The following is a 288,358-nucleotide window of genomic DNA, read 5'->3' on the forward strand; positions in this document are numbered from 1 at the left end:
GTAGCACCCTGCCATCACAAACAAAAAAATAAGAATTGGAATGACCATTACATTTGCACATACAGTTTTACTGACAAAACATTACAGCACACAAAGGATAATGTGTGGAAATGGCATCACCTAGTTCCTCCTTGAACTTATGTCATCCCTGGGTTTTGAGCAACTTGTTCAATACCCCACCCACATCGCCGGCCACATCTTAGACTGCATTTTCACCAATCACTGCCATTTAGTGATTAAAGATGTACAGCCACTTAGTTGGGTTGACCACTCGTTGATTATGTTTAAGGTCTGTCAGAATCCCCCCACTATTGTAGAGGAAAGTATCACCCCAAGGCACATCCGCTACAGGGGACTGAATAAGCATTCTGCCCCCAAATGAGAGGCTGCTCTGGCCGCAGCTGGGGCTGGGAGGCATTGCCCCTTCCCCCCTATGGCAGAGGGCTTTCACAACAGGATTACTCAAGCCTTAGATATTGCTGCTCCTTTTCAAGATCACATTTTAGAGAGAGTGAAACCAACTTCACCCTGGTTTTCTGACAAACTCAGATCACTTAGAAGGGAGTGTCACAGGCCCTTGTATTTGTATAAGGGAGAAAACCAAGGAGAAAGCTTTGCTCCAGAAGTATAAGCTAGCCATCTTCCAAGCTAAATCTTATTTCCTCACTAATAAGATCCTCGCTGCAGACAATTCCTCTAGCATGCTCTTCAAGGTGATCAAGGAGATCTCAGAACCTTCCGGGACACAAGTGTTGCCCCCTTCTCAAGATCTCTCTGACAGAATAGCTGCCTACTTGTAGGACAAGGTCCTTAAAATCTTTCAGGAGCTCAACCATATGGAAATGGAAGATTTAGAGGTCGAGGAGGTCGCGCAGGACCATGTGATGGGGAGTCCCCCTGCTGCTCTTGCACATTTTCCCCAGATCACTGTTCAACAAACTCTGGCCCTTCTCATGGTCCTTAAGTCTGGCTCCCCCTCTGACACCTGCACACCCATCACTCTCAAGATGGTCCCTAACCTGATCGCAGACTTTCTATGCAAGATGTTTAACAACATCCTCCGTTCCGGGTGCTATCCGAACACTTGGAAAGAGGCTTTTGTTACGCCTATACTTACAAAACCCAATGCTGACCCCTCTGAACTAAAAAATCTTCGTCCCATCTCACTTCTCCCTGTCCCCGCAGAAATCCTAGAGAAGTTAATCAACATTGAGCTGATGAACTATTTGGATTCCCATGAGATTTTAGATCAATCTCAAAATGGCTTCCGTGCCGACTACAGCACCGAATCTGCCCTTATTGCTGCCACTGATCACATCCGCATGCAGGTCGACCAGTGTGGCTCGGTAGTGCTGATTTTGCTCGATCTGTCGGCCGCTTTTGACACTGTCTCCTCCACTCGGATGGTTCAACGTCTGCAAGAGGTGGGAATCTCGGGTAAGGACCCGCGGGTCCCACAATCCTTCCTGACAGGAAGAACTAATACTGTTAGCTGTGGGGATTTTAGATCTAAGGCATTCAGCCTACCCTGTGGCTTTCCCCAGGGCTCATCCCTGAGTCCCACTCTCTTTACTGTGTATGTGAACCTGTTGGCTAAGCTGGTCAGATCTTTTGGCTTCCAGGTGATTTCCTATGCTGACGACACGCAGATCATTGTTCCTATCTCCCATGATCTGCAGTCGATAGCAGGGAAATTTAACCAGAGTGTGGCCAGCATTATCAGATGGATACAGAATAACTCCCTTAAGATCAATGTAGAGAAAACTGAGGTCCTAGTTGTTGGTGCTCAGACCTCAATCTGGTCGAATGCCAGGTGGCCGGAAGATTGCAGTCCCCTCCCTGCTCCCGCCAAGACAGTCAAAAACCTGGGGGTAATTTTTGATGTGGGCCTGACCTTCGAGTCTCAGGTCAGCCGCATTGTCAGCACTTGCTCCTACAATCTGAAGACGCTCAGAAAGGTGCTCCCGTATGTTCCAGCAGCCCTGCATCGGTCCACGGTCATTGTATTAGTCACCTCCCCGCTTGACTACAATGCCTTATATCTGAATATCAGCCGGGCCTCCCTGAACAGGCTTCAGGTTGTACAAAACGCGTCTGCCAGGCGGATCCTTAATATCCCCAAACGGCACTCAGCAAAGGAGGGGCTTCATACTCTGCACTGGCTCCCTATCACGAAGCAAATCTTTTTCTAAGCCCTGTGTACGGTTCACAAGGCCTTGCATAACAAAGGCTCGCAGCAGCTTAAAACCATGTTTAAATGGTATATGCCTGGGAGGGTCTTGAGATCTTCCAACCAGAGAAATCTGATCACCCCTAGAGTCCGAAAAGCCAGATGGGACGGCCGTTCCTTCTCTGTTGTGGCCGCAAAACTCTGGAATACCCTACCTTCTTCAATATCCCATGTAGAATCGCTCCCAGTGTTCAAAAAGCTGCTGAAGACTTGGCTCTTTTCAGTTTAGTCAGCAGCTCGGCACTCTCCTCTCTTCTTCTCTACCGCCCAGCGCCTTGGCACCTACGGGTATAAGTGCGCTTTATAAATCTTCTTCCTATCCCATTGGTTTGTTTTGATCATATTAAAATATGTGTTTTCACCACACTTCAGAATTACAAAAAATGTGCTTCATTTGTTTTTTCCTAGTTCTGATATGTTCTGAAATATTTGCATAGTTGTTTTACAGACATTTAAATTTTGTTGTGTGTTGTAAAAAAAAATTCTTTTCAACCCTCAGTATTCAGCAAGATTGTCACATAAATCTTCTCTCTTTGAAGTCAGCAAAAAGAAAGTAAACACCACGCTCCCCTGGAAGACAGAGTCTGACATTTGACCTCTGTCTGAATGCACAGCAAATGTGAGAAGATGAGAACATAATTTAAAGGCCTGTTTACAGAAAGTGAGCATTTGTGGAAGAATACAAGGAGCGATGGTAGACAGGCCATACTCTACGGGAGGGACAAAGACAAGCTGGGCAGCTTAAAGCAAATAAACCCAGCAAATAGAAAGCAAGGCAATGCGAGTTACAAACCACAAGGCCAATGGTAAGCAATGGGCAGAATGCATTTACAGGAACGCTTACAGACATCCCTAGGAAGTCTTTTTGGAACCAGAGAGTTGCGCAGAGTGGTAGGCTTGGACCTAAAATGATTAAACTGCTATTTTTAATAGTCATTTGGACCCCAACTAAATGGTGAAGTTGGATTTTAATGAATGTTAAGGAAAAGTATATTTTAGAAAGCTACCTTTTTCCTGCCCAAAGCTTCAGAGGACTTAATTGTATTAGCTCTTCGGCAGTGGCCTAGCCAGGAAGTAGCCATAATGAATGGTATGAAAACTGATCCCAGAGCAGGGACAATTGCTTGGGTGTGGGAAGGTGCTTTTTTTCCCCTTCCTGTCTAGGCCCGGTAAGTTAGATTACTTCAAAGGGGCAACCTAGTAACAGGCAAATGTTTGGCGTTGGAAATGGCTCTCTCTGCAGGGTCACCCCCAAACCATTTGCCTTCCTCCTCCTACTTTTTGCTGAATTTGTTTTTGTTGGCCTTAGAACTCTGTGCACTTTACCACTACTAACCAATGCTAAAGTGCTTGTGCTCTCTGCTTGAAAGATGGTAGAATTGGCTTATACCCAGTTGGCATATTTTATTTATTTATAAGTTCCTAGTGAAGGGGCACTACATGTGCCCAGGTCCTGTAAATTAAAATGCTACTAGTGAGCCTGTAGCACTGATTGTGCTACCCACTTAAGTAGCTGTTTAAACATGTCTCCGGCCTCTCATTGCAGAGCATGTGTGTGCAGTTTTAAACTGCTATGTTAACCTCGCAAGTTAAACCCCTCGCCAGGCCCAAATCTTCCTTTTTAATGCATATAGGTCACCTCTAAGATAGGCCCTGGACAACCCAGAGGGCAGGGTGTAATGTATTTAAAAAGCAGGACATTTACTTTTAAGCTTCACATGTCCTGGTAGTGAAAAACTATCAAATTCGGTTTTCACTACTGCAAGGCCTTTATCTCCCATAGGATAACATTGGGATTACTTTATTACATTTTATAGTTGTAATTTGCAAATGGGAAGATATGACTGGTTCACGTTTGGTATCTCTGGAATCCTAATTTGAAATCCAAATGTATGTTGAAGTGAGATTTAAAATAACTTTCTGAAAATAACACTTTTCGAAAGTTGGCATTTTCTTGCCTTCGCCATTTGGTGCCTGCAGCCTTTCTCTGGCTGCATGACTGGGTGTAGTTAGCAGTTGGGCTTTGTGTATTCCATCTAGACAGCAACACACAATGATAGCATAGTGGTGACTGAGTGGTCTATCCTGACAGATGGGAGGAAAGATCTGGACCCAGCCTCACTTACACCTGAATAGACTGTGTTGTCCCCACACAAAGAAATGCCTGCCCCCTGTAGTTAATCCGGAGCCAAGGCTGCCTGGGCAGGACATCTGTGCACTTCAAAGGCTTGTCTTTGAAGGCTCCCCCACTTCAAAGGCACTACTGGGTATAAGTACTGGGCGTTAGACACCACCACTGTATCTGGACCTGTGGATACTCTGCCAGGAAGGGGGACTGTTGTGCTGCTGAAGGACTGTCACTCTACTGCAGTGCTGCTCTGGAAGAACTGCTTAACTGCTGTGCTGACCTCCCGCCCTCCTTGCCTGGGTGAGAAGGACTTGATCTGCATCACTTGGGTGATTCTAAGGGCTAGTTGGCTGGCCTCCTGATCTGAAGCCTCAGGGATATAACAGACTTCCAACATCTTTGCATCTGCACCTAGACTCTGCCAGCTGTGAGTCCACCCTTCCAAGTGGTGCCACCCCAGTCCTGGATGTGTTGAAGTGGGCCTAAGATGCTTGTCGGCAGAACCAATGCAACTTCCCTGCTGATTGGCGTGTCGTTGAGCTGAACCAACGCATCTCTTCGGTTGAGCGGCGCATCCTCAAGCTGAACCAACGCATCTCCTCAGCTTAGCGGCACATCCTCAGGCAGAATAGATGCAGTGCTGCTGCTGCATGGATTGGGTCCAGTGTAGAAGGTACACATTACCCTCGCAATCTTCGGAGCCAATGCATCACCGCTGGTGCGGCACATCTCCAGTCCAGGTCCTTGCATCTCTCATGGACAGCAGTTCGATGACGACGCTGGCCTCTGTATCCCAGCCTTGCAGCTCTTCGGAACCGATGCATCGCCAGCTGCACACAACATCCTCAATACCCTGACTTTGCATCACAAGCCCCGTCTATAGGATCCTCGACGACAACGCAACAGGACCTCTCCCCGCAGCCTCGTCGCATCTCTGAACTGACACATTGTCTCGACTGCACAACACTTCTTTTCCTTGAATCTACACAACGCTCCAGAACCAGGATTAAAGGTACTTTGTTCAGAGGGTCTGATCTGGTCCCTGTAGTCACGCTTCATTGCAGTCGGCCTGAACTTGTGACTTTGTTCCACTCCAGTGCAACCAGATTTCCCTTGTTGGAGCTTTGAGCATTTTTGGTGCCATTTTACCATAAAGCTTTAAAATTCAATATCTCTTGTTTACCTGATTTGATTTTATTGTTTTGGTCTTTTTCTTTTTACTAAAATCTACTCTTTTTCTAAACCTGGTGTGAGATCTTTTTGGGTGGTGTTTTGACTGTTTTACTGTTTAAGGTGTTGCACAAATACTTTAGTCGAAATCTGAAACAGTGGATAAACTAACGCACTCTGAAGTATGTAATATAGCTCTGTTCAAAAGGTCGGTGGTGCTAGTAGGTGAATCCTCCTGAGTGCGAGGCTAGTCATAGGAGCAAAAGAACTGCGCTGACCTCAAGATATGAGGGGCGTCTCCAACTAGCACTCAAATATAAGATCAATCAATGTATCCTTTTTTTATGAATTCTTCAATGGTTTATTCAATTCATAAATTGTATCATTTGGAATATCGTAGCTTATTCATTAATAACATAAATTCCATTTTTCGGAAAATAGCGATGTGTAGATATGCCGTTTACATGTGCCCACTGCATTTCGGGCAATGGCCCTTCATCAGGGGATCAATATGTAATGCTACCAATTTGTAGTATATACGCGTGGTGAAGCTCTACAATGGTGAAGCTGTGTGAATGGATCGTAACCGAGTAACTGCCAAGTAAATAGCCGGTCTCCGTGTCACCCAGTAAACAGCCGGTCACAGAGACCGGCTGTTTACTTGGTGACACGTATATACTACAAGTTGGTAGCGTTACACATTGAGCCCCTGATGAAAGGACGCCCCTCATATCTTGAGGTCAGCGCAGTTCTTTTACACAAATACTTTACACATTGAGCGTTTGCAGTTACAGATATTCCGCTGCCTGATACTCCACGCTGCCGGCACAACAGCCACTAGATATTTTTATGTCATCGGATCTGAATAAACACCTGGTAATTCTATGCGAGAGGCACAGAAGCCATGATATTTCAATTGCACTTATAAAAGGAAAGATGACGTCGTATGGGAAGTTCTTAGTTGAGCCATCCTATTGATCCTTTCTCCGGTTCAAAATTGACAATGACAATATATTCGCCCTGACGAAGTTCTTGTTTAAAAGAACAAAACGCGTTGGCTGCTTGGTGCACAGTTTCAAATAAAATGAAGAATAAAGAATTTTGAACATTATCAACACTGGATGGACATTCATAAAATCATTTTTTCAGTGGACATTTCGGTTGGGTGGTGCAACCCACAGTTGGCAAGAGTTTATGTTGGCCGCTTTGACCGCCCCTTGGAAACGGCAGGGGCAGCGGTGTTGCACATCATTGGAGCATATTGCTCGATTGTTAGTTTAACTATAGGGGAGATCAAAATTGAGGATTTCTGTCCTCTTCATTGAGGGAGGTGTGTCACATGCACTATAGAGTGTTTGTATGGTTTTGCTGTTTCCTTTTTATTTCAAAATACTTTACACATTGTCTTCAAGTTAAGCCTGGCTGTACTGTGCCAAGCTACCAGAGGTAGAGCATATGTTAATTTGGGGTTTGCTTGCGCCTTACCCTGGCTAGCATTGTGATAGCTGTTTAACCGAGGTTCACACCCAAGTCTACCACTAACCCAATTTCTAATATTTGGTGACACCTGGAAAGGCCACAGCTTTTGCCCTCCCAATCAAGCTGGCACCAAACCTAGTGGTGGGAAAGCTACTCCAGAACTGGGTTGGAGTGGCCACAGAGAAGAAGACTGCTTGCTACCCTTGCCATACCTCTGGGGGGGACACAGACTATGCACAAAGAGAGAAGGGTTTCCCCCATCTTAAATTTTGAGGGTGAATGGGCACTGTGGGATTGTTTACAGGTGGACAAACAGATACAGCTGAAAAAGTGGGTAGGGTTACCCCTGGGAAATTTTACCCAATTGCTTAGGGAGGATTCAGGAGTCAACCAGTAGCTGGTGCCAGATATAAATGTGACACCTCTAAGTACCTTTTTTAGAACACCCTATGGATTTGTGGAAGAACAGAAGAAGGGTGAAACTGCTGTCTGTAAGTTGAGAGGAGCACTGAAGGATAGGACCTGCTTTCCCTTGTACCCAAGTCAACAAGCATTGGCATAGCCAATAGGTCTCGCCTTTGGGACCTTATAAGTGTTTAGTTATCCAGCACAATATCCTTGGTGCAACAACATCAACTGTTGCATGCCTAAACACTTATAAGGTCCCAAAGGCGAGACCTATTGGCTATGCCAATGCTTGTTTCCAGTTGCGTTTATTTCCGAATATCTGCCTTTTAGAACCTTACACAATATTTCCAAATAGTTTCAGCCTTAAAGGACTTGAGCCCATTGTTTATGCCAAAATTATGCTACTCTATTACCACTGGGTGAGTTCTGGGCACTTACTGCAAATTAGCCTAATTTTTTTGCACTATCCCCGTGTGTGTTTTTAAATATGATTTCTACTTCATTCACATTTGCCCTGCAGTACTCCTAATTAACTGTTAACAAAATGAACAGTTTAGAGGTGACACGCACTGCGCGCTATTGTCCTGAATATCAAACATGGATGCGCCTGCCTGTCCCCATCTTTCTTCCCTGCAGTCACTTGATGTGGCTCTGTCTTGTAACTCACCATCCTTTTTGCAGGACAAGGCAGTGACATCACTTAAAGCGCCCAGCCAGCTGGAGAACAAGATGGCCACCCGTAAAAGGTCCTCCCCCTACAGTGCTTGGTAACACAGATCCTCATAGTTGTAGTGTGTTATCTTTGCTCAGAAAAACATTCCAGTAGATTTAGTTGTATAGAACAAGGTTTAATTTGTCATGGGAGTGTGTTCTCTTGAAGCAATTGCTCCCACTCTGATCTTGACAAGTGTTTATATGTACTTTCTTAATCACTCCCAAATGTGTCATGCTGGCCTCTAAAAACTATTTGGAAATGTTTATTAGTACACAAAGACGACTTCTTATTTGGACTGGGTTTTGTACTGATTACGCTCCCCTTCGCTGGTTCTTGGCGTATCTCATTCCATGCTGAAGCTGCCACACTTACTGGCATGATTCATTGGAGGTTAATTAAATCCATCTTCAAAACAACGAGGGGCCAATGAGCCATATCCTTGTTGCAATAGTAAATTAAATGATGCAATTGTTTCTAACTCCATCATCCAAAGGGGGCGGAGAGGGCAAAGTAAATGAACAGCTCCCGGGCCGTGCGTCCCCAGAGAGCCAAGTAGCATGTGGCCTTAAACCTGCTTTTAATTTGCGGCTGCAACACAAGATTATGCCGTTATCAGCTGCCGGGCCGTCACGACGTGAAAAATGACACACTTTGAAAATAAAGACGACTCAATTCCAAACACGAATTAGCAGCGCATCCTGTTTCAAATGTAAATGAATACAAACAGGGTGACAAAGCAGGTCTGGAAAAAATGCTTCTTTGATCGAAAGCTGGCGCTGCCCAGAGAGCAATGAAAGCATGCAGAACTCAAATGCTCGTGTTTTTCATAGCTGCCCTCGGCGTCATTAGAATTATTAATAATGCCGTCAATAAACTCCGTGCTGCCACTGTCATTGTTCACAGTGTATGTTTTATGCCCTGCGTGGCCGTCGCTGATGGCAGCTGTGGGACTCAGCTGGCATGACAAGCGAAAGCCTTTGTAGCCCAATATATGCACTGAAACGCCAATACATTTGAATAAAAACAGATAGCCTGCCTCAACCTCAACACTAAAATAATTAAACAAAACCAAGCGAGGCGATTGTGGAGCGGGCGAGCGGTAAAGATGAAACAAAACACGAACACTGCTGGGAAGTGCTCAACCTCAGCAAAATAAACAAAAGTAGATAAAGCACAGCAATCGTGTAGCGGTAGCTGCGTTAACAATGAAAACAAGTGGGAGGTGGGGGGGAGTGCACTCGCGCACACTCAAGAGACAACTCTTGCAGCTGGGCGGGCTTGAGCCTTGATGTTTGACGAAGTAAACAAGTGGGAGGGGTGGGGGGAGTGTACGCACGAGCACGCTAATCAGCAGCTATTTGCTTTTTATGTTGAGAGAGGAAAGCCAGATGGCGCCTCTGCTCGTAACTGTACGCGTACCGCACACTCTAGGCCACACAAAAAGCTGTGGTCGGCTTTTTAAAGCCCACTCACTAAATGTCTCGCCAGGGCAGCGCACGCGCTGGCTCAGGCGAGACCTAAAAACGTGGACTCCAAAGGTCAGTTCAGTTGGCTGACATCCTGTGTAGGTACAGGGCCACAACAAACTGCAAGATGCCTTTTCCCTGAAGTGCCCAGCTGGCCAGTAACAACTGGACCTGACTTAGACTCTGCTAGTGACCTCTGCTTGAGTGAGTCTTGATTCTTAATTGCTGGTCCTCATGTTCTGGAAGCCAGGTCAGTGTCAAACTGGACATGTCCTACCACCTCTGAAAAGGTGGCACTTAGAAATATTTTGGATTTCCGGGGGGGGGGGGGCTGGGATGAACCACCAAACCCTATTTGTGCAAGGCATAGCCTCGCTGGGCTGAAGAAGGGTTTCTCCCACCCAGAGCTTCTCTGCTGTGGCAAATCTAGTTCAGCAGGCCCGCTATGAGAAGGTATCCGGTCTCATGGAACTCATCGTCGGATACAGCCTACCACCTTGTAACGCTGAAGGGTTTTGACTTCAATTTCACAGATTAGGTCACAAGATAAAATTCTCCTTTGACCATTGACTATCATTGGCCCTTTGTGCTTTTTGGTGCAATTTTCACCTAAATCTTTAAAAATTAATATCTCTGGTACCCCTTAGTGAATTTGTGTTGTTTTGGTGTTATTTTATTTAATAAATGATACTATATTTTTATTTTTATTTGGTTTGGTATTTTTATTGCTTGGTGTTTTATGATACTGCATAGCATAAATATTTCACTTACTGCCTGTCTGCTCTGTGCCATTGCTATCAGGGGGTGGAGCGCAAGAAAATTTGGTGACTTTGAGGGTAGACCCTGACTTTGAGTTGTGATTATTCCTGGAGGTGGGCAGTCGTTCACCCCAAATAATAATCCAATTTCTTACAATCATTGGGCATTTTAAAGGTTTTCTTCTTGTGCTTCGTAATCTAGGTTTATATATCAAAAGACAAAAATACAGGATTGCATTACTTTTTTTAATTGGCATGGACACAAAAATATAGGGCATGTTGGTAAAATGACAGTAAATTCCATAACTGGCAAGTTTCCCAGGTCGATGCGTGGTTCGCTAGTCCAGTACAGGGTGTTTTCCTTTGCATTCTGGGACTTCCATCCTGTTTTATAATGAAATAAACAACAGTACAAGTCTCAGAATTCAAAGATGAAAAAAAAAGACAGGACTGAAACAGCATATCAAGCATGGACCTCAACAACTTGATAAGGTTGACGGTTGTATGCATTTAATTAAACATGCACTGGTATTGAATTTATTGTGCAAGTTATGTGTTTGTCAACAACACCATGTAACATGTACATTATATAAAAAACAGAACGTTTTATTTCCCTGTTTTCCTCTCTTGCTTTTTTTCCATTGCCCTTTCCTCTCCTCCAACCTTTTATCTTTCTCACGTGTATCTTTCTATTTCAACCCCTGACATTGTTCCATTGTTTTTCCCTCCTGTTTATTTCATTATTTGATGGATTTTATTTCCTACGTCAAATATTTTCCTTGTTTTTACTTTATCTCTGCATTAATTTAATTTTCCTCTACTTCACGTTTTAATATTTGCATTAATCGCGCTTTTCTGCCTGTTTCTAATCGTCCAGGAATCACCCGCTGCAGTATTAGGCAACTGTCGGGTAATTTTTAGCCTAAGGTGAGTTTGTTATGCCATTTGAATCGTGTATCCTCGAACTCAGCCCGAGCTGATATCTGCTGCCACCGCCTGTGGGTTCTGCCTGATACTGCCCGACCAGAGTTTATTCTCCGAAGCTAGCCAAAGAGCAGGGTCCGGGAATAAAGAGTTATCAAATATTACACAACACCGTGACCGGTCCGGCATAGAGACGGCTCAAGGCGCCGAGGGTCATTCTCAGAAGAGGTGCGGCTGAGGGGAGGTGGGTGGACCAGGAAGTAGTAAACGACTATATATCTACCTGTTCTGGCAGGGAGCCCAGCTGCTCCACTCCACCTGTAGAGCAGGCTTTGTTTACAGCTTCCCTAAAGATCAGCTGGAGAGAGGGTGACCGAGCTGCACGTCATGTCTGAACCAAGGAAGCATCGCTCACAAGGTAAGGGCGACGAGAATCCTCATAGGCTCTCACGATGTTATCATTGTCCCGCCCCTCATCTCCTTTTTTCCATCATCCTGAGTATAGTAAATTTTGGACCTGCACTCTCGCTTTAATTCTGTAGGGAAGTCAGGCCCGGTTCTAGAGGGTGGGCCGGGTGGGCCAGGATCACCCAAACATGAGCCTGGGCCCTCGCAGTGAATCTGCCACCAATGTACAACAATAACATTTTTTTTTCTTCAAATCAGATAACTGGTGATTTTTGATCATGCTGGAGAGCAATAATTTGTCTGTTGGTAGTTTTTAAAGGCAGCGCTGAATTTTATGTGGATAGCTCAGTGGGTTACTCCCTTTGTCACAGAGATTATTTTGTTACTTGCAGTTCAGAAGTTACAATCCTAACATAGGACAGTGACCTATGAACTGTCATCAAAGAGCTGCATACAAACTTCGCTTTTTTGTGTTGTGATCTAGTTAGAACTTCTCCAGTCTTTCATTATTGTAATGTTGCTAAAAAGAGTTTTTGGGGAAGCTATGCATTTTTATCATTAAAGTCAACCTCTTATCACTGGAGTAATTAAATCCTGAGTTTGTGCTTCTCCAGACCAAACTCTCTTAAAATATATTGCCCGGGAGTATGGATGACATGTAATTTCTACACCTTGTAATCCTCATTGGCTTATGTGGCATTCCCCGTAGACTGATTTATTGTCTCTGTATAATGTGTGCGTGATGTAAAGTACTGTGACACCCTACACTCATATGAGCAGCACTATACAACAAATGAAATGCATATGAGAGAGGGGCAACGGAGAGATGAGGGGCACTGGTGGAGGGTGGCAGTGAGAATATCCGAGGAGAGGGTCCATAGGGAGAGGAGCTATAGAACGATGAGCGGCACTGTGAGATTGTGGCAGTGAGGGAATCCGAGGAGGAGGTAATGGGGGGAGGGGCTATGGAGCGATGAGGGGCGATGGTGAATGGTGGCAGTGAGGGGAGTCTGCGGAGGAGGTCATGGGGTGGGGGGAACTACGGAGAGATGAGGAGCACTAGTGGAGGATGGCAGTGAGGGAATCCAAAGAGAAGGTCATGGGGGGAGGGGTTATGGAGTGATAAGGGGCACTGGTGGAGGGTTGTAGTGAGGTAATCCGAGGAGGGGCTCATGGGCTGGGGAGGGAACTATGGAGAGATGAGGGGCACTAGTGGAGGGTGGCAGTGAGGGAATCCGAAGAGGAGGTCATGTGTAGGGGGTCTACGGAGAAATGAGGGGCACTAGTGGAGGGTGGCAGTGAGGGAATCCGAGGAGGAGGTCGTGGGGTGGGGTGGAGCTACGGAGAGATGAGGGACACTGGTGGAGGGTGGTAGTGAGGGAGTCTGAGGAGGAGGTCATGAGGGGGAGGTACTACAGAGAGATGAAGGGCACAGTTGGAGGGTGGTAGTAAAGGTATCTACGGGGACTTTCGCACTAGCACTAAAGCCGGCCTTGTCATGGCCTTTCTGTTTTCGTTTATTTAATCAACAGTCAGGTGATTAGGACACCTGTGGAGCATACTTTAAAGTGCCTGCTAATTACATTTACTGCTATATTCAGTGTTTCAAGTTTGAAGGTGATTTTACTAATGTTGTTTACCGGGAATAATGAAAGTGGAACTGGGTGGTGGCTGATATGGGACTGGGGCCCAAGGTCAGCTGTGAGATAAGGTGCACTGGAGAGGAGTGGTAGAAAAGTGGATAATCAAGCCGGTAAGAGAGCACGCTGCAGAGTCAGGGGTCAGGTGGAGGTAGTAATTTAGAGGGATTCTCCCTGATGGCTCGCACAGACGGAGTCCGAGTAGTTTCATTTGCCTGATACTCCCACCTTAGAAACCTCCTCTTCCCATCAACGGGACATTACATAGAAAAAAAACACTTTTGGAGAGTGATAACATATAGAAAGAGATTTGGAAAAAGAGTGTGTTTTACTGGGCCTTGTAAGACTAAGAAGAGGTAGAGGAGGGCCAAGAAGCAGGCCTGGCTAGACAAATAAGTGACAACTCAGGCCCGCAGTGGCTCACCCAAATGCACCTTTTGCCCACCCAAATAAAATGTCCTGGAGCCGGGCCTGAGGGAAGTGCGTTCATTCTTGCTTTACTTGGCGACTATTCAAGTACGCGCTTTCTGTGTACTTCACTGCATTCACGAGCATATCATGTGAAATCAAAAGTACGACATTCCATCTTCCAGATATCAAAGCAGCTAAGAGTATCTGGAAAGGGAGGTGAAGCTTTATACTCACTGGCCATGATCACACAATATTGTCGAAAAGTGAAGCTGGGATTGCCTTTGTCCCGGGAGGCAAAGACAGAGCTAACAGCCAGGCTAGGATGCCTTTGGGTGAAGCGTAGATTCAACATGTTTTTGAAGTTTGTTTTTTCCTCCAGTCATACTTCGAGCAAACTTCCTTACTCAAATTATACTCACTGTACATCAGTCAGATGAGCTAGATAGTGCAAGCACACCTTACGGCCAGAGCTGCCGACTTTGGAGCTGAGGAACCAGCCAGGTTCGAACCTCGGCGTCTGCTCAGCATCTTGTGATTCTGGGCAAATTGCTTAATCTCTCCTTGCCTACCAAAAATGAATGTCTTCTTGTGTCACGTAAACTGGTACTCATGTAAAGCGCTCCAATACCTTCGGGTCGAGTTCGCGCTATATAAATCTGCAAAAATAAATAAATACATTGAAATGCACACACACACGTGCACACCACTGTCTGACATCGATTTACGATTTGTAGCCCACTTATTCTGTTTTCATTACCTGCACTTGATATATAATAAAATGTAGCAGCATATTTATTTCATTAATATTTTATATTGTGCTGGCGGCTTTGAGGCGCTATAGCAACTATTTCCCAGCGCAATAATTATCATTGTATCAACGTTGGAAGAAAGCATTAGACCACCTGGAATTGTGTATGCTCTTTTGACCCTTGCATGTGTATAGCACACGGTCTGCCATTATTAACCCACAGAGGTAGTCGAGCCAACATATTAAAATGGAGCGGAGCCAAGGTTCTGGCTTTGTTTGAAAGAGACCGCGCACGAGCTGAGTTAAGGAAATATTTGCCGTGTAAAATGGTGCAACAAACATCATGTAATATTCTAAGGTAGCCACTTCAAAATTCTAAAAAGGGCATTTCATTAACACGCCGAAGCGTTTCACTTTAGTACATCTGATTGTATCACTCCATTGCAGGCGCTCATTACAATTAAGAGTTTTTAAACACGAACGTAGAAACATTCATGGCCACCACCCTGTAGTGTCGCGGTCTAGTTGACGCGCACTACGTCTTCACGCAAAGGCGTGTGGTGGCCATATTGGACGCTACTGCGCATGCGCAACAAACAGCGCGAAAGCATTAGAGCGTACGGAGCTGTTTTCCCGGCGCTCTCTCGTTATAGGAATCGTATTTGAATAAATACATGAAGACAACTCCTGCACGCCTCCTGAGTATCATTGAGGGAGTGTTACAAGCATTACAGTGGCGACGAGGATGGGATGCCCCAAACCCGGGAGGACACACCCATCGAAGAAGAGAACAAACCAGTAGACAGACCAGGAGGACTGGAGAAGGCGACAAGGCAAGCCAACCCACACCAGTAAGTGCACCCAGAAAGCCGTAAGGGGGGACACTAAGAACACCAACAAGAGAGCGCCGCAGCGACAGACCGAAGCAAGAGGGAAGCACTGGGAAAAAAAAAAAGACAGGTGCAGGACACTCTTACAAACGCGCAACATAGTAAGCCGGGGAGGTGGAACCAGCACACTAGGAATTCCCAGTGTCGAGGCATGACACAGTTGAGGCCCTGGCGGAACCCAGAAGGAACAGCGCAGAGGGCACGGAAGCAGCCCGGGCGACCCGAGGAGGAGACGAAGGGGCGGAAGCACCAGGCAGTCCGAGGAACCAGGCGGAAGAACACAGGGGACGTGCCGAAATGTGCGCACAGGCGTCGTCACTCACGACACCAATCCCGTTCCTGCCGAGGCCTGGAGAGCCTCAAATGAAATGGGAGGACTGGAGGGAATACTTCAAAAATTACCTAGAGGCACTGGAAGACGAGAACGGAGAGGCGTTTTCCAGTAGTAGGAGGAAAAGGATACTCTTACACAATCTAGGACCAGAAGGCATAAGAGTATTTCAGAACTTAGTACCTGCCACCCGACCACCAGCAGATGATGATGTGTTCAAACACGCCATTGCAGACTTGGATACCCACTATCGCCCCGCAGTGTGCACGTCCATTGATCGCTACAACTTCCAACAAAGAAAACAGGAAACGGGGGAAACGATAGACGACTATGTCGCAGCGTTACGGAAACTAGCGATAACGTGTAAATTCGGAGTACTGCACAATGAATTTATAAAGACCAAATAGTAATGCATACCACGAACAAGACTGTGCAAGACAAACTGTGGGCGAACGGAGATGCCACACTGAAAGACGTGATAGCCATGGTAAAGAGGGCCGAACTGTCAAAGCGATGCACAGAAGCGGCAAAGAGAGAACAAATCCAAAGACCTACGATCAATAAAGTAGAAGACGCCGACCAATACGGAAGAGGTAAAATGGCGCTGGGAGAGCACAAAGGAATGAACAAATGGAAAGGGAAACAAGGACAAACAGGGAAACTGGACAAGGAAGGCACGTCAAAGTGTTACAGGTGTAGCAGTCTGAACCATGCGGCCCAGGATAAACAATGTCCCGCTTTCAGAGCAAAGTGCACGTTTTGCGGCCTGATAGGCCACTACGAGAAGGTTTGCCGAAGGAAGTGGAAGCAGCACACAGTGAAGTATGTGGCGCAGGACCAAGACGAGGAAGAAGAAGAACCGGAGGAAGAAGACAACATACTCTGCGTGGATGGCCAAGCGTTAGGTATTGACTGTAGACGTTCACGCAAACCCCAGTGTAACATATTAATTGGAGGAGTAGGAATCACCATAGTGGCGGACTCTGGTTCCCCATACACTATTGTCCAAAGGTCCGTGTGGGAAGAGAAATTTGAGCCCGTCCTAGGCCCGCAACTGGAACCTCCCGACATACGACCTGTTACATACACGGGCGAACCCATTCCGATGGTGGGGTTCCGAAGCCTACCCTTCAAATTCAAAGAACGCAGCGCTCAATGCAAATTGTACGTCACTGAGAAAGGACCCTCGGTTCTAGGATGGATGGACCAAGGAGAATTAGGAATGCAACTGAATCCGGGAGGAGACACACAAGTATTAATGACATCAGAGGGAAGATGGCCTAAAGCAGAAGGAATGAGAAGCGAATACCCTAAAATATTTGGAGAGAAGATAGGGAAGCTGGAAAAATTCACTCACAAAATTGAGCTCAAAGAGAATGCCCAGGCCGTAGCACACAAGGTGAGAAACCTACCGCTTGCGGTGAGGGAAGCAGTGCAACGAGAACTACACAGACTCGAGGAAGAAGGAATCATCGAACCCATCGACAGTGCAGAATGGCTGGCACCATTGGTGGTGGCAATGAAACCAACGGGCAAGGTGTGCCTGTGTGTGGACCTCCGAGAACTAAATAAGTGCATCATAGTGGAGAAGTTCCCACTACCACGTATAGAGGAGATGCTGGCACGGACTAAAGGAGTGAAGTGGTTCTCCACCATCGATCTCAAGTCAGCGTATCACCAAGTGGTCCTACACCACACGAGTAGGAAACTGACGTCATTCATAACGCCATTCGTATGCTATCAGTTCTGCCGCATGCCCTTTGGCCTGGCTTCAGCAGCAGCGGTCTTTCAGAAATTAATGGCCCGTTTGTTCCGAGACATGGAAGGGGTACACTACTTCCAAGATGATATCCTAGTGATGGGGAAGGAACGGGAAGACCACGGCGAGAAGCTGGACAGAGTACTTAGGACCGTGGAGAAGAACGGACTAACAGCCGAATGGGAGGAGTGCCGTTTTGGTATGTCGTCAGTCACCTACCTGGGGCACGAGATCGGAGAACAGGGAATAACACCAAAAAGAGCAAATGTAAAAGCCATCTGCGAGGCTCCTCCACCAAGGAAGAAGTGAGATCCTTTCTCGGGATGGCAGAATATTGCAGTAAGTTTGTCCAACACTTTGCCACAAAAACGTACCACCTGAGGCAACTCACGAGGGAGAAAACAGCATTCAAATGGACGGAAGAGACACAGGAAGAGTTTGACACCGTAAAAAGAGAAATCGGCCAAGCTATCCCTCTACAAGGGTATGATCCCCTAGGAAAATCGATACTGATGACAGATGCCAGAGAAAAAGGACTAGGAGCGGTTCTCATGCAAGAGAGAACAGATGGCACGAAGGAGACACTCAGTTTTGCATCCCGGTCCCTAACGAATTCAGAACAAAAGTTCAGTGTGATCGAGAAGGAAATGTTGGCGGTAGTATGGGCTATGGGAAAGTATCGCCAGTTCCTGAAGGGCACAAGGTTTCTGCTCAAAATGGACCACAAACCATTAGTTAAGGTGTTGACGCAAGTGGGCATGCCAGCGCAACACCCCGCATAGCAAAAATGACACTAAAACTTTTGGAATATCGTTATGATGTGGAGTACATACCGGGATCACGGAACAAGATAGCAGATTACCTCAGCAGGGCTTCGGCCATGGAAAGCATCTCCAACAGCACGGGAGAAGATGACGAAATGGTGGCCTTGACAAAAGATCCAGAACGGGTAATAAGTAAACAAGAATGGAAAGAAGCATATGAAGCGGATAAAGACTTAGAAGACATCAAGAGATGCATTGTTCACGGGTGGCCCGACAAGAAACAACAGACGAAACAACTCCGACAATTTTATGAAGTCAGGGAACAGCTGTCGGTGGGAGATGATGGTATGTTTGTATACAGAGGGGACAGAGTGGTCCCACCAGCGAAATTGACACCTCACCTACTAACATTATTACACGAGGGTCACCTAGGGATTGTGAAGACTAAAGCGAGAACCAAGCAAACGTATTGGTGGCCAGGAATAGACCTGCAAGTGGAGAGACATGTAAGAGACTGTGAACAATGCCAAAGAGCCGACAAAATCTTGAAGCCAATGAGACCAGCTCTAGGGAAGTTCACGAACCCCAACAATCCATGGGAAGAAGTGGCCGTAGACATCATGGGACCAGTACTAGACAACCAAGGGATTACGAAGTACGTGTGTGTTATCGTGGACAAATATTCAAAGTGGCCGGAGATACACGTTCAAGAAGAGATGGACACGGACACCATTCTTCGATTCCTCACATCGGTTTTCCTCAGAGAAGGCATTCCCAGAGCCATCATTAGTGATAACGGACCCCAGTTTACCTCGGACAAATGGATTAAGTTTGCGGGGAGAAATGGCATCAAGCTCAAACACACGTCTGTATACCACCCTGCGAGCAATGGACAAGTAGAAAGGTTCAACAGGGTGATAATGGGCTCCATACAAGCAGCCATCTCTATAGGCAAAGACTGGGAAAAGGAACTACAAAGCATGATATGGGCCTATCGCATCACCCCCACTGGCACGGGATACAGCCCTTTTCTAATTCTGAGAGGAAGACAACTCTTCACCAAGGACAATGTAGCATGGAAAGAAAAGACAGTCACGAGCAAGTGGTCGCCAGCAGTGGTGCAACACAACCTGGAGAAAGCACAGAGGATCTACACAGAACATTACAAGTGCAGGAAAAATGTGAAAGAAACAGCCCTAGAAAGAGGAGAGTGGGTCAGAGTAAAGTTAGCGGTACTAAAAAGGAAGGGAGATAGCAAATACTCGCCACCCCTACAAGTGGAAGAAGTGTACGATAGAGCAGCGTTGCTCAGCGATGGAAATGTATAGTCCCAAGACCGTATGTCAAAATGCAACAAAATTCTACAGTGGCCCAGTGAAGACAATGAAGGATCAACACAACAGGAGGACATGAGAGATGTGGTAGACGCTCCACAAGGGGAGGACGGAGATACTGCCTCGGGTAATCTGAACAGCGAGAGGAAAGAGCCAACTATGGAGAAACGGCCACAGAAAGAGAGTGAGAAGGGAGGAAGAGAAAGAACTAGTACTCAAGAAGAGAGAAGGGGGAGCCCAGACGAAGACAGTGGGTGGGAAGAACGTACGACCCCGGTAAGATGCACCAGAGCAGGCAGAGCGGTGGTGAGACCATCAAAGTTTAAAGACTTTGAACTTGAGTGAACTGTAATAGGGTACGTGTATAAAGTTTTTTTGTGTTATAAAAAGAGGGAGATATGTAGTGTCGCGGTCTAGTTGATGCGCACTACGTCTTCACGCAAAGGCGTGTGGTGGCCATATTGGACGCTACTGCGCATGCGCAACAAACGGCGCGAAAGCATTAGAGCGTACGGAGCTGTTTGCCCGGCGCTCTCTCGTTATAGGAATCGTATTTGAATAAATACATGAAGACAACTCCTGCACGCCTCCTGAGTATCATTGGGGGAGTGTTACAAGCATTACACACCCCTCCCTCCCAACCCCCCTCCCCCCACCCAAGCCTGGATTGATCGATTCCAGATGATTTTACATTATGCAATTCAGCCAGTAGATAGCTTTCACTTTCACTTTCGCTTTCCATTTTACATCAAACATTAACGTTTGACTTGAATTCTTGGCACAGGAGGTTAGAGTGTGGGTGGCCGGCAGAAGCCACGTGGAAGCTCTCCTCGTTTTGGGCTCCAGGAGGGTCCAGGAGAACCCAGAGCTGAGTCAAAGCCAGGGACATGCCTTGAGCCTGCAATGTCTAACCCTCCTCTGTTAACTCGCAGACATTACAGCCTGGATAACTTATTTTGACTATTCCTCAGAACAGTCATTGTGAGGAAGCAGTGTCTGCATTGTATGACTTACCAGGCTTGCCAGTATCATCTTGCTTTTGTATTGGTTGTGTGATGATAATTTATATACGCGTACAGCAACCACAAATTAGTGATCCCATTTTCAAGAATCCTACAAAACAATAGGTCTACTTTTTAGATCTCGACTGTACAGCACACGCGCTGTCTCTTTAAGACTCTTGTGTACAACAAGGGGCTTGCAGTCCGCCCATTGTATATACCATTGGTTGAATGTATCTCCACTCTTCTTTGCTGCTTCCTAGTTGGCCAGCACGCGCCAGTCATCATTTCTTTTTCTTTGTGCCGCACATGGACCAAGCTCAGATTAATTCATTTTAATTAGAGTGTGTCCGCCTTCGCGCTGTCATTCAGGTACTAGTTCTTTTCTCACTCCCACCCACCACTTTTCGGTGTTGCTGCTCTCTGTTCTTCCACCCCACCCCTACCCTTCTTTACTTTAAACATTAGCCTTCATACTTTAACCTGGCCGTGTGACTAACTTCTCCTACTGTTACCCGATTGCAAAGCCACGTTGACTTGAAATGCAACATCTTACCCTATTTTAACAAGCATTTGCAATGCAATAGGTCTCGCATTTGTGAGCGTTAGACTTATTGGCGTTGTTAATGGCAATGTGTTTTTCTTATGCGGTTTGGTGTAGAGTGGATGTAGGTGGTGTGTAGTGGAATTATGTGGGTTGGATTTGAATGGTAGGTTTGGAATTGTGTGCAGTGCAACTATCCCAATGAAAACAAAAGAAGCAAGACTGGAGGGGTGGGGGTGAAGCTTACAGCAACATGGAAAGTAGTGGGTGGGAGAGGAAAGCAGCAACATGTGTAAAAAACTAGCAGCAGAATGACAGATATTCCAACAAACGGCTAAGCAATGGCCGGGTGGCCAGCCCTATATTATATACAATAGAGGTAAGCCCTCATGTTCTGATAAGTTAGTAAAAAATATAGAGCCCACTCCCAGAGTTGCCGACTTTGGAACTGAGAATCAGGTTGATTCCCAGCATCTGCTGAATATCCTGTTATTGTGGGCAAATCACTTAATATCCTAGGGCTCACTCAGATTATTATCCTGTTTACGGTGATAAACCCAGTACAGTTGAGAGTAGTAATAATAACGTGTACTTTTAAATGTGCAGAGTACCGAAATAGCTTTTAGTAAGCCGCTATTTACAAGGAGATGAAATATCTTCGATCATGAACAAGTATTTTGCTGTAAATTTGTGCTCTAAGCAAACACGTTTAAAGCCTAAGCATTACCTGCTTATCTACCTTTTTGAATATAAAAGTGAAGGATTAGGGCATTATTTCGTCCAGCATCATGGCGCCTAGTGCCGGTATATTAAATAGGGAAGTTAGTTCTCTGGTTTGGTATGTTGGCCTGTGTAATGTCAAAAAAATGAATAGAGGTGGGAACTGAAGCCGGGGAAAGGTTTGGAACGCAAAATAAAACCTGCACAAACGAAGCTGCCAGACACACGTGAGGCTAGCTGGTGCACTTTTTGAACTGTGCAGAGGTGTGCTGTCTTGGCCTAATTGTGGTGCGCGGAGTGTTTGGAAACATGGCAGACGAACTGGTCAAAGCTCGTTCCAAGAGACGTCTGACCCCGAATGTGCTCACCACGCGCTCAGCTTTACAGTGGATAATTAAACAAGAGGCTGTAATGAAACTGAACCTCTGCACGACCTTGAGCAGCGTGACGAGGCACTCAGAAAGAAGCATAAAACACCAGAGATGAGAGAGATAAATAAATGCATTTCTTGGCCCCGAATGCGCTCACCACGCCCTCAGCTTTACAGTGGATAATTAAACAAGAGGCTGTAATGAAACTGAACCTCTGCGTAACCTTGAGCAACATGAAGATGCACATAGAAAGACGCATAAAACACCAGAGATGTGACAGATAAATAAATGCATTTCTACCCTCGCCGTGTCATCCCTGCAAACCTTTCTTAAACAAGGAGAAGCAGCCTCTGGTTACTTTTGTGAAAGTGAAAGCAATGACACAACTTGAAGAGACGCTGAAACGCTAGGCGAGTGGGCGGGAACTAATGCCGACAGGACGGACACCAACCCCACTTCCAGAGAAGCCGGACGAAGAAGCAACGACAATAGTTCTCGCCAAGGCGAATGCAGCGCATGCGCAGCATTCGCAGGCGAGACCTAACAACGACAATAGTTCTTGCCGAGGCGAAGCGGCGCATGCGCTGCATTCGCAGGCGAGACCTAAAAACAATCTCCTCTTTCCCTTGATGCCCTATTTTTACAGACGACACCCTCCCTTGACACTGAGTGAGCTGCGGTCATGTTTATTCAGACACTAAAGTAGCGCCGCGGCGCACGTCTGAAATTCAAAGCACTCGACTGAGGTCAGATTCAGTGGCACCAGAATGGAGGCTTGTGGCACTTTTAATCGATTAACTTTTGTAACACGTAACTTCCTTGCCACACGGGCACTCAAAAATGATGCGGGGCCTCTGGGCAGGCTAGCCGTCTCTCAACCCCGAGGCAAGGGCGTCGACTGGCGAAAGTAGAGCTGGTGCATCTAGTGATACACGCCTCCCGTATATTTCAGGCGCTACTAGAAATGTTCTTGTTGCACTGCATCCACTCGCTGCCGTTTCAGTCGTCTGAATGTGGTTGTGTGCCACAGGGGTAGTATATGCGCGAAGGCAGAACTCCGCAGGCTTGGGGTGAAAGGACTTTTCTATTTGGGACAAATTCCAAGTGCCACATAATTGAATCTGGTGTTTATTACAACTAAGTAGTGTATTTAACAAAGTAAATGGAGAACATACAGCTCTTCCCACTCCCCCTTGCGTTAATGGTGAGAGGAAACCCCCTTTTTGACCATAGAGGATACATTTTAATTTACAGGTTCTCAGAGCAGTTTAACACGTGTTTCTCTCCACTTCCCCACAATGGAATTTCCCTTCCCTGCCCTTCTTGGAGGGCATTCGCAGCCACACAGAGAGGTAGGTGGTCTGCTCCATCAAAATGTCATAAGTGGGGCCAGAAGAGGCAGGCTTCTCCACACTGAGTGATCGTTGGCAGCGCGCTTAATTTTCCGTGGCCTCTGTTACAAAAACATGCAGCGCTCAGAAATGGCATGCATCCGATGTGAGGCGCTGTACTTTAACAAGTACAGGAGGCAGAAACTTTGTCTTATTTCATTTAGCTCATTATGGGTAGTTGTTTTGCACTTCAGCCCGGATGTCAGTGGAACGTGTCGTGCAGCAAGTGCACGCAGCTGGCGGAGGTTAGCCAGAGGCATGGCACTAGTGCGTACAAACTATGCAGGGACTTGAGGGACAGCGCCCAAGCCGCCGGAATTGCAGGCATTGCGCCCAAGAACAAACTCCGGCCGCTGCTGTAATAGGAGTCTACAAACGAGACGCCACTGTTGCGGACACCTGGAAATGACTTAGAGGCGGCAAGAACAGTGCCCAACTGCACATTTTTGGTGTGGTGCAGTGCTGAAGGTGTAACTTAAGAGCAAAACACCTTAACTCCGGGCCTAAACAAGCTTCCCACAGCTGCTGGTATACCTCAAAAACACGCTTTATGTTCTACAGGAAAAGCAGCACAAACCAGCTTCATGCACTGTAGGGGTAGCGCCCAAAACAAGTACCTAAGTCTGCAGGCACAGCGCCGAACAGCAAGTCTAAGGGGGGGCTTTGGACATAGCGCCGAAAGCACGCCACGTGGGCTATGGGTATAACGCCCAAAAGGCAAGCCTCGTGGGCTGCTTGCTTGCATATAAATATATCTCTGTTAACATAGCGTTAGGTAACAACGCAACCAAAACTAACCTTCATGATGCGCAGGTACAGCGCCTAAGGGCAAGGCTAAGGCGTTGTCGTCATTAGTGAACCTCGGGGAAAACATGCTTAGTACTTGAGAACAAGGTTCGAGGTGTGCAAGCATAGCGCCTAACAGCATGCCTACTAGGCTGCCTGGATTGCGCCAGGGTAAGCAGGCATAAGTTAGCCATTTGCTCTAGAGGCATAGCGCTTAAAAGCAAGCACGCCTGGTAGGATGCTGGGATAGCGCCGAGCCCACATCTCATGGTTACCTGTTGCAGGCCGCAGCGTGTTCACTTTATCTGCCAACCCGGGCCCCATATGGCGAACACCACACGGGCATGTGTTGGTGTGGTGTTTCTTTTTTTTTTATCTACGAAGGGATTGAACAACCTGCAAATTACTCTTCCAAAAAGGGGCCGACCCCTGTGTCGAGGAGGGGGCGGAAAGGGTGGGCGGACCTGTCATGAGAAGGGAAGAAACTTACTGTCACTGAAGATGTTGCTGACACGGAATATGAGAGGCGTTTCAGACGTAACAACAAATAATGCACGTATTTTCTGCTGGCTGGAACTATGACACACTCTAAACGCAGCGCTTGCGCGTGCGTAACCGGTCTAGTGAGCCCCGAGAGCCGTGTCTGGCTCCAGACCAGAAGGAGTGGCAGTCACTCGGGGTCTCCAGGTGTGATATCGTACTGTCAACAATCTTGTTTTCCCTAGCAATACGATACCTCACTTATTATACCAGCCCTACTCGCCTTTTCTTGCATGTCACTGATTTGGCATTCGGTGAGTTCTCGTCGCCGTCTGGGTCTCACTGATTTTTCCTTCCCACTCAACTGTCTGTATGTCACTGATTTTCCGTGCACCTCTCCATGTCACTGGTTGTTCCTGTCCCCCTCGCCTCTCACTGATTTTACCTTCCCCCTTGGACGTCTGTATGTCACTGATGACCCCTCTGTGTTGCACTGATTTTCCATTCCCCTCACCCCTGCATGGCACTGATTTCCCCTGTCCCTCTCGCCTTTCTGCGTGTCACTGGTTTTTCCTGTCACTCTCGCCTCTCTGCATGCCACTTACTTTGATCCCTGATTTTCCCTGACCCCCATCCTTCTGTGTGTCACTGATTTTCAATGCCCTCATCACCCCCGTGTGCGGTTTTTCATCCCCGGTCTCTATGTTGTTTTTCTCTCTACCTAATTATGGCAGGCACTGTCCTACGTATAACTTTATGGCACCGGGCGCTGCCTGTGCCTTGCCCCAAGTTCCCACGGCAGTGGAGACGCCGCTGGCCAATGGGATCCCAGCCCGGGCAGGGCCTTGTCTCTGAAGCGCCACTTTCGCCCGGGGAGGCGGTGGGGGTCGAGGCGCTGCACGGCTACAGGAGAGTTACAGGCATGCCGCGGTGGCAGAGCTCGGTGCAGGTGAGGCACAGGGCACAAGTGTCGATGTCTGTCCTGTTCACACGGTGACTGACCCTGGGAGGCACAGCTTCCAGCGCAGGCACCCATGGCAGACATGGGTGCTGTGCAGCGAGCAACCATACACATCGCCAGGGCTCTTAGAAGCGATCAGTAGTGGCAGAGACCGCTGTGTGACCTCAGCATTACTGGACACAACTTAGTCGCAAATTTCTGAAAGGGTGCTACATGCTATCCATAGTGTCCTGTGTGTGACCCCACCCGTGGCCGATCCTGTGCACAGTGTAACACTGGCTCTCAGTGAAACCTGTGTGTATAGAGGGTCTGTGTGTGGCCCCATCCTGCGAGCTCACCTGTGCACCGGGTCTGACCCACTACAGCAGATAGCAAATGAAAAGTAAAAAGCAAGGACACAACGTGAAGAGACGCTGAAATGCTAGGCGAGTGGGTGGGGCCTAATGCCGACAGGGCGGACACCAACCCCACTTCCAGAGAAGCCGGACAGAGAAGCAACGACAATAGTTCTCGCCGAGGCGTAGCAGCGCATGTGCTGCATTCTCAGGCGAGACCTAAAAACGAGGCACTTTCACAGCTATTTGCAATGCACAGATTGTACATTTTTATTAATCCTCTCTTCACATCTGTAATAGCTCGGATACCTTTATTTAAACAGTTGTCTACTTTAATTTACTTGACACACACAGGCATATTTCACACAATTCGCGCCAGTGCCTGTGTTTCCATGATCTAGAAGCAACTTTCCATCTCAGACACATTAATTTCATATCATTCCTCCAGTCACCGTCTGTTACGAACTCCAGACATCCTTTGTTCATGACGCAAATATGTGCAATTTCCACAAACACAATTTCTTTATGAACAAACACTCCAGCACGTGCTGTTTAATTTGGACACTTATATTTAATGCCTGCAACTTAGCTTTCCTCGTCTGTTTCCCCAGTGTTTCCAAAACCATCTGTGTTCTTTGTTTTCTGTCGTTCGATCTGAACACCATTCCACGCCGCATCATTGCAGGCCTCACAATTCACCGCCTCACAATTTCACTCCATACAATTCACACCACACAATGCCACACCACATCAGACAATTCCACTACACACCACACAATTCCACGCTACACAATTCCACGATACACAATTCCGCGTCTCACAATTCCATGTCTCACAATTGGACACAATGCATTTCTCTCCATTCCATGGCACATAACTCCACTCCATTCAACATACTTTCGCTCCATAACACAATGTTGTACTCTGTGCCAGATAATTCCATTACACTCCATGACGCATTGCGATGCAGCGCGTGCAACGGAATTCGTTTTATTTATTTATATGTTTACTTACCTCTAATCTGCCGTAATCCGTAGTTTACTACCCCCCACCCTGCTCCTCCCCCACCCCATGTCAGCGCCCGGCAGCACTCCCACCACGGGCCGCTACTGAGCGGATCACACTGCAAGTAAAGACCCTTTTCATCCCTTTTGTACTTACCAGTCCTGTTGGTATAACATTTACATATTAAGATATGTGTAATCTAGCAGATCTCATTTTAGGGTAATGGATATCCTCTTGACCTTCAAATCAGCATTAGTTGTGCATTCCTTTCTTTTATCTGCCTAACCTTTATAAGGGAAGGGGTTGACTTTAGTATTATCAGTTTCCCTTATGCCAAAGAGATTAATGTCTAGCACCTGAACGACCTCATGATGTATTGTAGTAATAGTAGTTTTGTAGGTGGTTTTGGGGACAATGTCAGTTGGTTGTACAAGAATTTAATAACCGGGATGCATCTCATGCACCCGAAGACAACTTCCCTCCCACTTGTGTGTAGTTTGGGATTGAACCATACTATCATATTAAGCCTGAAAGCAGGGCCGGACTGGGTACCAAAACCGGCCCAGGCAGAGTGCTAGGTCGGCCCCCCAGGGCGTTGGGGGTGCAGCCGAGCTGTTTGCCAGGGTCAGTTTCGGACGATTTTGTTACAGGGGCCAATATTGCAGCTATGCTGCAAAAACAGCCTGGTAACAAAAACGGCCCCCAGGGGCCAAAAACCGACCCCCACCCTGGTGGCCCACCGGGGAAAATGCCCGGTGCCCGCTACGGCCAGTTCAGCACTGCCTGAAAGGATTGAAGATAGAGTCAATCATAATTGCACTTTAAGTCTTTAGTGCAAAGATTAATGGGTTAAATTTACTGTAGTTTTTTAAGGAAGCGCCAATCTATATGGCTGCATATTGTAGGAAGGAGCGGTACTGTACACTGTCTTGATATATGGTTTAAGCCAGGTCCCCAACCTTTTAAGTAATAAGAGCTACTTATGTTTAATGGAAATCAACCCAAGCTACTATTGTTATGAGGGTTTTTATTGGTGACTACATAAAACAAGATTAAATTAGTGTTCATCATTTGCAAGATTAGCAGCAGTGACCACCTAAATGCACGGTTGCTAGCAGTAATGTAAAAAAGGCTTTGTCAATCTGAAGAGCCTCGTGTTATAAACTACGAGACTTCTCTGTGAACTCTTAAGTTATATAATCAAAATAACCCTCACACTTAACAAAGTGTTATAAACATTATATAATCACAATAACCCTCTCACTTAACGATAACCTCTCAGTGTATCGCCTAGACTGATTGTAAAAATATATGGTTATAGGCAACAAAAAATTGATTTATGTTTATGCTTACAAATATTTGTTATGTAAATGTTTATATATAAAAAAAATCTGGTATATGTTTATGTCCATAAATGTTTGTTAAGGCCCATAAATGTTTGTTACGCAAATGTTTACATATGTGTAACTCTAAAAAATTATTATAGATTTTTTCCAAAGGAAGTCATTTTGGTATGTGTATCTTTTGAAGTGTTTAAAAATTGGAATGGGGATATTGATCAAGTATAGGGTAATTTGATGTTCCCTATGAGTAAATAGGCAGAGAGATCTTTTCCTCCATACAAACCTTTGGCACAATGTGTAATCTGAAGAGCCTCTACATGGATAATGCATAACAACCATAGCTGCAATGTCACTGGCATCAATGTAATATTATTAATGAATAGTCTCCAATGTTGGATAATTCATCAACCAAATATTAGACTTAAGTATATTTTGGAAATTATGAGCACTTAAAATGGACACATTTTCGTCTTAAAAACACACTTTTCTATTTTGATATACATATATTAATTCAACCAAGCAAAAGCGTCTAATTTAGTAGGCTGGACTGCATATAGGAGAGCTACTGTCAAGTAGCTGGCGAGCTACCAGAAGCTCACGAGCTACTTGTTGGAGAAGCCTGGCTTAAGGCATCAGCTATCCAGTCATGAAAACGGATGCTGTATCTGAGTTACTAAGTATTACATAACCGGATGAATTATTTAAAATGATGTACCTAGTGCGCATACAGACTGCTGGGCATTCCCATCTTTGTCCTCTGCAAATGAAGAAATATTTGCCTGCTCCTACAACAGCAACTTGTGAAGCTCAAATCAAAGTGTTTTTAGACACAACATCGTGAGATATGAAAATATTTGATAGAATTTAAAACAAATGTTGAGTACTTACGAAACAGTAGCAATACATTGGAATAACCGCACAAACAAGCATTGGCAACGGCAGCTGGTCGGATTTTTCATGGTGTAAGGCATGCATACACAGGCATCAACAAATGCTCTGGCAGTCGAAATTTGTGGTGGTGATAGTAACAGTAGCAGGTGGTAATAGTGGTCATAATAATGTTGCCATTGCTTTTTGATGAGGCTGTTACGTATCAGCAAAAAATAAAATGAAACGCTTGCTTGCTGATGTGGAACTGCATCAACAAAAGGAGCCCCTGCTCTGTGGTGACATGTGCACATGCATCACCATGCAGTGGCATGTATGCATCATGATGAGGTTGTCTGTCTATTCTTTCAAATGACCTATTCCAATATGATAGGCATTGAAAATGAAAATAAAAAAAGCCTGACGGGGAATGGTTAGAGAAACAACAGCTGAGCTGGATGGGAGGTGGAGAGGAGCAAAATGCAGCTAGAAGTAGCACACGAGGGAAACAGCAAGAAAACACATGCACTCCCAAAGAAGGATGAAATAAGAAGAAAAAAGTAGTTCCTTGAATGTACACTTGCACTCTTCAGACAGTAGGTTTCTGTGCACGTGTTCCACTGGAGAAGTACCAGTGATGATTTTGGGGGAACTGTAGACCATGTACTATCATTTATGCAAGAAGACGAAGTACACATTGCAAGCACCTCTAGTTTGAAGACTAACCTGAAGAACAGAATGTTATCCAGCAAAGTCTTACGTGAAATAGCCCATACAGTGAGTGCCATAAAATGCAATGTTTGCCTCAATGGAAGGATCATCCAGTCAAAACGCCCGCAGTGCAGGGGAGGGATACAAACAAGAGGAGGAAGGAAAGCCATTGAATAAGAAGTATGCAAATGAGATTGGCAAGAAAGCCAACCATTGGTAAGCAACTGGCTGACCCAAAGCCCGCTGGTAAGTCTTCAACAACAGGCAGCTAAAAGCAGTATGTCTGTATGGATTGTTGCCTGTTTACACAGCATGTATGAAATAAAGTATGAAATGTGTGATGAGTAAGTGTATTTTTCAGGTGCAATGCAAACACTCCATTAAAGGTGTATATTTTAAATAAGTGGTATATATTTTAAAGAATTGGTAACAATATGGTTTGCAGGCAGCTGTGCTGTCAAGTTGGATCTAAAAATCATGCGGGTAAGGTTTCTGCAAAAACAGCAGCTTCAGAAAATGTTGAAGTTGATATATGTTGCAAAGTCATCCTGTGCCCTGGGCACCCCCCAACCTTTTGCTGACTGATGCTGGTGGTAACTGATTTTGACTGACCCTGGGCTCTGCCTAACCAGGCCCAGGGCCAGTGCTGAGCTGAAAGGAACACATTAGAATACAGTTAAATCACCCAACATACACTAGGGTACACAATGGTATGGTGGGGTACCCCTGTAATTGGCATGACCTACCCCATAGGCCCCTAGTATATAATAGGGCAGGGTATTGTAACTACCCAGAAGTCCCCAGTACCCTGGGGTATGGCAGTTTAGAGGCCAGCAGCTTTTTCTGCACTAGCATGTGTACACTGCTGAAGCCTGAGGTCAGTTTAAAAGCAGCACTGGGTGCCAGGAATGCTTTTAAACAGTAAATTGTGCCCAAACTCGACTTTGGTGGTAGGGGTACTTACAAATGGAAAACCTACAATGTTTTGGCATATTAGGGGCAGGGTCTCCCCTAGGTATCCCAGGGGTGGGGGGTCAGTTATCTAAAAGGTACCCCATTATAAAATGAGTTTTTATATGCCTGGGTAAAGTGAAATTTCACATTTCACTCCCCACATTGTGTTAAAGTGCTGCTCAAATTCGACTTTGATGCTAGGAGCACTGGGTAAGGAGGATCTGCAATATTTCTGCAGATTCAGAACCCCTAAAGTCTCCCCTAGTTGCACAGGGGGTGAGGGTCCTGTAGAAAGTAGGGAAATACTTAGAAAATATGTTTTTATAAGCCCTGGTGCTAGAAAACTGACCCAAGTCACTTTCCCCATTGCAAACCCCATGGGCCATAGGTTAACCTGGTAGGAAGTTATTGATTAATAAATATTGATAGGAGAGGACTAGCCGGACCATTCAAAGACTTCCCAGAATGGTAGTAGTAAATCCAACACTATTATATTGTTAATTTTCTCCTAAAGTGTACATACAAGAAGTTATAAGACTTTCTTGTTTGTAAGTCCAAATTCAGCCTTCCAGTGGTCTTCCCTGATTGGTCAGAGTTAAGTGGATTAGCCAGGCTGCTTTATAGAGGTGATAAGGAACCCCTAGGGTTAACCACTCTGCTGGGAGGGCAGTGTGCTGATCTATAGGAATCCCAGGCCAGGGGGTGGAGTCTATAAACCATGCTCTTCAAAGACAGAGGGGAGGCCTGGGTTTCAGTTTCACTCTTACACTCTGTTGATGGTGACCTCAGCTAGGCCTACCAGTGCAAGGGGTTCGCCCTTCTCTGCACAGAGTCCTCAGACCAATAGGAAGAAGTTGGTACAGAAACTGGAATAGAAAATACAAAGTTTAATAAACCTCATGAGGTGGAACTACATTCACACAGCACCCTTCGGTGTTGAGTGAAGTAGCACACTGAACAGAAGAAGCAGGGTCCTTTTATACCCACACAGGGGCTGAAAAAGGCGGTACAAGTACACATGAGAAGAGTTATGCACATAGATGGTCATACAGAAACTGCACAGTCAACAAGTAGGAGGAGTAATAAGTTGCTGACATCAGTTAGAACAGCCTGACAGTTCTATACTAGGAACAGGTGCATTCTACTAGCTAGGCCCATTTGAGCATGTGCAAGACTCTGGGAGAGGGAAACAGCAAATGGCCAGCACATAGCTAACTAAAATGGCTGCCAAGTACAAAATGGCTTTCAGCTCATGCAAAGAGATTAATGCAATCTTCAACAGACGGTCCTTTTAGCATGAGCTAAAGACATTTCCCATAATCCAGTAGGAAAACAAAAAATATGCACATTAATTTTTTCATAAATTTATCAATATCCTAATTCATTGCTAGGTGGGCATTTCTCATTCTAAATATTGTTAAGCTGGTATGTATAAGGTATAAGCAGGAGCACAAAGGGAACAGAGAATTGGGTCATACAGATAGCAGGAGAGAGTAATTACTATTATCAGAAACAGAACTATTAGCTTTCTAGTCCTAAACAAATCCTAGAGCCATCCAGTAAAAACATTTTCAAGGCTCCTATGCATTTCAGTGACCATCAATTTCAATATCAAAATAGCCAACAGTACATATCTAATAAAAACATTTTCACTAGACTTTTCCAGTGTTTCCTTTATGAGGGCTAGAGTATTAATCAAGGAAAGGGTAAAGTAACATTTATCAGCTGCTCAGATGAACTTTTCTCTCGCAGAATAAACATTATTCCCAATACAATTATGAAAGCAGTCAGACATATTATTACAAAAATGATCCTGGATCCAGGGGACCAGGAGGACCACACAAGACCATGAGAATTAGGACGAAAAGCTGCAAAGGGTTGCTCCTCCTCAACAATGGGACGACCAATGGGGTACATTTTCAACAAGAAAGAAAAGGAAGTCCTTGGGAAATTAAAGCCGCTGTACAACCAACCAGAGGGGAGTCTTCTCCCTGTGTCCGTTTGAGCCTCACAGGCAGGCTCTTGTTGTTCCCATGGTGGAGCTGCACGACTCGCAACTCAGGAATCATAGCCTAGTTTCAAGGGAAAAGTTTCTTTTTTCAGGATAGGGCAATCACCCACCCGGGCAAATGCTCTCAGCGATCCTGTCCAGTGTCTCAGGCAGTGCTCCAGTTTTCTTCATTTCAATCTAACAGGCACCAGAGACACAGCACCTGTACCCTGAACTCAAGTCCTCCCCTAACTCCTGTATTGCTCTGCTGGCACACTGCTCTTTCGTTGGGGCCATAGATTGCATTCAGTGTGCCCAGGTATCTCTTGACCAACAAAGGTGAAAACGTTACAGCCACTTTGGGACCAGGATTCAGAGGCCTGATGCTAGGATCTCTGAAGCAACCCTTGTTTCAAAGGGGGTTACCTCAAGCAAAAACTTTCTTGCTGATCTGGTCGGTTTGTGACTCTCATCTGGGCATCAAAAACTTGATCCACGATTTCTCCTTTCTGATGTGTGACCCCATCTTTCGCCCAAGACAGTGGCAGGGGTACACACTTCACATCCCAGTGCTTCCGGCCTTCTACCTTCACTGAGGTCCTGACTGCCAGCAATGCCTGTGCTGGTTACCTTCACTTTGACTTCAAGCTGGACTGGTGCTGACTCTCCAAGCTGGATCTGATGTCCGCGCCCCTCTGGCAATAGTTGTAAGGCAGCAAATATCTATTGGTGGACAGAACAAAAGGTCTTTTGACAAGGCACAGAAATAATCTATCAACAGAGAGGATAGTCTCAGAATACTTCCTAGTCTAGGGACGCCCCATATATTAGCAAGGCACCCAAGAACCACTTTCATCTATGTGAGAGTAAAAGAAACAACAGCCTGGACCTATTGGCAAGTATAAAAGGAACTCTTTGGTGAACTGACAAGAGTAATACTTCACCCAATCCCAAGCAGCCAAGGAAGTCTGTGTTCATTTACTAAATTCTGAGGAAAAGAGAAAAACAATACAGACATGCTCCAAATCCTTACATCCGTATATTCCTATCTCTAGCTAACTAAAACTAGCAATGCCCTTGCAAAACTGTATGTAGCATGAGAATAACAAACAATAGTGGTGTTAACACCTGAGAAGTTTAGAACAAAAACTACCCACAGCTAGTTCCCCTTAAAGATCAAATAAGGAAACCACAATCTAGACTACTCATCCTTTCATAATTTCATCAGACAGGATGGGCAGTAACATAGCAAATTTATTTATTCATTTTATTAATGCTAATAATGTTTAAAACAGTATTACTGAATAGCCGATTAAATGTATCATGGCTATTTCACAGACAGTTTAGACAGGCTCAAAAGAAATTAAGAAAAAGAGAGAGAACACATCAATTTGCCTACCCTTAATTTGTAGAGGAGCTAGCCTCCTCCCCCCATTTTTGACAGTAGGAAACCTGTAACAGGTTTCATTCTGTCAACACTATCAACCCCAATTTGTAGCAACTGGGCATAAACAAACTCTGAGGAGCTAAATAGCACATTCAACTAGCTAAAGAACATATTCCTTTAGCAAATGTACAAGTGTAACACGAGGGCACATGAATTCAAACTAAATCCCATTGCTTCCTTAATTCAGCCCTAAAAGCATTAGTGTTATACATATGACAGAGCCATTGTCTTAATAAAAGCTGACATATACCATTATTATTATGCAATCTATTCATGTGAGTGAACAAAAACTTGCTTTTGCCAAAAAAAAGTAAGCAAAACCTCTTTCTGTCCCTGCCCTGCCATTTCGTTTTTCAAATGTCGAAAATGTCAAAGCAAACGTTGCGCTGAGCCCTGCAGGCTTCTAAATGTAGGACTTCGGCCTTTAACCTATGCAGCTGTCCCATCTTGCGTGCAAGGTTTTCATGGGGGTGTCCCAATTCAAAGTGACCCTGGAAACGGAAAGAGCAACAGCAAAACCCACTTCATTCCTGTCTACCAGCAATTCAGAGGTAAGCTTAGTAACTTCTGCCAGTTTGTTTTTACATATTTATATTTGTAAGCAGTGTGCCGAGTGCTTGTCTAGCAGTATAGATGTCAACTATTCATTCTATGCTTACATATGTGCATTTACTGTAGCCTGAGGCAGTTTAAAAGCTGCTCTGATTGGAATAACCTCATTTAAACAGTGAATTTTACTCAATTTCGACTTTGATGTTTGGGGCACTTAAAAATGAATATCCTACAATGTTTTTGCATAATAGTCATCCCCAGAATGTCCCCTACATATCCCAGAGATGTGGCATCAGAAATGTATAATGTATACCCTTATAAAAATGAGTTTTGTACGCCTGGGTAAAGTGACATTTCACATGTAAGTGACCCCCTATTGCTGTATAGCATGGCTTAAATTCAATTTGGATGCTAGGAGGTCACCGCATCATTATTAGGCATTATAAATATTACAGAACGAATTTAATGCACCTATTTTAAATAAAAAAAATTATATAATCAAAATATATATATATATTTTTTTAATAAATCTAATCATTTTGATGAGTCCACATATGAAAAGCGAGCTGCATCCCTTGCCTATCATATTTAAACGCATTCATTCACAGCCCTAAGAACAGAAACTTAACTTGAAAGTCTGCGCCACTTTTAAAAGACAGTCATTATTATTTAACATCAAAAACCACTCTTATCCTTATTTAAAAAGGCATTAAGAAAATAAATCCCTACTGTCAATCTGTCCTCTGTTTATCAAAAATCATGAAACTATATTTCTAACTTTTAAAACAGCAGTCTGAAATGCAGGATTTTACACCGTGTTTGACTTCAGCTGTTTTCTGTGGCCGGAGTCAGAAATACCCACGTGCTGACACAGCTGCTTGACACGTAAAGACGTCGAATTCACACGCCTTTCAAGTCAGCCTTTCCACAAATCTGTCGTTCTGTAATGTATTCAGGTCTGCAACAACCAACTCACTCAGATAATGTGAATGCCTGTTAATACCTAATACAGAAGGATAAATGCTGTGACATTTTGTATCTTAATTTATCTATTTCAAAACACACAATTTCGTTTTTTGAAGCTTTTTTATTCCTATTAAATGTGGATTCTAATTTTATCTTTAACATTGTGGCAATTTGCACACATGTATAGTGTCTTACTCTGTCAATTTAATGATAGCGTGCAGCTATTTAGCATATATTATATAATTCATTGCTGGATTCTTTTAAGATGTATTCCATTTTAATGATATTTGGCATAACAGAATGATGACAAAAAAAACATTGAGCTCATTCCAGACATTTTCAAAACGGTGTCATATACTCAGAACACAAAATACAGGGCACTTAAGGCTAGCCATTCTTGCACCAAGAGCGCAATCGCTACTTACAAGTACCACTAATGACAAACCACAGACATTTAAACACACATTTAACCCACAGATCAACACTTAGGACAGCAACAAAAGACAGCCCACAGACTGTACTTAAACCAAACCATTTGTAAATACTAGTTGTAAGTCATATTCACTAGATTTGGCTGGCAGAACACCAAAAAACGCTCTGCATATCACCACTTATGAATGTTACTAAGTGCACAGACCAGGATCCTTTCTATGTACATATTTAGTTCCTTGGGGTACTAGTCACCAAAGAAGAAATACTTTTTTATACCTAAACCTAGTTAAGTATCCCCTCTAGGGGAGCCGGCTAATTATATACAAGTTTAAAAATGGTACATCCAAGAAAGCAACACATTCATAAATTCACCTGGGGGAAAACAAAAAGACCATCATGCATGTGCTTACAATTAACTGCTTTGTTCTCCAGCTTTAATGCTTTCACATAAATGTTCTTTCGCTGTTCTTTTTCAATCAAGGCTTGCTCACGCTTCATTCGTTCACCACTTCTTTCTCCCACATTCGTACACCATCAAACATCTCTTGCGTAGTCTTTCGCTTAAACATACATTGTTCTACATACTCAATCTTTCGTAAATCAAAGGATCCATACATAGGCCAACGCAACTCAGGATCCTTACGAGTGTATTTATTCCATAATGCGCTGTACATTATAGAAGAAAGACCATACTTAATATACATATCCCTATTAGGCGACCCCTCCGGGGGGCCGGTTGTGCTTTATCTAGTCTCAAATTGGTACCACTACAAAAGCAACACATCCTATGAAGTGTGCTAAAAACAGGCATGCCAAACATAGTGCAGAATATGCAGTATTATAATCAAAGTAGCACTTAAGGTACCTTTAGTACGATGTGCCGTTCAAATCAATTCAAATAGAGAAAATTCTCCTCATTACCTGCCTATATAGATTGCAATCCATATATAAATCTCATAACAAACCAAGTTGGCCAACACCAATTCCAAAATCCAAAAGCCACAGTAAGTGTTACTAAACTACCTTACCAATCCCAGGCATCAAAACCAACAGCAAGCGCCACAGAGGGACACTTACCAATCACTTGGTGTCCAGGTTCCAACTGCCAAGTTCTAAAATCTACCAAATGGTCACTGCACGGCGAATCAACAGAAGAGATCTCAGTCGAGGACCGGCACCACCTGGATGGTCAGATCAGAAAAAAAGGAAAAACGCCGTGGTTGCCAAGACTCGGGTCTCATCGGGCAGCGATCGCGTCCAGAGCGAGATTCCAATCCTTCGTCGCGAACAATCCTTTGGGCATCCGAGTCACCGATGAGCCCCAGTAGTTGGGCGCCAATTTGTTGATGGTGACCTCAGCTAGGCCTACCAGTGCAAGGGGTTCGCCCTTCTTTGCACAGAGTCCTCAGACCAATAGGAAGAAGTTGGCACAGAAACTGGAATAGAAAATACAAAGTTTAATAAACCTCATGAGCTGGAACTACATTCACACAGCACCCTTCGGTGTTGAGTGAAGTAGCACACTGAACAGAAGAAGCATGGTCCTTTTATACCCACACAGGGGCTGAAAAAGGCGGTACAAGTACACATGAGAAGAGTTATGCACATAGATGGTCATACAGAAACTGCACAGTCAACAAGTAGGAGGAGTAATAAGTTGCTGACATCAGTTAGAACAGCCTGACAGTTCTATACTAGGAACAGGTGCATTCTACTAGCTAGGCCCATTTGAGCATGTGCAAGACTCTGGGAGAGGGAAACAGCAAATGGCCAGCACATAGCTAACTAAAATGGCTGCCAAGTACAAAATGGCTTTCATCTCATGCAAAGAGAAAAATGCAATCTTCAACAACTCGACCCAGAGTTAGGGCTAGGCTTAAGGAAGGTATGTGCAGATGGTAGGGGGAGAGGCCATGGAAATAAGCCATCCCAGGGGGTGTGTTTAGCCATCTCTTACCTCCTTGCTAGAAAATCAGCCATTATTGATTTGGAAGAATTGATGCACTCTGGGACAAAATAATGCCACACTCTACTGGATGTGGTCATAACTTTGAGGAGTTACCCTGCTCTCATTGGTCAGAAGTGACCTGTGCTTGACCCAGAGAATTTTAAATAAGTATTTGAGAGGGGTAGAGCCCTCCAGATCTGCTGCTTGAAACTTTCTGAAGCAAGAAGTGCCCTGCTGTGAAGTTTTGCTGTGCAAAGATTTCTAAGGCCTGACCTCTGAAGACTGCACCAACTGAAACTGCAGCCCTGTGGATTACCTTGCTGCAAAAGGACTAAAGGGTGGACTCCCTGCAAGCTACAGGTTAACAGAGCTCACCTGGACATCCCCACAAAGAATACCCAGCCTGGAGTACCAGTGAATTTGTAAGGGTTTTGTTCAAGTGGATTGCGGAATTGAAGTTTCACACTTTCAAGGACCCTCTTGGAGATTCCAGAACCTTGGATTGTGTGTTGGATACTTTGGAACCCGCAAGCAGAACTTCAGGAAGGCGTTCTAACTGGACCCGCCTGCTGGGGAAGGCAACACATTTGGTGAGATTCTCCAGAACAATTTTAAAGGTGTCCCTGTCAGAGAAAACTAAATGACTAAAAGGGGCACTATTGGTTTCTAAGCACTAGAAAGTGACTGATCTTTAAAAATTCATATCTCTGGTTTCCTACAGTGAATCTTTTTTGTTTTGGTGTCATTTAAAAAATAAAAATATTACCTATTTTTAGAAATGAGTGTTGGATTTTTATTTTGTGTTGTGTCTTAATTATGAAATTGTGTTTTTAAATGCTTTACATACCTGTCTTTGAAGTTAAGCCTGTCTGCTCGCAGCCACGTTACCAAGGGTTGAGCACAGGAATAATTTTCTAAGACCTATGCTGGGTCCTACCATGGGTTAGTGGCCTTATTGCCAGTGGCAGACCTACATTTGCCCCTACCAATAAACCACTTTCCAACAATATTTATTAGTTAAGATAATGAATAACTCAACAGTTAGAGCAACATAAAATAAATTACAGCACAGTTCCACGTATTATATTCCAGAGAGGCTTATTTCATCCCCTTCCCTCCTGCAATTTTACATCTATGACTATGATCCAGAGCAAGAGAGAGAAAAACACAAAAAGGAGAAAGTGGAGGAAGACAAAGCCAGAAAAATAGTGACTAAGGTAGTAAGCAGGGATGAAGAACCCTTAGGAGCTAGATAAAGAGTCAAAGAGTGTATGGCGGTGAATGGAATTGGCTTGAGGTGGAATCCAGACTGTGCAGCCTTAGTATTTAGCATCCCGACCTTCGATAGCGCTGGCCATGGGCTTCTGAGCACAACTTTGAGTCCTGGCACTTATTATTTTACAAATTAAGCACTGGATAATCGGTATCTTGGACTTGGGATCAGAGAGCATGCCACCTGTTATTGATCTCATGGGATTTTCTATGCACATTTATTACATTTGTATTGTATGTTCTGGCTAGATAGTCTTATTATTTTACATCCTATGCCTAATGTAGTTGCCTCCATATTTCAAAATTCACTTGGTTAAGCATCGTTGTATTTTTCAGAATGAATGTACCCTCCTCTTCTGCAAAGAGACTTACTGTGATGCATCAAATGAGATGCCTTTTTTAATACTGCATTTTCCTTGTGTGCTTTTTGTCTTATGTAAATTCAATGCAAAGCATTGGAACTAAGTCTGTCAAAGAAAAAAATACATGAAACCGAACAAAAGACAACGAAAATAGACAGATCAGAATGTCAGCGACCGGGCTCCTCGGGCTTTCATGATCCTTGAAACCAATAAAGAATAACCTCTTACAAAAAACTTTTCTGGGATTGGCAGTTTTTTGTGGCAGAAATGTTTTCCAAGCTTTCCGATTTGCAGTTGGTGCTCTTTGGCCTCTATTTGCTGCAGTATATAAATATCAAGAGCACAATATACAGAGTAACCATAGTCATTGTATACACGAACTGGAAGTGCTACTTTTCTGTGGAGCAATAAAGCTGTGTGCCAATGTAAATCAAAGGATTAAAATCAGGGGGTGGAAAACTCTTTCCTGCACATAAGTCGTGTAACCATCATTGACTGTTCCACCTGTAAAATCGAGATCTTGATTTTACTGAGTCAAGATCTGTAGATTTTTAAACTCACGGATGTCACGACCACAAGCAGGATGTTGAGATTTTTCCACTTTTGTATAAGACAACAAGGGTGGTGATGAGGGAGTTCAAAGAAGTGTGGGCCGTTCAATGGGCGTCAACACCCAGATAGCCTTAACCAACGAAAGCAAGGCATCCCTTCTAGATCCGCCACATCACTTCATTTTCAGACTTATAACAAATGTGAGTGCGGGGGATGCCGTTGAGAAGTGAATGAAGTCACTTATAATTTGATGGATATCATCAAAATACAGTATGGTCTAAATTGATTATAGTTAACTCAGTGGTAAAAAGGTAATAAGTGCTCTCCATAGGAAAAGAGGGCAGCGTATGCATAAAAACAAATCAAAAATGCAAACAGTAGCTAGATGCTCACAGGTTGCTCTTCTGTAGGTAGGTGTCAAGTATCCCCTAGATTTTGTCATATCGAGTGCTTAAGGGACGTGATATCAGCACAACATATGTAACTCACCCAGCTTTACTAAATGGGTATTTAACAGCATTTTGCCAGTTGGGAAAGAATGTTTTTTAGGTACTATGAGTAGGAGTAAGTGTGGTAGGAAGAGGGTGGCTTCCCCATCCATTTTGTAGTAGACCTTGGATTGCATAAACTCCCAGATAGATGTGGAGTTCTGGTTAATGACAACTTGAAATAGCTCCCTAATTACCTGTGCTACTGCAGACGGTTACATTGGCTTGCCGTTCATTGTTAAATGTGAGAGACGCCTAATGATCCTTGACAGTGCATCAAGTGCCCGAGATTAAGAGGCCCTGTTTATGTGGCCTAGGAAGTGTTCAATAAGTTCTAAGAAATGTTAGGAACTTGTCTTGAACTTGCAAGAAAGGAGTTTCATGTCCCGAACTTCTGATCCTGAGCAGGCGTCTAGAGCAGCTCATTCTTAATCTTTTGAGTTCTGTGGACCCCTCTTATTCAATACTGGAACCCGGGAACCCCAATGAATCATTATTGGAATACGGGGACCACCACTAAGGTAATATTGGAAGGCGTGGGGTTTAGCTAAGCATTTTTGATCATGTGAATTGCAAAACAATTCCAAAAAACGAGAGAAACACGGATTTGTGAAATAAATACACAAATGATGACATTTCGGGTTTCAATTCTTTCTAGCTGATTACGATACAGCTGGTTGGAATTAAAACCAACCGGTCATTCCAGCTGGCTTCCTACAGGCTCAAGGAGCCCATCGGCCAGTCGGAACCGGCCCATAATCCATATAGACAGCGGTTTATGCTGTCTGGATTATGATGCATCGTTTCCAGCGGGGTTTCTATGCTGGCCTTTCCGACATGGAGACCCTTTCCCTTGCGGACTCCGGTTGGGGGCTGGGGGGGCACCTATGGTGCCCCCATGTTAATCCCTGCACTTTATAGCAGGCACCTTGTGGTGCCTGCCACGGGTTGCAGAGATTAACACAATCTCCAATTTCTCTATGGGAGATTGTAACACAAACTCCCTTAGAGAAATGGGAGGTCGGTCGGTCCTATTTCCGGAATTTAGTTGCGTGCATTTGGGGATGCACTGCCCGCAACGAAATTCGTTTTATTAATGTGTGTGTTAACTTACCTGTAAACCTCCGTAATCCATAGTTTACTACCCCCCACCCTGCCCCTCCCTCTCCCCACATCACCGCCCTGCAGGTACTCCTACTACCGACTGCGGCTGGGATACTAACTTAATTTTAAGCCTCCAATTGCAAATTTCTTCACCGTTACAGAATATTTTTAAAATGTCAATTTTGCTTCTGAATTTATATACACTTTATTAATCTGTTAATATTATTTAATTTTCAAAGCAGTTGTGGATCTCGGAGAAGAGTTTCCCTGGACCACAGGTGGAGAATCACTGGTCTAGAGATTATCCAAATGAATTTCATGTTCCATTCTCCCTGTCTTTCTCTAATTTTCTGTCGCTTTTGCCAGACGTCTATCTTTTAAAGTCAACAAAATGTGTGGCTTCCTTCAGCCTCATTTCTTTCAAGGGACTGATGTCTGGGAGACAAATTGATTCCACTAGAATTGAAATCTGAGCGTTCGAAAATACTTTTCTGTGTTTGAAGGTGGGTCTGTAAAAAATAGATCTATCCGTCTATTACTCAAAGAAACTTACTTACTACTTTCCCAAATCAACCAGAGCCTTGTAGCTCCTTCATCTTTGTTACCACAATCTTGCTTCCATGGGAAGGGTTGTCTGTTCCCCATCTCACCTCAAAAATCTCTCTGAAACATAGATTTTGCTCTTTTTCCCTCCCCAACACACAGGCCCAACTCTTCTGTTTTTTCACCCTGCCACACCTGCATATCTATTATTGATATACTTTCATGATTAAAACGCATGTTAAAATTATCCAACTAAATGGCAGTCATTTCGAAGCTTGGAATGGTGAAAGGCATGCAGTGGTTTGTCCTTGTGATCTTTGTTCTTACATATGTTGCACTAGCTGGAGAAGGTGCAGCTGGTTGACAGACAAATATGCTGTGTTTGTAATGCAGACTGTAGGTATTGTTTTGTAGACAGACACAGTGAATGAATCTGGGCGAGGCTTCCTCAGAAAATGACTTGCTGTGGTCTTTGCTGGGATGAGTCAGCCAAAGCTTAATCATACAACACAGACACTGCTATTAGTAATACCTGTATTTTTAGGTATGCCATTCCTTTTGGTTTTACTAAAACTGTGTGTGTGTTCAAAATCAGGGTTTGCAAAGCGTGGCTACTCCCCTGTGAGGGGCGCTGCTGATCCGTCTACTCTCTGGTGTTCAGTCAAAGAGGCAGGTCTTGAGATCCTTCCTGAATTGGATCGGCGATGAGGATTGTCTGAGGTGGGTCGGCTGGGTGTTTCAGGTCTTGACAGCGAGGTAGGAGAAGGATCTTCCTCCGGTTCTTGTCTTTTGGATCCGAGGGATGGTGGCCAGTTAGGTGGAGTGGAGGTGTCTGGTGGAGACGTGGAATGAGAGGCGGTGGTTCAGGTATGCTGGTCCCCCGTAATGGAGAGCTTTGTAGGCATGCGTGAAGCGCTTGAAGGAGATCCTTTTGTTGACTGAGCGCTAGTGGAGATATCAGAGGTGTTTCCAGATGTGGCTGTGGCGAGGGATTTCCAGGACCAGTCTGGCTGCGGAGTTTTGAACGTTCTGAGTTTTCTGAGGAGTTTCTGGGTGACGCCAGCGTAGAGTGATGCTGATGAGTGTGTGGGTGACTGTTTTTCTGAATTTGGTTGGGATCTATCTGAATGTCTTTCGAAGCAGGCTGAGTGTGTGGAAGCATGATGAGGTGACTGTGTTGATCTGATGTGTGTGTGTGCATGTTTATATATATGTGTGTGCATATCTAAAAATACTTTCATATAGGAAGCCTTAAGCCAGCCCATCTTCATTGTTTGGTCTACTGTTGAGTCACTCATGTTTTTCTTCAGGCCACTTTAGCATGAGACGCAGGATCAGCCCTCTTCAGCCATTGGCTATTTTAACTGTCTGTAAGGAATTCGACTTTTTCACAAAGAGCACATCCACACACCAAGCAGTTCTCTTCAGTGTCAGGGACTATTATGGCAAAGTGTGCTTTTTGAGACTAAATGTGTGTGTGTTATTTTTTTAATTGCTGAGAGCCCTGAAGACCCCCAAAGAATAACGTTTTGCAAAAAAGAAAGCAAATCAAAATAAGCATTGGCAAAACCAAAAGGTTGGTATCCAACTCCCGACCGAGTGACTTTGCCAAAGCTTGTTTATTTCTGTGATTTATTTACTGACTAGAGTTGGAGTGTTCTACTCATGTCTCTAGTAAAGAATCTGTCAACTGAGTTGTTTTTGTATTCTTGCTAATGGAATTGTACTGGCATAGGAGCATAATCAACTTTTCATTCAACTTGCAAGAGACCCACCAGTAAGTGCACATACTGGTATTTTCAGTGAATGATAGCCAAGTGTTCCTAAGCCATGCTGACATTTTCAGCCTGTCCTGACTTTTCAGTTTGGGGCTTAAAGGCCTAAATTGATAAAGGGAAACTTGAAACTGTTTATCGTCTCAGGTGAAGTGTGGCTGGATAAAATGCCTAATCCAGCAAAAGAAGTCATTCGTAGGTTTCACTAGGCAGCGCAGGCAAAAGTGCAGGAAGTAGTGGTACTTATCAGGAGACTGGTGTAGGAGGAGGTCCCTTGGGGCAATCATTCATTTTTGTCACAGGCGACCTTCCTTGAAAGTTGTGCGGAGCTCCGTCTCCCTCCAGCCTCACTCATGCGTTCAGGCAGTTGAGGGACTCTTGCATGAGAGTGCACGGGATAACAAAATACAACCTATGAAAACCAAACTAGGGGCTTTATCAACAAACCTGATATGACAATAGAGGTTCTGAACTAGTAGACAAGTTGCAGGCAGCAGTGTTATGATGGTGAGCGTTGCGGGATGCATTGGGGCGGGGTCTACATTCAGGGAATCCTTAGGAGAACAGAAAGAATCAATGTTTCTTTTTCAAGCAGGACAAAGTGTCCTGGAGTCATTGGTTACTTCAGCTTGCATATGTTTTCTTCTTTTGTTTCCATAGAGCCTGTGCAAATGCCATTTTGGCTCCTGGATGTGACCAGATCATAGCTGTCTGGCTGGGTTGTGAGCATTTGCCTGGTTTGGTAGATGGAAATCTGTAGTCTGCGTTTTGCTCTGAAAATTAGGACCAGGGCCTCCAATTTTATATTTACCTGCAAGGGGAGCCATTAGAAGTCTCCATGGATTGAAAGGAGTAGGGCGGAAGCATTGGAAACCTTTAATCATCCTTACTTCGTTATTTTTAAGATGAATTACAGCTACTCAATGTTTCCTTTTGGTCGGACAACCTCTGGCGGTTCTGTGGTCCAGGTGGCCAGAGTTTAGAAGTGGGCCACAGTGTGGACATCTGCAAAATAAAGAAAACGGTGACTTCTTTTTAGTGCTTTCAGAAGATGCTTGTGCTGATGGAAGGAAGCTCTGTCTGGTTAGGGATACAGTACAGGGGAGATGGAGCCCATGACTTCTCATCGTTTTTTTGTTGGAGTGGATTGCATACCTGATGTTAGAGGTGGCAGCACCTTGTGTTTTCTCGATAACTAACTGCAGTGAATAAAAGCATTAGTAGAGTGTTTCCGGCATTCCATTTGAGGCTGCGCTGCAACTTTAATTTTTTTGTCACAGGCATGTGTTTAGTGTCCATATCATATGATTGCCTTGTAAATGGGTCACCATGAGTAATTAAGAAATGATGGCTATAGTGTGTGTATTTTACTTATTTAAAGTATACATACCATAACTTGTGCCACCCCCGTGCTCAAAAAAACAATTTTGGCCCTATCTGAAATGATGTTGGGCCTATATCAAGCCGAGAAGAAGTACAACTTCAGTGCCTACTTCATTAACAATTTGTGATTACTAAATGGATATTATGACCAAATATGTTGTATCAAATAACAAAATCACATAATTAGTTTTACATATTTTTCAAATTATATTTCTAAATTTGTGCATTAAGGAGCAGACTATATGCAAATTGTTCAGTTTCAAACATATTGCATCTATTCACATGAACAAACAGCTAAAACCCATTCTGTGCTGACTGTGTGTGTGAGAAACAGTTCTCAGTGAGTGTAAATGACTTCTTCATGCACACACATTGTTTTTAGCGAGGTATGTTGTACTAAGTACATTCTTAGTGGCCAAGAAACAATTTTTAATTTAGAGCAACAGGGTTAAATGCATGTACAGTAAGTGAACATTCACCTGGGATTGTACCTATTAAAGTATGTCCAGAATAATGCAAAAGTCACTCAGTAGCTTTAATTTGACGACATGTTGGTGAAAGTTGACATTTTTTCCACCCTATCATAATGTAATCTGAACCGAAGTAGGCCTAAATTAAATAGGGCTTCCTCTCAAAGAAATCATTACACCGTATTGAGTCATATTCATAACTTGAGTTCTGAAACTTCCCATGAAACCAAGTATTGTTTGAAAAACATATTATTTGCCAGTCATGTTCTTATGGGCTTTAATATTCCAGATATGAATGCATTCATTAAAAAACAAAAATTAAATAAGAAAAAGAAAAAAATGAACATCAAAGTGATGGCTAAGAAACATAGTCACACATGGTATCAAATTCAGTACACCACTGTACATAGATGTAATTACTTCAGCAGGGGATGGCAAGTCTAATTGGAAGTTCAATCACCTATATGGACAGCTAACTCCTCATCTTTATTAAGCCCCCATGGTAATTTTGCCCCTACTACTATCCTGAAATGAGACTCAGTCTTCTTAACAGTTTCACTCTGTCACCTCAACATTAACCTGGCTCAACTCTGCCAATGGCAACAATCTGTAAAAAGTCAGGGTAACCATTATGTTTCTCATCAAAATGACCAGCAGCAGGGTATGAACAATCATCATTCTAAGAATATCAGACCAATGCGGGCTAGTAAAAATGATGTTCGAGCATATGTATATCTTCAAATAAAAGCTTGTCATTTTTTTAATAAAAGGTCTTTTTCCCCTTCAAATGCTAGGTTTTTATTTACTAAATCATGGAGTTTGGTTTTTAAATACCAGCTTGTCCTTTCCATCAAATACTCATATGTTGCTCATTTATCACAGACACTGTCAAGGACAGCAGTCATATGCCAGTGGTAGCTCAAAATGTCACACATGCTTATCACAATCCTTGGTGAGCCACAATATGTGAGAAATAGCATGATGGCTAGTAGTAAGTTGCACACCTTTTATGGAAGGAGGGCCACCATGTGCCAGGTCTCCCATAATGCCTAGAATGGCCACAGTTTGGCAAGGGATCCTTCTTATTCGAAGGTTGCTGAAATTAATAGAATGGTGCCAAATAAGGGCAGCGAGAGCTGCCGCATGCCAGAGCTGTCATAATACATGTAACACCATGACAGAATGGGACCAAGACCAGGCCCCGGGTACCTTGAAAATTGTGGCTAACATCCGCAGATCACAACTGTTTGTCGATCACAGCCTTTCACAAAGCATTACATTACCTTGATTCAGAGGGATCATTTTTTTATTTGAACAAAAACAAAAAATATAGTGTTAGAGTAGGAAACAGCATATCAGAATACCCTGCAGTAATTGTGTAACAAGTAGCGGCTCCACCGCATTCTAGTTTTCATAAAACATTTGTGATAACACGCGCTGTAGAGGGTGCGCTCAGAGAGAATTCCTGAGGATTTAAACGCAATTAGAATGACGTCACATGGGATGATCATTTCCAAATCCGCACTGGCTGTGCTTTAACTCCTGCATTCCCAATCTTAGCTTGGGTCAAACACATGTTAGCATCTATGAAAAACTGACATCTGCTTGACTGTGATAAGGACCACCTGCTCTTCCCGGTTACGTCTATTAAAGGGCAATGCAGGGTCTCCAAGTTTACCTTTTCTCCCTCAAAACTTCAGTAGCCATGTTTAGTCCCAGGCCCCAACCGACACTTCACCTGGTGGGATGGGATGACTTTCTGCTCATCCCCGAGTGCAGCCGCGTTTCACCCCGTCTGTTCTGTCTCAAGGGACTGTGGACAGTAAACAGCTGCTGGCATCTGGCCCTTCTAGCTGGCTGCTTACACTAGGATGACTCCTGGACTAATGCTCAAATCAGGGGCCAATAAGAGCGGCCAAGAGAGAGGCTCCTTCCCTTATGAAGCTTTCTTTGGCCCATGAATAACCCTGGGTGTAGTTCGCGAAGTAGCGCTACACGTAGCTACGCAAAGTGCACTTCGCACTACACGAGCTATGCGTAGCACTTCGCGAACTGCGTAGTACCCTGTTCGCACTGTGCAAGATGCCGTTTTCAATGATTGCACAGTGCGGACAAGCATCCGGCACTGTGCAATCATTGATAACGGTATCTTGCACAGTGCGAGCTGTAGTTTTCTGTCGCTCGAGTAGATTTTTACTCGAGCGGCAGCTTTCTCAACGTGGACTGGTAGTTTCTCATCGCGAGCGGTCGCAAGCATACGCGATCACTTGCAATGAGAAACCTGACCTCCCCGCGTTGAGAATCTCGCCGGGAGGTTTATTTTCCACGCTCGCGATCGTCAACTTGATGTTGCTGATCGCGAACGAGGAAAAAGTCTCGCCGGGATGTCATTTTGCTTGCTCGCGGTCGCCAACTTGACGTTGAGGACCGCGAGCAAGCAAAAAATGACCGCTGCACTACGCTACGCTATGCGTGTTTGTACTGTGCTACGTGCAGTTCGCGTAGTGCGAAGTAGCGCAAACTTTGCAAACTACACGAGCGTAGCGCTTTGCCCAGGCTTTCCCATGACATGATCTGACGCATGTGTCGGGGTGCGTGGAGCCTCCTGCAGAAACACTCTCTCTATCCCAGTATATATACATGCTTTGCTTTAGCGTTCAAGGGTCAACCATGAGTAAAAGAGGAGGTGGGTTGGCACAGGTACATTAAATCATGGCAGTAGGAAGAAAACTCACTCAGTGATGTAAGTGATTTTTGGGCCCTGATCCACTAAAACTTCCGTCCTTTCAAGGGTGTCATAAATAGGTACAATTGCACGGTATAACGTTAATTCTCATTTTTGGGTGCACAGAGACATTTTACTTGTGTACTTTGTCACTGTGTGAAGCACAAGCACACTGCAGCGTGGAGAATGTTTTGAGGCAGAAATGAGGGGCTAGAGGGGGCCATATGGTCTCTTCCTTTTGATCCTATGATTAAAGAGAAGAAGAAAAGTAATTGTGAATGCTTCCTCTCTCTAGTCTTGCCTGGCTGGTGAGGATGGTAACGAAGGATGCTGGGCTAGGCGGGCATTGCCAAACATGGGCACGCTTGCAGACACTAGCACTGCAACAAAACAGAAACTGTTGGTGCGGGGAAAGCAAACTTTAGGTGAGGTGGCCCTGCACTGGGTGGCTGGCAGGCGCAGACGGCAGCATCCAGCAGGGGAGTGAGAGAATGGGTGGGTCGGGTCCCATAGATGGCAGTTCTTCACCAGGCGACAGGCTGTGGGCAGAAGGTGGGCTGATGTTCTGTCCTGGTTCGAACAGCGTTAGCCACCCGGTACCCTTCAAAGCATAGCGACGCCTCTGTGCTTCAGTGAAGTCACTGCACCCAGGCAGAGTCTGATCTTGACTAGCGGCCCAAAGTGTGTTTTATGGGAATAAGAGTGGGCTATTCATGATTGGACCCTGTGATTGGCTATGGGGGTTAGCCAACGTGCCATCTCCATGATGGGAGAGTCTGTATTGAGCCTTGCGTCTGCCCAGCCAGTGGGAAGAATGAATTGAGCTGCTCAGCAGCAGTGGCTCCCTGGCAATGCTGTTCAGACCCATCCTATAGGAGAGCAGGGCACTCCATCCTGAGTCTGCCCAGGCCGGATCATTGTCAATATTTGGTACATGACAGTTGGCCCACCTGACATTCAGTGGTGTCACTAGTATCATAAACTACTTTCCTGTGTGCAAACCCTGTTTTGCTTGGCCTGCTCAGCCTTGGCCCTGTTGCCCAGCCTGATGGGGCTGCACGGCTGTCTCCAGTTAGGGGCATTTCAACCATGGATCGAGTGGCCGAGCGGCCAATTCGACCCTGCTAGAATAAACTAATGAGGCCCTCTTGCCTCAGGGTTGTCAGCAGCCCCCAATATACTATAGAAGGCCTTCTTATTCCGGGGCTAATATAATGTCTAAATTGTCAATAGAATGCAGATGTAAACCACCTTAATGCCTAGAATTCTCACAATATGCCAAGAAGGGCCACGTTATTCCAGGGTCTCGTTATTCCAGGGTCTCAATAATGTCTTGATACCCACAGTTGAGGGGCACTTTATGGCATGACAGCTTTAATGACTAAAATATTGACAGTGGATCAGGGCGAGCCCCCTTCTGCCAGTGAAGCCTAAATCAGGGTGTGCTTTGGCTACCAGATGCCAGGTTGTCTGCCATCATTACATTGGATTATCTCACTGTTTGTTTAAAGAACTAAGATATGGTAGAACTGTGGGATGAAGAGGTTTGTAAAACAAAACATTATCTCCAAATGAGAAGGAAGTTGCAACTCCTTGGCTGACCATCCATCTCATCCAGTTCTATTGGTGCCATATTATCTTTCATTGTTGCCTGCACCGCTCCACTTCCAGCTTTCTACAAATCTAAGGGGGTCCTGAGTGCAGCAGCAAGATGGACCAGAGAAACAACAGGACAATACCCTTCTTCATGCAAGCCCCGTGCACGTACACATCAGTGTGACTGACATTGCTGAGCCTGCACTATGTGACCAGTCGCCATTCGACTTCTAGTATGCAACGCATTGCAGGCCCCACGCTTTCAGTCACTCTGAGTTTGGGAGCATCTAACAACCCTTGACTGGGAACTGGCAGACCCTCATGTACGTATCTGCACATGTGGTGAGGCGAGCTGCCCAATGAGGCTTAGCGCATGTGTAATACGCGCATGCGCTGCAGCTCTGCACAGATGCCAGCAGTGCAATACTCCTTCCTCACGGGAAGAACCCAAAGAGTAAGACTGCCACCTTCACATCGGAGGCCAAGAATGTAATATGCGGAGTCCCCCAAGATTCATCCCTCAACCCTACCCTGTTTAACGTATACATGGCCGCGCTCACCATCTTAGGTGCAATTCACAGTGTGAGTGTCTCTATGCTCACAACATTGACCTGTATCTCGTTTATTTTTCTCTGCTTCCCTGTTTGCAAAAACCTAAATTCTCTTTAGGAGGCCTAGCAACAGGACACCAGATCTGCTGTCAGCCTGTCAACTATAAGCAAAAGTTAAACTATACTTTACCCAAATACGAGCCACAATCCTAGTCAGGGTAAGCTAAGCACAAAAGTCTGAGTGGCCATCTTTTTTTAAAGAGCCGCAGTCTGAGTGTGTATACGTGTTAGAAAGAGCTTTGAGTGTTCCTGTGTGTTATCAGATGCAGAGCTTTGAGTGATCCTGTGTGTTGTGAGAGGAAGAGTTTTGAGTGGTCCTGTGTGTTATCAGATGCAGAGCTCTGAGTTATCCTGTGTGTTATCAGATGCAGAGCTCTGAGTTATCCTGTGTATTATCATAGATAGAGGCTGTGGGCCTGATTCACAAAGGGCCTCCGCACTCGTGGTGGAGTCACTCGTGGGGGAGGCCCCGCAGTCGTGGTGGAGGCCCCGCAGTCATGGTGGAGGACCCGCAGTCATGGTGGAGTCCCCGCAGTCGTGGGGGAGGCCCCTCAGTTGTGGTGAAGGCCCCGCAGTCATGGGGGAGGCCCCGCAGTCGCTGTGGAGTCCCCACATTCGTGGTGGAGGCTCCGCAGTCGATTTGGAGGCCCCGCAGTCGTGGGGGAGTCCCCGCAGTCGTGGTGGAGGCCCCGCAGTCGTGGGGGAGTCACCGCAGTCGTGGTGGAGGCCCCGCAGTCGTAGTGGAGACCCCGCAGTCGTGGGGGAGTCCCCGCAGTCGTTTGGGAGGCCCCACTGTCGTGGTGGAGGCCCCGCAGTCATGGGGCAGTCTTTGCACTTTGGCCTTTGTGAAACAGGCCCTGAGTGTGTAGTACATTGTAACAGGCTTTGAGTGAGTGCGTATTATCAAGAGCAGAGCTCCGAGTGAGTGTTCTTAGTGACTCAGGGTATTATCAGATGCATAATTCTCAGAATATCTGGATATTTGATTAGATCAGAGAGGAATACAATTTACATTAAAAAAAAGAGCTCGGAAAACCCCCAAAAGATACTGCCTTAGTGAGTGCCAGCGCGCCTGATAATGAGCAGGAAAGTGATCTGGTCGCTTCCTCGACAACCAACCAGATGAATCTATTTTCGGGAAGGGTACAAGTGCAGAATCTAGCAGGTCCAGCACCCGGACAGAGCCAGAACCTTTCACCCAATGGCTGATATTTGTACCAAAAGACAGAGCAACAGTGCAGGCTCCTACCCTGGGAACACATTCTCTGGGTACGAGGAGGCAAGAGTTGGTCTCGGGCTGTGCCTGGATATTCAAAAGGACAGAAATAAAAGTGACACTGGGCGTTTTCAAGAACTAAAGCAATGTAGGGTGTGGTAGAAAAGATAACAATAACACATGATAGGTTCATGGTAGAGAACATTTCAGTGTGGCTGTTTGATCTGACTCTGCTTTGAACACAAGTTAAACAAATGCAAAAAATACTTTCTTTGAATATTTTCGCGGAATGGGCCAGCTCCAGTAAAACTTGCGTGATCTGTGTCTCTTTGTAATAACATTGTAGTTAGTGTATGCTCCTTCGTGAAGCAATGTCGGGTTAGTGGTGATGCTGGCCTCATATTTTGAAAATATGACTTTGCTAGAACCAAAAGCTCACTTTATGTACCGTATTGCTTTTTGTTGGCAGTTGTTTGTATTTGTGCCACTGTCAAATTGGTGTTTTGAGCATAGCGCAGTGTGAGTTATGGCACGTGTTGTCTGCGTTGAAAACTGGTGAATTTCAGTAGTTTTGTCTGCTTGAGAGACAGAACCATAACTTCGTTTTTTTGTGTGGTTTTCCGGTGAATTTCATTTCTTTTAATGATGTATGTATTCTTACACCTCCACTACGGGTGTAGTAGCAGGCCCTGCGCCCTACCTGCATCATGCCCCCAACCCCCACTGCACATGACCATGGCAGGCCACCTGTCCCTGCTGTGCACGGCCGCAGCAGGTGGACAATGTCCGCCGAATATGTCCTTAGGCTGAACTGTTCCTGTTGGAAAAGGATCAGGGCTGATTTGCTGGGCTGGCTAGATCTAATCTGAGGTGGCACCGTGGGCAATATAATGATGGACTGGGGTGTGGCCAGAGAATGGCTGAGATGAATTCAAGCATTCTGCCTATTACTTTTTTGTTTACTTCATTGCAATGCTGTAGTGTGACAGGCATGCCCAGATGTGTTTCCTGTGCTCACTATGCCACTGAAACCAAGCTGCACCTTGGGGAAGAGGCACAAACCGGTCTTAGGTCACTTGTGTTCAGGTCCAGAAAGGATCTACCGCGGAAGACGAATGAATGAATGAATGAAATGGCACTTCTAAAGTGCACGGCTTCTCCCAAGAGTGTCCCGGCGCAGCGCTTTCAGTTGACCACGAGTGCAACCAGATCAACTATATTTGATGAAAGAGCTGTGTCTTCTGTCTTTTCTTAAACAGGTCAGAGGATGCTACTGAACGTAGCTCCAAAGTTTATTCCAGGCCACCGATCCAAGATAGGAAAGATTCCTTCCACCCATTCTCGGGTGCGGGACCTTAGGTTTCCTTGCCAGGTGGCCATGGGCTGACCGTAGATTTGTGGAGGGGGAATAGAAGCTAAATCTAGCTCTAAGATAGCCTGCCTCAGAATGGTGCAGTGCTCTATGGACTGGGACTAGCATTTTGAAGAGAATTCTCTTCTTTATCGGTAGCCTGTGTAGTGCACCCAGGTGCGAAGACACGTGTTCTTGGGGGCAGGTTTCTTAGAATACAGGCTGCCATGTTTTGGACCACTTGTAGCTTGTTAACCAGATAGTCTGAAAGTCCTACGTATAGGGCGTTTCCATAGTCCAGTCTCGATGTAATGAGTGACTGGATCACTACCTTTTTTACGGCCAAGGGAAAGATAGTGTAAGCATTTTTTCAAGGTCTGTAAGAGCACAAAGCATGTTCTGACCACTGACATGATCTGTAGCTGGAGAGATACAGCATTTTCAAATTTGATGCCATGATCTTTGACTACTCCCCCTGAAGCCCAGTGGTGGGGCCTCCTTTGGCCACAGCATCTGCCAGTCTGGGGGATTACGGCCAAAGAATAAGATCTCTGGGGCAGATTTACAAGCCCCTTGCACCACTTTTGCTTCATTTTTAACATGGGAAAAGTGACGCAAAAGTGGCGCAAGGGGCTTGTAAATCTGCGCCTCTGTCTTTTCTGCATTGCATTCTAATTGGTGTAAGGACATCCAATGAAAGACAGACTGGACCATTCCTATTGGAGTAGGAGCTAGGCTGATTTGCATATATATACATATATAGGTCTAATCATCTGAGGTGGCATGGGGGAAAAAATGGTGCGTCTATTACTACCTGTGAGTGAGAATAGTTCAAGCATTTCACTCATCAAAACTTTTTTCTTTACCTGAGTCTGAGTAGACGGGTTTGCCTGGGGTAAGTTTTGTGAGTGAAGCACAACACTTTCAAACATGTTCAAGCGTTACTTTTTTCTACACAACGGCGCACAGAAATACATGCTTTGTGTGAAGATTTCATGTTAACCTATCCATGTGGTTGTTGGATAAGCTAACAAGATGGCTCCGTCAGTTTAGTGCTTTCTATTGGCATTTTGTGTAATCTACAGTTCACAACTTTGAATCTGCCAAAGCCATTTCAGCCTTTTATCCTTCCAGCTTGATAAATTGAGTGTCATTCAGCTGGAATAGTAAAGCTTGATATATACAACCTGTAGAAATAAAGGAAACAGAGCTGCAAAGCATTACATATAAATCCAGTAATTATCGTAACGCGGTATGCACTTGTTCTTTGTCATGTTAGGTAGCATCATTGGATCCGTTCTCATTCCTGTTGACTGAGGTTTGCTTTTGCATGGAATGGAATGATGTAACCCAGCCTTGCTCTGATGCGGGTGGCATACAACAACGACAAGCAGCCAGCTCCTGGCGAGCGTTGGCTCCGAGGCGTCAGGTGGAAACCAGTCCCTTTGGGTCATGCGCTGCTCTTCCCACTAGTAGCTGAGCAGCTCAGATCAGTATAGGGTGACCAACTGGCATGGGTGCGTATTCAGGATAGTGAGTGTAAAAATTCAGGACAAAGGGTTAAAATTCAGGACAAAAATTCAGGACAGGAGGTCAAAATTCAGGACAAAACTTCGTGACAAAAGGTAAGTTTTACAGACTCATCAATTGAGGTCGCGCAATAGTATATAAGTAAGCCCATCTATATCCAAACATATTCAACCATTTGCAAACCTATCCATCATGTATCCTTCCGTCCATCATTTCACTCATACATCCATCTATCCACCCTTTCACTCATCGATCCATTATCCATCCAATCCACCCTTTCACCCTATCCATCCGTGCACTCATCCATCCGCTCTTCCACCCATCCATCCATTCACTCATTCATGCTGCAGCTATTTACACTTTCACCCGTACAGCCATCCTTTCACTTACTCATCAATCCACCCAGTCACTCATCCTTCCACCCATTCACCCTTTCTGTCATTCATCCATCCTCCCTTTCTCTCTCCATCGACCCTTTCACTTAGCCATCCTTCCATCCATCCACCCACCCATCTATCTACTCATCCACTTATGAATCCATCCATTGACCCTATCACTCATCCATCCATTCTATCCTTTCTCTCATCCATCCTTTTACTCCTTCACTCATCTATCCATTTATTGGTCCATCTACCCTCCTTTTCACTCACTCATCCACCCTTACATCCACCCTTTCACTGATCCTTCCATCCATTTACCCTTTCACTTTTCAATTCATCAGTCCATCCATCCATCCACCCTTTCACTCATCCATCCATCCTTTCACTCATCCATCCACCCTTTTACCCGTCTATCTTCCCATCCACCCATACATCCATCTATTTACCTTTTCTCTCATCCCTCCTTCCACTTACTCATCCATCCCTCCATCGTTTCTCTCATTATCCATCCATTTACCCTTTCATTCATCCATTCACCCTTCTAACTAATCCATCCAGCCATCCCTTCACTTACTCACTCACCCACCTTTTCATACTAATTATGAGCCGCGCCTGTGTCTGTTGAGTTGCAGACAGAAGAGGTCCATCAAGAATTTCACCCCTGCTGTAGTTCTTAAAGCAAGGGGTGGGGGGAGGGTTCACTATGCCCCTGCACATAGGCAATCTAAAAAAGTGGAAGTCATGAGTCATGCATGATGCACAATGCCAGGCCATGAGGTGACTGTGACATAGTGGTGTTTCCTGGGCTTTAAGTGGGATGAAAAAACTGGGAGGTGTCTCAAAAGAGGTGTTCGATGTAATTAAGGGCGTGGCTGAAAAAACCTAAGCTAAATATCTGTGCTTAGTATAGTGTACGCCCGACTGATATTTTGCCTTGTCTGTCTTTGTATCCAGATATATAACACAACAAGTAACGTTACACATACAACAAGCCAGAACCATTAGCTTTGTCAATAGTCGTTAGTTGCATAAAGTAAAAAAAAGCAGCAACCATGGCTTCGTTGAATATAATATTTGAAAATGCATCAGTTCTAAAATGATGAGACTGTGAAAGAACTCTAGCCCCTTCTTTTTAACTTCTTTCACCAGCTTCTTTTCATGAACTGGTTTGCATAGCAGCATTGGCGTGTTTGCACATTTCTTCCATCTGACAGAATGTCCTGCCCTAGACAGAGGCTGCAGGAGGCCACCCCATGCTGCAACAGCCCAGATTGGCCCATTGGCATTCTGTACTTGGCAATCATCAGCCCCATACAGAATGACAATGGGCAAGGAAGGGCTGCTCTTGTGTTCAAAGGAAGAGTGCAAGGCTGCCCCACCAGGGAGCTGAGGCTTCTTCCAGGGAACAGTGCTGTTCCCTACAATGCGCAAATTTACGGACAAAAGGCGTCCGTAAAAGGGATCACCACGGACAACGAAAGTGAGATCCAAATTACGGACGGTCCGTTAAATGTACGGACGGTTGGTCACCCTAGATCAGTGGTGTTTGCCTCAGGCATCTCACCCCATCACAAGCATGGAAAGCTCAAAGGCCTGGTCTCATCCCTCATCCCTCTTGCCCCGCACCCTCCATTCTCCTCAAAGTTCCTCGTTACTGAGCCCTGCAATACCTGCAATCTTGTGTTAATCTATCTCTCCTCTGTCGTCCCTCCTCTGCGTCGCTTCATCCCACAACCTCTTCAGTGCCTCGTTTTAGCAATCTTACATCCTCTGAGATTATGCCCGTAATAATGTTTTCAGTATTTGATGTAAGAAATTACCTCTTTATTGTTCTTCTTATATTATAAAGCACACCTATACTTCACAGTGCAAGCGTGCTATGCAAAACCATTAAATGCATTTAAAAATTGATTAAGGCTTGACATCAAATAGCTCAATTACGCTTCACGGTATTAGAGACGATTGCACAACGCCGAGACCAGGATCGTATGAAACAAAGGTTAAGAGCTGAATACTTTTGGATCAGAAAATTGAACTGTTCCCATCCTATTGGGTTAAATGATCGTATTGAGTACTCATGCTTTCTATAATATTTTCTATTGACACAGCATTTGCTGACGGAATCCTCTGGGCCTTACATTATCAGTACTTTTTATTGATGTATTCTGATTGATATCATTTTGTTCTCATTTAATTTGATTATTTTTGCTTTTGCGTATAAGGTTCCATGTGCGTTTTTTAAGTTTGCATATTTATGAGTATAAAACATTTGGTGCTCTGCGCATTATATCAGGTAATTGCAGATGGGTTCAGTGATACGCCTAACTTTATTTAATCAAACATCGCAAAGTTCAATTTTGAACTTTATTAGTCAGGTAGTGTTCACATTAATGCGTTCATTGTTGTGTAGCCGCCTCCTCCCCGATCACGTGGGACTGACGTTTTAGAGCGATGTAGTATGATTGGTTTTTTCCCGCTAATACGTCATCGTACTTAATTTATAAATGTGAAGCCATATTTACTCTTATCATGTGGTGTTGATCACAACGCATTATGATTGGTCCAATGTGTTTACCACGTGACAACTAACGTCTGCCCTTTAAATCATCATTGAATTGGCGCGTAAATTGAATTCTTTAGACAGAGGGTGGATTAATGGTAGCAGACCCGTTGGTCCGAAGTAAGTTGCTCTGTATAAATGTTTCTTTAGACACTCGCAGCAGGATATAATTATATGCGTTCTAAGTGGTTTGTGAACCGAGGCTGCATTTATGAAGGTTTCTTGAATGTAGATCCCTGCCACAAGATATTCAGGCCACAGAGTGTTAGTTACGTTTGACATTTGTAATATGTAGACGTTTCAGTTAGAATCCTGTGATCGCTTAATGAATGTCATGTATTAGCATGTTCATTCCTGCACACGTTACAGCGCGTACATTTTTCAGACAGTTTACAGCCAGTTTAATGTTGACACCATATTACATTGACTAGCATGTGTAATGTATCATTCGAATGTGTAAGTTGCATCATTGTTTAGTTAGTTATGTATGTCCAGATTTGTGCTCTCTTACAGATGTTTTTCTATAGATATACGTTGATTAAGTACACTATGTGTATCAATGATTAAGTTGTGCAGTGAACTCAATGGTCCTGTTTCTTTTTTAGACCCCTGAAGAAGGGTCAGATTTGAGTGACCCGAAATGCATTGGGTGGATGTTTAACTTTGAAAACAAGGAATGAATTGCTTCAGACGAAGATGATTATGTATGCAACATTTGGTTGATTCGTGAAATGATGAAATTCAATGAATGGAGAATATGCTTTCAAAATCAATAAATTGAAATACGTGAAGAAACCTTGGTGTTTCATTGAATACAGTGCGCACTTGTTCAGTGGGAAGTTGACACTCCCCACAATATCTTTCATGTTTTAGATATATCCCAACTAGTCCCTGTACTCTATTTGTGTTTTAGATATATCCCAACTAGTCCCTGTACTCTATTTGTTTTTTCGATATATCCCAACTAGTCCCTGTACTCTATTTGTTTTTTAGCGATATCCCAACTAGTCCCTGTACTCTATTTGTTTTTTAGAGATATCCCAACTAGTCCCTGTACTCTATTTGTTTTTTCGATATATCCCAACTAGTCCCTGTACTCTATTTGTGTTTTAGATATATCCCAACTAGTCCCTGTACTCTATTTGTTTTTTCGATATATCCCAACTAGTCCCTGTACTCTATTTGTTTTTTCGGTATATCCCAACTAGTCCCTGTACTCTATTTGTTTTTTAGAGAAATCCCTACTAGTCCTCTTCGTTAAGCCTTAGCGAGACTACGGGAGGTGATAGCCATCTGTCAGGCAAGCACCACTGAACGTGACTTTTCGTACCCAGTCTCCAGGATTTAGAATATGTTATGCACTGCTCTTAGATGTCAGTAAAATGTGTTCTTTTCACAATGGGCTCAAGACCTGGCTGTTCAATTTTCCAATTTTTGTTCCTCTCTCCTGATAGAGGTCTTGCTTCTAGTAACAGGATACCCTTCTGGGTCACTGTTCACATTTTGCAAATCTCTTTTCATTCATTTATTCACACAGCGCCACCAACTCGGTAAAGGGTTAAAAGTTTTTAAAAAGGCACATAGATTTATTTTTTAATTAATATATTTGTGCTCTTGACAATTATTTTGAGCTGTGTTTGAGATGTTTACACGTAGGTGATCTAATGTTTTTTTGGTCCATACAAGGGATGAAGGAGGGTGCGCCACATGTTCCTCAGATTGGCCGAAGCTGGGGGCCGTGCTCTCCACAGAGAGGAGGCTAAAGGCTTTCGCATATGTTCTATGGCCTCTAGATGGGACCTGTTCTTGCAAACACTGAGGACTTCTCCCAAGAGATCATTCCCATTTCACAATCCTGTGCTTTCCCTGGTTTTGGATTTTGCCCAGTGTTCCCGCTCAGTGTAATCCCCTACCCCACCCATACAAGATGGAACCCATTCTCAACTCTCTGAAACTACCACTTACCCTCGCATGATTACTTTAAAATCTGCTAAACGCCCACAATCTAAAAGAGCCTGACAAGACAAGATCTGTTCCCACCAGTCCCCTTGTTCTTTACCTTCTCCATCCCTAGTTTTAGGTTCCGGTTTTATGTGAACCCTCCTTGGGTTATTTTATGGTTATGACTCCTTTATAGTTGGGGGCGTGGCTAGCAGCCGAAGATGGCGGACGTCTGTTAGGCGAGCTCCGGGCCGGGGGCTCTATTATCCTGAAATCTGCCGTATCTAGTTGGGCTGTGGCGGTGTCCAACGCTCGGGCACTGCTTCCGGAGCCCGGTGAGCTGAACTGTTGTTCCCGCAGCGGAGGCGCGAGTCGCTACTGCCAGCTGGGGCGCTGTTCCCGACTTCGCGCCAATCCAGGCCTAGCAGCGGTGAAGGTGAGCTGCGACCGTGGCGCTGTAGTGCAGAGGAGGACGCCGACGTGGGGCGGCGTGCAGCAGCGGATCGCACTCGACCCCCCCGGGCTGCGGCCTGGCGGAAGGCGACCGACGTCCGGTACCGGGTGACCCGGGGCCCCCCTGCAGAGCGACTCTGCAGTGCCCATCAGCTGATTCTTGGGGGTACCTCCCTGGGGGCCGGCTGGAGGGGCCGGTGTGCCCGTGCCCGCCTTGGGCCCTCAACTAGCTGGGACGTAATGTACGGCCTGCCCGGCCCACCCAAATCGATGGTCCCACAAGCGAGCTGAAAACCCGGACTGTATGCGGGGCTGCGGCGACCCTGGTGGAGTGCTGGCCCTGGGGCCGTTTCGCGCCCCAGTTCGGTGGCGGTGGGTCGGAGGCCCTGGGTGAACCCATGGTGGCTGGAGGTGGCCTTTGGAGGGCTGCTGTTTGCCCTCTGGTGATACTGAGGGTACGAGCCATCTGCCGGGTGGCGACTGGCAGAGGAGGAGGCTACCGTGGCGACCCTGTAACCCATGGGTAGACACCCACTTGGTGGACTATGCTGTTCTGAGAGTCTGTGCGGAGCCGCTGTGGGAGGAGCACGTGGTGGCGGCGCCAGCGGCGGGCAGCCTCGAATCGACAGCTTTCCTCGCACCACATATCGGTGGCGGCCCGATGGACCAGTATTGCTGTGCTGTTTGCTGGGGCGGTCGTCTTTGGTTGGCGCCTGGAGCCCTGCCTGAGGGGGAGCGGTACCAGTGGAGCCATAGTGACGCCCTCATACCAGTAAGACTTTGTGACCCTGGATAGACTAACAATCTGCTGAGAGGCTCCTTCCTTGCGTTCTCCTGCGCACTAGAGCATTGTATCTGATTGTTGGCCTGCTCGCCTTGCGGGGACTTGTGATTGACCCGGGGGGCGGCTGCGGAGGTGCGCCTCGGAGCCCGAGGTACTGCTCTTCCCTCTGCCCATCGTGGGGCGTGGACGCCCGGCCTTTCCGGCTTGTTTGCCTCTCTTTCACCTTGGTGACGAAATGGGTAGGGTTAGACCCAAGGTACCTGTGCAGCCGTCTTGTGTAAGCACTATGTCTCACCCCCCGGATCGCGCGGACGACCGCCCGGGCCCGTCAACAAGCATGGGGCCGCCTACTCCGTCCCCGGACAAATTGGACATGATCCTCAAAGAGATCAGAGACACTCGTTCGGCGTTGGAAGGCCAGCTGGGAGTGATCTCCGTAGATCTGAACCTCCTGAAAGATGACCACAAGAAGCTGGCGGACAAGGTGCGGCACACGAATCAGACGGTGGAGCCTTTGAAATCCCAGGTGGTGACTCATACCGAACAGCTAACCCTCATGTACCAGCAGATCGATGCCCTGCAGGCGCGGGCTCATGACGCGGAAGGGCTCCTGCGCCGCAACAATCTCCGGATAGTGGGATACCCGGAGGGCGTGGAGGGCCCGAACCCCACGACTCACATTGAAAACTGGCTGAGAATGGTGGTAGCCCCTACTGGTCTATCCCCCCACTTTACCGTGGAAAGGGCAAATCGCGTCCCTGCAAAAAGACCTCCGCCGGGGGCCAACCCCGCCTTATTCTAGCACGTATTCTCAATTATAGGGATCGCGATCACCTACTACAAGCGACCCGAGACAGTAGTCCACTCTGTGTTGACAACGCCACCATCCTCATCTTCCCGGACTATACACAGGCAGTCCAGCGAAAGCGCTTCTCCTTCATGGAGGTGAAGGCGTGGGTCCGAGCGGCAGGCCTTCCCTTTGCGCTGCTTTTCCCGGCAAAATTGAAGGTGGTCCATCAACAGAGAGCTATCTTTTTCGACACACCGGACAGTGCATGGGACTGGCTGGACAGAAACTTCCCGGAGGTCCTCCCGGCTAGGAGGCTGGACTCTTCAATGCTGCAATCGCAGCGACTCCCACGAAGGCGCAAAAAAACCATGCTACCGCAGCAGAAAATCCGAGAGGGCCAACGCGAGGCACTGTGCTCGGCCTCATCTTTTCGCTCCACCCGGCCTCCGATCAGCACTAGCCCACCCGTAGGAAATTCCTTAGACTCTGACACGGATGGCAGCGTGGCGCTATTCCCGTCGGATTCCACTCACCTGAGTAAGGACCCCCTAGAGACCCTCCCAGACTGACATTCAGACTTCTTCTCCTTGTTATGGGGCTTGTTCTCCGTTGGTGGGCTTGGGAGTGTCTACCCCCTCACCGATTGGCGGTTGGATCTCCTATGCATTTTGCTCACCTCAGTGGACCAGTGGACCAGATTGTGTACTCCGTTCATGTATAGATAGTCCCCCGGCCTGCCCTGTCATGGGCGCTTCCACAATTTGTATATGCTACTGTTCACTCACTGTGACGTTAACCTTCTCCCCTATTAGGCGATAGCACTGGTTCAGGATATGCAGTTATGATTCATTTACAGTTTGGTCGGACGCAGTTGGGGCGTTGGACCCAGTATTGGGCAACAAGGTTTTTTTTTAAAGGTTTGCCGCGTGGTCTGAGGGGTGGGGGGTTGGGGGTGGGACGGGGGAGGGGGGGTGGGGGGCTGGGGGGAGAGGTGATTTTACCCTGACACGATGACGAGTCCAAGGTCATATGTCTTCATATCCTGGAATGTGCGGGGCATGGGGTCCATTCAGAAACGCCATCGGGTAGTGGCCCAGTTGCACCGCCGTAAGGCTCAAATTGTATGTTTTCAAGAAACACATCTGATCCATGCCGAATCCTTGAAATTGCAAAAACGTTGGAGGGGTCAATTCTATGCCACTTCATACTCCGCCTTTTCTAGAGGGGCTTTAATATGGCTCCAGGCGGGAGTCCCCTTTTCCTTGTTAGAGAGCCGGATTGATGAGCTGGGTAGGTATGTGTTGTTACGGGGCCTATTAGATGGCTCGCCTGTAATGCTGGGCTCTTTGTACGCCCCTAATGTAGATCATACCCAATTCCTCTACCGGGTTTCCGTGGCCTTGTCTGACTGGAGTGATTGTCCATGGTTGCTTAGTGGAGATCTGAATGCTGTGTTTGATGTCGAGTTAGATCGATCTCACCCTCCCTTGGCGGGTACCGCTGCGCGGACCCGAGCCGCGGCCTTGGGTCAGTGGGCACGGGGTTGGAATTTGTTAGATCTTTGGAGACACCCGACTGATAGGGAGTATTCCTTTTATTCTTCTCCCCATCAACTGCATACACGCCTGGATTACTTCTTGGGCTCGCCGACATTGTCCTTTGCGGTCTCCCATTGCACTTATTTGGGCAAAACCCTATCCGATCACAACCCTATCGAATTGTGCCTTCAGTGGGGCCGGTCCCCAGCACCGATACCGACTTGGAGAATGCAACCCCTTCAGTTAGAGGACCAGGTCTTCCGGGATACCTTACAAAGGGTTATAAATACATACTTTACTATCAGCGAAGGCACTGCCTCGTCACGCTCCATAGAATGGGAAGCCTTTAAGGTATCTATGCAGGGGGTGTCCCTGAGCTCCTTGGTGGGGGCCCGTAGGGAAGTGATCCGGGACCTAACGGACCTGGAGGCTGTGTTGCAGGAACATGAAGTAGAGGCCCAAATGGACAAACAGGCTGAGGAATCCTTACAGACGGTCAGAATAAAATATGCGGAAGCCCTAGAGCGTCTTCGCTTATTGGACTTCAGGGCGTACACTCAGCGCACGCACTCGGAGGCTGATAGGACGGGCCCATTGCTGGCGCGGCTAATTGCCCCCCCAGCCTGCCCTACTCCCATCCTGGTAATTAATACCGCACAACACGGACAAGTCCAGACTCAAATGGGGATCAACTTGGCGTTCCGGACCCATTATGAGACACTCTATGAAGCGCATCCAACGCCAGGCGTAGATGTTGTGACTGAATTTCTGGCGCAGGCGAACCTCCCAGTGCTCTCTGCAGCAGAAATCCATGACTTAAAAGCGCCGATTACATCGGCCGAGATCAGAGTAGCTATTAAGTCCTTAGCTCATGGGAAGACCCCTGGCTCTGACGGGCTGCCCATCGAATTTTACTCCACCTTTTCTCCTCCATTAATCCCCAAACTACTTCAACTCTATACGACATCACTCGCAGAGGGGAGGCTGCCCCCTACCACTCGGGAGGCGATCGTCACATCCCTCTTAAAGCCAGATAAAGATGCCTTAGATATGTCATCCTACCGGCCTCTATCGATCCTTAATACGGAATATAAAATTCTCAGTAAGCTCCGTGCTAACCGCCTTCTCCCACTCCATTCGCGGTTGATCCATACAGACAGACCAATTTGTCCCAAGGCGGAGTACATCGTTGAATCTTCGGCGTTTTCATGCCATCTTGCACGCATCCGGGCTCCGACCAGTGGGGGCAGGGTGTTTATCCTTGGATATATCACAGGCCTTCGACACTCTCAGTTGGTCTTATATGCTGGAAGTGTTGGCTAAAATGGGCATCCCCTCAAAACTATGTGCCTGGATTCAGTTGCTTTACACCGCCCCCACGGCCAGGGCGAAGACAGGCTTGATTATCTCTTCAATCCTACCCCATCTTTCGGGGTACGCGCCAGGGTTGCACATTATCGCCTATTTTGTTTGTTCTGGCGCTTGAACCGTTGGCCCAGAACCTTAGGAGGGCCATGGTCCCCCATGGAGTTCAGATGGAGGGTGTCCTGCATTCAGTCTCGCTTTACGCAGACGACATGCTGTTGTACTTTCGTGATCTCCAGGCCGACATGAGGGAAGTGGCGGATCTCTTTCTTCGCTTCGGGGAGATATCCGGACTGCACCTCAATGCTTCTAAGTCCATAGCCTATTCCTTCAGTGGCGCGCTTACGGCTCCGGAGCTCCGTTTTGGGCCCTTGTCCTTAAGGGTGGCACCAGTCACGTTTAGGTACTTGGGGATTAATATCTTTCGATCCGTGCCGGATGTCATAGCAGGCAATCTAGTGCGTACAATCTCTTCTATACGTTCCCAAATTGCATTTTGGGATACATTGCCTCTTACTGTCGCGGGACGGGTAGCGATATCTAAGATGGTGATGCTGCCTCGCCTGCTTTATCATTTCGTCAACATCCCAGTGGTATACCCCGCTTGGATTTTTCAAGAGTTGGATGCACTGCTGATCTCGCTGGTCTGGGGCCCAGGGAGACATAGGGTGGCATTAGCTAAGTTACGGCTACCGAGTGGAGCCGGTGGTATGGGAGCACCCGACTTTAGGGCATACTGCATTGCTGGACAGCTGCAGTGGTTGGCCTATTGGCTGGCTGGGAAAAACCTGTTTGAAATCGGCTACACCCCGGCCCAACTAGCACGTGCTACCTTGCAGTCGTTGTTGTGTCCCGGCGCCCCTAGACCATTGGACCCCCCGGCCCTACTGAAAATAGCGCTTCATTATTGGACAAGGGCATGTAAATATGCTAAAATCCAAAATCCATATGCTTCCAACATGCCACTATGTGGCCTCCCCACGAGGCAGGGAATTCTGAGTGCCAGACAAGTACGGCCTTGGACACAACTGGGGGTGGAAACAATAGGAGCCTACTTCCAGGAAGGCAGTTTGTTGCCCCACGTGGAATTCGTGAGGGTAAACATGGTACCCGATACCCAGTTTCTGCTACATGCGGCGATCTCCCGGTATATCCGGGCACACTGGCAGGCGACACCTGTGGAACCCTCAACATTCCACCTCCTGCGCTCCCTCCACATAATGGGACATGGACGTTTCCTGGTTCGTTGGCTTTACCGGGACCTTCGGGAACACACCCAGATCTCCTTGGCTCCTCTCAGGTTGCGGTGGGAAACAGACTTGTCCCGGGCATTTAGTGATAGGGAGTGGACCTACATACTGGAATACCCTAAGAAAGCGTCCCGCAATTGTAGGTTGAAAACTATTCAATTGTTTGTCCTCCATAGGGCTTACCTTACACCCCATACACTAAGTAAGATGTATACCACAGCGGTTGCGGCCTGTCCTCGTTGCCCGGCACCAGATGCCGATCTGATGCATATGCTGTGGCTCTGTCCGGCGCTGCGGGGATACTGGGGTAGGATAACGCACGTCTTAAATACAATTACCGAACGCCCCTCCTGGGACACAGCAGAGGCTTGTTTGTTGGGTCTTTTACCGCTCCCCCTTAAAGCGAAACTGTTGCGTCGCTTTGCCAATCTGGCATTAATGCTGGCAAAGCGACTGATAACTCAGCGTTGGAAGTCTCGAGCCCCACCGCGTGTAGAGGCCTGGGGAGAGGAGGTGTTGAGATGGTCGGTGGCGGAGCGTGAAGCACTGCACCGGGAGGAGAGTCGAGGGCTGCGAAAGCGTCCTATATCCCTAGAATGGGCACACTTGACTGAGCTGTTTAAAAGTGAGGTGGAGGAGGGAGAGGGGGCTATAGGGAACAGTCCCCAGAATCCCCTTGTATGAGCTAGGGTACATGTCGGCGGATGTGACTGGTGATTACTGGAACCTGTCCCCCGGTACTGGGTGATGTAGTCTTCCGAATGATTGAAGCCACTTCCTGGTGTACGCCTTCCCCCCCTGTTTCACTTGCTCTCATCTATCTGGGTCCCCCCTTTTGCCGCACTGTTCGACCTCCCTCCTTCCCCTACCGCACGCTTAGGGTGCGGTTTCCTCCCCCTCCTTTTCCCCCCTCCGGGGAGATGCTCTACGGCCCTCAGACTGAATTTTCGTGGCATGGTTTGGGTAGGTGGGTGGGTCCAGTGTGGGATTGGGAGTTGGGGGGTTGTTGTTGTTGGGTGGGCATCGCTCCCCATAGATATAGTGTCTTGAAGGATGGGAATGTAGCACATAACAATGTACATGGCTGGTGACCTTCCAAGCTGTCTTGTGTCATTATTGAAGTGTATCGTAGGCTATACTGCATCAGTTACAGGGTTGCACAAGATGTCTGCATTGTATCCTCTGACCTATACATACTTAATGTGATGAATGCAGTTTGTAACTCATTGATCCTTCCCATGTAAAATCTTAATAACATTTTGTGGGGAAAAAATGACTCCTTTATAGTTGCTAATGTGCTCTAACTACTGTCCACAACATATTCAAGACAAGTGTGATAGGCTGGCCTTGGAAAACTACCCTTATAAAGCATACTTTAATTAACTGTGTTCTTTTGGGCATACTGCCGAAATCCTGTAATATTATTGTACCACCATTACAGTATGTAATACAAAATGCTAATAAAGGGACGAAGGAGGGACTGACAGTGTCATTGTTTTTCCTAACCCAATTTTTCATATTATTGATTTCAGTAAATGTTTAAAGAAATGGATTTTCTGTATAAAGATTATTATCTAAGGGCAGGCTATAATTGTCTGTGTTTTACATTATAGGACCTATTGAAACAGACAGTCAACGAGTGCCGGTGTCCGAAGGTGCAGTATACAATTATTTGGGGGTTTGGCGGGCTGTCCATAAAGCGTCAATATATTTATTGTTCTTAAATTCCAAGTTAACTAATTTGACAAAAAGACTACCGGATCAAATTCAAGCCCAACTGTCCTAAAAGAAGGCAATTGTATCAAATGACATCAATGTCATGTCTCCAAACAGCAATCCTTTGACTTTGGGGCTCCCTCAGCCTTATTTTCCAATATTTTTACCACCTTAGACAGTGGTACATGGTTGCTAGTCATTCGAACTTTAATATAATGTGTTGGTTTGGCCTGGAAATGTTGCTGCATCTGTTGGCATGTCTAACGTAAACAACACAACATAAAACCATAACATACACAATGCAACACAACAACAGATTTAAAACACAACAGTGTACATCACAACAAACCGTCAAAACAGAACTCTACACAGCTACTGTGGTACAATACAACAAAATCACTTTGCGGGAATGAATCACAATGTCACAGCAGTGTAAAAAACAACAAAACACATCACTATCACAACAGAATACCACACAACATACATGTAAAAATGTTTTAGCACACATTACCACCTCCAGAATCCAGTTTTCATAATTCAGTGATAAAAGGTGTTTGGAGCATGCACTACCTTATCTTACCAACAAAGACATGAAATAGGGCCAGCCAAAATGTTTTGTGGTCTGGCCCAGTTAGCCCCAAACTGTGGCAGCGACCGGTCTTAACTTAACATGTGCAGGGCTCACTTTGTGTGATATGGCCCTTGGTGTTTGTGATAATGTACTCTTCTGGCACCTTTGGACCTCCTCCCTTCCAAATCTGTGAAGTATCCAAGATCAATGCTCTGCCCTCCCCATTGCCCCTTCTCACACATGGAAACTTAATTTGTTCTTGTAGGATCATCTCCCCAGTGTACAATGGTAATACCACACAGTATACAACTCCAGTCCTGATTTCTCAACCTCCGCCAAATACAGATTCACAAACCGCCGTGAGCCATGTTTGGTTAGAAAGCACTTCATTGCCTAAAACTGAAGTGGGAAAAACAAACCATTGCCTTGTCTCATGCTCCTCTCCTTCATTCTTCATTTCCTGAGTTAATGAGAATTAATTGTCCTACTAGTCTTTTATATGTTATCATGTAGTCTTTTATGTATTCTGAGTAAGGCTCCCAGTTTTCCTTTTTTACTGATTTTTACAGATAAATGCAGACAGAAAAAAATGTGTTTCTTGTCTGTATTTATTTTTAAAAGCAGAAAAATAATGAAAATTGGCCTTCCTGTGATTGACTAACCATGAGGTCCTTCGTGAATTTCAGGCCAACAGCTGAGCAGATAGACAGTATGAGGAGTTAGAAAACATGGTGAAATGTCCTTAAATACAAGCACATGTTAACGTATATGAAAGGGCTGGGCCCATTAGTTTTATACTATTTCTAGTGACATTTGCCAAAGGTTCTTTTTAGCAGCATGAAAGTGAAAAGGGGAAAAAAATAATTAATACACAGTGAATTAGCCAATAATCCTCCTTGTCACATTATAATCCACGGACAGCTATATAGGGTTAGTTAGTTTATCACAAAGGCAAGAACAACTGGACATAGAGACCCCTCAACACAAGGGTAGAGAAATACAAAGGAATTAGCATGAAACCAAATCTATGCATCCAATTTAAACAGTGCAGCATGAACAAAACTATTAGTTCCAGAAGTAGGATACAGAGAATCAGGAAGCATGAGTCGAGATTTCCCTGCATCGAGGGTTGATGAATGAAGAGCATTAAATCTATCCCTACTCTATCACTAAGATGACATCCGTACATGAGCATTTCAGTTAAAAGGAAGAAAGGTGTCAGTACGTGGAGACTTCCTAAGAAACCTCTCGATCATCAATAAGTCAAGTAGCATAAAGCCACTATCGCAAGAGAAACAGCTCGTTCTGGAATGCTCCCTCTCCGAAGGCAAGAAAGAAGTGGCCCTCTCCCTAATTCCAACAATCTGTTATTCACAAGTAGCTTACCCATGATGCACAGCGTGCACTTAGTCCACAATGAGCACAGTCATGGGAGTACTTTTCCACGGTGTTCTCCATGTACATCCCTCGTAACAATTCATCCTTGGTTCCCATGCCTTCTCCCGGGTGAATCCGCTCTGTCTTTATCACCTCCTAACCATGTAACTGTATCTTTTTTTCTCCTTGCCTGATTACTAAAACAAAGACATTACATTTTCCCTAATGAATACTTCTCCACCTGCAATGTAAACGTGATAAAGAACAGATTCCACAGTGCACGTGAAATTCAAACCATTAATTCTAAAGCTAGAGTTGCCAGGGACTTGCTTTTCAGGCCTACGACTTTAGCTAACATAAGAACGTATCACTCTAAGCATTAACAGATTTACATAACTCTATGGTGTTTCGACTAACACATCTTACCAATTTATAGAAATAGCATTGTTATTCACATTTAGTATACGAGTAGTGTCAACTTCACAACACATGTTTTCCATGTTAATATTTACTTCTATTTATATTCGTTTCCTATGTTAGTTATCCATACTACTTGTCAGTAACCTAAAATACGTCACATAGTTACATTAATACGTTTCACAATTCTAACACTCCACGTTAATATAATTGCATGATTATATGCGAGTGCGCTCTACTAATGATTATGATGCACCTCTACAAATTAAATGAGATTTCTGCTCTATCGTATATATGGAGTATAATGGTAATATTTTCCTGTGGGAGTAATGTTTTGTTATTTGGCTGTTTAATTTGCTAAAACGCGACAGTCATTAAAGAATGAGTGCATGTTCATCAGTTAAATAAATGTGGAAATTTCACATTTTACAATTTATTTTATTCTCAAAACACCAAATAAGTATAAATAAATACCAATAAGATTGTAAAAAAGAAATATTGATAATTACAGACGGCAATGTAAAAAAAAATACCATAATACTGTGAGCCCTATTTATGAGTTACTTACCTCTAATTTTCTAAAACGTATTCATTTTTGTAGCTTTTCTCCAATTGATGTGTTCTTGGTGCCTAGTCTTCACTCTAGTGGCATGTTGACTCTGGTAAATAAAGCACTTTATAAGTAAAAAATATTTTTTTTCTACCTGTTCTGAAGGAGAAGACCGGATTTTGTTACATATCGGTCGTGCAAATTATGCTTACTGCCTTTACTTCTGAAAACACCAACATTTTATAACTTCCTGTTCCAGAAACATTAGGGGTAAGGGGTGACTGAATAACCAAAACAAACATGACCCTTCTCCAACAAGTGAGCCATTTCATGCAATATAAAACCATCTTCCATCTTCATTTTATTCAAAACCAGGGTGATTTAATTGTAGCCCAGCGCTTATTGAATAGCTGCCGCTTCATCAAAGGTCTCCCTCTGGTGTTCCAATTTATGCTTACATTTTAAATTTGTGGACAGCACCATACGGTCATCCACACATGCTTACATTCTAAACTTTATACAGTTTAATCATGTCGCAAACAAATTGGGTCCTTTTTATCATTAGCTCATTATTTATTTCACCCATCAGGCGAAGCAATGTCCAAGTATCTCAAGTTAGGTGAATAAAAAGTTCTTGTCATGAGAATGTTTTGATCCAGCAACAAATTAGCGTTCATTCATTTCTAACATATCCCAACAGCTGTTGATATATGAATAAATGTGTATTGTGGCCTATGTAACAGCTGGTTAGATATGAAGAAAAATTGATTATTTCTTGTGAGTTGGAGAAAAGTGGACAATAGGATTTAGTTTTAAATAAATAAACACTAATTTGTTTCTGCATCCTGAGAAATAGTCAGTAGGGGTCCAACTCTGATGGAACCTCCCTTCAAGCAAACAGGGTAGCCCTGTCCCCGACCTGTCTAACTGAGCGCCTTCCTTTTTTTCTTGATCTCTCAAACCGTGCTCCATGCCTTGCTTAGTCCCTCACTGCAACATGTTACAATGGCCTCTCACATGGACTGGTTGACCACGTGACAGTTCTCCACATCAATGCGCCAATGATAGTCTCTTCCTTGTAAATGGTTTTGGGACGCTCCCATCACCTAGAGTTCCCATTGGCTACAGTGCAAAAGTAAAACGGTCTCTACGCTGATCTTGATTTTCAGAGATGGCCATGGGATGAGGCCCCTTCATTAGCAAAACAAATCCTGGATTCAGCAACCTTTGTTCATGTGCAAGAAGAACGTTGCTCGCATTCAGAGTCATTTATGGAGGCAGCCGTTCCCCGTAGAAAGACAGTGACATTGGAGCCGCCCGCCGCACTGCAGACCTCCATACTCCTCTTCAAAAGATGTCTCCTTGCAAGTTTTTGTTCTCCATAACACTCCTCTTTCTGTAGCTGCCCCAGGTAGACTCATGGAGCCCATGTAGTAAAAACTGGTGGTCTTGCTGTTTCTTGGCCTTCTGGTCCAGAGCGTGGCGGTGGAGAGTCAAGGAGCCCTGCCAGCATAAGGAATATATAAAGTAAATACATAGGTGAGCGGCTGTTATGAAGGCATCATAAATAACGTTGTGGTCCATCTAAGTGTTTATGAGGACCTTAGGTGTACTAGCTGCAATAAAGATATAATTGATTATACAGCACATTAGATAAATGTTATGGGCTGTCAGTCTGCTGTTTGATGTATGTGGCCTCATAGTAGTGAATTTTGTTATGAAATTATTTGGCGCATTAAAATGCAGCATTGTCATTCTCCATCACTTTTCTCTGTGGCAGATGGCGGCATTATTGAAACGGACGCAGTTGACGCTAGGTAAGAGGCTCGTTTGATAAACTTTGCAGTTCTTTTCCCAACTATTTTGGTTTGTTGTAAATTGTGTAACTTCAAAACGAGAATTGGTTAAAAAATGAGAAAGGTCTCATTGTTCCACATCCTCGGTTCTTAACCTGATGTCCGTGACTCCAACTCGGTGGGACCGGAACTGAAAATGAAATAATATTAGCAGATTATTAAAATCTGTCTACATAAAAAACACAATTTAAAACTTTAAAAACCTGTAAATGTTAGGTAGGGAATTTATAATTGGAGGCTAAACATCAAGTTGGTACCCTTATCTCGAGACGTGGGACCAGCGTAAACACAGCAGGTGGAATATAGTGTGAACCATTGGTGGCCTTAATAGAAGCACTTGTATGGGCTGACCAGAAGAGAAAATGCCTTTGTAGGAAATACATGTGACTTGCTAGCGTCTACCATATTGCTTCATCTTTTAGAAATAAAACTACATTTTGAAAAGCTTCAAACTTCCCAATAAAACTTAGATTCATGCACATTGTTTTTGTAAATAAAATGCAATATTTCAAAAATTCTGATATGCTAGCGTCTAGCATATTGTGTCATCTTTTAGAAATAAAACTACATTTTGAAAAGCTCCAAATTTCCCATTAAAACATCCATTCGTGCAAATTATTTGTTTTTGTAAATGTAATATTTCATAATTTCTGTATTTGTTTGAGGTATACATATTTCTGTATTTTTTTTTATTGTATTAAGGTTCAAATCTTAGAGATTTGTACAGCTTCCAGTAAAGATTCAGTAAAGGCCACTGAAGCCAAACGGTTAAAAACCACTGTTCTACCTTAATATCTTGAATCACCACCTGCCCCCCAAAAATGTGCTTAATGTAGTCATTAGGACTGTGCTAGTGAAATCAACTGGTACACTCCTATTGGATTTTCAGATTGATGACCAACAAGCTGGATATGCAAATAAACCTCACTCATATCCATTGTGTCTAAACCATCCTAAATATTATTTATATCTTGAAAACCAGACTGGACTTTAGTATTTGGTGCCTTGACCCGCTCGGGGCTGTTGTTCATGTTCTCAGTCTGATCCTGGCAGCACTAAGCCACTCTGCCAGAGTTGACAGTACTACAATAATGGTGATTTGGAAAGGTACCCTCCAAACCCCAGAATTCCAAAACTTCATCTGTTCAGTGTAATTGAAGAATAGGATGGAATGATACCCCCTATTTCAACATGGATTATTGAGTGCATGCTACTTAAAGAGCTTTGCCCCTCCCCCTGAAAAGCAAAAGGGGTCAGTTAAGTAGTTATAATGATAAAAACACCCCATTTCATAAATTACGTGTGGCGGGGTAGCAAGTTGCTGAAACAGAATAGGATTATAGAAGTTAGCCCTGCCTCATTGGTGGGCAATTTTACATCCTCAGTTTCTCCTCTGAACAGACACCACCATGTTTGTGCCACACATTTGAGCGGAGATCCATTGGCTATGCCAGTCCTTGCTGTCCAATTTTAAGAGGCTAGTTATATGTTTGGCCGTAAACCATCTGGTAACGGTGGGTCTCTGGAAAGAAATTGGAAATTGTTTCTACCAACACTAGAGGGATAACAGTGAGGCAATGACTGCCCCTTGTGTACTGGGTAATAGGGCACCGTCGGCTGTAGTATGCCATGAATGCTAACGGAGACCTATAAAGCAGGACATAGTCTTCAACAAAGCTGTAGAAGAACAAACCCATTATTTCACTTGAACAGTTCACAAAAATATTGATATGTACATCTAAAGGATCGCATTGGGAAAACTGAGGGGCTTAGGAGTTGGGCGGACGGCATACTCTGTCAAAACGTCACCGATATGCTGTCTGCTGCATTACAAATGCCATAGGATATAAGGATATAATGCTCTTGTGATACAGCGTGTGGGACATATTCCAATTTTGCAATGGAGTATCCCCCCACCCAATCCTAAATAAGGCCCAGAGTCCTTCCAACAATTTAGAACTAGAATGTGGTAATTATTGTATTTAAGTGAACACAAACCATTTCCATATGTGCCATCACATGAAATGGCTTACTGCGGCCTTTACTGGAGACCATAGTGGAAAGGGTACTCTAAATGAAGTCCAAACCTCCTGTGATTAAAATACTTCTCCTTTGCAGCTGGCTTATATTCTGTTTCTCAGGGATGGAAGGGAGAAGAAGGGCGGGATTACAGAAGGCAGCACCGCCACACTTTTAAAGTATGGGCAGTATCATTCTCAAGGAAAGAAATAACTTGTACCGCACTCTCACGCATATGCTGAAGCCCTCCTACTTCTCAACACAGTCAACAAATAGACGTGGCATGTCAGGAAGAGGCGCTGGCCAACACCGATACTGATAGGACCATGTCCTGATGCTGGCGGTGCTCCTATAGATGGCCAGGAGGTAGCGCCACTCTCATGAGGGTGGGACATTGACTCATTATACATCAGACCCATATGCCTATGTAAATTGAAATTGGGTTAATGTACATTTGTTTACATCTTTAATTTTTTTTCCACCCAAGATTTGACCTCTTCAATCCTGCCGAAGAGTACAAAATGACCAATAAAAGGAGAGGGGTGGCACTGATCTTCAACCACGAGTGGTTCCATTGGTTCCTAACCATGCCCATGAGACGCGGCACCAATGCTGACAGAGACAACCTCCGACAAAGGTAAGGCTGAAAAAACATAAAACCAAAGAACACAATGAAATCTGTTTGTGTAGAAAACTTGTCATCATCGTAATCTGAATTTGAAAAGGGCTGAAAATAAAAGTTCATATAAGTGAACTCAACAGGACTAATTTTACCACCCTCTTAAGGATGAGAGGTTGAGAAGGCCTACTCAAATGTATACATGTAAACTGGCAAGACCTTTTTTTAGCATGCCCATTACCCCACTTAATTATTTTTGCATCCAAAAGGAGAACCAAAGAAACAATCAGTCACTGTCTACACAGCATTTCCTTTCTTTATCCAGAATCTAGAGGTTGATTTAAGGCAAATGACTCAGAAGTCAAGATTCAGAATAAAGCGCTGGTGGTGGGTAAAGTGTGCGCATTGGCGCAGACCACGCTGTGCAGAGGTACACTTGGCTAGTTGCAGAATTTAAGTAAGGGAACGTGCACCCAGCTCCTTATTTATTGACAGGCAGTGGCGGCTCCGCCGCTATGGTGGAGGAGCGTCACCACTGCTTTCAAGCAGTGGGGAAGCAAAAACATAAAATGACAATAACTTTAAGTTATTATCACGTTATGTTTGTGCTGCTTTGCTGGGGGGTGGGTGGGCGGGGCTGCTCTGCTCTCAGAGCAGGGCGGGGTAGAAGTGGTTTGCCCATTCCTAAGTTCGCAATGGCTGTTTGGTCGGCCCACTTGGGCCACCCAAACCAGTCATGCGCACTTTCCCCATTCTCCATGCAGGCTGCATTACAGCCTGCATGGAGAACATGGCCACCCCTACAGCCCCTGGCTGAGCGCTGTGTCATGGTGCTCAGACCAATTACAATGCTGCATTGCAGCGTTGTGATTGGCTTCAGGGGAGGGAGCCTGGCTGCCTGCTTCCTGTTCCTGAAGTCGGAGGCAGGAGAGCAGGAGCAGAGACACTGCACCCGGCGGGAAGGTACGTCTTAAAAATGTTTTATTCTGCTCAATCGCGACCCTTTCCCGACACCATTCCCCTGCACCCTCCCTGAGCCACGCCGGCCGCCCCTGTTGACAAGGTCACCTGACTGGTGACTTCTGTCAGGGATGGGTGTGGACATAGAGTCGATCCAGCCCTCTTGGAGAAGGAATGTATTGTTACATGTCCTTGTGGACACTATAGATGACACAGCAGAAAGTGGAGTGTGTGCACGTTTTGTGAGTCACACAACATTGAATCCCCAAGTGATTTAACCCTGTAGTACTCTGCCCTCCAAACAGCCCAAAAGTAGGTCCTATCCTTGTGTTGAGAACGTCCCGAGACCATGGAGGACAAGACTAGACAAGGGACCTTATCCCAGTAGAAAGTAGTCTCCACAATGGAGTTTCCTCATCCACTTTCGTTGTCGGTCTGGTGAGCTCTGTTTTCTCCTCTCTCTAAAATGAGGAAAATCGCATACATCCCCCAATATCAATACCCGTGAGATGGTTATCAGTGACATAAAAAACCTTTCTCAGTATCCACTTTTGAAGTGGGCTGCTATTTAAGAGATGTGAAACAATCCGCAATTTTTGGATGTCATCTGCATTCCGGTGTAAACACCTACAAAATTAATATCTAACCCGCATTGAGCTACCACCATTTTTTCTGTGCATCTTCTTGCGCCCTGAAGAAAGTGTTTAGTATCTGAGCGTCATAGAAAAGTGCGTTGGCGCAAATTTCGACCTGGATTTTCATCCCGGGGATATACTGAAAAAGAATTTGTTGAACTTATAATTGCATGAATGTCTCATAAATAAGTATATTTACAGAAATATAGATGTTTTTTTCTATAAACAATTTTATTGAGTTTAGACATGGTAAGAAGACCAGCAGTGTAACACAATGTAGTAATAAGAAGAAATCCCACATTTGATTAGATGGTAAACCCTTGTACCTCATGACCTCGGGATATCCCAGGTAGCACATACAGTCAAGCAAGCAAAGCAACATCACATTATTTGACCACTGGCGTAACGAATATTGAGGGGACCTCCCTGCAAGGAACGTGAAGGGCCCCCCTCTGAGCTCAATCAAGTTCTCTCCGGCAAGGGTGCTGTGCTGAGGGGGCCCCCTGGAGCTTCGCCCCCCCACCACCGGTGCGGGGGCTTCAGGGGCCTGTGTTACGCCCCTGTATTTGACCCATCCATTTGCCCCAGATCTTACGATATTTCTTCGTACAGCCCCGAGCTTCATATAGGGGCTTTTCCTGTGTGGAACACCAGTCCACCCCTGCACGCCACTTCCTGATGCCAGGCGGAGTAGAACGCTTCCAATTGGCAGCTATGTCCCGCTTAGCTATGATCATCACAATGTTGAAGAACGGTTTGTCATTCCTGGATCCAACAGGCCCGTTTGTGATCCCCAGAAGCGTGTGCAGCGGGTTGTGCGGGACCTCCCAACCCAGGACCTTCATGAGTTCCTGTTCTGCACAGCCCCAGAATTGCGCCAGGTGGCCGTCAGGCCAGGAGAACGGTTTGCGTCTTCCCCGGTAGAGTTCTAGGTATAGGCCCTCCATACAGCATTGTTTGAATTCGGGATAGGCCCAATTCACTCAGTTCGAGTCTGTAGGCCGGGTCTGACCATCCCCCATTAAACCAATCATGTAATGTGAGTAGGCGGGTTGCCAAATAATACAAATATAGGTTGGTCATTCCCATGCCCCCATCGAAGGGTGGGATCTGGCAACGGGCTAGGGTCTCCGACCACCCTAAAGAAATTTAGTGTCTAGGCTGTCCAGATCTCTAAACCAGGCCCTTGGGAAGCAGATAGGGGTGTTCTGAATGACGGGAGCCTTTCTCGAGGGATTCAGAAAAATGGTCAGAGAGGTGCGAGATGAGGATCTCTATGGTATGCAGCATAGTACTCCTGTGGGAGACCGTCTGGGCCCGGGGTCTTGCCCGGCAAGGTGTGTGCTATGGCGTCATTAATCTCATCCCGGGTAATGGGAAGGTCCAGGTCAGCGAACTCAGCAGTGCTGAGGCGAGGGATGTGGAAATGACCCGCGCCAAGCAGGTCGGAAAGGGAAGTTTCAGGGCGCTGCGCTGAGTATAGCTCTTGGTAATAGAAGGCGAAAGCTCAGGCCATCGCCAGAGGGGAACGATGTGTCTGCCCGTTTGAGCCCACAATCTTCGGAATTATGCGATTGGCCCTCGGATATGTAGCTAGTCTATGAAGGATCTTCCCATTCTTGCCCCCCAGCCTTACACCCTAGCTATAGAGGACCTCCACAAGAGCTTGGCGGCATCCAGGGAGAGTTGCTTGATTTCTCCGCTTAGGCGTGTGAGTTCTCCATCATGAGCCTCGTCCCGGTCTTCAGGAGGACAATTTTCAAGAAGCAACGCTTGAGCCTCTCTCAGGGTTATCTGGAGTGTTCGGGTGTTGCTGGAGTTTGAGTTGGCCCTTGGCGAAGCCCCGTATGGTGGCTTTGCCCGCTTCCCATAGGGTACCCGAGGGGGGACAGAGCCGGTATTGGTAAGGAAACATTGTTAAAGTTCGACCTTTTTAAACTCTGTCTCCTGGAGGAACCATGTGTTCATCCGCCAGGTTGGGCGTACCAAGGTAGGAGGTTCTCCGGTGCTGAGAAGTACAGGTCAATGGTCTGAGATCCCCCTGGGAAGGATACAGATGTCTCTAACCATTTGGCAGTCAATAGAGGGGACAAATATGGTATCTATACGTGCATAGGTGCGGTGTGCAGCTGATGTATGAGTGAACTGTCTGCTCTGTGGGTGCCAGATTCTCCAGGCGTCGCACAGACCCAGGGAGTCCACCCAGTTTGCCAAGTGTTTGGCGTGAGTGGTTCTTGTTGCGGACAGAGGGCCTGTAGTGTTGAGGTGGGAATTAAGAACTGCATTGAAGTCGCCCCCAACTATAGTAGCCCCCAGAGGTAAGGAGGTGAGGAGATCGGTGGTGCGCTCTAGAGTTGTTGTGGAGACAAGATTGAGAGGGTTCCCACCCAGCATTCCACTCAGAGCGACAAAGCCTCCGTGGGGGTCGTGAGTGGCCTGTGTGAGCACAAAGGGGAGGTTGCGCTGCATAAGGATTGCCACCCCCCAAGAGACCCCCGGGCGAACCCCGAGTGCCAGACTCTTTCGTATCCATATCGTGCTAGAAAGGGGCAGTGGTTTCCCATGAGTTGAGTTTCCTGTAGCAGGAGAATGTCAGCTGCCTGGCGTTGGGCAAAGTGCAGGACTGCCGTTCGTTTGACCCTGTCCAGAAGCCTGTTAACATTCCAGGAGAGCGTGCAGAGAGAGGCTCCGGTGTTATGTGTGTATGTCATGGGGGGCACAGGTGGTATCGGAGGGCCATAAGAAAAGGGCTAGCAGTGGGTGCAAATGGGGTCTAGTTTGAGTGCAGGATTGGGAAGGTGACTGTAGATCGCAAGCAGTACGCAGGATCACCATAGTGTACATTGAGACTGCTGGCACGGCAACACATTAAAACAACATCAACAGCAGGACAACGGTCACAACCCCCCTCACTACCCCCTACCCCCACCCTATACTTCAGGAACAGAAGCATCTGTTGTCCCAACTAGACAAAGTAAGGAACCAAACTAAAACATTTGGGCTGGATTGCGTGGAGGACCCCTCCTTACAGACGGATGTTCAGGATCTCAACAGAGAGATCAACGGATTGAAAAAAGAACTCTGCCATGGCGCCCTTGGTGTTGGAATAGTAAGGATGCGTCACTAGATCGGCCCCTTCCATCAGGTGCGGGGGACCAAGATGAAGCTGGAGTCAACAGGGCAATGTGGAGGTGCACGGCAGGACAGGCCACATTTCAGCGCAGCTTGCAGAGTTGGATCGCCGCGGGGAGCAAGCGGTGTTCAGGGGCGCATATTCTCAGCAGTGCATGCAAGTACCCTTCCAACAACGGCCGCAAGAATGCCGCCTGTAGGTGCCTCAAGGTCTGCCGCGTGACATCGTGCAGGCTGGACATTAAACTAAGAAGCTGTATGGACCCCCTTATCACGATCGTTGCCCTTCAGAGGGTATCAGATTGTTGGGCTGCGAGAAAGGTCCGAGTCAGCAGCCGCCAAGCCCAGGTGATCCAGCGGGAGGTGTTCTCCAGATAAGCTGCCAGTTGAGTGATTTCTTTGGTGAGATGGGGAGCCCGGGAGGCTGGGGCACCCCCCGGGTCCACGGGCGGCCAGGCTCAACGATCTGGAAGCCTCTCTATGGGACTGACGTCCCCTGCGGGATTGAGTGTGCCTAGGCGCTGCTGTCTGGTGGGTCGAGGTCGTGTGGATTGGGGGCACGGGTGAAGAGCTCCACTAGGACCCAATGGGGTGCTCACCGTCAGCCAAGTCCAGGCAGCCTGCAGCAAGTCAAAGAATTGTGTTTTGCCCTGGAAGATGACACGGAGGCAGGCCGGAAACAGGAGTCGGTATTGAAGGCGAAGAGTTCGCATTTTCTTCTTCACATCTATGTATGAGTGTCGTTGGTCTTGGACCTCCTTGGTGTAGTCAGGAAACACCATAAGGATGTGGTTTACGAATTTTAGGGGGCCCTGGGACTGCGCCTCACGCAGGATCGCGTCCCGGTCTTTAAAGTTGAGGATCCGGGCGATGATGGGCCGGTGTGGAGCCCCGGGAGGTGGTTTGGGTGCAAGGGACCGGTGGGCTCTCTCCATCGTGAACCATGTTGAGTGTGTGCCCTTGAGCATCCATGAGGAGAGACAGATTTTGATAAAGGTGGACATCTGCTCCTTCTCGGCCCTTTAAGGAAATCTCACCAGGCGGATGTTGTTGCGGCGCGGCATCCTCCGCGCGATTGTTGAGCTCCTTGGTGTGGGACTGCAAGCGGGCCACGTGTTCTTTCAGTTGATGGACATCGTCCTCCACCATCAAGAGGCGAGATTCGGCCTCCGTGATGCCGGCCGTGGCACTGCGCAGGTCCTGACGGATGAGGGACATGTCAACCCTGACCTCACCAATCTTTCCCTCCACCGAGGCCTGGGACGCGCTGATCGCCTGCAGGATAGCGGCGAAGTGTTTGCCCTGGAGAGAAGGACCACCCTCGGTGTGCCCGGAGGGATCGTGATTAACCATGGTGAATTGGTCAATCTTCGTCTGCGTATGGGTGGCAGAGGATTTAGGGTCCCAGTCTTTCCCCATGGCGAGCGTTGGAAAGAGCCCCGGCTGGGGGCCGGTGTCAGGGTGGGTCTGGTGCAGGTCCACACAGGCCGGGCCAGACGAGTGCCCCTGGCGTCAGATGACGGGTCCGTAGGGGCCTGATGCCCGGGTCCTGGAGCGTGCATCCCCCCAAAAGCTGCAGATGCATGCTCCGTTATGGGTGGGAACCCCCCAGGGCGAGTGCCAGTGTCTGGCTTCAACAGGGATCAGGAGTAACTATCCTTGGTCGATGCGCCGAGGTGCTGGCTGGGGCTGCTCCTGCATCACCGTGCCAGAGGTTCTGTGGTCACTCTGGTGCACAACCAAGTCAGTGGTGGGGGGGATGAACTGTGGCTCCAGCACGCACCATTCTACCAACCGAGCAGGATGCCTCAACTTCCCTCATGGTCAGCACTGTGGGGCAGGAGTCCAGGCGGGGACCGCTACTAATCACCACGTGGGGCCTAGGGTGTTTAGTCCGGGCGGGGCGCCGTCCCAGAGGCCCTCCTCCTCAGCCTCTCGGTAGATGGTGGCAGGGCGGGCCTGCTGGCTGGCTCACTGCTGGGAAGCCGCTCGCTGCCAGACCCAGAAGCAGCAGTGGAGTAAGCAGGCCGCAGCAGGCCCCGGCCGTGAAGACCGCCACGACGCCTCCACCGCAGGCCTCCGTGCCCCAGGTGAGGCAGATCACAGCGGAGCGAGTTTGCAGGTCAGGGGCCTCCCAGGGCGATCCGAGGCCCCGGTGAGACCCGGGGTTCGGAGTCTCGCCGTCGTGGATTACAAGGGAGACACTCACCACCTCAGGAGGGCCCAGCAAGCCTGGGCAGGCCCCTGCTCCACCAGCCTCAGTCCAGCGCGGCCCGGGGTCTCCGCCCGTCCTCAGCCTGTCTGGAGTCGTCCATGGATCGCAGCCTCTTGTGGTCGGCCGGGTAGGGCGATCCGCCGCTTACTGCCAGCAAACAGCAGAGCCCTCGCTCTCTCGTCCCCGTGCACAGCCCGCACGGGCTCCTCGCGGCAGGACGTCTTGGTTGCAGGCAAGTGGGCTGGGAGGGCGGACCGCGGCCAGGCCGGCACGCCGGCTGCCGTAGGTCAGGTCTCCGGGTATACAGGCAGGATCCGGAGCGTTAGCAGCCATTATCTGGAGCTCCGGTGAGGGGCTTCGTCCTTGTGATACCTCAGTAAGCCGCCGCGGGCAGTCCCGAGCCCCCTGTAGCTGACTAGAGGGAGGCTGGTACCGTCATCTTGTCCGCCGCTCTCGCAGCCGCTAACGAAAAGTGGCCCTGGGGTAGACTTAGGCGGCCCACCGGACCCCACAAGGCTGCAGCACCATCACCAGGGGAGAGGTCCTCAGGTGCAGTCAGGGCTCCGATGGCAGCAGATCCTGGAGCGGATGACGGAGATGTCCAGAGAACTCTTAGAGTGCGACCGCTATCTTGACGCTCCTAGCCACGGCTCCACAGGAATATAGACATTTATTGTTATGCTGAGTTGGGCAATGTGATTGTTCAGAGTTATTAATTGGACATTTTGATGTACATTTTATATCATGAGTCAGAGTGATATTATGTTTTTTTATATGTTTGAGTGTTAATCTGATAGAGAGTTTGTGGTATGGAAGATGTCAGTATGGATGTCATTTTTTGAATGAGTGGAGGTGTTTAGCATTTGAATCATTTTGAGTTCCACATATCCCTTTGACGCATTGTATTGGAAGATGTCATGTCTTTTATTAAGCATGTTGTGATATGATGAGTCTTTACAAAACTTTAAAAAAAAGAAAAAATACATTAAAAAGTTGTTAATATTTAAACAATAAATGAGCTATTGAGAATGTCTGACTTAATAATTAATTTGAATCAAATAAATAAGCATAGTTATCCCCACAGATATAGTTTGGAGTTACACCCAAGCAATTGTTCTGAAGTTGGCTATCTTGTGTTTCTTTTGGGAGATGCTTCCTCACCAGATTCCGATGACAAGAAGGTGGAAGGTGCTATTAAAAGAGCTTATGCAGCTTCTAATTTTGCCCTTAGAGTCAATACTCATTCACCTACGCTGTTTAGTCTCTAATAAAAAGACTTTCATCCATTATTAGACCATATGTCTGAACTGTTAGACTGTTTATCCCTCCTCATTGCTATGGAGCAACAAGTCAGTTTTCTTTCAGGCTTATTATTTGATAATTTGTGCTCGTCGGCTGCTACATCAGAGGCTTCTGTGTCAACTCATCGTCCCCTTTGGATGCGAACCTCGAAGGCGAATGGTGCACAAAAATCAATTTTGATGAAATTGCCTTTTGATTGTCATTCTCTCTTTTGGGCAACAACTGGAGGATATGATCAAACGGATTGTTGAGAATAAGAAATTGGTTACACCAGTTACATCCTTTTCCAAGGCTAGGGGTTTGGTTACAAGAGAGCTTTTCCATCAGCTGCTGTTAGGGGAAGGTTGCACCCTTTTGAGCGAGGGGTTGTGGCTGGTGGGGGTTGGGGGAAACTCTCAACAACTCCTGGGCACCGAGTTCTGGCAACACCTCTCTTCCTTCAACCGCCACCAAATCATGAAAATCAAAAGGAAAATCCAGTGGGTGATCTGCTCTTCTTTTCTAGGGAAGTGTGGAGGTGGATGGTTTCGGACAGATGGGTAGTCTCGTTGGTCTCTGAATGTTACTGTCTGGAATTGATTCAACAACTAAAAGATCACTATCCATTCGCCCTGCCATCCAGAAACAGGGTGAAAAGTCAAGCTCTGTTAGCAGAAGTACAAGCCCTACTACTCAAGATTGCCATTTGCCCAGTGCCTCCTCTCTAGATAGGCAAAACATTCTACTCAATTCTATTCTTGGTACAGAAACCCCCTGACTATTTTCATCCAGTGCTGGAACTCAAAGCTCTCAACAAGTTCATCGACCATCGCACTTTCAAGATGACCACATTGCACAGTACAACACAACACCCCTTGCACACCCTAAAGAGTATATACAATAAATTAGTAATAATGTAAGAACTATTTTTGTCCGCAGCTCGATCATATAACACAAATTATTTATTCTTCTCGTGGTCAAACGAAAACAGAGCCTTAGCCAACACATGTTTCGTCACATTCTGCTGCTGCGAGCCACAACTTCTTCAGGGCTAATAAACATATGTAAACAATATGGAAAATATAAGTACCCAAAAATCGTTCCTGATATCACATTCACCACTGCGACAAAGGGTCCAAAGCAATTTGGTTCATATTGCCTACTAGAAACTGTGGAAACCCATGCTAATGTAAAGTAACAACATAGTGGTATATGACCAACTGGTGCATTGGTAGTTCTACAGTGATGTGTACACACACTATGTAGAGTCGAAATGTATCCGAAGTCTAATCATGTGTGTAATTTTATTGTCAATGAGAGACAAACTTAAGCAAGTAAATTGTGACTTTGGTGGTCCAGTGACGGGGCGTCTGTTACATTTAAATCAAAAACATGACATCCCCTTAATGTTGCCTACTATTAATAGGGTTAAGGATGTAAAGAGAGTAAATACCTATAATGGTCTTGGCGTAGACCTGCAGGAAACAAGACAAAATATCTACAGAAAGGACTTAGTACTGCCTTTAAGTACCCAGTGGTGCCTAGCATGGAAATCTAATTAGGACTAAAGTGAAACCAACCTTAGTTCTGGTTCTATTTCCGCCCGAAATGGGTTCAAAGTAATAGGCGTCCAAAGTTATGGAACCCTTCATGGTGTTCCTAGTGCTTGTAATAGGTCCCTGCTGGTACACGTTTATGTGAACCCTTCAGGTAATAATAGTAAACTGGCTCCTGGTGATAGAGTAAAACGTACAGAGTTATAAGTTTATCCACACCCATGTATGACATGGGTGTTCCTACTTTTTCCCAAAAATTTGATCTGAACCACCCACATACCTTATTCGTGGTTTGTAAAGATTCCCAACCCAAGTAGATCATCTGCCATATAATTGTTGACAGTTGCCCAGTTCTGAAACAATATTGGGACCAAAGAGGTGTAATTAACGGTAAAGTAAAGAAAAATGGGCAAAACTGAGAAAGTAAGCTCAGGAAGGGGTTCCTATAAGGGGAACTCCGCTCCCAACACACCTAACGTGTGTAAACCCAGTTGAGAGCGACTCGGTATGTGTGCTTACCTTTGTGATGTAAAGTTCACTTCACAGCGAGTATGCAGAGTATCCGTTTAGGAACTGCTGGGTATTCAAAATTTGCGAACATTCGTGACAAGAATTTTCAATTCTATTAAGGACACGGAGGCAAGGATTATGCTTCTCATTTTCTTTACTGAAAATTCTCAGCAAGCAGCCAATCAGAAAGTAAAAACACAAATACATACTACAATACCCATAAACCTTAGTGGGTATCAGATGACAACCATAGAGTAGACCCCTATATAAAGAGCATAAGAGAATACTACATCCTCTTTCTTTGTGTGAAAAAACAGGTAAGTCAAAAACATAGTCACAGTCTGGTATCCGAGAACAACTGGAAAGAATCCATGCAACAGAAGGAAATCCAAAGGCCAACGGCAGCAATGAAAAACTTGAAGTCAGCTTCAATGCAACAGCATGCCCTGGGAGACGACGAAAAACCTTCTTTAAAGGTGAAAAATCAGCAAACTTCACTTGAGATCAGAACCTAAAATAGAAAGATAAAGCCGTAATACCACACTCCCAGGAAGAGATATAGCAATAGGGAAGGGTAAAAACAGCCTAAATATACATTGCATTATAAAACAATTCAAATCAGACAGTACAGTACTGATTATGGGTGGGATAATCCTCGCCTCCGTGTCCTTAATAGAATTGAAAATTCTTGTAACGAATGTTCGCAAATTTTGAATTCTATGTCAGGACCGGAGGCTCCGATTATGCTTGTTAAAAGCTGCGCCACCACAACAGATGCAACATTTACAATAGGTTTATAATAAAAAGTTTTAAATGTAGAGTCAGAGGACCAATCAGCTGCATTCATAATGTCCAATAAACTGACTCCCATAGAAAAGGCCTTGGATGCCATAGCACCACGAGCAGAATGAGCACCAAATTTGGAGACATCAATACCAGCTTCGCTCATGAGCCAACGCACCCATCGTGCCAGTGTAGCTGGAGTCACTGGACGAAAAGGTTTCTGTAGAGCAATCAACAATTGACCTGCTATATCTTGACGAAAGCCTGCAGTACTCCCCTCATAATCCCGGATACATTGTACCACACACAATTTTGGATTGTCAGGAAACGCAGAATAAGTGACAGAAGTGGTGTTACATTTAGTGCGTCTGGTGACCAAAAAAGTAACACCCTCAGGAGAGAATCTGCGACCCGCTAGATCGAGGGCGCGAATATCAGAAACGTGTTTACATGATACCAAACAAAGTAGCATAGCTAGCTTGGCAGAAAGCTGTTTACGAGACAAACCTTGATTTACAGGCCAGGAGTCCAAGAAACGTAAGATAATGGAGACATCCCAAAGCTCTGAATATTTAGAACACGGTGGTTTTACCAACCGGATACCCCTAAGTAATTTACACACTAATGGATGGTCACCAAGTGGTTTGCCCTCAATGGCCACGTGACCTGCTGAGATGGCTGACCGAAAATTATTGACAGTGCGATAAGCAAGGCCTGAAGCGGCTAAGGACGCTAGAAAGTTCACTACCAAGGAGACATCTGCTGCAGCGGAATCCACCTCCCGTGGAGAGCACCAATCACACCATCGTTTCCATGCTGCAGCATAACGTTTGTGTGTGTTGGGCCACCAAGCCTCACTGATAAATATGGTAGCGTCTCTTGAAAGGCCTGGGACTTTCCAACGATCCCCGAAATTCGCCAAGCAACCAGCCGGAGTTGACCTGATGTTATCAACGGATGTGGAGATTGGAGAGGGTCTAACAACAGATTCCACCGCTGGGGAAGAAGAACCGGAACCGCACATAACATTTCCAGAAGTACTTGAAACCACGCTTGAGCCCTCCACAGAGGAGTGATCAGAATCAATTCCAAGCGATAACATTTGGTTCGGGCCAGGACCCTTGGAATCATTACAAACGGAGGGAACGCATAACAAAGCGCTGGAGGCCACATTTGCAGAAAAGCATCCGTGGCTAAAGCCTCCGGATCCGGACGCCAGCTGAAGAACTCCGGAATTTGTTTGTTGAGCCTGGAGGCAAACAGATCGATCCGACAAAGGCCCCACATCTTGTTCAACAATCAGAACATTCGAGGGTGAAGCCGCCAATCGCTGAAATCTCGGAGATGTCTGGAATTCCAATCTGCAACTTGGTTGCTGCACCCTGGAAGGTACTCCGCCACTACAAACAGACTGTTCTGAAGGCAAAAGTGCTAAAAGTCTTTGGCAATCTCTGATAGAAGTCGGCACCGAGTCCCGCCCAACTTGTTGACATACCGAACCGCCGACACGTTGTGCATGCGGAGAAGGATGCAACAATTTGTCTGACGGGGTGAGAGGCAACGAATTGCAAAGGAGCCCGCCAGAAGCTCCAGGCAATTGATGTGGAGATTCAATTCCTCTGGCGACCAACGGCCGCCAGTGGACACTTGACCGCATCGGGCTCCCCAACCCCACTGACTGGCATCGGATTCGATCACTACCTCCGGGGTGGTGCCGAATAGGGCTCGACCGTTCCACGACTCCATATGTTCCAGCCACCACAACATCTCCCACCTCGCCTCCTCTGAAAGAGGAATCTGATCGGAATACCTGAGGCCTTTCTGGAGATGGCGTATTTTGAGCCGTTGAAGCGCTCGGTAATGAAGGGGACCCGGGAAGATCGCTTGTATAGAAGAAGCTAACAACCCGACGACCCGGGCTACAGACCTCAAGGACACAGTCTGCTTGTTCAAAATCAACCTCAACTCTCTCTTGATCGATCTGATCTTCTGCTGGGGTAAGAGGAGTTGACAAGTGAGGGAGTTGACTAGAAAGCCCAGAAACTCCACCGACTGAGAGGGAATCAACACTGATTTCTGAGGGTTGACCAAGAATCCCAGATTCTGTAATAGATCTGTGGACCAGGCAAGATGTTGCAAAACAAGACGAGGACACTGACCCATGATGAGAATGTCGTCCAGATAAATGATGAGGCGAACGCCTCTGGCACGAAGAAACTCGACCACAGGCCTCAGAAGCTTCGTGAAGCACTAAGGTGCTGACGAGAGGCCGAAAGGAAGGACTTTGTATTCGTACCACATTCCCTGCCATTGGAATTGAAGAAAACGACGATGAGGTCCATAAATGGGCACCGACAGATAAGCATCTTTCAGATCTAGCCGGACCATCCAGTCCCCTTCCTGAAGAAGATCGCGAAGAAGATTGATCCCCTCCATCTTGAAGTGACGATATACAACCCATCCATTGAACTCCTTGAGATTTAAAACAAGCCTGGATCCACCCCCCTTCTTCTGAACTAGGAAGACGTTGCTGACAAAGCCCTGAGGATGACGAACCGTCCGCCCTATGGCCCCTTTCTGGAGTAGAGACTCGATCTCGCTGGAAATGAAAACCTGATCCAGATGAGAAAAAATCATCGGTCGCGGGGGAAGAGTCTGAGAGGGAGAATGAAAAAAATCTATTTTGTAACCCTGCACCGAATCCAGGATCCACGCATCCTGCGAGGTCTCTTGCCATTTGTGGAGAAAATACCGGAGACGGCCCCCCCAATTGAACCTCTGAAAATGGAATTAAGCTCACCTGAAGAAGTGGCGTCACGTTGACCTCCTTGGTTGCCTCCATAGCATCCCTTTTTGTTGTAATTGCGGGATCCACGTGTGGGGTAGAAATTGGCGGAAGAAGTGGACTCTTGATACCTTCCACGTTGGGAATCATAGCCTCGCTGGGTGCCTCTTTGATAACCTCGGCCGAACAACTGCCTCCTATGTCGTCCGGCCCGTCCAAAAACCGGGCGAAAAGCCCGCTTTAAGGAACCCTGTGCTTTATCAAGGCCACTGAAGGTTGCGACAAACTTAGTTAATTCCTTCAAAAAAGGTTGACCAAAGAGGAAACCCTGAGCCAAAGGGCCAGACTCAGAAGAAGACAACTCTGCCAATTTTGTATCGAAGTTTAGAAGAATAGAGCGGCGGCGCTCACTGGACATGGCACAGTTTGCATTGCCTAATAAACATATGGCACGTTGAGCCCAACCAATTAAATCATCCGGATTGATAATCCTGGCAGGACCTCCATGCACGATCTATACCTTTCTTGGGATCCTTTGTGTATTTCTTAAGATATGTGAGCATGGAAGGATCCACTTCCGGAGTATCCGCCACTTTGTCTGCTAGATCTGGACGTGGGCATTCTGAACGCAAACGCGCTCCAACATCCTTATCAAAAGGTTGACGTAAGTGGGAATGTACATAGGTCGCAACTTCAGTAGAGCGGAGCCATGAGGAAGAATTAGGGTGGACAATTGTAGAAGGCTCATAGGTCAATAAAGTAGGATGTGAGGGATCGTCCACAAACCGCTCTTTGCGTGATTTCTTTGTGGGAGGAGGAGAAGCCTCCGACTCAGACGTCATACCAGAGGAGGTATTACCATCATCTCTGGGAGGTGAGCTAGAAGGAGTGTCTTTGGACGTAGATCCATAAGAATGGTCCGACGCCAAGGTTTTTGCGAACTTCGCAAAATCTGAAGAGTGTGGGTTTTTTGAACGCTTAACACCAGATGAAGACCGGGACGTTGAGGCAGGAAGCCAGCCTTGCTGCAAGGCATAATTACATAAATGGCGCTTCAAGGGTTCAATAGCCCTGACCATAGCTTTATTAACGGAGTGCTGGACTCCCACATCTAGAGCTTTGACAAGCTCATACTCCAATGACCCAGCGGGTTCCTCCTCAAAATAATCTGCCTCATCATAATAATATTCAGACATTGTAGGCACTAAGAAGTGACAAAATATACCCACATGAGGAAAAAATGGAGCTAATATGCACTGTCAGAGGTGTAAACAACTGTAAGGGTAGTGACAGTGACAAGTAAGGGGAGTGGCTAATCCCAGGCAAGCCAAGCAACACAGGAATGTAGAAATTCCAAAGTGCATAAATATGTAAATATTTAAATGTGGAGGGAGGGCTTGCCTATCAATGCCACTCTAGGCAGAGCCTATGCCAATTTTACAGCCCAAGCCCTACTGAAGACCTGGACGTCGCTGGGGAGGCTGGCAAGGTTGTGGGTGTAGAGCAATGAAAAGCGCTGCTCCTGCGCTCCAGAAATACCGGTTATTTGCTGAGGAAACAAATCCGGTACGCAAAGATGGCCGCCGCGCATGCGCGGAATGGCCGAAACACAAGCCAGAAAGAGGACTGCGCAAGCAGAGTGCGCGCGTCCTCACTCCCCGTCTCCCACTCCACCGTAAAGTTTGCGGGCACAATGCGCCCGTAATCTGGAGGCAAGAAGCGCTCCCAATAAAGCAGTGCCCTTGAAACGGAGCGGCACAGAAACGGACAACAATGCGGCAAGCTCCGACGCGGAAAGAAAACGATGCACGAGTGATTGCAAAGTTTATAGGAGACACAGCGCTGAAAGCGCGCACAGGGAAAAAACGGCAGTGTGAGCAGCGCACACAGCAGCACAATGAACATACAGTGAAAATGTAAGTACAGTCCAGCAAGCAAGCAAATAAGCGAAAACATGCATAGACAAAGTAAAAGGTGAAAAACACTTAACTGGCTGCGGAGCAGCAAAGAAAGAGGATGTAGTATTCTCTTATGCTCCTTATATAGGGGTCTACTTTATGGTTGTCATGTGATACCCACTAAGGTTTATGGGTATTGTAGTATGTATTTGTGTTTTTACTTTCTGATTGGCTGCTGAGAATTTTCAGTAAAGAAAATGAGAAGCATAATCGGAGCCTCCAGTCCGGACATAGAATTCCGCACTTTGTAAGAAATAATTTGGACATAGTTGATGGACTATGGCCGATTTGACACTGTGTAAAGCCTGGGTGTCGTGGGTGGAAAAGGAGTCGGCCATCTTAAAACACGTAATGTACCCAACCCATAATATTAATACAGGAAGAGTACAACTGCAATGTTCTTATTACGGCGTTGGCGTGCGTAACATCCATATCCAGTCGCATGCCCTAAATGAAATTAAACCATTTATAATCCGCCAATGTATGATGGACTATGCCGTAATTTACAACTTTTAGGAAGTCTGTAAATTGAACTACTAACTGTTTGTTATAAGTAAATATCATAAAATGCCTATCCAATATATGTAAGTAGACAGAAAAATCAATCACCGGTACCGAAGTGAATATGTAGCGGCCATCTTTGCATACTGTGAAGATGAAAATGAGCGCTGACCGACATCCTTGATGCTAAGTAACATGTAAGATACTAAAGTTGGCAAAATGGGGGGAGAGTATGAAAATTAATAAAGCCCCCAAAGGGAAGCTTTTATCTACTCTCCTAGGTCAAGTTAAGTGACAACATTGAGGGAAAGACATTTAATGCTCAAATACTTTAGATGAGAGTGACAGAAAGAAACCTATTATACAAATAAAATACAGTTCATGTTGTGTCTCACAGTTTACAAGTCCACAGGACCTACAGACACAGTCCTGTGAGCGCACATAGTAACAGACAAATATATCCACACCTCCCATAGTCAGGGAATGGTACAGATAATTATGTTAAGAGCATGTAAGTAGAAAATCAGGGAGCATGGAAGAGACGTGGTGAGTATTCTACCCTTCCTATACAACCCACAGCCGCGGTCGGTAGTAGGACTACCTGCAGGGCGGTGACGTGGGGAGGGGGATGGGCAGGGTGGGGGGTAGTAAACTATGGATTATGGAGGTTTACAGATAAGTTAACATATAAATTAATAAAACGAATTTTGTTGCGTGCACTGCATCGCATTTGGAGATGCAGTGCACGCAACGAAATTCATTTCATTAATTTATATGTTTACTTACCTGTAAACCTCCGTAGTCCATAGTTTACTACCCCCCACCCTGCCCCTTCCCCTCCCTACGTCACCGCCCTGCAGGTACTCCTACTACCAACCGCGGCTGACAATCCAGTATAATGTCAAGATAAGAAAGCATTCAGAGGGGGAGGAGCCTAGCGCGCAACCAAGATGGCCGCGTAGGTGCGAGGCTCCCGAGGACCTCCGCAACCTCCTACGTTTATCCTGTCTTCATCCTGCATCGGTTGAGGGGACTGTGTCGGTGAGCCTGAGCCGAGGTGGTACCCGTTTTCCGTTCTCGAATCGGACCCCGGGTGCCGGAGTGAGCACCGACTGAAGTTTGCGGCCTACTTCTCTCCTGACCCCGGGTTCGAGTTTGGGGGCGACCCAGTGGCGAAGTGAACAACAACGGCGGGCTGGGCCTGGCGAGTCGCGTACCCCACACTTTCACTTTCGCTTTTGAGTCCCCTTGCCATTATCGCAAGTGGGATCACGGCGCTTCTTTGTGTTGGGGTGGCCTCGCTGGGAGACCCTGCCTGCCTGCCTGCGGTGACCCGCTCTGCCGTCCTGGGGTGGCCCCCGGGGCTCTCGGCCTTGATTGCTTGCTCTCCACTGCGTGGCTGGTGCGAGTGCGAGGCACGCGACGATGGCAACGAAGCAGGATGGGGATCGGTTGAAGGCCAAGTCGACCCGGCGTGGCACCGCACATCAGGCCAACATCATGGACCGCTACACCCTCCCGAAGGGGTCTCCCGGCGGATCGCACAAGTCCTCCGAGTGCCCCCCGGATGCCCCGGACTTGCCTACGGATCTGACTTTGCAAGACGTCATGGGCGCCATTGCTGAGATGAAGGCCTCAGTGGGCCAGCAATTCGACACTTTGGCACACAAACTCGACGCGGTCCTCATTGATGTCAACCTTGTGAGAGCTGATCTCTCTAAGACTAATGACCGGGTCGACTCTTTGGCCCACACCGCGTCGGGCCTCACGACTGAGGTGGCGGCCCTTCAGACGGAGGTGCACCGGCTCCGTCAGGCAAGTGCGCTCATGGATCGGCGCCTGGAGGACTCCGAGAGCCGGGCCCGGAGGAATAATATCCGTATCATCGGAGTACCCGAGGGACGGGAGGAGTCGGCGGCGGATCTCTTTGTGGAGGACCTGATCACTACCCATCTCCAGCCTCGAGGACTGAGTAAATTCTTTCTGTGGAGAGGGTCCATAGAGTTCCCGGAGGCAGACCGAAGGTCGGAGCCCCTCCGCGGCCTCTTATTGCCCGTATTTTCAACTTTCGGGACAGGGATGCGATTTTGCAAGCTTCCAGACTGCAAGGGCCGATTAAGCTGGAGAACATGGAGGTGAACTTTTATCCCGATTTCACCCAGGCGGTCCAGAAGCAGAGACTGAGTTTCCTGGGCGTCAAGCGGCGGCTTCGAGGCATGAACTTAAAATACGCCATGCTCTTCCCGGCCAGGCTGCGGGTGGAGGTGGATGGTCGCACTCACCTTTTTGACCGTCCTGAAACGGCCGGGGACTGGCTGGACACTTTGTCTGGGGGTCATGGTCGGGATGATGGGGGGGGGCAGCGGGAGGAGAGTGCCCACCGGACCGGGTCTGAGGTACTGACACGGGGGCTCACTCCGGATGATGCCACTTTCGGCCAAGCTTAGGGTCTTTTGTCTGTTGTGTCTTGTCTCCCCTCCATTGGAGGTTGTGCGGGGTCTCGAGGGGGTTCTCCTTCCTCCTTTAGGGGGTCTTAGTAGTTTAAATTACATAGGGGCGACAGGCACACTGCAAGTTGGGGGGGCTGTCTGGGCTCATGCAGGGGTGCAGGGAGGGGGGAGTTTTGTTGGGGCTGTTGGGTAGGGGTTGGGTATTGTTTATTTGTACCACAAGGCAAAAGTATTGTTGTGCTATTCCTAAAGTGCTCTCTGGGGGGCGATTGATCGAATTCGGCTATGATGGGGGGTAGGGGACTGAGTCTTTTGTCCTGGAATGTTAACGGACTGGGGGACAGGATAAAACGGGGGGTGGTCCTGCAGTTCCTAAAACGAATTTCACCTGATATAGTCTTTCTGCAGGAAACACACCTCATTGGAAACTCCTTTCGTGCCATGAACAGACGGGGCTATCGCCTTATGGCCCACTCGGGCTTCACGTCTGGTTCGAGGGGTGTGGGCATTATGGCTAAGACCTCGCTCCCGTTGGAAGTTGATGAGGTGCTCCATGATGACAGGGGACGGTACACGGTTCTGGTGGGTAGATTGGAGGGTAGAGTGATTGTTTTCGTCTCTGTTTATGCCCCGCCAGGGTTGCAAACGACTACTTTTGCGGATCTGGGGCGCCTCCTCCTTGGCCTTCCGGAGGGGATTCTAGTGGTTGGGGGGGATTTTAACGCTGTGGTTTCCGGGACTGAGGATCGTCACCCCCCTAGGGATCTCCCCCGTGCCCAAGCGTGGTTGTCCGGCCTCTTGGACACCTTGGGGCTGGTGGATTGTTGGCGGTTGAAACACCCTACGCAGATACAGAACACCTTTCATTCCGGGGCTCATGGCAGTCTTTCGAGGCTTGATTATGTCTTAATGCCAGCGGCACAGGCTGGGAGGGTTGGGGAGGTACGACATTTGGCGCGGGGTATTTCAGACCACTCCCCGCTCCTGTTGCACTTCGACATTGCCCCGAGGGGGGAGGGGAGGGTGGTCCCGATTAATCCCTGGTACCTGCGTGACCCCACAATTTGCACAGATTTGGTTAAATCCCTTAAGCGATATTTTGAAGACAATGTGGGGTCTGTGTCGTCTGCGGTCTCTCTGTGGGAGGCGTTTAAGACGGTACTCCGGGGGAGGCCCTATCTCTTATTTCCCATTCCCGGAGGCGCGAGCGGGAGGAGGTGACCCGTGTTGAAACTGAGATAACTGAGTTGGAGGGTGATTTGGAGTGTGGGGTGACGGAGGACAAATTGCATGCTCTCCGACTCAAGCAGGCGGACTACAGGGCCCTCGTCACGGAGGCAGCCAGGGGCCTCAGTAGAGAGCAACAGGGGAGACTGTATGATGTGGGTGATAAGGCTGGTAAACTGATTGCGTGGCTGGATAAAAAGGAGAGAGCGAGTCGAGTTGTCCCGTCGATTGAGAAATTGGATGGTGTGTGTGTCACTGACCCAGGAGAAATTGTTGATTGCTTTGCAGAATATTTCCGTGGGGTGTACTCCCCGGTATCTTCCCGCTCGGAAGAGGACTCCCATGCCTTACTTAAAGACATTGCGCTGCCTTCCCTTTCAGAGGAGGATAAAGTGTTGTTGGACGCGACCCCAACGTCTGAGGAGATTGCCCTCGCCATACGCTCGGTCGCCTCCGGCAAGGCCATGGGTCCTAATGGCCTTCCCATCGAATTGTATAAACTACGACCGGATACGCTGGTGCCGCATATCCGTGCTATGTTCCTCGCGGCCCGCTCGGCGGGTTCCCTCCCGCTGGACCAGCGTCTGGCCACTATCGTGGTTATTCATAAGGAGGGGAGGCCGCGGGATCGGGTCACGTCCTACAGGCCCATTTCGCTGCTGAATGTGGAACCCAAAATTCTCGCCAAGGTGCTGGCTAATCGGCTGGTTGGCGTGGTGTGCGATCTGATTCACCAGGATCAGTCTGGCTTTATCCCTCATCGCAACACCGCGCTCAACCTGCGGCGTTTGCATGGGGTGCTCGCGCGGGTCCCGTTCATACGAGAGCCGGCCATTTTGGCGTCCCTGGACGCCACTATGGCGTTCGACACGCTTGAGTGGCCATATATTTGGGCGACACTGGCGAAGTTTGGTTTTGGCCCGGGATTCATTGGTTGGGTGAAATTGTTGTACTCCGGACCGCTGGCGCAGGTGGCGGTGAACGGTAGAGTGTCGGCTCCGTTTGAGCTGGGCAGGGGCACGCGGCAGGGCTGCCCGTTATCACCGCTCCTCTTCGCGCTTGCCTTGGAGCCCCTGGCGGAGTGGCTGCGGTGGCACCCTTCTATCCGTGGTCTCCGATGGACCCCCGAGTATGAGGATCGCGTATCTCTTTACGCTGACGATATTCTTTTATACCTTGCTTCCCCGCGTAAATCACTGATTGTACTAGTTGATGTTTTGCACTCATTTGGCCGCAATTCCGGCTTAGTCATCAACTGGGCTAAATCTTGTGTGTATGTCCTTTCCGGGGAGGCTCCTATCCTTCCGCGGGGTTGTCCTATCCAGATCGCTCCGCAGGGATTTAAGTACCTGGGTATCTTCATTACCCTGGACGCTGAGGCCCGATATCAACAGAACTTGCTCCCCCCCCTCCAGCGCCTGAAGGATGACGTGGCGCGTTGGAGGCGCTTGCCGCTCTCACCACTCGGCCGTGCGGCATTGTTTAAGATGATGTCGCTGCCACGTTTCCTATACGCTTTACAGAACACGATGGACGTTGTCCCAGCGCGCTACTTTCGCGAGGTGGAGAGTCTGCAGCGACGCCTGTTCTGGGAGGGTAGGCCGCGTGCCGCCCTTGCGAAGCTGACGCTCCCGTGGTACGGCGGGGGGGTCGCCCTCCCAGACATCAAACGGTATTACTGGGCCTCCCAGCTGGCTGCGATAAACCACGGCCTTTATGGGCCCGCTCTTAACCCGTCCTTTGAAATGGATAAACTGTTACTGCCGGGTGGCGACTATAGTCGGGCGCTTTATTCTAGGTCGCTTGACGCACGTCTGACGGGCCCTACGCGGGTCACGGTACGGGTGTGGCACGCGGCAAACTTGGCGATGGGGTGGAAGGATCGGTTGACCCGGGCGACGCCACTGTATGCATCTGAGCGGCTGGGCTCCCTGTGGACCTCGAAGGGCTTTGAGAAGTGGGACATGATAGGCATCAGCAAGGTGGGCGATCTCTGGACGAGGGGGGGATTCAAAACGTTCGAGGTGCTGCAGACGGAATTCCAGTTGCAGGACAGGGAGTACTTTCGATATATACAGGTCCGTCACGCGCTGTGCTCCGTATTCCTGGATGTTGCCTCCATCCCGGAGTACTCCCCTCTGGAAGATAGAGTGCTGGATGGGCATGTACCGGACGGCACGATTTCATTAATTTACAAAAAGCTCATCAATGATCGCTCGGGACTGCTGACTAGCCTTCGTGAGGCGTGGGGGGCTGATGGATTGGAGCTGGATGACGAGGACTGGGTGTCTGCGGTGGCGTCCCCGAAAGAGGTGGCCATACCGGCTCGCCTTCGCTTCGTCCAGCTCAAGATACTCCATAGGGTCTATGTTACGGGGCCCGGTCTGATGCGTATGGGCTATGCCGTGGACGGGTTGTGTAAGCGTGGGTGTGGTTCTTCAGGGACCTTCCTCCATATTTTGTGGGAATGCCCGGAGGTGGCGCGATTCTGGCGTGGTGTGCATGCGGTGTTGCAGGCGGTCACGCATGTGACGCTGCTTCCCGAGGCGAGGAGATGTCTGCTAAATGTGTGGGAGCCGACCGACTATTCAGTGCCGCAGACGTGGTGGGTGACTCTGGGATATATGGTGGCCAAGCGTGATATTGCACAATTGTGGGGTTCCCAGAGGTTGCCAACGGTCTCGGCGTGGAAGGACAACATGGATTGGTGTATGTTTCGGGAAAAGGTAGTGTATGTTGCGAGAGGTAAGCCTGGGAAGTGGGTGAAGGTGTGGGGCCCCTGGAACACCTACCGTGGCGGAATTTGTACCCCGCCGCTGACGCCTGATCTGTCACTGGCCCCGTCTCCTTAGTCTGCTTGTCTCCCTGGTTCTGGGCATTGAGTTCACTTTGTCTCCGTCCCGACCTATCCCCCCCCCGCTATTCCTGTGGATCGGTAGGGTCCTCCCCAGGGGAGCTCATGCTACTGCTTTGACTATTGGCTGCCTTGTGGATTTGTTTTTCGTTTCTTATATAAAAATGAAACCGTCATGTGGGGGTCCGGACGGTGTGGCTGCCAACGCTTCTTTCAACTCCTGTGACCTCTCTCACGCCGCAGCGTGTGTTTACTGATTGTATTATATGCTCTTACTGTTTGCTAGCGGCCGGCCTGAAGGTTGTAGGCCCATCTTTGTATATCTTTTCGATTCTGTAATAAACGGTTTCAAAAAAAAAAAAAAAAGAAAGCATTCAGAGACATGATATCCTCGGTGATTTGCTATCACTGTTAAGTAAGCAGGATGAGGTGTACACAGATAAACATTCAGAAGTAGATACTACACTAGTAATCTAGATCACCGCATGGGGTGGATATTGAGTGCCGTAGCTCGTAAGTGCAGCAGACTACATAAGTGTGGTTGAGCTTGAATTCTCCTGGTATGCGGTGCTCATATCTATTATTGATCAGTCCCCCAGAAAGTAGTGACATTCGTGGTATATATTCAGGTCCGTTTCTACAATTTTGAGTCGCATGATCCAGGTTGCCTCTGTTCTCCTCAGTATCAGTTCTCTATTTCCACCCCTAAAGTCCCTAGGTATGGTGTTGGTCCCATAAAAGGTGAATGTTCTGTGGCTATCCTGAGCCGGACATTCAGCTGTATTCATAGCTATAGGGTATCTGTTATCGGCCTGTTTGACCGCCCTCTTATTTTTTGAGTAAACTCCAAGCACTCAACAGTACAATAACAAGTGTAATCTCGTAAATGAATGTCCAATGTCTTTTATTCAGACATATGTTCTTGTTCCTCTATTATTACATCTGTACAAAATTATTGGTCGACAGCAACTTCAAGCCAAGCCAACACGTGTTTCGTACGTTGAGTTACAACTGAATTTCATCAGGGCTCATTACAAGAATTCCCCGGGAGATTCGTAGCTGACAGGAGTACTCTACCTATCGATTGCGGAGCGAGACTACACTATTGATTATACAGTCTAAGATTGTATACAGACAAGCAGACAGATTTAGGATACAGATTTGCCTTAGAGACATAATATAGGCATAAGAATTCTTGTAATGAGCCCTGATGAAGTCTAGTTTGTAACTCAAAGGACGAAACACGTGTTGGCTTGGCTTGAAGTTGCTGTCGACCAAGAATTTTGTACAAATGAAATAATAGAGAAACAAGAACATATGTCTGAATAAAAGACATTGGACATTCATTTACGAGATTACACTTGTTATTGTACTGTTGAGTGCTTGGAGCTTACTCAAAAATTGTTCAAGGAGAAGACTCTGATCTTCTAACGTTTTGTGGGGGATTAGGTGGCTCTCCCTCCTCCTGAAGCACCAAATACAAATAATCGCATGGTTTATGGGCAGCTATTGACCCCATTGGAGTGTGTGCCATTACCCAACCGCTGTTTCTTTATTATTGTGACCGCCCTCATATGTTCTCCAATGCGGTCTTTTAGGGCTCTGATAGTGCTTCCTATGTATCTACATTGACATTTGCATTCAATTGCATAGACCACGTAGTTGGTATGGCAGTTGATATTGGACCAGTAAATTCCCTTTTCTTGTCCGCGGCCCATCTACATATAGTACATTGTCCACATTTTAAAAAAAACAGTGAAAAAGATGCGAGCCAGTGTTCCCTGGAGCTCATCCTCGGGTAGCTGGGACTCAACAAATTCCTTAGGCTCTTGCCTTTGCGAAATGTCCCTTCTGGTCTAGAGGAGATAAAGGGTTCCAATGCTTTGTCTGCACAAAGTAGGTGCCAATGCTTTTTCATGCTCCTAGTGAGTATCATGTTGTGTGCACTGTAATCAGTAACAAGCCGGATCGTGCTGGGGCCCACCTTCTTACTCTTGTTTTGGAGAGTTTGTTGTCTATCAATCCGTGAAATTCTATTCAGGGCATTGCATGTTGTCCTCTGGTTGTAACTCCTGTGTTTGAATCTGTCACCCATGCTCTGAAGGCAAAGTTCAAAATCTCTATCTGTGCTACAATTCTGCCTAGCGCGCACAAACTCCCCTTAGGGGATGGCATTGATTTGGTGTCTCGGGTGTGCGCTGGTAGCGTGTAATATACTGTTGCATGCCGTGGTCTTCCTGTAAAGTCTGCTTTCTATTCTGTTGTTGGATACAAAGAACTCTACATCTAGGAAAGTTATGGAACTCTTACTGTAATGGTAAGTGAACCTGATATTCGCATTGTTGCTATTCAGGTATGTCACAAATTCCGTCAGTCTTTCTGTGGTACCAGTCCAAATGAGGAGGCAGTCATCAATGTACCTGCCCCAATATAGAATGGAATCACTCCATTCACTGCCTTTGGTGCCCCATATCCAATTTTCCCCCATCCACCCCATGAATAAATTGGCGTAGGATGGGGAAAATTTAGAGCCAATTGCTACTCCATGGGTTTGTCTATACCAAGCCCCCTTGTAAAGGAAAACGGTGTTAACAAGGATCATCTGTGTCATTTCTAGTAGTATACCCGTTGTTCCCAGAGGCTGGCCGGCCGGCCGGGAATTAAGTGTGCTTTCTAATGCTTGTAAGCCCAAATCATGTTGGATGCACGTATATAGAGCAGTAACATCCAGTGTAACCAGTGTCATGGTTTCACCGCATTTAGATTGATCACAGCCCCAAAGGTTTATACAAAGCTCTTGTCTCCATTGGTGGGTATTCTTCATTCTAGAGGGATCCATGTGTATCCCTATCTTGGTGACTGGTTAATCAGTTCTCTTTCTTTTCCAAGGCGAAGAACGATGTGATGGAGGTGTGTGCTCTTCTTTGACAATTTGGAAATCTCAATCTAGAGAAATCATCACTCCTTCCTGCGCAGAGGCTTCAATTCATCTGAGCCCTTTTTTGCATGGGCAAGAGAGAAGTGTTTCTCTCTCCAGACAGGATCTACAGGGTGATATGTCGTCTGAGAGATTTACTAAGCCTAACCTAGGCTTTGGTAAGGCTTTGGTTGCGAAGTCAGGGGTAGATGGCATCAACTCTGGCCATCATTCCTTGGAGTCGCCTTCATCTTTATCCCTTGGTGCATCATGTGTTAACATATTGGAACCCTCTGTCTCAGGACTATGACTCTAATTTCCATTATGCCTCAGATTGTGACTGAGCTCCAATGGTGGCTCATGCCATGGAACTTTGGGAGGGGGCATCAGTTGAGTCAACCTACTCCAGTGGTGATTTCTACAGATGCCAGCAAACTGGGTCGGGAGCAGTCTTAGGGTCCTCCAAGGCGCAGGGCAGGTGGTCATACAAGGAGGCACAGTCATCGTCCAATTGGAGGAGAGTTTTGATTTATTTTCTTCTTCAGATCAGGGGTCATTTAGTATGCATTCAATCAGACTATATGGTGGTAGTGGCCTATGCCAATTGCCATGAAAGGATAGTGTTGTCCCTTTATCTCATCTCCAGAGAAATATGAGGCAAATCTATTTTCTTTTAGGGCAGTGTATCTTCCGGGGAGGGAGAATGGGCCTGCCGATCGGTTGAGCAGGAGGTTTCCGTCATCAATCTCCTTCTGTCTGTCTCGGGTACTTTTCAACACATTTGTCTTCAGTTCGGTCATCCATGGTTGGACATGTTTGCAACCAGGGAGAATGCACTGCTACCCCACTTTTGTTCTCTGATACCCACCAGAGAGGCATAGGCAATAGATGCCTTGTCATTGAGATGACCCCAGGGTCTATTGTACTGTTTTCCTCTTATCCCTCTGATTCCTTGAGTGTTACAGAAGATCTGGGAGGATCGGACCTGGGAGCTCTTGATTGTTCCACGTTGGATTTAGAGACCATGGTTCCAATTGTTGACACAGATGTCTATAGCTGCTCCATGGACTTTCCGGCTATAGCCATCACCATTTAGTCAACTTCAGTTGTCTCTCAATGCTCTGTCGGTTGAGCTTGGGGGTCTGCCAATTGAGCGAGATTCTTAATGGCACAGGGGTGTTCAGCAGAGGTGGCTTCCACCATCCAGCAATCTAGACGCCAATCTACGATAAAGTCATATAACAGGCATTGGCAGAATTTTGAGAGGTGGTGCCAGTCTAAAAGCACGCAGCCAGTGTTGCGGGCTCTGATCAGGATATTGGATTTTAGAGGTGACAGTGTTGCTACAGTAGTAATTCCTTTGGTTTCTTGCCTTTTGAGGAGTTTTTTTCTCCATCGTCCCTTGGTGCATTCCCCAGTTCCTCCATGGGACTCACCTTTGGTTCTTCGAGTGTTGGCCCTTCCTCCTTTTGAACCTCTAGGGTCGGTGTATCTCAAACACAAAAAGTGGTGTTTCTGGTTGCCATATGTTCAGGGAGACAAGTAGGAGAGTTGGGGGCTTTGTCAGTTTCTCCTTTTGTTTGTTTTTACCAGACAATTTGTTCCTTCGCCCTAGTCCTTCTTTTTGCCTATAATCCAGCCTGATTTTCACTGTTCTCGGGATATTGTCATGCCTGTTTTTTTCCAAATACTTCTTCTGCTCAAGAAAAAGTTCTTCATACCCTGGACTTACATAGGGCCTTAAAGGTTTCTTTGTCCAGGACAGCTGAGTTTTGGAAAGCAGGTTCTCTATTTGTCACGTTTGGATTACCCAACAAGGGGTCTCGTCCCTAAGTCAACACTCTTTAGGTGGATTAAGCCCACCATTGTTCTTTGCTATGAGTTAGCCCAGGTTCCTATTCCAGCTGCAATTGAGAGGAGATCCTCGAAAAGGTTGTCTGCCTCCTGGGCATCCTTTAAGGGGGCTTCATTGAGGGTCATCTGCTGTGCTGCTAGGTGGCAATCTCTCCATACTTTCCTGTCCCAATATTGTGTTTAGTTGGGGGGAGGGATTTTCTACTACTTTTGTTGACTGTGTTTTGTCAAATTAATAAAGGGGGTCACTGTTCCTGAGAGACAAAAATATGCTAGGATATTATCTAGGTTCTGGGCAGACCATTAGGGACAGTCAACAAGACTGGTTCCTGTTGCCCTCACACATCCCTATGGATGTCAGTCTTAATCATTGGGAGGTGCTCCTTTTTGGGCCAGCACTGCAATGCCCTGTGGGTCCCCCGAAGGGCCACTTTGGTGGAGATCTTTTGGTTTTATTGCTGTCTGATGAGTGCAAGGGTGACGAAGTGAGGTGGTTTGTGATGTGTGTGATGTAGTGGGCTAAAACTGACTAGGGGATGTCAGATTAACCTTTACTATCTAGACTCATCTGCCAAGTTGAGAAAACAGGGTGGTTGGTGCTACTTTTAGGGTGAAGCCAACCAAGTGTGGAATGCTGCATTGCTCTTTAAAAGGGAACAACGCAGAATTTTCCGTCTTCGTACACACAAGAATGGCTTAAATGATGAGATACCCTAGATTGAGTTGTAAATCAGTGTTAATAAATACACCAGGTTCTTCCACGTTATTTATGTCTCCTGACTTAGTCATAATGACATAGACCCCTGTGGAAGCATACAAGAGCAATCACCTTAATAATATTGATTTCTCCAGTGAAGAGATACTTCTCCTGACAGATGAGGGCTCATAACACACTCACCCATACAATATCCTATAAAACACAACTAAGTTAGACAAAAACGAATTAGGTCACTCTCCCAAATAAAGTAGCTGAACATCACCCAATATGTGTCACCATCACTTAGTCATCATAATAAGACGCCTGAGGAAGTATACAGGATCAATCACCCCAGCTGTGCTCACTCCTCTAGTTAAAATATTTTCTCTCAGACTCATGGTGACTTAGTACACACTTGACTATATAATATCTTATATAACACAAGTGAAACCAATTGAGCTCACTATATTTCCCAACATATGTTAGCACCACCACTAGAAATGGTTCAATCATTTCTTAAAAATAAATGATAATACTAGATACTACATTACAGCATTACACTGCATTGAAAAATGGAGCATGCACGATTTGCACAACATTCCAAGATGGTCACCAGACATGCGCGCAGGCCGTCTTCTGGAAACACTTCGGAAGATGGACCAGCCACAGGCAATAGATTTGCCTTTAAAAATATACCGCTCCTCTTGCTCGTCCGTGACCCAGTTGAGCAGAGGAGGAGGGTAGGTGCAACAAACAGGATGCATTGCTGAGACGCGAGTACTCCATCTAGCACATAATTCAAGGTTTCAGGGAGTTGAGCCGAAACATGGCTACCCTCACCTCTAGCTCTGGAGAGAGACTTGCACACAGCAAGCATATACCTCTCCCTTTCACTCTGTCTTCTTCCCACAGTCATGCACGTCCTCTGCCCCGACCGATGAGGCATAGCAGACCAACTTCTTTAGACAAGGCTACAGCAAAAACTGTTGAACGGAATTACACCAAATTTGGCAGGATGTTAGATCTTGGTCTGCAGAATGTGCTTGTTGTGATTTCGTGTAAATTCATTAAGTACTGTTTGAGACATTAAGTGACAAATATTAATGTATATCTGGTGGTTTAGTTCTCAAGAGTCTCAAAAGACTCTTGTGGGAGTGCCAATTTAAACATAAAGCGCTCTGATTTCCCAGGGAGCTTGATTTCCCTTGGACCATCTCGGTCCCGCGTAAGCGAGACTCCCGCTGGAGCTAGTGCTCTGATTGGCAGCAAGCAACATGAAATGTTTTATACTGGCAGCTATTACAGGACTTGGGGACTTAGTCCGCTGTCCTGAATTAAAAAAAAAATATATATATATAAGGGGCAGGGTAGAGATACCCTGACCTCCTGGCTCCATCCAGAGGGACCTGGGACCATAAAGAAAAAGAAATCGTAAAAAATGCTGCGATCCCACGAGACTCTCGTAGGAAATGAAAAACAAATTTAACGTCTGCCAGACCGCATTTAAAAACCTTTACCCTGGCGAGCACACCCCCGGGGTGGTCATAAAGGGGTTGTGGCCTACGTGGTCCCCCTCCTCGAGCTTGCAGAGGCCTCGGGGAGCCCACCCTGGTGGGGTTCATAAAGGAGAGGGGGTCTGCGTGGCCCCCCCTCGAGCTCGCAGAGGCCTTGGGGAACTCACCCAGGGGCTTAAAATAGTTTAAATGGGGAAAGGGGCCACGTGACCCACCCCCTCTCCCCAAGCCTCAAAAGTTCACAGGGAGCCCACCCGAGGGGCCAAAATAATGTAACAAATAAGGGAGGGGACTGCGTGCCCCCCTTCCTGAGCCATTTATGGCCCTCGGGACCCTATCCCCTGTGGCCGGCTCAGATGCAATGTCCCGGAGAGCCCACCCCCGGGTCATACCAGTTTCTCTGCTCCTTTACTAGAGAGGTGCACCTGTGAACAGTAGCGTTGCAGGCTGCTACGGATGTCCAGGGAGCTCCTTTGTTTAGCTACAGGACATTCAAATGAATACCGCATGTATGACCTTAGAAATCTTGTTATGGACTGTGCAGTGCTTGTTGGCAAGTGTACCTCACTTTTTCCTGATAACCTGATGGCTTTCAGGCTTTAGATCTTCTCCTAACACCACCCTCACCTAGGCGACTGATTACAAGACTACATGCTACTATGCAGACCATGGCCTCGGTGGCGGCCGGCACAGGTAAGAGCGGTGAAGCGTGGCAGGGGGTAGTGGGGGGAAATCGACACACAACGGGATAGGTAAAATTAATCAAAAAAATAAATAAAACCACTTACCTTGCGCTCGCCGCATCGCCGACTCAGCAATGGGTGAGGTAAATGATTTTATTTATTGAATTGTACTTATCCCGTCATGTGTCGACTCCCCCCTGCCCTGCCTTACCGCTCTTACTTGTGCAGGCTGCCACTGCATGGCCCGAAAACTTTGCTTCGCGCACATGAGAGGTGGCAGCGGGTGCTTGGCACTGACATCTCAGAGCAGCAGTGGCGTCACTGCTGCTCCCATGCTAGTATGCTTTACCCTAATTATAAGCTACGTCTTATACAGCTCAAATTCCTACGTAGGTCATATCTCACACACCTTCAGCTACACTGCTTGGGCCTCAGAGGGGGAACTAGACAGGGCTAAATTGCTACACCTGGCCTGGTTACGCCCATGTATAGCCGAATACTTGGCGCTCGGGTGAATGAAGATATAACGGCCACTGCAAATACCACGGCTGGCCCTGGCGGCTGTCCTTGGATATGTACTAGACATCCCGCTGGTGTCCGTAAACTCACTGCATTGTCGCTGATACGGGGGAAGAGCCAGATTGCTATGCACTGCGGTCGTTCTGCTGTGCCCACCATCCGTGGTTGGTTAGCCGATGTTGCCTTCTACCAAGAATGGCTGGAGGACTACTGGTCCCTTATACCAGGGCCCAGCAAACTGAAGGATATATGGACTCCTTTCGAACTATATGTAGCAACCAGACCTGATGATCAGGAAGTGGGGCAAAATATTGATGCAACGCTGTAATGGTGAACTTCACCTTAGTGCACCACACTGACTGAGAAGTGCGGGCCCACGTTTCCCACTGCGCCCAGATCACGTACTAATGTGCGCCTCCTTTCAAGAGACCTTGTGCTCGAGACTGCCCCCTATCTCTGGAGCTTCGTGTGTGCGTCCTGCAGCACAACTAAGCAGAGCTTCTGATGTGTGGTAACTTCAAAATGGAGATATCTATGAGGTATCTATGTTTTCTGTTGTACGTTGTACTGAAAATGCCAATAAAAAAGAGGAGGACAGAGTGCAAGGTAATGTGCAGGGTCTAAGAGACAGCACGGGGTGCAATGGGGATTGAGCATAGAGTGCATGAGAAGAGCTCAGGGTGTGAGGTAGAGCGCAGGGTCTGTGGTGCTGCACAGGTTGCAGAGGGGCAGTGTATGGGTGAGTACAAGGTGCCTAGGGAGCACACAAGATAGGATGAGGGAATGGAGGGTACAGAGAGTGGAGTACGGTATACGAATGGGGGCAGAGAGCAAAAGGGGACCTCTAGGTGCAAGGCGGAATGCTGGGTGCATGGGGAGTGGAGGGTAGAATTCAAATAGGCCTGGTGCAAGCAAAGTGGGGCAAATGGTCTGCAGGTTGGTCACGATGAAAGGAAAACCATTTTTCAGTTATACTTACAGGCCAGGTACAACACAGACACCAACAGCGAAAGATGTAGCACACAGTGGGTGCCGCATGGTAATCTGCGGCACAAGTTACGCTTACATCACACAAAGAGTGCCAAATTGACATCAGTTGTGCAAGCCACACAGAACCCAATCACTTACAACAGTGAGTGTGAAGCAAGTGTTCCAACTCCACAAAGCAGTGGGTAGCCACGCTCAACGGGACAGAGTAACATCCACCCCACTACTCACATCTGTAGTCTGTAAGGCAGGAGGACACCCACCGCGGCGGGTGCGCAGAGGTCTAAATGAGCCAAGTACACAAGAGACAAAGTAGTGGTTACACAGGTAGAGGCCAGGGCCTGGGCTGAAAGCAGCAGTGCTTGGGAGAAACAACAACAGTTGACACACTTTTGATGCAAAAAGAAGACTGGTGTCACTGAGCTCTCCTTCACTAGAAACTGTTCACCAGCACCATTCACATTTACAATGTCGACCTGGATATTCTGTTCCACAAACCTGGCATTGGCTCACTGGCACGATAGGCTAAGGTAGTCCCCAATAATGAGGGAACATCTCTTTTGCTTTTTTTTCTCGCGAGCCTGGACACGATGCAGGGACTGGAGGGTTAGAAGGGCAAACAAAACATAGCCCTCTGTGAGACGAACGAATCACAGTCATTGGGAGGGAGCTAAGCAAAAGGGTAATGGAGAGGTGCCAGTAGTGGGGATCCCCTCCCAGCATGTCGGTGTGCATCTGCACAGACCATTATAAGTCATGGGCAAAGTGGGCAATTCGCCAGGGCCCTCACCTTCCAAGGGACACCCTGGTGAACAGAGTGGGGCAGTCAAAATTCGTGCTATACTAATGTTGCACGAAAAAACAGGTTATTTTACCATTTTGACAGTGGAGAATGTTTAACAGAAACTCAGGGCCACATTTCCTCGGGGTTTGCTCCGGGGCAAAAGGCAATGCAGTGCAAACTCTTTCAAGGGTATTTACATTCCAGAGCAAAAGTTACTTTTTTGCTCCAAAGGTGCTGTTTTCTGAGTGCAACTTTGGTCAAGGGAGCGGCGTTAGTTGGGTGTGATGTGAGTGGATTAGCCAGACTGGGTTTTGCATAAAAAATATTGCCTCTTTCAAGCATGCACTAACATTACATGTGTGCTGCACTGTACAGTAGATACACAATGTGTGGTATGTTTACAAGTTAGCCTAAGCATAGGATTTTGTATCTTCATTATTTGCTTCCATCACAAATCCTATTCTAGACAGCACACACTCCTCTGCACCACAGTGGAAAAGATATGTGTGGTGCTATGCAGTCTATTTGTTGGCAGCGAAGGGGTAGTGAGCAGCAGAGGCCATTTTTAGGTCTCGCCTTGGCAGCGCAGGTGCTGCATGCGCTGTCTCAGCGAGACATAAAGTAATCTGTATGTTGGCTTAAACTTCATGTAATCTGTTTTTCCGCTTGCTATTGGCTTACTTGGGTATTTGTTATCTCCCTTTCTGTTGGCTATTGGTCATTTGCTAACTTCCGTGTAGTCCAGATTCAGCGGCGCCTAACTACAGTTTTAGTCCGCTCTGTTTGCACTTCTTTTAATTGAAGTGCAGTGTGCCATCTGTTTTTCACACTGTAGCCATCTGTTTTTCACGCTGTAGCCTGCGTCTGTAATTCGAGACTTTTGTGCACGCTAGCTAGTTATTTTAGCCTCAGTAACGAGCGAGGCAGTATTGCATTACAGATTTGTTTTGTGCGCGTTACCGTTGTTAATTTAAAGAACTCCTTCAAAAATTAGACAGAAATACAATGTTTAGTTTTTTTCCGTTGGCACGGGGATTCGAAGGTTGTCCACAATCATAGAATGGTGAGCCAGCGCTATGACTTGAGCCTGCTTCTAGCAAACTTCAAAGCCGGCAACTTTGGCTACAACATATTTTTTTCACTTATTTTCTCCAGGCAACAATTATTGGCAAAGCCAATAGTTATGGGTTTTTGTAGGTGTAATCGAACTTGTGTTCTATATATTGATGCAGTGATAGGAGTATTAAAATGCCAGTTTGACGGACTATTATGCTGAACACAGATTTTTAGCTTAAGTGTTTTAAGCAACGCACCTTACTGATTGCGTATGACTCCGCTGTGTTTAAACATTATCAGCACTACACTTTATTTAGGTATTAAAGTGGTCCTTGTTCAAGCTGGTGGTACAACGGGTGCCAATTGGGCTTTCTGTTTTTGCATTTTCCCTTGGTAAAAAAAAAACTATTTTAACTTAGCAGCATTTTAGGGTTGTAAGTGTTTTTTTGTTTTTGGGCAATTGTATATAGCGCAAAGTTAGCCCTAATGTTTTGAAGCGTTTTACCAAGGCACTACTTACATTGCAAAAAGACAACGTTTATGTTTTATTGTAGGCACGGGAATCACAAGTTTGTCCACAATAATAGAATAGTGAACCAGCGCTGTGATTTGAACCTGCTTCCAGCAAGCTCCAAAGTCGGCAACTTTTGCATTATGCTACAACTTTGCCCCGAAGAACTAAACCATTTTTTATATTTGTACAACAAAGCCATATTTTTTAAAAACTATATTTGTGCAGAAAAACAACAATTGATGAAATCAATAGTTATGGCTTTTTGTAAGTGTAATTGGACTTGGGTTATATATATGGTTTTACTGGCAATTATGCAGAATACTGTTTTATAGCTTAAGTTTTTTAAGCAATGCACCTTATGTATTGCGTATGCCTCCTCCATGTTCTATTATTATTAGCACTACACTTTACCCAGGTATTGCACTGTTTTACATAGCCACTAGTTAAATTACGCAAACACAACGTTTATGTATTTTTCGTGAGCCAGCGCCATGACTCAAACCTGCTTCCCGCAAACTCCAAAGTCAGCAACTTTTGCCTTATGCTACAACTTTGCCCATAACAACTAAACCATTTTTACTATCTGTACAGCAAAGCCTTAGTTTTATTTTACTTATTTGTGCAGGGACAACCATTGACAAAGCCAATAGTCATGGCTGCTTGTAGGTGTAATTTCACTTTTTTATTTTGTTGAAGTGCTGTACAAATATATAGAAGCACTTTGCTGCAGGCCAGGCGCGCAACGCCATTAGGCTCAAAGGGATTCAGCCCACCCCCCCAACTGTTGTGTGTGGCAGCCCTGGCTCAGACAGCTTCTCGGGCACACACACAGCCACACCGAGGGACATATTATCAGGGGCAATATCACCGCTTTAGCGGCACTTTTTGCCGCTAAAGCGGTGATATTTTTATCACCCTATGAGCAAGCTGTTGCTAACAACTGTTAGCGACAGTTCACTGGCAATAGCACCCATTTTCTTGCCGCTTTGCATGTCAGCAATATTTATCGCTAATAATATGCAAAGTAGGCGATCCTCACTAACAGTAAAGGGAAAGAGTCGCAAAGACAAGTTCTCCCTATTATCAATGCCCGCGTTGCATCCAGAAAATTAGCGCTAACCCCGATTACCGCCGCAAGCTAACGTCTGCAAAAAAACAGACTTAGCTATGCATATCATAGGAGGTGGATTCTATGGCTGAATCCACATCTCCCTATCATCAAGCTCTCCCCTATCGCTGCGGGAATATTGCTGGATTTCCAGCGATATTCCCACATATCGCCGCTTTTGCAGGATTTTTGATCGCCTCGGTGATACGCGCGGATGATAGCGCGCTAACCGGGCGATGAATTCCAGAGACAGACGGCGATAAATATTAAAGCGCTAAGTGCGCTTTGCGATATTTATCGCCGTCTGTTGCTGATATGCCCCCAAGTACTTCACAGGTCTTTAAAAAGATCATCTACTTGCTAACAAGGCTTTGTTGTATTTTCACTACTTCTTAGAGCCTCTGCATCTCCACTCTGCATATTGCTGGGAAAATCAGCCCACCCCGCAATTTTTTTTCTATTTGCCCCCCCCCCCAAAAAAATCTGCTCTAGTTGCGCCTCTGCTGGTAAATAACATGTTTTTTTCCCTCTGGGAAAGCATGTCTGTTTTCACAGTGGAATGCATAAGTCTTCAGTGTGGCAGTGATTTGTCTCGTACGTGCTTCTCCATTCATCCTCAGTCCATCCCCCATTCAGTGTCTAAAACGGGGTCGGTGATCAGAGGCTCTAGTGAGGTTTCTGATTACATCTATATGTCTAAGAATATGCACATATATACACACGCATATATATCAAATTAAATATGCATACATATATATTTATATATATACATAAACATTTACAAGCATATATCCTTACGTATATTAATATATATATATTATATATATATTTTTTTTATAGCCATACATATATAAATACTTATATTACAAACTATATACATCTGCATATCCATATAAATGCACATATAAATGCATACATGCATATGCAGTTATATACACCCCATTTACATACATTTAAATTAAAGCGAGACCTGCTGCATTTTCAATGCTTGTTATATAGCTATGGCTCTGCACTGCTTTCCCCTTGCACAGCAGCTTTGGATGCTGTGTTGTGATGTTGCAAAATATTAAATCTAGTCCTTAGTGTGCATTCTTGGCCTTCTCAGGCTTAACCCTCACACTCGTAGGTGGTTGGTCCCAATTACATTGAAAATGAATCTGTGATATGGGGGAAATGGAACTCGTTCAGAGGGAATATATGCGCCCCCCCGCCGGCGGAATCCGATGCAGACCTAAGTGACTAATACCTACTTATGATCAAGGAGCCACAGGGCCTTACCAATATCAGTGCCTGAACAATACCAGGCCGGGACAAAGTGGAAGAGATGTGAATATCCACTCCTTGCCACAACCATATGCACTACCTCGTATAATGTATGATCCTTCAATTGTAAATGATGTTTGTAATCAGCAATGTTTTAAGCAAATACCAATAAAAATTTCCCCCCAAAAAAGAAAATGAATCTGTGTTGTTTCTCTATCCTTGCTTCACCTCGCCTCTTCTATCTTAACCTTTTCTCCTAATCGCTCTCTCTAGCTCTACTTCTCTTTGTACCTTCATCTTCTCGCTCTATCTCAGCTCGCTTCCTACCTTACCTTTGTTAATCTCGCCTCTCTCTCTCAATATGCCTCACGCTACTTCATCTCTGTCTACCTCTCTCATGACCTTACCACTTTCTCTGTCACTCGCAGTGCCTACATCTGTATCTCTCACTCATGATCCCCTCTCGAACTCCGCTTTCTCTTTACCTCATCCCTCTTTCTGTACCTCATTACACTTTTCCCATCTGATCTTCCTATATCTCTCCTCATTCTACTTCATGCCTTACACAACCTCATGTCTATTTTTACCTCACCTCTCTAGCTCTCTCTCTCTCATTCTCAATATCTCTGCTACCTTACCTCTCAACCCGTTCTCCACCTAACCACCCCTTTACTGCTGTATCTCATTTCTCTCTCTACCTCACATCACCCTCAGTACCTTACCACTGTACACCCCATCACTTTTCCTCTTGCTACCTAATCTCTCATTTCCACACCTCCTCTTCTCATATACCTCTGTTCCCTTTCCCTCTCTGCTCTAAATATCTTGCTCCTTTCTGTTTACCGCTATTTTTCTACCTCTACCTCTTTTTCTGTTAATAACTCCTCTGTCTCATACACACAAACCCATATCTTTGTCTTGTCCTGCTTCTCCATTTCAACTCATCCTCCCACCTCAACTGTCTCTCTCAGCCTATTTCTTTATAGATCTCTCTTCCTCACAAACTTTTCACCTTCATCTATCACACAACTGTCTAATTTTGTATAAATGTCGTCTCTCTTTCTCTATTTCACCTATTTCTCGCTGCTTCCTCTACACCGCATTCCTCTTTCTTCCCTTCTGTCTGCTTTTCTCTCTTCCTCACTACTCTCTTTACCTGATCTGTTTTTCTATACCTCTTGTAATTTTACTCTCTCTCTACCATCCATCTTTGTTTTTCTTTAAGTTCATCTATTTTCTTCGCCTTCTTGCTAGCATTACCTCTTTCTAATTCACTGTTTCTACATTATCTCTCCCTCTACCCTACCCTTTAGAAACGTTTACTCCTCAGCCTCTCTATATTTCCATCTCACTGCCTCTTTACAACTCTCTAAAACTTTACCTATTTCTCTGCCTATCTTTCTACCCTCATCTTCGTCTTGCTACTGCTCCTTATCTTTCATTCTATCTACCTCACTTTTCTCCATTTACTTTACACTTATCCCTACCTCGCATAGCTTTCTACATCATCTCTTTTTCTACCTCCTTCTTCCTCAACTTCACATCTCTTGCTACAGTTCTCTTAATGTCCCTGTCTGTCTCTTGTATTCTGAGCTGTCTTATCTCTTTAGCAGGGCCCAGGTTACTGTCTAACTAGTGAAGGGCACATATATAAAGAGGAGAAGAGAAGCAAGGTAGTGGAAGATAAACTAGAAACTATGTATTCGATTTCAGCTATTGGAATGGTGAAAATCCTCAGAACAGTGCTGGAGCAAAAATCCATGAGTAAAAGGGAATATATTTGTTATTACACATTTGGTAACTAAAGCTACAGTTTCAAGCACTATGTGTACATATAAATCTTATTTTGTTATTATACACCTAACAAGCCACTCTTAGCATGTTTTTTCCTACAATGCGAGTAGCAAGGTAGTTAGACACTGAATTCCACATAAAATGTTATTGTTGCACGTTACAAATCTAGGTCCTAACTCAAAAAGCAATGGCTTGTTCAAGTCTTTTGGGACTTTTGGCCTAGCAGACACCAGGCAGCTTGAGCTAATGTTTTTCCATGCACCCTTTTAGAAGGTTTCACATGTAATTTAAAATTGTTCAACATCACAAGAGCTTGAATAAGCCAAAAAAGGGTAATACATTTCAAGTTTCTTCCAACAGGGGATTAAAAAATATATAGTTCGAGGCATGTGTGCTGTAGATACACATGCTTTGCATATTCCTGCCATCTAGTGTTGGGTCCGGATGTTTGCAAGTTGTTTTTCTTAGAAGAAGTCTTTCTAGTCACGAGGTAAGGTGACTCCTCCATTCCGTTTTTCTTCACCATCGGGTTCGGACGTGTATTGCTGCGATCCGGTTCTAAACCACCCTTGGGGTTCCCATAGGTTCTAAACCGTCCTTGGTGTTTCCTCTCTCTGCTTATTCATTCGATCTGGAAAGTCTAATTTTCGGTCAAAAACATTGTTGGAGGCCTTCGGGCCTAGCCGCGTTGATCCACCCCTGTACTGATGGAATGGACTCCGTTTCTGTTCTGTCCTTGGGGCCACTCCAAGTACCCTCGCACCGATCTACACGAGATCTGCAACTTGTGCTTATCACCGGAGCACACGGAAGAAGATAGCGAAGCCTGTCATTCGTTCAGGCCAAAAAAGACTCTTCGAAATTGTCGGTCCCGACTAAGAGAAATGCAGCGCCAAGGCAGTCAATAGACTCTGGATATCTTCGGAGAAGAATCCGAACAGGAAGAAGCAGCAGCTGCAGAAGAAGAGGAGGCCCTCTCGGTCACAGAATCAGAAAGCATTCCAGCGGGAGAGGGTGTCGTGAGTACAAAAAACCCTATACCCCAAACACTATCTTTTACAAAACATAAGGCATTGGCACCACCTCTGCCTTCAGGCCTTGGTTGGCACCGAGACGATGTTTTTGACGCCCTGCCCTCAGGTCCAGCACCGAAACAAGTGGTCAAGCATTCCGGCTCGAGATTGAGCCAAGACATATCAATCATCTTCGGACCAAAAACATTCATCTCCGAAAGACAAATCTGGTTCAGAGCAGAAATCTTTTGTTTCGAAACAAAGTCCACTTCTGAGCGGAAACCTTCCACTTCGAAACAAAGGTCCACTTCAGAGCCAAAACCTTCCGCTTCCAAGGACAAGAAGAACAAATACGGTTCGGCACTGAAATCAAAAAAGATATTTCAGATCCCCTGGAACCAATCTTAGACATTATGAAGGACAAATTGGATCCAAAGCAGAAAAAGCTTTACATCAATCCAGACACTGAACAAAACTCCTCCCAAAAGAAAATCAGTTCAGAGAACACTGGATACAAGATCTCATTTAAGAAGAAGAATGACATTGCTACTCGACCTATCTATCCTACTCTGCCATCCCCTCCACTATCTTCACCTTTACCAATACTGCCAGGCTCAGATCCATTAAACATAACACCACAGGGATCTCCTCACACACAGCCTGATTTAGGAGATGGAGATGATGATGATGATGACAATGTTCCTTTACTTACTGATCTGTGAGATGATTATAATATTGATCCACCCATAGATATGATCCAGATATACACCCTGCAAAACCTTGACCTCCAGATGATAATGTATCCTAGCTAGAGCTAATTTCCAGACAGCAGCATATCATGGGATTACACTACATAAAGAGGCCTTAGATGACGATTTTGTATTGAGACACTAGGGTCTTCACACAAAGTTAGTCAAAGTCTCCCTATGTTAAAAGGCATGATAAGACATGCAGATAACATTTTTAATGACCCTGTTTGTGCACAAATTTTAACACATAGGGTTGATTAATAAAAACCGAATCAGAGGGTGATGGTTTATATTTTTTAAGGACAGGTCCCTCTAGAATCCCTGGTAGTTTTCCAACGCTTGTAAAAGAGCTAACTTACAGACATCTGGGGATGCATCTCTCCCAGAGAAAGAATCGAAGCTTATTGACACATCTGGTAAAAGGGTAACTGCTCAAGCTGCTAATCACTGGCGCATTGCCAACATGCAGGGCCTTCGAGCTAGGTATGACAGGGCACACCGGGATGAGATGAAAGATCTACTTCAGTACCTCCCAGAAGAGCACAAGAAAAAGGCACAAGAGCTAGTTCAAGAAGGGAAGCTCATTTCTAACTCTTCTATGAGATGTTCCCTTGATGCTGCTGACACTGCAGTGAGAGAAGTTAACACCAGTAATTCTCTTACATTGGCATGCCTGGCTTAGAATTTCAGGCTTTAAACCAGAAGTACAACAGTCTATTTCAAAACACTCCTTTTAACAAACAACATCTTTTCGGGCCTCAGGTTGATAAGGCTTTGGAAAAGATGAAAAAAGACACAGACGTGGCGGAATCCACTTCAATCTCCTTCAAGCAGAGGCTCGTTTCGACGCTCATTCTATAGAGCAGTCTAAAAGTACATCCTCAGACTTTAACACTTCCTCGTACTTCCTCTTCCGGTAGAGGCTTCATACAGAGGAGGGTACAGAGGAAACCATTTTAAATGTAGGGGTAAGGGCACGCCAACGCGCAACTCCCCTTCCCCCAATAAGCAGTGACATGCCTATGCTCCCCCCACAATCATCTAACACCTGTTGGGGGACGTCTTCAACAAGTTCTCCCCATTTGGCAATCCATAACATCAGACAAATGGGTGTTATACATTATCCGACATGGTTATTGCCTGGAGCTCACCAACAATCCTCCCAACATTCCACCTCGCACTCACAAACTCTCGTCAGAGCACCTGCAGCTCCTCAAACAAGATGTACAAGCTCTTTTAACAAAAGGAGCTATAGAACCAGTTCCATTACAGTACCATGGTTCAGGGGTGTACTCTCTGTACTTTCTAGTCTCCAAGAAGGACGGCTCTTTAAGACCAATTTTGGATCTAAGGACATTAAATCTGTACATGCTTTCAGAACATCTCTATATGGTCACGCTTCAACAGGTGCTTCCACTGCTACAGCAAGGCGATTTTATGTTCACACTAGACTTAAAAGAGGCATACTTTCATATTCTGGTTCACCCAGCTCATTGCAAGTAACTCAGATTTGTGATAGCAGGAAAACACTATCAATTCAAGGTGCTCTAGTTCAGAGTAACTACTGCTCCCAGAGTTTCCCGAAAATATCTGGCAGTAGTGGCTGCACATCTCAGAAGACTACAGATTCATGTCTTCCCATAAGTGGATGACTGGCTCATCAAAGCCAGCACACACCAAAAAGTGTCTACACCACACTCACACTACTTTAGACCTACTCTACAAATTGGGTTACACGGTCAATGCTCAAAAGTCTCACCTTCAGCCTTCACAAATGCAATCTTATCTGGTAGTGACACTGAACACTTGCAAATCTCTAGCCTCTCCCAGTGCAGCCAGAATTCAGAATATTCAATCTCTTCTAATACAGTTTCAGACCAATCAATGTTTAACAGCCTGAAGGTTCATGCAACTGCTAGGGATGATGGCATTGTGCATCGCGATAGTGCCTCATGCAAGAATGCACATGCGTCCTCTACAGGAGTGCTTAGCACATCAGTGGAATCAGTCTCAGGGTCAATTAACAGATCTGTTGTTGGTAGACAGCTGCACCCATCACTCTCTGCAGTGGTGGAACACACCAAACTTATCAAAAGTGCTGCCCTTCATCAACCCTGTTCCACAAATTATGCACGCATACCTCACAGGTTTGGGTGCCCATCTTCACAGCTTGACAATTCAAGGTCTATGGGAAAAGAAGTAGAAAGCTCTGCACATCAACTATCTAGAGCTTCTAGCTGTCTATCTACCACTGAAAGCTTTTCAGTCTCATCTCATAGGGAAAGAAGTCCTAGTCCACACCGACAACTTGAAAGCAATATACTATGTACAAAAACAGGAGGGGGACATTCTCTGCAACTGTCACGCCTCTCTAGACAATTTGGCATTGGGCAATTCATCACAGAGTCCATCTTCTGGCAGAGCACCTCCCAGGAGTGGACAATCTGATTGCTGAAGGCGGCAACAAATTAACGAGTGGGAACTTCATCGCCAAGATCTCAATCCATAATTTCAAGAATGGGGATTCCCACAAATAGATATGTTCGCCACAGTGGACAACTCAAAATGGCCAAACTTCACCTCCAGGTTCCCACACCCTCTATCCAAAGGCAATGCGCTATGGATGAATTGGTTAGGGATATTTGCCTACGCTATTCTGCCTCTCCCGCCCTTCCATTTCTGGGTCAGAAGCTCAGGCAAACATCTCTCATACTGATTCTTGTAGCTCCCATTTGGGCTCGTCAACCGTGGTTCTTGACACTTTTAGAACTGTCAGTAGTTCTACATCAAAAGCTACATCTCAATTCCAGTCTTCTCACGCAGAACCATGGAGAAGTCAGACATCCAAATCCCAAGGAGCTCAATCTAGCGATTTGGCTTGTGAAGTCATTGAGTTTGGATATCTTAACTTTCCACCAGAATGCATGACCATTCTTAAGGAAGCAAGAAAGCCTGCTACCAGAGCATGCTGTGCAGCTAAAGGGAAAAGATGTGTTATATATTGTACTAATAACAATATTGATTCGCTAGATACATCTACTCTAAATATCATTTGTTACCTTCTGCATTTACAGCGTGCTGGTTTAGCCTGCACTGCCATTCGTTTGCATCTTGCAGCAGTAGCTGCATATTTGCAAAACAGACAACATCTATCTTTGTTCAAGGTTCCAGTAATAAAAACGTTTATGGAGGGCCTTCACAGAATAATACCACCCAGGGTTACCCCCAGCACCAGTTTGGAATCTGAACATTGTGCTTACACGTCTCATGGGTCCACCTTTTGAGCCATTACACAACTGTCCGCTACAGTTTCTTTCATGGAAAGTGGACTTTCTCATTGCGATCACTTCATTGAGGAGAGCTGGTGAACTACAAGCTTTAACCTTAGAAGAACCCTTCTTTCAACTTCATAGAAGCAGGGTAGTTCTTCGCACCAACCCAAAGTTCCTTCCCAAAGTGGTTTCTGCTTTCCATATCAATCAGTTGAATTGCCTGTGTTCTTTCCTCAATCTGATTCAGGAGCAGAACGAGCTTTTGTACTAAATTGAAAGAACAAAGGATGTTCGCAAAAAAAAGACAGTTTGTTGCATTTGCTACGCCTCACAAAGGCAATCCCATTTCCAAATCTGGTATTGCAAGATGGATTGTTAAGTGCATTCAAACCTGCTACACTAAAGCTAAACAAACGTTATCTATACCTCCTAGAGCGCATTCCACTCATAAAATAGGAGCGTCTATGGGCTTTTTAGGTAACACTATGTCTAAAAGAATTCCCTTTGGGAAACCACAGTAGCATACTTACTCAATCACTTCTCGCTCAAACACCTATTCACACAGGAACTATATCAGTAGTCAAATATATGAATGGTTTATTCATCAAATAAATGCATACAGTTAAAAATAGTTTAAAAAGAGTTAATCAACTCATAGATTAAAATACAATTTCATCAAAAATTATTCCACAGTGTGAATCAAAGATATTTCCTACGCAATACAAAACAATTATTTAGTCCTCATTAATAATCCATTGAAAATATAATTGTTTTCAAAATTACAACACCAAATGATGTGCATCGGATTTGTATACAAAAAGACCAAGAAGCAACGCGTTTCGGTGGTGTCAGCAGGTCCAAACCACCTTCTTCAGGCTTTACATAAAAACGTGTCCCGGCACTTTAAAATTTCTGTATATAAAAAAATATATATGTATGTATATATAAAATCAAACATGTTACAACACTATTCATTTAGTAAACAAACATATTTAACCGTTATTTTAAACAATGCATTCAATTTTTGGAAAAAACACACATACATAAGACCATCGGCTCTGTAACATAATTCCTACACATCTCCACATCCACATTCAATTCTTCAATTATATGTACAACTAATCAATAAACAAGTACTCCTGAATACCTCGGCTATCAAAATAGCTCTGACTGATATTAGTATGTGGGTGGAAAACACTCCTACTCCTATAACATGACTACCGTTAGTTAAAAAGGTTGATATCTAATTTGTCATCTTTCATTTCATCTCTCACACTCACATAACACCAATAACTACAAAAACCCACCGTAATGTCAACGTGCGGTTATGAACGGGGAAAGAACTCCTCCCAGTCTATAGTGGCCAAATGGTCCCAGACTGCACTGGAAAAGTGTCCCTATTTAAATAAGGATCAATCCAAGTCAGCTGAAAAGTACAGATCCCATCCTCACTTATTCTGTCCACATATTTTGTCATAAATGCTGCCACATACCTCAAACTTCTGAACATAAGGCCTGTCACAGTGTGTTAAAATGTTTCATTCGCTGGGGATAAACCAGAGGTGCTGCCCTGCAATTCAACACCAAGAATATAATTTGTAATGACAGGCGTAATAATGTGAGCTTCGAACACGCATGAGACAATTGTTTTACTTTTTATTTTTACTATTACCTTAGTACAGTATAAACCATACTAATCTCGCTGGATGATGAGAGAATATTTGATTACCACAGTTTTTTAGAAAAATGTGTCTTTGCCTATTGTACCCATAAAGTTGGACCCTCTAATTATAAAGACCACTTGCATCTTAAATGCTGTCACTCCTACTGGGCAGGTATTGTTTGATTAGTTGATTAATCTTTCCCACTCTTCTATAGTGTTCAAGTCCTGCCTTATGGTGTTCAAAATGGAGATATAGCACTGTTCTCTCGATTTTACGTTTTTCCTCCATATGGCCACCTCTCTTGTTCATGTTAACTTTTTCCAGAATGAACCATACAAACTCGGTCTCTTTGTGTCCACAATCAATAAAGTTGGACACTAATGGAGCATTACATTTCCTAGTTTTAATAGCTGACTTATGTTCAGCTAGCCTGACCCTCAGTTCTCGGCCAGTTTTGCCTACATAGGCCAGGCCACAGGGGCAGCGCAGGAAATAAATCACATTCTTGCTTCGGCAATTATTATCACTATGTGCTCTCACTGTTCTGCCGTTGTATGTTAGGTCTTTAGCCACCAAACATTGATCACACATCTGACAATTACCACAGCGTGTGTTTCCTTTAGCAACAGTGTTATCTAGCATCCTTTGTCTATTTTTAGGCTCTTCTCTATAAGTGTGAACTAACTGGTTACCTAGTTTGATGTTTTTCTTAAAAGCAAACAGCGGCTTTTCCAGTTTAATTTCTTCCTGATCATTCAAGATATTCCAATGTTTATTTACCACAGTCTTTATTTTATTACTCAAATTATTGAATTGGCTTACAAACACTACTCTTGACGTCTCCCGTTCCTTTTTGGTTTTGTTCAACATCGCATTGCGATAATAAAACCTAGCCCTTTTGAATAAATGGGATATAGTTTTTTGAGATACCCTCTGTCCTTCAATTTTATCTTTATTACTTCAGAATGTTCATAAAAATCATTGAGATCTGTACAGTTTCTCCTTAATCGGAGAAACTGGCTGAACGGGATATTATCCTTCTGTGACTTCGGGTGGAAACTGGAGAAGTGGAGTAAAGTATTTTTTACCATAGGCTTAGTAAACAGTTCCACCTCCATTTTACCACCCATTGCCTTAATTGTAATGTCCAGATAATCCACCCTTTCTCCACTACAGTGGGCCTTAAATTTTAAATTCTCATCCCCTAAATTTAACCAGATGAGAAACTCTGACAGAAGCTCAATGGGCCCATCCCAAATAAAAAACACATTGTCAATTAAACAATGCCACTCAAGTACGTTTTCATAAAACGGTACATTGTATATGTGGCGTTCTTCAAAATCACCCACATATAGACAAGCCAGGCTGGGGGCACATGTGGCCCCCATAGTGGTCTCTTTCTTTTGACGATATAATTGATCTTTAAACAAAAAAATATTATTAAAAAGGACCAAGTTAGTACACTGGACAATACATTCTTTGTTGGCTCCCTCAATATTAGCACTTTCCAAAATCCTGTCAATAACTTTCACAGTCGCTCGCTGGGGGATATTTGTGTAGAGAGACTCAATGTCCATGGTGACTAGACACTGAGTCTCTCCCACAAATGGCTTATTTTCAACCAGACCTATAATATGCGAAGATTCCCTCACATAGGGTTTGACTTTGCTCACTAATGGCTTCAGAACAAAGTCTACATATTTACTCACGGGCTCGAGAAGTGAACCCAAGCAGCTCACGATAGGTCTCATTGGGGGATCGAGGCTATTCTTGTGGATTTTAGGCAACCCATATAGGGCTGGAATCTTCGGATTATGGTTATTTAAAAATCTGAATTCTTCATCACTAATAAAAGTTTTGTTCTTTTGCCTGCACTAGGAAGGCAGCACATTTCCAAGTCAGGATCGCCAATTCACAGTCACTTACTTTTTCATAATGCTCCGGGACATCTAATAGTTTAAACATCTTATTGTCATAGTCACAACTATCAAATATCACCACCCCACCCCCCTTATCGGCGGGTTTGATGGTGATACTGGTGTCCTCCTTTAATGTGCTGATCGCTATTCTTTGCTTTTTATTGAGATTGTATTCTTGATGAGAATCTCTTTTGATGATATCATGAATCACTATTTCTACCGCCTTCTCAAAAATGTCTATGTTGCTACCAACCTGATCTATCGATGGAGTGAACGTTGATTTTGGTTTGAAACCAGTTACATTACTAGACTCTCTCAGTGGTCTATTCTCAAACAACCTTTTTAATCTGCATAAAGCGGCTTTACCATGCTTGGCAATGGCAGGACTAGTTTGCAGGGACTGGGAAGGCCAGAGGACAGGAAATGATTTTGGAAGAATACAGTGCATTGGTTTGCTGGAGTGCCCTCTATTATAGACCACTGCCATATTTGTCCGTGTTACCAGACACCAAAATAGAAGAGTTGGAGCTAATAGACCATACATACCAGTGCTTTTTGCAAGGATATTTGCCTCCCTAGCAAAGGATCATTTACCCTCCCTACTTCCTCCTGCAGCGAGGTTATATTTGATGCTTGTACAGTGTGTATGGCATCCAGTTGCAGTACACAATGGTTCCATGTCTCAGAAAAAGTGAGATATTTACTTCCTTGACTTTCATGAAATTCGCAAATGTTTCCAGGAGAAAATCTGCAAAGCTGTGAAAGTGGCCAGTGCTGGTGTCTTGGAGTAATAATGGAATCATGGAATCATGGAATACATTAGGGAATTTATAGTATGACCATGCTGCAGCATTTTGCAGCATAAATGCAGCTCAGGTGTTCAGTACTGACATTGCACTTCAAAACTTTTGTCTCCACTGGAAAAAAATATATTTCTCCTTGCGGAATGTATTTTACTACACCTATGGCAATGTTTGAGGTGATTACCCCCTACCTCCTTCCCATTCCTACCCTAGGACATGGATTTGTGCTATTTGTCCCCTTGACAGGATAAATATTCAATAGAGCACAGGTTAGGAATGGGCTGTGGAAAATGTTTGCCAGTATATAAAATCATTATGTTTGTGTGTGTGCACAAACTTTCCAGGTCATTGGTGCCTTTGAAGTATGACTGTCTGCCTACTGGGCAAAATATACCTGAACATACAAATACATATTTTTATGTATGTAAAGTCATGTTCTGAGAACACCAGACATGGATTTACATTAAATCCTTCCATTTGCGCTTCTAAGTTAAGCTTAAGCGCGCTTTGTGAAATGTGGCTTTTGATTTCTCTGTCTGCAGCCAAGATTCCCCCAAATGTTTTCAGGACTTGTATGTGGGGTTTTTACCAAATTGAGATTGCCTCCATATGCATATCCTAAAAGTGTGTAACATAGACCAGCTGCTGAACAGGCAAGCCCTGGAAATAAAGGGGGCGGAAAGTAAACACAGAGTGGAAAAACATTTGTCAATTGAGGAGAACTCATTGCTATCATCTTTAAGGAAAGAATATAGGCAGTTATAAAGAAGTACCCTCTGAAGATACAACCTGGTTAGCAGGGTTGAGAAGGTGCTTGGGAACTGTAGTTCCTATTAAATTACTATGGTTGTCTTTTTGCACTGTGTGTTAAAATAACCAATGGAAGATCAAAATAATTAGTAATCCTGAGGAAGGTGGATAGTAGAAGATCAGCCCATTAAAACGCGTCAAATGTTTATATTTCACAATTTACCTGCACTGAACGATCTTAGACAAAAAAGTAGCTCATAAGTGTTCTGTACCATAATATGTTAGATTATTGTTTTTGACGATTGATAAATTTGTCTATTATTAATTCTTCTGAGGTTATGTCTTATTGTGTTTAGCATATATGCTTCTTATTGATGAGCTATATATAAAGAAATAAAAAACATTTTAATGCAATATTTATTAAAATAGAAACACTTTGTCACTCCTTGTCACTGTCTTTTTCTGGGAGGTGTTACCTCTTCCACCGTCAGCATTGTTGTAATAAAAGGTATTGCACCGTACATGATGGACAGGAGTGTGCCTGTTTAGATTGTGGCATGCCCATTGTACAAGAGGCTGCCCAGGGAGGAGAGATCCTGTGGAGTTGTCTCCCAGTTGGGTTTCACCAGCAGTGGAGCACTCTGCCGGACACTGTTGACTTTAGGTAATGGCTAGCAGCATATTGTACGGTGGCACCTATAAACTCATCATAATGGTATTCTGCTGCTTTTAGTGCAGTGAGAGATCTTGGATTTCCAACTACTGTAAACTAATTTGTATTCCTTGAAAACTCATTAAGTTACTGCTTACAACCTTTCACAATCCTCTAGCCTGCTTTATGATGTTTGCTAGGGACATACAAGGATTGTCAAGTTTTAAATAATTGTAAATTCACATGTCTGTATTTTTCCTCCACAGACTTTCGGAGCAGGGCTTCGAAGTGTCATGCTATGACAACCTCAAAGCTGAAGAGATACATCAAAAAATTAAAGATGGTATGTCCTCTTTGGTCTTGTTTGCGCTCTTTTCAAAACATCTAAATGGTCAGCCCTGTAGTAGAAGACAATTTATATCTGCATATGTGCAGAGTGGGTTAAGTTATCACATTTGGTCTGGAGGATCCGTGCATAGCTAAACTTACAGTTGTATGTCCTTACTCCTTAGCTTCAACTGCTGATCATTCTGATGCGGACTGCTTTCTGTGTGTTTTCCTGAGCCATGGTGAGAAGGACCACATCTATTCCTATGATGCAAAAATCGAAATTCAAATTGTGACTAGCATGTTCAAGGGAGATCAATGTCCGAGCCTTGTGGGAAAACCCAAAATATTTATAATGCAGGTATGGAAGTCAACGTTATTTAATATAACTATAACAGCTGTTTAGAAGAATGCATTTGTAAATAGACATACTGCACTGAACAGAGTTTAACTGTCGAAGAGCTATTGCTTTTGCTAAATTAAAACATTATTAGACAAGAATAGAAAAGCAGGAGTCCACAGGAGCAGAAAAGGTGCACAGCTTTATAACCCAGTACTTAATCTTTAAATTAAATTAGCACCTTGGTCAAGCAATTCCTTCACATTTTGCGATACATGCCTTTTTTTTCCTCTTGTGGCCAGTGTGCCATACTTCATTGTCCCTGGCAGCAATCCAACATGTTTGATACCAGATATTATTCAGAAGGCGAAAATAGACATTGGCAAGAAGGAGATCATTTTTGAGTTTGAATTCCACCCATGTGTCATTAAAGTGACTCCTGACATCCTCACCGAGGCTCACCAATTCTTGCTTTATCTCACCCATCCTTCATCGTCTTCACTGACATGCCTACATCTTTCCTGGGACTCATCTGTTCTTACTAAAATCCCCTTAGCCATGATAAAATACTTTCCGTCCTCTCTAAGATCACTTGTAATCTATCTGAGATACTCACAGCCTAGTTGAGACTATACACATTTTTTATGTAACTCGCCCACCCTCGCTGAGACTCCATCAGTTTTACTAACAATCCCCATCCTCCCTGCAAGCTCCCACATCCATGCTTAGACTCCCTTCATTTGGCACCCACAGATTTGGTGTGACTTGCCAAACCACATGCAGACTCCCATCCGTTCTCTTCATTGACACTCTCATCCTCAATGTAACTTCTCCATTCTTACTAAGACTCCCATAGTACCGAAAAGATTGCGTTAATTCTTTCTGAGACAACCCATAACCCTTCAGAGATGCCTCTCATCCTTGCAGAGACATCAATTATCCTCATTGAGACTCCTTTTACCCTCGTGGAGGGTCTGCATATCCTCAAGGAGACTTCCCACATCATCACTAAGTCTCCCCACATCCTTGCTGCGGCTTCGCACATCCTTGTTGAGACTGCTCACAACCGTGCTGTAACTCTCCTCCCCCCCTTGCTGAGACTCCATCAGTCATACTGGTAGTCCTCAATCCTCCCTTCACCTCATCTATACTGGCTAAGACTCGAACATGCCTCATGAGAAACCATCCATACTCGTGTGACTTGCCCATTCAGTGTGACTTGCCTCTGATCTCACACTCAGAGACACTTCTTGAGCCTCGAAGGAACTCACCTATTTTTGCTAAAACTTCTGTATCAACAATGAGGATCCCTCTATCCTCATGGAGAGTCGCCAATTCCCTTCAGATACATCCATGTCCTTGCGGAGACTCCCCTCATCCTCACCCTGACTCTACATTCACATTTAAACTCCTGTAATCCCTGTTATGAGTCGCTCACCTAGAGTAACTTGCCTATCTGTGGAAACTCAAATAAAAAGAGGGGGTGTATAGTAATTTAAGGCGCAGCTGCACTATTACACACTTCTTTAGATAGCTGAAATCTCGTATTGTGGTGCATCAAACAATAGGAAACACCCACTTCCCTACAAAAAAAGGAGCATACTAGTTATGTTGATGCACACACTCAATAATAAGGCATAGTAGCAATTTTGTAAGATTCAACACGAAAAAGTTTGGAGCTCCTTCTCTTTTTTTGTGTATCTTCCTTTATTCTTTAGTCTTCCAATCCCAACGCGTTTCGTCGCTTAGGTAGTCAACCGTGCGACTTCCTCAGGGCTGGAAGCAATAAACAATCTCTATTGTAATACATACAATTTAAAACAAATTCACATAAATTATGTTGTTTATGGAGGAGCCCCCACAAAGCCTCATGCTTAAGGACTTATTATCTTCCTTATATAAGATTGATTCAGTGAAAACAGAGTAAACACGAACACCACGCAAATTAAGTGACTATACCAATTATATCATTTCAATTATCATAGCTTTCTAAGATGTCCAAATCTCCAGGGGACAAAAGATCCAATGAGCAGAGTATCCCTAATGTTTCATTAAACACCTCCAAACGTGTAGTGGTTGTCAATCCAAAAGTTACATACACCAACATGTCACCAAAGTGTGCCAATGTGAGTCATAAAATAGTATTGGCTATGTAAGTACCTCAAATTTCAACTGCCGATATCAAATCTGAAATTCAACCAATAAATAACGTCAGGGCAAGTTGCGATATACACGAGGCAAAGTATCTCAATACACTGCATATGCCTTCCTTTAGCAAAAAAGGATATTGACTTTCCTACCTTCTATTATCCTTCCAGAGTATATTTTATATTCTGTATCGAAATCTTCAATTTTGAATTAATTCTGTTGTTTTTACTCGCATACGACAGTTCAGTCAGTACGACGCGTTTTGTATCTCCCTGTAGAGGTAAAGTATACACTGTGTATAGACCAATCAGTCAACAGTCACTGTTCTGCTATCTACTCTTGCTCAAATTTTAGATTAACCTTGTACCAGCCTCAGCTTCAATATCTGACACTTTGCCTTCTTAAATCCCTTTATACAAAGGCTAAGTGATCGCCAAAGATCTTACCTCGTTATTTTTTTTTACATCAACGTATATATGGCCGCAATAGGTTTCGAGTACGAGGTTCTATAAACAAACAAAATAACAGTAAGATACCATCCCACAAATTAAATGATGCGGTATATGCAATATATACCATTTTTCATCTGAAGCATAACTATTAGATCTCGGCAACATTCCGTCTATGGCGGCAGCGTTATGGCATTGTTCATGCTAACTTTTAAAACTAGCTGTAAAATCAAAAAAGGCTTGCTTGCGTTGGCGTTCTCGGTAGGCGCCATATTGGATTGGGAATGTTATATAGATTTAATTATGATTCTAGGTCTGTATACAGAGCGTTAATTAAGGATAAAGTGTCTTCATACGCTATACGGTACATTACTCCGTCACCAACTATACTTAGTTTTAACCGCAGTGACACTGTGTATTTTATTTCTTGCTAGTGTTCGTTCGGTATTTAAAAGGAGAGAAACGACTCCTTTTCCCATCAGTGGGTGCTGGATAAGCGCCATCTTACGAAAGGACGCTTCCCGACGTTACCAAAGACACTTGTGTTTAGTTCTGAAATTATGTGAAGTCATTATTAAAATACAAATAACCCATTGTAAAAGTAATATTTCCCTTCATATATTTCTGAAGAGACAGTAAATAACTTCATTCAACCGCCGTTTTGTAACCATAATTTGCCATGTTCTAAATAGGCGCCATCTTGAAATGGGGATATAACCCAAGATGATATATATTATCATAACGTCTAGTGCCTAACCTTATATGGACAGCAACCTATTTACAGATATTGTATATTGTACATATATAATCCATGTCACAAATCCTAAATGGATTTTTTTGAGAGCAGATATAATGATTAACGAAATCCAAAGTATATAAGAACAATTATAATCACCATTCCTTGTAGCCCGATTAAAACCTAGGACTAATTATAATATATATAGCTACAAAGGGTGGATCTGACTCCCTTTACTCCGCAATCCTGCCCTTCAAAAGATTTAGTCACCCTTACATTAATCTTGTATTTCCAGAAATAATAATAAATTTCATACCTAGAAAATAGCAGCCTACGGATTCCACAGATCTCATTATCTTAGTCTCCTAGAAAATATTGGAGTTCATGATCGTAATTAAGACCATCTTCCACGGCCCGCAAGCTCATGATCCACCTTGCCTCGTGCCTTCGCAACTGCAGTTCCCTGTTACCTCCACGTATATTCAAACAGATATGCTCAATAGCAAAGAACTCAAAACATTTTGTTTGGCCTTGTGCCCTGCAATTGTGTACATGCTCTGCAATTGGGTATCTGATGTCATTATTTTTTACAGCCCTCATATGTTCACTTATGCGATCCTTTAGAGCCCTGATTGTACTACCCACATATATCTTATCGCATTTACAGATAATGATGTAGATAACATATTTTGTGCAACAGTTTATGTTTGTCATGATATTATAGATTTTCCCATTGCTATCAGTAAAAGATTTCATTTTATCTCTGGCATATCTGCACATGCCACAATGTCCACATTTAAAGAAACCCTTTGTTAGTGTAGTTAACCAGGTGTCTTGTTGTTTCACTCGAGGGTAACTGGGGCTAAGTAATGTACCTAACGTTTTGCCCCTTCGGTATGTAATATGAGGCTTCTCAGTCAAATAGTCTCTTAGTGTGTTGTCTGCTCGTAGAATGTGCCAGTGCTTATTTAGACTCTTCCGGAGGGACACATTAAGTGGTGTGTAATCAGTGACCATCCGTATAGGTTGTGTAATCATTGCAGTATTTGCCTTTGATTGCAAGGTAGTCACACGTTTGGTCTTTAGGGCCTTTGCCTTTGATACTGCTATCTCATTCCGCGAATAACCCCTCAATATAAACCTTCTTTCCATGTCCTCAATACATCGCTTAAACTGAGTATCATTGCTACAGTTCCTTCTCGCCCTAATCATCTCCCCATATGGAATAGCTTTAATTTGATGACGGGGGTGAGCACTACTAGCGTGCAATATCGCATTACAAGATGTTGGCTTTCTATACATGTTACTCTGAATCTGGTTGTCTTGAACATATAACTCAACATCTAAAAACATTACTTTAGTCCTGCTGAAACATGTGGTAAATCTAATGTTCATATGATTGGTATTCAAATATGTAAAAAACTCCTCAAGCAAATCTTCTTTGCCAGTCCATATCATCAGGCAATCGTCTATGTAACGCCCCCAATATAAAATGTGCTCATTCCATCGATTGCCATTGGGGCCCCAGATTAGCATTTCTTCTAGCCATCCATAAAAATATTCGCATATGATGGTGAAAATCTGGAGCCCATAGCTACTCCTTGGGTTTGTTTGAACCATTCATTGTTAAATAAAAAAAAGTTGTTAGACAGTATCAACTCTATCATCGACAAAATCATTTGAGTGTGTTCCCATTGATTCGCAGGTTTTTTGGACAGAAACTGATGTATTGCTCGTAATCCCAGATCATTTCTTATACTGGTATAAAGTGATACCACATCCAATGTAACTAACATCATATCTGTGTCCCAAGTTATATCACTTAATATATTTAAGATATGTCGTGTGTCCTTGATGTAAGATGGTAGGTTGCTAACTATCGGTTGTAAGAAAAGATCTACAAACTGTGATAACCGCTCCGTTGGTCCCCCTATTCCCGAGACTATGGGCCTCCCCGGTGGAAATGGGAGGGCTTTATGTATTTTAGGTAACGTGTATAAGCAGGGGTACCGTGGGCAATTAACAGTTAGATATAAATATTCGCCATCATCCAAGAGGCATTCATCATGCCATTTCTTCAAAAGATTATTAATCTTTGTAGTCAAGGAAAACATGGGGTTATGCGCTGTTTTTTCATAACATTCAACATTATCCAACTGGGAATAAATTTCTTGGTCATAATCGGTTTTATTCATAACAACCAAATTTCCCCCTTTATCCGCTCTCCTTATAATTAGGTTAGATTCATCCCTTAATATTTTCAATGCTCTACGCTCACCAACAGTCAGATTATCCGTACAGTTTCCAGGAGGTTGTCTACGGTTATTCATGGCTTTGTCTAAGTCTCTAGAGACCAAGGTATAAAAAATCTCTATGTTATTACCACTTGCCAGATTAGGAGACCAACATGATTTCGATTTTAAACCACTCGTTATTGAGAAATCTGGTCTAATATCTAGATCTTCTAGAACCTTACTGATCGTGACCGGGTCATCTTCACATTCCGTGATAGAAAGTAATGTTACAGTATCATAAATATCTTCAATAGTTGGAATATTAGATACCACATTGCTAGGCAAGGTTGAAATCCTTTTATTGGGTCTTGGGTTCAAAACAAAATGCTTCTTCAGCTTTAAACTTCTGATAAATCTAAATAAATCAATTTTAATATCACATAAATCCCCTTTACTTTGCGGACAGAATCCCAAACCTTTTTTCAGAAGCGTAATCATCTCTTCTGTAAGCTCTTGGTAAGATAGGTTGATAACCTCCACATCAGTCCCTTCCTGTATACCTATTGCTTCTTGTCCCATGAACGGGTTTTCATTCCTGCCCTGTCTTCTTCTGTTACCACTCCTCTTCCCCCTCCTGGTTTTCTTATTGTACCTATTCTTGAGCTCTGTTCCCTGTTCCCTCTCTTTATCCGATTTACTTCTTGTAAAAAAGAAGAGCTTCCTGAAGGGAGTAGTTGTCTATCTATAGCTGCTGTGCCTCCTTCTCTATCTGTGCAAACTCCTTCATCTTTACTAACACTTACCAATCTTCTATGGAGCTCACTCATCCTTCCTGAGACTCCATTGCTGTTTCTTACAGTGCGGATGTCACCAAACAATGGACTGAGCTCTCTATCTCTATTTGCCAACTTTTATTTAAACACTGGACTTTGTAGGAGTACACATGTGCGCATGAACAGTACTACGTTCCTTTGATTCACTCGTATTGAACACTATAATCTTTTGTAACTTTGGAGTATAATCAGAATAATTGTCATACTGGGACTATTTTGGTGGTATTATATAATGAGGTGCTAGTACACACATTGAGTCCTGATGAAGTCGTGGTAAAGAGAACCTGGCTGATCACCTATTAGCTAGAGGAAATTTGATGAAACTAAAAGAATAACCTTTGGACACTATGTGCAAGACCTGATGTATGATTCTTGACTTCCTCACCATGAACCTACAATGAACTTTTATCTACTCCTCCTAATGATAGAATTGTTTCATGCTTAATAGCAATGTAGTTAAGACTTGAAATGTTACATGAAGGTTGAAAACCTTGAACTAGAGGCTTCTGTTCCTTCAACAAGAAGTAACCTTTTACAGGTTCAACATAGATAGAAATCCCAGATAACTGAAGCCAAATGCTTTTCTGTAACCTCTAATTTCGCCCTCCTATCTAGGCAAGTTGCCAATCATCCACTATAATGACCTCTTATATGGGTCCCTCACCCTGCCAGCTAATCTTTTATACCTTAAGCATGGACTTCATCCCGGTCCTGTCACCTATTCATATCTGGCCAAGTAACACATGTTTTTCAACATAAGATGCATGTACCATTCATGGAATGCCCCCTTTTTTCACATTTCTTTATTGATTGTATTGAGTCTACAATGTACTTGACAACTGTTCATCACTGTTCCTCCATACATGTCAGCAGTGAAAGGTCGGATGCCGTTCAACATTGAAGCAAGCAAACAAACCTGAGTCAATTAACAAAGCAAATGCAGGTGACTGTTCCCACTGATTGAGAGCACATGAAATATCCTTCCATGCCATTCCCTCCCCATGACTGTTCTTCCTGGCCATAGAAAACAGTGCAGTACACATGAAAATATAGAGTAAAAAGGGAAGGAAGTGGCCTAGAGTGGCTAGAAGAAAGAAAAGGTGCAATTGCCTTCTCTCCCAGCTCAGTGACTGTCAAAGACTAGGTGCTAGCTGTCGGGGTAAGTTCACTTCACTTAATTCCAAGTGCCATGGTCGTCCAGCACTATGGTCCGCCCCTGAATGCAGTTCCATGAAGTCCTCTCTCTCCAGCTCACATCAACTGTCCCTGTCCATACCTTGTTTAGAAGCCTCTCCACCCCACGTAGTCATTCCTAAGACCTACAAAGGTGCTACCGCTGTTCCTCTGAATCGGCCATGGGGATATGGAGGTCACTTCTATCACACGTGGGGGAGGGGACTTGAGGAGTGAGTGCATGCCCTAGAGGTTACAGTCTATGGGTCGGCAGATGTAGAAACGGCCCCCACACACTCATATTTCTGCAATTGGTCTTGTAACCTGTAAATATTTAACTCATAGGTGGCCAGTCTGAACAATTTAATCATCCATTCATTAAGTGGTGGCAAGGTAGCATTCACCAGTGTCGGAGGATGCATATTGTTGCCACTGCAAGACCATCAACATCCACCTCCTCCAAGGAGAGGTGACAGCGTCTGCATCCAGTAGGTGGTATAGGAGGGCCAGTTTAACTGATTCTGTGATGGTAAATAGGCTGGATACATCATACGCCCACCCAGAAGTTGCAAAGTCTATCGCATGACCATAATATGTGATGGAGATTGCAGTCTATTTGGGCGCATCTCCAGCACCTGTCATTCAAGAGAGCATGGCTTGTTTTAATCAGTAGGGTTACCAGTACCAATTATGTACAATTATCTTAAAGTACGTAAATTTCAAACTGGCGTCCTTTAACGCACAGTCATGCGTGTCCATGAGCTCCATCCAGTCCTCATCATCATATTGTACTCGCAACCTCTCTTGCCAGTATGTGTAAACAGTCGATATGAATTTAATAAAGGCATGTGACTACCCCCTTCTCTCTTCCCCAATTCAACAATTAAGTCTGGACTGTGGTTTTCCTCATTGAAACCTGTGTCAGCCCTCTCATGCCCTTAAGGCAGAGTCTGAGTTGCCAGTACTGCCAGGCTTGCAATGCATAGAGGGTGAATTCCATATATAGTGCCTGGAAAGTCTTAATAGTCCTGTCACCGTATATGTCAGCCACTATTCGAATGTCGCACTGCTCCTCGATCGATGGTCTGATTGGGTAACGTCCAGGGCTGATGCCGATATTGGACCACAATGGAGCTCACATGTGGAGTGAGCTTTCTATACCAAGTAGTCTGTTGACTTCTTTCATTGTCGCCCACATCACCGTCAGCTGCGGCAGGACGCTGTGGGAACCCAAAGGCTTCGATCCATAGTGAATGACTACGTTGGGAGGGCGCCACCACCAGAGTTCTCTCGATGTGGAACCACTCCGGCTGTTCATCTCGATCCACCGTGAAATTTTGTAGCTACAAGATGTAGTGTGCTATGTACTCCAAGGGCATATTTGGCAAGTCAAGTCCTTTGGCCCTAGTGTCTTTATATAACCACGCAGGTTTGAACCGTGGCTTTCCTCCTGCCCACAAATTTTTTCATTCATTTGGGGATTTTCCAAAGTAGGTCCTTGGGGACTGGGAGCATGCTGAACACGTCGTTAAAACGGGGAGCCGTGATGATTTACATGCAATTCCCTCGTCCCAAGAGTAAGAACTATAAGGTCGACCATCAGAGGAAATCATTCTCAGTCTTAGACAACAATGGCAGTAAGTTTTCCATGGCTATATTGTCCAGCTCATTATTTCCCATGATCCCCCAAGTATTTCACCTTGGTAGTCTTACATTTAAACCCGTACACAGTGTTTGGTCAGGCAAGGGAGCAACTGGTGATGGGGAGACCTTCGCTCTTCCCCCAGTCAATCTTATATCCAGATATAGCAAAGAAGGCCTCTATTAAGGAAAGAGGCACTGGGACCGCTGTTTAAGGATCAGAGACAGTGAGGAGAAGATCATCAGTGTATAATAAGAGCTTAATCTCTCCTGCCACCATGGTAATTCCCCGAATTTTCTCATGTATTTGGATGGCAGCCGCTAGTGGTTTCAACGCCAGGAGAAGTACAAGCGGGGCGAGTGGGCATCTCTGGCGTGTTCCAAGGTATTTGGGAATGGCCCAAGACATGAATCCCCCAGTCAATTTGCGCAGCAGACATTGGCCAGGAATCCCAGCCCGTGTCCCACATTCTCTAATTATGGAATAAGTATCACCACTCGATGAAGTCAAATACCTTCTTGGCGTCCAAGCAAAGCAGTATCCTGTCTTCCACATCGTCCTTACCCTGCCAGTCCGCGCTTGTTGTTCCTGGAACAATGCCCTGGGACAAAATCCACCTGCCAGCGATGTATCAGGCTATGCAGTATTTTTTTATGTCTGGTTGCCAGGACTTTGGCCAATATATTCATATATGTGTTCAGGAGTGAGATTGGGCGGTAGTTAAAACATTGGGTGGGATCCTTGTCTGCCTTCGGGAGTATGCAAGTAATGGCCTTGTTGTACTTTGCCGAAAACCACAATCTCTCCCCCGTCTTCTTAAAGACCTTACACAAGAGCCCCATCTTCAACTTTTTTTCTGTTTATAGAATTCTATGGGGATGCATCTTTGCCAGGTGTTTTGTTGTATGGCATGTCAGAGATAGCCGCGTTTATCTCGTCCTCCATAAAGTCCCTGTCCAATAGCTGCCAGCTTGCCTCAGAAAAGGTCGGCAGGAGCACCCCGTGCAGAAACTGCTATTCTCCATGGGGATTATCTGAGTTCGGCACTGTACAGGGTTTCTAAGAAGTAGGCAAATGTCTCTGTTTTCTGTGCAGGATGTGTAATCAATCTGCCTCTCGAGTCACGGATCGCCGGTAAGGCTATGTGCGCCTCCTGTTGGTGAAGCTGCACTACCATAACCTGCCCTCCTTCTCACCTTGCTCTTAATAGCACTGCTGTAAGCATGAGAGGGCATACTCCGCTTTAGTGGTTAAAAGTGTGTTCAGGTCCATTCATGCCCTTTCAAGCCACTTAAGGGCATGAGAAGAGAGAAGGTTTACATATTGTTGGATCGAGGGTTGGTCCTCCCGCTCCAGTGTCTGTTTGCCAGCTAGATCCTGTTTCCAGAAGCAACGTGCCTCATCAGGTGCCCCAAAAGGTTTGAACAGAGTATACAGTCTCTTCATTCTTAGCTACATATCGGCAAAGGTAGGTGGTCAGCTTCCACTTCCCCAGCGACTGCTTATAATAAGGCCTATTGAGGTCCCAGCGCTTCGCCACTGTTGCAACATTTTCCAGGTCTAACTCCAGTAGCACCAGAGAGTGGTCAGCTATACCTCCCCCATACAATACTGTACAACCACTCAAGATCGACAGAGAGGAGTGATTCAAGAAGAAATGGTAAATTCACAAACAGTAACCTTGTACACCTAATATATAGGAATATTCATACTCTGTCAGGTGGGTGAGGCGCCACGGGTCAACCCATAGTCCGACACGATTGTCAAGGGTAATGCGAGATGTCTCACATTCGCCCTATAGTATACCCTGTCCTATCCATGTACAGGTCTAGGGCTAAGTTCCAGTCATCCCCCAATTTGACGAAGAGCCCTGATAGGGAAGAGAAACATTTGGGATGTAGACTAAGCCTATCTCTAGCATGGACCTTATAAAACTGATCTTCCAGTTCGCAAAGACATAACGGCTTTCTTGTGGACCCTGTAGTAGAGCAATTTCTTAAATAGGATTGTGCCACCCCCCTCTTTTTGGGATGTTTGACAGACCTCTGCGCCTTGTCAGGTGCGTCTGCCCTGCCACTATAACTTGCACCGCTCACCCTACCCACCCAGTTTCTCTTTAATTTGACAGTTTCTACGGGGAACAACCTTTACAACGCAACTTTTACAACGCACTACACTTACAACGCATTTTTTACAACGCAAAATCCATTACAACGCACTACACTTACAACGCATGACACTACAACGCATTTTTAAAAACTACCTTTACAACGCATTCCATTACAACGCCTACCATTACAACGCATAATATTACACTACACTATCCAACACTTACCCTACTGTTGCACCCCCTGGAGTTAGAATAGTAATTTTTACCCCTATACTATCCAACACTTACCCTACTGTTGCACCCCCTGGAGTTAGAATAGTAATTTTTACCCCTATACTATCCAACACTTACCCTACTGTTGCACCCCCAGGAGTTAGAATAGTAATTTTTACCCCTATACTATCCAACACTTACCCTACTGTTGCACCCCCTGGAGTTAGAATAGCAATTTTTACCCCTATACTATCCAACACTTACCCTACTGTTGCACCCCCTGGAGTTAGAATAGCAATTTTTACCCCTATACTATCCAACACTTACCCTAATGTTGCACCCCCTGGAGTTAGAATAGCAATTTTTACCCCTATACTATCCAACACTTACCCTACTGTTGCACCCCCTGGAGTTAGAATAGTAATTTTTACCCCTATACTATCCAACACTTACCCTACTGTTGCACCCCCTGGAGTTAGAATAGCAATTTTTACCCCTATACTATCCAACACTTACCCTAATGTTGCACCCCCTGGAGTTAGAATAGCAATTTTTACCCCTATACTATCCAACACTTACCCTACTGTTGCACCCCCTGGAGTTAGAATAGCAATTTTTACCCCTATACTATCCAACACTTACCCTAATGTTGCACCCCCTGGAGTTAGAATAGCAATTTTTACCCCTATACTATCCAACACTTACCCTACTGTTGCACCCCCTGGAGTTAGAATAGTAATTTTTACCCCTATACTATCCAACACTTACCCTACTGTTGCACCCCCTGGAGTTAGAATAGTAATTTTTACCCCTATACTATCCAACACTTACCCTACTGTTGCACCCCCTGGAGTTAGAATAGTACTTTTTACCCCTATACTATCTAATACTTACCTTAAATGCAATTTAATATTATGCGTTGTAATGGTATGCGTTGTAAAGGTAGTTTTTAAAAATGCGTTGTAGTGTCATGCGTTGTAAGTGTAGTGCGTTGTAATGGATTTTGCGTTGTAAAAAATGCGTTGTAAGTGCATGCGTTGTAAAAGTGTGCGTTGTAACGTCATACATCTGTTTCTACATATGAAAGGTGGGTTTCCTGCAGTAGGGCAATGTCGGGAGATTTAGTTGCGATATAGGCCAGTACCTTCTTACGTTTGATGAAATGTATGAGGCCGTTCATATTAAGTGACAGTCCTCTGAAACTTTTGGGTTGATGGTGGGCCATCACTGTACTATAGGGTCTAGTGTGAATTGTTCTATGACTGCAATATCTCTTCAGCAAGTGGAAGGGGGGGGGGGGGGGGATAGTGGGGAAGAAGAAAGAAAGGAGGGGGTGGTTGGGGAGTGAACAAGAGAAAAATGGGCTTGGGGGAGAACCACGAAGTGGACTATTGTTTTTAATAGCATTGTGTGCCAGATGTGCGCGCATAGGCAATAAAAGCTCAGAAGCCATGCCAGGTCAGGTCCACAGTATAAGCGATTGAAAAGAAAGGAAAGAAGGATCAGTGTCACAACAGGGATGGTGCACGGGAGGGCACTTTCCAGTTTTCAGTAAGGAAAGCTCAGTGGAATACAGGCGATGCAGTCAGAAGTATAGGGCAAGACAGTAGAACAAGCAAAAATACACATAGGGCAGTTTAAACAATAAACCAGTACAAATACTCAATGCGCAAATGACAAGAATACACCGGGTGATATCCTCCCAATTAACAACCAGCGACCACCCTCTACAAACGTTGGTCAAGCTGTGCCCCTTCCAACGCCACCAGGCAAATGCCATAGCAACAGAGTATGGCAACTCTTGGCGACCCCCAGAGTGGCAAAGAAGGGAGATGGGTCCCCTCACCATAGTCCAGGGTTTTTTTTGGGGGGTGGTGAAAACCACCAGTTTAAAGTGTCCCCGGGTCAAGGTCAGCCCCTACTGAAACAGCCCCCCCATTACAGCGAGAATCTTCACCTCCTTCTCGCCCCCCTAGCTGATCCCCGTTTGTCCCATTTCACATGGATGTGCTTTCCCTGAAGCGAAGTGGCACTGAGTCCAGAGGGGAAACCATTCTCCCAGACACCTATGACTTTAAAGGGGATTGGGGTTTGTCTCTGCCTGATCAGCTGCTGAGGGAAGGACTTTGCTGCCCCATTTTACCCATTGCGTCAGTACAGACTCCAACCATTGGTAACCTGTTCCCGAGGGCTCACAGTCCTTCATGTGGGTCAGTGTATCTTTGGTTCTTAGTGGGACCATGGACAATGGCTTTTCAGTGGGCAGGGAAACCATACCACACCCATGTCTCTGGTGTCCAACATCTCTAGAAAATCTTCCGGTTCTGTGAATGCTCTGTGTTTCCCATCAATAATGAGCAACATTGTGGCAGACGCGGTGAGGCCACAGCAAATGTTCAGTTCCCGAATGGCAGGCCAGAAGGCTAAGAAGTTTTTCTGCTTCAGCATGGTGTCCTGGGAGAAGTCCGCTGCAATGTATATTTTTGAGTTTTTATACAGAAGCGGACCATTGTGCCGTTTGGCTGCTGTGATTAACTGTCAGGCCTGTAGGTGGTGCAGCAAGAAGGCTATGATTGGCTGCAGGAATTTACCGGAGAGGGCCAAGCGCATGCGAATCATGTGGGTCCTTTGAAATTTTAGAAAGGGTGAGAACGTCAGGCCCGTTAAGTCTGAAAGAAAAGTGGTGAGGAAACCTTCAATGTCACCCACCTCCTATGGGAAATTGCGTGGGGAAATCACGTTTTCTGATCCCCCCCTTTTCTCAGCCCCCACTTGATGAATCACCCCGAAACATTCCAAACAGCAGTTGAAGTGAGTGGCAAACTAGTTTTGAAAATTTTGTGAAGATTCATCAAACTTCACCAGTTATTAGCAAAACAAAAAACACTTTTCTCATGGAAACTAGGTCCTAACTATAACGAACTACTGGTGACAGCCAGTACATAATATAGTGTAAGAGGGAGAATGCAATTCTAAAGTCATTATAGTCATCAATCTCCTAGTAAAAGACTGGTACTTTTCTACATGTTCAAGGGAATATACAAGAATAACCGAGTATTCCCAATTTGATTAGACCTCACCATTCTACTTGCTATTTGCTGTTTCTGGGCTGATATTTTTTTACTTTGTTTAGCTATTTTTAATAAAGTGTATTGTTTTTTAAAGTTGGTTTATTCTGCATTTTGTGGGTTTTGTTAGTGGCATCCTCCGCTCCCAGTTGCGGAGGGAAAATGCGCTATAGTAGTAATTTTGTCAGTGCCTTTCTCGGGAGACATATCCTACTTTGTGCGGTCTAGTTGGCCATCACATAAATTCACTGGTGCATAGACATGCTGTAGCCACAACAAAGGCACACTAAAGTCAGGCCCACCTGCGCCCATCCGTGCCTAAATGGGGCCAGGGATTAAGCCCCTTTGTCCAGGCATTACTTACTGTATACTTTGCCACAATTGCTTGCCCTTCGCCTCACTATATCAGCCAGCTGTAGTCACTCTGTGAATCTCAGTAAGGGGAGACATAGCTGCAAGGCATGCGATTTTGCAGTATATCCTGTGAACAATAGGGGTTCCAGTTGTAGTGGTTTAAAGGCAGTAAAACTGCATATGTTTAGCTTTAATTGCTGCTCTTTGGTGTCCCACAATGCTGATGTTCTTGATTGAATTATGGATCATGAACTTAATGCTTTATTCTTAAGTGAGGCCTGGCTCAGTCAACATGCCAGATGTTTTTTTTTCTTCAAGAAGTTTTATATAGCGCAAATTTGACCCGAAATCAGGTATCAGAGCACTTTACATGAACACCAGTTGCATTACATGAGGACACATTAATTTTTTTCTGTTTGGCACGGGGAGATGAAGTGATTTGCCCAGAATCACAGGATGTTGAGCGTTATTGGCGGACTCAAACCGGGTTCCCCAGATTTGATGTCAACCACCCTAGCCGTTTGGCTCCATCTTCTATGTTTCTCTTGCACTTCCAAAGTTTGAGAGAGGGGTCCTACACACCAAAAGGGACAGGACACCAGAAATAGACACTTCTGTCAAAAATAAGATCCCTTTGGGCTCATTTAAAGCATGCAACAACATATTTCTAACATCCACTCACACCCCAGTCACCAACACCGAATAGAAACCAAAAGAATTATATAAATTCTATAACATATTTTTTTAATAATTAGGATCCTTATAGATTCAAAGTGTGAACAAAAGGTTAAAAAAACATGTGCATCATCAATACACATAAATAACAAATATGTCATACAAAAAAAACTGGGAGAATATGGCAAGCAAATGAAAACATCAATGATCTGATAAATTCAATTGGCACCTCAGCACATGAAGAATAAAACAGTCCTGGTTCGATGCTTAATAGCGTTCTTTTTTCCTAATTGAGCCAGGTATTGCTTGGGTGCACTCTTAGCACAAAGCGACGCGTTTCAGCGGCATAGTTAGATCCACAACCTTCTTCAGGCTTAAAAATACAATTGAGTGTTCTCCCAACACATTAATCAGAGAAATGATAAACATGCTGGGGATCTATCTCGTCCCCTTGTGGAAGTTTCCTTCTCAGATTGGCTACACAGTATAAAATGAAAAGAGGGAGGTATACACATCTTCCCTTGAAAGCCTTATCCTTCGATGATTATTAAATGTAGGCAAATTCTATATATAAAAAAGTTGAGGACACCACTTTGCTGATTGTCCTTGGTTATAAACCCGTGAGGAAGTGATCACTGGAGCTATGGCACTCAAAACGACAACGCCCTAAATCATATGGGCTTTTCACAAATCTGTACACCACTCAATCGTACATGCAATCTTCCAAATAGTACTACCAGGACTTAACAGTCTCCTGCATGCTCCTTCCTTCCCCAAACAAATCGATAATTGCTTCCTACAACTTATGGTATAACAAGTCTTGAAAGAATCTCTGGGGTGAGGTGTATTGCTATCATTTCTAAAAAAGGCTTATTCCTGCACTTTGGAGCAGTTAATTATCCCTAACTGTGAGAGCACTCTGTTTACAACTGGCTTCACCAAAAATGTTACTTTTTCTGGAGTACTTGTTTATTGCTGCCCGTGCGCCCATTGGGAGAAGAAATTTTTGGAGGCGATAGTGAAGAAAATTTGTACCATATGTGACGGAGTCCGCCAATTTCAATATCATTTGATAGTTGAACCTGCTCTTAGATTCTAACATTTTGGCTCATATTTTACAATTAATTAGAGTTATGGAAGCCATTGGATCTTGTGTTTTCAAACTTATCCCACTAGTGTGCCCGCCATTAAAATCGACCATAAAATTATCAAAAGAAGTGTTTTAATTTTTACACTGTGAAAATTGAGGGTAGTCAGAAATTAGCAAAAAAAAGCTTTGCTATTGTTCAAGGCTTGATAGAGGCAACTGATGCATCTAACGGGAAGTGTAATCTGCTTACAGATTACTTTGTAGAAACTGCTCTAAAGTCCCTAATTTACATAGTCTGAAAGAGTGGGAGTATCCACTTCTTTCTGTTGTTTGAATAGCGTTGACAGAAAAATATGTGAATAATGCATTCTTTTACGTGGCGGCAAAAGGGGCAAGTCAGGTTTGTATCGCTGCCATGAAGCCTCTAGTTAGCAGTGAAAGTGCGCAGCGGTAGAATCCGGAAACGAAATTTGATGTACAGGGTTTTTGCCAATGGGGTTCAATGGAGTCCATTTATTCTTCCACACGGAAGTTATCTTTGGATTCCAAGAAGGCTAGTATCAAAGTGCCCAAACTCCTCTTCCTACTCTATTTTCCATCTATATACCTCCAGTACTTCCCCTTAAGTGTAGCCTTTGACATACTATTCATAGCTCCCGAGTTAGTCCCCAGGTGTTCACACCCCATCCTTACCTGGAAGGTCTTATTATGCCCTACCCAAGGGATCCTGGAGGCCCCAGGCTGCCAAATAAGCTCCTCCAATCCCGCCTTTTATGTAACAAGGGCTACTGAGGCCCATAGCTGTCTCCAATACAGCAAAGGTCTAAGGGCTGCTTTTTGGGCTGATGGATCTTTGGCCTAGATCCAGCCGTAATGGCAGGAGTGTGGAACCAGTAGGGAGTCTGTCAAGGATCGTATAAATGGTTCTCACGCACCTCTAGTGCAGTGACCTACTCATGTCCCCACACTTCTCCCCCATACAAAGACCCACCTAATGTTTGCAAGTTAAACATGTGGATGCCGGAGATACAGGTCGAAAGCTGAAACCTTTAAAGCCCCTCAAAATGCCTCCTGCATAGTGTTCAAGCTTCAACTTGCTCTTGTGGATCTGAGCAGAACAGCCAAAAATCTCTGTCAGAGTGAGGCCCAAATACTCAAGGTGCAAACACTATCAAGGGGAGTACTGTGGAGGGAAGTAGTTTGGCGGGTCGTATGCCTGGGATTAAAAACCATGTACTTGTTTTTTAGTAGGTTGATGTCAAGCCCTCGCTGCTCTTCGAAGACATCAAACTGGGACAGGAGATTTTGAATACCCATAGGAGATTTGGATACCAGTAAGGTGTCGTCACCGAACAGGATCTGCATACCTGCTAAACTCATGTTGTCATGATTATACTTCTCTAATTGGGCTACCAGATCATTAATATATAATAGGAACAGGGTTGCGGCAAGAACACAGCCCTGTTTTACCTCCCTCGTGACTGGTATCAATGTTGTCAGCTCCCCATGTCTGCCATATCTGACCTGCGCATAATTCTTTTGGTACAGCCTCTTGATGACATCAGCTAGATAACTTGGGGCGCACTGTTCGATTAGGTTTTTCAACAGGGCCTCCCTTGGCACAAGGTCGAAGGCAGTGAGGAGGTCAACAAAGACTAGATAAAGCCGACCACCTCCCAGAATGAAATACTTTCAGTATATAAGTTGTAATCAAAATACTTATTCGATGGTACTGTTCCCTGATCTAAACACTGCTTGTAGGGGGCTTAAAGGACCGTAGCATTGAATGCGACTCAAACTTTGACCTACCTGTATTTTTCCTATTAGATTGGTTTTATGAGGTTGTTGTCTTTTTCCTTTGAGATTGTGTTTCCTATAAGAATGTTTTAGGTTTTATTGTCTGGCCAGGATATATCGTAACTGTTTTTCCAACCTGATGTCACCAAAAAGGCAGCACTATAATAAAAATATATATGTACATAGGTGGGCGTTCAGTCAGCCCTCTGCATCATTGCGCCTTTTCAAGTATCAGTCACATTTTTCATCCATCCACAACAGTATACATCCTGGGACACTGTGTCAGACCACTTCATCCACTACCTGTTTTGCACTGTGATTTTCCTCAGCACCTGTGCACAGCCACCTGAAAAGGAGTGCACTTCTGTGCCAGGGCTGGTATTCCTGGTTTGCTGGGCCACTCTTTTATTCATATTTTTTTTATATGTTTACAATTTTTTCTCCCATATCGGAAATGTTTGCAGATACATAAACAAAGACTTTCTCCCTTGCTGAGGCCAGACCTATTGACTTTGCCAATGCTTGTTTCCAAAACTGAACTGTTGGAACTGTCTTGTTCAGCTACTACAGAGCAAATCAATGCAACCTCCTGTGCTGACAAAGCCTTTGTTCCCTGCCCTCAGGCTTGCCGCGGAAACAAGTCTGACGAGCCAGTCATTGAGTGCGACGCAGTTGACAGCGGGATGGAGCCACAGAATGAAATTCAAGTTGACGCAGCTGCCGTGTACACATTACCAGCTGGAGCAGATTTTCTCATGTGTTACTCTGTGGCTGAAGGTACAAACACTTTTTTAATATTTTAGATGTATTCTTAGGGGCTTATTTATGAGCCCTTGCGTCACTTTTGCGCCGCTGATGCGTCACTTTTTGTGACACACCAGCGGCTTAAAAAATGTGCCTTGTTGCACTATATTTACAAAGTGACGCATCTAGGTAGATGCGTCACTTTGTAAACCCCTGCGCCACATTATACCTGCGCCATGTATAATGTATGCAGGCGGGTTCCGACGCAAGTAAGGGTCATAGAAGTGACGCAGTGAAATCGTTAAGATTTCACTGAGCTACTTCGAGGACACAAATGCGTCAATATCTTATGCCTGCCTCATGGCAGGCGTAAGATTGACGCAGGCACATTTCACATGGGACTTGCTAATGTGTAATGACCCATTGCTAGAGTTGCGTCACTTTTGTGACACACTCTAGCAATGCGTCATTTTTGCACCTACAGATACGTCAGAAATACTGACGTACCTGTAACTCCTTGCGACATGATGCGTCATACTGTAAATATGACGTATAATTGGTGTCGCAAGGAGGGCGCAATGAAAAGGGACGCATCACTGTTTTCTCGCAGCGATGCGTCACTTTTCATAAATGAGGCCCTTAGTATTTATATAGCGCAAATCTAGCTATGGAGCCGCGGAGCTCTGTGCATTACTTGTGGGAATCGGAAACGAGCTACAAGATTATGTAGGATGTGGCTTACACAAATAAAATCCATACTATATATGGAGTGAAATTTTGAGATCATGTATATTTATGTGTAGGATGATGATGCTGTGGTTTTTACTCGCCGTTGCAGATTGTGATTCCTTTTTTATTTTTTTATTTATGAACAGAACTTTTAATTTTATTTGTATGTATATTTGCGGTCGTCATGTATGGCATCAATATAAAGCTTTGGATTAATTATGTGAGGTTGACCATAAAAAAGATGCTAGCATGGTGACTCGCATGTTGATTACCCACTTGGAGTTAATGAAATTGTTAATTTATGAAGGACATATGCAACGGATGTTAAGGGAGATGCCCGTAGAAATTGAGAGCACTTGTAATGCAATACTTTACACAATGCTGACTATTAGAAAGATTTGATGTATTGAGACAATCCATATGGGTGAATAAATAGATAAAAATAGATAATGATGTCCTCGGAGCAATAGTCGTAAGAGAGATGTGTGCTTGCTCTATTAGAGAAACTATTTTTAATTTTATCTTGTGTAATAACGGAAATGTATGCCATGACTGCACATACGTGGAATTTGAGAACTGTTTTAACCAAACTCTAAATTAATACATTTTTTACGAGTTATGAAAGTGAAAAAGGTTTGAAGGCAACGACTTGTAACAAAAAAGTTAACTGAAATAATGAATTTAACCAAAGTATTGCTTCTATGTCTATGCTTTGAAAGGGAAAAAAACAAAAAATGAACAAGGAGAAGGTAAAAACGCTGTTAGTAGTGTGCGCATGCCATTTGATCAAGAGCGCTAAGTCGGTTGAAACGTGTTGGAGTATTGGAAGATTTTTGGAATGATATATATATATATATATATATTCACTGAAAAAACCATAGGTTTTACAGACGTTATAGTTAGGAATTAGCATTTAAAAAACCTTAGAAATTCACTGAAAAAACCACAGGTTTCAGGGACGTTGTAGTTAGTTGGACATTTGACTCATATAAAACCAGATAAATTCGCCTGTTATAGTTAGTTGAGCTAACTATAACTTGCACGCCCGCAATGCACTGCTGATTATGTCACATATTACATCACTCATGACAAGGTCAGTTACATCACTGATGACATCACTGATGACATCTCAAATGACATCACTCATGACATCACTCATGACATCATCCACGTGACAAACTGATGCACATACTGATGCTCTAATATAAACTTTGATACACCCATTGTAAAATGCTACTATTTTTGAAACCATAGGCCAGAGAGTAGCCTTTAAGGTGGCCTGCCTCACATTCAAAGCTCTCCATTGTCCCGGCCCCGCGTTCCTCAAATCTTTAATCATCCCTCATCACCCAACACGCAACCTTCGATCTGCTTATCGCCACCTACTTGTCACCCCTAAAATTAAAACAAAGAAATTCGGTGGCCGCCGCTTTTCTCACTTGGCTCCCAGTCTCTGGAACCCTCTTCCTCTCTTCATCAAATCCACTCCCTCCCTCTTGAACTTCAGGAAGTTACTAAAAACTCACCTCTTCACTCTTTGAGTCTAACCTAAGTGACTCTCGCCTTACTCGTCTCTCGCTCTCTCTGTCTTAACAGCGCCAGGAAGCCTTTGGTGTCAGCGCGCTTTACAAGTTGCATTTAAGATAAGATAAGATAAGAATGCCATATACTACACAGCACTCACTATTTCCTAGGTATACACACACATCCAGTCACTTATACATGCAGTTACTCATCAATAGAGGCTTATAATATGCACTCATACATCTATACATGCAGTCACATGCTGCCACTCATCCATAGAGTTACTCACACGCCTAGTCAGTAATGCAAAGAATGAATCACATACCCATTTAATCATGTATACAGTTATACACACCAACTTCATTATTTTTAGACATACCACATCACTTATTTATACAGATACTAACACATATATACTGTCTTATTCAATCACTGATAGAAGCAGACACTTATTTATACACCTACTCTTGAAATAACTTAGTCTCACGTATACTCATTTATATACTCCAACACTCACATATAGTGGCTTAAAACATATGTAGTTAGTCACAGATATACCACTAAGACATTTATTCACTCACCAACACACCCATAGACACACTAACTCACCCATACAGCCCTTTCCAGATGCACTGTTTAATCCATATACCCACTGAATCACCCAGTCAGACATCTATGCACAGACTCATACACCCACCCACCCACACAGACACTCAGGTACCCATACAGATACTCAGACAACAAATCAATAACCTATATAGACACTCATGTAGGTATTCAGCAACCCATGCAGTTGCTTACACACCAATCGGCATTCGGCATGACGCGTTTCGTAATTAAACTTCCTCAGATGCCGCCAAGATTTACAAGTTGTTTCCCAGCCCACCTTTTCAAGCTGCATGCCCCCCTGCAATTGGCTGAGGCACCGCTGGCTGGCGTTGTTGCACACAGGAAAGCCCGAACCCAGGACTCTGAATCCTCAATATGATAATGGACTGACTTACCCCAATGGCCCCGGGGGACAGACCTCCCATCGTTCGGCTGTGCCCAAAGCTCCAAGGGCAGCATTTATATCTATCTATCTATCTATCTATCTATCTATCTATCTATCTATCTATCTATCTATCTATCTATCTATCTATCTATCTATCTATCTATCTATCTATATATATCTATATATATATTCAGTGAAAAAACCATAGGTTTCACACATGTTATAGTTAGCTGGACATTTTACTCGTAAAAAACCAATGAAATTGCCCCGTTATAGTTAGTTCAGCTAACTATAACTCGCACGCGCCCGCAATGCACTGCTGATGACGTCACATATTACATCACTCATGACATGGTCAGTGACATCACTCATGACATCACTGATGACATCTCAAATGACATCACTGATGACATCACTGATGACATCATCCAGTGAATGTGTGTTTTTCTGAAAATTAAATATGTTTTATATATGTATATCTCAAGGTCGATGGAAGAATAAATGGGTATATAAGTGTCTAAATGGATGATTTGTTTTTGAAAAATTGATTGTGTAACTGACTGATTAAGTGTATCATAGTGAATACATGGCTTAGTGAGTAATGTTTAAATATGTAAATATCTGTATCAGTCTCTCACTTTGTGTATAAGTGGCTGCATGGGTTGGTGAGTAGCTACATGGGTGTCTATATAGGTTATTAGTTGGTTTTTTGAGTGTCAGTCTGAGTGTCTGCATGGTTCGGTGGGGGGTATTATGTAGTGCATAGGTGCATGAATGAGTCACTCACTGTTTGTATGTGTTGAAGACAGCATGTGTGCAGGACTGTATGGGTGGATGAGTGTGTGTATGGGTGTGTTAGTGAGTGAATGACTGTCTCAATAGTGTCTTTATGAGTAACTACATATGTTTTAAACTAGTATATGTGACTATTGGTGTATATAAGTGAGTATATGTGAGAGTGAGAGATTGAAAGAGTTCCTGTATGAATAAGTATGTGTTTCTATAAGTGATTGTTTAAAAGACTAAGTATGTGTAAGTTTCCGTAGAAGTAAGTGTGGTGGTGTGTGTATAACTGTATATGCAAGTAAAAGTATGTTTGATTCTTTATTAGTATGAGTGACTATGTGTGTGAGTAACTCTATGGATGAGTGGCATTGTGTAACTGGATGTATAGGTGTATGAGTACATATGATGAGTGAGTACATGTATGAGTGACTGTATAGGACTGTTGGTGAATGAGTGAATGTGTATGTGAATCTTAGAATTACTGAAGAGGTTGTTGTAACTGGTATTGGTATGTCCATTGTTTTAAAAATTTTAGTCTCTATTATTGAATGTGTGTATCAAAGGTTATATTAGGGTGAGAGGAGGTCTGCCACTCTATCACAAGGATGATGTCATCAGTGATGTCATTTGAGATGTCATCAGTGATGTCATGAGTGATGTCACTGACCATGTCATGAGTGATGTAATATGTGACATCATCAGCAGTGCATTGCGGGCGCGTGCGAGTTATAGTTAGCTGAACTAACTATAACGGGGCAATTTCATTGGTTTTTTACGAGTAAAATGTCCAGCTAACTATAACATGTGTGAAACCTATGGTTTTTGCACTGAATTTCTAAGGTTTTTTAAATGCTAATTCCTAACTATAACGTGTGTGAAACCCATGGTTTTTTCAGTGAATTTGCAAGGTTTTTTAAATGCTAATTCCTAACTATAACGTGTGTGAAACCTATGGTTTTTTCAGTGAATTTGCAAGGTTTTTTAAATGCTAATCCCTAAATATTTCGTTTTTGAAACCTATGTTTTTTTCTGAGAATTTGTATGGTTTTTTATATGCTAAGTTATGTATTTTTAATTAAAGATATTTTTTTTTATTTAAATAAAATTACTTTATATTCATTTATATATTATCTGTATTTTTTTTAAATTATTTTTTTAAATAATTTAATTTTTTTTTTTTTTTTATAATTTTTTTAATTATTTAATGTCCTCTTTTTTTATTTTTTTTTTTTATTTATAAATTCTTGGGGTGCGCGCTGTGAGCGCGCACCTAGTACTATTTCGTATGTTTTTTATGAATTCCGGCGTACGTTATTTACGTACGCAAATATACTTATTGGTGCGCGCTGGGAGCGCGCACCCAGTACGTATGCGTACGTACGTACGCATGCGTCCTACGCCCTCGACGCGGTTTACTTCCGCATACGCTAAAATTACACGCAATAACGGTCGCGTATACGCGTGTTAAACGTATGCGCGCTAGGTGCGCGTATATGACGTATGCACCTGCGCGTTTATGCGTTCGTGCATACGTCATCACGGGGTGCGCGCACGGAGCTTGCGCAGTGCGCGCACCTCGGGTTTATACATAATAAAACAACATTTCTTATTGGTTATCATTACTTTCAGTTTCTAATTGTTTCAATACCACACCCAATCCCCTCATGGCAAGTCATGTGATCAAGAATCATCACTTATGATTGGTTTGAAGTACTTTCTGTTCCAGATTCTTCCCAAACCACACCTACTCCCCTCATTATTAGTTCTGATTCCTTTGGAGAAGGAGCTATTCTGTTGTTGAGAGACAATGGCTGAACAGCAACCTACTTCAGACAGTGAGCAGGACACTCTTGAGAGGCAGAGGAACAGGAAGCAGAAGGACAGCTTTGTATGGCAGTTTTTTACTTTTCCTGAGAATGAGAAAAAGGCAAATGCACCAAAAGTTACATGTGTACTTTGTAAAAAAGTCTTATCTCGTGGGAATCCTAACAAGAAATATTCTTTTAGCATTCACACTATGTTGAGACATGTTTACAAAATGCACCCAGCATCTTATCGTCGAGCTTCTGGAGAAAACCCTCCACCTGCTCAGCCGATGACATCAGCAGCAGCTCAGCCGAGCACATCTTCGGCAGCTCAGGGGAGCACTTCAGCTGCGATGGTGCCTTCACCTGTTTCTTTACCTCTTGTTGGTCCACCTTGTTTGGCGAGGTTGTCTACACGGTGCACTGATTGCGGTTCTCTTATTTCTGTGGGGGAGACCAGTCTTGATCTCCTTCAGAGAAAATTTGATGCGCATTCATGCACTAGGCCATAGATGTTTTTTCTTTTTTTGCGTTTTTCTCTTCCTGTTTCCCTCCATTAACTCAAGGGCTCTTTTAAGAGCCACTTATAAACTTAACCAAACAAATTTTTTTTTTGAAAATTTTTTTAAAATTTTTTTTGAGGTGCGCGCACCCTGCGCGCACCCAAGGTTTTTTTTTTTCTTTTTTTTTTTTTTTGAGAGACTCCCCCTTTTTCCTACTAATGCAACTGTGAAATCACCAGAGCAAAACGCAACAAATCTCTTCCTGTAATTCCTATTTGCACACAGAGTCATGTTTTCACATTAGTCACAAAACGAAAAATCTTTGCCAATTTGAATGCACACTTACTGCTCTTTTTTGTTGGCAAGTGAAAATCACTTTTACAGACTGACACATTATGAATCCACTTTTCAGATTTTTTTAAATGCACATGTCCAGACTGCTTTTTCAGACCACAAACCATGTGTATGCTGGGTTACTGCCTACACTCCAGCAAGGGCAACCAGCCTTAGTGATGCTGAATGTATTTGCATTACAGACTGAAACCTCAAAACCCCACAGCACATTATCAGAGCCAGGACCTCTGTTCTCTACACCTCTCTCCACTCAGCAGAACCAGATAATGGCAATCTTTCCCTCTATTTTTCCACACATATATATGTTAATTTCAAATCTCACTGCTTCCCCCTTTTTTTCAAATGTAATCACACATTTCTATTGCTTGAAAACCAACCCTTTTCCAAAAGTACCCTTCCCCCTACTTCACTTCTGCCTAGTTCCCTTCCCCCAACTTGACTTCTGCCTGCTACCATAGCAACAGCTCATGGAACACTGTTGTGTGGAGTTAGGTCAGAAGTTCGCCACACAATGTTTCAATTCCACAGAGCAAGAGTGCTTGACTTTTCAAACCTTACAGCAAATCCATAGTACTGTTCTTTGGTAACACATTTTTCTGAACCAATACAAAACATGCTTCTATTATTTTACACATACAGCCTAGTTTTTAGTGTAGAATGGTATGAAACAGCCAATCAGTTCTTTTTTTTTTATAAAAAATATGTATGCCTCCATTTCCAAACTGTCTTTCATTTCTTTTTACCATTCTACTGAATTACACCTCCTGAGTGCATCCAGATCTCCTTTGAAGATGTTCACAGTGTGGATTGTAGGACACAGCTATGTCTTCTGGAGTGAACAATTTGCAGAGAAAAGAGGTATGGTGAGAGACCTTGCTTTGCCAAATGTAGACATCAAGTGGATTGGTCAGAGAGGGTTAAAGTGGCACCAATTAATGCCTTTGGTGAAAACCTTTCAACATCTCCCACAGCCTAACCTTATTATTGTGCACTGTGGTGGTAATGATCTAGGCACTTTAACTGGGGTAGGTTTGGAAATGCTTATTAAGGACACCTTTGTGCAATTGATGTCGCTTTTTCCACAAACTGCCTTTGTATATTCTAACATATGCCAAAGGCAAAAGTGGAACTGGTCCAACCAATTTTGTCCGCAGATTGACAAAGCAAGGAAGCACGTCAACAAATCTATTTCTGCTTTCCTCAGAGACTATGGTATGGGTTCCATTTACCACAACAACTTGCGTTACGACATGCAAGACATTTATAGAGGAGATGGTGTGCACTTCAATGATGAAGGGAACAGAGTCTTCCTCTTGAACCTCAGACTCTGCGTCGGTACTTACTTGTAGGTACCGAAAAACAAACAATAAACACAAGGGCTCTTTTTAGAGCCACCTTATATCTAAACACTTAAATGCAATTTTTTTTAAATTTCTTTTCTTTTTATTTTTTTCCGGGTGCGCGCAGGGTGCGCGCACTCGGCGATATTTTTTTACAAAATATTATTCTTTTTTTTTGCCCTACAAGGTCCTACTTTGACCCCCTTACAATGCCTACTGGGTCTATTTCTACCCACTCTGCCCCCTTTTCAACTGCTCCCCCTTTGATTATCACCTCCTCTTTATGCGATAGCCAAAATGGCGGCCGCCGCTTCCTGACTTCCACCGATTCGAATGTTTACTAAGATCTAACAACCAATCAGAATTGCGCTCGCGCACGGCAAGGTGCGCGCACCCAGCGCGCACTCTGCGCGCTTACAGATATATATATTGATTCAAAGGCTATTTTCTCAGAATCTACTGAACAGATTTACACCAAACCTACAAAAGGCACTTCCTTGACCTAGGGACTACCTCTCTGCCAAATTTTGAGTAATTCTGTTCAGCCGTTCGGGCTGTAGCTCGTTCTAAAGGTCCTATGGAAAAATGCATGGGAAAAATGCGTTTTGGGACCCCCCTTTTATCTCAGCCCCCGCTTGACAGATCCCCCCGAGACTTTCAGGGTAGGAGCGGAGCGTAGCGCCCCACCTATTTTGAGAAATTCGCGAGGATTCGTCGACCGGCGCCAAAGTTATTCAAAATAGAATGTTGAGGTTTTCCTATGGAAACGTGGTCCTAACTATAACTACCTACTGGCGACCGCCAGTAGGTAATATATCTATATATATATATATATATATATCGAATTGTTCAAGAAAAATGCACTCTCCGAGGTCAATTATTTATTTATAAACAATCGCTACGCGTTCCGACACATAAATGTGTCTTGCTCACACGATGTATGCATTTTAACTAAACGTGCATTTATACAAATATGTAAACATAGAAGAAGTACTCTCACATTTCCTGGTCCACACTGTCAACATAGCAGCCATTTTGGAACGGGTAACAGACTCATGTTTTTGAATCAATGAATACATGATACCTTAGTGCAAACAATGTATAAAACAAAATGTAAAACAAGATAGTGATATTCCAGTACTTATTTTTGTTGTAATGTTGAAAACAAACAATGCGAGTTTCTCTCACTCAATTAGATACCTGGTATATACTGCCTACAATAGCCTTTGAATTAGCGAAACTTTATAGATTGCAGTCAGGCAAACATAGTCTTTATATACCATTTCAATACCTCCTACTTAGCCATACACGATACAAGCGGACTAGTGCCACATGCGGGCGTATTTGCAGTGCTGCTTTGAGAAGGTGATTACCAGGTGTGCATGCATGTTTGTTAAACATTGTGTTAAGCATGTAAACACAAAATTGACCAACCGCAGAGTCATGCTACATGTCCAAGTGGCTAAAAAAGACTGTAAACTAAAAGTTAGATTTGTACCAGGACTAGTGCCCCTATATCTCCTCACCGACATGTATATGATCAGGAAATTATCTCTGCTTTATTATCTCTAAATACCAAATGGTCAAAATAAAAAATAATAGCAGTTTGTACTTCTCAGTTGAAACCACATCGTGCTACCCTAGAAAGGATTTGCGATACAGTGAGTCTATATTTAAAGAAAACAAAACAAAACAAAAGGAGTGATCAAGAGACGTGCAGTTCTTATCTTATTGGGCGTGCAGTGGCATCCTGGTGAAGAAAAGGGTAGGGAACCTGTGCCGTGTCTTGAAAAGTGAAGGGTCCCTTCCTTTCCTCCTGGATAATAAGAAAAAGAACAAGTTAAAGTTAAAAACAGCTCAAAGTGATCATCCTTACAGCAATATAAGATTGTCTTAATTACCAAAAAAACAGCATGAAGAACATACAGGAAAGACAACTGACATGGGACATAAGTTCAGTCATCATGTAAATGAGTTGCCAATTCCTCATCCAGATTGTGCCCCCCTGGAAACCTCCTCTTTTGCCTGTATTAACCTGTTCTATGGCAAAGTATTTGAGCAGGGAGTTGTTGGAATGATGTTTATCCTGAAAGTGTCGTGCGATGGGATAGTTCTGGTCTGTGTTTGTGATAGCTCTTAGATGTTCCTGTATACGTTTTTTTACCATGCACGTTGTACTCCCCACATACCTGAGTTTGCAAGGACATTCAAGTATATACACAACATAATTGGTACTGCAAGTCAAGAACTGTGTTATGATTTTGTTTTGTCCTGATCCCACAATATCAAATTCTTTCACCATGTCGCTAAATTTACACGCTCTGCAATGGCCGCATGGATAGAAGCCCTTAAGATTAAATAGGTTTCTATTAGGGGTTTCTGTAATGTCCCCTTTGACCAGCATGTCCTTCGAGTTCTTCCCTTTCCTGTATGTAATTAAGGGTCTGTCGCTGATATTACCACCAATGATGGAATCAGATTTTAAGATTCTCCAATTGTCGGCCAGAATCCTCTGAACCTGTTTGGATTCGTGGTTAAATGTTGTTATAACTCTCATTTGTATTTCATCATTGTCATTCCTTTCTGTGTATTTAAGAGCTTGGGATCTACTGATCTCTTTGATCTTATCCGTGGCTTTTTTTAAAACCCATTCTGGGTAACCACGCTCATTAAATCTACCAAGCATAGTACTTTGTTCCTGTTGAAAATACTCTTCGATACTGCAGTTTCTCCGTGCCCTCAGTAACTCTCCGAATGGAATACTCCATTTTAATGACTCGGGATGAGCACTGAGGGCATGTAACAAGCTATTCCCGGAAGTTTCCTTCCGGTGCAAACTTGATACCATGATACCATCCTGTATCATAATGAGAGTATCAAGGAATTCAATTCTGTTTCTGCTCATGCTAGAAGTAAGCTGTATGCTGTATACATTATTATTAAGTTTTCTGATGAACTCATTTGCTTCCCCTTCGCTACCTTTCCATATAACGAAGAGGTCGTCAATATACCTCAACCATGCTTGGACTTTGTTAAAGTCCGAATTCAGATCTTTGTCTTTCCGGAGTTCCTCCTCCCACTTCCCTAGGAAGAGGTTCGCAAAACTCGGTGCGAAACACGTTCCCATAGCCGTGCCCCGCACCTGTTTATACAACTCACCATTAAACAAAAAGATATTATTGGTGAGGCATACCTTCATCATGTCAGCTAACATCTTAGTATGTTCAAGATAGCAGATGTTTCTTGCCTTAAGAAAGTGTAAACAAGCTTCTATACCCTGGGTGTGATCAATGATGGTATACAATGAACTCACATCCAGGGTAATCAGTATGAATTCCTCCTCCCATGTGATATCTGCAATTTTATTAAGGAAGTCTTTGGTGTCCCTAATGTATGATGGTAATTGAATGACATATTCTCTTAAGAAAAAATCCACATATTTCGATATGTTCTCGTTGACATTACCCAAAGATGAAACTATGGGTCTCCCTGGTGGTACCTCTGAGTTTTTATGTATTTTCGGGAGTAAATACAAAATGGGTAATTTTGGAAAATCTTTTTTGAGAAAACAGTATTCCTGCCAAGTGATGAGCCCTTACCTTTGCCAGTTAAGTAGTTTTTCCCATGTTGTAGTTACGCTACGGTTGTAAACATCAGTGGTACATTTACAATAAAACTTGACATCAGTCAGTTGCTTCTGAGCTTCCTCAATATACATGTGTTTATCCCACAAGACAATGTTACCCCCTTTATCCGAAGGTCTTATTACAATCCTGTTATCTTGTGCTAATGAAAGAATAAAGGTTCTTTGTTGTTTGGATAGGTTAGAATTTACATTGTTACGTATACCTATCTTGTGTTTGTGTTTGATCAATTCCTTCATAACCACTTCATGAAAAGTATCAATTGAATCATGTGGCAGAGTAGGAAAGAAGATGGACTTCGGTTTAAAAGCAGTACATGCAGCTCTATCTGTACTAACACAATCTTGATCTTCCAACATTATAGCACTCTCAGTATCAGGAGAGGAATCTACTAGTGCATACATTGTTTCAAGTACACTAGCGTCACCAATATTAAGGTTCGGTTGGGACAAAGTATCAGATTGCCAAGTAGAATTTTCTGGTGATTTATCATTCCTCAGACTATGCCATTTTTTTAATTTAAGTTTTCTTATAAACTTAAAAATGTCAACCCTGGTATTGGCATAGTTATACAGTTCGGTCGGACAGAAAGTTAGACCTAAGCAGAGTGTGGTCTTTTCAATGGGTGTTAGAAATCTCGAAGATAAGTTAAGGATAGTTCTATTTACCATTGCATCATCCATAATTATTACATTTTCTTCTGTCCCCCTCTTTTGGTTCCCACGGGTGTTTTGCTTGTTTCTAATTTGTCTGAGCTTAAGTCGTTTCTGTTTGGACCGCCCCTGCCTCTTCCCCTTCCACGTCCTTGTCCCCGGCCCCGACCTCGTCCTCTCCGGGGTATGGTTGGTTGAGCTTCTTCTTTTTGACGTCTTGTCCTCATGACCCGGAATTCGTCTAAAAAAGACGCTGGTTTGGTTGTTATTTCAACTTCAGAGGAAGTGCTGGCTGTATTCTCCAATAATCTGTGTCTGAGTCGTCTGTTGGTATTATTTCCTGTGCTGTTTCTACAGTTCCAGATTTGTTTTCCTGGCTGTCTTGTTGTTTGTAGAGATGATCGTATTTTTGACTATATGTTAGAATGCGTCCACTCTCATAGTCTGCACAGTCTCTGTGTAGTTTCCTTTGTTTCCGCAACTTGATATCCTCTTCGTATCTCTTGAGTCTATCTTTAAGATCTTCTTTGAATCTTTTAATATCTTCCTGATCAGTACTCTTTTTGAATTCTTCTTCAATTAATTCCAATTCCTTGATTATTTCCTCTCTGTCTTCCCATGCGTACTTGATGAGTATCTGAAGCATGTTCTTGGAACTTAGGGCCGAATTGCCTGCCCACTCCATGTACAAATCTAACTTTTAGTTTACAGTCTTTTTTAGCCACTTGGACATGTAGCATGACTCTGCGGTTGGTCAATTTTGTGTTTACATGCTTAACACAATGTTTAACAAACATGCATGCACACCTGGTAATCACCTTCTCAAAGCAGCACTGCAAATACGCCCGCATGTGGCACTAGTCCGCTTGTATCGTGTATGGCTAAGTAGGAGGTATTGAAATGGTATATAAAGACTATGTTTGCCTGACTGCAATCTATAAAGTTTCGCTAATTCAAAGGCTATTGTAGGTAGTATATACCAGGTATCTAATTGAGTGAGAGAAACTCGCATTGTTTGTTTTCAACATTACAACAAAAATAAGTACTGGAATATCACTATCTTGTTTTACATTTTGTTTTATACATTGTTTGCACTAAGGTATCATGTATTCATTGATTCAAAAACATGAGTCTGTTACCCGTTCCAAAATGGCTGCTATGTTGACAGTGTGGACCAGGAAATGTGAGAGTACTTCTTCTATGTTTACATATTTGTATAAATGCACGTTTAGTTAAAATGCATACATCGTGTGAGCAAGACACATTTTCGTGCCGAAACACGTAGCGATTGTTTATAAATAAATAATTGACCTCCGAGAGTGCGTTTTTCTTGGCCAATTCGACATTAGTTCAACCGGCTTTGGGTTCGCCAGCCAACGCACCACCTGACGAGGGATTGAACCCAGAAGGACCCAATTTTGACTGCTGATATATATATATAGGAAGAATAAAGCTGCTTTTGATGATCGAGTGGGCTCGCGTGGATTCTTTTCCGCTTTTGAATCAACCTCTGTGAAATATATATATATATATATATATATATATATATATATATATATACATATATATATTACCTACTGGCGGTCGCCAGTAGGTAGTTATAGTTAGGACCACGTTTCCATAGGAACTCCGCAACATTCTATTTGGAATAACTTTTGCGCCGGCTGACGAATCCTCGCGAATTTTTCAAAATAGGTGGGGCGCTACGCTCCGCTCCTACCCTGAAAGTCTCGGGGGGATTTGTCAAGCGGGGGCTGAGATAAAAGGGGGGTCCCAAAACGTGTTTTTCCCATGCATTTTTCCATAGGACCTTTAGACACAGCTACAGCCCGAACGGCTGAACAGAATTACTTGAAATTTGGCAGAGAGGTAGTCCTCAGGTCAAGGAAGTGCCTTTTGTAGGTTTGGTGTAAATCTGTTCAGTAGATTCTGAGAAAATATCCTTTAAATCAATATATATATCTGAGCCAGCTTACGGTGCGCTTACGGTACGCTTACCGTACGCGTACGGTGGCGTGCGCGAGCGCGATTCTGATTGGCTCTTAGATCTTAGTAAACATTCGAATCGGTCGAAACCAGGAAGCAGCGGCCGCCATTTCGTGTATTTCACTCAGAAAAAAAAAGAGTGATATCTTGAAAAGGGGGCAAGGAGGAGAGTTACAGACCCCCTAACATTTGTAAGGGGGTCAAAGAAGGACAGAAAAGTACAAAGACAACATTTATTGATTTTAAAAAAAATCGCGGGGTACGCGTACGGTAAGCTTACCGTAAGCGGACGGTAGAAAAAAAAAATAAAAAAAGAAATGAAATTCAGATTTAAGTGTTTAGATATTAGGGGGCTCTAAAAAGAGCCGTTGTGTTTATGAAGTGATTTTTTAGTGGTACCTACAAGTACCGATGCAGAGTCTAAGGTTCAAGAGGAAGACTCTGTTCCCTTCATCATTGAAGTGCACACCATCTCCTCTATAAATGTCTTGCATGTCGTAACGCAAGTTGTTGTGGTAAATGGAACCCATACCATAGTCACGGAGGAAAGCAGAAACAGATTTGTTGACGTGCTTTCTTGCTTTGTCAATCTGCGGACAGAAATGATTGGACCAGTTCCATTTTTGCCTTTGGCATATGTTAGAAAACACAAAGGCAGTTTTAGGGAAAAGTGAAAACAGTTGTGCAATGGTGTCCTTCATAAGCATTTCCAGACCTACCCCAGTCAAAGTGCCTAGGTCATTGCCACCACAGTGCACTATTATGAGGTCAGGGTGTTGGATGTGCATGAAGGATTTCACCAATGGCATCAATTGGTGCCACTTTAACCCTCTCTGACCAATCCATTTAATGTCTACATTTGGCAAAGCAAGGTCTCTCACCATATCTGTTTTCTCTGCATACTTTTCACTCCAGAAGACATAGCTGTGCCCTACAATCCACACTGTGAACATCTTCAAAGGAGAACTGGATGCACTCAGGAGGTGTCTTTCAGTAGAATGACAATATGAAAAGAAAGACAGTTTGGAAATGGAGGCATACATATTTTTTTCATAAAAAAAAGAACTGATTGGCTGTTTCATACCATTCTAGAATAAAAACTAGGCTGTATGTGTAAATTAATAGAAGCATGTTTTGTATTGGTACAGAAAAATGTATTACCAAAGAACGGTACTATGGATTTGCTGTTAGGTTTGAAAAGTCAAGCACTCTTGCTCTGTGGAATTGAAACATTGTTTGGTGAACTTCTGACCTAACTCCACACAGCAGTGTTCCATGAGCTGTTGGTATGGTAGCAGGCAGAAGTCAAGTTGGGGGAAGGGTACTAGGCAGAAGTCAAGTTGGGGGAAGGGTACTTTTGGAAAAGGGTTGGTTTTCAACCAATAGAAATGTGTGATTACATTTGAAAAAAAGGGGGAAGCACTGAGATTTGAAACTAACATGTATATGTGTGGAAAAAGAGAGGGAAAGTGTGCCATTATCTGGTTCTGCTGAGAGGAGAGAGGTGTAAAGAACAGAGATCCTGGCTCTGATAATCTGCTGTTTGAGTGCCACATTTCTTTCACAACTAACTAATTTTAAAGGTGAGTTTAGAGTTTGAGAGGGGATGTATATGGTAAATTAAGAAACGAATAATAGAAATGGGATTCCTTTTGTTGAAGTTGTGTTTATTATTTTCTGTTTTGGGAGAAATTTAAATGTGAAGAACATGTAAAATAATATGGACTATGTTTTCACCATAAATTAAGGTGTACTGGTAAAAATAAAGAATACTTTAAGGGTTTGAGGTTTCAGTCAGTAATGCAAATACATTCAGCATCACTAAGGCTGGTTGCCCTTGCTGGAGTGTAGGCAGACAACCAGGTTACACATGGTGCTGGTCTGAAAAAGCAGTTTGGACATGTGCTTTTTTAAGAATCTGAAAAGTGGATTCATAATGTGTCAGTCTGTAAAAGTGTTTATCACTTGCCAAAAAAAAGAGTAGTAAGTGTGCTTTCAAATTGGCAAAGAAATTTCGTTTTGTGACTAATGTGAAAACATGACTCTGTGTGCATATAGGAATTACAGGCAGAGATTTATTGCGTATTGCTCTGGTGATTTCACAGTTGCATTAGATGGAAAGGGGGAGCCATTTTTTGGTGCAGAAGCAGACTCTTAGCACACACCCAGCTGCTTACCCTGTGGAATCATGCACAGTATTCACAAGCGAGTGGGGTTTGAGGTTTCAGTCAGTAATGCAAATACATTCAGTATCACTAAGGCTGGTTGCCCTTGCTGGAGTGTAGGCAGTCAACCAGGTTACACATGGTGCTGGTCTGAAAAAGCAGTTTGGACATGTGCTTTTTTAAGAATCTGAAAAGTGGATTCATAATGTGTCAGTCTGTAAAAGTGTTTATCACTTGCCAAAAAAAAGAGTAGTAAGTGTGCTTTCAAATTGGCAAAGAAATTTCGTTTTGTGACTAATGTGAAAACATGACTCTGTGTGCATATAGGAATTACAGGCAGAGATTTATTGCGTATTGCTCTGGTGATTTCACAGTTGCATTAGATGGAAAGGGGGAGCCATTTTTTGGTGCAGAAGCAGACTCTTAGCACACACCCAGCTGCTTACCCTGTGGAATCATGCACAGTATTCACAAGCGAGTGGGGTTTGAGGTTTCAGTCAGTAATGCAAATACATTCAGCATCACTAAGGCTGGTTGCCCTTGCTGGAGTGTAGGCAGTCAACCAGGTTACACATGGTGCTGGTCTGAAAAAGCAGTTTGGACATGTGCTTTTTTAAGAATCTGAAAAGTGGATTCATAATGTGTCAGTCTGTAAAAGTGTTTATCACTTGCCAAAAAAAAGAGTAGTAAGTGTGCTTTCAAATTGGCAAAGAAATTTCGTTTTGTGACTAATGTGAAAACATGACTCTGTGTGCATATAGGAATCACAGGCAGAGATTTATTGCGTATTGCTCTGGTGATTTCACAGTTGCATTAGATGGAAAGGGGGAGCCATTTTTTGGTGCAGAAGCAGACTCTTAGCACACACCCAGCTGCTTACCCTGTGGAATCATGCACAGTATTCACAAGCGAGTGGGGTTTGAGGTTTCAGTCAGTAATGCAAATACATTCAGCATCACTTGGAGTGTAGGCAGTCACCCAGGTTACACATGGTGCTGGTCTGAAAAAGCAGTTTGGACATGTGCTTTTTTAAGAATCTGAAAAGTGGATTCATAATGTGTCAGACTGTAAAAGTGTTTATCACTTGCCAAAAAAAAGAGTAGTAAGTGTGCTTTCAAATTGGCAAAGAAATTTCGTTTTGTGACTAATGTGAAAACATGACTCTGTGTGCATATAGGAATTACAGGCAGAGATTTATTGCGTATTGCTCTGGTGATTTCACAGTTGCATTAGATGGAAAGGGGGAGCCATTTTTTGGTGGAGAAGCAGACTCTTAGCACACACCTAGCTGCTTACCCTGTGGAATCATGCACAGTATTCACAAGCGAGTGGGGTTTGAGGTTTCAGTCAGTAATGCAAATACATTCAGCATCACTAAGGCTGGTTGCCCTTGCTGGAGTGTAGGCAGTCAACCAGGTTACACATGGTGCTGGTCTGAAAAAGCAGTTTGGACATGTGCTTTTTTAAGAATCTGAAAAGTGGATTCATAATGTGTCAGTCTGTAAAAGTGTTTATCACTTGCCAAAAAAAAGAGTAGTAAGTGTGCTTTCAAATTGGCAAAGAAATTTCGTTTTGTGACTAATGTGAAAACATGACTCTGTGTGCAAATAGGAATTACAGGCAGAGATTTATTGCATATTGCTCTGGTGATTTTACAGTTGCATTGGATGGAAAGGGGGAGCCATTTTTTGGTGCAGAAGCAGACTCTTAGCACACACCCAGCTGCTTACCCTGTGGAATCATGCACAGTATTCACAAGCGAGTGGGGTTTCAGGTTTCAGTCAGTAATGCAAATACATTCAGCATCACTAAGGCTGGTTGCCCTTGCTGGAGTGTAGGCAGTCAACCAGGTTACACATGGTGCTGGTCTGAAAAAGCAGTTTGGACATGTGCTTTTTTAAGAATCTGAAAAGTGGATTCATAATGTGTCAGTCTGTAAAAGTGTTTATCACTTGCCAAAAAAAAGAGTAGTAAGTGTGCTTTCAAATTGGCAAAGAAATTTCGTTTTGTGACTAATGTGAAAACATGACTCTGTGTGCATATAGGAATTACAGGCAGAGATTTATTGCGTATTGCTCTGGTGATTTCACAGTTGCATTAGATGGAAAGGGGGAGCCATTTTTTGGTGCAGAAGCAGACTCTTAGCACACACCCAGCTGCTTACCCTGTGGAATCATGCACAGTATTCACAAGCGAGTGGGGTTTGAGGTTTCAGTCAGTAATGCAAATACATTCAGCATCACTAAGGCTGGTTGCCCTTGCTGGAGTGTAGGCAGTCAACCAGGTTACACATGGTGCTGGTCTGAAAAAGCAGTTTTCTGCCTAATTTCAAAGCATGACTTTGTGTGCACACAGGAATTATTTTTAGAAATTTAATTTGTGAAGGTGTTATTGTGATTTTCATTTATAGGAAAGGGGTTTATAGTATTTTAAGATTTCTAAAGAACATAAAAAATGTAGTAATATATTTAAATAAAATAAAGGATTTTTTTTTTAGTTTTTTTCAGGTATTGCTGAAGAGCAGTGAACAAAATTTAAGATGCCTACAAAATCCAGAGTAAAGAAAGACCACAAAAAAAACCTATATTTGAAGACAACTGGAGGACCTAAGTTAGTTGGAGATGCTCATGTTGGGAAAAAGAAAAAATCCTCTGGTAAGCAAACAAAAGATTTTTTAAAGAACATATTCAAAAAAAGGAAAAATGTACAAAATGTCTGTACTGGAAAAAATGTTTTCAATAGAAAAGGAGAGGAAAAAATTGAGCATTTAGTTAATGCAAATATACCTTCTGCAACTAAAAAGATAAACTTAAACAGAAAAACAGCGTTTAAAGAGATACGTAGAAAAATGTTTCAGAGAAGAGTTATGTCCAATTTGATAAAGGATGTGAAGAAATATAAGCAAAAGGCTAAGTTTTATAAGAGAAAAAAAGAAATTGAAGCCATTGCAGCAAAGGCATTAGAATTAAAAAGGAAACTATTCATTTTAATTTTGAATAGGATGCGTATATTAGATAAAATGGTTAATGTACTGAAATCACAAAGCAAAAGGAAAAGAGTAGTGAACAGAACAAACTTTTGTAAAGTGTTTTTAGGAAAATGGATGCATAGTTCAAGTAGTGAACCTTTTTTTAATGAAGAGAGCTATTTTCAAAGTAATAGTTTGCTGCATGCAGTTGACACCAGAGGTCGTGCTTACGAAGTGAAAAATGGTTGCATAATGGAGAAGGAGATAATGGTTCCAAGAGATGAGGTACAAGTGATGGCGGATGAGGCTATGGGGAGACGTCCTAAAGCCCCAGTGTACACTTGGAATTGTAGTAGTATTTGCACTGTGCGTCAGGAATCTATTGATAAATTTCGTGAGTTTCTAAGAGAATATAGTAAAAAAAGTGTAAAACAGAAGATTAAGGTGCTTCAAAGTCTGGATCCATGCAGAGTGAGAGAGAATACTGGTTTGCAGGGTCATTCTCTGGCTTGTCTATCTAGAAAAGTGTGTAATAGTGTTTTCCATCATTTTAGGATGCTGGCTGTTCATCATACTGAAATGAGAAAGTTTGTGAGACGGTTGTATTTTGCTAAAAGTCCAGCAATAAAGTTAGATGAATTGAATAGGGCTCTGTTCCGTGGATCGGTATCAGATGTAGAGAAGGTTGTTGATGAAATTCAGTTTTGTTCCTTTGGTCCTGAACAAAACAGTGCAGAAAAGGACACAGTAAATGAGGAAGAAGTGGAAGAGAATGTAGAATCCTCTGTAAGTAAGACATTTAATGATCACATAACAAAATTTGCAATAATCTCTAATGAAAGACCAAATATTACTTGTATTTGTTGCCGCAGAACTCATTATAGAAAACAAACCAGGTATGTTGATCTCTATAGAAAAAGTGAAAATGAAGATAATTATAAGTGGAAGGATTTTGCCACATATATATTTCTTGAAAATTGTTTTGAATTGGGTGAAGTTCAGCGTATTTGTAAATACTGTTATAATAAGTTAGAAGAAAATAGAATGCCGACCAGAGCTGTACATAATAATTTAGAATTGGATGCAATTCCTGCTGAACTTTCTGAATTAAATACATATGAGTCTATACTCATTCAATGTGTTCATCCGTTCCAGACCATAGTACGTATGGAGCCCAAAACTGGTAAATTACCTCCTTCAGATTTACTGACAGGTTTAAAAGGTAGAGTGGTGTATTTGCCCTTGGATTTGAAAAAAAATATGGAAACTATTGATGCGGATACTTTGGAAACTGAACCATTAATTATTCTGGTTAATGGTGTACCTACAAAGAATAAGAAGATTTGGCAGGAGCTGGTAGATGTACGGAAAGTACAAAGAGCAAATTTGTATTTGAAAAGGAATAACAAATGGTATGAATCAATTTATATAGAAGAAGAAGAAGAAGAAGATTTACAAGAAGACACAGAAACACCAACTGGACAAATTGAAAAAGTGGACAAGTCAAAGGAAGAAGAAATTTATGAACATTTTAGCATACATCCTCTTCATTCAAAAGAAGTTATGGGAGACAATATTGATCTGTTTCAGATGAAGAAAGCAAAAGGAACTCCCGTGAGTGTATGGGAGGAGAGCTTGGAAGCTCGATGTTTTCCCCAGCTGTTTCCTACAGGAAAAGGAGGACGATACGATGAACGTCCGGAACAGATTCCAGCTTCTGAGTATCGGACTACAAGACTATATGCCGAAGATCCCAGATTTCGACAAAGTATTCCTTATTTGTTCCATCTTTTATTTGAAAGCGACTTGTCTGCACTGTCTTATGCAGTAAATCACATTTTAAAAAGTGGAGTACATTTACAAAATGTGTCTGCTAAGGATTTTATGGAGAAAGTGCAGCACCGAGATGATCATTTGGAAACACAACTGATCAATCTGATGGCTTGTCAGCGTGGGACAAATGAATATTGGTGCCGACGTCATGGTGAATTAAAATGCATGTTACGGAATTTAGGAACACCAACATGGTTCGTTACTCTAAGCTGTGCTGAGTACGCTTGGGATGATTTACTGGATTTTCTACGAGAGGCAAATTCAAACATTAAAAACATCGAATACAAGACAGCAGGAGAACTGTGCTCATTGGATCCGGTTAATGTTTGCAGATATTTCAATCATAGATTTGAGGCTATGATGTCGTTCATCTGCAATAAAAAAAATCCACCTCTAGGAGAAGTAGTGGATTTCATTTGGAGAAAAGAGTACCAGGCAAGAGGTGCTCCTCATATTCATATGCTGTTGTGGATCAAGGATGCCCCAAAGTTTGGAACAGATGCTGATGAAGCAGTGTTATCTTACATTGAAGAATATGCAACATGTGCTATACCAAAAAGCACAGAAGATAAAAAGTTAAAGGAGCAAGTTTTACGTTTCCAAAGTCATCGGTGTGGAAAATACTGTCGACGGAAATACAAGAGCAAAGATAAATACTACACTAAATGTCGATTTGGATTTCCTAGACCTGTTCTTTCAAATGGAAGAGTAAACAGTTTTATGTCATCTGTGAGACATACTATCACAAGAAAATCACCTAAGAATACCTACAACCTTAAAAGAAAAGAAGAATCAAAAAATATAAATGACTACAACCCAGTCATTTTATCCATGTGGAATGCTAACATGGATATACAGTATGTAGCTGACAATTCCATTGCTGTTGCTCGATATGTAACGTCTTACATTACGAAATCAGAAAAAACAGAATTGAAGGAAATGTGGGAAGAGATTTCTCACGAGAAGACTGTCAGTAAGAAGCTGTACAGTTTCAGTTTGAAGATGTTATCGCATCGAGAAATTGGATCCTACGAATGTTCAGATAGGTTATCTTCTGCAAGTCTCTACTCGAAATCAAGAAGAATAATTTGGGCAAGTTTAGGCCTTGCAGCAATGAGAAATCGGGTACTGAAATCTGTTGGAGAAATTGAATATTTGGCCGAGAATGACCCAGAAAGTACAGATATTTTGAAATCAAACATGTTGGACACATATTACCCAAAGAGAAGTCATCATCTGGAGAACATGTGTCTGTATGAAGTGCTGCAGAACTACATTTATTCACGGAAAGCCGCAGAAGACATCAACAATGGAAAATATAAAGTCATTGGTGAGGAAGGATGTTTGGTGAAGCAAACAAAAGGAAGTTTGATAAATCACAGGAAGCTGAGTTGCGACACTACTGACAAAAAGGAATTTTACTACTTGGCTCTTTTACAGCTGTTTAAACCATGGCGTACAGAGGATGAACTACTGGGAGAATTTCAAAGCTATGAAGATTCTTTTAATGCTTGCAAAGACAGCATACAATGCAGTACATTCTCAACTTATCTGCAAATGTTAAATGAAGAAATTGAACAGGAAACTACAATTGCAGCAGAAATAGCTAGAGACAGTTCTCAGGACAGCCAAAGTTCAGGAACACTCAGTCAAGATCCCCTAGGACAACCAATCGTTGAAAATGAAGCATCAATAGCCATGAATGAAGTGGAAACAGCTATGAATCAAGCTCAAGAAGAATTTATAGACTTACAAAATTTGGAAAGACAACTGAACGAAGAGCAGCAACAAATTTATGAAGAGATCAGAAACAAAATTGATCACGGATTTCTACCTGAAAAAAAAGAGTGCTCATGCACATCATTTCATCCAATCATAATGTATGTAAGCGGACAAGCTGGAACTGGAAAAAGTTTCCTTATAAAAGTCATCAGAAGCTACCTACAGCAAAAAACGGATTCTACTTTGTCTTGTGTGGTTACTGCTCCAACTGGGTTAGCAGCATATAACATAAAAGGAATCACTTTACATCGTTTGCTAATGTTACCAGTGGAGCATGAGAACAAAATACAATACAACAAGCTAACTGGAGAAGCATGCTTGGAAGTTTCAAGAGTATTGAAGAAGATGCAAGTTCTCATTATTGATGAGGTGAGCATGGTATCAAACGTAATGCTTGCCTTTGTGCATTTAAGAATGCAGCAAATTCTGAAGACAGACTATGACGTGTTATTTGGAGGAAAACACGTCATAGTTTTTGGAGATCTTTTGCAACTTACTCCAGTTAAAGGACAACCAGTGTTTAATACTGTGACACATGAAGACACAAAGAAGTCATTGGGAAGCATCGGTAATGCAAATATTTGGTCCTTCTTTGAGTACAAGGAACTAACTACTAATATGAGGCAAGCAAACGATGAAGAATATGGAAGTATTCTGAAAGATATCAGAATTGGACTACTCACTGAAGCTGGCAAAAAAGCATTACAGAGTCGGCTGCTACATAATTTATTTCCAAAGGAAGAAATAGTTGCAGAGAAGATATACAAGAACATTGCAGAAAAGAAAAGTGTCATTTGCTTAATGCCAACTCTACGTGAATGCTCAATATTCAATGAGGAGCTTTTGAAATTGGAAAAGGAAGATATCAGGAAATTGGAAGCAGTGGACAAAATTGAGGATGGAAGAATTACTGTCACATTAACAGGCACACTGAAAAATAAATTGGATTCACTAGAGAAGAACATTTCCAAAACAGCTGGATTAGAAAAAAATCTATATGTTTGCATGAACTGTAGAGTATTTTTAAGGAGAAATTTGGATGTTGAAAAAGGTTTAGTTAATGGAGCTATGGGAAGAGTTGTGGGTTTTATTAATTATCAGAAAAAAGATGGAATTGAATGTTTAAAAATAAAATTTGATCAGATAGAAGAAGTTAAAGACATTTGTCGTTGTTCAGTTCGTTTCATGCTTGTGAAAGATTTATATGTACGTAGGAAGCAGTTTCCGTTTTCTCTAGCATATGCTGTAACTATTCACAAGTCTCAAGGTTTGACTGTAGATTGTGCATTTGTGAACATTGGTTCAACTGTGTTCAAAGAAGGTATGGCATATGTTGCTTTGTCACGAGTGAAAACATTATCAGGTTTATTCATGATAGACTTTGATGACTCAAAAGTTAGTGCTGATGCAAATTGTGTAAAGGAGTATAATAGATTAAGAAGAAGCTATGCTCCTCATTTAGGTCAGTATCCTGTGTTGGAGAAACGTGTAGTTTCTCGTAAAAGGAGAAATGAGAATATCTGTAATGAAGATGTAGAGAGGAGGAAAAAAAAGAGGAGTGATGTAATTGCAAGCAAAAAGAAAAAGGAAAATGAAGAACAGGTTGTAGGATGTCATTTTGAAAATAGCTCTGGTGTCAACTGCTACGCTAATGTAGTGCTGAATATTGCATTTTATCTGGAAAGTGTGCAAGAGCAGATAATAGTAAATCAGGGAAAAAGATTCTGTTCTGAGTTGAGTCTCCTTTTTCAAAAGCTGAGTAATGATAAAACTCAAATAGAAAGTGCCACTGAAATTAGAAAACTTTTAGATGTATGTTCAGGACGAACACAGTTTTCTCAAAATGTACAGCAAGACGCACAGGAATTCTTGATGTTTTTTCTTCAGGTACTGGAAGAAGAAGGGGTTCCCATTAAAAATTTATTTGGTCTCTCTTATAAATGGGAACATAGTTGTGAAAACTGTTATAATATATGTGGCTCTAATGTTGATTCTGAAAGGTTTATTTATTTAACATTGCCAGAAAGTAAAACAGTCACTTTTGCTAAATTAGTTAAAGATGCTAATCATAGCATGGAATGCAGTGAGTGTCAATCTGACATGTTTTCAACGTTAATTTTAAAGGAATACGGACAGTATGTAATTTTAATGATGCAACGCTGTAAAGCTGATGGTTCAAAATTAGATACTTTAATAAAGAAGTTTACAGGACAGCAATTATCAATTTCAGGAAAAACTTTTGTAACAGTTGCAATAATTTTCCATGATGGACCTACTGTAACTTCTGGACATTACACAGTTTATCTTAAATGTGAAAAAGGCTGGACACTGTGTAATGATTCCCAATTGATTTTTAAGCAACGTTTGCCTTTTGATTTAGCAAATTCCTATCTAATCTTCCTGAAACCTAAATTTTAGAGAGATTTGGCAACATCTGGACAAAACAATTTTACAATTTTATTGGATTACCAGTGGAATTTTCAAAAAAAATGATTTTACAAATTACCATTTGGCCTAATGGAAAGGTAACCAATTGTAATGTGGACTTTTTTAATTTTTAATGAAACTTTGGAAAAACAAAAATTTAGACAAAATCGGTAACATCTGCAAAATTTAAATTTTGGAATGTTATTGGATTGCCATTGGAAATTTATTCCAAAAAGATTTTTAAAATTACTATTTGGCCATGCGGAAAGGTAAACAATTCTATTGTGGACTTATTTAATTATTAATAAATCTTTCGGAAACCAAAATGTTACAGAGAATCGGTGAGATCTGTACAATTTAAACTTTAGTTTTTTATTGGATTAACATTGGAAATTTAATCAAAAAAGAATTTTAAAATTACTATTTGGCCTAAAGGAAATGGAACCAGATGTATTGTGGAGTTATTTGAGATATATTTTTGGGATTATACTTCTGAAACAAAAATATCAGACGGTATTTTAAAGAAATAAGTATTGATATTAGTTGATATTTTTTTAGAATATTATGCATTTCTATAATGTTATGTTTAAGTTAAAAGAGATTCTGGGCTTTTTTTATACAATCTTTGAGATTGTTATTTTTTTTTGCCCGCTGTTAAATGATGAATGCAATTGCTTTCTCAATTTATAGTGAAATGCAATATATTCTGAAAACAGCAAAAAAAAGGCAAAATTTTTTTTTGAAAAATATGTAAATATGTGTACTGTATTATAAAATGTTTTATTAAATATTAATACTTTTTTCTTTTTTTTCAGATTGAGATAGATAATTTTCGAAAACTAGAACCATTTTTAAAGCAATTAAAAAAAAATGTAAATGAATAAATATTTTTTTGAGTGGGTATGGTAAGTCAAAAATATCATGGTCCCTTTTTTCCACTTCTCCACAATCACATTTTCAGTTTTTCATTGTAGTCTCTCAAGGACCTTGTAATGTGATAATTGATTTTTAGTGTTTTTTAAAAAAAAAAATAATAATTACGCGTACCGTACGCGTACGGTAAAAAAAAACAAAAAAAAGTTTTAAAAACATATATAAAAAATAGATGAAAGGTAAGGTTGGCTCTTAAAAGAGCCGTTGTGTTCATGCAGGGACAGAGGAAAGAAAGAATGGGAATATTAGACGGTACGACAAGTGTGCTGATCTATTTTATTGTTCACTAGGGAAATACTGGTCTCCCTATAACAAATTAGATCATGACAAGTGGCGCACCGTATTTCAACCCTCAGAAACCGAGGGTTAATTTCCTGAGGAGAAGAAAAAGGAGATGCTCCCCCCACAGATGAAGGGCTCACCTGACCTGCAGAAGAAGGACTCGGCACTGCAGATGATGGTCCAGGCTGAGCTGCTGTGGATGTGCTTGGTTGATTTACTGAAGGGTTACCTTCAGTAAGTCGAGCATGTGTCCTTCTGTGTACATCCTTAAGGTGTCTCAACATGGTGTGATTCCCGAAGGAATACTTCCTGTCGGGATTCCCTCTTGAAAGTACACGGCCACACAGCTTACAAGTCACTAAGGGTGCATTTACCTTTTGCTGGCCCTCTGGAAAAGAAAAATACTCCCATATGAAAGAGGTCTTTTGTTTCCTCGCTCTCTGCCTCAAGGTAGTGCTGCTAGCCTCACTCTCAGAAGGGCTCTGCTGTTCTGCCATCGTATCACAAAGACAACCCAGCTCCTTCTCCTAAGGGATCACAAGCAGAAATGAGGGGAATGGGTGTGGTGTAGGAGAGTTCTAGAACTGAAAGTAGTTTCAACCAATCAAAAGTTGTGTTTCATGATCACATGACCAACCGTACGCTTACGGTGCGCTTACGGTGCGCTTATGGCAAAAGTACGCATGCGCGTAAAAAAGACACGCGCTCGCGCGCATGCGCATAACAGTCACTCCCCAACACTTCCGCGTAACGTGCGCGTGTAGCGTACACGCGTACGCGCCCCACGCGCAGTACGCGTGGCTACGCAAATTGCGTAACTATACGCAAACAGCGTAGATAAATTACGGACATTGCGTAAACCGTACGCTTACCGTAAGCTTACCGTACGCGCACTAAAAAAAAAAAAAAAAAAAAAAAATATTTTCAAAGTTATACTAATATATCTTACCTGTTTGGTAAAAAAAAAAAAAAAATCTTGAAATATTGCAGATTTTAAAGAAAAAAAACATAGTGTTTTAAGAGAATAAAAAGTTTTAAAAAAAACTTGTTTTTTTTAAAAAAACACACATTTAATATAAGAATTTATAAAAAAAAAAAAAAAAAATCAATAAAAAAAATATGGGAATCACATATGTTATAGCTAAGAATTAGCATTTAAAAAACCATACAAATTCACTGAAAAAACCATGGGTTTCACACACGTTATAGTTAGAAATTAGCATTTAAAAAACCTTGCAAATTCACTGAAAAAACCATAGGTTTCACACATGTTATAGTTAGGAATTAGCATTTAAAAAACCTTGCAAATTCAGTGAAAAAACCAAAGGTTTCACACATGTTATAGTTAGCTGAACATTTCACTCGTAAAAAACCAATGAAATTCCCCCGTTATAGTTAGTTCAGCTAACTATAACTCGCGCGCCCGCAATGCACTGCTGATGACGTCACATATTACATCACTCATGACATGGTCACTGACATCACTCATGACATCACTGATGACATCTCAAATGACATCACTGATGACATCACTGATGACATCATCCTTGTGATAGAGTGGCAGACCTCCTCTTCCCCTAATATACCCTTTGATACACACATTCAAAAATAGAGACTGAAATTTTCAAAACAATGGACATACCAATACCAGTTACAAGAACCTCTTAAGTAATTCTAAGAACCACATACACATCCATTCATTCACCAACAGTCCTATACAGTCACTCATACATGCACTCACTCATCATATGTACTCATACACCTATACATCCTGTTACACAATGCCACTCATCCATAGAGTTACTCACACATACTCACTCATGCTAATAAAGAAACAAGCATACATTTATTAGCTTATACAGTTATACACACACCACCACACTTACTTCTACGGACACTTACACATACTTAGTCTTATAAACAATCACTTATAGAAACACATACTTATTCATACAGGAACTCTTTCAATCTCTCACTCTCACATATACTCACTTATATACACCAATAGTCACATATACTAGTTTAAAACATATGTAGTTACTCATAAAGACACTATTGAGACAGTCATTCACTCACTAACACAACCATTCACACACTCATCCACCCATACAGTCCTGCACACATGCTGTCTTCAACACATACAAAGAGTGAATCACTCATTCATGCACCTATGCACTACATAATACCCCCCACCGAACCATACAGACACTCAGACTGATACTCAAAAAAACAACTAATAACCTATATAGACACCCATGAAGCTACTCACCAACCCATGCAGCCACTTATACACAAAGTGAGAGACTGATACAGATATTTTCATATTTAAACATTACTCAGTAAGCCATGTATTCACTATGATACACTTAATCAGTCAGTAACACAATAAATTTTTCAAAAACAAAGCATCCATTTAGACACTTATATACCCATTTATTCTTCCATTGACCTTGAGATATACATATATAAAACATATTTAATTTTCAGAAAAACACACATTCACTGGATGATGTCATCAGTGATGTCATCAGTGATGTCATTTGAGATGTCATCAGTGATGTCATGAGTGATGTCAGTGACCATGTCATGAGTGATGTAATATGTGACGTCAGCAGTGCATTGCGGGCGCGCGAGTTATAGTTAGCTGAACTAACTATAACGGGGGAATTTCATTGGTTTTTTACGAGTGAAATGTCCAGCTAACTATAACATGTGTGAAACCTTTGGTTTTTTCACTGAATATATATATATATATATATTCACTTAAAAAACCATAGGTTTCACACATGTTATAGTTAGGTGGACATTTCACTCGAAAAAAAACAATGAAATTCCCCCGTTATAGTTAGTTCAGATAACTATAACTTGCGCGACCGCAACTCTATCACAAGGATGATGTCATGAGTGATGTCATGAGTGATGCCACTGATCATGTCATGAGTGATGTAATATGTGAAGTTATGAGCAGTGGATTGCGGTCGCGCGAGTTATAGTTATCTGAACTAACTATAACGGGGGAATTTCATTGGTTTTTTTCGAGTGAAATGTCCACCTAACTATAACATGTGTGAAACCTATGGTTTTTTAAGTGAATTTGCAATGTTTTTTAAATGCTAATTCCTAACTATAACGTGTGTGAAACCTATGGTTTTTTAAGTGAATTTGTACGTTTTTTTAAATGCTAAGTTATGTATATATTATTTATTTTTTTTCACATTTTTTTCGCCGTGCGCGCACCTCGCGATATTTTTTTTAAAAAATTAAAATGTTTTTTCACCCTTCGAGGTCCTTTAGGGACCCCCTGACAAAGGCTAGGGGGTCAGAAACTCTCTACCCTGCCCCCTTTTCACCTTCGCCACCTCTCTTTTTCACTCTCGCACCCAAAACAAACAAAATGGCGGCCGACACTTCCTGATTTCGACCGATTCGAACGTTGACTGACATGTAACCACCAATCAGGATTACGCTCGCGCACGTTAGGGTGCGCGCACGGTGCGCGCTTATAGATATTTATATGCATTTAAATGCTATTTTCTCAGGAAATACTAAACAGATTGACTCCATATATGCAAAAGGCACATCCTTGACCCGAGGACTACCTCTTTGCCAAATTTCAATTCAGCCGTTCGGGCTGTACCTTCGACTAAAGGTCCTATGGGAAAATGCATGGGGAAAACACGTTTTGGGACCCCCCTTATTTCTCGGCCCCCGCTTGACGAATCACCCCGAGACTTTCAGGGTAGGAGCTGAGCAGAGCGCCCTATTAGTTTTGAAAATTTCGCGAGGATTCGTCAACCGGCGCCAAAGTTATTCAAAATAGAATTTTCAGATTTCCTATGGAAACACGATCCTAACTATAACTATCTACTGGCGACCGCCAGTAGATAATATATATATATATATATATATATATAAAACACACGTTATAGTTAGGAATTAGCATTTAAAAAACCTTGCAAATTCACTTAAAAAAACCATAGGTTTCACACATGTTATAGTTAGATGGACATTTCACTCGTACAAAACCATTGAAATTCCCCCGTTATAGTTAGTTCAAATAACTATAAGTCGTGAGCCCGCAATCCACTGCTGATGACGTCACATATTACATCACTCATGACATGGTCAGTGGCATCACTCATGACATCACTGATAACATCATCCTTGTGATAGAGTGGCGGTCGCACGAGTTATAGTTATCTGAACTAACTATATGGGGGGAATTTCAATGGTTTTGTACGAGTGAAATGTCCATCTAACTATAACATGTGTGAAACCTATGGTTTTTTAAGTGAATTTGCAAGGTTTTTTAAATGCTAATTCCTAACTATAACGTGTGTGAAACCTATGGTTTTTAAGTGAATTTGTAAGGTTTTTTAAATGCTAAGTTATGTATGTATTATTATATTTTTTATATATTTATTTTACAATAAACTACCTATGTATATAGTTATAGATTGACTGTATCCTATAATATGGAATGGCTCGTTTAAAATGTTTTTTATTTTTTTAAGGTTTTTCACCGTGCGCGCACGGTGCACGCATGGTGCGCGCACCCCGCGATTTTTTGAGAAAAGAATAAAATGTTTTTTTCACCCTTCGGGGTCCTTCAAGGACCCCCTGACAAAGGCTAGGGGGTCAGGGACTCTCTACCCTGCCCCCTTTTCACGTTCTCCACCTTTGTTTTTCTCTCTCACACAAGTCACACACAAAATGGCGGCCGACACTTCCTGATTTCGACCGATTCGAACGTTGACTGACATCTAACCACCAATCAGATTTACGCTCGCGCACAGCACGGTGCGCGCACCGTGCGCGCCTATAGATATTTATATGCTTTTAAATGCAATTTTCTCAGGAAATACTGAACAGATTGACTCCATATATGCAAAAGGCACTTCCCTGACCTGAGGACTACATCTTTGCCAAATTTCAAGAAATTCTGTTCAGCCGTTCGGGCTGTACCTTCGACTAAAGGTCCTATGGGAAAATGCATGGGGAAAACGTGTTTTGGGACCCCCCTTTTTTCTCGGCCCCCGCTTGACGAATCACCCCGAGACTTTCAGGGTAGGAGCTGAGCGGAGCGCCCCATTAGTTTTGAAACTTTTGCGAGGGTTCGTCAACCGGCGCTTAAGTTATTCAAAATAGAATTTTCAGATTTCCTATGGAAACACGATCCTAACTATAACTATCTACTGGCAACCGCCAGTAGATTATATATATATATATATATATATATATATATATATATATACATATATATATATATATATATATATATATATATATATATATATATATATATATATCTCTCTCTTAAGGGCCTGATGTAACAAACTTCCATTCACAAAAAGTGGTCGCAAACAAATAGCGCACAAACTTTTTGTGACGGGAAAAGAGTTTTGCAAACTGACCTAATCTATGTACTAATTGGTCGGTTCACAAAATTCCAAATCGTATGGGATTTACTTAATCAATATTCATAAGGTAGCTCGTGACTCACTATGATTGGATGTAATCACAGGGATTGTCACCTGCTGGGGTGCAGATAACCAAGTCTGTATTTGTATTTAAATAAAGTAAACTTATTTTTAATGCGGCCTGTTTTCAATAAAGGAAATAGGGTTACATTTAAAATGAAACGTTTTTTATTTATTTTTATTTGGGAGTTTACCCCTGGAAAACTGCCTACTTCCCAACAATTTTGTTTGTTACTTTCACAAAGGGGAAGGTGTCCAGATGGGAATGTGTTACCACCTGAACTCAGGAGTCAGTGACCTTTCAATATTTTTCCACCGGAACAGGTACCATAACAAATCGATATTTAGGCCAAGATGGCGGCAACATTGGATGTGTAATATGGAGCTTTGTGGTGGGCCCAATAATTATCTGGTGTTTATCCTCTCCATCTTGCAGAATATCTGTAGCAGGACTGCCTGGGTGCCTCCTGCGGCCCGAATTGACATCTGCGTTTCCAATGGTGATAAAAAACACTGAACTAGTGCATTGGCTGCCGTGAACCGCGGCACGGCTGGGCCTATGTGCTGGTTGTCTGCCTGCAATTTTCTGCAGGCCGCAGAATGAGCTGTTACTGGCCACCAGAGGGACATGGTGAGAATGCAGGGAGCACGAGGGCCAACGGTCACTGTCCCCACTCGGCGTGAAGCCCCAAGAACTGCAGGGCTTCCTGCCCCCGATTGGAGCCTGTGCACGGTGAGGCCTGCCTGCGGGCCACGAGCACCACGCTCGCTGAGTACCCTGCTCCTGACGGGTGGCTGTGAGCGGCGGGGCCTGCCGCGGCTGCTGGAACCGACTGCTGCTGGGCTCTGAGGATTGTGGATGACCCTGTTCCTGGCCCCTGCCTGAGAACGTTAAGCAGTGCTGGTACCCGGAGAGGGCCCCAGTGCTTTCCACCGCTCATTGCCCAGTGGGTGCGTATGAAATCGTCTAACTCTACCCTGCACTGGAGATAAACTCTGCCTCTGGCGCCCAATTGTAAGCACCGATTGCCGCTGCACCACTGGTGACCAGGGCCTTGAGGTGAGTCGCCCTGCTGTGCTTCTACCCATACCGCAGCACCTCTAGGGTATGGGTGCACCTGTGGACACCCTCCTTCTCACCTTCGACTACACGCAGCTCTACTGCGCTTTAACACGGGACACATGGCAAGCCCCCTCTCCCTGATCCTTGGACCGCAGAGGCTGCAACTCTGTAGAGTGGGTGTCGCCCCTGACCCAGACCTGGTAGACCTTTGGGAGAACATGGACGCCCACTCCGAGGCTGGGCCCACCAGACAGGGGTACATTTACTAGCCCAACGCTGAACCCGCCTTTAGGACTGGGCCAGCCGACCTGAACCCACAGGGGTGACACACCACCACCGACTCCCTGCCTGCGCCCTGTGAGGTGCAGCGTGAAATTATCCTCAGTCTCTCACAGACTGTATCATGTAGGGATTGCCAGCTTCAGCTATCGCACAAGGGCCCCGGGTGTGGGTGTTCCCAATCTCTGGCAAGGACCTGGAGTGCCCACACCGGCCTGCCCTGCAGACCTGCTGATGGGTGGTCCACCCACAGATCCTCATCCCAACTGGGTGATGTGAGCTGGCGCATTGGTAGCGCCCCCACCAGTGAGTTATCGCACCTGCTTGACTGCCCCGCTGCTGCACGCGGCTCACCCAGGTCCTGGTTCCTCCAGTCGCAGCAATCCTCCTGCTGGTCGTTGTTACCTGCACACTTCTCTCTGTGAGGTTTGGAACGCACCTACCAACAACACTTGCTCCCCTTCTCTGGAGCCAGAGACGGCCTCCTGTTGGTCTTTTTGAGCCCTCTGCTGAACATTGACCACATCAACACGACTTTCCTGCCCCCTGAATCGATCCCGTGGATAGTTGGGACATGGCAGGCTATCCGTGTGACCTGGTGGACCAGGGTGAAGGCTCCCCTGTGGCCCTCCAACATGGAACTTCCACCCACTTGAACCCCCCCTCCTTCGAACGCTGTATTGAGCTGGCTAAGAATGTCTCCCACAACCCCAGGTTCCGCTTCACTCAGTTTAATTGCATTCACCATTCTTATCTCTCCCCTGGCCATATTCGGCGCATGTTCCTGATGCTCTCCCCGGAATGTCCCCGTTATAAATTGCAGAATGCAGATTTCATTCACATGGTATGGGCACACACCATGATCACTGGCATGGAAAGAAGTCACATCAACAGTGGCGGAGCTGTCCACACACCCTCTCACCCCTACTCCCACTGGGGAGAACACCTCGACGACCTCACACCAAGGGACAAAGCTTGTTCCACTGCAGTGTAAACCATCTTCTGAAGCTCGCCCAAGGGGCCTGCACCACACTATGGACATGGTGAAACTCAAAGGCACCAAAACGCAGCACATGGGGGGTAGCGGCGCCGAAATGGACCTGGCACAAGGGGACAGGACACTTGGTAGCCTTTAACTTGAAAAGACCCTCCAGGCTCACTCCACACCGTTTGACAAAGTACTCCAGGCTATTTTGGACACTGAGACCTCTCTGGAGGCTCGCATTAACTCAGTCTCAGTGGAGGTAAATCTACTATGAGCTGATCACAGCAAGCTAACAGACAGAGTGGAAGAAACTAAATCTGTTCTGGCAGTCCTACAACCCTCGACTCAGGAACTGTAAGAGCGCCTAAAGAGGATGGAGGTGGAGGTCATCCTCTTACACTGCAGAGCGGAGGATGCCAAGGCCAGGTCCAGGCACAACAACATTCTCCTGTTCGGCTCTCCCGATTGCTCAGAGGGCCCCAGTGTGGAGCTGTTCTTGGAGGATTAGCTAGTGTGGAATGTCCTTGAAAACAAGGCACCAAACATTTTCTCAGATGAGAGGACGAACTGTACCGCGGGCCACCCTCCCACCCCCTCTCAGGAGCTATGACCTGCTCCTGCAGCCCTTCAGCACCAAAAGCCCATGGACGCCTGGACGTGGCTGACACCCCCGGAACAAAGTAAGATGACTGGTTAGTTCCCAAACTGTGACACACCAGACGTCGTCTTCCTGGACTAAGACCCACCAAGGAGCAAGCAGCGGAGGAACAGGCCCATGCAGCGGTGGAGGCCTCGCTCCATAGCATGAACTCCTTTGCCCCAGTTCAGGACCGGCACCTTTCGGAGTCTGAATCAGTTAACACTCCACATCAGGCGGCGTTCACCATGGACCAAAAGTCACCCCAAGGTCGGCAGATGCCTTGTAAGTACGCGGCCAAGGCCATGGCTGCAGCCTAGCACTGGATCGTCCCTTTATGGCACATGCTACCATCATGTAGGTAAGGCACCATGGGCATGGGACCATGAGGTGTTTCTGTCTGGGGGACCCACACCACCCACTCGCAAGACATTGCTATTCTAGCACACAAGCCAAACTAGACCCCACACCCAGATGGCGCACCACTCACGAGCCCCTATGTGGACGATGCCTTTTTGTCTGCTTTCTTACACTTAATGTTGTCTGCGTTGAATAGTTTGGGGGTGTTTTTCAGGACGGGACCCGGGAGGGCAACTGTCCTGGGGAGGGGGTATTGTGTTTTTCACTACTGTAACGATTTTACGAGCTGCTGTACTAGTCTCCAAGATGATACTCGCCACCTGCGGGCATGCCACGGGCCACACAGCACTGCATGGGTACTCCTGAGTTGGCCTGGGGGTGGGAGAGGGAATCACCCTCCCTCCCTCTTCCTGAATGGTATGACTCACCTGGCTAGCACACAGGCTAACAAATATTCCCCAATACCACATTATTACCTGGAACGTGTGAGGTATGGCCACACTGAGAATGCATTACTGCATATACACTTATCTCAAGAGGTGACATGTCCACATAGCTATGCTCTAAGAAACATATTTTACCGCCACTGAATCACACAAACTCTGTGCAAAGTGGAGGGGCCAGGTGCACAGCACCATGGCAGCCTCCTTTACCGGCGGGGTCCTAATATGGATTGAGCTAGGAGTACCATATTTCGTGATCACCATATTTGGTACTGGAAGGTCAGTAAGATGGCTCACCCCTGGCATTGGCCGCGATATACGCTCAGAACACCCGCCAAGGTGAGTTTCTTGATACCCTGACCCCGGTACTCTTTAGCGATCCATACTGCCCTGCTCTCTGTGGCAGCGACTTCAGCTGTGTTCCGGATGTGGTTCCTGACCGTTCCACGCCCTCCCTCCGGCAGCTGCTTCCGGACGCGTGGCTCAACATCTTCCCTAGTGGGTGACCCACATGCAACTGTGAATATTCTTTTTATTCTGCCGTTCTCTATGTCCACACCAGAATTGACCTCCTGCTCTGCACACCCCACCTCGGCACCTAGCTGGCCGAAGTGGAATTCCTGGCATGCACCCTGTCTGACCACTGCCCATTACTGCTCAACGTATGATGGGGGAGCTGACGTCCCCTCATACCCACTTGGCGTCTACAGGTGGGAGCACTGTCCGATCCCCCTTTGGGGCGGAACTTGCCCAATGCATAGATCGCTACTTTACGCTTAGCACTGGCACTGTGACCTCCCGTGCGGTTGAATAGGATGCTCACAAGGTGGTAGTTCGTGGCAATTGTCTGTGGACCTCATGGGGGTTACCTTCTGACTATTGAACATGACCTTTGCTTCCTGGAGATACAGGCGGCCAATCAGGTAGCCACAACTGAACAGCTCCAAATACTGCGCAAGCAGTGAAGCAAAGCGGAACAAACTCTGAACAAGCACTACTATAGGCGGGGCTCGGCCCTGCAATATGCTGAAGAGGACTGCGCGGGGAAACTGTTAGCGTGGCTACTACACGACGATCAACAACGCACCCCCATAGATGCGGTACGCTTGTTTGACAGTGAGCTGCTGACTACGCAATTGGATACTAATGGGGCCTTCCATGACTACTACCACGAGCTCTATTCTGCCCCGGCCGCTTCATCGTTGCATAACATGCATGAATTCTTTGACACTGTACACCTGACGCTTCTGAATGCCTTACAACGGGCTGACCTGGATGAACCATTGCAGCTTGAAGAGGTGCGTACAGCCATATCCCAGACTGCCAGTGGCAAGACCCCAGGCACTGATGGCCTATCCATCGTGTACTATGCCACCTTCCTTACCCAGACCACCCAGCATCTCTTGATGTCTTCAATGAGGCCAGGGAGCGGGGTTGCATGCCAAACTCACCCCATGAGGCCCTCATAGTAGTCTTACCCAAACCTCATAGAGATCCTCTGTACGCCCACTCCTATTGCCTCCTATCCCTGCTCAATCTGGATTGCAAAATCCTGGGCTAGATCCTGGAGAACCGTCTCCGTCCCATCATACAGTCACTGGTCCACCCAGACCAATCTGGGTTCATCCCAGGCTGCAGCCAGCACGTTTCGGAATGTGCGTCGCCTCTTATGCCTCCTGCACAGTACTCCTTTGGATACGCAGGCTCGGGTTGCGGTGTCGTTAGACATAGAGAAAGCATTCAACACCCTGGGCTGTGACTATTTATTCTCAGCCCTCACTAACATGGGGTTCGGCCTGGGATTCCTAAGCTAGTTACGCACACTCTACACCAACCCTGAGGCGCTTGTCAAAATGGGACAGGTAATTTCGGATAAGTTCACCATTCACAGAGGAACAAGACAAGTTTGCCCCTCCCCCCTCATCTTTGCCCTCCCCATGGAACCCCTGCCTGTCAGCTCTGCCAGTGAGCAGTGGACAGTGCATACGTGAGCAGGACTTGTACCACATAAAATCGCTTTATGCTGACGATGCCTAGATCTTCCTGTGGGACGTGGGATCATCCCTCCCGGACCTAATGCAGATCCTGGATAACTTTGGCACCGACTCCGCCTTACGGGTAAACTGGCCCAAGTCGTGATTGTTTCCCCTGACGCACGTACTGATCAACGACCAGTTGGCTCTCCCGGAATCTCGCCTGCATTGGTGCTACCACATCTTCAAATACCAAGGCATACAGATATATAACTTTGAACGGGACCTCAAGGAGGGTAATCTGGATAAGGCTATAGGATCCATTCGCCACTAGCTTACCTTCTGGCACTCGATCCATTATCCCTGCTAGGTTGGTTCGCAATCTCTAAAATGCTCATACTCCCCCGTCTGTTATATTTTTTCACAACCCTACCCATTGTACTCCCTTAGAGCTTTTTACACTACCTTCACAGGTTGTTACTAGAACTGATGTGGAGCACGGGGCACTGCCAATTTGGCAGCGCCCACTCACTGAGGGACCACTGGGGTCACACAATTTTGAGCTTTATTAGACCGCAGCACAATTACAGTGGCCTATGACATGGCCGAGCACCCAATATCACCCTCAATCATCGCTTCTACGCGCTGCATTGTAGGGAACGAACATTTATACTTGGCTGTCTGATCCTACCATCCTCCCTGTGCTTGAATTCCGACAAATGACGGTATACCACTCCTGTTGGCGTAGGTATCTGCACCCCAAGGGCCCAACCCTTCCCTATTCTCCCTTGATCCCCATTTGGGACTTGCCATTGCTACGAGGGACACCAGGACGTATTGACTTGGGACCGTGGAGTGATGTTGCAATCACAAAGGCGGATGATTTCTACAACGAGGGCACGTTTATGCCATTCCAAGAAATCGTTGAGACATACAGATTGAACACTGGTCATTTCTTAAAATATTGCACCACATCCAGCACCACCACGTCCACCACGTCCACCATTTCCACCACATCCACCACCACCATGTCCACCACCGCCACATCCACGACCACCACGTCCACCACCACATCCACATCCATCACCACATCCACCACCACCACGTCCACCACCACATCCTCCACCACCACCACGTCCACCACCACCACATCCACTACCACCATGTCCACCATCATCACATCAACCACGTCCACCACCACATCCACCACAACGTCTACTACCAACACAAAGTTCACCACCAACACCACCTCCACCACATTCACCACCATGTCCACCACCACCATGTCCACCACCACCACATCCACCACCATGTCCACCACCACCACCACCAAGTCCCCCACCAGGTCCGCCACCACCAGGTCCACGACTACCACGTCCACCACCACCACCAGGTCCACCACCATGTCTACCACCACCACGTCCACTACCACCATGTCCACCACTACCACATCCATGACCACCACATCCACCACCACCACGTTCACAATCACCATGTCCACCACCATGTCCACCACCACGTCCTTTACCACTACCACATCCACCACCATCCACCACCACATCCACCACCACCACCATGTCCACTACCACCACCACATTCACCACCATCCATCACCACATCCACCACCACATCCACCACCCCATCCACTACCACCATGTCCACCACCACCATGTCCACCACCACCACATCCACCACTACCACCACCACGCCCACCACCACCATGTCCACCACCACCACATCCACTACCACCATGTCCACCACCACCACATCCACCACCACCACATCCACCACCATGTCCACCACCGCCATGTCCACCACCAACAAGGCCACAACCACCACCAAATCCACCACCACCATATCCACCACCACCACACCCACCACCACGTCCACCATCACCGCCATGTCCACCACCACATCCATCACAACCACATCCACCACCATGTCTACCACCAACACCACGTCCACGCCCACCAAGTCCACCAGCACATCCACAACCACCACCAAATCCACCACCACATTCACCACCACGTCCACTATCACCATGCCCAACACCACCATGCCCACCACCATCACCATGTCCACCACCACCACCATCTCCACCACCACATCCACCACCACCATGTCCACCACCACCACCACATCCATCATGCCCACCACCACCACATCCGCAACCACCAAGTCCACCACCACCACGTCCACCACCACATCCACCATGTCAACCACCACACTATCCACCACCACGCCCACCACTACATCCACCACCACATCCACCACCACATCCACCACCACGTCCACCACCACTACCATGTCCACCACCATCTCCACCACCACCAGCACATCCACCACCACGTCCACCACCACAACATCCACCACCACCACTACGTTCACCACCACCACGTCCACCACCACTACATCCACTACCACCATGTCCACCACCACCACATCCACCACCATGTCCATCACCACCATGTCCACCACCACCACATCCACCACCATGTCCACCAACACCACGTCCACCACCACCACCAGGTCCACCACCAGGTCCACCACCAGGTCCACCACCACCATGTCCACCAGCACCACATCCACCACCATGTCCACCACCACCACATCCAGCACCACCACGTCCACCACGTCCACCATTTCTACCACATCCACCACCACCATGTCCACCACCGCCACATCCACAACCACCACGTCCACCACCACATCCACATCCATCACCACATCCACCACCACCACGTCCACCACCACATCCTCCACCACCACCATGTCCACCTCCACCACGTCCTCCACCATATCCACCACCACGTCCACCACCATGTCCACCACCACGTCCACCACCACCACATCCACCACAACATCCACCACCACAATGTCCACCACTACCATATCTTCCACCACATCCACCACCAGGTCCACCACCACCACTATGTCCACCCCCATATCCACCACCACCAGCACATCCACCATCACAACATCCACCACCAGCACCACTACGTCCCCCACCACTACGTCCACCACCACCACATCCACTACCACCATGTCCGCCACCACCACATCCATCACCACATCCACCACCACATCCAAAACCACCACCATGTCCACCACCACCACCATGTCCACCACCACTACCAAGTCCACCACCACATCTATAACCAACACCGCATCCACCACCAATACCACCTCCACCACATCCACCACAATGTCCATCACCACCATGTCCACCACCACCATATCCACCACCATGTCCACCAACACCACGTCCACCACTACCACCACCAGGTCCACCACCACCATGTCCATCAGCACCACATCCACCACCATGTCCACCACCACCACATCCACCACCACCAGGTCCACCATGTCCACCACATCTGCCACCATGTCCACCACCGCCACATCCACGACCACCACGTCTACCACATACACATCCACCACCACATCCACCACCACCACGTCCACCACCACATCCTCCACCACCACCATGTCCACCTCCACCACCACCAACACTACATCCACCACCACCACGTCCACTACCACCATGCCCAACACTACCATGCCCACCACCATCACCATGTCCACCACCATCACCATCTCCACCACCACATCCACCACCGCCATATCCACCACCACCACCACATCCATCATGCCCACCACCACCACGTCCACCACCACCAAGTCCACCACCACATCTACCACCAAATCCACCACCACCTCTACCACCACCTCCACCACCACTACCATGTCCACCACCATCTCCACCACCACCAGCACATCCACCACCACGTCCACCACCACAACATCCACCACCACCAATACGTCCACCACCACCACGTCCACCACGACTACATCCACTACCACCATGTCCACCACCACCACATCCACCACCATGTCCATCACCACCATATCCACCACCACCACATCCACCACCATGTCCACCAACACCACGTCCACCACCACCACCAGGTCCACCACCAGGTCCACCACCAGGTCCACCACCACCTTGTCCACCAGCACCACATCCACCACCATGTCTACCACCACCACATCCAGCACCACCACGTCCACCACGTCCACCATTTCCACCACATCCACCACCACCATGTCCACCACCGCTACATCCACGACCACCACATCCACCACCACATCCACATCCATCACCACATCTACCACCACCACGTCCACCACCACATCCTCCACCACCACCATGTCCACCTCCACCACGTCCTCTACCACATCCACCACCACATCCACCACCATGTCCACCACCATGTCCACCACTACCACATCCACCACCACCACATCCACCACCACCACATCCACTACTACCACGTCCACCGCTATTACCACCACCATGTCCACCACCACCATGTCAACCACCACATCCACCACCACAATGTCCACCACCACCACATCTTCCACCACATCCACCACCACATCCACCACCACCACTATGTCCACCCCCACATCCACCACCACCAGCACATCCACCATCACAACATCCCCCACCACCACCACTACGTCCCCCACCACCACGTCCACCAACACCACATCCACTACCACCATGTCCACCACCACCACATCCACCACCACATCCAAAACCACCACCATGTCCACCACCACCACCATGTCCACCACCACTACCAATTCCACCACCACATCTATAACCAACACCACATCCACCACCAATACCACCTCCACCACATCCACCACAATGTCCATCACCACCATGTCCACCACCACCGTATCCACCACCATGTCCACCAACACCACGTCCACCACCACCAGGTCCACCACCACCATGTCCATCAGCACCACATCTACCACCATGTCCACCACCACCACATCCACCACCACCAGGTCCACCATGTCCACCACATCTACCACCATGTCCACCACCGCCACATCCACGACCACCATGTCCACCACATACACATCCACTACCACATCCACCACCACCATGTCCACCACCACATCCTCCACCACCACCATGTCCACCTCCACCACGTCCTCCACCACATCCACCACCAGGTCCACCACCATCTCCACCACCACGTCTACCACCACATCATCCACCTCCACCACCACCACGTCCACTACCACCACGTCCACCACTACCACCACCACCATGCCTACAACCACCATGTCCACCACCACATCTACCACCACAATGTCCACCACCACCACATCTTCCACCACCACCACATCCACCACATCCACCACCACGTCCACCACCACCACTATGTCTACCACCACTATGTCCACCACCAGCATATCCACTGCCACAACATCCACCACCACCAACACTACGTCCAGCACCACCACATCCACCACCACCATATCCACTACCACCATGTCTACCACCACCACATCCAAAACCACCATCATGTCTACCACCACCACTATGTCCACCACCACCACCACGCCCACCACACGTCTACCACCAACACCACCACCAACACCACCTCCACCACATCCACCACAGTGTCCATCACCACCATTTCCACCACCACCACATCCACCACCATGTCCACCAACACCATGTCCACCACCACCAGGTCCACCACCACGTCCACTACCACCATGTCCACCATGACCAGATCCACCACCACGTCCACCACCACATCCACCACCACCACGTCCACCACCACCACATCCACCATGTCCACCACATCCACCACCACCATGTCCACCACCGCCACATTCACCACCACCATGTCCACATCCACCACTACATCCACCACCACCACATCCACCACCACATCCTCCACCACCACCACATCCACCTCCACCACGTCCTCCACCATCCACCACCATGTCCACCACCACCACCACGTCCACCACCACCATGTCCATCACCACCACATCCACCACCACCACATCCACTACCACCACGTCCACTACCACCACGTCCACCTCTACCACCACCACCACATCCCCCACATCCACCACCACATCCACCACATCCACCACCACATTCTCCACAACCACTATCTTCACCACCACCACGTCCTCCACCACCACCACGTCCACCACCTCTATTACATTCACCACCACCACGTCCACCACCACCACGTCCACCACATCCACCACATCCACCACCACCAAGTCCACCACGTCGATCATGCCCACCACCACCACGTCCACACCACCAAGTCCACCACCACCACGTCCACCACCACATCCATCACGTCAACCACCACACTATCCACCACCACGCCCACCACCACATCTACCACCACCACCACATCCACCACCACATCCACTACCACCACCATGTCCACCACCATCTCCACCACCACCAGCACATCCACCACCACATCCACCATCACAACATCCACCACTACGTCTACCACCACCATGTCCACCACCACCACATCTACTACCACCATGTCCACCACCACCACATCCACCACCATGTTCATCACCACCATGTCCACCACCACCACATCCACCACCATGTTGACCAACAACACGTCAACCACCACCACCACCAGGTCCACCACCACCATGTCCACCAGTACCACATCCACCACCATGCCCACCACCACATCCATCACTACCACATACACCACTACCACATACATTATATCCACCACATCCACCACCACCATGTCCACCACCACCACATCCACGACCACCACGTCCACCACCACATCCACATCCACCACCACATCCTCCACCACCACCATGTCCACCTCCACCACGTCCTCCACCACATCCACCACCACGTCCACCACTACCACCACGTCCTCCACCACATCCACCACCACATCCACCACCACCACATCCACCACCACCACCACCACGTCCACTACCACCACGTCCACCACTACCACCATGCCCACCACCACCACGTCCTCCACCACATCCATCACCACCACATCCACCACCACATCCTCCACAACCACTGTGTTCACCACCACCATGTCCTCCACCACCACCACGTCCACCATGTCCACCACATCCACCACGACCATGTCCACCACTGCCACATCAACCTCTACCATGTCCTCCACCACATCCACCACCACGTCCACTACCACCACGTCCACCACTAACACCACGCCCACCATGTCCTCCACCACATCCACCACCATCACATCCACCACCACATCCTCCACAACCACTGTGTTCACCACTACCACGTCCTCCACCACCACCACGTCCACCATGTCCACCACTTCCACCACGACCATGTCCACCACTGCCACATCCACCTTTACCACGTCCTCCACCACATCCACCACCATGTCCATCACCACCACCACATCCACCACCATCACGTCCACCATGTCTACCACATCCACCACCACCATGTCCACCACTGCCACATCCACCACCACCATGTCCACCTCCACATCCACATCCACCACCACATCCACCACCACCACGTCCACCACCACATCCTCCACCACCACCACATCCACCTCCACCAAGTCTTCCACCATCCACCACCACCACCACGTCCACCACCACCATGTCCACCACCACCACCACATCCACCACCATATCTACTACCACCACATCCACTACCACCACATCCACCACTACCACCACCACCACACCCACCACCACCACGTCCACCACCACATCTACCACCACCACATCCACCACCACATCCTCCACAACCACTATGTTCACCACCACCACGTCCTCCACCACCACCACGTCCACCATGTCCACAACATCCACCACCACCATGTCCACCACTATCACATCCACCACCACCACGTCCACCACCACATCCACATCCACCACCACATCCACCACCACATCTACCACCACATCCTCCACCACCACCACATCCTCCACCACATCCACCACCACATCCACCACCACCACATCCACCACCACCATGTCCACTACCACCACGTCCACCACTACCACCATTCCCACGCCCACCACCACCATGTCCTCCACCACATCCACCACTACCACATCCACCACCACAACCTTCACAACCACTGTGTTCACCACTACCACATCCTCCACCACCACCACGTCAACCACCATGTCCACCACCACCACCACGCCCACCACCACCATGTCCACCACCACATCCACCACCACTACATCCACCACCACATCTTCCACAACCACTATGTTCACCACCACCACGTCTTCCACCACCACCACATCCACCACCACGTCCACCACCACCACTATGTCCACCACCACGTCCACCACCACCAGCACATCCATCACCACAACATCCACTACCACTACGTCTACCACCGCCATGTCCACCACCACCACATCCACTACCACCATGTCCATCACCACCACCACATCCAAAACCACCATGTCCACCACCACCACCACGTCTACCACCAACACCACATCCACCACCAACACCACTTCCACCACAATGTCCATCACCCCCATGTCCACCACCTCCACAGCCACCACCATGTCCACCAACACCATGTCCACTACTACCACCACCAGGCCCACCACCAGGTCCACTACCAACATGTCCACCATGACCACATCCACCACCACGCCCACGACCACATCCACATCCACCACCACATCCACCACCACCACATCCACCACCACATCCTCCACCACCACCACATCCACCTCTACCAAGTCCTCCACCATCCACCACCACATCCACCACCACCATCACATCCACCACCACCACGTCCACCACTACCACATCTACCACCACATCAACTTCCACCACGTCCACTACCACCACGTACACCACTACCACCACCACCACACCCACCACCACATCCACCACCACATCTACCACCACCACATCCACCACCACATCCTCCACAATCACTATGTTCACCACCACCACGTCCTCCACCACCACCACGTCCACCACCACCACTACGTTCACCACCACAACGTCCACCACCACCACATCCACCACATCCACGTCCACCACATCTACCACGACAACATCCACCACCACTACCACATCCACCACCACCACCACATCCACCACCATTACCACATCCACCACTACCACGTCCACCACCTCCACGCCCACCACCACCACATCCACCACCACCAAGTCCAACACTACCACCACCATCACGCCCACCACCACCATGTCCACAACCATGTCCACCACATCCACCACCACCATGTCCACCACCACCACGTCCACCACCACCATGTCCACCACAAACACTACCATGTCCACCAACACCACGTCCACCACCACCACCACCAGGTCCACCACCACCATGACCACATCTACCACCACGTCCACCACCACCACATCCACCACCACAATGTCCACCACCACCACGTCCACCACATCCACCACCACCATGTCCACCACTGCCACCACCACCATGTCCACCACCACATCCATATCCACCACCACATCCACCACCACCACATCCACCACAACATCCTTTACCACCACCACGTCCACCTCTACCATGTCCTCCACCACCACCACATCCACCACCACGTCCACCACCACCTCATCCACCACGACATCCACCTCCACCACCACGTCCACCACCACCAACATGTCCATCACCACCACATCCATCACCATCACATCCACCACCACCACATCCACCACCACCATGTCCACTTCCACCACATTCACCACTACCACCACCACTGCGGCCACCACCACCACGTCCACCACCACATCCACCACCACATCCACCACCACATCCTCCACAACCACTATGTTCACCACCACCACATCCTCCACCACCACCATGTCCACCACCACGTCCACCACCACTACTATCACTACCACCACATCCACCACCACCACCATGTCTACCATATCCATCACATCCACCACCACCATGTCCACCACGTCCACCACCACCACACCCACCACCACTACCACATCCACCACTACCACGTCCACCACATCTACCACCTCCACATCCACCACCACCACATCCACCACGTCCATCACCACCACGTCCACCACCACATCCACGTCCAACACTACCACCACCACCACCACCATGTCCACCACCATGTCCACCATGTCCACCACCACCATGTCCACCACATCCACCACCATGTCCACCACCACCACATCCACCACCACCACATCCACCACCAAGTCCACCACCACCACGTCCACCACCAAGGCCACCACCATCATATCCACCACTACCACACCCACCACCACGTCCACCACCACTATGAACACCACCACCACATTCACCACCACCACGACATCCACCACCACATCCACCACCACCACCACATCTACCACCACCACCTCCACCAGCACGTCCACCACCACGTTCACCACCATGTACACCACCATATCCACCACCACGTCCACCACCAGCATGCCCACTACCATTTCCACCACCATGTCCACCACCATGTCCACCACACAACGTCTACCACCACATCCACCATGCCCACCACCACCATGTCCAACACCACGTCCACCACCACATCCACCACCACGTCCACCACCACCACCACCACATCCTCCACCACGTCCACCACCACATCCACCACATCCACCACCACCACATTCACTACCAGCACGTCCACCACTACCACCACGCCCACCACCACCACGTCCTCCACCACATCCACCACATCCACCACCACATCCTCCACAACCACTGTGTTCACCACCACCATGTCCTCCACCACCACCACGTCCACCATGTCCACCACATCCACCACGACCATGTCCACCACTGCCACATCAACCTCTACCACGTCCTCCACCACATCCACCACCACGTCCACCACTAACACCACGCCCACCATGTCCTCCACCACATCCACCACCATCACATCCACCACCACATCCTCCACAACCACTGTGTTCACCACCACCACGTCCTCCACCACCACCACGTCCACCATGTCCACCACTTCTACCACGACCATGTCCACCACTGCCACATCCACCTCTACCACGTCCTCCACCACATCCACCACCATGTCCATCACCACCACCACGTCCACCACCATCACGTCCACCATGTCTACCACATCCACCACCACCATGTCCACCACTGCCACATCCACCACCACCATGTCCACCTCCACCCACATCCACCACCACCACGTTCACCACCACATCCTCCACCACCACCACATCCACCTCCACCAAGTCCTCCACCATCCACCACCACCACCACGTCCACCACCACCATGTACACCACCACTACCACATCCACCACCACATCTACTACCACCACGTCCACTACCACCACATCCACCACTACCACCACCACCACACCCACCACCACCACGTCCACCACCACATCTACCACCACCACATCCACCACCACATCCTCCACAACCACTATGTTCACCACCACCACGTCCTCCACCACCACCACGTCCACCATGTCCACAACATCCACCACCACCATGTCCACCACTATCACATCCACCACCACCACGTCCACCACCACATCCACATCCACCACCACATCCACCACCACATCCACCACCACATCCTCCACAACCACCACGTCCTCTACCACATCCACCACCACATCCACCACCACCACATCCACCACCACCATGTCCACTACCACCACATCCACCACTACCACCACCACCATGCCCACCACCACCATGTCCTCCACCACATCCACCACTACCACATCCACCACCACAACCTCCACAACCACTGTGTTCACCACTACCACATCCTCCTCCACCACCACATCAACCACCATGTCCACCACCACCACCACACCCACCACCACCATGTCCACCACCACATCCACCACCACTACATCCACCATCACATCCTCCACAACCACTATGTTCACCACCACCATGTCTTCCACCACCACCACATCCACCACCACGTCCACCACCACCACTATGTCCACCACCACGTCCACCACCACCAGCACATCCATCACCACAACATCCACTACCACTACGTCTACCACCACCATGTCCACCACCACCACATCCACTACCACCATGTCCATCACCACCACCACATCCAAAACCACCACCATGTCCACCACCACCATGTCCACCACCACCACCATGTCTACCACCAACACCACATCAACCACCAACACCACTTCCACCACATCCACCACAATGTCCATCACCACCATGTCCACCACCTCCACAGCCACCACCATGTCCACCAACACCACGTCCACTACCACCACCACCAGGCCCATCACCAGGTCCACTACCAACATGTCCACCATGACCACTTCCACCACCACGCCCACGACCACATCCACATGCACCACCACATCCACCACCACCACATCCACCACCACATCCTCCACCACCACCACATCCACCTCTACCAAGTCCTCCACCATCCACCACCACATCCACCACCACCATCACATCCACCACCACGTCCACCACCACCCCATCTACCACCACATCCACTTCCACCACGTCCACTACCAGCACGTACACCACTACCACCACCACCACACCCACCACCACCACATCCACCACCACATCTACCACCACCACATCCACCACCACATCCTCCTCAACCACTATGTTCACCACCACCACGTCCTCCACCACCACCACGTCCACCACCACCACTACGTTCACCACCACAACGTCCACCACCACCACATCCACGTCCACCACATCTACCACGACAACATCCACCATCACTACCACATCCACCACCACCACCACATCCACCACCACTACCACGTCCACCACTACCATGTCCACCACCTCCACGCCCACCACCACCACATCCACCACCACTAAGTCCAACACTACCACCACCATCACGCCCACCACCACCATGTCCACCACCATGTCCGCAACATCCACCACCACCATGTCCACCACCACCACGTCCACCACCACCATGTCCACCATAAACACTACCATGTCCACCAACACCACGTCCATCACCACTACCACCAGGTCCACCACCACCATGCCCACCATGACCACATCTACCACCACGTCCACCACCACCACATCCACCACCACAATGTCCACCACCACCACGTCCACCACATCCACCACCACCATGTCCACCACTGCCACCACCACCATGTTCACCACCACATCCATATCCACCACCACATCCACCACCACCACATCCACCACAACATCCTCTACCACCACCACATCCACCTCCACCATGTCCTCCACCACCACCACATCTACCACCACATCTACCACCACCTCATCCACCACGACGTCCACCACCACCACCAACATGTCCATCACCACCACATCCATCACCATCACATCCACCACCATTACATCCACCACCACCACATCCACCACCACCACATCCACCACCACCATGTCCACTTCCACCACATTCACCACTACCACCACCACCGTGGCCACCACCACCACGTCCACCACCACATCCACCACCACATCCTCCACAACCACTATGTTCACCACCACCACATCCTCCACCACCACCATGTCCACCACCACGTCCACCACCACTACTATCACTACCACCACATCCACCACCACCACCATGTCTACCACATCCACCACATCCACCACCACCATGTCCACCACGTCCACCACCACCACACCCACCACCACTACCACATCCACCACTATCACGTCCACCACATCTACCACCTTCACATCCAACACCACCACATCCACCACGTCCACCACCACCACGTCCACCACCACCACATCCACGTCCAACACTACCACCACCACCACCACCATGTCCACCACCATGTCCACCATGTCCACCACCACCATGTCCACCACATCCACCACCATGTCCACCACCACCACATCCACCACCACCACATCCACCACCAAGTCCACCACCACCACGTCCACCACCAAGGCCACCACCACCATATCCACCACTACCACACCCACCACCACATCCACCACCACCATGAACACCACCACCACATTCACCACCACCACCACATCCACCACCACATCCACCACCACCACCACATCTACCATCACCACCACATCCACCAGCACGTCCACCACCACGTTCACCACCATGTACACCACCATATCCACCACCACGTCCACCACCAGCACGCCCACTACCATTTCCACCACCATGTCCACCACCATGTCCACCACACAACGTCTACCACCACATCCACCATGCCCACCACCACCATGTCCAACACCACGTCCACCACCACATCCACCACCACCACATCTACCACCACCACATCCACCACCACCACATCCACCACCACGCCCACCACTACACCCACCACCACATACACCACCACCATATCCACCACCACCTCCACCATCATATCCACCACCACTACCATGTCCATGTCCACCAGCACATCCACCAGCACCACCACCACCACGTCCACCACCACCACCATGTCCACCACCACCACATCCATATCCACCACCACATCCACCACCACCACATCCACCACCACATCCTCCACCACTATCACTTCCACCTCCACCACGTCCTCCACCACCACCACATCCACCACCACGTCCACCACCACCTCATCCACCACGACATCCACCACCACCACCACCACGTCCACCACCACCACCATGTCCACCATCACCACATCCATCATCATCACATCTACCACCACCACATCCACCACCACTACATCCACCACCACCACATCCACCACCACCACATCCACCACCACCACATCCACCACATCCACCACCACATCCACCACCACCACCATGTCCACCACCACATCTACCACCACCACCAGGTCCACCACCACATCCACCACTACCATGTCCACCACCACGTCCACCACGTCCACCACTACCACGTCCACCATGTCCATCACCACCACATCCACCACCACCATGTCTACCACCACAACATCCATGATGACCACGTCCACCACCACATCCACCACCACCACATCCACCATCACATCCTCTACCACCACCATGTCCACCACCACTTCCTCCACCACCACCACATCCACCACCATGTCCACCACCACCACCACATACACCACATCCACTACCATCATGTCCATCACAATCATGTCCACCACCACCACATCCACCACCACCACATCCACCACCACCACGTCTATCACTTCCACCACCACCATGTCCTCCACCACATCCACCACCACATCCACCACCAAAATATCCACCCCCACATCCTCCACAACCACTACGTTTACCACCACCATGTCCTCCACTACCATCACGTCCACCACCACCACTACATTTACCACCACTACGTCCACCACCTCTACCACGTCCACCACTATCATGTCCACCACCACCACGTCCACCACCACCACGTCCAACACTACCAGTACCACGATGCCCACCACCACCATGTCCACCACCACATCTATACCATGCCCACCAAATCCACCACCACCATGTCCACCAACATGTCCACCACATCCACCACCACCACCACGCCCACCACCAATTCCACCACCACCACGTCCACCACCAAGGCCACCACCACCACCATATCTACCACCACCACATCCACCACACCCACCACCATGTCCTCCACCACCACATCCATCACCATGGCCACGTCCACCACCACCACATCCACCACCACCACCACGTCCAGCACCACCACCACATTCACCAGCACATCCACAACCACCAACTCATCCACCACCATGTCCACCACCACGTCCACCACCAACACGCCCACCACCACGTCCACCACTACCACCATGTCCACCACCACCACATCCACCACCATGCCCACCACCACACCCACCACCACATACACCACCACCACATCCACCACCATGTCCACATCCACCAGCACATCCACCACCAGGTTCACCACCACCACAACATCCACCACCACATCCACCACCACCACCACCACAACCACCACCACCACGTCCACCACCACCACATACACCATCACCACGTCAGGCTGTGCTCCATTTGTTGAACTTGCCAATGCTGTGTGCTAGGTTGATTGTGTGCTTCGGTTGGTTCTTGTGGAGAGAGGAAGTCCAGTCAACCTCAGCTAATTAGCTCCAGTGTAGGTGTGCTAGGCGCATTGTGCAGATTCTTCTCCGATGATGGGTGCTGATTGTCTGTTGGATGGTGTTTGAGTAGGTAGGGTGTTGGGTGTTGTTGATGTGTTCTTAGTAGGTGCTGGCCCTTTGGGAATGGTAAGGTAGGTGAAGCAGCAGCAGGTGCAGGTGAAGGATCCCTCCACATTGTGTGGTGTAGCAGCAGTGTTGAGTGGCGGCAGGGGATGAGGGTGTGTAGGCGTGTGGGAGGGTAGTGGTGAGTCGGGAAGGACAGGGTTTTCCGGCACATGGAATGGTCTAGTCTCAACAGGTGCAGATGGTGGACATGGTGGTGGATCTGGTGGTGGTGATGGATGTGGTAGTGGTGGTGAACGTGGGGGTGGTGGTGGATGTGGTGGTGGTGGATGTGGACCACCGCGGCCACCACCACCATGTCCACCACCACATCCACCACCACATCCTCTACAACCACTATGTTCACCACCACCACATCCTCCACCACCGCCATGTCCACCACCACATCCACCACCACTACATTCACTACCACCACATCCACCACCACCACCATGTCTACCACATCCACCACATCCACCACCACCATGTCCACCACGTCTACCACCACCACATCCCCCACCACTACCACATCCACCACTACCACATCCACCATGTCTACCACCTCCATGTCCACCACCACCACATCCACCACATCTACCACCACCACGTCCACCACCACCACATCTACGTCCAATGCTACCACCACCACCACACCCACCACCACCATGTCCACCACCATGTCCATCATGTCCACCACCACCATGTCTACCACCACCACATCCACCACCATGTCCACCACCACCACATCCACCACCACCACCACATCCACCACCAAGTCCACCACCACCACATCCACCACCAAGGCCACCACCACCACGTCCACCACCAGCACGCCCACTACCATTTCCACCACCATGTCCACCACCATGTCCACCACACAACGTCTACCACCACATCCACCATGCCCACCACCACCATGTCCAACACCACGTCCACCACCACATCCACCACCACCACATCTACCACCACCACATCCACCACCACCACATCCACCACCACGCCCACCACTACACCCACCACCACATACACCACCACCATATCCACCACCACCTCCACCATCATATCCACCACCACTACCATGTCCATGTCCACCAGCACATCCACCAGCACCACCACCACCACGTCCACCACCACCACCATGTCCACCACCACCACATCCATATCCACCACCACATCCACCACCACCACATCCACCACCACATCCTCCACCACTATCACTTCCACCTCCACCATGTCCTCCACCACCACCACATCCACCACCACGTCCACCACCACCTCATCCACCACGACATCCACCACCACCACCACCACGTCCACCACCACCACCATGTCCACCATCACCACATCCATCATCATCACATCTACCACCACCACATCCACCACCACTACATCCACCACCACCACATCCACCACCACCACATCCACCACCACCACATCCACCACATCCACCACCACATCCACCACCACCACCATGTCCACCACCACATCTACCACCACCACCAGGTCCACCACCACATCCACCACTACCATGTCCACCACCACGTCCACCACGTCCACCACTACCACGTCCACCATGTCCATCACCACCACATCCACCACCACCATGTCTACCACCACAACATCCATGATGACCACGTCCACCACCACATCCACCACCACCACATCCACCATCACATCCTCTACCACCACCATGTCCACCACCACTTCCTCCACCACCACCACATCCACCACCATGTCCACCACCACCACCACATACACCACATCCACTACCATCATGTCCATCACAATCATGTCCACCACCACCACATCCACCACCACCACATCCACCACCACCACGTCTATCACTTCCACCACCACCATGTCCTCCACCACATCCACCACCACATCCACCACCAAAATATCCACCCCCACATCCTCCACAACCACTACGTTTACCACCACCATGTCCTCCACTACCACCACGTCCACCACCACCACTACATTTACCACCACTACGTCCACCACCTCTACCACGTCCACCACTATCATGTCCACCACCACCACGTCCACCACCACCACGTCCAACACTACCAGTACCACGATGCCCACCACCACCATGTCCACCACCACATCTATACCATGCCCACCAAATCCACCACCACCATGTCCACCAACATGTCCACCACATCCACCACCACCACCACGCCCACCACCAATTCCACCACCACCACGTCCACCACCAAGGCCACCACCACCACCATATCTACCACCACCACATCCACCACACCCACCACCATGTCCTCCACCACCACATCCATCACCATGGCCACGTCCACCACCACCACATCCACCACCACCACCACGTCCAGCACCACCACCACATTCACCAGCACATCCACAACCACCAACTCATCCACCACCATGTCCACCACCACGTCCACCACCAACACGCCCACCACCACGTCCACCACTACCACCATGTCCACCACCACCACATCCACCACCATGCCCACCACCACACCCACCACCACATACACCACCACCACATCCACCACCATGTCCACATCCACCAGCACATCCACCACCAGGTTCACCACCACCACAACATCCACCACCACATCCACCACCACCACCACCACAACCACCACCACCACGTCCACCACCACCACATACACCATCACCACGTCAGGCTGTGCTCCATTTGTTGAACTTGCCAATGCTGTGTGCTAGGTTGATTGTGTGCTTCGGTTGGTTCTTGTGGAGAGAGGAAGTCCAGTCAACCTCAGCTAATTAGCTCCAGTGTAGGTGTGCTAGGCGCATTGTGCAGATTCTTCTCCGATGATGGGTGCTGATTGTCTGTTGGATGGTGTTTGAGTAGGTAGGGTGTTGGGTGTTGTTGATGTGTTCTTAGTAGGTGCTGGCCCTTTGGGAATGGTAAGGTAGGTGAAGCAGCAGCAGGTGCAGGTGAAGGATCCCTCCACATTGTGTGGTGTAGCAGCAGTGTTGAGTGGCGGCAGGGGATGAGGGTGTGTAGGCGTGTGGGAGGGTAGTGGTGAGTCGGGAAGGACAGGGTTTTCCGGCACATGGAATGGTCTAGTCTCAACAGGTGCAGATGGTGGACATGGTGGTGGATCTGGTGGTGGTGATGGATGTGGTAGTGGTGGTGAACGTGGGGGTGGTGGTGGATGTGGTGGTGGTGGATGTGGACCACCGCGGCCACCACCACCATGTCCACCACCACATCCACCACCACATCCTCTACAACCACTATGTTCACCACCACCACATCCTCCACCACCGCCATGTCCACCACCACATCCACCACCACTACATTCACTACCACCACATCCACCACCACCACCATGTCTACCACATCCACCACATCCACCACCACCATGTCCACCACGTCTACCACCACCACATCCCCCACCACTACCACATCCACCACTACCACATCCACCATGTCTACCACCTCCATGTCCACCACCACCACATCCACCACATCTACCACCACCACGTCCACCACCACCACATCTACGTCCAATGCTACCACCACCACCACACCCACCACCACCATGTCCACCACCATGTCCATCATGTCCACCACCACCATGTCTACCACCACCACATCCACCACCATGTCCACCACCACCACATCCACCACCACCACCACATCCACCACCAAGTCCACCACCACCACATCCACCACCAAGGCCACCACCACCATATCCACCACTACCACACCCACCACCACGTCCACCACCACCATGTCCACCACCACATTCACCACCACCACCACATCCACTACCACCACCACGTCCACCACCACATCCACCACCACATCCACCACCACCACCATATTCACCAGCACATCCACCACCACGTCCACCACCATGTCCTCCACCACCACATCCACCACCACGTCCACCACCAGCACGCCCACTACCACTTCCACCACCATGTCCATCACCATGTCCACCACACAACGTCTACCACCACATCCACCATGCCCACCACCATCATGTCCAACACCACGTCTACCACCACATCCACCACCACCACGTCTACCACCACCACATCCACCACCTCCACATCCACCACCACCATATCCACCACCACGCCCACATCCACCACTACCACGTCAACCATGTCTACCACCTCCACGTCCATCACCACCACATCCACCATGTCTACCACCACCACATCCACCACCACCACGTCCACCACCACCACCTCCACATCCAACACTACCACCACCACCACACCCACCACCACCATGTCCACCACCATGTCCACCATGTCCACCACCACCATGTCTACCACCACCACATCCACCACCATGTCCACCACCACAACATCCACCACCACCACCACATCTACCACCAAGTCCACCACCACCACGTCCACCACCAAGGCCACCACCAGCATATCAACCACTACCACACCCACCACCACGTCCACCACCACATTCACCACCACCACCACATCCACCACCACCACCACATCCACCACCACATCCACCACCACCACCATATCCACCACCACCACATCCACCAGCACGTCCACCACCACGTCCACCACCATGTCTACCACCATGTCCACCACCACGTCCACCACCAGCACGCCCACTACCACTTCCACCACCATGTCCACCACCATGTCCACTGCACAACGTCTACCACCAAATCCACCATGCCCACCACCACCATGTCCAACACCACGTCCACCAACACATCCACCACCACCACGTCTACCACCACCACATCTATCACCACCACATCCACCACCACCACATCCACCACCACGCCCACCACTACACCCACCACCACGTACACCACCACCACATACACCACCACCACATCCACTACCACATCCACCACCACCACCATGTCTACCACCACATCTACCACCACCACCAGGTCCACCACCACCACATCCACCTCTACCATGTCCACCACCACATCCACCACGTCCACCACCACCACGTCTACCATGTCCATCACCACCACATCCATGACAACCACGTCCACCACCACATCCACCACCACCACATCCACCACCACATCCTCCACCACCACCATGTCCACCACCAATACTTACTCCACCACCACCACATCCATCACCATGTCCACCACCACCACCATATACACCACGTCTTCCACATCCACCACCATCATGTCCACCACTACCATGTCCGCCACATCCACCACCACCACATCCACCACCACCACATCCATCACTTCCACCACCACCATGTCCACCACCATATCCACCACCACATCCACCACCAAAATATCCACCCCCACATCCTCCACAACCACTACGTTTACCACCACCACGTCCTCTACCACCACCACGTCCACCACCATGTCCACCACCACCACTACATTCATCACCACTACATCCACCACCTCTACCATGTCCACCACTATCATGTCCACCACCACCACGTCCACCACCACCACGTCCAACACTACCAGTACCACCATGCCCACCACCACCATGTCCACCACCACATCCACACCATGCCCACCACGTCCACCACCACCACGTCCACTAACATGTCCACCACATCCACTACCACCACCATGCCCACCACCAATTCCACCACCACCACGTCCACCACCAAGGCCACCACCACCACCATATCTACCACCACCACATCCACCACACCCACCACCATGTCCACCACCACCACATCCATCACCATGGCCTCGTCCACCACCACCACATCCACCACCACCACGTCCACCACCACCACCACATCCACCAGCACATCCACAACCACCACCACATCCATCATCATGTCCACCACCACGTCCACCACCAACACGCCCACCACCACCACCATGTCCACCACCACCACATCCACCACCACCACCATGTCGACCATCACCACATTCACCACCCCATCCACCACCACCACATCCCCCACAACCACATCCACCACCACATCCACCACCACGCCCATCACCACACCCACCACCACATACACCACCACCACATCCACCACCACCACCATGTCCACATCCACCAGCACATCCACCACCAGGTCCACCACCACCACAACATCCACCACCACATCCACCACCACCACCACCACAACCACCACCACCACATCCACCACCACCACGTCCACCACCACCACATACACCATCACCACGTCAGGCTGTGCTCGATTTGTTGAACTTGCCAATGCTGTGTGCTAGGTTGATTGTGTGCTTCGGTTGGTTCTTGTGGAGAGAGGAAGTCCAGTCAATCTCAGCTAATTAGCCCCAGTGTAGGTGTGCTAGGCGCATTGTGCAGATTCTTCTCCGATGATGGGTGCTGATTGTCTGTTGGATGGTGTTTGAGTAGGTAAGGTGTTGGGTGTTGTTGATGTGTTCTTAGTAGGTGCTGGAGCTTTGGGTATGGTAAGGTAGGTGAAGCAGCAGCAGGTGCAGGTGAAGGATCCTTCCGCATTGTGTGGTGTAGCAGCAGTGTTGAGTGGCGGCAGGGGATGAGGGTGTGTAGGCGTGTGGGAGGGTAGTGGTGAGTCGGGAAGGACAGGGTTTTCCGGCACATGGAATGGTCTAGTCTCAACAGGTGCAGATGGTGGACATGGTGGTGGATCTGGTGGTGGTGATGGATGTGGTAGTGGTGGTGGACATGGGGGTGGTGGTGGATGTGGTGGTGGTGGATGTGGACAACCACCACCGCGGCCACCACCACCACGTCCACCACCACATCCACCACCACATCCTCCACAACCACTATGTTCACCACCACCACATCCTCCACCACCACCATGTCTACCACCACATCCACCACCACTACATTCACTACCACCACATCCACCACCACCACCATGTCTACCACATCCACCACATCCACCACCACCATGTCCACCACGTCCACCACATCCACCACCACTACCACATCCACCACTACCACATCCACCTCTTCTACCACCTCCATGTCCAGCACCACCACATCCACCACATCCACGACCACCATGTCCACCACCACCACTACATCCACGTCCAACACTACCACCACCACCACACCCACCACCACCATGTCCACCACCATGTCCACCATGTCCACCACCACCATGTCCATCACTACCATGTCCACGACCATGTCCACCACCACCACATCCACCACCAAGTCCACCACCACCACGTCCACCACCAAGGCCACCACTACCATATCCACCACTACCACACCCACGACCACATCCACCACCACCATGTCCACCACCACATTCACCACCACCACCACATCCACCACCATCACCATGTCCACCACCACATCCACCACCACATCCACCACCACCACATTCACCACCACGTCCACCACCACGTCCACCACCATGTCCACCACCACGTTCACCACCACGTCCACCACCAGCACGCCCACTATCACTTCCACCACCATGTCCACCACCATGTCCACCACACAACGTCTACCACCACATCCACCATGACCGCCACCACCATGTCCAACACCACGTCCACCACCACATCCACCACCATCACATCTACCACCACCACATCCACCACCACATCCACCACCACCACATCCACCATCACGCCCACCACTATACCTACCACCACATACACCACTACCACATCCACCACCACCTCCACCATCATGTCCACCACCACCACCATGTCCATGTCCACCAGCACATCCACCAGCACATTCACCACCACAACGTCTACCACCACATCCACCACCACCACATCCACCACGTCCACCACCACCACATCTACCACCACCACATCCACAACATCCACCACCACACCCACCACCACCACATCCACCACCACATCCTCCACAACCACTATGTTCACCACCACCAGGTCCTCCACCACCACCACGTCCACCACCACCACTACATTCACCACCACCACATCCACCACCACCACACCCACCACATCCACCACCACCATGTCCACCACCATGTCCACCACATCTACCACGACAACATCCACCACCACTACCACGTCCACCACCACTACCACATCCACCACCACTACCACGTCCACCACTACCACGTCCACCACCTCCACGCCCACCACCACCACATCCACCACCACCACATCCACCACCACCAAGTCCGACACTACCACCACCACCACGCCCACCACCACCATGTCCACCACCATGTCCACCACATCTACCACCACCATGTCCACCACCACCACGTCTACCACCACCATGTCCACCACAAACACCACCATGTCCACCAACACCACATCCACCACCACCACCACCAGGTCTACCACCACCATGCCCACCATGACCACATCTACCACCACGTCCACCACCACCACATCCACCACCACAATGTCCACCACCACCATGTCCACCACATCCACCACCACCATGTCCACCACCACCACCACCACCATGTCCACCACCACATCCATATCCACCACCACATCCACCACCACCACATCCACCACCATATCCTCTACCACCACCACGTTCACCTCCACCACCACCACATCCACCACCACGTGTACCACCACCTCATCCACCACAATGTCCACCACCACGTCCACCACCACCACCATGTCCACCACCACCACATCCATCACCATCACATCCACCACCACCACATCCACCTCTACCATGTCCACCACCACATCCACCATGTCCACCACCACCACGTCCACTATGTCCATCACCACCACATCCACCACCACCATGTCTACCACCACCACATCCATGACAACCACGTCCACCACCACATCTACCACCACCACATCCACCACCACATCCTCCACAACCACTATGTTCACCACCACCACATCCTCCACCACCACCATGTCTACCACCACATCCACCACCACTACATTCACTACCACCACATCCACCACCACCACCATGTCTACCACATCCACCACATCCACCACCATGTCCACCATGTCCACCACATCCACCACCACTACCACATCCACCACTACCACATCCACCACGTCTACCACCTCCACGTCCACCACCACCACATCCACCACATCCACGACCACCATGTCCATCACCACCACATCCACGTCCAACACTACCACCACCACCACACCCACCATCACCATGTCCACCACCATGTCCACCATGTCCACCACCACCATGTCCACCACTACCACGTCTACCACCATGTCCACCACCACCACATCCACCACCACCACATCCACCACCAAGTCCACCACCACCACGTCCACCACCAAGGCCACCACTACCATATCTACTACTATCACACCCACGATCACATCCACCACCACCATGTCCACCACCACATTCACCACCACCACCACATCCACCACCACCACCACGTCCACCACCACATCCACCACCACATCCACCACCACCACATTCACCAGCACATCCACCACCACTTCCACCACCATGTCCACCACCACGTTCACCGCCACGTCCACCACCAGCACGCCCACTATCACTTCTACCACCATGTCCACCACCATGTCCACCACACAATGTCTACCACCACATCCACCATGCCCACCACCACCATATCCAACACCACGTCCACCACCACATCCACCACCACCACGTCTACCACCACCACATCCACCACCACCACATCCACCACCACCACATCCACCACCACGCCCACCACTATACCTACCACCACATACACCACTACCACATCTACCACCACCTCCACCATCATGTCCACCACCACCACCATGTCCATGTCCACCAGCACATCCACCAGCACATCCACCACCACAACGTCCACCACCACATCCACCACCACCACATCCACCACCACCACGTCCACCACCACCACATCCACCACCACCACATCCACAATATCCACCACCACACCCACCACCACCACGTCCACCACCACATCTACCACCACCACATCCACCACCACATCCTCCACAACCACTATGTTCATCACCACCACGTCCTCCACCACCACCACGTCCACCACCACCACTACGTTCACCACCACCACGTCCACTACCACCACACCCACCACATCCACCATCACCATGTCCACCACATCTACCACGACAACATCCACCACCACTACCACGTCCACCACCACCACCACATTCACCACCACTACCACGTCCACCATTACCACGTCCACCTCCACGCCCACCACCACCACATCCACCACCACCACATCCACCACCACCAAGTCCAACACTACCACCCCCACCAAGCCCACCACCACCATGTCCACCACCATGTCCACCACATCCACCACCACCATGTCCACCACCACCACGTCTACCACCACCATGTCCACCACAAACACCACCATGTAACACCACGTCCACCACCACCACCACCAGGTCTACCACCACCATGCCCACCATGAACACATCTACCACCACGTCCACCACCATCACATCCACCACCACAATGTCCACCACCACCATGTCCACCACATCCACCACCACCATGTCCACCACCACCACCATGTCCACCACCACATCCATATCCACCACCACATCCACCACCACCACATCCTCTACCACCACCACGTCCACCTCCACCACCACCACATCCACCACCACATCCACCACCACCTCATCCACCACGATGTCCACCAACACATCCACCACCACCACCATGTCCACCACCAACACATCCATCACCATCACATCCACCACCACCACATCCACCACCACCACATCCACCACCACCATGTCCACTTCCACCACATTCACCACTACCATCACCACCGCGGCCACCACCACCACGTCCACCACCACATCCACCACCACATCCTCCACAACCACTATGTTCACCACCACCACATCCTCCACCACCACCATGTCCACCACCACGTCCACCACCACTAAATTCACTACCACCACATCCACCAGCACGTCTACCACATCCACCACATCCACCACATCCACCACCACCATGTCCACCACGTCCACCACCACCACATCCACCACCACTACCACATCCACCACTACCACGTCCATCACGTCTACCACCTCCATGTCCACCACCACCACATCCACCATGTCCACCACCACCACATCCACCACCACCACATCCACGTCCAACACTACCACCACCACCACACCCACCACCACCATGTCCACCACCATGTCCACCATGTCCACCACCACCATGTCCACCACCACCACATCCACCACCACCACCATATCCACCACCAAGTCCACCACCACCACATCCACCACCAAGGCCACCACCACCATATCCACCACTACCACACCCACCACCATGTCCACCACCATGTCCACCACCACATCCACCACCACCACCACATCCACCACCACATCCACCACCACCACATCCACCAGCACATCCACCACCACGTTCACCACCATGTACATCACCACGTCCACCACCACGTCCACCACCAGCACGCCCACTACCATTTCCACCACCATTTCCACCACCATGTCCACCACCATGTCCACCACACAACGTCTACCACCACATCCACCATGCCCACCACCACCATGTCCAACACCACATCCACCACCACATCTACCACCACCACGTCTACCACCACCACATCCACCACCACCACATCTACAACCACCACATCCACCACCACGCCCACCACTACACCCACCACCACATACACCACCACCACATCCACCACCACCTCCACCATCATGTCCACCACCACCACCATGTCCATGTCCATCAACACATCCACCAGCACATCCACCACCACAACATCTACCACCATGTCCACCACCACCACATCCACCACCACCACATCCACCACCACCACATCCACCACCACCACATCCACCACCACACCCACCACTACACCCACCACCACATACACTACCACCACATCCACCACCACCTCCACCATCATATCCACCACCACCACCATGTGCATGTCCACCAGCACATCCACCAGCACATCTACCACCACAACGTCCACCACCACGTCCACCACCACCACATCCATATCCACCACCACATCTACCACCACCACATCCACCACCACATCCTCCACCACGTCCACCTCCATCACGTCCTCCACCACCACCACATCCACCACCACGTCCAGCACCACCTCATCCACCACGACGTCCACCACAACCACCATATCCATCACCACCACCATGTCCACCACCACCACATCCATCATCATCACATCCACCACCACCACATCCACCACCACCACATCCACCACCACCATGTCCACTACCACCACATTCACCACTACCACCACCATCGCAGCCACCACCACCACGTCCACCACCACATCCACCACCACATCCTCCACAACCACTATGTTAACCACCACCACATCCTCCACCACCACCATGTCCACCACCACATCCACCACCACTACATTCACTACCACCACATCCACCACCACCATCACGTCTACCACATCCACCACCACCATGTCCACCATGTCCACCACCACCACATCCACGACCACTACCACATCCACCACTACCACGTCCACCACGTCTACCACCTCCACGTCCACCACCACCACATCCACCACGTCCACCACCACCACGTCCACCACCACCACATGCACGTCCAACACTACCACCACCACCACACCCACCACCACCATGTCCACCACCATGTCCACCATGTCCACCACCACCATGTCCACCACCACCACATCCACCACCATGTCCACCACCACCACATCCACCACCACCACCACATCCACCACCAAGTCCACCACCACCACATCCACCACCAAGGCTACCACCACCATATCCACCACTACCACACCCACCACCATGTCCACCACCACCATGTCCACCACCACATTCACCACCACCACCACATCCACCACCACCACCACATCCACCACCACATCCACCACCACCACCACATCCACCAGCATGTCCAACACCACATCCACCACCATGTCCACCACCACGTCCACCACCACGTCCACCACCAGCATGCCCATTACCACTTCCACTACCATGTCCACCAGCATGTCCACCACACAACGTCTACCACCACATCCACCATGCCCAACACCACCATGTCCAACACCACATTCACCACCACATCCACCACCACCACGTCTACCACCACCACATCCACCACCACCACATCCACCACCACCACATCCACCACCACGCCCACCACTACACCCACCACCACATACACCACCACCACATCCACCACCATCTCTACCATCATGTCCACCACCACCACCATGTCCATGTCCACCAGCACATCCACCAGCACATCCACCACCACAACGTCCACCACCACGTCCAACACCACCACATCCACCACCACCATGTCCACCACCACCACATCCACCACCACCACATCCACCACATCCACCACCACATCCACCACCACCACCATGTCCACCACCACATCTACCACCACCACCAGGTACACCACCACCACATCCACCTCTACCATGTCCACCACCATATCCACCACGTCCACCACCACCACGTCCACCATGTCCATCGACACCACATCCACCACCACCATGTCTACCACCACCACATCCATGATGACCACGTCCACCACCACATCCACCACCACCACATCCACCACCACATCCTCCACCACCACCACTTCCTCCACCACCACCACATCCACCACCATGTCCACCACTACCACGACATACACCACGTCCTCCACATCCACCACATCCACCACCATGTCCACCACCACCATGTCCACCACCACCACATCCACCACCACCACCACATCCACCACCACCACGTCCATCACTTCCACCACCACCATGTCCACCACCACATCCACCACCAAAATATCCACCCCCACATCCTCTACAACCACTATGTTTACCACCACCACGTCCTCTACCACCACCACGTCCACCACCATGTCCACCACCACCACTACATTCACCACCACTACGTCCACCACCTCTACCACATCCACCACTATCATGTCCACCACCACCACGTCCACCACCACCACGTCCAACACTACCAGTACCACCATGCCCACCACCACCATGTCCACCACCACATCCACACCATGCCCACCACATTCACCACCACCACGTCTACCAAGATGTCCACCACATCCACCACCACCACCACGCCCAACACCAATTCCACCACCACCACGTCCACCACCAACGCCACCACCACCACCATATCTACCACCACCACATCCACCACACCCACCACCATGTCCACCACCACCACATCCATCACCATGGCCACGTCCACCACCACCACATCCACCACCACCACCACCACGTCCACCACCACCACCACATCCACCAGCACATCCACAACCACCACCACATCCACCACCATGTCCACCACCACGTCCACCACCAACACGCCCACCACCACGTCCACCACTACCACCATGTCCACCACCACCTCGTCCACCACCACCACCATGTCGACCACCACCACATTCACCACCCTATCCACCACCACATCCCCCACAACCACATCCACCACCACATCCACCACCACGCCCACCACCACACCCACCACCACATACACCACCACCACATCCACCACCACCACAATGTCCACATCCACCAGCACATCCACCACCAGGTCCACCACCACCACAACATCCACCACCACATCCACCACCACCACCACCACAAGCACCACCACCACATTCACCACCACCACGTCCACCACCGCCACATACACCATCACCACGTCAGGCTGTGCTCCATTTGTTGAACTTGCCAATGCTGTGTGCTAGGTTGTGTGCTTTGGTTGGTTCTTGTGGAGAGAGGAAGTCCAGTCAACCTCAGCTAATTAGCTCCAGTGTAGGTGTGCTAGGCGCATTGTGCAGATTCTTCTCCGATGATGGGTGCTGATCGTTTGTTGGATGGTGTTTGAGTAGGTAAGGTGTTGGGTGTTGTTGATGTGTTCTTAGTAGGTGCTGGAGCTTTGGGTATGGTAAGGTAGGTGAAGCAGCAGCAGGTGCAGGTGAAGGATCCCTCCACATTGTGTGGTGTAGCAGCAGTGTTGAGTGGCGTCAGGGGATGAGGGTGTGTAGGCGTGTGGGAGGGTGGTGGTGAGTCGGGAAGGACAAGGTTTTCCGGCACATGGAATGGTCTAGTCTCAACAGGTGCAGATGGTGGACATGGTGGTGGATCTGGTGGTGGTGATGGATGTGGTAGTGGTGGTGGACGTGGGGGTGGTGGTGGATGTGGTGGTGGTGGATGTGGACTACCACCACCGCGGCCACCACCACCACGTCCACCACCACATCCACCACCACATCCTCCACAACCACTATGTTCACCACCACCACATCCTCCACCACCACCATGTCTACCACCACATCCACCACCACTACATTCACTACCACCACATCCACCACCACCACCATGTCTACCACATCCACCACATCCACCACCACCATGTCCACCACGTCCACCACCAGCACATCCACCACCACTACCACATCCACCACTATCACATCCACCACGTCTACCACCTCCATGTCCACCACCACATCCACCACCACCATGTCCACCACCACCACATCCACGTCCAACACTACCACCACCACCACACCCACCACCACCATGTCCACCACCATGTCCACCATGTCCACCACCACCATGTCCACCACCACCACGTCCACCACCATGTCCACCACCACCACATCCACCACCACCACCACATCTACCACCAAGTCCACCATGTCCACCACCAAGGCCACCACCACCATATCCACCACTACCACACCCACCACCACGTCCACCACCACCATGTCCACCACCACTTTCACCACCACCACCACATCCACCACCACCACCACGTCCACCACCACATCCACCACCACCACATCCACCACCACCACCACATTCACCAGCACATCCACCACCACGTCCACCACCATGTCCACCACCACGTCCACCACCACGTCCACCACCAGCACGCCCACTACCACTTCCAATACCATGTCCACCACCATGTCCACCACACAACGTCTACCACCACATCCACCATACCCACCACCACCATGTCCAACACCACGTCCACCACCACATCCACCACCAGCACGCCCACTACCACTTCCACCACCATGTCCACCACCATGTCCACCACACAACGTCTACCACCACATCCACCATACCCACCACCACCATGTCCAACACCACGTCCACCACCACATCCACCACCATCACATCTACCACCACCACATCCACCCCACGCCCACCACTACACCCACCACCACATACACCACTACCACATCCACCACCACCTCCACCATCATGTCCACCACCACCACCATGTCCATGTCCACCAGCACATCCACCAGCACATCCACCACCACAACATCCACCACCACGTCCACCACCACCACATCCACCACCACCACGTCTACCACCACCATATCCACCACCGCAACATACACCACATCCACCACCACATCCACCACCACCATGTCCACCACCACATCTACCACCACCACCAGGTCCACCACCACCACGTCCACCTCTACCATGTCCACCACCACATCCATCATATCCACCACGTCCACCATGTCCATCACCACCACATCCACCACCACCATGTCTACCACCACCACATCCATGACCACCATGTCCACCACCACATCCACCACCACCACATCCACCAGCACATCCACAACCACCACCACATCCACCACAATGTCCACCACCACGTCCATCACCAGCACGCCCACCACCACGTCCACCACTACCACCATGTCTACCACCACCACGTCCACCACCACCATGTCCACCACCACCACATTCACCATCACCACGTCCACCACCACCACATACACCATCACCACGTCCACCACATCCACCACCACCATGTCCACCACCACCATGTTCACCACATTTACCATCACCACCAGGTCCACCACCACCACATCCCCCTCCACCATGTCCACAACCACATCCACCATGTCCACCACATCCACCATGTCCACCAACACCACATCCACCACCACATCCACGTCCTCCACCACCACGTCCACTACCACCACATCCACCACCACATCCTCCACCACCACCACGTCCACCACCACCACCATGTCCTCCACCACCACCAAGTCCTCCACCACCACATCCACCACTACCACCACGTCCCCCATCACCACCACATCCACCACCACCATGTCCACCACTACCACCATGCCCACCACCACCATCACTACATCCACCACCACCACCACGTCCTCCACCACCACCACCATGTCCACCACTTCCACCATGTCCAACATCACCACCACATCCACTACCGCCATGTCCACCACCACCATGTCCACCACCACCACGTCCACCATGCCCACCACCACCATGCCCACCACCACCACGTCCACCACCACGTCCACCACTACCACCTCCACCACCAACATGTCTACCACCACCACATCCACCATCACTACCACGTTCACCACCACATCCACCACCACTATCACATCCACTACCACCACATCCACCACCACCATGTCCACCACTACCACCATGCCCACCACCACCATCACCACATCCACCACCACATCCACCACCACCACCACATCTACCACCACGTCCACCACCACCACATCCACCACCACCACACCCACCACCACATCCACCACCACCACCATGTCCACCACCACATCCACCACCACGTCCACCACCACCACATCCACCACCACGTCCACCACAACGTCCACCACCACCACGTCCACCACCACCACCATGTCCACCACCACCACCATGTCCACCACCACCATCACGTCCACCAGCACGTCCACAACCACCACCATGTCCACCACCACATCCATCACCACATGCACCACCACCATGCCCACCATCACCATCATGTCCACCACCACCACGTCCACCACCACATCCACCACGCCCACCACCACCACGTCCACCACCACCACATCCACCACCATGTCCACCACCTCCACTTCCACCACCACATCCACCACCACCTTGTCCACCACCACCATCACGTCCACCAGCACGTCCACAACCACCACCATGTCTACCACCACATCCACCACCACATGCACCACCACCATGCCCACCATCACCATCATGTCCACCACCACCACGTCCACCACCACATCCACCACGCCCACCACCACCATGTCCACCACCACCACATCCACCACCATGTCCACCACCTCCACTTCCACCACCACATCCACCACCACCTTGTCCACCACCACGTCCACCTCCACCACCATGTCCACCACCAACAAGGCCACCACCATATCCACCACCACCAAATCCACCACCACCACATCCACCACCACCATGTCCACCATCACCACCATGTCCACCACCATGTCCAAGTCCACCACCACCACCACATCCACCACCACTACCACCATGTCCACCACCACATCCACAACCACCACCACGTCTACCGCCACGTCCACCACCACCACGTCCACCACCACCATGTGAACCACATCCACCACCACATCCACCACATCCACCCCCACCACATCCACCATCACGGCTACCATCACCACATCCACCACCACCACATCCACCACCACCCCCACGTCCACCACCACTACCACATCCATCACCACCACCAGATCCACCACCATGTCCACCATCTGCGCCTGTTGAGACTAGACCATTCCATGTGCCAGAAAACCCTGTCCTCCCCGACTCACCACTACCCTCCCACACGCCTACACACCCTCATCTCCTGCCGCCACTCAACACTGTTGCTACACCACACAATGCAGAGGGATCCTTCACCTGCACCTGCTGCTGCTTCACCTACCTTACCATACCCAAAGCTCCAGCACCTACTAAGAACACATCAACACCCAACACCTTACCTACTCAAACACCATCCAACAAACAATCAGCACCCATCATCGGAGAAGAATCTGCACAATGCGCCTAGCACACCTACACTGGAGCTAATTAGCTGAGGTTGACTGGACTTCCTCTCTCCACAAGAACCAACCGAAGCACACAATCAACCTAGCACACCTAGCACACCTAGCGTCCGCGCCAGAACGAGCCAGGAGCCAGGCTCGGGGGCTCGAGCGAGGATCTCATACTCCAGAGATTCCTTATGCCACCTCAATCTGCCTGTTCTACCGCCATGTTCCCATTCACTGAGAGGAGATTCACGCTTCACCCACTGTCCCCACTGTCCTTTCAAACAAGCACCACCCTCAGACGATCATTAATATGGCTCTGATCAACTGCAGGTCTCTGCCCAAACACGCCCATGAAATACACTTACTTATCGAGGAACACCATCTAGAGATCCTGTTTCTTACAGAAACATGGCTTGCGCCTGATTCAGACGCCGATATAGTACAGGCACTACCCCACGGATTCCTGATTCAACACCTGAACCGTCCCAAGGGCAGGGGAGGAGGAATTGTCGTTATCTTTAAAGAGTCTTTCTCTTGCAGATTCCTTGACAGCCCCCTGACGGACTGTGAAAATACACACTTCACTATCCAAATGTCCCCCTGTATCTCCCTCTCAGGAGTTCTCATTTACAGTCCACCAGGAGCCATGGGGCAATTCCACAATTCACTTCTGGAATGCTCCTTGGCCATGGCCAGTACACGGCCCAATCTCCTAATTTTAGGGGACCTCAATGTCCACTTTGACAATAGTAAAGACGAAATAGCCACAGAACTGATTTTAGACCTGGCAGCCCATCAACTCCACTTACAAAACTATCTTCCCACACATAATCGTGGACACCTGCTTGATCCCATCTTTTGCAACTTTACTGACCTTGTGGTGGGAACACCGATCCCTGTACCATGGTCCGACCATCTGCTCATCCCTTTTAGTTGGCAAATTCAGTCCACTCCTCCTTCCACCCAAGCACCTAGCAGACCTTCCCGGCCATGGGCGAAACTTGACATCGACAAATGGAAACAAGCACTAGAGGACACCAGGCCACATCCCGAAATGAACCCTTACTTAGCAGACGTGGAGTTCACGTCCTGGATTGCTAAATCTTTAGATACAGTCCTTCCCAAAAAACCGCATCGGAAACTTAGGAAAAAAGCCACCTCCCCGTGGTTCACCCATGAGGTACGCCTCTTAAAGAAAATTTGCAAGAGAGCGGAAAGAGTATGGAGGAAAGATTTCGATCCCAATAGCAAATATGACTACAAACAGACTATCCTCAATTACAAAAAGGCTCTAAAAAACGCTCAAATATCCTTTTTAAATGAAAAAATTAGTGAGGCATCCTGTTCGTCCAGAGAAACGTTTCAAATTGTGAAAAAACTTTTAAAGACCCCAGTACCATCTGTCACGCATAATCTCTCGGACAATCACTGTAATGAGTTAGCCACGTTCTTTGACCTGAAAATACAAAATATCCTTCAACACCTCCCCCCTCTTCTCCCTGTGGACCCCCCTCCTCTTCACTCGCCGCAGTGCCAGAACAGGGATACAGAACTAATCAGGTTTTCTTTCCATCAGTGAGGCAACCTTAGGGCCCATCCTTCAATCCCTCAAAAGCGGGTCCCCGCATGACCCAGCGCCAGTCAGACATCTAAAACAGGTCGCCCCTACCATCCTAACACCAATGGTGAACCTGATAAACTCTTCTATAGAAAGTGGAACGGTGCCCGCATGCTGGAAGAAGGCTGTGGTAAAAGCCTTAATCAAAAAAAACAACCTTGACCCTGGCAATCTGGCCAACTTCAGGCCGATTTCTCTTCTCCCTGGCATTAGCAAGATGGCTGAAAAATTCATCAATGGTCAGCTATCAAACTATTTGGAATCCAACGATTTGCTAAAAACATCACAGACTGGCTTTCGCCCGGGCCAGGGCACGGAAACAGCAATGGTGGCGGTTGTCGAAGAGGCCAGGAAGATCATTGATGCAGGAGGATCAGTGGCAGTGATCCTTCTGGATCTCAGCGCGGCATTCGACACCGTCAACCACATCATCCTGGCACAGCAGCTTGAAAACCTTGGTATTTCAGGGCCGGCCCTCTCTTGGCTCAAATCTTATCTCCACAATCGCTCTTTCCAGGTGGCGGAAGGCGACTTTATCTCCAGGGAGACCCCTATACGTTGCGGAGTGCCTCAGGGCTCGTCATTGAGCCCGACGCTCTTCAACGTGTATATGTCGCCCCTGGAAAAAATTGTCGTCCCGTATGGTATTAAACTCATGACCTACGCGGACGACACTCAGCTGGTTGTCTCCCTCAGTCGGCCAGATAATCTCACCATCGACCTGCACTCCTGCCTGGGGGACATAGTCAGCTGGATGAACGCCTCCCAACTAAAACTCAATGGGGATAAAACGGAGATAATGGTGATGGGCAATCAGTCCCACTTCCGACCGGAGTCTCTATGGCCCCCGTGCATGGGTCCTCCCCCAACCCCCAAAACTGACATCAAAAGTTTGGGGATTTGGTTGGACCATAACCTGACCCTAAACACCCAGGCAAGGAAAACGGCTGGAACCTGCTTTGGCTTATTACGTACCACCCGCAAGATCCTCCACCTGCTTCCTTTCCAGTCAAGAAAGCTACTCCTACAGGGCCTCATCCTGTCCAGACTGGACTATGGAAATGCCCTATATCTCGGTGCACCAAAAAAAGTCACAGCCAGGCTGCAGGTGGTGCAAAATGCTGCCGCTCGGATTCTCACGGGCACAAAAAAACGCTGCTCTGCCAAACCGGCGATCAGAGCACTCCACTGGCTGCCCGTGGAGCAAAGGGTGCAGTTCAAGGCCCTGTGCGTAACCCATAAAATCTTTCATGGAAAAGCCCCGCCCATCCTTAAAGACCTCGTGGTCCCTCATACCACCACTAGAACCCTCCGATCCTCTAATGCCCACCTTACCCAAATACCCAGGATTAAGAAAGCACGCTCCGGAGGCCAGCGGTTTTCCTATCAGGCGTCCAAGATGTGGAATGCCCTTCCACTGGACCTCCGTGCCCAACCTAACCTTCTGCCCTTTCGAAAGTCTTTAAAGACTTGGCTGTTCCCTTAACCACCTTCACGCTTCCGCCTGATCTATCCTGATTTTCTGTCAGCGCTGGGACGCTCTCGGGCAGCCATGCGCTTTAAAAATTTCATTCCATACCATTGGCAAGTTCAACAAATGGATCACAGCCTGCACCAACACTCTGACCTCCCACAAATGAAACCACATAGCAAATACAAGAACACAGGCCTGCTTGTTCACAGATCTCAGGATGACCAAAAGACACCGCAAACAACAAGAACAGGGGTGGTAAAACCCAAACCAGAGAGAAGTAGAGAAGGACATATTCAAATCCGCCCTGAGATGGTTCCACCAGCAAGTCCAGGAAACCAAGGAGAAGACTGTAGCCGAACGCATCAACACCAGCTCCAACAGCAGCAAAGAGATATTTGCCTGTGGATTTTACCGCACCCTCATCAGACACTAGCAACATCAACCCATCTCAAGAACTGTACTTCTTCTGCAGCAAGATCACAACCATATACAGCAACTTCGCCCCACAATCGGATCCATGAAGCTTGCCAGAAGCTTCCAGTTGACAGACAAAGGCAAAACAATAACCTTATATGACACTATCAGGACAGAGGAAATCACAGCAATCATGAAGACCATACACTCCGGGGCCTCGCTGAACCCTTGCCACCATCACTCCGTCAAAAAAGGGTAAATCCCCATCAACACGGCCCTCACACCCATCCTCAACACAGCCAACTTTCCAGAATCCTGTAAGTAAGCATCTGTGAACACCCTCCTGAAGACGCCTTTAGTCGACCTAACCAAACGTGCCAACTACCGACTGATATCCATCGTTTAATATCCCTACAAGGTCCTGGAGTTGTCAGACACTTCTTGAACCACCTCACCAACAACCAGCTTCTTAATGCCACCCAGTCAGGCTTCAGACCAAACCACAGCACTGAGACCACCCTTGTCGCAACTATAGACAACCTCCGGATGATCCTAGTCAGAGGAGAAACTACAGCCCTCATCCTTTTAGACCTCTCTGCAGCATTCAACACTGTCTCCAACCCCATTCCGAACAGACAACTCTATGACATGGGCATTCAAGAACACAGCCTCCAGTGGATCTGCATGTTTCTAACTGGAAGAACCCAAACCTTCAGCATACTACCATACTCCTCAGAAGCACGGGAACTCATTTGGGAGTACTGCAGGGCCCTTTGCTCAGTCCCACCCTCTTCAACATATACATGACCCCACTGGCAGATGTCATCTGGGCTCACAAAATCAACATCCTTACCTACTCAGATGACACGCTACTGATACTGTCCCTCTCACACAAAACACCCAGCTCCAGGAAAAAGGTCACTGCATGCATGACCGAAGAAGCCACCTGGATGAAGTCCAACTGTCTTTAGTTGAACACCGACCAGACCAAAAGGGTGATTTTCAGGAAGGACGCCTTGCTGTGGGACTCCACTTAGTAGCTAACTGAATTTTGACCTGTTCCCATGCCTAGCACTCAAGCTAGAAACCTCAGAATAATTTTTGTCAGCAAACTGGATGGATCCGCTCCAGTTAACGCAGTTGCACCGTCCTGTTTTTACACCCTGAAGATGCTGAAGAAGATTTTCAAGTGGCTACTGAACAGCTCCAGGGAAGTGGTCACCCAAGCCCTTATCACCAGCAGACTGGACTACAGGAATACTTTATACACAAGAATACTCAACCAACTCACAAAAGGATTCCAGACCATCCCAAGCGCAGCAGGCAGACGAATCATCAGTCTCCCATGCCAGGCCCACATCACACCTCTCCTAAGGGATCTCCACTGGCTCCTGATACACAGGCTTGCACATTTCAGACTTCTCACCCACATGTACAAAGAACTTTACTACGCAGGCCCTGCCTGCCTGAACAGCCAAGTACAATTCTGCCACCCCTCCAGGCACCGCCATTCTGCTGGACTCTCAGTAGCACAATACCAGCGCATGCACAAAAGTAAATCAGGAGGTCGTGCCTTCTCACATATTGCTCCTAAACCCCAAACGACCTCCCACAACACATCAGCGCCTCCTTCACCCTTCTTGAACTCCGCAAGAATCTGAAGATCTTGCTTTTTAAGTAATTACCCTGCCAAGGCCAACGTCCCACACCTGCTCCTGTGCCTGGATACTCTCACATGAGATTGTGCGCTATAAAAATGCAGGTAACATAATATTGAGTAAATTAAATCAATGCTTTGTGAATCCCTGCGCACCGATACAAAACATTAGTAAATAAACTCCCATTTATTTATTTAGTTATGAAGGTCAGTACACCCAGTAAAAGGATTCCTACAGCATAATCAAGGAATAATGCTCATTACTTGCTTTGTAACTGGTACTGATTAAGCATTAGACCGCTTCCTCGCACCTCTTTGAAACCCTCTTATTCTGTGTTTCCCTCCAGGTTACTATTCCCATCGTGAAACAGTGTACGGTTCCTGGTATATTCAAGATCTGTGCAACACAATGAAACAATATGGCTCCTCCCTGGAAATGCTTGAACTACTGACCCTGGTGAACCGGAAGGTGTCTGCACGTGTAGTGCACAATTGCACAGACACCAATTTAAATGGAAAGAAGCAGGTGCCCTGCTTTGCGTCCATGCTCACTAAAAAGCTGTACCTGCGTCCAAAATAACTTGTCGTCCTCTGTGAATTATGGGAAAAGGGAAGAAATATTTGTATGTTTTTCAGTTAACAGTTTTTTTTCTGATGATATCCAGTCTGATTGATTTACTATTACCCAGCTGACTGAAAGGCAAGATCATGTTATTTGGGACTTCTTGCTGCCAGGAACTGTTAAGACGCGCAGGGAGTTAGATGGTCATTTTTGATAAGCAGACTTATTTGACGACACCAGGGCTGAAATCTGAAAATTACATGATATTTTAAATTTTATACCGTAGAATTTTATACTGTTGGTCTTCCCCTGAGCAGCTTACAGTCATGTTTAGTACTTCTTTTTTAAATCACATTTTAATGAAATGGCACCTGCACTTGTTTTGTATTGAAATTGTATTTATATAGCACTTACTACCTCTGATGAGGCCTTGAAACGCTTTTTCTGCAAGTAGCTTGCTTCTCCGGAACCCATATAGGATTAGTGGTAAATTAGTATGGTGAAATATGAAAGTTATTTGAGTGGTGTTAGTTATTTGGAATGAGGAGGATAGAGGAGAGATAAAAGAGGGAAAAGGTTTGCATTTATATAGCGATTGCTACCCCTGATGAGGTGTTGAAGCGCTTTTTTGCAGAGTAGCACACTATTCCCGAAGCCATGAAGGATTAGTGGTGAATTAGTATAGTGAAATATGAAATTAATTTTAGTGGTGGACATGTCAGTCTGTTTTTTTAGGGGGAGCTCATAGCAGTAGGAGGAGGCTTGGGGTGAGTAAAAGGGAGGTGGAGGTTGAAAAGTCAGAGGGAAGGGTTTAGAAAGGCTTGTTTGGGAGATATGAATAGTAAAAAAGGAAAGAGATGATGCAAGGAGGTGTTTAGTTTGGAAGCGTCTGTGTGGGGTTATTGTAGGGATAATAGTAGTCGTGTGGGTTTTGGGATGAATGAGACAGTGGAGGTAGAGGATGTATTGATAGAGGTATAGGGTGAGAAATAGGGTAGTGCATTGGAAAGAGTAGTGGAATGAGTTTTGAGATGTGTCAGAGAGTTGAGGTAGAGGATATATTGAGAGAGGTATAGGGTGAGAATTAGGGTAGTGCATTGTTGCTTTTGAAATGTGGAATATACTAGGGAGCTATAAAACCAGAATCTGAAAGTAGCATATCACTGTGGCATGAGCCACTGGGCAGGGAATATTTACTCTTCTTCATTGCATGCAAACGTCCATGTGTGGAACAAATGTAGAAACTGAGTTTCTGTACTATTGGCAATATACTGTACGACCCCCTTCAATGTCAGCACTGACCACCTGGCGGCTAATAATTTTTCTATTGTGAAGTCGTTATTTTTGTGTTCTATAACTGACTCAATGTTAATGATAAACTGAGGAAAAAGGGAACAATTATGACATGTATACCTTTTCTTGTCAAAAAATGATTTTATGAATGAAAAATAAAGTATTTTTGATTGTCTTACTCAATTTCCGTGTGTTTTTTTGGTATGGCGCTGAGACCTTTTGATTTCACATAAATTCTAGATATGCTATGCTTATAGTGTTTGTCAGCCTTCTTCATCCATTGGTTTGTTATTGTGTCATTCATTTTTCTTCCGCTCAGTACAGGGACATCCTGGCGCAGTGGTTAAGCTCACTTCCACTGCATGGAGAGTGAAAGCATTCTGTCCTTTAACAAGGAGCAGATCAAGACACAAATTAGTCCCCCTAAGTGCCAGAGGCTACAATGGAAATGGGTGTTTTTTTTATAGTTGCTTTGTGGAAATGGGTGTTTTTTGAGGCAAAATAAGTACTTTTGGTTTTAGCTACTATTTTTCCAGATTGGCGAGGGCCAATAACTTACCCAACAATAAGGTTTTGTAAAACACAAGATAAAACAAACAAGATTTACAGCCAAAAGGTTGGCAGCTAACACCAGACCTTTTGGCTTTCACTCTGCTTGTGTTGCACGTAGAAAATGTTTATAAATGTTATGAAAATTAACACAATGGGGAAAAACCTTCAGTGGTGGTTTGCAAGTAAAGTAGCCCCTCCGATGAGGGTATACGCACCATACAGCCTAGCCGTAATGTCGGTTTTGTAGGAATGTTCCCTTTTTTTTTGCCAGGATTATCATTTTTTAAAAATACTAACATTATATTATTGTCTATTATTCTTTTTATCATCCTATTTTTTCAGGTTATCTATTGCTACTCTTGACATTAAAATGTAGCCATCCCAAGGGGTTAAATAATGTCCCATGAAAACGTACATGGACTCCTTTAGACATTCTAAAGCCTGCACCCTAAAAGAACTGAAGTTGACTCTTTTTTGTCATAAGATGCACCCACAAATTCTAGTTAGATATACAGTGTGTTTAAAGATGTGCCTAGCATGCTTGTGTGTACATCATCATAATGCTGTGATTATTCAGGAACTTACAGTCGAGACTTACAATTTGAATTATAGCACCGTAAAGCCTTCTTCCCATCAGTCAAAAACCGTCTTTAGCGTTTCCTAGTTGTGAGAAACTGGCCTTTTGTACCAAGCAACTCTGTGACACATGAAAATTCAGCTCCATGAAACCCATGACTCCCTCATATGCAGAGTTGTTTAGAATACTCTTTCCTATCCACTAATAGTGATTTATTTCACACACCAGTCAACATTTCTCAGTTTGTTATACAATCCTTCTTGCAGTCCCATATCTGATAGCATATAAGCCCATGTGTGTGTACGTATGTGTATATATGTATATGTATGGGCTGTTCCGAGCTCATTGCTAGAGGCCACCCTGAAGGGTCGGGGGCTCCGGAATCGGAAAAATGTTGTTTGGATATTTACTGAGGAGCATGACCCACTCGCGCACTCAGCCTACGAAGGAAATCACTGTGTCACTGTGAAAAAATGAGCGCGCGTTGGAAGGGATTCAAGATGGATTATTTCCCTCTATGATCGTGCTGGTGAATGAGGTATGTTTCGAAGCCATCTACAGAATGACAGCACTATGCGCGAAATACTCACCTGACTGTTTGCTTTTAATAACATTTCACATTCAACAGTGTCATTGCCAAATAAGAATATCAAATGATGGCGAAATATATGAGGACTTACAGATTTCGTACTCGAAGGACATTGCAATGCACTGTGGGACTTGTATTTTTGCACTTTCAGTCACGTGATTAAGCACTAATAAAGCACGCACCAGCGAGTAATTTGTTTGACTTCCACCTGTGACCAAGGCTACTGAGGCCGAAACGTTAGGAAAGGGAAGCATTCTAAGCTGCTGGATTTCGAAATAAAGCCACATTTCCAGTATTGGGCCTCTTTTGTTTTCGTACTTGAAGGTGCTTTGATGGGCTGTTCCGAGCTCACTGCTAGAGGCCACCCTGAAGGTTTGGGGGCTCCGGAATCGGAAAAATGTTGTTTGGATATTTACTGAGGAGCATGACCCACTCGCGCACTCAGCCTACGAAGGAATTCACTGTGTCACTGTGAAAAAATTAGCGCGCGTTGGAAGGGATTCAAGATGGATTATTTCCCTCTATGATCGTGCTGGTGAATGAGGTATGTTTCGAAGCCATCTACAGAATGACAGCACTATGCGAGAAATACTCACCTGACTGTTTGCTTTTAATAACATTTCACATTCAACAGTGTCATTGCCAAATAAGAATATCAAATGATGGCGAAATATATGAGGACTTACAGATTTCGTACTCGAAGGACATTGCAATGCACTGTGGGACTTGTATTTTTGCACTTTCAGTCACGTGATTAAGCACTAATAAAGCACACACCAGCGAGTAATTTGTTTGACTTCCACCTGTGACCAAGGCTACTGAGGCCGAAACGTTAGGAAAGGGAAGCATTCTAAGCTGCTGGATTTCGAAATAAAGCCACATTTCCAGTATTGGGCCTCTTTTGTTTTCGTACTTGAAGGTGCTTTGATGGGCTGTTCCGAGCTCATTGCTAGAGGCCACCCTGAAGGGTCGGGGGCTCCGGAATCGGAAAAATGTTGTTTGGATATTTACTGAGGAGCATGACCCACTCGCGCACTCAGCCTACGAAGGAAATCACTGTGTCACTGTGAAAAAATGAGCGCGCGTTGGAAGGGATTCAAGATGGATTATTTCCCTCTATGATCGTGCTGGTGAATGAGGTATGTTTCGAAGCCATCTACAGAATGACAGCACTATGCGAAAAATACTCACCTGACTGTTTGCTTTTAATAACATTTCACATTCAACAGTGCCATTGCCAAATAAGAATATCAAATTATGGCAAAATATATGAGGACTTCCAGATTTCGTACTCGAAGGACATTGCAATGCACTGTGGGACTTGTATTTTTGCACTTTCAGTCACGTGATTAAGCACTAATAAAGCACGCCCCAGCGAGTAATTTGTTTGACTTCCACCTGTGACCAAGGCTACTGAGGCCGAAACGTTAGGAAAGGGAAGCATTCTAAGCTGCTGGATTTCAAAATAAAGCCACATTTCCAGTATTGGGCCTCTTTTGTTTTCGTACTTGAAGGTGCTTTGATGGGCTGTTCCGAGCTCATTGCTAGAGGCCACCCTGAAGGGTCGGGGGCTCCGGAATCGGAAAAATGTTGTTTGGATATTTATTGAGGAGCATGACCCACTCGCGCACTCAGCCTACGAAGGAAATCACTGTGTCACTGTGAAAAAATGAGCGCGCGTTGGAAGGGATTCAAGATGGATTATTTCCCTCTATGATCGTGCTGGTGAATGAGGTATGTTTCGAAGCCATCTACAGAATGACAGCACTATGCGAGAAATACTCACCTGACTGTTTGCTTTTAATAACATTTCACATTCAACAGTGTCATTGCCACATAAGAATATCAAATGATGGCGAAATATATGAGGACTTCCAGATTTCGTACTCGAAGGACATTGCAATGCACTTTGAGACTTGTATTTTTGCACTTTCAGTCACGTGATTAAGCACTAATAAAGCACGCACCAGCGAGTAATTTGTTTGACTTCCACCTGTGACCAAGGCTACTGAGGCCGAAACGTTAGGAAAGGGAAGCATTCTAAGTTGCTGGATTTCGAAATAAAACCACATTTCCAGTATTGGGCCTCTTTTATTTTCGTACTTGAAGGTGCTTTGATGGGCTGTTCCGAGCTCATTGCTAGAGGCCACCCTGAAGGGTCGGGGGCTCCGGAATCGGAAAAATGTTGTTTGGATATTTACTGAGGAGCATGACCCACTCGCGCACTCAGCCTACGAAGGAAATCACTGTGTCACTGTGAAAAAATGAGCGCGCGTTGGAAGGGATTCAAGATGGATTATTTCCCTCTATGATCGTGCTGGTGAATGAGGTATGTTTCGAAGCCATCTACAGAATGACAGCACTATGCGAGAAATACTCACCTGACTGTTTGCTTTTAATAACATTTCACATTCAACAGTGTCATTGCCACATAAGAATATCAAATGATGGCGAAATATATGAGGACTTCCAGATTTCGTACTCGAAGGACATTGCAATGCACTTTGAGACTTGTATTTTTGCACTTTCAGTCACGTGATTAAGCACTAATAAAGCACGCACCAGCGAGTAATTTGTTTGACTTCCACCTGTGACCAAGGCTACTGAGGCCGAAACGTTAGGAAAGGGAAGCATTCTAAGTTGCTGGATTTCGAAATAAAACCACATTTCCAGTATTGGGCCTCTTTTATTTTCGTACTTGAAGGTGCTTTGATGGGCTGTTCCGAGCTCATTGCTAGAGGCCACCCTGAAGGGTCGGGGGCTCCGGAATCGGAAAAATGTTGTTTGGATATTTACTGAGGAGCATGACCCACTCGCGCACTCAGCCTACGAAGGAAATCACTGTGTCACTGTGAAAAAATGAGCGCGCGTTGGAAGGGATTCAAGATGGATTATTTCCCTCTATGATCGTGCTGGTGAATGAGGTATGTTTCGAAGCCATCTAAAGAATGACAGCACTATGCGAGAAATACTCACCTGACTGTTTGCTTTTAATAACATTTCACATTCAACAGTGTCATTGCCAAATAAGAATATCAAATGATGGCGAAATATATGAGGACTTACAGATTTCGTACTCGAAGGACATTGCAATGCACTGTGGGACTTGTATTTTTAAACTTTCAGTCACGTGATTAAGCACTAATAAAGCACGCACCAGCGAGTAATTTGTTTGACTTCCACCTGTGACCAAGGCTACTGAGGCCGAAACGTTAGGAAAGGGAAGCATTCTAAGCTGCTGGATTTTGAAATAAAGCCACATTTCCAGTATTGGGCCTCTTTTGTTTTCGTACTTGAAGGTGCTTTGATGGGCTGTTCCGAGCTCATTGCTAGAGGCCACCCTGAAGGTTTGGGGGCTCCGGAATCGGAAAAATGTTGTTTGGATATTTACTGAGGAGCATGACCCACTCGCGCACTCAGCCTACGAAGGAAATCACTGTGTCACTGTGAAAAAATGAGCGCGCGTTGGAAGAGATTCAAGATGGATTATTTCCCTCTATGATCGTGCTGGTGAATGAGGTATGTTTCGAAGCCATCTACAGAATGACAGCACTATGCGAGAAATACTCACCTGACTGTTTGCTTTTAATAACATTTCACATTCAACAGTGTCATTGCCAAATAAGAATATCAAATGATGGCGAAATATATGAGGACTTCCAGATTTCGTACTCGAAGGACATTGCAATGCACTGTGGGACTTGTATTTTTGCACTTTCAGTCACGTGATTAAGCACTAATAAAGCACGCACCAGCGAGTAATTTGTTTGACTTCCACCTGTGACCAAGGCTACTGAGGCCGAAACGTTAGGAAAGGGAAGCATTCTAAGCTGCTGGATTTCGAAATAAAGCCACATTTCCAGTATTGGGCCTCTTTTGTTTTCGTACTTGAAGGTGCTTTGATGGGCTGTTCCGAGCTCACTGCTAGAGGCCACCCTGAAGGTTTGGGGGCTCCGGAATCGGAAAAATGTTGTTTGGATATTTACTGAGGAGCATGACCCACTCGCGCACTCAGCCTACGAAGGAATTCACTGTGTCACTGTGAAAAAATGAGCGCGCGTTGGAAGGGATTCAAGATGGATTATTTCCCTCTATGATCGTGCTGGTGAATGAGGTATGTTTCGAAGCCATCTACAGAATGACAGCACTATGCGAGAAATACTCACCTGACTGTTTGCTTTTAATAACATTTCACATTCAACAGTGTCATTGCCAAATAAGAATATCAAATGATGGCGAAATATATGAGGACTTACAGATTTCGTACTCGAAGGACATTGCAATGCACTGTGGGACTTGTATTTTTGCACTTTCAGTCACGTGATTAAGCACTAATAAAGCACACACCAGCGAGTAATTTGTTTGACTTCCACCTGTGACCAAGGCTACTGAGGCCGAAACGTTAGGAAAGGGAAGCATTCTAAGCTGCTGGATTTCGAAATAAAGCCACATTTCCAGTATTGGGCCTCTTTTGTTTTCGTACTTGAAGGTGCTTTGATGGGCTGTTCCGAGCTCATTGCTAGAGGCCACCCTGAAGGGTCGGGGGCTCCGGAATCGGAAAAATGTTGTTTGGATATTTACTGAGGAGCATGACCCACTCGCGCACTCAGCCTACGAAGGAAATCACTGTGTCACTGTGAAAAAATGAGCGCGCGTTGGAAGGGATTCAAGATGGATTATTTCCCTCTATGATCGTGCTGGTGAATGAGGTATGTTTCGAAGCCATCTACAGAATGACAGCACTATGCGAAAAATACTCACCTGACTGTTTGCTTTTAATAACATTTCACATTCAACAGTGCCATTGCCAAATAGGAATATCAAATTATGGCAAAATATATGAGGACTTCCAGATTTCGTACTCGAAGGACATTGCAATGCACTGTGGGACTTGTATTTTTGCACTTTCAGTCACGTGATTAAGCACTAATAAAGCACGCCCCAGCGAGTAATTTGTTTGACTTCCACCTGTGACCAAGGCTACTGAGGCCGAAACGTTAGGAAAGGGAAGCATTCTAAGCTGCTGGATTTCAAAATAAAGCCACATTTCCAGTATTGGGCCTCTTTTGTTTTCGTACTTGAAGGTGCTTTGATGGGCTGTTCCGAGCTCATTGCTAGAGGCCACCCTGAAGGGTCGGGGGCTCCGGAATCGGAAAAATGTTGTTTGGATATTTATTGAGGAGCATGACCCACTCGCGCACTCAGCCTACGAAGGAAATCACTGTGTCACTGTGAAAAAATGAGCGCGCGTTGGAAGGGATTCAAGATGGATTATTTCCCTCTATGATCGTGCTGGTGAATGAGGTATGTTTCGAAGCCATCTACAGAATGACAGCACTATGCGAGAAATACTCACCTGACTGTTTGCTTTTAATAACATTTCACATTCAACAGTGTCATTGCCACATAAGAATATCAAATGATGGCGAAATATATGAGGACTTCCAGATTTCGTACTCGAAGGACATTGCAATGCACTTTGAGACTTGTATTTTTGCACTTTCAGTCACGTGATTAAGCACTAATAAAGCACGCACCAGCGAGTAATTTGTTTGACTTCCACCTGTGACCAAGGCTACTGAGGCCGAAACGTTAGGAAAGGGAAGCATTCTAAGTTGCTGGATTTCGAAATAAAACCACATTTCCAGTATTGGGCCTCTTTTATTTTCGTACTTGAAGGTGCTTTGATGGGCTGTTCCGAGCTCATTGCTAGAGGCCACCCTGAAGGGTCGGGGGCTCCGGAATCGGAAAAATGTTGTTTGGATATTTACTGAGGAGCATGACCCACTCGCGCACTCAGCCTACGAAGGAAATCACTGTGTCACTGTGAAAAAATGAGCGCGCGTTGGAAGGGATTCAAGATGGATTATTTCCCTCTATGATCGTGCTGGTGAATGAGGTATGTTTCGAAGCCATCTACAGAATGACAGCACTATGCGAGAAATACTCACCTGACTGTTTGCTTTTAATAACATTTCACATTCAACAGTGTCATTGCCACATAAGAATATCAAATGATGGCGAAATATATGAGGACTTCCAGATTTCGTACTCGAAGGACATTGCAATGCACTTTGAGACTTGTATTTTTGCACTTTCAGTCACGTGATTAAGCACTAATAAAGCACGCACCAGCGAGTAATTTGTTTGACTTCCACCTGTGACCAAGGCTACTGAGGCCGAAACGTTAGGAAAGGGAAGCATTCTAAGTTGCTGGATTTCGAAATAAAACCACATTTCCAGTATTGGGCCTCTTTTATTTTCGTACTTGAAGGTGCTTTGATGGGCTGTTCCGAGCTCATTGCTAGAGGCCACCCTGAAGGGTCGGGGGCTCCGGAATCGGAAAAATGTTGTTTGGATATTTACTGAGGAGCATGACCCACTCGCGCACTCAGCCTACGAAGGAAATCACTGTGTCACTGTGAAAAAATGAGCGCGCGTTGGAAGGGATTCAAGATGGATTATTTCCCTCTATGATCGTGCTGGTGAATGAGGTATGTTTCGAAGCCATCTAAAGAATGACAGCACTATGCGAGAAATACTCACCTGACTGTTTGCTTTTAATAACATTTCACATTCAACAGTGTCATTGCCAAATAAGAATATCAAATGATGGCGAAATATATGAGGACTTACAGATTTCGTACTCGAAGGACATTGCAATGCACTGTGGGACTTGTATTTTTAAACTTTCAGTCACGTGATTAAGCACTAATAAAGCACGCACCAGCGAGTAATTTGTTTGACTTCCACCTGTGACCAAGGCTACTGAGGCCGAAACGTTAGGAAAGGGAAGCATTCTAAGCTGCTGGATTTTGAAATAAAGCCACATTTCCAGTATTGGGCCTCTTTTGTTTTCGTACTTGAAGGTGCTTTGATGGGCTGTTCCGAGCTCATTGCTAGAGGCCACCCTGAAGGTTTGGGGGCTCCGGAATCGGAAAAATGTTGTTTGGATATTTACTGAGGAGCATGACCCACTCGCGCACTCAGCCTACGAAGGAAATCACTGTGTCACTGTGAAAAAATGAGCGCGCGTTGGAAGAGATTCAAGATGGATTATTTCCCTCTATGATCGTGCTGGTGAATGAGGTATGTTTCGAAGCCATCTACAGAATGACAGCACTATGCGAGAAATACTCACCTGACTGTTTGCTTTTAATAACATTTCACATTCAACAGTGTCATTGCCAAATAAGAATATCAAATGATGGCGAAATATATGAGGACTTCCAGATTTCGTACTCGAAGGACATTGCAATGCACTGTGGGACTTGTATTTTTGCACTTTCAGTCACGTGATTAAGCACTAATAAAGCACGCACCAGCGAGTAATTTGTTTGACTTCCACCTGTGACCAAGGCTACTGAGGCCGAAACGTTAGGAAAGGGAAGCATTCTAAGCTGCTGGATTTCGAAATAAAGCCACATTTCCAGTATTGGGCCTCTTTTGTTTTCGTACTTGAAGGTGCTTTGATGGGCTGTTCCGAGCTCATTGCTAGAGGCCACCCTGAAGGGTCGGGGGCTCCGGAATCGGAAACTGTTGTTTGGATATTTACTGAGGAGCATGACCCACTCGCGCACTCAGCCTACGAAGGAAATCACTGTGTCACTGTGAAAAAATGAGCGCGCGTTGGAAGGGATTCAAGATGGATTATTTCCCTCTATGATCGTGCTGGTGAATGAGGTATGTTTCGAAGCCATCTACAGAATGACAGCACTATGCGAGAAATACTCACCTGACTGTTTGCTTTTAATAACATTTCACATTCAACAGTGTCATTGCCAAATAAGAATATCAAATGATGGCAAAATATATGAGGACTTCCAGATTTCGTACTCGAAGGACATTGCAATGCACTGTGGGACTTGTATTTTTGCACTTTCAGTCACGTGATTAAGCACTAATAAAGCACGCACCAGCGAGTAATTTGTTTGACTTCCACCTGTGACCAAGGCTACTGAGGCCGAAACGTTAGGAATAGGAAGCATTCTAAGCTGCTGGATTTCGAAATAAAGCCACATTTCCAGTAATGGGCCTCTTTTGTTTTCGTACTTGGAGGTGCTTTGATGGGCTGTTCCGAGCTCATTGCTAGAGGCCACCCTGAAGGGTCGGGGGCTCCGGAATCGGAAAAATGTTGTTTGGATATTTACTGAGGAGCATGACCCACTCGCGCACTCAGCCTACGAAGGAAATCACTGTGTCACTGTGAAAAAATGAGCGCGCGTTGGAAGGGATTCAAGATGGATTATTTCCCTCTATGATCGTGATGGTGAATGAGGTATGTTTCGAAGCCATCTACAGAATGACAACACTATGCGAGAAATACTCACCTGACTGTTTGCTTTTAATAACATTTCACATTCAACAGTGTCATTGCCAAATAAGAATATCAAATGATGGCGAAATAAATGAGGACTTCCAGATTTAGTACTCGAAAGACATTGCAATGCACTGTGGGACTTGTATTTTTGCACTTTCAGTCACGTGATTAAGCACTAATAAAGCACGCACCAGCGAGTAATTTGTTTGACTTCCACCTGTGACCAAGGCTACTGAGGCCGAAACGTTAGGAAAGGGAAGCATTCTAAGTTGCTGGATTTCGAAATAAAACCACATTTCCAGTATTGGGCCTCTTTTGTTTTCGTACTTGAAGGTGCTTTGATGGGCTGTTCCGAGCTCATTGCTAGAGGCCACCCTGAAGGGTCGGGGGCTCCGGAATCGGAAAAATGTTGTTTGGATATTTACTGAGGAGCATGACCCACTCGCGCACTCAGCCTACGAAGGAAATCACTGTGTCACTGTGAAAAAATGAGCGCGCGTTGGAAGGGATTCAAGATGGATTATTTCCCTCTATGATCGTGATGGTGAATGAGGTATGTTTCGCAGCCATCTACAGAATGACAGCACTATGCGAGAAATACTCACCTGACTGTTTGCTTTTAATAACATTTCACATTTAACAGTGTCATTGCCAAATAAGAATATCAAATGATGGCGAAATATATGAGGACTTCCAGATTTCGTACTCGAAGGACATTGTAATGCACTGTGGGACTTGTATTTTTGCACTTTCAGTCACGTGATTAAGCACTAATAAAGCACGCACCAGCGAGTAATTTGTTTGACTTCCACCTGTGACCAAGGCTACTGAGGCCGAAACGTTAGGGAAGGGAAGCATTCTAAGCTGCTGGACTTCGAAATAAAGCCACATTTCCAGTATTGGGCCTCTTTTGTTTTCGTACTTGAAGGTGCTTTGATGGGCTGTTCCGAGCTCATTGCTAGAGGCCACCCTGAAGGGTCGGGGGCTCCGGAATCGGAAAAATGTTGTTTGGATATTTACTGAGGAGCATGACCCACTCGCGCACTCAGCCTACGAAGGAAATCACTGTGTCACTGTGAAAAAAAATGAGCGTGCGTTGGAAGGGATTCAAGATGGATTATTTCCCTCTATGATCGTGCTGGTGAATGAGGTATGTTTCGAAGCCATCTACAGAATGACAGCACTATGCGAGAAATACTCACCTGACTGTTTGCTTTTAATAACATTTCACATTCAACAGTGTCATTGCCAAATAAGAATATCAAATGATGGCGAAATATATGAGGACTTCCAGATTTCGTACTCGAAGGACATTGCAATGCACTGTGGGACTTGTATTTTTGCACTTTCAGTCACGTGATTAAGCACTAATAAAGCACGCACCAGCGAGTAATTTGTTTGACTTCCACCTGTGAGCAAGGCTACTGAGGCCGAAACGTTAGGAAAGGGAAGCATTCTAAGCTGCTGGATTTCGAAATAAAGCCACATTTCCAGTATTGGGCCTCTTTTGCTTTCGTACTTGAAGGTGCTTTGATGGGCTGTTCCGAGCTCATTGCTAGAGGCCACTCTGAAGGGTCGGGGGCTCCGGAATCGGAAAAATGTTGTTTGGATATTTATTGAGGAGCATGACCCACTCGCGCACTCAGCCTACGAAGGAAATCACTGTGTCACTGTGAAAAAATGAGCGCGCGTTGGAAGGGATTCAAGATGGATTATTTCCCTCTATGATCGTGCTGGTGAATGAGGTATGTTTCGAAGCCATCTACAGAATGACAGCACTATGCGAGAAATACTCACCTGACTGTTTGCTTTTAATAACATTTCACATTCAACAGTGTCATTGCCAAATAAGAATATCAAATGATGGCGAAATATATGAGGACTTCCAGATTTCGTACTCGAAGGACATTGCAATGCACTGTGGGACTTGTATTTTTGCACTTCAGTCACGTGATTAAGCACTAATAAAGCACGCACCAGCGAGTAATTTGTTTGACTTCCACCTGTGACCAAGGCTACTGAGGCCGAAACGTTAGGAAAGGGAAGCATTCTAAGCTGCTGGATTTCGAAATAAAGCCACATTTCCAGTATTGGGCCTCTTTTGTTTTCGTACTTGAAGGTGCTTTGATGGGCTGTTCCGAGCTCATTGGTAGAGGCCACCCTGAAGGGTCGGGGGCTCCGGAATCGGAAAAATGTTGTTTGGATATTTACTGAGGAGCATGACCCACTCGCGCACTCAGCCTACGAAGTAAATCGCTGTGTCACTGTGAAAAAATGAGCGCGCGTTGGAAGGGATTCAAGATGGATTATTTCCCTCTATGATCGTGCTGGTGAATGAGGTATGTTTCGAAGCCATCTACAGAATGACAGCACTATGCGAGAAATACTCACCTGACTGTTTGCTTTTAATAACATTTCACATTCAATAGTGTCATTGCCAAATAAGAATATCAAATGATGGCGAAATATATGAGGACTTCCAGATTTCGTACTCGAAGGACATTGCAATGCACTGTGGGACTTGTATTTTTGCACTTTCAGTCACGTGATTAAGCACTAATAAAGCACGCACCAGCGAGTAATTTGTTTGACTTCCACCTGTGACCAAGGCTACTGAGGCCGAAACGTTAGGAAAGGGAAGCATTCTAAGCTGCTGGATTCCGAAATAAAGCCACATTTCCAGTATTGGGCCTCTTTTGTTTTCGTACTTGAAGGTGCTTTGATGGGCTGTTCCGAGCTCATTGCTAGAGGCCACCCTGAAGGGTCGGGGGCTCCGGAATCGGAAAAATGTTGTTTGGATATATATATATATATATATATATTTTATATATATATATAGATATATATATATATTCACTGAAAAAACCATAGGTTTCAGGCACGTTATAGTAAGGAATTAGCATTTAAAAAACCTTAGAAATTCACTGAAAAAAACATAGGTTTCAGGGGCGTTATAGTTAGCTGGACTTTTCACTCGTACAAAACCATTGAAATTCCCTCGTTATAGTTAGTTCAGCTAACTATAACTCGCGCGCCTGCAATGCACTGCTGATGACGTCACATATTATATCACTTATGACATGGTCAGTGACATCACTGATGACATCACTGATGACATCTCAAATGACATCACTGATAACATCACTGATGACATCATCCAGTGAATGTGTGTTTTTCTGAAAATTAAATATGTTTTATATATGTATATCTCAAGGTTGATGGAAGAATAAATGGGTATATAAGTGTCTAAATGGATGATTTGTTTTTGAAAAATTGATTGTATAACTGACTGATTAAGTGTATCTTAGTGAATACATGGCTTAGTGAGTAATGTTTAAATATGTAAATATCTGTATCAGTCTCTCACTTTGTGTATAAATGGCTGCATGGGTTGGTGAATAGCTACATGAGTGTCCATATAGGTTATTAGTTGGTTTTTTGAGTATCAGTATGATTGTCTGAGTGTCTGTATGGTTCGGTGGGGGGTATTACGTAGTGCATAGGTGCATGAATGAGTGACTCACTGTTTGTATGTGGGCAGGACTGTATGGGTGGATGAGTGTGTGTATGGGTGTGTTAGTGGGTGTGTTAGTGAGTGAATGACTGTCTCAATAGTGTCTTTATGAGTAACTACATATGTTTTAAACTAGTATATGTGACTATTGGTGTGTATATGTGAGTATATGTGAGAGTGAGAGATTTGAAGCGTTCCTGTATGAATAAGTATGTGTTTCTATAAGTGATTGTTTAAAAGACTAGGGGCCCGATTCACAGAACTAACTTAAGACAAAATCCTAAACTTACTACCATTTTGGTATTCACAGAAGGCACTTACTCATTTTGGTATTCACAGAAGGCACTTACTCATTTCGGTATTCACAGAAGTTAGGAGTCATAACTTTAGGACTCCTAAATGCCTTCTGTGAATACCGAAAGTCTTAAAATTAGGATTTTTCTCAGTTTAGTAGTAGTATAGTTAGGACTCCTAACTTTAGGACTCCTAAATGCCTTCTGTGAATACCGAAAGTCTTAAAATTAGGATTTTTCTCAATTTAGTAGTCCTAAATTTAGGACTCCTAACTTTAGGACTCCTAAATGCCTTCTGTGAATACCGAAAGCCTTAAAATTAGGATTTTTCTCAGTTTAGTAGTTGTCCTAAACTGAGAAAAATCCTAATTTTAAGGCTTTCGGTATTCACAGAAGGCATTTAGGAGTCCTAAAGTTAGGAGTCCTAAATTTAGGACTACTAAATTGAGTAAAATCCTAATTTTAAGACTTTCGGTATTCACAGAAGGCATTTAGGAGTCCTAAAGTTAGGAGTCCTAACTATACTGCTACTAAACCGAGAAAAATCCTAATTTTAAGACTTTCGGTATTCACAGAAGGCATTTAGGAGTCCTAAAGTTAGGACTCCTAACTTCTGTGAATACCGAAATAAGTAAGTGCCTTCTGTGAATACCAAAATGAGTAAGTGCCTTCTGTGAATACCAAAATGGTAGTAAGTTTAGGATTTTGTCTTAAGTTAGTTCTGTGAATCGGGCCCTAAGTATGTGTAAGTTTCTGTAGAAGTAAGTGTGGTGGTGTGTGTATAACAGTATATGCAAGTAAATGGATGTTTGATTCTTTATTAGCATGAGTGACTATGTGTGTGAGTAACTCTATGGATGAGTGGCGTTGTGTAACAGGATGTATAGATGTATGAGTACATACGATGAGTGAGTACATGTATGAGTGACTGTATAGGACTGGTGGTGAATGAGTGGATGTGTATGTGGATCTTAGAATTACTGAATAGGTTGTTGTAACTGGTATTGGTATGTCAATTGTTTTGAAAATTTTAGTTTATATTTTTGAATGTGTGTATCAAAGGTTATATTAGGGTGAGAGGAGGTCTGCCACTCTATCACAAGGATGATGTCATGAGTGATGTCATTTAAGATGTCATGAGTGATGTCATGAGTGATGTCACTGACCATGTCATGAGTGATGTAATATGTGACGTCATCAGCAGTGCATTGCGGGCGCGCGAGTTATAGTTAGCTGAACTAACTATAATGTGGGAATTTCAATGGTTTTCTACGAGTGAAAAGTCCAGCTAACTATAACGCCCCTGAAACCTATGGTTTTTTCAGTGAATTTCTAAGGTTTTTTAAATGCAATTTCTAACTATGCCTACAGAGATAGGACATGTGAAGAAAGAAGAAAAAATGCACAGTAAGAAAAAAAAGAAATGCAGAAAGAAGCAACAGAAGTCCTCAAAGACAAAGAAAAGTGCAAGAAGAAGGATAACGTGCTGAAAGAACAAACAGAAGAGCAGAAAGAAGTCTTGTTGCAAAATCATCCTGTACCCTCAACTTTTTCAGACGGATACTGGTGGTAACTGAGTCTGACTAACCAGTCCTAGAGCCAGTGCTATGTTAAAAGACACTTAGAATACAGTGAAAACACCTACATACACTAGGGAACACTATGCGTTGGGGTCCCCCTGTGATTAGCATGACCTCCTCTGTAAGCCCCTAGTATATAATAGGGCAGGGGATTAAAACTACCTCTTAAAATGCGCCACAGGGTGTGTTTGCACATGTCACCTCAGGACTCATTCCCTCCCTTCCCCACTGTGTAAACAAGCCCTGTGGCCGTTTTAATTGGGGAGATTAGGTCCCCTTGAATCCTGAGGGTCCCTAGGGTCCAACTAGACCACTAGGTACCTCCAGTAAGCGCCACAGAGCTGCGTTGCTGAAAGATGTAAAAAGGGGCACGGCCTCGACCATCTCTCTGCAACGCAGCGCAGTGGCGCTTACTGGAAGCTCCTGGTGGGCTAGTTGGCCCCCAGGGTCCCTCAGAATTGAAGGTGAATTATTTCCCCAACTTAAAACGCGCCACAGGGAGTGTTTGCACACGTTAACTCAGGCCCCATCCCCTCCTTTCACCACTGTGTAAACACGCCCTGTGGCCGTTTTTAGTTGGGAGATTAAGTTAATTTGAATCCTGAGGGTCCCTAGGGTCCAACTAGCCTACTAGGTACGTCCAGTAAGCGCCACAGAGCTGCGTTGCAGAGAGGTGTAAAAAGTGGCACAGCTTGGACCACCTCTCTGCAATGCAGCTCAGTGGCGCTTACTGGAAGCTCCTGGTGGGCTAGTTAGCCCCCAGGGGCCCTCAGGATTGAAGGGGAATTATATCCCCAACTTAAAACGTGCCTTAGGGAGTGTTTGCACACGTCACCTCAGGCCCCGTCCCCTCCCTTCCCCACTGTGTAAACACGCTCTGTGGACGTTTTAAGTTGGGAGATTAAGTCCCCTTGAATCCTGAGGGTCCCTAGGGGCAAAATAGCCCACTAGGTACGTCCAGTAAGCGCCATTGCAGAGAGGTGTAAAAAGGGGCACGGCCTGTACCACCTCTCTGCAACGCAGTGCAGTGGTGCTTACTGGAAGCACCTGGTAGGCTAGTTGACCCCCAGGGTCCCTCAGGATTGAAAGGGAATTATTTCCCCAACTTAAAACGTGCCACAGGGCGTGTTTGCACACGTCACCTCCGGCCCCGTCCCCTCCCTTCACCACTGTGTAAACGCGCCCTGTGGCCGTTCTAAGTTGAGAGATTAAGTCCCCTTGAATCCCAAGGGTCCCTAGGGTCAAACTAGCCCACTAGGTACCTCCAGTAAGCGCCACAGAGCTGCGTTGCAGAGAGGTGTAAAAAGGGGCATGGCCTCAGAACACCTGTCTGCAACGCAGCTCCCTGGCACATACTGGAGATACCTATTGGGCTAGTTGGCCCTCAGGGACCCTCAGTATTGAAGGGGAATTAATTCCCCAACTTACAACTCACCAGGGGGCGCGTTTGCAGAGTGCTGCAAGGAGGGGGCTTGAACTCCGGCGCGATGCCGGTCTTTTATTTATTTAATTTTTTTAAGAAGGGGGGATGTGTGGCCCCCCTTCTTTTTCTAATTTATTGGGCCTGGGGACCCCATCCCCAGGGCCTGCCTCCTAATTTTTTTTTTCTTTTTTATTTGGAATGGGGCCACGTGGCCCCCCTCCCAAGGCCTTAATCGGCCCCAGGGACCCCAACCCCCGGGGCATGGCCTTTTTAAAAAAAAAATCTTTGGGGGGGGCTGCGTTGCCCCCCTCCTCAGGCCACTTATGGCCCCGGGGACCCCATCCCCCGGGGCCGGCCATTGTTTTTTATTATGTTTTAAAAAATATATATTTATAGAAACACCTAGGACATGCTGGACAAACCGTACGTACCTATCACCATGATGATTTGTGTGATATTCATTAAAAGGCGACTATGCTTACAATTAATCCACGTGGAATGTATTTACACCGCTAGTGAAGCTCTGACGTGTGTGACGCCCTACCGTGCCTAATCCCGGCGCCCCCGCCGGTGGGTACTCTCCAAGTAGACACCCTTGTCGTTTATTTATAAAAACATGGGTAGCTATTGACGGGCACATTTAATACACACGCACACCAAGCCATTCCAAGGGGATTCGACAAAAATTCGACCAAAACTATGCAAAAAAAAACCCTCACGGTTAATAAAACACACATCCACCGCCGGATGTGTAATATTTTTTATTTTACTCTCTGGAAAGGAGACGAACCTCACTTGAGAGTCACAGCGTGCTCCTGGCTGAGTCCAATGCTGTTTTACACCCACCAGTGCCCGCCGAGTGCCACACACCTCTGTGTTGTATTCCACCAGCTAGTGCGTATGCTATGACACTCTCTAGCCCATGTGCACTGTAACACCACCCCGGGAATATGTCATGCCACACTTGCCTTCGCGCGGGTTATATTGCCCCATCTAACATGCCTTCCTCGATAACTATGTTATAACGCACAGCGCTATGCCATACATATTACAATCTGGGATCTATATCTTTGTCACAGTGCATATGCAACGTTACACTCCCCAGCACATATTATATATTACAACTTTAGAGACTACTTAGGTTACACAACACTGCCATGTGCATATTACACTCCAAGGCGCATATCGCATTGCACGTGCTAGTGCCTGTGCTAAGTCGCGCTCTCCAATGAATCTGTCATTGCGCACAATGTATTGCATATTATATTTCACGCCCGGTTCATCTTATATCATACTTTTTGATGCATAGTTTAATCCATACACTATATCTAGTTTTCATTTTCAATCGTGCTCTCAGGACTATGTTCTATATAACACTGCGTTCACCTACCCTTTTCACGGGCATAACATTTTGCGATGGGGGGTGGAGGGTCAGGCCAAGTGAGCCCGGAGTCACAGTCACAAACGTCCTCTTCTTCCTGAATAAAAGTGAGATTATGCTGCATACTTGTTCATATTTTAAGTAGTTCGCACAGACACACATTTTAAAAACAATAAAGTTCCTAATACCCACCTTCTCCGAACAGTTAGATTGCTGCCCCATCCCCCTCCTCCCTATCCTCTGTTGTCTGAATCCATGGACTAGCCTCCTCCCTCCTGCCATGCATGGTCTGATGTGCTGCCACTGACCTCCATTTAGCATGGTGTACCAGTCCACTCCTCCTGCCCTCCATTGCCCAATTCTATGCCCCATCACTGACCTCCTGCTTAGTCTCTGTGCTTAGCTTGCTGCCCCTATTCTCCTTCCCCCTGCCCTCCGATGTCTTTGTGCATGCCCCTGCTCCATCCTTTTTGCCCACCATGTTCCATGGACCTGCCACTCCTATCTACTTTGAGTGTTCTGATGAGCTGCCACTCCCCTCCCACCTGCCTGGCATTGTCAGATGAATGTAACCTGTCCCTGCCACCTCCACCTTGCCTGTCCACATGCCATGCCCCTCTCCCCTTCCTCCTGTCCTCCACGGTCCATTTTACTGCCACACCCTTCTGCCCTCCCTGGTCTGTTGTGCTGCAACTGCTCCTCCTGCCTGCCCCGCACGGTCTGTTGTGAGGCCCCTTCCCCTGAACTCTCTTGTCTGTGCCCAGGTCCTGACCCTCCCTTCTATCCTCCATGGTCCTTTGTGCATGCCCCTGCACCCTCCTTCTTGCCCATCATAGCCATTGTGCTGCCACTAACCCTCCGCTTGCCATGCATGGTCTTCTGTGCTGCCACGGCCCCTCCCACCTTCCCTGCAGTGGTCAGCTAGCTGCCCCTGACCCCTCCAACCTTCCCTCCATGGTCTGTGTGTATGCCATCATAGTCTCACTGTTGCTCTCCATGGTATGTCTTGCTTCTAGTGCCCATCCTGCCTGACCTCCATGGTCATCTTGCTGCTCCTGCCCCCTTGCCCCCAGCCCTCTGTTTCCATGTGCTGACCCCTATTGCCTCCCTCCTGGCTTGTCTGTTCCATTGCAATGCCCCTGATCCGTCCCTCCTGCCCATTATGGTCTGTTATGCTGCAGCTTTCTCTCATGTTTGTCCATTATGGTCAGCTAGCTACCATTGCCTCTTTCCCCTCTCTTCTCTGTTGTCCATGTGCATGGTCCTGTCCCCTCCCTATTGCTTGCTATGGATTGTTGTGCTGCACTCCCGTCCCGCATGCCCTGTGTGGTGTATTGTGCTGCTGCAAACCCTGATGCCTGCCCTGCAGGGTCAATTTGGTGCACCTCTCCATGTCCCTCCTGTCCTCTGTTATCCAAGTCAATGTTTCTACCCCAATTCCGCCTGCCTTCCATGATCCAATGTACCATACTTGCGAACTTTTTGAACTTGGTAAGAGGGAGATTTTGAAGAAAAACTGGGGTATTGATTTTCCCCTTTGAGTTACATTGAAAAAGAGGAGACAGATCAAATAAAGTCCATTTGAGCTTAAAAACATTGGACATTTCCTGGCTGAATTGGGTCTGTTGGCATGTATGGTTGTACTACCACTGCCTCTTCCTTTTGCCCACAATGGTCTATTATATTGCCACAGCCTCTCTTGCGAGTCCTGTATTGTTTGTTTGTGGCCCCTGCCCCCCTTTCCAGTGCCCTCCATAGTCTGTTGTGCTGCCACGGCCCTTCCTGCCTGCCCAGTGTGGTCAGATTGTTGCCTTTGCACCCTCCTACCTGCCTTCAATTTTCAGAGTCCATGCCCCTGGCCTCTGCCTCTCAACAGTATCCTAATGAACAACTAGATTGCTGACATTCTATATTTATTACAAAAGTGTGGAACGCCTGACGTCATCTTGATGTAATCAAAACTGTAATAACTAGAGCATTTCCTTTAGAAATTACATATATGAGAGGGTCTTATTTGCATCAAAATCATGGTTAGTGCTCTAAAAATTTAAAATGAGGACATATTTTCTGAGTTTTCAAATAGCGACAAAGCACTTTTAAATTATTTGTTATCTGTATGTTTTTTTATCCAGGTGACCACTTGATTAAATGTTGCACTTAGGGGAGAGAATGTGGTGTTACTTCCAGAGCTGCAGACTTTGCAACTGGGGAACCAGGTTGGAGTTTCTGCTTCGGCTCGACATTCTGAGATTCTGGTCAAATCACTTAATCTCCCCATGTCTACAACCAAAATGAATTTGTTCTTGTGTGATGTAACCAGTGCTCATGTAAAGCACTCCAATACCTGCCAAGTCTGCGCTATATAAAACTGCAAAAACACACAAAAATAAGTGTTTTACACACTTCTGTCATTGGGCTATACTTGGGCTACATCTGGGTGATATTTGGGCTACATTTGGGCTCTTTTGTCTCTGGTGGCCATCTTGGGAGATTTATTTGTTATGAAGTTTCCTAATTGGCTCATTTACTGCAGTCTCCTCAGTAGGAAATGCTTTCAGTTTTTTACTTTGATTCCCTCAACAAGGTATTCAGATATGTCACACATTTGCCATAAATTTTGAATGTTAGCACTCTAGTTGCTCTATAGATCACTGTAGTAAAGCTACTGCTCACCACGGAAGTCTGCTGCTGGTATTAAAAGTGCATGTTTCAGTCTGCATGTCGGAATTTCTTTATGAAATAGAAGAGGATTTGAGAAGTCACTCAAAATGTGCCCTAATTTTTCTTTCTTCAGCACTACTCATAATTTCTATAGCAAAATGAACCCCCTCATTGTGTTCCTTTTTAAATTAAATGTTTTAAGTGTTACCAGTTTATTCCAATCAAGATGGCTTCAGGTGTGCCATACTTTTGTCATAAGTAAGACAGTAAGCACTCTAGTTGTTATTTAGAACACTCTGGGACATTGTGTCATTGGGCTATACTTGGACTACATCTGGGTGATATTTGGGCTACATTTGGGCTCTTTTGTCTCTGGTGGCCATCTTGGGAGACTTATTTGTTATGAAGTTTCCTAATTTCCTCATTTACTGCAGTCTCCTCAGTAGGAAATACTTTCAGTTTTTTACTTTGGTTCCATCAAGAATGCATTCAGATGTGTCACACATTTGCCATACATTCTGAATGATAGCACTCTAGTTGCTCATTAGATCACTGTAGTAAAGCTACTGCTCACCACGGAAGTCTGCTGCTGGTATTAAAAGTGCATGTTTCAGTCTACATGTCAGAATGTTTTAATGAAATAGAAGAGGATTTGAGAAGTCACTCAAAATGTGCCCTAATTTTTCTTTCTGCAGCACTAATCATACTTTCTATGGCAAAATGAACCCCCTCATGTTGTTCCTTTTTAAATTAAATGTTTTAAGAGTTACCACTTTATTCTAATCAAGATGGCTTCAGGTGTGCCATACTTTTATCATAAGTAGGACTGTTAGCGCTCTAGTTGTTCTTTGGAACACTCTGGGAAGCTGCAGTAGAACACAAAGGAATCAACTGACAGTCTCTGCCCTTGTTGGATGTACATGTTTTACTGAGAATGTCAGACTTCATTCTCACATGACTGAGAAAGATAATGTGAATTTACAGAAAATATGCTCTCAGTTTAGCTTTTAGATCACCTTCCAAACCTCTGTGGGAAAAGCATGAGAAAATAGTTTTCTCTCAAACATGATTCATGATATCCCAGCAGAAGGCTTTTTCACATGGTAAAATCACCTTAGAACATACCACAATTCCTAAAATGAGTATGGTACCATCAACAAATGATTTATAATGTAACTAAAGTCTTAAAACCTTCTATTAACTGCAATGCTTTTTAATGAGGTGCTATCATGTATATTGGTCCCAAGATGGCTGCCAACACTTCTTGGATGAAGTGCTGACCGCCAATCAGATCTCACGATGAGATGTGTGGTTAGGCTCCACCCAGATATATATGTGATTTTACTTTTGATTTTCTCAGGAACTACTGAACGGATTTACACCACTTAAGCAAAAGGCACGACTCTGAACCAAGGTCTACCTTTCTGCCAAATTTGGTGTAATTCCGTTCAGCAGTTCAGGCTGTAGCTGCGGCTAAAGGTCCTATTGGAAATTGCATGGGGAAAACACGTTTTGGGACCCCCCCTTTTTTCTCAGCCCCCGCTACACGAATCATCCTGAGACTTTCAGGATAGGAGCGGACCGGCGATGATTCGTCAACGGGCGCCAAAGTTATTCCAAATAGAATGTTGCGGATTTCCTATGGAAAATCGGTCCTAACTATATCTACCTACTGGCGACCGCCAGTAGGTAATAAATATATATAAATATATATATATATATATATATATATATATATATATATAAGTTCCAAAAGGCTATCTCCCACTTCCTGACGGCGAGGAAGAAGCACACGGACACCAACTCGTGCTTCACAGGTTTTTTAATGAAAATCAGCACCCACACAGCACGCCATTACGCGTTTCGGCCACCAGATGGCCTTGATCACATAAAGTAACTGCCGCTTCATTAGCCTTTATATTTTGGAGCACTCTATGACCTCGTGATGCTAGTGATGATAAACATAGAAGAAATACACTAGTCTACATGGCAAATGCAAAAACGCAATATGTACAAAATATATTAGTAATTATAGCAGCATGGGTCTATAAAATTCCACAGTAATATTATTGGATGATGTCTGTTTAGAACTTCTTTAACTTATTGAAAAAATGTCCAGACCATGTAAGAGCACAGTAGGTTCCATGAATCTAAGGTGCAAATATTGATTGTGCAAATACGCAGATTTTTAGTGCAAATCCTGATTTTTAAAGTGCAAAATGTGCCTTCAAAGTGCAAGAATGCAAAGGTGCAAAATACGCAACAGTGGTGCAAACTGCAAACAAATGCATTATATATACACACATAGCAGCTATATTATAACCCTAATTCATACAGTTAAACAATACACGGTCTGAATTCTTTACAATTTTTCAACAAATGTTAAAATTGTGTCTAATGACAAAATCATTTCATAAAACCCAAAATTGCTTTAAAATCATTTGCCTTTGTAAAAATCATGAAAGCTGGTCAAAAAGTGAAGAAAGTGCAAATAATGATAGGATAGCAAAACAAGCGGGGAAAGAAAGCAAGAAAAAAGGAAAAAGGCATAAAACACTTATCGTATGTATGAATTTTCATATTGACATATACATATTGAGTTCAGCAAACCACCTAATCTTTCGAATAATGTGTCTACAGTTTGATGTTTGGGCATGTCCAATGGGGCTGCTTTCACCTAAATTATAATTCACACAAGGATGAAAGGAGCCTGACTGAAAGATTAATCAGATATCGAGAACTGGAACGCACCAACAGGAAGGAATTTGTATTTTCTTTTTTTTCTTCTCTTTTTTTTTCTCTTTTTCTCTTCACTTCCTAAACTATAAGCCTTTGAATTCGAAAGAAAAAAGCAAAAAACAAAAAAGACATAGAAGGAACAAATTAATTCAGACGGCTGGCTAAGAAGTCTACTCTCAAACAATATTGATAAACAGTATTTGTAAAATTGGTGAGGATACAGGTTGAATACATGGACTGGTCAGTGAGATGGCTTCAATCAGCAGGATTGCCAATGCACACGCTGTAGATCACAATCAAATATTAAAAGAATATTTTGTACCATGTGGCATGCAAATACTCAAATAAAATTATGTAAATCCTCAGTGTTATTTAACCCTGTGGGTGCTTTGCTGTCGAACTCGAGTATGTATTTGGTTTCGAGTTGTCTAAGAGCTTTCTCTCTGTTGCCCCCTCTTCGCTGTGCGGGGACACTGTCGACAACAAAGTATTTCAGGCAACTGAGATCATTATTATGTTGTTTTCTGAAATGACGTGCTACTGGGTAGCTAGAGTCGTTATTCACGATTGCCCTTAAATGTTGTAAAATTCTGACATGGGCTTGTAATTTGGTGCTCCCTATGTAATTCAAGCCACATGTACAGAAAAGGACGTACACCACGAATTCAGATCTACAAGTAAAGTGGCCCTTGATTTGTCTGGGGTTAGCACTGAACGGGACTGAATATTGAGTAGTATTTTGACCAAATTTGCACGCTCTACAACTGGTGCATTTAAAAAAACCATTTTTGGGTTTTAACCAAGAACAGCTAACATGGTTTAGAATGTTTGGTCTCATGAGCTCCCCTTTCATGGTTCTGGCCCTTCTAAACGTCAGTACTGGTTTGGGGGGTAGCGTTGGGGCCAAAACACCATCAGTTAACACAATCGGCCAATTTTTATTAACAATGGCCCTGATCTTGTGGTGCTGTTTGTTAAATGTTGTAATCAAACGGGGTACGTTGGAGATTGCGTTATCAGGTGTATCAACTGAATTGTGTTCGCTCGTGTTGACCGATTTATCTTTAAGCAATGTGTCCCTGGGAATGGATTCCACTTTCTCATAGGCTTCCCTGAGGATCCCCTCGGAGTAACCTCTTTGCCTCATCCTACTCATTGCCTCTTCTGAACATTTAGCTCTCTCCTCCGGTATACTGCAAATACGTTTAATGCGGAGGAGTTCCCCATAGGGGATGCTTTTTATGAGGTGTGGTGGATGGGCACTGCTAGCGTGTACGATAGAGTTGCCAGCGGTGGGTTTTCTATACAGACATGTTTCTATTTGGTTCTCAACAATCGTGATTTTGGTGTCTAAAAATTCAACTGATGTATTGTCTATGTTAAAAGTGAATTTGAGATTAAAAGTATTATTGTTTAAAATCTCAATAAAATTTATCACACTTTCACGATCACCTTTCCAAACCATAAAAACATCGTCAATGTATCTGAGCCACTCTACAATCTTGGATCTAAACACATTAGCATGGGTTCCCATGAGAACCTGCTCCTCCCACCAGCCAACATGCAAGCAGACATAGCTGGGGGAGAAGCAAGCTCCCATGGCGACTCCCCTCTTTTGGGAATACAATTCATTATCAGACATAAAATAGTTGTTGTTCAATGCCCAGTGAATAAGTTCTAAAAGCATAGCATTATGACTGTAAAATTTGATGGGTCTGCAGTCCAAGTAATGTTTAATGGCAGCAATTCCTGTATCGTGTTCTATGCTGGTATACAAGGACTCTATATCTAGAGTCACCAACAAGAAATCCTCACGCCGTTGAATTCTAGCTAGTTTCCTGATGAAGTCACCAGTGTCCTTAACGTAAATTGGTAAATCACGGACTAATGGCTGTAAAAAATAATCCACATACTTACTCGCATTTTCACTGATGCTCCCAATAGATGAAATAATGGGTCTGCCTGGTACCGGCTTCACTCCTTTGTGGATTTTTGGTATCAGGCGAAACGTGGGAATAATCGGAAACTCATTGAAAAGAAAATTGAATTCATGGCTTGAAATTAATCCCTGCCCTTTATAGGCATGTAACATTTTCTTCAGGGATTCCTTTGAAGTATTGTAGATTTTCATGCTGATTTTTTCGTAGCAGTCAGTGTCCGAAAGTTGCCATTTGACTTCAGTTTTGTATTCTTCCTTGGGCCAAATGACCACATTGCCCCCCTTGTCAGACATGCAGATTACTAGGCCGGGATTATTGTTCAATTTTTTAATCAAGTTCTTATATTGTAAATCCTGTTGTTTTATTCTCCTGCTGTTAGAACTTGTGGCCTGATAGAGATTTTTTAAATCATTGGTCACCATCTCTTGAAAAATGTCAATAGCGTCCTTGGGCATCATAGGAATAAAGTTTGATTTGCCTCTAAATGGACTCAGCCCGGCACATGGTTCTGTGCCGATGATTGATGCAAGTCTGTCCTGTGAGGGCCGTGTGTCAACTGGCTGACTGAGGGAATCAGAGTCCATATTATTTATATCTGCCAAGGTGATGAGTAAATGTGCATCGGCTGCTTCCAGATTGTATTCTTTGGAAGTTGTTGTATTGTCATGAGGGACCGCATTCGTTTTGTTGCCAGTTTTGATGGTGAAAAATGTCTTTAATTTCAACTTTCTTGTGAAATTGAACATATCCGCTCTAGTTTTACAGTAGTTGAAATTATTACCAGCGCAATACGAGAGACCTAAAGATAGGATATTTATCTCTGCGGCAGTAAGCGCGAGTAAGCGCGAGCTTGGAAAGATTCACTATGGTGTTGTTGTTGTTTTTACCACCATTTAGCGTCGTCGCCATTGTGTTTTTCTGCCTCTTTGCGCGGCGGGCCTTTCTTCTGGCATTGCGTTTTTTGTTTTGCTTTGCCCTGCGGATATAATATATATATATATATATATACACATATATATATATAATATATATATATATATAGATATATACTCGAAAAATAAAATAAAAGGCAGATAAAGAAAAACCCTGGTAGTGCCGGTTTCGCCATTATTGTGTGGAATAAGAGGCGTTTGAATCAAATATATAGAAGTGGGATGAAAAAACGGGGGGGTCTCATAAAGGGGCGTGGCCAATGTAATTAAGAGTGTGGCTTAAAACACGTAAGCTTAAAATCTATGTTTAGCATAGTGTGCCACCCGACTTGTATTTAGCTGTTGCTGTTGCTGTCATTGCATCCAGATATGATACAACAAGTAACATCATACCTAAAACAAGTCAGGACTATTGGCTTTGTCAATGGTTATTAGTTGCATAAGATAAATAAGCAGCAACTATGGCTTGTATATAATATTGAAAATGGTTTCTGCTTACAGTCCTGGTGACACCACGACAAAGTTGCTGCTCCTGAGTTTCAAAAAGAGAAGGAAAATCCAGAGAGAAAATTACTCTCTTTAAAGGATTTCCCTTCCCCTAGAACGCTAAACTGGCATGACGTCATGCCATAACTTCTCCACTAGTGAGAAGTAAGCAGTGTGAGCACGCGCACATCGATGTGCCTGCTGTCACTGCAGTCTGGAAAAAAAATTGACCGCCTCTGCCGGGGCACAAAACAGAGCCCAATAGAGACCAGTTTCGAGGCTCCCTTTAAAAAACTGCCAGTGCTCGGCACCAGTGAGACCTGGTGTGTATACATATATATATATATAAATATAAATAAATATATATATATATATATTACCTACTGGCAGTAGGTAGGTATAGTTAGGACCTATTTTCCATAGGAAATCCGCAACATTCTATTTGGAATAACGTTGGCGCCGATTGACGAATCTTCGTGAAATTTTCCAAACTTTTGGCCAGCTCCGGTCCGCTCCTATCCTGAAAATTTCACAGTGATTTGTCAAGCGGGGGCCGAGAAAAAAGGGGGGTCCCAAAACACGTTTTCCCCATGCATTTTCCCATAGGACCTGTTGACGCAGCTACAGCCCGAACTGCTGAACGGAATTACACCAAATTTGGCAAAGAGGTAGTCCTCAGTTCAGACTCATGCCTTTTGCTTAAATGGCGTAAATCCGTACAGTAGTTCCTGAGAAAATTACAGATAAAAAGATAGATATATCTATGGCCTCGGAGGATCCGTGCACCCTCCCCGCACCCAGCGCGCACCCTGCCGTGCACGAGCTGTATTCTAATTGGCTGTTAACACTCCAGACCAGGAAGTGTTGGCAGCCATCTTGTGCCTCGGTAGAACTGAGCCACAAGAAACCTAAAAAACAAACGCGAAAAGCGTGACAAGGGGGCAGGGTAGAAACACCCTGACCCCCTAGGCCTGCTCAGGCGGTCCCACAAGGACCCCCAGGGCCAAATAAAGAATGTTTTTTTTTTTAAATCGACGAGATTCGTGCACCCAGCGCGAATTTCTGCCGAAAAATTTTAAAAAATTCAGCACAGGCTCCGCCACCCCCCAGGGCTTAAAACGATTTGATGTGGGGGGGCTCTCAGGCTCCCCCAGCCCTGGGGACCGCCACCCCCCAGGGCCGGCTCCTGCAGTGTCCCGGGGTGCCCACCCCGGGACACTGCTGTTTGCAATGGCAGGGCGGGAGCCTCACGGCTCCCACCCTGCCATTGCAAACTGCTTTGCTTCACTGAAGCGAGAGCAGGGAAACCTGCTCTCGCTTCAATGAAGCAAATCAAATTGCTTTTCCACATGGGGAGCAGTATGCTAGCTGCTCCCCATGTGGAAAAAGCAATGCCGGCTCCCGCAGGAGGCGGGGAGCCGGCTGGGACCGTGGGGGGATTGGGGACCCCCCCAAGGTCTCCAACGAGAGGCCAGGCCCCAGGGGATGGGGTCCCCGGGGCCAGAAGTGGCCCGGGAGGGGGGCCACGCGGCCCCCTCCCCCATTAAATAAAAAAATTATTAAAAAAAAAAACAATGGCCGACCCCGGGGGATGGGGTCCCCGGGGCCTTAAAGTGGCCAGAGGAGGGGGGCTACGCGGCTACGCAGCCTCCCTCCATACAAAATGTTTAAAAAAAGGCCCATGCCCCGGGGGATGGGGTCCCCGGGGCAAATTATGGCCTCGGGAGGGGGTCCACGCGGCCCCCTTCCCGATTTCTTTTTTTCAAATATAAAAATTGGGGTCAGGCCCTGGGGGATGGGGTCCCCAGGGCCAAAAAAATAGAAAAAGAAGGGGGGCTACACAGCCTCCCTTCTACAAAAAAGAAGGAAAAAAAAACGGAATCGGGCAGGGGGCCACGGCCCCTCCTTACACCACTCTACAAACGCGCCCCCTTGCGCGTTTGCAGAGGGGGAACTAATTCCCCTTGAATACTGGGGGTCCCTGGGGGCCAACTAGCCCACCAGGAACCTACAGTATGCGCCAGGGGGCTGCGTTGCAGAGAGGTGTAATGAGGCCATGCCCCTTTTTACACCTCTCTGCAATGCAGCTCCGTGGCGCTTACTGGAGGTACCTGGTGGCCTAGTTGGCCGCTAGGGGACCTCTGGATTCAAGGGGACTTAATCCCCAACTTAAAACGCGCCACGGGGCGCGTTTGCACAGTGGTGAAGATAGGGGGCGGGGCCTGAGGTGATACTGTGCAAACACGCCCTGTGGCGCGTTTTAAGTTGGGGAATTCATTCCTCTACATTCGAGAGGTCCCCTAGGGGCCAACTAGCCCACCAGGTACCTCCAGTAAGCGCCACGGAGCTGCGTTGCAGAGTGTTGTAAAAAGGGGCGTGGCCTCTGAACACCTCTATGCAACACAGCTCCCTGGCGCATACTGGAGGTACCTGGTGGGCAAGTTGGCCGCCAGGGGACCTCAGGATTCAACGGGACTTAATCCACCAACTTAAAACACGCCACGGGGCCCATTTGCACAGTGGTGAAGGTAGGTGGCGGGGCCTGAGGTGAAATGTGTGCAAACACGCCCTGTGGCGCGTTTTAAGTTGGGGAATTAATTCCTCTTCAATCCAGAGGTCCCCTAGGGGTCAACTAGCCCACCAGGTACCTCCAAGAAGCGCCACGGAGCTGCGTTGCAGAGTGTTGTAAAAAGGAGCGTGGCCTCTGAACACCTATCTGCAACGCAGCTCCCTGACGCATACTGGAGGTACCTGGTGGGCTAGTTGGCCCCCAGGGGACCGCAGGATTGAAGAGGAATTAATTCCCCAACTTAAAACGCGCCACAGGGCGTGTTTGCACACGTCACCTCAGGCCCCGCACCCTTCCTTTACCATTGTACAAATATTCCTCTAAAATAAGCCGAACTACGAATTCCGATTTACTCACCTGTTACCAGGAGAGAACCCAGGGCTGCATCTTTTAGACCAGCACTGACCCTGAAAAATAATTCTAAGCGTACTTTCCAGTAACTTATATTTCCTTCCATAGGAATCCATTGTGTGGTTTTCAGCAGAAAAGTTTCTGTGTCCATTTTTGAAACGTACAAATAATCCTCTAAAATCAGCCGAACTACGAATTCCGATTTACTCACCTGTTATCAGGAGAGAACCCAGTGCTGCATCTTTTAGACCAGCACTGACCCTGAAAAGTAATTCTAAGCGTACTTACCAGTAACTTATATTTCTTTCCATAGGAATCCATTGTGTGGTTTTCAGCAGAAAAGTTTCTAAGTGTCCATTTTTGAAACGTACAAATATTCCTCTAAAATCAGCCGAACTACGAATTCCGATTTACTCACCTGTTATCAGGAGAGAACCCAGTGCTGCATCTTTAGACCAGCACTGACCCTGAAAAGTAATTCTAAGCGTACTTACCAGTAACTTGTATTTCTTTCCATAGGAATCCATTGTGTGGTTTTCAGCAGAAAAGTTTCTAAGTGTCCATTTTTGAAACGTACAAATATTCCTCTAAAATCAGCCGAACTACGAATTCCGATTTACTCACCTGTTATCAGGAGAGAACCCAGGGCTGCATCTTTTAGACCAGCACTGACCCTGAAAAATAATTCTAGGCGTACTTACCAGTAACTTGTATTTCCTTCCATAGGAATCCATTGTGTGGTTTTCAGCAGAAAAGTTTCTAAGTGTCCATTTTTGAAATGTACAAATATTCCTCTAAAATCAGCCAAACTACGAATTCCGATTTACTCACCTGTTATCAGGAGAGAACCCAGGGCTGCATCTTTTAGACCAGCACTGACCCTGAAAAGTAATTCTAAGCGTACTTACCAGTAACTTGTATTTCTTTCCATAGGAATCCATTGTGTGGTTTTCAGCAGAAAAGTTTCTGTGTCCATTTTTGAAACGTACAAATATTCCTCTAAAATCAGCCGAACTACGAATTCCGATTTACTCACCTGTTATCTCAAGAGAACCCAGTGCTGCATCTTTTAGACCAGCACTGACCCTGAAAAGTAATTCTAAACGTACTTACCAGTAACTTGTATTTCTTTCCATAGGAATCCATTGTGTGGTTTTCAGCAGAAAAGTTTCTAAGTGTCCATTTTTGAAACTTACAAATATTCCTCTAAAATCAGCCGAACTACGAATTCCGATTTACTCACCTGTTATCAGGAGAGAACCCAGTGCTGCATCTTTTAGACCAGCACTGACCCTGAAAAGTAATTCTAAGCGTACTTACCAGTAACTTGTATTTCCTTCCATAGGAATCCATTGTGTGGTTTTAAGTAGAAAAGTTTCTAAGTGTCTATTTTCACAAACTAAAAATATTCCTAAAAAATCGTCTGTATGACTTAAACACATTCTTTCAACTGTTTACAGGAGATTCACCTGTGCTGGATCCAGGATCCACCACTGAGTAAGAAAAAGTAACGATAACAGTACTTACCTGCTAAGTGAATTTCCTGCTGTAGGATAACATTGGTGATTCTATGTCAACATTTTTCTAAGTGTCAACTTTTAAAATACAATAATAATCCTTAAAAATCACTACTGTAAACAAAACGCTTTTACTCAACTGTTTACAGGAGATGTCCAAGGACTGAATCTAGCATCCAGTCCTGTGGTTAGAAAAGTAATCCATCAAGTAACTAATTGCATTTGACTAGAAATTCACATTGAGCTCAATGTTGCTTTGTGTTTGAAATTGTGTTGACCATTGCAACAACTGTAACTACTGTACTTAAAAGTCTATTGCCTATTTGCAAAGTTTTTAAACTAAAGTAATTCATTCTGAGAAAGTACATTTTGTATTGTAATGTATAATGTAATTAAAAAAATTAAATATCTAAAAATAAACAGTTTAAACAATGTAGTAAATCAGTATCAAAAAAATCAGTATAACAATTAATACATTAAAAATTGTCATTTACAAAACCTTTGAAATTCACTGAAAAAAAACATAGGTTTCAGGCCTGATATAGTTAGGAATTAGCATTTAAAAAACCTTTGAAATTCACTGAAAAAACCATAGGTTTCAGGCCTGATATAGTTAGGAATTAGCATTTAAAAAACCTTCGAAATTCACTGGAAAAACAATAGGTTTTAGGGGTGTTATAGTTAGCTGGACATTTCACATGAACAAAACCATTGAAATTCCTCCGATATAGTTAGTTGTACTAACTACATCTTGCGCGCCCGCAATCCACTGCTGATGATGTCACATATTACATCATTCATGACATGGTCAGTGACATCACTGATGACATCTCAAATGACATCACTGATTACATCATCCACGTGACAATCAGATACACCTCATCATACACTAGTATAACCTTTCATCACTCACTGTAAAATAGAGAGTGCCAGATTTAAAACCATTGACACACCAATACAAGTTTCTATACACCCACTCAGTGATACCTAGATCTATACACACATCTAATCACTTACCTATAGATTCACTCATACATGCTGTCAATGATCAATAGAACACTATCAAATATACTTATACACCTATATCGACATTACACACATCCTAATCACTTATGAAGTCATCCTACTCACTTATGCAAACAATGGATCATACCTACTTTTACTTAGCTATACACTTATATAAACACCACTTCATCTATTCATATAGATGATAACTCATACTTAGTGTGTTATAAAAACGCTATTACAACTATACAGTTATCCATACAGTCACTCATGCAATCACTGAGTCTTATGTATACTTATTTATCAACAACAACTGACACATACACTGACTTTTATTTTTCTAGTTAGTTGGCCATGTACCATTGAGACATATATTGGCTCATCGCCACACCCATAAAGATATTCACTCACCGAAACAACTGTTATAACATGTAGTTTTAACTTCAGATACCTACTGAATCAACTATTCACACATCTTTGGGCAGTCACACCCCCCCATCGAACCACACACACATCCACTCTCCCATACAAATATTCAGTTAACTAATCAATAAATAATATAGATTTTCACGTAGCTACAACAACTGACAAAGTGATACAGATATTCACACAGTTTTGTCACTATCCAATATATTTAGTGAGATACTATAAATTAGTCAAGTAAACAGTCAATCACACTGCTACTAAATCCTCCATCCAGATATTTATATTTATATATCCACCCATTCTTCAATGCAAATTGCTATATATATATATATATATGTTAGAATTGGGAATCTCTAGTTGGCACAGGTATGCACTTGCGACAAGCAGGGACTCTCAATTCCAAGTCAGAGTAAGGGGATCACCCTTTCAAATAACCCCTGCTCACCCTTTAGGTAGTGTGGCGCAAGCAGTCAAGACTATTCTCAGGGCGTCATAGGTTAAGCATTTGTGAACACATACAGTAATACAATGACACACCACAAATGGACACCAGTCAAGGTTGTATCAAAAATAGTTCTCTTTATATAAGTCTTAGCACAAGACCAGAGTAACGAGTAAAAATGACCACAGTATTATTTTAAAGTTAAATGTTCTTGTAGAAAGGCTTAAAATACAAAAATAGGCTTCTTTTAGTTAATTACGCTTCGTTCAAGGTTCTGTGCGGTTCGTACCTGGATGTGCGACTCGTTGGCATTAAAAACAAAGAAAGTACGAGTCTAACAATCGTTGCGGACTCCGGGGTCCGTGGCGTGCACGCTGCGGTGCGAACAGAACAAAGTACCTTGGTTTTGTAGGGTCCGCGACGGACAGTGCGGGACAAGTCGATGGGTCCGGGTCGTAGCTCGGCAGCGTAATCGGATGCTGGTCGGGTCGCGGCATCGGTACGCGGCGTTGGTACGGGACCTTCAGGGATACGTGCGGATGGCCCGGATCGGCTTGCAGAGTCCGTGGCGTTCGAGCCGTACCTTCGGTGCGGATAGGCGCCGACACTTCTCGGCGAGCCGTACAGCGTACGGGGAGGATCGGTGTGATGCGGCTTCTCGGCTCTGAGTACGGCACGGTGCAGTGCGTTAGCAGCGTACGGACCGTACCTGCGGGACAGCGAAGCTTGGGTCCGGCGTACAGGATTAGGCAGCCAGGGTTGTACGTCTCGAAACGGCGGGAAAGGTTAGGTGCGATGCGGCCGGGAGGAGTAAGGTGCTTACTAACGCTTTTGGATCAGCTTAGACACACGGTGCCGGGCGGCAAAGACACGGCGGATGCGGTACGAGTCGTACTGGGGCCAAATCCAGTGGGAAACAAGCAAAAATTGTCCAGGCAACTCAGTTTTGGAAGGCAGATGAGTCCAATGGTCCTGGGACTCAGTTCAGGGGGCAAGCTCTTCTTCCAAGCCCTTGGAGATTGTTGAAAAACAAAGTGCAAAGTCTCTCTTAGTCTTTTTCTCTCCTTTCTCAGCAAGGCACCAACTGCAGGCCAATCCCCCAGGTCAGGGAAAGTTACTCCTCCTTCAGCTTCTTCCAGGTCCTTCTGGTCAGGCAGAGTTTCTTCGTGGTTCAATCAGGATCTGATTTCTTAGGAGCAGGGCTCCTACATTTATACTAAGTTTCTTTTGTCTTTACAGGCCAGGGGGGCCTTTGCATAATCCCAGTCCAGTTCTTTTCAGTGAGGAGCACTTTGTTGTTGGGACTCTGGCATCTTCTTTCAGCAGGCAGGGCAGAGACATCATTCGCTCCCCAGGGGGTGGAGCCCGCATTGTGGTGGCAGAGCACTGCCCTATTCAGAGTCAAGGTGCACTCCTCCCACCCATCCTGGTGTAATCTCTCTATTCACCACCTGGTAGCCCCTGCCTGTCTCCTGGAACCTCCCAGCCCTGTCACTCAAGCTACACACAAAGAAGATAGCCCTCCCCTCCAGAGGCGGACTGAGATGGTTAGGCACGCAAAGGCTAACTTTCTAAAAGTAGCATTTGCAAACCCAGGATATTAAAATAACCTTTGCTAAAAGATGTATTTTATTATTCTGAGTTCAGGCATACTAAACATGAATTTCTACCATGCTTCCTGAGCCTGCTAGGATTATAGAGTGTTATAATCTAGCAGCCCATTCTGGCCTATGGAGAGCAGGTAGCCTTACAATAGTGAGAAACGTAAATGGCTGTAATTCACTATTAGGACATGCCACACACCTCAGGGCATGTCCTACCTTATCCTTACAATGCACCCTGCCCTAAGGCCTACCATAGGGGTGACTAACATGAAGGTAAGGGAAGGTTTAGGGACTGGCAAGTGGGGACACTTGCCCAGTCAGCATGACAGTACCAGACTGCATGCAGGTTCTGCAATGGCAGACCTTAGACACATTTTACCAGGCTGCTTCTGTTGGTGGCACAACCAGTGCTGCAAGCCCACTAGCAGCATTTGGATATACAAGCCCTTGGCACCCCTGGTGCACTCTACTAGGGACTGATAGTAAACCAAATAAGCCAAATATGGAAGTCAATTCACATAATACATTTTCCCATAGGGAGCACTTGCCCTGTGGCACTGGATGGCAGTGTCACAGGGCCCTGAGCAGCTAACACCAGCACAAAAATACATTGAGGCACAGACAAAAATGGAAGGGTGACCCACGCCAATGGTGCCAGGTCTAACAATATATATATATATATATAATACATATTTAAATAACGAACCAAACCACATTCACTGAATGATGTCATCAGTGATGTCATCAGTGATGTCATTTGAGATGTCATCAGTGATGTCACTGACCATGTTATGAATTATGTAATATGTGACATTATCAGCAGTGGATTGCGGGCGCGCGAGATGTAGTTAGTACAACTAACTATATCGGAGGAATTTCAATGGTTTTGTTCGAGTGAAATGTCCAGCTAACTATAACACCCCTAAAACCTATTGTTTTTTCAGTGAATTTCTAAGGTTTTTTAAATGCTAATTCCTAACTATATCAGGCCTGAAACCTATGGTTTTTTCAGGGAATAAATATGTATATATATATATATATATATATATATATATATATATATATATATATATATATATATATATATATATATATATATATATATATATATATATATATATATATATATATACATATAGGCGCCCCTGTTAGGCCTGTGACATAACAATGGTAGAAATTGTGTAATGGCTGTTCCTGCTTGAGTGTCCAGCGACAACCCTCTTTGGATTCCAACTAAGCCGAAATCAAAGACAAACCATGGAGGTTTTATCCCAAGCCTTGCAACTATGCCTCGGAGAAGTCATGAGGATGTCAAGATGATCTGAGGTCTCATTCATGGTCACGTACAGAGAAACAGATCTCGCAACTGATTGCGCTGCAACTTGAGTTTCTGGCTGCATCAAAGATGCCACAACAGATTGCAACATTTAAAGATGTCATGCTTCACATAGTCCGCACCTTACCGGTTCCCTCTGATGCACCAACAGATAGGTGACTGCGGCAGGTCTGCCCCAGGTGCCAATTGTTCCTTCTGAACTCGGTTCGGTTCAGCTCCCAATCCAGAGCCAATTACTCACCCGGTGCCACGATCCATGCTGGATCCTGCCATGTCAACACCAGCTAGGCGCCAACAATGTCTTAGGAACACATCGAGCCCATAATTACTTTTGATCTCTAACCAAGCGGTGCATGAGATCAGTAGCAACATGCCTGGCACCAATTCCTTCTGACTCGGACAAGACAATCATTCTTCCTAGAAGAAGCCCACTTAAACAACTTTTGGGTCAGACTCGGACCAAACCAACCTATATTTGGTGATAATGTGGATGGTGGTGATGTTGGATTTTTACCCTCCATATGATGATTACTTTTACAAGGACCTACAAAAGGGTCGGAGTCGGCGTCCTTCATCACGGTCAGTAAAAGGGCAGCTGAGGTGTTACACCTCCATCTTCCTTCACTTGAAGTAAAAACAAATGTCCATACTGAGATTTTACAATCAGGGCAGTCCTCATCAGAATCTCTGTTTCCTTTTAATGAGACACTCATTGTTACCCTCATGGGCACATGAGCAAATCCTTGCGCTTGCCCTCTAGTCATCAGATGTTGGACTGCAAATGCGTCTAGCTGACTTTTGTACTGTGATCGAAAGTAAGCTTCTGTCTCATGAAATGTCTGCCTCAGCGAAAAGCTGCTTTGAGTTACTTCTTCTTATCGTATTCAAGGTTGAATCCTAATGCACTAATGAATAGATTATACTGTTTTTGCATGCCTTTCCTCTACCATAGTCCTGCTCCCACACTAGAGAGGGTTGAGCTGAACAAAACAATCTTAAAACGTTCTGTAGGTGGTAGCTCATCAGTGCCTGAGCTGGAAAATTCCAGTCTGGGCGGGTCTTTAGGGGTGTTGGAAATGCATATTATGTTTTACCAAGTGTTCTGAAGTCAGTCCCCTCAGTAGCATCTAAGGAGGCTAGTCTGACTGGACTCCGCTCGAGCGCAATTACTAATAAATAACTTGGTTTGTATTCTCTAATGTTTCACCGACTCTTCATTTCTTGTGGAAGGCTAAGAAGTGGTCAAGAGTGACCCAGGTGGTCCAATTCGGATCACTTCCTTCACAGACGACTCAACCATTTTGACCCATCATCATACTCCAGAAATCCTGGTGCTACAGGCCTCCACCAGCAAAATCGAATCACACTCCTTCTCTATAATCATGCCAGACATGGGGGCATTCAGGTAGAGAATGTTATCTTTTTCCAGCCTTGCCGTAAGATCTGCTGTCAGCTGATTGCTGGGAGGCTTCTCCCATGCTTTATGGGACACTGGTTAAAAGTTTGCCAGCAGTCCAGGAAGAATCCTGGGCAAATTTAACACAGACCATCCAGGAGGTAGCTAAATAATTAATCTGCTGTGGACTAGACACAACTGACTGCATAGGCAGGGCAAGGGGCACAAGAGTGGTGCTGCGAAAAACATGCGTGGATGAGATTTATGGGATTTTCATATGATGTCCAGCATCACTTATAGATAGGCACTTTGAGGGGTCATTTTGCTTTGTTGAGAAAGTTGACTCCATCCTGAGGACTGTAAAGAAAGTAGAGCAACTGTATGCCTAGTCTGCTAGGCAGTAACTACAACAATTTGAAGCACTGCTAGAAGTTTCATGTTCAGACACCATCATCGTCCCCCACAGCAGAGGGAAGTAGCCCAGCAGGCAACATCCAAGCCAGCAGGGGCAACAAACTTCCCAGTTCCCAGAACATCGGCATGAAGCAAGACGCCCTCAAGTGGATCGCCTTCTTCCTTACAGGGCGCACACAGAGTATCCGACTGCCTCCTTCCACCTCCGCACCCATGGACATCATATGTGGCGTACCCCAAGTTTCATCACTCAGCCCCACCTTATTCAGCACCTACATGACCCCCTTTGCAGACGCCGTCAGATTCCACAGCCTCAACATAATCTCGTGGCACTCAACTTATCCTCTCGCTCACCGAGTATCCCACCAATGCCAAAACACCATGACCAATGTAGCCAACTGGATGAGAAACAACTGCCTAAGACTGATCTTCAGGAACAACACATTCGCTTAGGACCACAGCTGGTGCCCAGCTGAACTTGGACCAACTCCACAACCAATAGACCATGCATGCAACCTAGGGACCATCCTCAACAACCAACTGGCCATGAAACACAAATTCAACGCAGTTGCCTCCTCCTGCTTCCTCAGAATCTTCAGATAAATCCAAATCAACACCAGAAAGACCGCCACCCAGCCACATCATCGCCAGCAACCTCGGCAATGCCAACACTCTCTATGCCGGGCATCTCCACCCAGCTCATCAGAAGACTTCAGACCATACAGAACACGGTAGCCAGACTCATCCTGGACTTTCCCAAATGGCCACATATAACCCCCCAGCTCAGAAACCTCCACTGCCTCTCCATCCAGAAGAGATGCCAGTTCCAGATCCTCATGCACGCCTACAAAGCCCTCCACAATCAAGGATTATCCTATATCAACCGTCAACTGAAATTCCATCAACCCTCCAGACACGGCCCCCACATTCATCGCAGCCACAGTGGGGGCCGTTCCTTCTCCTAAATTGCTGCCAAGACCTGGAACGGCCTAGCCACCACCTCCGAACAGCATCCTCCCTGGCGGACTTCAGAAAGAGACACTAAACCTGGCTTTTTGACGGGGACACGGATCTTCTGCACCCAGATACCCCTAGGGGTGACAGTGCAGCACTTTACAAATGTTGATTCATTGAGAAATAGAGGTCCCCCAACCCTTTCCCTAGAGCAGCCTCAAAGCTGCTGCAGTTTGCCCTTAGCAGCACACGACCACCATGTGGGAGACAGAATTACTTATTTGCTCCATGGATGTAATGAAATAATGTCTGGCAAATAGGCCCTGCAGATAGTTCAGCAAGGCTCCGCATTGCCACTCACTTCTGTCCCACCTTCATCCGAGTGGTTCTCTGTGGTCCACTTGCCTGTTTTGTGCAGGAAGTACAGGCTCTTTTTGACAAACCATAAAGAGTGTTCCAGCTTTGGAAATCTGAACTGGGTGTTATTTCTGCTCTCTGCCTTGGACCCAGGTGACTGGATGGTGACACTGGGCATGTAGGACATTTATTTCCAAGTGCTGATCTTGCAGACTCACAGGCTTACCTGCGGTTTAAGGTGAGCCATGAGCACTTTTAGTTTGCCGTTCTCCCTTTTGGCCTCACAAGTGCCCCTTGGATGTTAAGGATGGTGATGGTAGTGGTAGCAATGTACCTATGGAAGAAAAGAATACCTGTCTGCCCCTTCCTTGACATCACACTGCTGAATGCAGGCTCACCAGAATCCTGCATAGACAACCTCCAGATGATGACCAATCTCCTTATATCTTTGGGGTTTACAATCAATGTGCTGAAGTCACACCTGACTCCTTCACAGAGGTTCCCGTGATCAGATCCATCCTATGGGATCCATCGTGTATGCGACCTCTGCAGTGGGATCTGAAGACTGTGGGCTCCGCACCAGAGGAACTGCGTTGATTTCATCTTGGTGTCAGAAGAGACTGCAAAAGACCTCTAGTGGTGGCTGCTCCACCACTATTCAGAGGTAGCAAACTCCCAAACCAACACTGAGCTGATGGTGGTGGTAACAGATGTGTCGCTTCTAGGCCAGGGAGGTCCTCTGGGAAAGGGAAAGTTTATAGGACTCTGCTTTCTGGTGAAGACACGCCTCCACATCAACCTGAAGGAGCTGTGGGCATTCGCTTGACGTTAAAGGTCTTAGTGCTCTACTTCAAGGGGAGGCTGGTTCCCGTTATCACAGACAACACTACCTCCATGTGGTACTGCAACAAGCAGGGCAATGTCTGGTACCAGGCCCGGTGCCAGGAGGCTTTTTCATCTCTGGATTTGGATGAATCACAAGGGCATTTCCCTGACTATGAGGCACCTGGCAGGATCTTTAAATGCCAGAGCGGCCAAACTGAGCTGACAACGCTGAAAGGACAATGAATGCCAGCTGCATCTGGAAGTAATGCAGGATGTCTTTCATCACTGGGGAGAGCCCTAGATAGATCTGTTCGCCATTGCTGAGAATGTGCAGTGTCAAAACTTTTGTGCGGCTGGAATTCCCAAGACGTCTCTCGCTGCAACACATTCCACCTAGAGTGGTGCACTGGACTTTTGTACGCTTTCTGCCTTCGCGCCCGGTCATTCCTAATCTTCTGATCGGGCCCAAGTCTTCCTAGTGGCTCTGCTTTGGGCCAGAAGAGTGTGATAGCTGAAACATTTGAATATAAACATCTGCCCTCAAATCAAGCTGCTGCTTTGGGAGGATCTCCTGTCACAGCAGCAGGGCAGAGGCTTGCATCTAGACGTTGGCAATATACACCTCGGTGCACGGAGATCGAGCGGTGGCAGTTGGTTGCTTTAATTGTCCCTCCTCAGGTAGTGGATGTCATCCTGGCAGTCAGGCATCCTTCCATGAAATACATGGCCAGCTCTATCAGTAATGCAGAAGGGACTGCACAAGCACCTGGGGCCTCTTCTGTAATACCACAGTGCCTTGTGGGCACAGAAAGCAGGTGCAGACTCCTGCTGCAGCCTGGGGCACAATGCATATAACGGCCCAAGGTCAGTAATGAATGTTCTTTCTGACCTGGAGTGTGCTGCTCTACGGTGTTCTCTTTCTTTCTATCAAATGACCCAGGTAATTTTTAGAAGCAAATTTATAGGATGATTCATTTATGCAGTTCTTATGCCCTGCATATGCACTCACTCAAAACATTTGGAGATGGCAAGCAACTACGAGGCGAGGGGGGACATGCAGCTTTGCACGCTAGTATTAATATTTGTTTAATATTCTGATTAATTTTGTGTGCTATTTCCTGACTATGAAGTTTTTATATACTACTAGAGTTAAGTTTAGATTTAGTTTTTTTCTTCTGAAAATAGACAGGTCCCACATCACCGCTGCACAGTTCAGGCATTCATGCTTGTAACTGAGAGTCTGCTCTGGTATTAACTAAACAAGACTGGTCTGCCATATCCCGGCAAAAGCCTGGGTATCCCATTTCTCAAACATTTTTGCCCCAAATTACCCACCACCTGAAATCTGCAAAACCGCAGACCCTCCTCTGTCCAACCCGCTTGGTGCGAGTCCATTGAAGTTTCTGCCATTATCAAGACCATTTTAAGATCCCCAGCAGGGAAAGCTTCCAGCCCACACCGAGTCCTTATTTATCTTTTCAGACACAACCCTAGCTTTTGGGTCCCCTTACTACTTAATGTGCCCCAATTAATTCATGGAGAGAGTCAATAATTGTGCCCATTTCTAAGAAAGGAGATAGAAATCTCCAGGCCTGTTATCACCTTATCTCACTGTTGGATGCATCTGTTAAGATACTAGAGCGAGTAATCCTTAAGAAATTGGAGGGCACAGTTGAACAATCTTTACATTTATTTTTGATAATGGGTAAATATGTCAAAGCCAGGAGAGGCTCTCTGCGCATGGCATTCATGGAGCTCTCATGTGCCTTTGATTTGGTAAACGGGGAAGCTTTGGGACCTAATGGGGAAGACAGGGATTGGAGCATCCTTGGTAGACATACCCATGCAGTTACACTAGGATGCTACCATCAAGTGCGCTGTGACCAAAACATAGATTGTACAGAATCTATCCGGTCAACCCGAGGTGTAAGGCAGTTCCCTTTTTATTTTATATTAACGCTCTTGACTCACTAGTCATAAAGGAATGAAAACATCTATCCCCGATATGGGTGTCGTTTAGTCCCTGTCCTCCTCTATGCTCACGACACGGTTTTAATCGCATGCACGGAAAATGGCCTTCAGACCCTGCTAAATTCTTTTAATAATTTTATGGGCAACCTCAATTTAAACCCGAACAACCAAAAATCTTACATTACGACTAGTGACCCTAAAAACACCCGAACGGAAAATTCATAATAGGGGGGATCTCAGTAGCCAAGGTATACCTAATTTTAATTATTACAACACAGGGTGAGAGGCTGGGGGTAACCCTAGGAGGATTGAGTGGTCCTCAACAGCGAGGATGAAGGAATACATCCTCCCCACTTATATGCTCAAAAACACAAGAGTATTCCCTCGGAGTCGCTCTTCAGAAACAGCAGAGATGGGGAACCCAAAGTACGCCAGGTGGCAGCACACCCACTATTGTGGGTGGGAAGGGAAAGAGACCCTTTTCTTTATACAATCCTCACCCACTCAAATAGTGGCATGCTTTATCATCGGGTTCACCCTAAGTCTTAAAGGTCAGGGTGGGCTCAACCATATTCCAGGGAGCACTTATGAAGATTGGGTGTATGGGGGCGAAACTTTAAAGATAAAATTCCTCACCCACTCCAAAGATATCCTTTATTAGTGGGGTCAGAGAGAAGGCTAAAAAATATACATATAGGGCTATAAGGAAGTAATGGTCCTATGACCCTAAGGCACTAACATGTTTCAGCCCTGTCCTATCAGCCTGTGCAAGGTCTTGGGCTTTTGTCAGGGTAGGTAGCAATGTAGTCAGTTCACCGAAGAAGTGATTGACGTGTGCATACAATTTGCATGTGTGAAATTATAGAAAGGCATATACTTGCTGCAGCTTATTTGGGAATTACCTTGTTAGAAATGGGATTTTTGGTCGGCTAGGTCATGTGCCAAAGTCAGGCAGAAACCACCACTCTAGTCAGGATAAGGGAGTTACACTCCTAAAATAACCCCTGCTCACCCCCTTTGTAGCTTGGCACGAGCAGTTAGACTTATCTTAGAAGCAGTGTGTAAAGCATTTGCACCTAACCAACAGTAATACAGTGTAAACACTACAAAAGGACACCACAACAGTTTCGAAAAATATCCAATATTTTTTATATATTTAAGGCAAGACCAACAACGATAAAAATGCACAATACAGTATACTTAAAAATCTTCAGTTATTAAACTATGCATGAAAAACAGTTCCTTGAAGTTGATAGCTCCGTCCAGGGCTATCGCGGCGTCATGAACAAACAAATTCAAACAGTTCTGGCTGACCGCAGCGTTGAGGGCCAGCTGCGGTGTCGGGAAGACACGCAAACTGTACCTTTTAGAAATGCAGGGCGAAGGTGACCTCTTGTTGAGCTTCTGAAAGCACGGCGTCCGCAGGCGTCGGTTCTGGAGGTCGGTGCAGGAGTCGTCGAGGCCCTTGATGTCACATGCATTGCAGATCGAACTCCTCTTTGATGAAGTCAGGAGCGCTGGAGTCGGCAGGCGTCGAGTGCTGCGGTGCAAAGTGCATCGGTGCAGCGTGCGGTGCCCTCAAGTCGCGGTGCGATCAGTGGCGGCGTCCGATGGCGTCGTCGGTGAGACCAGGGTCGCGGTGCGTAGTGAATGCGGTACTCGTCACAGTGCTGGCAGGCCGCGGTGCAAGCAGCGGCGTCGTCGTTGCTGAAGCGCTGTCATTGGCTGACGAACTGGAGTCTAAGGCGCCGGCGTCGGTAGGCCAAGGCTGCGGGGTGGGATGAGGGTGGTGCGTCATGTAACTTTACGAGGGGTGCCCTTGAACCACGGTGCAAGCAGCGGCGTAGATTTTGGCGTGGATACCAAGGCATCGTCGCGAGGCAGTGCGGAGTGCGGTGCCCACAGGTTGCAGTGCTAGCAGCCGCTCTGTGGCAGCGGCTCGGTGGCGGCGTCAGCAGGCATCATCAGTGAGACCAGGGTTGCGGTGTGGCATTGCGGCGGTGCTCTCTGCGGTGCCTTCAGGACACGGAGTCAGCAGCGTGTTGCTTTTTCGTCTGTTGCAGCACAAAACACACAGTCCCCAGTGCTGAGGGCAGAAAAGCTTGAAGTCTTTGCTGTTCCTGAGACTTCTTGAACAGGGGGCAAGCTCTACTTCAAGTCCTTGGAGAAACTCCCAAAAGTAGATTTCAGAAAGTTGAGTCCAGTCCTTTCACTGCCCAAGACAGAATCAGCCACTGCAGGCCAACACAGCAAAGCACACAGCAAAGTGGTAGTTCCTCCTCACAGCTTCTCCAGCTCTTCTTCATGGCAGTCTACTTGATCCAAAAGAGATCTAAAGTTCAGGGGTCCGGGCCCCAATATTCATATTCCAAAATCCTTTGATCTCTTAGGCAGAGAGTGTCTGTGCCCAGTCAGAACCAGTTCTGCCTTCTCTGGTGTGACTTCCTGGCAGGAGGTGGAGACTGCATTGTCAGAGGCAGACCAGGCCCTTTGAGGTGCGAGGAAATCTCCTCCCCCTTCCCCAATTGTAACCCTGGTCTATTCAGCCTTTTACTGACCCACCTAGAATATCTGAAGCCACTCCTGCTCCCCAGCCTTCTGTCATCCAAAATCCAGACAGGCAATCCACATTCCAGCAGAGGCACACAGGATGACTGAGCAAGAAAATACCTACTTTCTAAAAGTGGTATTTTCAAACACAGAATGTAAAAAGCACATTCACTAAAAGATGCATCTTTAGATTCTCAGATCAGGCATACTAAACTTTATTTTTCTACCTAGTTCCCAGGGCCAGTTATGTTTATAAGATGTCATAAACAAACTTCCCATTCTGTCCTATGGGGAACAGGTAGCCTTGCAACAGTGAAAAACGAAATTGGCAGTAATTCACTATCAGGACATGCCACACACACCAGGGCATGTCCTAGCTTTCACACACACGGCACCCTGCCCATTGGGGTACCCTGGGCCTACCTTAGGGGTGGCTGACATGTAAGAAAAGGGAAGGTTAGGGCCTAGCAAGTGGGTGCACTTGCCAAGTCGACATGGCAGTACCATACTGTGCACAGGCTCTGCAATGGCAGGTCAGAGTCACATTTACAGGCTGTTTGGGGGGTGGCACAGTCCAGTGCTGCAGCCCACCAACTGCATTTGATCTACAGGTCCAGGCACACGCAGTGCACTTTACTAGGGACAGACACACAAATCAAATAGGCCAATCATGGAAAATACCAATCCATAACACATTGTACTACAGGAGCACTTGCACTTTACCACTGATCAGCAGTGAGAAACGTGTGCAGAAACACTAAGCCAGCACAAAACCGGGATGTCAGAAAGCAAAAACTCAGGGAAAACATGCCAAAAGATGCCAAGTCTAACACATGTCTCCTCCAGCTGAATGTAGGGAGAAGTACTCAACCTCCTAGGAGTTCTCTTCACTAAGGCGGAAGAACCTGGACAGACGATCTGCATTGGCGTATTCTGTGCCAGGGCGGTGTTCCACTGTAAAGTCCATTGCATGTAGGGAGATGGACCACCTCAGCAGTTTTGGATTCTCACCCCTCATTTGCATCAACCATCTGAGGGACCTGTGGTCTGTCTGAACCCAGAAGTGAGTCCCAAACAGGTAGGGCCTCAACTTCTTCAGTGCCCAGACCACAGCAAAAGCTTCCCTTTCAATGGCACTTCACCTCTGTTCCCAGGGGAGTAGTCTCCTGCTAAGGAAGACCACAGGCTGGTCTAGGCCCTCTTCGTTCAGTTGTGAGAGCACCAGTGCTTAATTTGTGCCGGTGCTTTCCGGTGCTTAGCACCGGTACCTATTTCTTAGGGCCGGGTTTATACACGATAACGGTCTCTCCAGTGAATAGATGACATTGCATCAGCAGCACTGCTCGTGTTTTACCTTCAGCGGGGCCCTTCCGGCAAGACTAGTCGCGATACGAAATTGCTACTTTGCAACCCGTTCGGAAAATACCTAGTGCATTTTTAACTCTCCCCAAAATATTCCAAGGGTGGAATTGGAATAGTTAACAAGTCTCCTGCTCTGCATATACCTACCGCCCGGCCCCTCACATTCAAAAGGGGCAAGCTCTGAGGAAGTTACACTTTAACTCGTTCTTCTGGACAGGTGTTAGTTTTATTATTTTTTACGTCACGTTCATCCTTCATGAAAGGACTGCAACGTTTATTATTGCTCGCGCTCTCTGCGTGAAAGGCACGTGGGTCGTATTTTCATGAAAGAGGCGGGGCCTTCGAATCTTGCTGGAGCTGCATGCTACAGTAAGGGGTAAATAAATCCATTTTTTTCCAATGAGTAGTAACTCCGTGCTTTACTTACAACATGTGTTACGCCGAGTTTAATTATTTTAACATACCCAGCTGTGGGACATGTTTTTTTTTAGGACTTAGTCCCAGGAGATGAAAATGAGACAGTTAATTTGCCTTATTAGGTTCCTGTGAGGATAAAACGGATGGCTCTCGAAAGAAACTGCTCTATGAAAAGTACGTCTTCATCGAGGGAAGACCTTGTTCTTTGACTTTGTTAATTTGTAAATAAATCCATGCCTGCCTGTATCCGGTCAGTGGCGCTTGATTAAGCATGCCGTGCTGTAAAATATTTGAATTTGGATGCAAGCAAGGCCTTCCGCCTTCTCATGAGGAACACGGATGGCACACACAAACAGCCAGAAACTGCCTAGGCATGGTGACGTCAGCCCCGTCATCCCTCCTTAGCGTTGAATCATCAAGTGCTGCCTACCAAGTTGTATGGACAAATGTAGATCAGGGTCTCCACTTTTCGCATGCCCCGGTGTACTGCGCAGCTGCAGTGCTAGTCATCGAAGGAAGCAAGCAGGAAGCCTACAAATAAAAACTGAAAAAAGGCAGTAAGTAATTATTTCAATTTTGATATTTAACATACGCTACTGAAGCAAGTATGTCTTGATTAATGGTTTGGTGCGTGTGTGCATCTGCCAAGTGTGCTAAAAATCTTAACCTTTGTCAGGCTTGCTTTTGCGGTCTTAGGCAGCCTTCGGTGCCACTGCTGTCACCCGTGCCAAACCTAAGACCTTATCTCAGTCCGGTGAGCCTGTCACCGGTATCTCTTCTGTGTCATGGGCGGGACGTGGAAGGCCTCTGTGAGGCACACTAGTGTGTCGGATTCACCCACAGGCCTCAGCAGAGTTGTGGCATATGCATATCTGGAGTGCACAGGCACACACTCCACTCCCTCCCACCCTCACTCACCCACCCCTGTGTCAGATCTGGGCAGCACTTCCAGTACCTCAAGCCGCATTGCCAGAACAATTTCTCTTACTCCTGTGGAAAGCCAGAGCATGTGAGGCAGGCCCTGGCAACCAGAAGGGAGGAGGCAGGCGGACGGACTGACCTGCAAAGTCTAAACAGGTGACACCGAAAAACATAAAAATACCTAGCATAAAAACTGAAGCACTTTCCAGAATGTGTGACAGTGAGGCCTACACACAGCAGGCCACCCTTGAAGCACCAGAAGCTCAGAGCGCAGAGCTCAAGGTCGCCATGGAAAAATGGTGAGTGCCCCTAAAATGTGATGTTTGCCTTTGCCTACAAGAATGTACCCCATAATACTACTGAGCACAGCCTATACAGTGCACACCACAAACTGAGTTGTTATTGGCTGCTATTAATGTTACATGGAATTACCCATCTGTGGGGTTTCTGTTTTATTGACCTTTGGAAATGGAAAGGCTGACTTCCCTTGCCAGAATCTAAATCTGAAAACTGCTGAACTGTACAGCAGGTGGGGAGAACTTTGTAAACTAGTTTACAAAAAACCACAACTGGAACCCATGACCCGCAGGTAACACTGAGGTATCTGCAGTGCGCACATTAGCCAACCAAGCTATCTTACTAGGAATTGAACCTGTAGTGGCACAAACATCTCCTACTTTAGAAGTTAACTGGCTATAGGAGGTCACCAGGGAGCATGACTGGGATGTACTTGAAGGACATACTCTAATTCGAATGCCTTGGGTTTTGTTTTTCGCCAGCAAATTAAACTGGATTTTGTTCCGTGGCGAGCAAAGAATACAGATTTTGCTTGTTCCACTTTTATGGCAGACTTCTCCAGCTTCACCTGGCTGCTGGAGAGAGATGAAGTTTTGTCTGGTGGCAGTTTTGACTCATCTAAGGTAGCGCAGAGCAGGCGCAGAGGGTTAATATGCCTGCTGCAAAGAACGTGTACTATGCAGATTACAGAACAGTATTTCTTGTGCAGTGCTCAGAGGGATGCTGCTTTTTTCAGAGATCCTTTTATTACTGTGCACTATATAAGTTACAATCATGATCTAGCACAGTGAGCAGCCATCAAAGCACTCGATGCAAACAGCATGACAGAGGTTAGAAAGTTTTTTTTTCCCAGTCTTTGACTATCCTAATTTTACTAAAAAAAGGATTTATTTAGGTAGAAATAAATTGTTAATTGTAAGGTCAACTCTAACCACTGTGTTACGTTGCAAAATGTGCATTAGTGGCAATATTCATTTTGGCTAATTTATTCCAAAACTGTGTTTTAAATGTTCTTTTTCTTTTATTTTCTTCAAAAATGTCTGGGTGGCGGGGGGAACCTCCTATCAAAACCTTACCTGAGGAAGTCTCTCTTGCTGAAATTCGGATTGGGTATTACATCTGGCTTTCAGCAGTGTCAGTTGAGGATATGGGTGAAGCCAATAGAGTAAGTGGGTGGCGCCAGTGGAAGAAGTGGGTGGGGCCAGGAGAAATGGGTGTGGCCTCCTAAAAAAAATTGGGCACCTGGCCTTCATATTTTACAAATTAAGCACTGGAGAGCACCGCTCCCACACCATGCTCTGAAGCGTCAGTCTGCACGACGAATTCCTTGGAGAACTCGGTGCTTGCACAGGGCGGCCTCAGGGCATCAGAAACCTTCCGGCAGGACTCAGTCCGGATCACCTTCTTGGGCTGCTTCCTGGAAGTCAGCTCTGTTAAGGGGGCAACAATGGTGCCATACCCCTTAACAAACCTCCTGTAGTACCCGGTGAGTCCTAAGAAAGTCCTCACCTCTGTCTGGGTCTTGGGGGGCTCCTAAACCAGAATGGTGTCAAGCTTGGGTTGTAGGGGCGCACCTGGCCGCTTCCTACCTGGTGTCCCAAGTACACCACCGAACCCTGCCCGATTTGGCACTTACTGGCCTTGATCGTGAGGCCTGCCCTCTGCAGCGCCTTCAACACTTCACCGAGGTGCTGCAAGTGCTCTTCCCAGCTGGGACTGAACACTGCCATGTCATCCAGGTAGGCGGCACTGAAATCCTCCAGCTCAGCCTACACCTGGTTGACCAACCTCTGAAAGGTGGCAGGGGCATTCTTCAACCCAAAGGGCATCACCCGAAACTGGTAATGTCCTTCTGGGGTGGAAAATGCTGACCTCTCCTTGGCCCCATCGGTTAAGGCAATTTGCCAGTACCCAGACATTAAATCAAACGTGCTGAGGAACTTGGCAGCTCCCAACCAATCAATGAGCTAATCAGCTTTGGGGATGGGGTGTGCGTCAGTCCTGGTGACAGCATTGAGCCCACGGTCATCCACACAAACCAGCAGTTCTGGAGTGGAACCGGGTGCAGCAGCCTTTGGAACCAAGACCACTGGGCTGGTCCAAGGACTGTTGGAAGGCTCGATCACCCCTAACACAACATCTTAGAGACCTCCTCTTTAATGCTGGCCTTCAACCGGTCAGTCAACCTGTAAATCTTGTGCTTCACAGAAGGGCTGTCACTGGTGACAACGTCATGGGTACACCAGGGAGTAACGCCTGGGGAAAAAGAGAATAGAGGAGCAAACTGTCCCAACAACTGGTGACAGTCACTCTGCTGCTCTGGAGTCAGTGTAGGGGAGAGGATCATACCTTCCACTGATCCATCGCGCTCCTTGGTAGACAGGAGGTCCGGGGGAGGTTCACTCTCCTCTTCCTCCCCACTATTTGTCGCCAAGAGCATGCTCACTTCGGACCCCTCGAAATGGGGCTTGAGGCAGTTCATGTGGAGGACCCTCAAAGGGTTCCTTGGAGTCCGCAAATCCACCAGGTAGGTGACATCACTTTTGCGCTCCACCACCTCAAATGGCTCAGTCCACTTGTCCTGCAAGGCACAAGGTTCTACTGGGGCCATAACCCACACTTTTTGTCCAGGTTGAAATTTGTCCAGAGTGGCATTCTGGTCATACCACTTCCTCATTTCTTCCTGGCTGGCTTCTAGGTTCACCTGAGCGAGTTTCCTGAGGCGGGCAGTTTGGTTTTGGAAGGCCAGAATGTAACTTAACACCTCCTGGGGAGTTTTCCTGGGGGCTGCCTCCCAGCCTTCCTTCACCAAACTCGGAGGTCCTCTCACAGGGTGACCATACAGAAGCGCAAAGGGACTGAACCCAAGAGACTTCTGTGGCACCTCCCGGTATGCAAAGAGAAGGCATGGCAAGAGGTCGTCCCAATTACGCCTCATGGGTTCTGTTAGACCCTTAATCATGCCTTTCAAGGCTCTGGTTGAATCTCTCCACCAGACTGTTACCTTGGGGATGATAAGGGGTGGTGAACTTGAAGGTTACACCACACTCCTTCCACAGGGATGTTATATACTTGGATATGAAAATTGGTCCCCCTGTCAGAAACCACCTCTCTGGGGAACCCTACTCGGGAAAAGAGCCCCATTAACGCACGGCCCACCACTGGTGCCGTTGTTGTCCTGAGAGGGTCCACCAAGACCATGATGTACCTGTTGCCCATGGCTGTCTTGGGATCCAGTGGCCCCACAATGTCCATCTCTACCTTTTCAAAGGGCTTTCCAACAACTGGAAAAGGTTGGAGAGGAGCTTTGACCTTCCTCCCACTCTTACCACTTGCCTGGCAAGTTTGGCAAGACCTGCAATGTCCATCTGACTGCCTTTGCATTTGGGGTCAGAAGAAGTAGGTGACAAGCCCGTCAAAGGTCTTGTCTGCCCCAAATGTCCTGCCAAAGGCACGTCATGAGGCAGACCCAGTAGGAAGGTCCTGAAGCTCTGGGGTACCACCAGCACGTGAGCTGACCCAGGCTCAGTGACCTTAGGCTCGCTGTACAGGAGATCATTCTCCCAGTAGATCCAATGTCATCCGAACTGATCACCAGCTACCTGGTCTGCAGCCTGCCACAGCAGACCCTCCAGAGAAGGTCACTCCTTCTGCTCCTTGCAGAATTCCTCCTTGGTGGGACCCCCTTCTTGCTGCCAATGAGTCAGCTTAGTGATGTCCCCCAGTTCAGCTACCTGCTCCCCTGTAGGTACCGGGGTGACCCCCTCAAGGTCCACCTCCTCCCGGTCCGTTGGAACATTCAGGGGCCGGTTTCCCGCACCCCTTGTCCTTTCTCTTGGCAGGGACTTGGGCAAATGTTTCAGGCTCCAAGTCCTCTTGATCACCCTCTCTGGCCCGTCATTGACTGAGTGGACACGCATGCCCACTCTGGTAACCCAAGCATCTCCAAGTGAGACCTGAGCTCAACATCCTTCCATAAGGACTGCTCCAGGTTGTTACCTAGCAGACAATCTACAGGCATGGAAGGGCTCACAACCACCCTCAAAGGACCTGAGACCCCCCCCCCCCCACTCGAAGGGAACCTGCACCACCGGACAATGGCGCTCTGAATTGTCTACAGCCATTACTTGGTGGAATGCCCCTGGGACTACCTGCTTCTCAGAGACCAGGTGACACCGGACTGAGGTCACACTGGCTCCAGTATCTCTGAGAGCCTCTAACCTTTCCCATTGATGTTCACCTAGGTGCTGTATTTCTTTGTGTTAGGGGGCACCCGGTTTCCAGGGACCATCTCACTGACCCCTAGTGAGACGAGGGTCATTTCTGCGGGATCCCCACCCTCCTGTGGGTACTCTTCCTCCCTAAGCGCTACACAAGCCAACACCTTGGACTGCCCACCGGTGGGTAGCTGTGCACCCTTAGGGCACCTGGGGTCCCCCGTCATGTGGCCTACTGGTCACATGAAAAACACTTGCGGGGCCGGTCTCAGCAGGCTTTCCTGAAGAGACCCCTTGCTTCTTATCTCCGGGGGATGGGAACCTTTACCCTGGGTGTTAGTTTGGGGCTCTTTAGAGAAATCCTGTGCTTTACCCTTGTCCCTCCCACTTTTCTGCTGGGTACCCTGCCCACCTTTGGCTGAGTCTCCCCAAACGCTTTTCTTGTGCTCCCATGCAATTAAATTGTAGAGCCCCTGATAATCCGTCATATTAGGGAGTCCATACCTGGTGAGGAGAGCGTCCTTCATGTCAGCATGGGTGAAGTTCTGCCCCTTACCCAAAGCTATCAGGGCATCCCTAGCTTCTTCCAGACAGAGAGCCACAACCCTGTCCCCCAGTTCCTTTCAGGGACCCCATTCATATGAATAGCTGCCTTGTACCCTTGAAACCACCTTTGTATGTCATCCCCCTTCTGGTACTCTTTACCTACATTCTTGGGAATGTGCACAATCCTATTGGCCTGCACCTAAGAGTTGCTGCCACCATCCGTGCTGGATTTGCTTTTCAATTCCAGCTCCTTGAGCCCACGCTCATGGTCTAATACCATCCTCTGTTACTCCATCTTGAGCCTCTCAAGCTCTATCTCGTGCCTCCTGGCTTCCCGTCTGTCCTCCAACTCCTCTGAGGACAAACCACTGCTACCTGGCCTGGAGGGATCCCCCCCTCCCAAAATCACATCCACCCTTGGAATAGGCTCCTTCGCCTCTCCACTGAGCATGTCTGGCTGCTACCCAGGCCCTCAGTGCCTTTTGTAGCTCCTCCTTCCTAGTGAGGGCTCTGACTTGGACTTTTAGGTTTTTGCAAATCGCTTTCAACTCCTTCACGTTGTAGGATTCCAACCTATCCTCCTCAAAAGCAATTTCCATGGATGCAACAGATGATGCTCTTGATTCAGGCATGATGAAGGAGCCAAGTTCAAGCTAGCAAGGTCAACAATAGGCCAAAAACAAAAGTATGTGGTACGTAATGGTCTGCGATATGGTAGTAGTGCACACCAATCACTGTAAGTCGAGTGCAAGTGCAAGTCCTATCCTCACCGCTGACAACCAATGTTAGAAATTGGATTTTTGGTCAGCTAGGGCACGTGCCAAAGTCGCTCAGAAACCAACACTCTAGTCAGGGTAAGGGAGTTACACTCCTAAAATAACCCCTGCTCACCCCCTTGGTAGCTTGCTCACTTTGCCACTGGATTCAAGCAAGCCTGGCTGAAGACGGCTGAAATGCCTGAAACCGGTCCTAGGAAGCTTGTTTCCGGTCCAGGGAAGGCATGGCTTGGCAGTTCGGGCTGGACTGTTCCCATGAGGCACAGGGTCAGACTGATTTGCATATGGCCATGTCTGAACTGGGGTGGCAGAGTGGGCTAAAGAACGGTGATGGATCAAACCCAGATCTGTTGACTGGGTGTGAGTGTTTGATTGGTTCTGATGCTCCGTCCATCACCACTCCCCTTTTGTACCGCTTTGTTCGCCATAAGTTGGCAGGGTATGCTCAGACGTGAGTCCCTTGCTCACTTTGCCACTGGATTCAAGCAAACCTGGCTGTAGACGGCTGAAATGCCAGAAACTGGTCCTAGGAAGCTTGTTTCCGGTCCAGGGAAGGCATGGCTTGGCAGTTCGGGCTGGACTGTTCCCATGAGGCACAGGGTCAGACTGATTTGCATATGGCCATGTCTGAACTGGGGTGGCAGAGTGGGCTAAAGAACTGTGATGGATCAAACCCAGATCTGTTGACTGGGTGTGAGTGTTTGATTGGTTCTGATGCTCCGTCCATCACCACCCCCCTTTTGTACCGCTTTGTTCGCCATAAGTTGGCAGGGTATGCTCAGACGTGAGTCCCTTGCTCACTTTGCCACTGGATTCAAGCAAGCCTGGCTGAAGACGGCTGAAATGCCAGAAACCGGTCCTAGGAAGCTTGTTTCCGGTCCAGGGAAGGCATGGCTTGGCAGTTCGGGCTGGACTGTTCCCATGAGGCACAGGGTCAGACTGATTTGCATATGGCCATGTCTGAACTGGGGTGGCAGAGTGGGCTAAAGAACGGTGATGGATCAAACCCAGATCTGTTGACTGGGTGTGAGTGTTTGATTGGTTCTGATGCTCTGTCCATCACCACCCCCCTTTTGTACCGCTTTGTTCGCCATAAGTTGGCAGGGTATGCTCAGACGTGAGTCCTTTGCTCACTTTGCCACTGGATTCAAGCAAGCCTGGCTGAAGACGGCTGAAATGCCAGAAACCGGTCCTAGGAAGCTTGTTTCCGGTCCAGGGAAGGCATGGCTTGGCAGTTCAGGCTGGACTGTTCCCATGAGGCAAAGGGTCAGACTGATTTGCATATGGCCTTGTCTGAACTGGGGTGGCAGAGTGGGCTAAAGAACGGCGATGGATCAAACCCAGATCTGTTGACTGGGTGTGAGTGTTTGATTGGTTCTGATGCTCCGTCCATCACCACCCCCCTTTTGTACAGCTTGGCACGAGCAGTCAGGCTTATCTCAGAGGCAGTGTGTAAAGCATTTGCACCTAACCAACAGTAATACAGTGTAAGCACTCCAAAAGGACACCACTCCAGTGTAGAAAAAATATCCAATATTTTTATATACTTAGGAAAAGACCCAAAACGATAAAAATCCACAATACAGTACTTAAAAATCTTCAGTTATCAAAATATGCTTATAAATCAGTTCCTTGATGTCGATAGCTCCGTCCGGGATTATTGCAGCGTCGTGAACAAACAAATCCAAACAGTTCTGGCTGACCGCAGCGTTGCGGGCCAGCTGCGATGTCGGGAAGACCCGAAACAGTACCTTTTAGAAATGTAGCTGGGTCGGCGACCTCTGGTTGAGCTTCCGCGAGCACGGTGTCCGCAGGCGTCAGTTCTGGAGGTCAGTGCAGGAGTAGTCGGGCCCTTGAAGTCACACGCATTGCAGATCAAACTCCTCTCTGATGAAGTCAGGAGCGCTGACCTCGGCAGGCGTCGAGTGCTGCAGTGCGAAGTGCAGCGGTGCGGCGTGCGGTGCCCTCAGGTCACGGTGCGAGCAGCGGCTCAGTGGCGGCATCCAGGGTCACGGTGGGAAGTGAAAGCAGTGCTGGCCGGTCGCGGTGCAAGCAGCGGCGGCGTCGTTGCTGAAGCGCTGTCGTCAGCTGACGAACTGGAGTTGATGGCACCGGTGTCGGTAGGCCAAGGCTGCGGTGTAGGATGAGGGCGGTGCGTCGTGTAACTTTACGAGCAGTGCTCTCAAACAACGGTGCAAGCAGCAGCATAGATTTCGGCATGGAGCTCATCGTCCGGGATACCAGGGCATCGTCGTGAAGCGAGGCTGTGCGGAGTGCGGTGCCCGCAGATCGTGGTGTGAGCAGCGGCTCGGTGGTGGCGTCAGCAGGTGTCATCGGTGAGACTAGGGTCACGTTGCGGTGGTGTCCTCTGCGGTGCCTTCAGGACACGGAGCTAGCAGCGGCGTCATAGACGGCGTCGGGTTGCTTTTTCCTCTGTTGCAGCACATAACACGCAGTCCCTAGTGCTGAGGGCAGAAGAGCTTGAAGTCTTTGCTGTTCCTGAGACTTATTGAACAGGGGGCACGCTCTACCTCAAGCCCTTGGAGAAGGGGATTGCAGAAAGTTCAGTCCAGTCCTTTCACTGCCCAAGACAGAAACAGCCACTGCAGGCCAACACAGCAAAGCACACAGCAAAGTGGTAGTTCCTCCTCACAGCTTCTCCAGCTCTTCTTCGTCGCAGTCTTCCTAATCCAAAAGAGTTCTAAAGTTCAGGGGTCTGGGCCCCAATATTTATATCCCAAAATCCTTTGATCTCTTAGGCAGAGAGTGTCTGTGCCCAGCCAGAACCAGTTCTCCCTTCTCTGGTGTGACTTCCTGGTAGGAGGTGGAGACTGCATTGTCAGAGGCAGACCAGGCACTTTGAGGTATGAGGAAATCTCCTCCCCCTTCCCCAATTGCAGCCCAGGTCTATTCAGCCCTTTTCTGACCCACCTAGACTATCTGAAACCACTCCTGCTCCCCAGCCTTCTGTCATCCAAAACCCAGACAGGCAATCCACATTCCAACAGAGGCACACGGTATGACTGAACAAGAAAATACCTACTTTCGGAAAGTGGTATTTTCAAACACAGAATGTAAAAATCACCTTCACTAAAAGATGCATCTTTAGATTCTGAGTTCAGGCATACTAAACTTTACTTTCCTACCTAGTTCCCAGGGCCAGTTATGTTTATAAGATGTTATAAACAAACTTCCCATTCTGTCCTATGGGGAACAGTGGTACAGAACTCAAACCAGGGAGCTCCAATAAGCACTCATGAGCATATAAACCCCAAGCCTCCACTCCCTCCTGTATCAGCGGTAGTGAGCTCTACCTTCACTCGCTATTCATAGACCGCACTCTAAGGAGAATACGATGCTGCCAAAAACTGTTTCATCTATGGCAAAGAGACCCGAGGAACCTAGGGTAGTCCCTTCCCAGCTGTCTTCCATAAATCTGCCTCCAGAGGCACAAACCGCCAATACTAAACTTCAAACGAAGTCTACTCGCATACACACTATCAGACAGTCTATCTCGTGTAGGTATTTTTTAACAAAATTAATACTTACAATATCGTACATGGGGTGATAGAACCACTCACCCAATTTGAATGGGGCAGATGTTCACACAGGGGCATGAGAGGGAGACCTTGTAGTCACATTCTACATCGAGGGATGGAGAAAGAAGAAATACCAATGCTCGCTAGGATATTAATTTTTTTTTGTTGCCGGCACTGAGGCATACTCCGTAATGCAAATGAGCGCAGCGGGTGCCCCGGTGTCGACAAAATTCAGCCCGACTTACTTCGTCAAAGGTCCCATCAGGTCTCCGAACGTATTTGTAGCTCAGCTCCCCTGCTTGCAGTGAGCAAGTGAGCTCTCACTTAAATATTTAAGGCTTAAATAATTGTGCTGAGACTTGCCGGCTCCCCGATCGGGAATGGAGAGAGGTGCCGCTTCCGGGTGGAGCCCCGCTTGCACCTACTGAAGTACCGGGTTTTTAGAACCCAGCGGTGCAGGGGAACACACCCTAAGACTTCGGATTCTTCCTGTTTCAGACCCACAGAAACACAGAGTCTTCTAGGTGAATTCAAAGAACGTCTTTATTGGCTGCAGACCAATCACAGATATCCGAGAAGTACAACACGATGTATGTTCTCAGGAGACTGCTCCCGAACCAAAAACCAGTCTTTAGTATTTATACACAAAATTACGCTTTGGGGGCAACACCGCCCCTGTTTTACAAGTGGTCATTCACATATTTTGGTTTCAAAGGAACAGCAGAGCCATAATGACAATCCCACATTTCAGTTCATTAAGCATGCAGTTATTGTACCCAGCAAGGCTCAGAACCCTCATCAGATAACAGCAGACCCCAATAAAACGGGCACGCCCTGCTCGTAAAACAAGCCATAAAGTAGGAAACAGAGTCAGGTGTGAAAACAGCTTAGTCAGGGATCGTGTGCGAACAGGGACTTTATGATGGGTCGAGCCCTGATGCTAATCACGTTAGGCCGCGAGAAAGGAACCGGACGGACAGGATTGACCTCGGGCAGCGGAGTCGGCTTGCACAGGTCAGAGAGAAGTCACAGAGGGTGTACGTGTCATTTAAGCCTAGGCATGGCCTTAGTGCGCAGCCTATGTGAGGGCAACCACAAAATGGCTACTACTGTAAAATGGAACCCATGGATACAATATGTAGTATCGTATACACGGTGAATTCATCAGTGAAACATGACGAAAACACTCATACATACCGCGTTGCTCATGTGCGGTTCGCTGATACCAAACTTGGCATGGTGGGACCCTGCCACCTACACGGTTCCGATTTGTACAGTCCCACACTACGCGTAAGGTGCTGATACTCTGTATCATGGGGGCTCGTCCAGTCATGAGACACTGGTGCCACGATCTCTGACCCTGGTACGTGCAGTGAAGTCCGCGCACGTGCAAGCCAACACATGGCGGTAATTAGAAGCTATAGTGCATAGATATTGCCCAATGTCATGCTTTTCCAAGGGCGTCCAAGAGACCTTCCTACTAGGGGGATTATGGGCAATATGGTTGCCAAATGGAAACCTATATGAGGTCATTCGCTATGAGTTCGCTGTAAATACAGGTCAGACATTCGTCAAACAGTCAGAAGCTTCCGACCCAGGGGATTATGGTCAATGTAGTTACCTTATGATAATGATAAAGTTGCAAAGTCATTCAAACTAGTTTGGCTGTATTTGCGTGTTAGGCACGTATCTGGCATTCCGTGTTCATGTTTGTTATTCCTAAGTGTCTATTAGGAAATTGCAGTGTTTTGATGTTGCTATGTGTACCGCGTTGACACACCATTTACCGATGAAATCCCCAAGAAAAGGTGGGGCACATTGTTGCTACATGATATTATCTCGTGTTGAGAAAAGGCTTTTGGATGATTGTCAGTGACATATGTTGGGCATATATTCAAATGAATGCTCTAATACATGAGGCATTGATTAGTGTGTATTGAAGTCTGCACCTAAGTAATGTAATCATATAATCGTGTTTTTATAAAGGGGGATTCTGAAAAGGCTTCTCTCCTTACATGTATCCATATACATTATGCATATTGACAATGGATGTATGCATGGGTAGCCTGTGATACCCATCTAGTTGTTTAACTGATTCCAGGAGATGTCGTCATTGAGTCCCCTTGTCTGTGTCTGCAGGCGATACACCCAAGGCTTTTCTCTGATGAGGAGTTTTTTTACTGATCCCAATTTGTTGTGGTAGTTTTTCTATAATTGACCATTTAAGGTCATTGTGCATGTGTTGCACCTCCAGAAAATGGGCAGTGTGCTTGGTTGTGAATCTTTTGCATCTGATAGTACTTCTATGCTTGCTGATGAGTAGTATGATTTTTCTGTTGGTCATGCCAATTTATTTTAGATCGCACGGGCAGGTAATCGCATAGATAACTGTTAGACCTGGCACCATTGGCGTGGGTCACCCTTCCATTTTTGTCTGTGCCTCAATGTATTTTTGTGCCGGTGTTAGCTGCTCAGGGCCCTGTGACACTGCCATCCAGTGCCACAGGGCAAGTGCTCCCTATGGTAAAATGTATTGTGTAAATTGATTTCCATGTTTGGCTTATTTGGTTTACTATCAGTCCCTAATAGAGTGCACCAGGGGTGCCAAGGGCTTGTGTGAGACTGGCCTCGTGGCGTGGGCCCTCCCGGCCAGCAAGTTACCCTACAACCACGCCGAACCTCGTGGTCACGGCCTTCCGGCTCCCGTGGGCCAACATCCCGAGGGCCGTCCAGACCCCCAACACGCATGCCCGGCAGAGGGAGAACGAAACCCCCACCCCAAACCAGACCGAGAGGCGCCGACCCTGTCACACCTCTGGTCTCTCCCCCGAGGGAGGTTTCGATCGACCACCAGGCCCCCGGTGAGCGGGCGCCTCGCCTGCTGGTTGTCTGGAGTCCCTCCCAGACCCACCTGAACAGATCAAAGGGCCGAGCGACAGGAAACCCCGACACACCGCCCCCCAGGCACCAGACCCCTCTCAGCGAGGACTCCGGACTTCAAAGAGGAGGGGGAGTATAACAAGGGGTGCGGAAAGGACGGGAGCAGAGAAGACCTGGACTGACGAGAGCCTGCTGACCTGGTCGCGGCTCGATCGCTCACCGAACAGAAGAACGCTACCCGAACTCTGAACCACCTGAGCCCTGCGGACGCTGTCGCGGCTCCCCGAACTCTGAACCATCTGAGCCCTGCTGACGCTGTCGCGGCTCCCCGAACTCTGAACCATCTGAGCCCTGCTGACGCCGTCGCGGCTCCCCGAACTCTGAACCATCTGAGCCCTGCTGACGCTGTCGCGGCTCCCCGAATTCTGAACCATCTGAGCCCTGCTGACGCCGTCGCGGCTCCCCGAATTCTGAACCATCTGAGCCCTGCTGACGCCGTCGCGGCTCCCTGAACTACGACCCTCCGGTGCCTGCTGAGTGACTCGCGGCCCGCTCCTCCAAGAGAATCGGCAGAGATTGCCGAGAGAAGCAACATCCCCTCAGCTCGAGGATTGAGAGCTGTGCGCCGGATACCTCGCAGAGACACTAATTCAAAGACTGTCCCGCTACCCCTTTCCCTCCTCACGAGATCGCTGCCGCTTGTGGCATTAATTCTGCACCTGCCTGCCGGATCATAAAGATCCCTGACAACTACCGATAAAAGCATATTGTCTTATAACAACGTACTGTGTGGTGTCCCTCTATCCGAAGAGAGAGTAAGCGCAGCGTGTGCGATCCTAGGTGCGAGACCCTTCCAGGAAGGGCCTCCCTGCTCTTGCTCGGCCTAAACTCTGGGTAAGGTGGGCCTCCGGGTGGTCGGGAACACATTCCACAGCCTCCCCGGGGAACGCCTTCCAACATTTGGTGGCAGGCGACGGGATACGAGCCAACACCTAGAGATCGTGCAGTAGACGGCTTACGCACTACCAAGAAGAAATGGAAGGAGAAACTTCCCTAGGTGCCGCAGGCACCAACCCGAGCACGGCATTTCAAAAGGACCAGTTAGAATCTTATACGCACCGAGAACTGAAACAATTTTGCAAAGACTTTGGAATCGCTACCACCGGACCAAGCACGAAAGAGGACTTCCAGGGGGCATTAAAAACCTGGATCGAGGCGGGAACTCCCCGGACACAAACAGAAGGGGAGCCTCCCAACGAACCACGAAGCACCCCGGGGAGGAACGGCGCCCCCGAGGGGGGCCTATCCCCAGAGGAACTAGCGGACCGAGAAAGAGGTCGCAACCACGAACTGGAACTAGCAAAATTAAAAATCGAAGGAGAGATAAAACTGGCTGAGAAAAAACTGGCGGTGGAACAGTTACGCCTACAAGGAGAACTAGAGGAAAAGAAACAACAGAGAGAACACGAAGGAAGAAAACTCCAACTAGAGCACGAACGTAGCCTAAAAGAAATCGAGCTCAAGGCTAAGAAAGCGGAGGCCCAACCCTCGGAAACCCAACCCATTTCCTCCACCGCTGAACCAAAGGTCCACATCCCCAAAGATGTGGTGAAAGAATACTATAAGAACGACGACATTCAGCAATGGTTCAAGGCCTACGAAGTCGCCATGACCTCCCACCGAGTCCCGCAGAAAGACTGGGGGGCTGGGCTGTGGGGCCGGTTCCTGAGCGAGGGGAGAGATACCCTGCTGGACCTGCCCTCCACGGTGATGAACTCCTACAGTCACATGAAAGAGGCCCTGGTAGCCAGATATGGGCTCACCCCTGAAATGTACCGGCAACGGTTTAGAGACTGCAAAAAGATACCCGGTACCACCTGGGTGGAGTACGTGAACTTTTACAGCCGGGCCGTGGAAGGATGGATCAAGGGCAGCAAGGTCTCCACCTTTGAGGAGCTGTTCGACCTAATCGCATGGGAACACTTGTCTGCTAATTGCTTCGTAGAGCTGCGCCAGCACCTCCTGGACAGCAAACTCACAGACCCTCGAAAACTGGCCGTCGAGGCTGACCGGTGGGTGAACACCCGGGCCTCCCGGGGCCCCGTGGGAGACTACGGTCGCCACAGTCAGGGACCCCCCACCAGAGGGGCGGAGGGAATCAAGGCCGGCAAAGGGAGCTCCCGGGGGGATCCCCGCTCAGCCCTCCCAGAGGACAATCTCCGCCCTTTCCAGCTCCACCTCCGGCTAGCACCGGGCCACCAGGGAGGCCGGGGCACCGAGTGAGGATCACCTGTTTCCGCTGCCAACAGACCGGACACTATGCCAGTGACCCTCAATGTCCCCTGTACCAGCGGACCGCCACAACAACCCCGCCGGCTCGACAGATGGCCTCCGTAGCCCTGGGGGAAGAGATGGAAGACTCCGAAGAATGGGAACCAGCCGCCATGGCCTTGGTCTCCCTAGGGGACCGGGAGATGGTCCCCGGAACGTCCCTGCCCGCCAACACGAAGAAGTACCGACAGCAGGTAACGGTCAACGGTCACCGCATCGAGGGCCTCCGGGACACGGGGGCGAGTGTCACGGCGGTTCATTGTCACCTGATTTCCGAAGATCAGATCCTGCCTGGCGCCTTTTGCCCGTCATATCATCAGACAATTCCGAGAGCCTCTGCCGGATGGCCCTAGTCCCCTTCGAATGGGGGGGAGTCACCGGCAAGTTAAAGGTGGCGGTCCGAACCTCCCAGCCCGTGGACTGCCTCCTGGGCAACGACCTTGAGAACTCCCCGTGGGGACAAGTGGAACGAAGAGCCCACCTCGAGATGATGGGCCTACCCGAGTGGGTATGCGCCACCACGCGCTCGATGACTCTCAGGGCGCCTTCCTCCGAGGGGGGAGAGGCCATGCCGCTGAGCACCGCCACCATCCCCGAGATCCAGAATACACCACCAGAGGCCAACGACCCCCTTCTGGACGAACCAACCGCTCCCGACGAAGGATCAGTGCCTTCCGACCCCGAAACCCTGACCAAACTCGGGGACTTGCCAGAACTGGCCCCGTGGCCCTGCAAAGGGGGCCCCTCCCGTGAAGAGTTCTGCCAAGAACAATCCACCTGCCCGTCCCTCATTGGACCCCGACAACAGGCCGAGGCCCAAGCAGCAGGCGACTGGACTGGCACCCACTGGGTATACTGGGAGAACGGACTGCTGTACAGCGAACAGAAGTCGGCCGAGTTGGGATCGGCCCGAGTACTAGTGGTACCCCTACGCTTCCGAAGTCTTCTCCTGGGCCTGGCCCATGATGTACCCCTGGCCGGACACTTAGGCCAAGATAAGACCTACCAACGACTCGTCAGCCACTTCTATTGGCACAAGATGCGAGCAAATGTGGAGGCCCACTGCAAGTCCTGCCCCACGTGCCAGGCCAGCGGAAAGAGTGGGGGCAAGCGCAAGGCTCCGCTACAACCCTTCCCCGTCGTCAGTACCCCTTTTGAGCGGGTAGGAATCGACATTGTAGGACCACTGGACCCCAAGACCGCCCAGGGCCACCGGTTCATCCTCGTCCTGGTGGATCATGCCACCCGTTACCCCGAAGCCATCCCTCTCCGCACCGTGACGGCCCCCGTGGTGGGCCGGGCCTTGATGGGGATCTTCTCCCGCATGGGGTTCCCCCGCGAAGTCGTGAGTGACTGGGGTACGAACTTTATCTCCCGATATATGAAGTCCCTCTGGCAGCAGTGCGGAGTATCGTACAAATTCACCACCCCATACCACCCCCAAGGAAACGGCCTAGTCGAGCGCTTTAACAAAACACTGAAAGGGATGATCATGGGCCTCGAGGAACCCCTACGCCGGAGGTGGGACGTCCTCCTCCCCTGCCTCCTGTTCGCCTACCGGGAGGTTCCCCAAAAATCCCTGGGATTCAGCCCATTTGAACTACTATATGGACACCCTGTCTGGGGACCCCTGAGCCTGGTCAAGGAGGGGTGGGAAACAACCCCCCGGGGGACCCCTCCGGATGTGTTCCGATACATCTTGGCGCTCCGCAACCAGACCCGGAAATTTAGAGAACTCGCAGAAGCGAACCT

General features: G+C 46.4%; 1 protein-coding gene across 1 annotated transcript; it reads left to right on the forward strand.

Annotated features, from left to right (window-relative positions):
- The first annotated feature begins 11,571 nt into the window (after positions 1-11,571).
- On the forward strand, positions 11,572-224,794 carry LOC146862180 (caspase-6-like). Its single transcript, XM_085643232.1, has 8 exons — positions 11,572-11,696; positions 68,020-68,061; positions 72,818-72,854; positions 75,400-75,549; positions 125,157-125,233; positions 125,403-125,578; positions 144,703-144,856; positions 223,109-224,794. Exons 1-8 carry the CDS (start codon positions 11,666-11,668, stop codon positions 223,339-223,341), a joined length of 900 nt encoding a protein of 299 aa, XP_085499358.1. The 5' UTR covers positions 11,572-11,665; the 3' UTR covers positions 223,342-224,794.
- The last annotated feature ends 63,564 nt before the right edge of the window (positions 224,795-288,358 follow it).

This window comes from Triturus cristatus, chromosome 2_2 (genome assembly GCF_964204655.1).
Source record: "Triturus cristatus chromosome 2_2, aTriCri1.1, whole genome shotgun sequence".
NCBI classification, from domain to species: Eukaryota; Metazoa; Chordata; class Amphibia; order Caudata; family Salamandridae; genus Triturus; species Triturus cristatus.

Bases quoted from the DNA above. Each gene is read 5' to 3' on its own strand.
- LOC146862180 (XM_085643232.1), top strand. From the start codon at position 11,666: ATGTCTGAACCAAGGAAGCATCGCTCACAAG. The intron at 75,550-125,156 runs GTAAGGCTGAAA...TTTCCTCCACAG, and splicing joins AGAGACAACCTCCGACAAAG to ACTTTCGGAGCAGGGCTTCG. The intron at 125,234-125,402 runs GTATGTCCTCTT...CTTACTCCTTAG, and splicing joins ACATCAAAAAATTAAAGATG to CTTCAACTGCTGATCATTCT.